Source organism: Engystomops pustulosus, chromosome 2 (assembly GCF_040894005.1).
Source record: "Engystomops pustulosus chromosome 2, aEngPut4.maternal, whole genome shotgun sequence".
In the NCBI taxonomy this organism is placed as follows: Eukaryota; Metazoa; Chordata; class Amphibia; order Anura; family Leptodactylidae; genus Engystomops; species Engystomops pustulosus.
In genome coordinates, this window is record NC_092412.1 from 54,473,976 (window position 1) to 54,738,761 (window position 264,786).

The following is a 264,786-nucleotide window of genomic DNA, read 5'->3' on the forward strand; positions in this document are numbered from 1 at the left end:
CCGATCACGTGCGCCAAAATCCCAGGGCAATTTGGGATTATTCGGGAAATATTCGGGAAACCCAACGAAAGTGCAGCGTTTGGACCCTTAGTAAATGAACCCCACTGAGTTTTGTTGTATTCATTTATTTACAGCATTATGGGTGCTATACCCTTTTAAAGAACTTTCAGTAGCAGCCAGAACTTTGTACTACATTATGCCTGGTGAAAAAGTAACTTGCTGATATTATTTATTCATATAATGGGTTTATGATTCATGACTTGGACCTGAACCAATCGAATGCTGATGGAATATACTACTGTTTGAAATCCCTCTAAATCCATGCAGTGTTTAAGATACTACTATATCAAAAAACTATGGACTGCTTTTTTTCAAAGTGACCCATTGGTGCTATAGAAATATTTTACTTTGCGCCCACTACTACATTTGTGGTAGTAATGGCTCCTTGGATTCCTAGGTTCAATAAAGTAAAAGTATCTAATCCTGGAGTTTGTTCTTTAATGGTAGAAGAACGAGCCTTGGGGAAGTCCAGCCATCACTGGTGACTCCTTCTACAACCCCATGCCAAACTAATAGAAAGCTAAACTCGAAATGGTTCCTAGAACCTAAATCCACGCACAATGCCCACAAAGGTAATATATAAATGCCAGGGAGAGGTAAGACGGTGTAAAGCTAAACACATTAAGATCCTAGGGACCCATTCGGACAAAAACCCATAATAAGAACGCTACTTAAAAGCACAATTAAAGTGACAAATTACTAATAAACATGATAAGATCTTAATAAAAGTAACCCGCACAACAAAGCAGGAAAGACTGACTGCAAATAATGAAAAACTTATCAGCTCAAGTAGCCATATAAATAAAAAGTACCACATAACGTATAGTAGTCGTCCATGGGAAGAAGAAAAGAAGCTCGTACAATCTCGCCCGGCCACTTATCTCCTCCATGATCCCAAACAAATGGTAAATAAAGTTTATGCTGCAAATAAAATTAATCGGAAAGCAGTAATGTGCAGCACATATTTTTCTGTAACATTGGTTACAATAAAGAACTGCACTGGCTGTCATTGATGCTCTCTATGGAGGACATAAATAGGCAAAATGTTACACTATCGCGGCTTCCCTGGATAGTGGAATAGAAATATGATTATCTCCTGCATCAGGTGTAAATATTTCAGCCCTTGTAATATATTTAGATCTTTCTGCATGACTGCGCCCTTTGCACACACAGGAGACTAATATTATATAGCAGAAAAAGTCACCGTGTTACAGTGCAGAGCCGTCTGGATGGAACGGGTAATTGGGTTACATAAAGCCTAATTAATTTGCCAGGATACGTTGCTCTCTGTAATATTCCCAGTAAATAAAGGGCACTGTTACAGATCTTGCACTGGGGCCTCTTTTTGGGAATATGTACTCTATAAGCTGAAAAAAGGTTGTGTTATAATAGCAACCCATCTCGAATGTTCATGACATGGGATATGTGTCTGATTGCTGAGTTCACTCGGGAGCCGGCAGAAAGTAGACTAAAGTGCCCCATAACAAATGGAGAGCAAGTGATTATGCCCAACCTAGACTCCATTAACTTCTATGGGAAGTCGTATAGAATTAAATGGAGCATAGGCTGAGGGGGCAGAGACAAGAGAGGGCCAGAGAGAAGACCTAAGTGTCAAATACCAAATGGAAAGCAAGTAAATGTGCCAAACCTGACCTGTCACCAAGAAATTCAGCACTAGTGCTAAAAAAAACACTGCAGTGTTAGAATGATAGCGTTATGGGAAACCTCTAATCTCTATCTAACACTGCGGCGGAGTACATTGTAAACACTGGACCACTCGCAAAGGGGTCCGGTGTATTCATAAGGGGGCGGTCTGAGTCGCTGCCTCTTTCAAGGACCGCCCCGCTCTCTCCATAAGCCAGCGGTGACTGCGGCGCATAATGCGGCAGTCACCACCCCTAAACCCACCCACAATCCCGCCTTCTCATGAATACACCGGACCGCTCTCAATTGTACGGCTACACGGGACCGCTACATTGTACTCCACCGCAGTGTTAGATAACGTTATTGGAGGTTTCCGATAACGCTATCATTCTAACACTGCAGCAATTGTTTTAGCACTAGGAGCTGCTTACCTTAGTAAGCAGCTCCTAGTGCCGAATTTCTGTGTGGCAGGTCCTCAGTAAAGGCCGTTGACCTTTACTGTGAGCTGTACTGGTAGTCCTATAGAATTGAATGCAGCACAGGTTGAGCTCGTACACTCATACTACATTTGTTACTGGGAACTCCAGCAACTTCCAGTCCCCTCTTCTCCTAGTATTGAGTTCAGGCACAAGCAGGCATTTTGCAGTGGTCAGGACGGCACCTCTGGCTTTTGTAACAGAGGCCGGCAATGAGAGGCTGCTCTGCAGGAGATCGTGAGCAGTGGAGGAGGTAAGTATAAGTAGTTTATTGTTTTTTAAGCCCCTCCAGCAATATATTAATTTAATTTTAAACCAGAAAACCCCTCAGTGAAGACAACATTTTTAAATATACTCAGGATAAAAAAATAACACATTCTCTAATTCACTGTTATTAACAAAAATACAGCATTTCACAGATAGAAGTCCAACCTATCAGTCTTCGTGTTTACAATTTTAGTTGTCCCTGGGTATGATTGTAAATCTTCTGACTACGGTTGGATTCTTCTCATGAATAGCTTCTCTTTTTTGCACACTGCAGTGCTCTCTGCCTCCTGCTCCTTCCCTCTAAATCTGTGTTTTATTTATTATGTAAGTACCAGAGCTGAGAGTGTCATTGTGTTTTATATCCATCTCATAGATCTTATCATCTCTCATCTCTGATCTGTCTCATCTCTATGTCTCAGATACTAGTACGGTGTTCAGAAGCTAAATAAAACTGTAGATAAACCTGTACCCTGATAATCTAAGCACATTGACAGCACACAGCATCTCACAACACAGAGGAATCATGAAGTGTCACTCTGGAATCTTACACTGATCTGTCTAGGGAGAACAGCTGTAAAACTGAGTGAAATTGCAAAGTAAGGGGTGAAAAAGGATCTTTATTGTGTAAACATCACTGGGAAATTAAAATTTGAGGACTTTCTTTAATGGCAAAACTGCTTTTCAACAATGTTTAGAATGGGCATTTAATAATAAAATTAAACTCACTTCTCCCTGATATCTCACTGCTTTCCATTTCCTGGGATATACAGACAAAGCTCAGAATTACCTGATATATGATTTTAGAAAAATTCATCATAAGTTTGAATCCATCTTTGTATGTAGAAATCCATGTGAACATAGATGTGGAGTCGACATATTGATGCTACTTCCATGTAACAGTGAATAATATAAGAACTTGCCGAGCTCTAGTAAAGTCATCCAAAGCTGCAACAGAGACCAAGTCATTTTTTTTAATCCAAAGAATTTTGTGATCAAAATAATTTTATAGCAATATAAATATTATGAATGGATGGAACGTTCTCTGCTTCCAGTGTGTAAAGAGATGTTATGAAATACAATAGAAAGTGCAGCCAAGTATGGAGAGCCCTCTATTCATTTCCTAGCGGTTTCTGTGGAAGGCGCATAAATATGTTATTATTATGAATAGCCCTATCTGTGCGCACAGCTCTTACCACTGATCATAGTAAATGCAGTGTGAGAAGAGAGCAGGAAGATCCCACATTAATCACATTAATGCATTCATATGTATTTATGTGTCAGCACTAAACCATCCCCATGCTCAGGGAACTTCTATAGTGTCGTCCTATGGTCAGAATGTCCAAACACAGTCCCAAAATCTAGGCGGCACAAAGAGGTCAGTCATATCTATGTGTGTTGGATCATATTGGGAGTGTAAAATTTGACGGTCTTAAAATTTGTCTGGGGATAAATAAAAGATAAATTGTGCAGGAGTGAGGGGCTTAAAAATCAATAAACAACTTTTATTCACCTCCTCCAGCGCTTCCAACCACTGGCGCACTACTACTGCTTCAACAGGAGTTCAGGCACTAGCATGTGCGTTGTAGCGGTTTAGAACATTAGTAACAGAGGAGATGAGTATAAGTAGTATTTAAAAGTATTTTTTTTTATCCCCGGACAACCCCTTAAAGAGAACCCGTCAGGCAAAATAACTCCCATAATCTAAATATATTTTCATAAACTGCCATTAGAGAGCATTGCCTCTATCCCTTCATTGTCCCTCTACATGCCTGTAAACCTAAGCAATGAGGTCCTAAAGCTGTATGCAAATGACCTGTGAAATGTCCAAAGAGTCATTCATATTGCATATATTCAAGCTGTCCAGCTTATTCATGAGTGGGAGGTACAGCCACACCCCCAGTGCATGACTGACATCCTGTATAATGGTGTGATTCTGTATAATGATGTGCTTCCTGGTGCTGGCGCCCCCTGCAGCCTGTGTGTGTATAGGAGAGATACAACAGTTCCAGGCAGCCATGTTATAGCAGCACATGTCAGGCACTTGTGTAGCTGATGTCTGTGTATCACACATGTTTATTAGGAGGATGCAGCATGTCAGCAGATACACTAACTATGCTTTACTCTACATTACACACAGACATGAGCACGAGGAGGAGAGGTGAGGGGGAACAGGGGTGACATCACTGCCTCTGACCATGTGACCAGCCTCATTTACATAATAAGGAAAAGATGATTTTATAATGATTAATGTATGAAATAACTAAATAAAGGCTGGGATGGGATCCTTGTGAGCTACTCCAACAGGTAGAGGTGACAGGACTAGTGACACAGACCTGATGACAGGTGTCCTTTAAAGGGAACCTGTCACCAGGAGACCCATTTTTAGCACTCCCCCAGTCCCTGGAGTGTTGGAAAGGAGCAGTTTCCCCCCACCCTTGGGAAAAAGCTCCTCCATGTGTCCTTTTCAAATATATGTATAACTCCCCTCACTCGGGATTGGCTGTAGAGGAGCAGGGGGCGTCGCTAAGCCAAGTGATGGGTGTTTTCATATATTTGAAAAGGACACATGGAGGAGCTGTTTCCCAAGGGTGGAGGGGAAACTGCTCCTTTCCATCCACTCCCAGGAGACGAGTGTCTAGTCACACAGCACATGGTATTGAAAGGTACAATATAACATATCTTTTTTTCTGTAAAACCTATTTTTTATACAAAAACACTTTGGCAGTGTATGTGCTATGATCTGTGGGGACTGGGGGAGTGCTAAAAATGGGTTTCCTTGTGACAGGTTCCCTTTCAAGGAAATCTACCAATTGTTTTTTATGCATTGTGAACCAAACATACTATGAAATTGCTGTAGCTACACTGTTGCAGAAACATATCTTGTCCCTGATGCGAGTGGTTCGCTCAAAAGACAATTATAAAATTCCGGACTTTAGAAAAGCTGGGTGCAGACTGGTTGCAGTATATAAGCACATTACACAAAGCTTACAGAACTGTCTAGACAGGACTAGTCAACCTGAGCTCGATGAGTCATTTTAGACCCTTTACTTTACAATTTTACTCCATTTTATTGCTATTTTAGCTCCTATCACTCAGTGATGGTCAGTGTAACATTCCAGAGTGTAGGCGGGGTCTCCCTAAGCAGAACACATGATTCCTCTGTGTTATGAAATGCTGTGTTCTGACAATGTGGTTAGATTATCAGGGTACAGGTTTATCTGCACTTATATTTAGCTTCTGAAAATTCCACTAGTATCTGACACATATGAAAAGAGAGAAGAGACAGATCAGAGATGAGAGATGGTGAGATGATGAGATCCATGAGATGGATATAAAACACAATGACACTCTCAGCTCTGCTAACTCACCTATAACATACACTGTCAGCACTGCAATAAAGACCTTATCTGTCTGTAGCTAGTAGAGTAAGTCTCTGCACACTGCTGATTGCTGGCAGCAAGTGCCTGTGTATGAGGTGGTCTTGCAATGCAGGGGGCGGAGAGCACTGCAGTGTGCAGGCAAGAGAAGCTATTCAAGCTATTCAGTCTTATGCAGGGACAACTAACATTGTAAACTCCAGGACTGATAGAGACAGGTTGGAATTATATCTGCGAAACGCTGTATTTTTGTGAATTAGAGAATGTGTTATTTGAGTTATCTTGAGTATATTTGGGATTTTTGTCTGCATTGGTATATCCCTTTAAGGACTAAATGGCTGGTGATAACATTTCCAATATACAAGTGTGACAGAAGTGCTGAAATGGACAAAACCCTTTTACTCCTTTTATACTACAGCTCATGTAGCACAAGTTGTAACTGATACAAATCTCCCAGGAATTGAGTGCAGTACAAAGAACATATACAATCCCTACAGGTGAAGGTCCAATATCCTCTGCAGGCAAGGGACAGAGCGATAGCCATACAATCAATACAGAAACAGTAGAGCACACAGATCTTGTGCTGTTCAGTGACAGTAAGACCAATGGCCCAATTTAACTCTTTAATGAGAGGCCTCAGGACTCATTTTGTTCCACTAGTCAATGCTTTATCTATAAGATATATCTTTAATTTCATTATTTATGGGTCCCTGTGGAATTCCCATTCGGGGCTATTTGATTGGTAGAAATGTATAATGAGGGAATTCATTATTTCTAATGTTTTCTAAATAAAGTAAATGTGTCCATGTTTAAGTGTGGAATTCGCTCACCTTTTGTTAGGACTGGAGATAACCGATAAGGTTGTGTCTTTCAAGTTTACAGTTTCATTTCTAGAAATACATATCTTTACATTCACTTTGCATGGAAAATTGGTCATTTCTGTTCTAGGGCTGGTACCAATACCTATTAACTTCTGGTAACTGGAATAGATATGAACTAAAATGTGTCCATATGGAAATCCACGTGATGACATTTTGGCAGATAAAACTAATGTTTGTAATTACAGATCCAGAATCATTTGTAAAACAATATGGACAGAAAATAGATTGCCGGGTATGAAATGTGGACCGACAAACAATTATGGAGCTTGGAAATTCATCACGGATTGATCACAGTGCATGTAACATGATATCTCCAGCAAAAGCAGCATAATGGCTCAGGCAATTTGGGTCTCTACATTCTTCCCTATTATATTATAATTTTCCATGGTACCATTATTTTTGTCACTTAGGAACACAATGCTACTATTACATTTCTAGTATTACTGTGCATCACTCAGGATGGCGCCACATATCTCCACAGACTTAAAATGTGCCATATTTTGAAAAAATAACAAAAATAATAATAATAAATCTGTAGTATTAGTAGTTTGTCATCATCGTGTAATATGTATTCTTCATTATCTAGCAGTTGAAGTAGCTTTTATACTGCTGGGTGGGCATCTAGCTGTTGTGACTTAGCTCGTGCTCTCTGTTTCCTCCTCCCTCCCAATAGTTTCTATATAATGTGACATAACTTGGGTTCCTCTTATAAGCAAGAAGGAATTCAGCAGAGATTTCAAAGATAAATGAATGATTCAAAGGAGGACGCTTAAGAAGAGCTAAGTAAGGATGGATTTACATCACATCTTGGCTGTCTGTTGTAAGGATAAGCAGGGCAGATTCTCACACAGCACGATATGTAGTCCCGTTGCTCCCCATTGATGTCACAATGACCTCTCGGATAGTACGCATACAACATGTACTGGCCAAACAGAGGCAAAAAGTTTATTGACACACTCAACGTAAATTTTTGAACTTTCCTGCTGGATGCAATGAGAGTATGAAGAAAACATAGTGGAAATGTAATCTAAGAGGAAAAAGATATAAATGTAGACAGATATATATATGTTTATTCACTTGTACCATTGAGCTGAGATTGAGATTTGAGGGGAACCTGTCAGCAGAATAATAGTTTGTCAGTCTTTCATACTGGCTGCAATTACTGCGCCAGAATCTGATGAACGGTTAGCTTAAATTTTGCAAATACTAGAAACAGTTACATAACTGTGAATGATGAGTTATACAAATAAAACTATTGTAGCCTCAAGTTTTTTCCAGTCTTTGCAAGATTTTATATTAATGACCAATGTTAAGGATTGGATATCCAGCTCTGGGGACTGCAGCAGCCTCCTCTGTGGCCTATGACATCCCATTAATGGGTAACATGGCCTATTTGTAGCTAGGTACCATTGTAGTGAAGGCCAAGTGCTGCAGTAAAGGGTGAAGGACTGTATGCAAATGAGCCTGTGGGGCTCCATGTACCATAGGTGTTACTGGAGCCTAGAGCCACTCAGGCTCATTTGAATACAGTCCTTCAGCCAGGTGGTAGATGTCCTTTCATTCATTTGATCAGGTCATTAATAGACTAATTAATAGACTAATTTAGCTTATCCTTATATTCATAGAAGAAAAGATCCAGAATTAAGTAGATTTATGTGAAATCCCCCCAATCATTCACTTTTCTTTGATTAGTGTCATTTGAAGGCTTGAAGGGCAGAAACTGTGAAAAAAATCAATATGGAAGAATTATTTATTTGACGTCAATATTACACTGTAACGTGCATTTCCTCACCTTTGTTGTACAATTAAACCCCCCTTCTGTTATGAGACATAATATTGACAATATCTTAGAGATATTTAGACAACGTTTTTTCCATCACTGATGCCATATGGTAATTACGGTGAATGGAAGACTCTTTCTTCTATGTAAGCATAGTCTTTGAAAAAATAAAGCTTTAGGGGGCAAAATATTCTAAAAGAATTTGTGATTTCATAAAAATGGACATGTTTTTCAGGAAATCAAAATCTCATTGTTGGTCTGAAACAAGAAAACAGATATTTTTTTTACTTGTTATTAAAGAGTCACATGATCCTGTTTTATATGATGTTCCATGTACAGGTTTTATACCTTGTTCCCCTATCAAATGGTTCCTCGTACTCTGCTGAGAAACAAGTCCGGTCCTGCCTATAGCAGTAAGGCATAGATCAGTGACCGAATGTAAACTGCACAAAGCCAGATACTATGATGCAGCCTCATCCTGTCTCTCCATCCTCCTGCTTGCCATAGGTTTCTCTCTTTCACCTCTTACAAGCAGGAGGATGGGCTGAGTAGTGTGACTGTACCACACAGAAATACCCAGGAGATTGTATACACAGGACTCACAGCACAGAGGGCAGTGGGAGTCATGAGAGTTTTCTAATTTTACAGCTAATTACTTTAGAGAATCACTGGGGCACATTTACTTAGCTGTCCTGCGTGATCCCCAAAAGTGCATTGTCCGACTGGAATACACATCTACTGCAATTCACAAAGATTGTGCGCCTGGATGTGTCGCTTCCCCACTCACGTCCACCGGAGTTCTCCTTCTTCTTCCTGGTGCATTGTCTTGTGACACAAATTGAATCTTAAATCCCGTGTTCAGTCCGAAGCAGTCGGATCATTTGACGGCATGCCCCGATTTCTATCGCATGAAAGCCGGCGCCGCTGCGCCAAAATCCGGTTGCGTGAGACACAATCCCCAGTTAAATGCCTGTCACAGCGATGCAAATACCAAAAATGTTGGAAAATCCGCCGAATGTGCGATCCGCTGACCCTTAGTCCTTTGTTAAATAAGCCCCACTGTCTATAAAGCATCCCTGAGATGGGGCACAAATTATATCTCCAGCAGCACTAGAGGGACTTACAGAGGAACAAGAAGGCCAGAGGTTAGTGGGAAGGGGTCTGAGAGCTGCCAAAGGTGTTTTAGTAGTTACTGTTAGGAAGTTAGCCAAATAGGGCAGCCCGGTGGCTTAGTGGTTAGCATTACAGCCTTGCAGTGCAATTCAGGTCCCAGGGTCCTTTGCAGTTCAAGTCCCAGGGTCAACATCTGCAAAGAGTTTGTATGTTTTCTCTGTGTTTGCGTGGGTTTCCTCCGGGTACTGGAAGGTTGATTAGATTGTGAGCCCCATTGGGGACAGGGACTGATCTGGCAAGCTCTGTGCAGCGCTGCGTAATCTGTGTGCGCTATATAAATAAAGAATTATTATTATTATTGGATGAGACTAATAACCTGTGACAGAAATCCTGGAGTAATACCATACTGCTGAAAAAGGAGAACCACCATCCATGTTCACAGAAGGCAGACATGAAGCAGAAATCTTTTCAGCTGGAAACCAATGCCAGGCATCTAAATAAGGTTATCTCTGCCACTTGTGTATGGATTTTGGTAAACCCCTTTCATATGTGTAGAACAGTTCCAGTACTAACAGCAACAAATTTGCCAAATGTGAAGTACCCTAAAGATTTATAGATTTCATTACATTTGGAGTGAGAAAGGAAGACACCTTGTCTGGTAAGCACTGAAAAAGAAGACTAGAATAATAGCACAGAAACATTGCTGTACCATAATTAAACATCATGCCGTCCTAAAGATCAATTCCCAACTTTCAAGAAGCCTAGTGACATGAATTAACTTTGTAGGGCCACTTTCCAGGTGTAAAAATTCTTAAAGGACCTGAGTTCTGCTGGGTAAGGAATATGCATGGGTCAGGATGAGAAAAGAAAAACTATTCCCCTTCCTGACCCACATCTATGGTCTCTCACCTAGATAAACCAATGCCAAGGAACAAAGATTATTTTGCCATTATGCCAAATTATGTCACAGGGCTTGTAGAAAGTCAGGTAATAAACTACAAGAAGTTGCCCTTTTAATGTTGCATTAAAGCCATAGCTTTCTCAATAGCTTTCATATTCCGAACCCAGAATTCTAACGAAGCATGCATGGTCTTTAAGCCTATCTGTGCTTGCAAAAACATTCTTCTGAACGACTCACTTGTCATACAAGATATCATTAGGAATATCCTATAGGGAAGTGGTGGCAAACCTTTGGCACAGGTGCCAGAGGTGGCACTCAAAGCCCTTTCTGTGGGCACCCAGGCTGTCACCCCAACACAGAGTTTGCCCGATAGGACTCAAGGCTTTCTCCTGTGATCCAATACAGTCCAGGACGTTGCAAGCTCAGCGCTATTTTATAGTGACATCCATGGCTGCCAGGACTATAGGAGGAGCAAAAAGGTGTCGATATAGATGGATTGTCATTGGAGCTCCTGCTTTGGGTCCCCTGATTCTTCCTCTTCATCTTCTTTCTATTGTATTGGTGAACTCAGGTCACCAATACAATTAAAACCTGTGATACAGCAGGGATCAATAAGTTACTGCTTAAATTGTCATGTTGGCACTTTGCGACATAAAAGTGGGTTTTGGTTGTAGCTTGGGCAATCTGTCTCCCAAAGGTTTGCCATCACTGCTATAAGAGCAATCTTTTTTCTTTACATTTTATTACTGTAATTTTTACATAAACTTTCAGTGCTAAACTCATTTTCATATCTGTAAAACCCCATGGTAAAATTAACATTTTCTTTTGTTACCCATCTCTGATTTATTTCACCCAAATTACCAGATCCTTGTTTCATGGACAAAATTTATCATATATGGTTGGGCCACCGCCTACCATCTGTATCCTTCCTATGCCCATCTGCTCCAGTCCAATTCAACTTGGCTTCGTTAAGCTCTTGGGCCGAACCTGGATCAGAAATGTACTGATGGATGATAATTAAACTTCCATACAAATACTGTAAATTAGTTGCACAGAAAAGATGTATACATAATCTGTCATGCGGCTTAATTCCTTTTTTACTACTTTTCTTTCCGTTAAAAATGATGGAATAAGTAAAATATATGGATATGTGACGACGTGGTAGACAGAGCACCTGACGGGCAATAACAGAATTCCTTGACCCGGTGCCCTGAAACAGAACAGGATTTTGTTTATGGTTATATTCTACAAGAAGATGGGGGGATGGGCAGAAACTGGTGACAAATGAGACCTAGTGCCAAATCATCTAATAAAACTAACTTTGCATATTACTTGAAGCTGCCATTCCTTCTAATTTGCATGAATCACAGATCCATTCCGCTGAGCTCTGCATTTTGATGCAGTTATGGATGAGATGGAAAATGCACAGAGACAATGCGTTCGAGAGGAGAGCTCTTCTGCCTGCTGTCGTTTCTGCTTGCTTGTTCCATTTAGATTTTTCCCTTCTTCCAATATCATCCATTTTCTTTTACGGCTCAGAATCATCAGTCCCCTCTGTAGCGATATAAGACATTCAATATTTATCTGTGTGTCCATTCCTAAAACCTTTGTGCTTCTTTTTTATTATTAGATTTTACTGTATTGTTGCGTCGCAATACATGGACCTAAAATAAGATTCCATGTACCTTATTTTAATTAAGGAAAAAATAATATAGGGAAAGGAAATGGCTAGTGGAAAATATCACTGAAGCTTAGAGAAAAGTATTCGCACTTCTCGAAATATTGCTACATATTTGCTGAATAACAAAAATAGAGATGTAGATTAAATATATCCCTATGTGCTGCTCTTCCAGACCCAGTGAATGGTCATGTGTGATACTACATATTCCCTGCAGAGAGCACTGCAAAGGAAATGCATGATTGGCTACAGCATTCCCTATTATAATTAGTAGGGGTTTTAGAAGGTATCCCAAAAAAATCAGGGGAGAATTAAGACCATGCCATGGACCCTGGGCTGTATGAAAATTATTACCCCAAAATTAAATTCCTACATATGGTACTAAAATCAAGATTCTTGGGAATTGGAAGAGTCCCCTATGCCTGCTTTCAATCTGTAGTCTCCAGACCTTTGGAGGATCTTCATGAGTATTGAGAACAGGAACCGATAGTTGAGGATTTCACAGGTGAAGGTCCTTCTGAGTATAACATTTGGTGGGTGGTTTGGGTGGCCATGGGCCCTCTAGTAGGCTTGGGCACCGGGCTACCTCCCAAACCTTCTAAATTATAATCCACTACTGCAAAAAAAAAAAGATTTTTTTTTTACAATTTGTTAAAATGTGTCAGTTTGTAAAGAGTTTCAGGGTTCTTTCAAATAGCTTGGAAAGTACCAGAAGACAATGACAGTGGTGTCCAGCACTCAGGTAATAAAAAGTCGCCTAACGTTAGGATGAAGGAACTACTTTATTTAGGGGGCACATTTCAAGGCCAGAATGGCATCTTCTTCTGGCCAAAAATTATTTAAAGATTTTGACCAATAATCAGTAACAATGGCTGCTGATAAAGGGTTACAAGTCCTCCCCATATCACCTAAAATTAGCTGCCAGTGAGGCTCTGTACCTTAATTACAGACGTTTTTCTGATATGCAATTTAACTTTGGTGACTCATGTCTGGTATCTGTGACTCTTCTCTCTCTCTCAGGCTGGCAGTGAACCACGCCCCATTATTATGACAGAAAGCTCTCTGTCTCTTCAGATCACTTCCCTGCCTTAGGGACTGTGTGTCAGTATATTAAACTACATTTCTATGTACAGATGAGAAATATTGTGTCCATTTTTTTACATGGTGCCTTTTGTTACATTCATGACATGTGACCAGTGACAGCATCGAAGGTTCTTCAGCCTTCTAAGTATAACAAACTGTACACCACGTATGAGATTACATGAAATAATAGCAGCCTCCATGGAGGATGGAGAGGAGTAGAAGTCTATGGAGGCTGCTTTGACTTCATGTGATCAGATACATGCATGGGTTACAGATTGCTATTATTAAGAGGCTAAAGGACTTGGTCACATGACATGAACTGTGACCAGTAAGGAGGCATAAGGCATGGGGAGGATTAGATGGGAGGGGCCGGCTGAGCAAGACCCCCCCCCCCCCGATGCCAGGTAATATAAGATAAAAGGTGATCTATGTGGGTGTAAGCAAAACAATTTTTAGCAGCAAGAAGGCTGTCAGTCAGTTAATAGGGCTCTTTAGGAACCTGTCACTGGCTGTATATGTGCAAATGTGGTGACGGGTTCCCTTTAAAGCTGATCTGGCTATAACATCCTTAATTCCAAGTAAGGGTTTAAACAAATTAGGGGAATTTATTGATGCCTTTAAACCAGCAACATGAATTTAGGCTGCTGTGCACCAAAAAGGCAGTAGACTTATCGGTAGGGTTGGGCCTTTTGTGGTCCAACATATTTTCTATAATTTACAAAACAAACTGGTGTAGAAATATAGCATGGTCTACATCAGAATACAGGGCAAATCTGCCTAAATTTTGTGCATCTAACTAGTATCAATATTCACGAAATTCTATTCTAAGTAAATGCTTCAGGTAAAATGAAGAGAATACATAGCTCAAATAAATACTGGAGTCTCTATACTTCATACCAAGAACATGTTTGTACATAGTATGGTGGTTGTGTTTGGTACTGCAGTTCAGCTGGAGTCGCAGCCCTATAATTGACATCACACATGGTTGTCAGACCCCCATCAATATCAAATTAATCCCTTATCCAATATTAATATCTGGTCAGTCAGAATGCATTGGAATGGTTTCCAATGGTTTCATTGATCAGAAATTTGACCCAAATTTTAGCCACTTATGTTTGGAACCTCTGCCTTTTTAACAAGTGTCTATAACTTTGTTTTAGTAAATTCCAAAGACTATAATAAAGAAATTGGTGCACATATATGACCATAGCCACCCCTCTTAACCCCCACTTTCAGCTACTGATGCATAATTCTTACAGCTAGACAGACATATAGGGGCATATTTATCAGAACCTCTGCGCAACCCCAGTGGCGCAGAGGCTCTGAAATAATCGCAAATGCTAGCTTATTGCTAGCTATTGCGATTATTTGCCCTGATCCGCCACCTTCACGCCAGTGGGTCGTGAAGGGGCCTGAAGGGGGGACACGGCCGGCCGAGCGGAGGGCACAGCGGGTCGGGAGTGGGCCGGCGCGGGGCGTTACTGTCCCCGCGCCTGCGCACTTGTTGCTGCCGGCGACTTTTCATACGTGAAGCCTCTTGATGTATCAGGCTGCGAACTTGCCATAGATTTTCTAAAAAATGGAGGTTTCAGAACTTGTACCACAAATGGCTGATGCTATTGGTCTGCTCTAAAAGACCTAATTAGAGGAGTCTTCATCATACTTTTAGGAGTCTGTCAGTCACAATAAGAGCCACTATCTTCAAATAAAACTTGCAACGGTGGTAATTACTTAGAGGAATAACACCTAACAAAAATATAATATAACTCTTTAAAATCTCTCAGATGGGGTCATATATCATAGCATTACTTTCCATATCAGATTTGCTGATATAAAAAACATTACAGGTTTACTTTAGTAAATTTGTAACATCCTCAAACATGTCTAGGGAGGCTCCCCAATTTCTGCACCATTGCTGACCTACCAATGTGTAAGAGTAAAAATGCTCCGGAACAAGATTGAAAATTATGGGCCAATTTTCTAGTGATAGACCTGGTAAACACTAAAGTTTCGGTACGAAAGAGCAGCAACATATTCTCTTTAAAAAATATAGATTTCTATCACACCCCATAGTGGAGGTAGATGCAACTAGACTTGCGTGTGCAGTTGGTTCATGGTATGAGTAAGAACTGATATTTACAATCTAAAAATGTCACCTCCTTTAAATTCAGTGACCCCTAGATTATTTTTTAATAATGTAATACTTAAAGTTTTTAGTTTTTGACATAATTTTTGCATGTACGCTTGCCTGTGCTGAGTATCCACTACAACTGTTTATCTCCTCTGATATGACTTGACCACCATCACACTACTTTTCATCCTTCTCTGTGATTGGAGGAGAGGAAGTGAAAAAAACAAGTGTGAAAAACAGTGGCAGAGCCTGAGAGTTGGCAAGTGACAGCCACTTGGGGGTTAGATGAAGGTGGAGTAAACTTCAAAAGATGGAAAGAGTTTTTTTTTGGGGGGGGGGGGGTAAAGGTGGGATTGGGCTCAAGGAGCAGTTATGTGAGAGGAGAAAACCAAATCCAGCACCAGGTTTATTGCAGGACCAGTGAGAGTTGGTAAAGTGAAGATCGCCACAAGAGAGTGCAGCAGGGGAGGCAGTATCAGAAGGTGTTAGCCATGTTTCTTTTAGGCTCAGAAAGGACAGTTTTCAAGAGATAAAGAAGTAATTAATATCAGAGAATTTGTTGCAAATGGAAAGTGCATTCCACGGTGCTCCAGAGAGAGAATGTGGAGGAGCTGGTCTTGAGGAGGTCAGATAGGTTGTAGATTACAATAATTGTAGATTAGAACCTCCTTTGGCGTGAAGCAGATGGAAAGGGGAAAATAGTACATATATAGAAAATAGTGCTATCAATAAATACAGTTCATAGTAGAGATAAAATATAAGTTTCTGAATGGGGCAGCACATCCCTACCAACCTGTCTGTCCTATATTACCTTAGTTGCTGTGTAATACTTGGTGATCACCAGAGCTACATTGCTTGCTCCCATAAGAACCAACCATCTATTGCTGGGAATAGTCTCTTGTAGCCCCAAGTGTATTGGTCATTGGAGAGATTCTTACAAATGCTGATGACTATTCAACAGTTCTGTCTCTTACACATTGCACTTATGAACCACACTCTTACATGAGAGACTCCTTGAGTTAAAAATGTGCCATAAAAGCCTCGCTTCCTGTAAGCCACCAAGGGGGAGTTTTCTAAATCTAAATAATATATGCACCATATAGGAAGGTTATTAGTGCAATCTATTGACTGAATGTCCGCTAGTCAGAACCCATAAAGACGCGTTCTCTAAATGAGTACAGGTCCGAGATTTAATGCATCTGTAATTGAATAGTCTTGCGTAGGGGAAAAGCCAGAGGAGCGTTATTTTGTATTATTTAAGTTCCACATTTATGAGCAGCTAAGCGTATGCCACCTATAAGCCCATCAGCAGCATATTTCACATTTACATTTCCTGCAATGGTTACAAACTGATAGCTATGAGTTACTCCAAAAATCTAATCCAGCAATGAAGATGTAATTGACCAATACTAGTTTTTTCTTATTATAATAACAGAGAAATTCTCCAAAATCTGAAATAACACCACTGACTTGATTTGCATACAATTTCATCCTGTAATTGGTTAGTAAACGGGTAGTATTACACACGAAGAGCGGTCACAACTTTCTATGGAAAATTACATTTTTTTAGATAACTACTAACAGTCTTTTTAACTTTTTAGTGTGTTTTTTTTAATAAAATTACGAACAATACGGATCATACAGTAGCAAACTTTATGGTACATCCAAAATTAGGTATCATTTTTTATTTTACTGTATAACTTTTGCACTACAGAATTTGGACAGTATAATGAATGTAAGTAGTAAAAAGAAATAGGGCTACTTTTTCATGGAAGCAGTTATTGAAAATAAAATCAGGTATGGGTCATCAGAGGGGCCTTAATGTCTTTCTTAAAACTAAAAATATTGTATATTATGGGAATTAGATTCTTGCGATGAGATGTTAATCCAGGGACTTATTTTGACTTCCACCAGAAAATCCCACTTTGGGCCAATTAAACTTTTGTAGTTTTTATCTTCTTCTGGATTAACACATCTACAAATTTATTAAGATGTTTTAGTATTTAGGGCAGATACAACTTCAAAAACTGCATTGACAATACCTGTAGGTATGACAGTCCCCTAAGGCCCTATTTCAAATGCACTTTAACTTAAAGGAAATCTACCATCAATATAAAGCACGGATAAACCAGGGACACTTACTCATAGATCCAGGCACCGTGACTGTGGTAATTTTCTTTTATTTGTATGACCTCTACTCCTCCATGCCCCTCCGTGCTGCAAATTCACAGGTAAGAATCCCTGGTTTATCATACTTGATTTTAATGATAGCATGATAAACACTCATAGATCCAGGCACCGTGACTGTGGTGATCTTCTTATATTTGTCATCCATGGCCTCCTGCCTTCTAAAATATACTTTTAAAGTTATACTAACAAGCCTCATATGCTCTGGTGGGTGTTTCCAAAGCCCCTCAGTGATGTCCTTTGACTGGTTGTTACAATGAGCAGAGCAGGTCTCTCCTCCCCCTGCACTTCCTGCTGCTGCTAGAAAAAAAGTTTTATAAACTATGCAAATGAGTCTGAGGCGCTCTACTGAGTGCATCATGGCTCCGCCAATAAGTAATTTATGCATGCCCCCCCGTCGCACACTAATCTAAGAAAGTCAGTGACATCACCGGCTCCCCCTCCACTATTCTTATCATATCTCACTGTATTCTGCTATGATTGTGCACAGGGACTGCCTGTATTCTAAAGCATAAAAAAGAAGGTTATTGGTGATCGGGATGGGATGGGTAGGTAAGTATAGGCATCTACCATCAGGTTATCTGATAGGTGTCCTTTAATGGGTTTTCATTTAAAGGGGAAGTTTAGGGTCAGACTAGAATTAATGTTGATCAGATCATGTTGATGGCACTTGAGTTGAGTGCTGATATTTCAGTCATGTGATGATTCCTAAGACAATGGTAATGGAAGTTTAGTCATCCTGACTGATCATGCGATACAAGTCATATTAATAAGGGCCTTCTCTTCCTGGCTTATGCATATTCAAAGACTGCTTTGGCGCTATCGAGTTATATCTTCCTATTCCCTCTTTATAATGTCCTCAAACCAACAAATTAATTTTTTTAAATCATCAATTATGAACGATGATATATTTTGTATCTATCGCTATCTGCGGAATAATATGTGCCTTGGACTTTACTTGGAATTGGTGTTATAAAAAGAAGAAAACTGCACTAGATAAAACCCTCTTGAGATTCGAAGGTTATTATAGCAACAAGGATAGGAATTGTGGTAAGTATTATTCCTATACAGTATGCGCTATCTATCATAACAGATCCAGACAGTCATTAAATCTAGAAGAGGGTCAGAAGTAATATACCACTCCATCTCCAGAGAGGTATGCAGTGTTAATAATGACCTCACTGGGCACCAGCCAGCCAGATCTGCTATAATATTATTTATGTTTGATTTAACCAAGTCAATATGAATAGTGCATATGGCTCAGCCCTCTGGCCGTTAAATACATCGGCAGCATCTTGCTTTAAGTGCCATGAGACTTGCGGGTAGGACATAGTTAATCGCCGCTGCTCTGGAGTTTGCATACTCATTAGCGGAGACAGCTTGGCTGTTAATTGTAAACATGTAACGAGCTGCGGTGCAGATTGCAGACCGGCCAGCTATTGCCAGCTCCGCGCTTCATCTGTGATCGCATTTTATTCCAGCGCCAATTTAACCCTTCCCTACCACAGGCCTGGAGGGTCCTCTCTGCAGCATGGACCGTTCTCAGTTAAACCCATTGCGGTGAGAGACGGGCGTAGATTTAATTGTTTCACCTGCTAAAGAGGCATCTGTCGAGGGATGCTCCATTAATTATACCGATTCTGGTCTTATATGCCTTTGACAAGATCCAGCGGCCAAATGAATGACATTTTAAAGTCTTGTTAATAAAAAGCCATTTTAATGGAGTCGAAGAATACGCACGTCTCGAAGCCAATGACTTTCATGACATAGAGGTATCAATAATATAGAAATCAGGGGACTATGGCTATATTGGTTTAATATTACCTAGAGGAAGGAGCCTATGCATATATATTTAATGCAAGTCACAAAGTCTAATAAATCCCCTGTTTTAAACATGAAGGAACATGATAAGATGGCTGAATTATTAAAACGCTGGACATTATTGCATGGAGGTTTTCCTGGCCGGTGGACGCTAACCGGTTAACCGCTACAGTGTGTCGGATTTTTGCTAAATATCAAAGAACAGAGCACTACAGTCTCCTCTGGCAAAGAAGTGGAATAGCTGCTGGTGACCTGAATTTCACCCCGTACCTATGAAATTCAGCGCACACTCCTTCTGTAGAGACATCGCTTCCAAACGAGTCAGAGAGGAGGTGAGATGCATGCTAAGCAAGGCTCCTGCAACCAGCTGCCAGCCGCTTCGCTCTGCGTTACTGGCACATCCCAGAATTCTCTCTTATTTTCAGATCAAGTGCTCCGAATGCAGCCTGAATTACATTTATTTGGTGGCTTTGTTTACACAGGGAGCGGCTGCATATTAAACTCCACTATCTCATCTCTCCAAACATGGATTTCAATGCCAAGTCGTGCATTTACAAACAAACATTTAATGGCATAAGCAAGGGAGGTAAATGTAACCCCCCCCCTGCAGTCAGCATTATTCACACAGGTTGGTCCTGTCTACAGACCCTCCATCATGTGCCAAGTTGTAGCTGTGACACTATTTGCAATGTTTGAACCCAACAAAATTGTTCAATGCCGCCTGAATATTTCGCTATAACGTGTGTAACCTCCTGCAGCTACAGATGAGACAGCTGTGCCATCTCCTAAAAATGTAAAGGTTTAGTGCGTCTGGTAAATCAAAAATCCTATGCAGATCAAAAATAGTGTCCTACACTAAAAGCAAAACACATGGCAAGTGGCCGGAGTCTCTAAGAACAAAAACTTTGTTGGACTGGGGTAATTTAGTACTGGTCATGCTACAGGAGCAAGACCGGTGCTATAAATGATCCAACTGTAGATATGTACAATGGGATTCCAACGGAGGGTGGTACCGGGGTGATCGGAGAGGCCATATAAATATATCTGCTCCCCAGAAAGCGTCACTATCTCAGGAATTTAGAGGGTAACTTCACAGGCTGGGTTCACCCGGGCCACTTGTCTAGTGCGATATTTTACTTATAAAATACCGCACCCGCTAAGCAAAGCGAAAGACAATGGTGAAGTCTCCAGAATTTGCATTCACCTAGTGTGGTATCACATTGCGCTTTACGAGACCACATTCTCATCAAAGCGTTATCAATCTCTGGTGTTCTTTTGCCCCATTCAGTACATTGGGGGAAAAAAATGTAACATACAAAAGCCTACATTCATTAATGTATTAGCACAATTTTTGTTGTTGTTGCATTTTACGCTAAAATAGTCCATTATCCAGTTTAGGACACACTTATTAACAGTTTAAGCCAAAATTTAGAGCCATGTCCATGAGATTTGGCAGAATTTAGACTCATTTAGCAAAATTTCATCATCATTGTATTTGGGGAGTATAAAAAAGTGAAAAAACATCTTTAGACTTAATCTTGGACTTCATGTAATGTTAGCATCACTTATAACAAAACTGACAAAAAATAAATTCCTACAATTCCTAACATTTTCTTTTTTTTCTATTTATACATTACTTTTTCATTTTCAAATTGGGAACTAGAACTGGATTTTTTTTGTCAGATTAACAGTCTATTCCTTGCTTTGTATTCTTAGTGATATTCACTATTAAGACTTTTAGGGTCATTTCTAAGGCCCAAAACACATTACAAGTATTGTTCTGTAATGCCGGTTCTTTAGATTTTAATGTGAAGCTTCAGTAAAGAAATAGAATTTTTTTCTTTACCGGATGCTGGTTTCCCTTTGTCTATTCGTCGTGCTATTAACATTCTAAATTTCCAGTAATGACTGTGAATTGAAATTGACACAAGAATGCTATTACAATGTTGCATTAAAAGGCTATGTATGTAACTGTGTAATGGAAACCTATTTACCCGACTAAAAGCATTTTCAGAGAAAAACAATTATGTTAAAATCTAGAAGTCCAAAGAACATTTTACTCCCATATGGGATGTCCTGACTGCACAAGACTAATGCATATGTATGTAAATTCTAGAATAATGTGGACATAATGAGGAATGGGAGACGAGACATCTTTTTAAAGAATATCGGTAAAGAAGTTTCTATAATCTAGAAGATATTTAGACTTTAAGATGAATTTTAAGGGTTAAACCACTTTTCATTATCACCTTTCCATCAGTTCTCTATTGTAAATGTTCCCCTGTGATGTTTTCCGAGTCTTGACCTGTAACACAAAATCATCCTAGTAAATGGTTCGTTGTGATCTCCGGCTTCCCTCCAGCTGCTCTGTCACAGATCCCTGAGGCTGTGATCAAATGAAACTAAGAAATCGATAAATGATTGCATTGTCAGGAACCGGTTCCCAGATCGGTCATGTGCCTCCGAGCATTTTATAATTTGTAATAGATCTGAGCCGCAACTTTTGTTTAAGGATGTCATCGCTCGTGTGTCCATATCGTCCTCACATATCGGGAGGCGCTTTCTATATTTCTGATAATGAACAAAGACGGACATACGCGGCGCATGTCAATGCCATGTGGATTCCAGTTCATTGGAAAGCAATTGTTCCATCTTACAAATTCCAGGCAACCCCAGATGTGGACACCGGAGACTAAGCTAAAATAAGAATCTGCAAATATTCTTTAATTATACATACTTACTCTACTAATGAAAGCCATATTGTTAACACATTACTTCTACAAAATACTATTTTCACTATGTAATAGTTTTTTTTACTATTTTTCAACATGATTATAGGGGAAGTAATTTTTGATGAGTTGCAGTTTACAGCCTTTCGAGATTTGCTTTACAGCAGCCGCAAATATCATACACACAGCAGTCCAAAAGTAGTCACTGATATCTTCCAATGCATTTTCCAGAGGTCACTGAGCGAGGAGGGAGAATGAAATTAGGGCTACCACTTATTGGGAATGGTGGTCCCCGCCTTATCTATATATGGATGGTACCTCTCATTGTAATCCTTCCTGTGACTGCTGCAAAGAGACCTACACCATAAGTAGTATTTAGCCTATTATTAGGTTTAGTGGCCAGAGAGAATTTAAGGATTTTTTTTTTTGAAACAGGGATATTTAAATTCTGAAAGAATTGGTTAAAAAATAGGTAATTTTCTACTTAGCAGAAGTAATATTTCCAATCTTATCCATACAGTGTGAAGGAATTTTCTTTACTATACCACACTGTTTGGTCCAATATATTGCAGATAGCAGTAATTTTATATAGCAGCTATCGCTAGCACTCTTTACTGTGCTCTTCTCTTCTTCACTTCCTATTTAGTCTATTCGAAGCCATTTCGGGTCATCTAATTTGCCAAGTTCCATTATTATATAGAATGTGATTTCTTTTGTAAGAATTTTCTATTGGATTGCAACATAATCTTACAAGTAAGAACAATGCTTCCTCAAATCATGTTGCAAACCCACTCTAAAAGGATTGGCAGTGTCTAAGGGGTTAAGTCAATTCCGCATGGACCCATGGTAGATTATGAAGCAGTGAATTAAGTTAGCAGGGACTGCTGATTGCCTCTGACCAGCACACTGCACCAAAGGCCATCCATCACTTCTGCTGACAGCACTCAAGAGTGGCAGAAATAGCAGTGCAGCACCCGGCAGCAGCATTACTGCTCACAAAATGCTATTAGTAACCCGTGTGCATAGACCACAGGTAAAACTTTTAGCCTTAGTCTAGCATAAAAGAACTCCACCTGGTCCCTGAAAGTCATGGAAGTGGTAAAACACAGGAAATGTGATTATTCTTATGATATAGCTTCTTTGCGCTGGGGGATGCAGAGACTCAATTCTTCTTGGTTACAGCAGCGACATTAGGAGAACAGCAAACCAAACAATCCATGTAACCTTGTCCTCCATGAGGTGCTCTGTGTACAAGAAACACAGATCAATAGGTTTTCATATGTTACATGGTCAACTATCTTTGGGGTTACATGAAAGGTCACTGTCCAATATTGAAAATGTTCCTTAATTTTCTTCCTCCCGTTGGCATTTGGTCCCTTTCTTTTATATTATATTGCCCTATCTGTGGTGTGTATAGTTGTATATCTATTCATTCGAAAAAGTTGATCCATGTTCCCCCAATCTCACTGTCCAATGTGACTTCTAATCAAACTCCTGGTTGTGGTGGAATTATTTTATTTTATACAGTTTCCTGCTTTTTCCGCAAAATACCTTCTTATACAAATTGTGAAATAATGAAGAACAAGAATAAGTGAACCTTCTCTGCATTACTGACTAAAGTCACATTTTGGAAATTGCTTAAGGAAAATCTACCATCAAAATCCATCATGATAAACCAGGCTGACTGATAGATCCAGGTGCTGTGACTGTGGTAATCTTCTTATATTTGTTATCCATAGACTCCTTACTTCTAACATCAACTTTTACAATTTTGATGATGAGCCTGAAGGATGCTGGGGGTGTTTCCAGAGCCCTACAGTACTGTAGCTTCACAGGCTGTTACAATGAGCACAGTAGGTCTCCCCCTCCTCACCTGCTGCTGCTAGATTACAATTGGAGAGGGAGGAAGAAGGGAGCAGAGAGTTGGGTGAGACATGTTTTGCTCATTGTAACAGAGGCTCTGAAAACACCCACCAGAGCCCTTCAGACTCATTAGCATATTGTTAAAAGTTGATTTTAGAAGGAAGGAGGCCATGGATGACAAATATAAGAAGATTACCACAGTCACCTTGATCTATGAGTATGTGTCCCTGGTTCATCATGATGGATTGTGATAGATTTCCTTTAATGTTTCTTACTTTTTATCCTTTTATTAAGTAAAATTTTCTGGCACTATGTATAGGTAGCCTTAGACTGATAAAACAAGTATATGATTAAAGAGCACCTGTCAGCAGAAATTGACCTAATAAACTAATTCAGGTTCCTTATCATGTTTCTTTCATGGCCCAGTATCATGGCATCTTATGGGAAATATACTTTAAAGTAGAAGTAAAAAATGTTAATTGGTTGTATAAAATCATAGAGACAGAGAGCTCAGCTCTGAAGTCAAGCTCTCAATGCCTCAGAACGTCCCCTAGGACATCCTTTACCAGACTTCATGTGAGCCGGTTACTTAAAGGGGTTGGCCACTTTACCTCATGGACAGATAGAGATCACATGACCCTGCATCTGCGGCCATTTTATGATCAGGAATGTCTGGTTGATGAGGTAAAATATAGGAGACCTGTCAGGCTCAGAGGTTGTGGATCCTCTGAACCACTGCGGACGATGACACAAGCCACTACCTGGGACTGGAGTCTAAGTGGTACCCGATTTTCACCAGAGCCCGCCGCAAAGCGGGTTGGACTTGCTGGGGTGTGGTACCACCAGGTTGTTCCACAGACGTGACTTGTCCGCAGTAGCAGCCAAGGTCGAGGTACAGAAACAGCATGCAATCTCGTAGTCGGGGAAAGGCAGAAGGTCAGGATGAGCAGCACAGGATCGGAGTCGTAGAAACAGGTCAGGGTGGCAAAGGAGCGAAGTCAGAAACGGAACTAGGGTCACAACGGGAATATTCAAGGCATCAAAACAGCTTTCTCCAAGGCTCAAGGCACAAAGATCCGTCAGGGTGTGATGGGAGAGGCAGGTTTAAATATCCTTACAGGACAATGGCCAGCGCCAATTAATGGTGTGCTGGCGCTTTAAATTTTCTGAGGATGGCGCGTGTGCCCTAGGACATGGGAATGCGCCTGCACGGAGTGAGGCCAGGACTCGGGAGCGGGGACAGGTATGTGGCGCTGGGCCTGCGGGGAGCGAGGGGTATGGGTGAGCCTGCAACCCGCGATATGGGTCGGGGGATCACCCGTGGCAAGGCTTCACTTTGCAAATTAAGAAAGTGGAGCAGAACTTTTTTTTTATAGATGTATATTGTACATCAGTATAATATACTGCCCCTCACACTTATACACACATTACATAAAAACATGAGGTAAAGTGGCCAACCCTTTTAAGTCCCTGGAAACAGGCCGTAAATTACTGAAAAAGGGGTGTTGTTCTGAGATGCTTGACTTCAGTGCTTAACTCTCCACCTCCATGACTTTATACAGCCAATTTACATCTAACTTAAAAGTTTCTCTGGATGTTGCCACCACGCTGGGCCATAAAAGATCTGAAATGTGTTTAGCTGCTTGACAACATACTTATAGTGGCTTACTAGGTGTGCTGACAGGTTCCCTTTAACATTTTTCAATTAATTCCAAATTGCTATAAAAGTAAGTATATATTTTTATTTTAATAATAGAGCACCTACTTCACAGCCCCACTATTGGCTATCACTAAGCTTTCCGAATGAAAACATACAGTATAATATATGAATATGTACTATACTGTCAGCAGGAATGAGACATCCATAGGTTTAATAGGGGTCTTCTGAAATGACTACAGCAATGCAGTTATATATTGTAATCTAGAGACAATTAGGAGCAACATGTCTCAAATTAGTAGAATCCCGACCAATTGAAGTCAGGGCACTTGCTGACACACACTTGGTTGTGTTGGAAGGCAGAATCTGATGTGACGGTAATCTTTTTCCCTTTAATTAGAAGCGAACGGTTTACATAAGCAATGAGGCTAGATGGGCTACTTTATTAGTGCAATAAAACAGTCTGCTCGTGCCCCTTGCCTCACTGCACCTTCTAGACATACATTAGGACTTGTAACAAGCCATCCGCCTCGTCTTATTGCTACCCAGGCTCTTCCCTGTGTGCACCAGGTTCTAAAACAGAAGATGCCAACAGCACAGCATATGGCAACAGCAGAGCTGCAATCACCTGCTACCGATGAGCAAGTCTCTCCCACCACACAGCGGTGGTTAGTGAAGCAGCAGAAGTGATGCAATAAAAATTTCAGGAGAAGGAGAAGACATCCCGGAAACTTTCACAAAAAGCAAAGTCATGAGATTTAGGCCCCATACACAGATATGCTATTATATAGCCTTTTAGATTATTTTGTAGAGTTTTTTATTTTTAAAATTCCTAAAATGTAAAAAACACCCATCCAGGAACTTCATATGGAACAAAAGGGTTAAATAATGGGGTATATTTAATGGTGGATATATCATACCTTGAAGGCCAAAGAAACTAGAGTTTGTTGTTATGTGTAGCCCATCTAGAGATGAGCAGAACCAATGGTCGGGTGAGGTGATCAGCCGCCTAACCCGGACATATTGCCGGCCAAATATGCCAATATGATAAATTTATCCCCATAGGATTAGGCCATGGTTATGATTGGCCAGCAGAACCCCATGGCTAGTTGCTATCTACGTCAATTTAAGGAATTGGCTGTTCCGCTGTCCAGGTCAGGTGTCCACACTCGAACGCGACCATCAGGTCCGCTCATCTCTGCTTGCCACGTTTAAAAAAAGTGAAAAGAGGAGGATCAGGGTTGGCTCCAGGTTTCAGTAGGCCCCTTGGCAACAGAGCCTCAGTTGGCCCCTTTGCAGTGAACTCACATGGTGGCATTAATAATTCAGAACGAAACAGCCCCCACATGGTCATTTTATATAAACCCTGCCTCACTCATGGATTCCTTGTGAACAGCCTTATGTGGGCCCCCCCGCCAGCAGCCCTGGGCCCCGGCCCTTGCCCAGGCATGCCCTAAGCTGGCCCTGAGCAAAATGATGTGGTTATTAAAGGGGTTGTTCACTTATAGCAAACTTTAACAGGGTAAGTATAAGATGCTTATAGGGTTACCCATGGTTAACTCAACTTAAAGGAAACCTACCACTTCCGATGGTAGGTAGGAGATGTAAACACCGGGCACCAGCTCAGGGTGAGCTGGTGCCGGAGCTTACCTTAGCGAGTATTTTAAACCGCTATATCGCGGTTTAAACACATTTTGATTTACCTCTCCGAGGTAGCTTCGGCACTGCGCGCGGCCGTGCGCGCGTGACGCCTCCGGCACTCCGTATGGAGGCGCGCGCGCGCACGGCCGCGCGCAGCGCCGAAGCTACCTCGGAGAGGTAAATCAAAATGTGTTTAAACCGCGATATAGCGGTTTAAAACACTCGCTAAGGTAAGCTCCGGCACCAGCTCACCCTGAGCTGGTGCCCGGTGTTTACATCTCCTACCTACCATCGGAAGTGGTAGGTTTCCTTTAAACTTTTAAACTTTGCCGTTGGTGAAGTGCAGGTCACTTGACCCTCGGGCGGCAGGACTCAGGACTTCTTATGATCTCCAGTGTCCTGCTGACTTCCGGCGGATGTAAGGGGCTTTGTAGTCATTACTGTATGCACATCCCCTCCATCATAACCACTTCCAGATCAGTGGTTGCAGCCGATATATCCGCATGCCCTTCCAAACACTGATATACATACAGGCAGTCCCCGGGTTACGTACAAGATAGGTTCTGAAGGTTTGTTCTTAAATTGAATTTGTATGTAAGTCGGCACTGTATATTTTATAATTGTAACTCCAGCCAAAATTTTTTTGGGCTCTGTGACAATTATGTTTTAAAAATGTTGGGTTGTCATAAGAACCAGGATTAACACTAAAGCTTCATTACAGACACCAGTGATAACTGTTATAGATGTTTATTGGAGCCTAGGACTAAAGTACAATAAATTACCAACATCCAGAGGTCCGTTTGTAACTAGGGGTCGTCTGTAAGTCTTAAGTAGGGGACTGCCTGTACTCACCCATATCAAGATATGCACTGAAATGACCACATTCTACAAAACGTTGATTACTAGGCAATCCACATAAAGCAGGTGAACATCTTTAGTCAATCAGACCTTCCGCATACCTTTAGATTGTCCATGTCACAAAAGCTGGAACACAATTTAGTTGCATGTCTCCCATCTAGTAATTTTTTTGTTGGTTGTTGTATAGTTGTACAACATGAGGTCCACACAAAAGTAATAATGTTGGAATGTATTCCTGCACTATAAAAAAGGAATATTTGCAAATGTGGTTTTGGATTGTGCCTACTGCATGTACTTGTATAAAATCAGTCATGTGGTTTTTACATGCATTTTCTATTGTGTTTTTTCCCCACCACAAACATACAAAAACACACAACATAACATGATCTAAAGTCAAAGAGTGATAAAGCAAATCTGATGTTTTTAGCCAAACAAGGCAACATCTTATTCCTGGATATTTTTTTATTCTCCAAGTAAATACATAATCTAACAAATTGCCTAATGTGATGGTAGCCTACTTAGTTCAACCAAATAAAACATAAAATTCAGGATAAAACTCATGTGTGGTAAAGTCTACCTATACAGACCCCTTTATATAGGATGATCGCCTATCACTGCACGAGCCAAGAAAGGAGCAAACACTAAGCTGTCGTCAGAGCATCTTATATGTGGATTTTAAGATCATCATTTGTAAGTAGAACGTCACCTCGTGTAAAGAGAGAGGTAATTGTAAGATTGCGGAAAAGAGTCAGATCCCTGGCTGTACATCTGCTGCTATGATCACAATAACAGGGTAATGAAATCCCCCCTCATTCCTCGGTGTGCATGAAGTAGTGGGGATCCATTAGTCTCCATGGGGCCGCTGATACCGAAATATCCTGCAACCCTATAGAAGTCCCGCAAACACCAGTCAACCCCGCTTTCCTACTGTCATGAGTTTAATGACACTGTTACATGTAAAGTAGCTATACTGTAAATACACTGATTTATGTATTTTGCAAACCCCCTAAACTGCAGCCTGTATAACAGAACAGAGGTGTGGAATCACAGATCTGATATAATGCATCGAGAAGGATACAATCTTCTACAAATTGCTGTAGGGCAGTGGTCGCTAACCTATTTTTTCACCAGAAACTATTAGCATACATTATAATTTTTATGCCCTGCTGTTTTTAGGCTCCATTCACACAGTGCGCTTCAGACCCAATCCAAAGGCTTCCCCAGTGATCACAGGTTGAGGTAACATTTGAAACACAATGTTACCTTTGCATGTGATCACAGTTGGAGTCATTGGATTGTCTCTTGAAATGCAATCAAAATGCAACGTGTGAACACGGCCTTACATTTCCCTATGCTAACAGCACCAGTACCACTCTGGTTAGTGCCAAACCCGGCACCTCCACCACACAGTGGGGCAAATTTACTTACCCGGTCCATTCGCGTTCCAGCGGCGGCTTCTCCGCTCTGGATTCGGGTCCGGCCGGGATTTAATAAGGTAGTTCTTCCGCCGTCCACCAGGTGGCGCTGCTGCGCTGAAAGTAAACTCATCGCGCCGGAATGCACCGAGCTGGACCAGGTGAAGGTAAGCGGTCCTTATGCGACACATTTTCGGTTTTTAAATGCGGCGGTTTTTCCGAATACGTCGGGTTTTCGTTCGGCCACGCCCCCCGATTTCCGTCGCGCGCATGCCAGCGCCGATGCGCCACAATCCGATCGCGTGCGCCAAAATCCCGGGGCAATTTAAGTACAAGCGGCGCAAAACGGAAATATTCGGGTAACACGTCGGGAAAACGCGAATCGGGCCCTTAATAAATGACCCCCAGTAAGTCTGTATGTTTTGCACACCGATAAAAAATGTTCTGATTGATGGTTTTGGTGGAGGTGCCCATATGTAGTGCATAGCGGAGTTGTACTGGTGCTGTGGGCAGTGGGAGGTGTTGGGGGATGTTCCAATGGTTTGGGCAGACTCCCAAGAGGCCCTCTCACAAATTCCACAATAAGCTACCTGCAGCAAGGAGTACATTTACCAGAAAGCAAATCCCTGGAGTAAGATCTCTGGAGACAATGGGGGTTATTTATTATATGCTGGCCTCTTGAAGTTCAGGGCTGTGCAGAGTTTACTTGGCGTGTAACTTGGCGAGTCTGCAGGTGCTGGGTCACGAATGTGCGGCACTGGCCCAGTCCCCGCTGCCCTCACCCCTCCATGCTCCCCTGGTGTGGAGGTGGTGAAAAGGGGGAAATAATCACAAGTGCTTGCACTAAGCAATAAGCTAGCATTTGCATTTATTTCAGGGCTTCTACTCCACTGGCGTGGCGCGAAGGCCCTGATACATACCCCACTATGAGGCAATTAAAAAATAGCTGAAAGACTTTTAAAGGCTTTGCAGCTAAAAAAAAGTTGTAATGTTAGCTCTCAATTATAATTATGGGCTGTAATCAGGTAGTAGTAGGGGAGGTCTGGAACAGAATCACAATTTGGTAACTGAGTTATGTTAAAATGTATTTAAATATATAAAAAAAAATATGATGCTCAAAGCAAGAAATGTTTAAAATTCATGGAATCACGAATAAAAACTGAGCATAATGCTATAAATTGGGAAATAAACTGTCTACATTTTGCAGCATCTAAAAGATCCATTGAATCACCTTCATAAAAGTGCAGGTGTGATTCTCGGGCATGGGGAGCTTTAGCTTTACGTGGAGTGTGAAGGTCACACGAGAAGAGGTAACGCAATGAACCCTCCATCTGTTCTTTGTTAAGTTCCAGAGTCACTCGGCAGCGCTGAGCCGCAGCAGCACCTCGGGAGTCACGTCTGCTTCAATTAGGAACAATTGAGAGAAGATTAAAATCCATTTCTATTTTACATACACCAAAGACACCACAGTACAAAAACATACAAGATATTACATACATGATTTGATCTTAGCTACATGTAAACAACTAGAATGAATGTAGTGTTTTAGGAAAGGAATAATCCCTGGTCCTGTTACGCTGTCAGTAGCGGCCATACTCCTAATTCTTGGAGCTGTGTCCTCACCACGCTGTCCCATCCTTTGTTGGCTTGCGGGTTCCTAGGAGAGGGATGCATGATATTTTTCACAGTCACCTCTATCCCCTCTCTGGACAAAGCTTTCTTTGCTCGTTGTTCCGAAAACCTACCAACCCCGATCACCATTTTGACCCCAAGTGCCTTGACAACTTGACATAAGGCTTCGTCACAAATATCGAGGAGCGATTCCCTCTGTTCCTTAGGAAGGTCCGTTGGCGTGAGATTCTTGCCGGATTGATTCATGAATATGAGCGGGCAGTGGTTGTGTACAAAGCAGTGCTTGAAGAAAGTTTCAGGTTGGCCGCAGATGGACTTGAAAAAACTCCAGAATCGGGCGCCACTCACCTCACTGTTGGGACAATCAAAGCCACGTATAGGTCTTTTCGGGTGTTCAACTTCTGGTTTACAGACTTTTCCGACAATCTGAAGCCAGTCTCGCACATGTTTAACTTCGCCAAATGGCACCTAATAAAATAAATTGTATTTAGAGGTGTCAAAAGATATTCTGTGAGGAATGTCCAACCCATATCCATCATCAATCACTTTTTCTTTCCATGCAGCTTTATGGATGGTTTTCTTTATCAACTCCACAAGTAATACACTCTAGACCATGGGTGTGAAACACAGGGCCGTTGGATCAATTCTGGCCCGCGGCCTTGTGTTACCTGGCCCGTTGTCCCTGCCTGTATTCTGCACTAGTCAGAAGAGGAGAATAGGGGCTATGGCGCCTCCATACTCACTTCAGAACCAACCTGTACAGCCGCCACACACAGGGGCAAAGAAGAAGACGGCTGCAGCAACAGGGGAGTGGTACCACAGCAAAACATACATCAGGAGAGGGGGCAGGGGGTTGCAGGAGCACCGTAACTACTAGCTGTCCTGTGAGGGGACCAAGGCTGGCTTCCATGTGGGGGCACCAAGCTCTGTGCAACGCTGTGTAATCTGTGTGCACTATATAAATAACTATATCTAATTAAATATAATTAATTATTATTACCATGACTACTGGCTGCAGTGTGGGGGCACCCTGACTACCAGCTTCCGAGTGGGTGCATCGTGACTACTGCCTACAGTCTGGGGGCACCATGACTACTGACTACCGTGTGGGGGCACCCTGACTACTAACTACCGTGTGGGGGCTACCTGACTACTTGTTACAGTGTGGGGGCACCCTCACTACTGGTTACAGTGAGCGGGAACCCTCACTACTGGTTACAGTGTGGGGGCACCCTGACTACTGGTTACAGTGTGGGGGCACCCTGACTACTGGTTACAGTGTGGGGGCACTGTGACTACACTAACTACCGTGTGGGGGCACCCTGACTACTGGTTACAGTGTGGGGGCACCCTGACTACTGGTTACAGTGCGGGGGCACTGTGACTACACTAACTACTGTGTGGGGGCACCCTGACTACTGGTTACAGTGTGGGGGCACCATGACTACTGACTACCGTGTGGGGGCACTGTGACTACACTAACTACCGTGTGGGGGCACCCTGATTACTGGTTACAGTGTGGGGGCACCTTGACTACCAGCTACCATTTGGGACACTGTGACTACTAGCTACTAAGTGGGGGCACCGCGACTACTGGCTACTGTGTAGGTGCACCATAAATACTGGCTACTGTGTGGGGGGCACTACGACTATTCGCTACTGTTTGGGACACTGTGACTGCTAGCCACTGGGTGGGGGCACTGTGACTGCTAGCTACTGGGTGGGGGCACTGTGACTGCTAGCTACTGTGTGGGGGGCACCATGACTACTGGCTACCGTATGGTGGGGAACAGGGCTACTGGTTATCTTTTGGGACACTGTGACTACTGTCTACTGTGTGGAAACAGTGTTACTATTGTATGGGCACTTCCTAGCCATGCCGGTGTCTCTGGTCATTTTACAATCTTCCAGCTTAGTGGGTGCTTAGAAATTTCTCATTGTAATGGCAGCACTGTATAATGGCAGCACTGTATAATGTAGATGCATTTATACAAAAATAAAATGACATTCCGCCCTTTCTGGGGCAACAACGAGGCTGATGTGGCCCCAGGTAAAGTGAGTGTAAACACCCCTATTCTAGACTTACATCAAACCCAACCAGTACCCTGTTCTGTACTGATAAGAGGGAAAAAAAATTCCCATCCATTTTTGGACGTCTTTTTAACCTATGTTTGGAGACATACGTTTTGGAGGCATTATGTTTTCAAGGCTTAAAGGGACACTGCTGTCAGATTTTACTGCAGTAAACTACCAATATCCTTTATAGAATTCCTTATGTAAAATCTTGCCACTTACGAAAAAAAAATCACCTCCAAAATCACATGAAATAAGTGGAGAAGAGTCACTTTTTGCCAGAGATAAGTCACTTTTGAAAGCTGGAGGGGGAATATCAATCTAGATGCCCCTATCTTGGGATCCTTAGTACCTAGAACCATGCGGCCCATTCTCCAGCCTGTCAGCTGCTGGAGAACATGCATCCTCTGACTCTGAACCCGGAAAATGGTTTACACAATTTTACAGCTTAATAAAAAAAATATTTGAATAATGATTACAAAGCTTATTGTTTCACATTTTTAATTATTTGTCTGTTAATTCTTTAAATAAAAGTGTTATCAATAAAATCATTCTATTGATTAAAAGCCTCATATGTCGTTAAAAAGTGTTAGGACATATAAAGCGGTATAAAAGATATCATCGTTTGAAGAGGTGCAGAGCACAACTGCAAAAATTCAGGTACCAATGAACCTCAGTCACGAAGGGGTTAAAGAAACTCATCTTTTAGATCCACAAAACCCGAGATCAAGGCAGCTAAAGAAATATCTTTGGTTCTGTAACTCATGAAACTGATGTTAATCTGAGTGATAAGATTGATTGAATTGGACATCAAAATCATGTTTTATGTACTACAGAGACCAAGATAGGGGCATCTGAATTGATGTTTCTCTTTCAGCCTCCAAAATATCAACCAAAATATGACTCTTCTCTGCTAATTTTTACATGACTTTGGAGAAGATTTTTATAATAGGTAATAGTTAGAGATTTCACATTAAATTGGGAATTCTATATAGGACATTTCATACCAGACCTGAGGGGCTAGTAGTTTAATAGGGTCAAATCTGGTGACAGGTTCCCATTAACCCTTTTATGACCAATGGTTTTTTATGCCTGAATGTCCAGGTCTGCCATGCGCCTCTTTAAATGCCAATAATCCTGGAAAAGATTTACATATCGTAACAATTTTTATTTTGTTTCATGACATGTGAGACTTTAACTTGATAGAATACTTTTATTAATTACATATTACATGTGAAAAATAAGCTTTTTGTTATTTTTCCAATTTTTTTTTTTTAAGTACCGGTAGTAACTTTTAACAAAATATGTACAGCATTTTTCCATCCTCCTTTCTCCAGGTTCAGCTACAGATGCAGAGGGTGCATGTACTTCTGCAAAGTGAAGGTGAAAGTCTCCTGCAACTTCTTCTCCATTCTGCCTTCAGCTGGAGGGGGCACACTTCAAACGCCTATACAGGCGGTCCCCTAATTAAGAACACCTGACTTACATACGACCCCTAGTTACAAACGGACCTCTGGATTTTAGTCATTTCCTTACTTTAGTTCTAGGCTACAATACACTAGTATAACAGTTATGAAAGGTGTCTGTAATTAAGATTTATTAAAAATTTATAAATTTTGACTGGGGTTACAATAATAAAGTATACAGTTCCGACTTACATACAAACTCAACTTAAGAACAAACCTACAGAACCCATCTTGTATGTAACCTGGGGACTGCCTGTATCTCCTGAATCCTGGCACATAGAAACACAATTATGGTGTCATTTTAAATAGGAGAGTCTCCAGAACCGAGAATATTCACTCTTAAAGTTACAATCGGAAATAGAAAGCTGTACATAAAAATCGAAATTTTATGGTACAACTTTAAGGGTGGATATCTTTGGTTCTGTGAAGCATCCATACACAATCCATATGCCATATTAAAGAGAAGATTCTCATGTGTTTGTGTTTCTAGGTGCCAGGGTTCAGGATATATAGCAGCTTGAAGTTGGACACTGTCATGACGTCTATAAAGGTCCTTTCTGAAAAGGGCATGTGCAAATAGGACGTATATAGCCGCATGCCAGTGGTGAAGGGATTTAAAGTTTTTGACCTATACAATAGGTGGCACAAAACAAGCAGCTTTTTTCACCTCAATGAAAGAGAAGTTGAAAATCCTAATTTTCCAAAGATAGTTGCCTTTCTTATAAGACCCCATATAATCTCAATCATGAGAAATAGAGTTGTCAATTACCAGAAATGACTTTAGTTTTAAATGCAATTTGAATACTGAATACAGGCGGTCCCCTACTTAAGGACACCCGACTTACAGACAACCCATAGTTACAGACAGACCCCTCTGACCTCTGGTGAAGTTCTCTGAATGCTTTACTATAGTCCTAGATTGCAATGATCAGCTGTAAGGTGTCTGTAATGAAGCTTTATTGATCATCGTTGGGACCATTACAGCAAAAAATGTTTAAACTCCAATTGTCACTGGGGCCAAACATTTTTTTTTCTGGATATACAATTATAAAATATACAGTTTCGACTTACATACAAATTCAACTTAAGAACAAACCTCCAGACCCTATCTTGTACGTAACCCGGGGACTGCCTGTACCTTAATGTGTGTTAAATTAGACATATGTAAGAGGTACGATCTGATGGTATGCGTTCCACTTTATCCAGTACTAAATATATGGTCAAACCTAAAAAAAATCATTAAAAACTTTTTTGTTCTTAGGTTTATGGCATGAAAAATAAGACACACATATCCTAAAATAATATATGGAATCAGGGTAATTGTATGAATCCACTTGTTCCTATTTGGGCTAACAATTTCCATAAAGTCGTAGCCACATAATTCTTTCCCTGCGCTGAGGTATGACGCAGTTTGGCATGATCTCAAAATTATCACACCGCTTAATAAAGGAATGGGGCAGAGAGGTGTAACCAATTATCGCAGCCAGCAAGACTGTCTGACCTTTTCATATAGTGTCATTCCTCCCACTCCCAGTCAGTCTCTCCATCTGCCATTATCAGATTTCTTGCTCTCTTTTTTTTTTTGGGAGCATCAGTCTGCGTGTCACTCCTGGTATTTATAGAGCTGTGGATAGGAGCGAGTGGGACGACGTTGGCAGACCTGGTATATGGCAGGTATAGTCATCATGAAGTAAACCTTGACAGATTTATGACCAGGAAGAAATGGATGAACAAGTGTCTGTATCAGCGATAAGTTAATGTGGTGCAAAATGCTGAAGACGCCTCTAATTGAGCAATTTTATGCAGGTTAATATGGCACCAACGCAATTAAAGGTAAAAAAAAAAAAAAGAATTAATTCATCCCCCTTGGCACAAATTAATTGTTTTGTGAAGATCTTACCCCTGTCTGAGCCATGCCGAATGGTCCAGGGTTCATTCCTAAGAAAAGCACTTCCTTTCTCGACTGACAGTAAGTCCGGACGTACTTCTCATGGGGATCCCAGGCGTACAGCAGAGGGTTATACACATACTTTACCGGGTCCTGAAAGCGCAGGTTTCCAAGCCTCAAGTTCAGCTCTAATTCTGCTTGTAGGAAGCCATTAGCAGGATTCTCCATATATTGGTCAGTACATGCATTAGACTGGGGCGGAGCGGCCATCCTTCCTTCTTCTCCAGAGCTGCTGCCTTTAATAATAATAATAATAATAATAATAATAATTCCTTTATATATGATATGTATAGAATTGGGGCAGTGTATGGCCAAGTAATAAATAACCCACATCTGAGAACAACATAAATGGCAAGACACAGAAAGGCAGATGTATATGGGTGAAAAAAAATATCAAATTTTATTAGAGAATATGTGAATCTTAAAAACAATTAAAAACCCTGTAAGAAAGGGTAGCAAAGCAGACATACTCCCCAGCATGGCAGAATTCATTATATAGTACTGAAAGCACAAGTATAAAAATAGTGCAAATGTATACAAATACGGTAACTACTGAGTGGAATAAGATATGTGACAAACAAGGACATTCAAATAAATAATAGCAGCCTTATGAAGATAAGGCAATCACAATCATGCCCAATAGAGGCCTCCCTGCTCTCCCCAGCTCTTCACTCTCTGTACGGTAATACTATTTATTCATTGAGTATATTGTTTACACTATTGGGCATGATTGTGATTGCCTTATCTTCATAAGGCTGCTATTATTTATTTGAATGTCCTTGTTTGTCACATATCTTATTCCACTCAGTAGTTACCGTATTTGTATACATTTGCACTATTTTTATACTTGTGCTTTCAGTACTATATAATGAATTCTGCCATGCTGGGGAGTATGTCTGCTTTGCTACCCTTTCTTACAGGGTTTTTAATTGTTTTTAAGATTCACATATTCTCTAATAAAATTTGATATTTTTTTTCACCCATATACATCTGCCTTTCTGTGTCTTGCCATTCCTTTATATATAGCGCATACAGATTATACAGCGCTGCACAAAGCTTGCCAGATCAGTCCCTCTTTTTTTTTTTGACTAGAGTAGCTTATAAAATAACAAACTACTTATACTCACCTCCTCCAGGATGACAGTGGTTGGGACAGCAGCACAGGCCTCCATAAACAAACAGAGGCCGAAAGTGATGGGTGTCGCCGCTGGAGAAAGCGAGCAGTGGAGGTGGTGAGTATACATAGTTAATTGTTTTTTTAAGCCCCTCCAGTCATATATCAAAATTATTTTTCTCCCTGAAAATGACCATAGTTTAAATAAATTGCAATAAATATGGCCATAAATAGATCCACAAGGATTGCCAACCAGTCTTTCCAGACTTCCATTTTTAAAGGAAATCTAATATCAAAATCAATCATGAGAAACCAGGGACAATTAGGCCCCTAGTTCAGCTGAGCCGTTCCTGGGCGTAGTATACAGCCGGGTACAGGAGGGAAGTGATGCGTGCTCCTCGCCCCTCCCTTCTCCATAGGAAGTCAGGTGTCTGCCCCGTAGATCTGTCCAAAGATAGGACATGTCCTATCATCTAAGCACACGGTATGGTGGGTAACACGGCTATTCTAATGAATGACCGTATTGGCCATTAAAGTGAATGTGGCTGTGTGCTACAGGTATTAAAATGTTATTAGTGTCCCAAATCATAGATCCAGGCGCTGTAACTGTGGTAATCTTCTTTTATTTGTTATCCATGGCCTCCTTCCTTTTAAAATCAACTTTTACAATTATGTTAATAAGCCAGAAGGGCCCTGGGGGCGTCAGTACAACCCCTGTGTTGCAGCTTTAAAGGCTGTTACACTGTGCAGAAGCACGTCTTTCCACTCACTACCTGCTGTAATCTTGTAGCGGCAGCACACAGTGGAAGGGGAGGAGTGCTGACAGAGCAGGGGGGGGGGGGGCACCTCAGGGCTCTGTCTCCACGGGAATAACAAAGCCCCCTGCTACACTTCCAGCACATTCTCTCCTCTTTCCTTCTTTAGCTATGTCATTTCAGGGTCCAGCAAAATGTGAAGATGTGAAGCAGGTGTCCTGGGGTGTTTTTCCAAAGCACTTCAGCCTCATTTACATATTTATTTGGATAATAGGTGGCATGTGTGGGCATAGTCCCATGCAGCAGTTAGTTCGGGTAGGTAAACAGTGGTAACAGATTATGATAATAATATATAGCGCACACAGATTACGCAGCGCTGCACAGAACTTGCCAAATCAGTCCCTGTCCCCAATGGGGCTCACAATCTAATCAACTTACCAGTATGTCTTGAAGTGTGGGAGGAAACCGGAGGACCCGGAGAACATACAAACTCTTTGTAGATGTTGACCTGGATGGAACTTTAACCCAAGACCCCAGCGCTGCAAGGCTGTAGCCACTGCGCCACCATACTGCCCCTTCCCTTTAGATAACTATGCAGAATTAAAATGTAGGTTACAGTACATATAAAATTTGAGGATCAAACCGGACGCTTTATTCTAGACTGTGGATGTCACAGGACACTGACCTTCTATAATGCGATCTCTTAAGAAATACATTTAGCACTGATATGTGTTAGACTAGTATGGTTCCTCACTGTGGTTGTACAACTGTTGGGGGTCCCATCAGTCAGATCTTACCCCTATCCAGCGAAAAACAAATACTTGCCTGCTTTGTACAATCATGTTTCGTCATGAAGTTCCCTTTAAGGCCTCATGGACACGACTGTAATGGGGGCTGTGTTCTGGCTGCAAAATTGGTGGCCAGATCACGGCCCCCATAGATGTCTATGGCACCAAGTCACGGTGAAGTAAGGTGAGCACCCTGTGACTCCCTGCAGCGTGACCTGTGACGTGTCCTACATTTTTCCGCCATGCAGAGGCAGACGCACAGGTTCCTATGGGGTCCTGGTCATGTGTATGAAACCATACTGATGGATTAGAAAGTTCTGGACTGTAAAAGGTCCCATCCAAATCCAAGTCAGGTGGAATTATCAAAATAACACAGTTACATGGTTTTAGTTTTTGGTATACTTTATATATCCCCGTTATTGTTTGGGTCAGTCACAGTGATAACACATGTCTATGCTTTTGTTTAAAGAACTTAAAGAATATCAAAATCCATCATAATAAACCGCTTTCCATTTTTTTTCTTTCTTACAAATCCTTCATGATAAACCAGGGACACTTACTCATAGATCCAAGCACCGTGACTGTGGTATCTTCTTATATGTGTTATCCATGGATTCCTTCTAACATCAACTTTTAAAATTATACTAATGAGCCTGAAGGGCTCTGGTGGGTGTTTTCAGAGCCCCTCTGTGATGTCTTTTCACTGACTGTTACAATGAGCAGAGGTCTCCCCCTGCTGCTTCTAGATTACACAGGCAGAGAGCAGGGATAGGTGTGACATGTTCTGCTCACTGTAGCAGCCAGTGAATCTGCAGCATAGAGGGGCTCTGAACACACCTCCTAGAGCCTCTCAGGCTCATTAAAATAATTAGCAAACTTTATTTTATTAGGAAGGAGGCCAAGGGTAACACATATAAGAAGATTACCACAGTCACAGTGCCTGGGTCTATGAGTAATGTACCTGGTTTATCAGGATGGATTTTGATGACAGATTTCCCTTAAAAAAAAAAAATTCTGTCTCCACGATTTCCGATGCCCAATACTATTTTTCATACTTGGGTGGTACAGCGCTGTGTAAGGGGTCGTTTTTTGTAGGACGAGCTGATTTTTATTCATTGATACTAATTTAGGAACTTTTTTATAACAATTTTTATGGGTGGTGAAATGGTTTTCTGATTTTTTTTTCCTGTTATGACACCATGTATGGTAGTTATGTTTATATTTTGGTACACAGGGGATACCGGATGTGTTTAGGTAGGTGGGGGCGAATTTAATTTATATCAATTTTTTGTGAGTCCCATGCAGCGCTCAGGAGCTCAGGCTGCAGTACCGCCGCACGGCCACTACAAGTAGAAGGGGCGCGGCCTCTCCAGTCACGTGACAAGGACCACTCCGCCCCTTTCCTCTATGCGCTTCCTGTTAACCCAATCCCCTCCGGTGTAACCCTCCTCCCACAATGCATCACGGCCAAACACTAGAAAGCAAACAGCTGCCATTAATGAAGTCGTGTCGCGTAATAACCCCGCAGCAGTACACGGACTGTTCACACACACACTACAGAACCGCACACTGCGCGCTCACTACAGAAAATATACCGCTGGCGACTCACAGGGTATTTACCTCAGGTAGACGCTGGATCCTAGAAGGCTACAGGACCTTAGATGATGTCACGGGCACGTGACCAGTCACATGAAGGGGAGGAGTCGAGTTTTGGGCGGGTGTTGTTACGGAAGGAGGCGGCGGCTGAGGAGGAAGTGAGGAGAATAGTGGTGTCACAGGTGCAGGGAGGAGCAGCAGAGCTGTGTGTGTCCTGTACATTGGTTGCGTGTGCATGCAGCAGGACTGTAACAGTCACTGCATGTAGCAGAGCTGTGTGTGTCCTGTACACTGGCTGCGTCACTGCATGTAGCAGAGCTGTGTGTGTCCTGTACACTGGCTGCGTCACTGCATGTAGCAGAGCTGTGTGTGTCCTGTACACTGGCTGCGTCACTGCATGTAGCAGGGTCCTGTGTGTGTCCTGTACACTGGCTGCGTCACTGCATGTAGCAGAGCTGTATGTGTCCTGTACACTGGCTGCGTCACTGCATGTAGCAGGGTCCTGTGTGTGTCCTGTACACTGGCTGTGTCACTGCATGTAGCAGAGCTGTGTGTGTCCTGTACACTGGCTGCGTCACTGCATGTAGCAGAGCTGTGTGTGTCCTGTACACTGGCTGCGTCACTGCATATAGCAGAGCTGTGTGTGTCCTGTACACTGGCTGCGTCACTGCATGTAGCAGGGTCCTGTGTGTGCTGTACACTGGCTGCGTCACTGCATGTAGCAGAGTCCTGTGTGTGCTGTACACTGGCTGCGTCACTGCATGTAGCAGAGTCCTGTGTGTGTATGGTATGTTACATGCAGCAGGGACGTGTTATGCCTGCATGGAGCAGTATTGTGTGCGCTTATACTGTGTGACATCTACCATGATCATTGTATATAAGGCTGGAAAAAGACAAGTCCAACCTATAAGAATTAAACTAAAGTTTTTCAGATACCTCAGATCCAAGCACAGTAACTGTGGTAATCTTATTATTTGTTATCCATGGCCTCCTTCCTTCTACAATCAACTATTAAAATTATGCCAATCAGGGCTCTGGAGATGTTACCAGAGTACCTCCATGGTGCAGCTTCACAGGGTGTTATAATATTAATAATTTGTTTATTTATATAGCGCCTACAGATTACGCAGCGCTGCACAGACCTTGCCAAATCAATCCCTGTCCCCATGGGGCTCACAATCTAATCAACCTACCAGTATGTTTTGGACTGTGGGAGGAAACAGGAGGACCCGGAGGAAACCCACGCAAACACGGAGAGAACATACAAACTCTGCAGATGTTGACCTGGATGGGCCTTGAACCCAGGACCCTAGTGCTGCAAGGCAGAAGTGCTAACCACTGACCCACTGTGCTGTTACACTGTGCAGGTGCACAGTATCAGGTGGGAGAGAAAGATGTATTCCTACAGAGTGTAACAACTTGTGAAGCTACAGCACGGAAGCCTCTGTTAACCCCTTAACGCTCTGCGCCGTAGCTCTACGGCGCAGAGGTATAGGAAATGTATGAAGAGGGCTCACGGGCTGAGACCTCTTCATACAGAGGTGGGGGTTGTTGCATATTGCAGCAAACCCCCACCGCTAATAACCGCGGTCGGTGCTTGCACCGATCGCGGCTATTAACCCTTTCATTGTCGCCGGCAAAGTCGCCGGCGGCATTTAAAAGACGGTTGCCATGGTAGCCTTGGGTCTTCGTTTGACCCGAGGCTTAATGGCTTCTGCAGATTCGTTACAATTAGCCAGTGGCTCATTATAATGAATCATGTGCAAAAGTGCCATATATTGCAATACAGAAGTATTGCAGTATATGGTAGCAGCGATCTGACCATCTAGGGTTAATGTACCCTAGATGGTCTAAGAATTTGTGAAAAAAAAAGTTTAAAAAATAAAAAAAATTAATAAAATATATGAAAAAGTTATTAGCTTCAGAAAATGGCAAAAAATTTTTTTTCTTTTTTGTACACATTCGTTTAATTTTTGAAAATGTATTAAAACACAATAAAACCTAGATAAATTTGGTATCACCGCGATCGCACCGAACCAAAGAATAAAGTAGGCGTGTTATTTGGAGCGAAGAGTGAAAGTCTTAAAAACTGAGCCCACGAGAACGTGACGTTTTTTTTTTCAATTTTTCCACATTACAGTACACGGCATGTTAAAATAAATAACATTACAGGAAAGTAAAATTTGTTACGCACAAAATAAGCCCTCACACAGGTCTGTACACGTAAAAATGAAAAAGTTATGGATTTTTGAAGGTGGAGATCGAGAAATGAGTGAAAAAACCCTGCGTCCTTAAGGGGTTAACACCCCCCAGAGCCCTTCAGGTTCATTAGCTTAATTGTAAAAGGTGATACTAGAAGGAAGGAGGTAATGGATATCAAATCTAAAAAGATTACCACAGTTCCTGGATCTATGAGTGAGTGTTCATTTTTAAACACACTGAAAAGGCATACGTTTGTGTGCTTATGGCTGATTTGAATCGGTTTTTATTTATTTCTGTATTAACATTTTCACAGCCACTAACAGTTCTAGAAATGAAGAAAAATGCATTTAAACCAGCCAAGTGCATGGTAAACATGCAAAATCCTATGCGTTTTCAGTGCATTTAAAAATGGACCAAGAGTGCACCTCAGGAGGGTGGTTTCACATTGGCGTTTTTTTCACATCAGTGAATATTTACTGAACCCATTTTGGCTTATGGACCCATACAGATTGGTTTTCTCTTCCCGGCTTCAGTGATTTTTCACTGATTCTGTACTGAACCATTCTTACCAATGGGCTTTTACACACTACAGTTTTTTTCCACTGATCCAATGTTAACACAAACAGAACAGGTTCCAAATTAACCACTGATCAGTGTGAAAAAGCCCATTGGATAGAATGGGTCAGTAAGACATCAGTGACAAATCACTGAAGCCAGGAAAAGAATCAATCTGTATGTGTCCATAAGCCCAAATGGGTTCAGTGAAAAAAAAGGCCAATGTGAAACCTCCGCCCTGAGGGTGCAGTCACATGCAGTAGAATTCTGTAGCAGAGCAGTGTGGGCGCAGTACAATAAAATTATGAATCCAACAAGAGAGTTGGTTACCAGAGACAAGGAGGGGGGGTAGGGTGAAAGGTCAGTCTAATGGTACAGGCTTTCGTGTCTCGGGACCTCAGAAAAAGGGTTAAATACTATTTATACTGCGTATTTGGTCCTCAGACACGAAAATCATTGACAAACGAAAACAATAAAAATAACCCATAGAACAAGGAAAATCCAATGCTATGTAGTCACATCGGTTATATTGTCCCATCAGTGAAGAAGAGGCTCAAGGAGCAGATTTATCACACATTCTATGCCAGTTTTCTGGCAAATTCTTAAAATAGCGAATACACCACCTCCAAGCCATGTTGGGGTAAAGGGTGTGTAGAGAGGCGCTGGGGCCGGTGGAGAATTTTAGTTCGCCAGCTTTTACACAAAACTATGCTAGATCGGACCTGGTGTAGTTTTGCCCGACGTCCGCACCGCCGGCCGTATCCAGTGCGACAAGGGGGGGCGTGGCCGCAAAAGTCTGAATATAGGCAGCCTGCAATCAAAGGGTTAACACCCGTGATCAGTGACACGGGCTCAGCCCGTGATCCCTCTTCATACATCATTCGCAGTTTTGTGTGAAGAGGTTATGCAAGCAAGAGTCTCCTCTAAACATTCTTAGATGGGTTTCTAGGACGTATTTTTAAAAATGCTGGTCCTTACAATCTTTCATGTTGCAACCGTCGCTGTCTGTAAAGAGTCCATTTTTTCACGCTTCAGAGCAGCAAATCGGCAATATTCTACAATAATTCTGCACCTGTTCTTACATCTCCATGTGACAAGCCTGATCTTGCCATTCAAGGAGCAGGGAAAGCGAATGATCCCTATGGGAAGTGGATTTGTCATAGTTGTCATACAATTATTATATGGAGGGTCTTAGTTTTAAGTTTTAAGCCTATCACCTATCCATGGGTACTTATTTGTGTTACATACCAATTTCCAGAAGTAATGGTAGCAACATTGATTCGTCTATTCGGTATGAATCAGTGGTTCCAGATAGATAGGGATAACATTTTTTACAGTGGAGAACAACCTGAACTGAATTGTAGCAGAACTATGCAGTGGTAAGTGGTGGGTTCTTACTGCTCTAAGTAAAACAGAAGCACCTTCAGACGGGTAACGGTCTAGGACCATGGTTAAGACTCATTGGGGCTCATTTACTAAGGGCTTTGTGCCGCACTTTTGTCGGACTGTACATGTTCTTCATGGCTAAACGGCTTGCACAGGTATCTAAGAAGTGTCTGCGCTGCTATTGTCACATGCAACCCTTTTGTGACGCAGCTGCACTGGCCTCCATGTAACACAATTTAGGGGGCGCGCCATCAGTCGGTGCGACTGATTCGGACCAAGCGCCGTATTTAACTTGCAAATTGTGTTGCAAGCTCTATGTTAAAGATGCACCACAAAAAAGATGGGGAACGCTGTCGGGCCAGTACAGGGAAGCCACAGATTCATGATTTCTGGCGCAGGATCTTAGTGAATCGACACACTCAGCATTATACATGGAAAGAGCACTTTTAGTGCAGTTTCTGATTTTCTAAATAAATGTGCCCCATTGAGTTGAAGTGCATTGGTATGTCCGAACATCCCTGGATGTAATATGCTGTTTATATAACTTTCACAAATAGAGAAGACAGCCAAGTACCAAGGAGGAAGATTGGGTGAGCTGACATTCTGGGATATTACAATTGGAACCCCCCTTCTACCCTGCAAATGGGAAATGGATGCACATTCTCACTAATGCTCCATGATAAGTCCAAAAATGGTAAAACCAAATGCTGGACTTTACTGCTTTTTGGTAATTTCATATAGGTGAGTAGAGTGACAACAGTGAGAACATTCTCAACCACTGTACTGCTCCATCCATACAGAGGCACATGCAAACCCTGCTGTTCTGATCGGTGGGGGTCCTAATAGCTGAACCCCTAATGATCAGACACTCATCACCTAACCTGTGCACAGGCGCTACATTCTACATGTCGAGAAATTTGCTAAATAGAATATGATAGCAAAGCAAAACTCTTCATCAATTGTAGTGAGAAATCCCTTTAAAGGAAATCTACCATCAGGATCAATCATGATAAACCAGGGTCGCTTATAGATTAAGGCAGTGTGACCATCTTCCTTTTAAAATCAACTTTTAAAATTATGCCAATGAGCCTGAAGGGCTCCTGGGGTTATTACCAGAGGGCCTCCATGCTTCAGCTTTACAGGGTGTCACACTGTGCAAGGAGCACTTCTCCCCTTCCATTATGTGCTTAAACTTCCATTGCTGCCATGTGATTACATCAAGCAGATTGGGAGACAGTGTAGCAACCTGTGAAGCTGAATCACGGAAGGGCTTTTGACTTTAGAAGGAAGCAGGTCATGGATAACAAATATAAGAAGATTACCAAAGTCACTGTGCCTGGATCTATGAGTAAGTGGCCCTGGTTTATCATGATGGATTTTGCTGATTAGCACTTACTAATTTGGCTTTTTTTTATGCTAAAGTTCTGCGATGGCAGATGATCCCTATTGGTTAAGCACTTGGTGGTGCCGATGTAAGGTTATCTACATACTCGCAGGATTTGTTCCATATTTTGCATCAGTATTTGTAAGCCAAAACCAGTAATGGTCCAAGACAGATACAGATCACTCTTGTTATAGCGTTACTCTGTGTAGCTTTCATATCTGGTTTTGGTTTACAAATACTGATGCAAAATACTGATCCAATCCTGCCCTTGTGCAGATACCCTAGAACTGAATGACCAAAGACCTGCTTGATCCTATCCATCATCATGCTACTTAGGACTTGTGCACCAGCTGAGCCTGCTGCGGCACATAACATGTTTATGTTGTGATAGCGGGGTTAGATGGCATGTCTGTCTGTGACCCGGCCAATGTCACTAGTGTCAGATCAAGAGCCCAGCACTGGCAGACCCTGAAAGAATGGGGCCAATAGCCACTTGCTTGCTGTCAATTTAGCAGATAAACTTCATTCTAACCTGTATGAATTATGATCCATATACATTGTGAGTATACGCCTTTACTAACATGTCATATTAAGACCCCCTACCCCCATCTAGACCCTCCATGATTTTCAATGAGAATTCATTTTCATGCAAGATCCATGTGGGCTGCATTAACTCATGTGTAAATATGCTAGAGGTCCCAAGAGTTGTAGAATATCCATACATTTTTTACTTTATTGTTTAATTTTTAGCATAATTGTTAATATCTATTAAAAATATTAGTACCTGACCTTTAGAGATGTATTATGTGGTTGCATCTCTTCAGTACAGAGTAGGGAACAGGTTTAGCTGAGTGAGAGACTTTTGACTAGGTTAAGGGAGTAAGATCTCTACATACAGAGACTTTACCAATTAAGGCCACTTTATAAGCGTGTGGATAGTCACCCTTGTGAAGCAGTAGAAATAATGAGGTATATTTAACATGCTATATCCTCTAGTTTTCTAGTAGACAAAGTATGTATAAAGCTCCATTTCTGACAGTTTAGCTGGTTCTCATTTTGGAAAACCGGTGGAGCCTATAACTGAAATAAGCTGGTGGAGAACGCTTCGAGTGCCTCTTAGTATATATGGCTCCCAGTGCCTCTTAGTATATATGGCTTCGAGTGCCTCTTAGTATATATATTGCTTCCAGTGCCTCTTAGTATATATGGCTTCCAGTGCCTCTTAGTATATATGGCTTCCAGTGCCTCTTAGTATATATGGCTTCCAGTGCCTCTTAGTATATATATGGCTTCCAGTGCCTCTTAGTATATATATGGCTTCGAGTGCCTCTTAGTATATATGGCTTCGAGTGCCTCTTAGTATATATGGCTTCCAGTGCCTCTTAGTATATATGGCTCCCATTGCCTCTTAGTATATATATGGCTCCCAGTGCCTCTTAGTATATATATGGCTTCCAGTGCCTCTTAGTATATATGGCTTCCAGTGCCTCTTAGTATATATGGCTTCCAGTGCCTCTTAGTATATATGGCTTCCAGTGCCTCTTAGCATATATGGCTTCCAGTGCCTCTTAGTATATATGGCTTCCAGTGCCTCTTAGTATATATGGTTTCCAGTGCCTCTTAGCATATATGGCTTCCAGTGCCTCTTAGCATATATGGCTTCCAGTGCCTCTTAGTATGTATGGCTTCCAGTGACTCTTAGCATATATGGCTTCCAGTGCCTCTTAGTATATATGGCTTCCAGTGCCTCTTAGTATATATGGCTTCCAGTGCCTCTTAGTATATATGGCTTCCAGTGCCTCTTAGTATATATGGCTTCCAGTGCCTCTTAGTATATATGGCTTCCAGTGCCTCTTAGTATATATGGCTTCCAGTGCCTCTTAGTATATATGGCTTCCAGTGACTCTTAGTATATATGGCTTCCAGTGCCTCTTAGTATATATGGCTTCCAGTGCCTCTTAGTATATATGGCTTCCAGTGCCTCTTAGTATATATGGCTTCCAGTGCCTCTTAGTATATATGGCTTCGAGTGCCTCTTAGTATATATGGCTCCCAGTGCCTCTTAGTATATATGGCTTCGAGTGCCTCTTAGTATATATATTGCTTCCAGTGCCTCTTAGTATATATGGCTTCCAGTGCCTCTTAGTATATATGGCTTCCAGTGCCTCTTAGTATATATGGCTTCCAGTGCCTCTTAGTATATATATGGCTTCCAGTGCCTCTTAGTATATATATGGCTTCGAGTGCCTCTTAGTATATATGGCTTCGAGTGCCTCTTAGTATATATGGCTTCCAGTGCCTCTTAGTATATATGGCTCCCATTGCCTCTTAGTATATATATGGCTCCCAGTGCCTCTTAGTATATATATGGCTTCCAGTGCCTCTTAGTATATATGGCTTCCAGTGCCTCTTAGTATATATGGCTTCCAGTGCCTCTTAGTATATATGGCTTCCAGTGCCTCTTAGCATATATGGCTTCCAGTGCCTCTTAGTATATATGGCTTCCAGTGCCTCTTAGTATATATGGTTTCCAGTGCCTCTTAGCATATATGGCTTCCAGTGCCTCTTAGCATATATGGCTTCCAGTGCCTCTTAGTATGTATGGCTTCCAGTGACTCTTAGCATATATGGCTACCAGTGCCTCTTAGTATATATGGCTTCCAGTGCCTCTTAGTATATATGGCTTCCAGTGCCTCTTAGTATATATGGCTTCCAGTGCCTCTTAGTATATATGGCTTCCAGTGCCTCTTAGTATATATGGCTTCCAGTGCCTCTTAGTATATATGGCTTCCAGTGACTCTTAGTATATATGGCTTCCAGTGCCTCTTAGTATATATGGCTTCCAGTGCCTCTTAGTATATATGGCTTCCAGTGCCTCTTAGTATATATGGCTTCCAGTGCCTCTTAGTATATATGGCTTCCAGTGCCTCTTAGTATATATGGCTTCCAGTGCCTCTTAGTATATATGGCTTCCAGTGCCTCTTAGTATATATGGCTTCCAGTGCCTCTTAGTATATATGGCTTCCAGTGCCTCTTAGTATATATGGCTTCCAGTGCCTCTTAGTATATATGGCTTCCAGTGCCTCTTAGTATATATGGCTTCCAGTGCCTCTTAGTATATATGGCTTCCAGTGCCTCTTAGTATATATGGCTTCCAGTGCCTCTTAGTATATATGGCTTCCAGTGCCTCTTAGCATATATGGCTTCCAGTGCCTCTTGGTATATATGGCTTCCAGTGCCTCTTAGTATATATGGCTTCCAGTGCCTCTTAGTATATATGGCTTCCAGTGACTCTTAGTATATATGGCTTCCAGTGACTCTTAGTATATATGGCTTCCAGTGCCTCTTAGTACATATGGAATTAAGGCTGGTGTTTACTTGGGTAGGAGAAAAGACTTGTGCAATGTCGTTGTTGTTTTTTTTGCATTTTTAAAAGTATCTAAAAGATAACTCATGATGTTTTTTGAACACAGGTGTATAAATTGAAAATAGGATTGCAAGGAGGAAGAGATGTCCCTAATGTGCACCAGAAGTATTCCTGCTGGGTCAGGCTGCTCAACTAAAGGACCTTCAGGTGAGTTCAGTCCCTATAGATAACATGTAGGCCACACGTTGCCTTTTTGGACCGTTTTAAAGCATGCATTTTCAGTCCGTTTAAAAACGCATGCTTAAAAAGGTCCAAAAACCTGACGTGTGGCATCGCCCTTGGGACAGGTTCACATGCGCATTTGAGTTGCATTTTGAAACGCACTTCAAAGGCTGTGGAGTGGATCTGGGCATTGCGTTTACATAATGTTAACAAAGCATTAACAATAGCATTAATATTGGGTTTGTGTAAATGCAGCGTTAACACTTTGTTAATGAAATCAGGCCAAGACACACTCCCCACAGCCTTTGAATTGCATTTCAAAACACAACTCAAACACTGCGTGTGAACCTGGCCTCAGGCTGTATTCACATTATGCCCTGTCAGGAAAACTCCCAAGGTATCCTTACAATGAAGTGCTACATACTGTGACTCAGCAACTTTCCCCCTGAAAGCAGAAGCAGGGGCATCAGTCGTAGGTAGTAATTTGCTGCTCTCTATCTTCAGATTGTCTTCTTATATTGACATTATATCACCGGGGAAACGCCCACAGTGTACATTCAGCGGAGGCCAGTGATGGAAGCCATGCAGTGACATCCATCTCCCATATATGCTTTAAGTTTCAATACGCCATTATTAGCTGCCCACCACCAATTATTTCATGTGATGGACATGCATGTTTTTTGTGGGCTAGCATGCAAGTATTTTCAGTGAGAAAAGTACCCACTGACAGATATCTCTAAGAGCCAGGGAGACAGAGGATGGAGCATGATAAAATCATTATGCCCAATCCTAACTTTACCTGACATTATCTGTAAGGTTAGAGATAATGATCAGTTTGCACCTGCATTTGGGCTTTCCATGACACTATCCTTTGTAAGAAACTAAAAAATACCTTATGTTCTTCATTGACTTTTAAGTTACATAATTTTACCATTCAAAAGAAATATATGGGTTGTTGGGCTTTTTTTTCCGTATTGTATACGTATTGTACCTGCCAGGTATGAACTTCGCTTAAGCTTTCTTTTGCAGATATCGATTCCTCTTATAAGTTTTCTCTTCTGTTTATGAGATCACTCAGACATACATTGTATTACATTCATTATTATTAGTTATATACTTTTATCTAATACATCCCTCTTGTCCTATGGATCTTATGGGATTTGTATTCTTGAAGGCTTTATGCTGAGTTTTATTGACTTGTTTTGCTTTATTTTCCAGTGTCTTCAATATTCATACAATGGAATATCATGATAGAATTCTGTATTACACTATTTATATCAGCTATATATTGTGTATATTTATTATTCATTGTTTCACAGCTCAGCCATATACTTTATAACCTTATTTTATGTATTAATATCGGCTCACATTTACCAGGGCAATATCATGCTTGCTTGGTTTTCCTCTGGGTTCAATGGTTTCCTTCCATGCTTTGAATTTTTTTTTTAAAGTGCGCTGAAATCATGTCATATGGTGTATGATATTGGTGTATGTTCACCATGGGACCATCTCAGCGAAACCTCTTTGAGCAGACCACCCAATTTTGCGCAGAAGCATGTTTTTTAAAGGGTGGTCTGCTCATAGGGGGCAGCTTCCATAAAATTGTTATTATAATGTAAAAAAGGTAGGTGATAGAATATTCTTTAAATACATTTCTTCTGCAGTGAATGCAGCATTACGTAACAAGGTAACAGCTTGTGTGGGGCACACGTATAGTACCCACAGTTGTGTAATGCTGAATGTAATGCGCTCGGGTGCTTTGCAGGTTATCTGCCGGTCCTAGAATGCAATTGGTTAGTATCCAGAAAGCCGGAGTAAGGGTTAACCCCTCCCCCTACATATGCTTCTTACAGATGCAATGGATGGTGAGACCCTGCATTGTGCATAGAGCGCCATCTATTGACTAGCAAGGCAGAGCTGTAAAGATGGTAATGGCGCTATTGAAAGGTCTGTAGGCAAGAGATCACAGGGACGTCTGCCTGAGATAGGCCAGTGTTGTGTCTACTCTATAAAAGGCATATACAAAAAGTACAATAAAGATTCAGTTCTACATAAGTTCTCTAAAAAGCAAATACCTTTTTGGGAGTAAATCTGGGACCTGGTGAATATATTCTGTAGTAACGACTATTCTTTTGATTGGCTATATGTTAAATGGTGGTATTTTGGCAAATATTTTTTATCAACGTACAGTGTCTTGATTGTGATCAAGTAGTTAGCACAGAATGGAGTCAACATAAATAAGGATGCAGTAAAACCAAGTGGAAAGGAATTATAGTTTTGTGTGTTTCTGCATTATTACCAAGAATTTAGACCAAAAGAGTTGATGGTGTAATTCGGATACAATTTACATATGCAGATACTAACTGCTCTAGTTATAGGTCTGAGAGGGTACGTCAATCAATAATTGATCATAATTGGGTAATTAACTCTTAATAGAGCACTAGCTCAACAGCAATCTATGGTTTAATGGTCTGTGCCGTCTCCTCAACTTATGTAACACGTAGCTAATAATAATAATAATTCCTTTATTTATATAGTGCACACAGATTACGCAGCGCTGCACAGAGCTTGCCAGATCAGTCCCTGTCCCCAATGGGGCTCACAATCTAATCGACCTACCAGTATGTTTTTGAGTGTGGGAGGAAAGCGGAGGACCCGGAGGAAACCCATGCAAACACAGAGAGAACAGACCCTGGGACAATATTAAGGCCAATTGAAAGATATGGTTGGTATTTCATAGGACTGGTTGACTAAATAGAGATAAGAACCTAAACCTTGGCTCCGACCTTTACCAATTCTAGCATGAGTATGGTAATGTAATTACATTCCAAAAAGGATGAAAAACCATATTGTAGACTGGTTATCCTCTTCTCTGAAGAGGAAGGACAGTTCAGCAGGTCATGGACGTACCAAGGATGGAGGACGCACCTGCTGCTTCTAAGGAATAGGGAGGGGGGACTAAGACAAATGTATGAATCCTAGTAACGATGGATGAAGTACGAATCATGTGACCCGAGAACATTTTTGTGGTCATGATTGACTTGTTCTGTACCCTGGGAGAGAAGAGGTAGGTACCCAGGTACATCCAGAGAAGATGTCCTTGTAGGTGGAATGAGAAGAACGTGTCCATGACTTATCTGAAGAACAGGCCACTGTCTGGAAATGTGTTTTGTGCCTCATAAAAAATGAAATGCATATGTATTGGAAAGCACACTCTACATATTTCATCCAAAGCTCCGAAGGGGGAACAGCAGAGCATTTCACAGATAACCCATTGGCGGCGGTAACAATACAGAGCATCGCTCTCATTTTGTCTCTCATTGATTGCTATACAGAGGAGCCTTCATTGAAGTTGATTAGAGGAAAGAAAAAAAAAAGGAGTAAGGGAGGGCAGGGATAGAAAATTGAGAAAGAGGTGAGGAAATTAAGTTGGTAGAGGGAGAGATGAGCGTAATGAAAAAACGAAGAGGAAAGCAGAAGAGGAGAAGTGAGGAGGAAAGCAGAAGAGGTGGGGGTGAGCGCTGCAGGGAGAGCGGAAAGGAGATGGATAGCTTTGTCCTGCAGATGAACCCGCCCGGCAACACGGAGGAAGTTATGAAGGATTCATCAGTCAACACACGTCCCTGCGCTTCCCTGAGGTGCTGCTCCCCTACCTCCAAATCTCATTTATATCTCAGAGGGCGGAGGGAACAGATCCGCTCTTTAGTTTACCCATGGACACCCTTTTGCATTTGGGGCACGCTGCCCCCCTTTTTTTGGTATTTAAGCTTTGTTAGATTGTTAGGGTTTAAAGGCCATCAAGCACTAACCCACTTATTCCCTGAGTCAAAGCACTGTTAAGCAGATTTGTGACTAAGACACTACACAGCACTGAGGCGCTGCATTATTGGGTGTCCCTCTTAAAATCTGCAAAACAGCGCTGGGTTCAGGATTTAAGTAAGTGACTTCTCAATAGTTCCTCGCCCTTAGTCCTTCTCGCCCTTTCCTATGCAGATATCACAGTCATGCAAAAATTAATATTCTGGGTATAACATTGTTTGTGCGTCTGTAGGAGGTGTGGGGAGGGTTAATAGTTTGTGTATATGGTTGGGGTGGCACAGACTGGCTCCTAGTGCCCGGGCATGTGTCTGCATGGCTCAGACATGTTAGCCAAGCATGCCTTGTACTTTTACATCACATGGTTCACCTTCTGAAGTTTTTCACCAAGGATAGATGGATGTGTAATAATCAGCTCATGCGTGTTGTCTGTACAGACATCGTACAGCACATGGCATTAAGTGTAATCATGCGCCAAAGATGTACCCATTGTTTTACTTCATTTATCGGTGATATTTTGTAATGTATCAACTTGGTAGAGGCCTCAAAGGTCATTTGAGATTTTCTTTTTTCTTTACTTCTTTACTTTTCTCTTTCTTTATTGCACTCAAACCCACATTCATTCATTCCTTCTTATACTCATTCCTTACCATCTCTTTTCAGCTTTTTTAAAAAAAATATATATATTTTTGTAATGTTCCAAAGTGGTGAAATTATAGTCATTCTATTTCCTGTTCTTTCTTTCTTTCTTTCTTTTCTATTTTTTTCTTTTTATTTATGTTCCTCTTTCTTTTTTCTATCTTTCCATAGCTTTTTCTTTCATTTCTTCCTTTTTTCTATTTCTTTTTTTCCTTTCTGTCACTATATCTTGATATTTTCCCTTCCTCTATCTTCATATATTTCCTTCTTTTCTGTCTTTGTGTCCTTCCTTCCTTCTTTCTTTGCAAATTTGTCTCAAAGGACATTATCTTTCTATCATTTTCTTCTTACTTTCTACATTTTTTTCCTACTATTTTTCCATTACTTATTTCTTTACTCCCCTCTTTTCTTCTTTCTTTCTTTTGTTCGTTCTCTCTTTTCTTCTTTCTTTCCTTCTTTCTTTTCTTCGTTCTGTCTTTCCTTCCTACCTTCCATCCTGCCTTCCTTCCTTCTCGATGTCATTGGTACCTTATTGTTATATTGAAATTCAATATATCACCTGTAATAACGAAGTCTAATGGATGGTAATGATAATATATCTATAGAGAAAGAGTCGATTAAAGTTGCTTGTGTTATCGGCTTTATAAAGGAATACTACTTAGACATACATGTATGAAATCTGAACAATCACATAAGACTTGTCCATTTCCACAGTTCTATTCTTTGCCCTCTTTTATTAGGTGGCTATGACTGCAGTGTCTTGGCCTCCTCTTGCCTTTCCTTTATTCCACATTAATATTTTGCTTTTTCCTTTTATAATTGAATTTCTATTCTTTATGTGATCAGCTCCCCATAGTCCTTGGGTACAGTATCACTTTTCCCCTTTGCCCTGATTTCTTTCTTATGTCAGTGCCCATGTGTTTGCCCAATGGAGAGGAATAGGTCTCTGCACCGAGGCCATGACTGAACTCTTGAACCGACAGAAGATAAGTGAGTGGTACAGGGACCCATCGCTCCTGCTTCTTTCTCTTGCTCATTTTTCTCTCGCTTTGCCCCTGGAGGGGATTATTTCAGCAGAAATAGATGGGAGGGGAAGCAGGGAACAAGTGTAATGTTGCTGTGAGTACCAGCTGAGAGGTCTGACTGGAAGGGGTTAATTAGGGATAAGTGTGTAAATCCTGGCAGCAAAGGGGTTAATTACTCTTCTTCCCAAGATCCATTAAACAGGGCCCTGCGGCATTCATTCTACCTCCTGTTTCTTCTATTTTCCCTGTACAATGCTAAATGTTTTCCTTTTTTATAATTTCAGTGATTTTTAACCTTTTAATTGGCACGATTGACGGCAATTGCTTTGTACAAGGAGACCTGAAGTAAATACATTGTTTTCATCCATCCTATATATATATAGAGTCTTGTTTTGCCTTCTATTCGCAAAATAGAAAATTCGCACTATTTTCCAGGTTTGGTGTTGATTGGCAAAAAAGAGTCTATATTTGGAAGATAATGGTAAAGACTATGAAACTATCACATTTATGATCCTCATCTTCTTGCTAACAATGTCTTTAAATGTTGTTGTTTCCAATGTTTTATTAATTCCTCGGCGGGCGGCTTGGATATTATAGTCATCCATATTAATTTACCGAGAAATGTTGAAAAATCTTTGTAAAAAATAAAAAAATTGCGGCTTTTGCCTCTAATGCAAACTACTGATGAAAAAAGGGGACGCGGGTTACTGTATAACTTGAATTAAAGACAGGGACAGTAATACGGCCGTCCATTTACGTTCATTGTTTGCCACAGTGTGACTGTATATTGTCATAGAAGAGTGGAAAGATTTCTCTTATTGGGCTTATGGCTCAGCGCTGCGGCTTGAATATAGCTTGGGTTTCCATCCACCTGCCAGCTTTGTTTACCAGGTAGATATTTTGTGAATTTGACTTCCAGGACCTGGTTCTGAAGCCCCTATGATGTACTATAATCCTTCTTCCGCTCCACTTATCACTCACCTCAGCCTGAATTTAGTGGACAGTGCAACATGAAATTAGAGAACAAATATGATGTATAGCGACAGATGCACTTAAAAAGGTCATTAGCGGATCTTTATTACATGTTGGAGAGGGCAAGACTCATTGTTCACAGGGCTGAGAGATTGTTGATGCTGTCCACAGGTAGAATGGCTCTATTACAAGTTGATGTATCAGAGCAGGAGAGTGAACTCTTCTCAGAATTCCAAAAGTCTGCAAAAAGTTTGAGATTCTAACATGGAAACTAGTTGTGTTACGGAATCATGTGGTTCTGTCACTTTCCCTTGTATCAGTTGCTGATTCCTGGGTGAACAGGTGTGTGGTATATAGCCATTATTGTGCTTTTTGTGGAGTCTAAATATTTTGGCTTCTTTTGTCACTTTGTGATCAGTTACTTTCCCATCCCTTCTTCTAAATATTAGTTTCCCATTGTGACAAATGCTCTGTTTAGGTTTCTGAAAGCAGAAGTTTTTGTCTGCGGACCCCCAGGTACCCCTAATAGGTCATGCTTTGAGGTTTCCCATCTGTGAGAACAGATAGGTTAATTTCTGACCCAGTCAAACAGATTCATTCTCATGAGCATGATTAAGGAAATCCTGGAGAAATGACCTTTTGGAGGTAATTGAGGAGTGAAGCCTGGTCTACACATGAGGAGCTATAAGAATCAGACTTTGATATATCCAGTCGTTGTAATCTCCATACTTATAGCTGCCAATGTTCTGCGCTTTTACTTTAATGCAGCTATGTGCTGTATAGGACATAGTATATGACAAGTGTTTATCACAATATAATATATATAATATATATAACATAGTATAGGACTACTTTATCTATCACAATATACATTTCGATTTCAGATTATGCCCATTGACAATTATTACCGTTACGAACCTAAATTGACCCTTCGGTTTCCTGGCATATTCACATTTTTTTTTTTTGTAAATTTATAAAGATTAGTTTTTATTATTATTATTTTTGTTATTTAGTTTTTTGTGTTTGTATATGACTTCTGCGAGCCACATTCATTTGATACCTCAACCTCGGTATATAACTCGCGTAAAGATCTTCACGTGAACTTTACCACCTATTTATTATCTATTGTCGTCTTTGTTGTATTATTCTAATCATCCTTTTTATTTTTTTAGTATATTCATCATTATTCATTGCTAAAAAATATCCGCTCAAACAGCAATCCGAATAAAAAGCTTTGCGTTTCACTCCATAATCATTTTTTGGTAATTTTAATGTAATTGAAACACATTTTTACTATTAATACACTGTTTTTATATTTTAGAACATTTTTTATATTATTTATACCGGGTAAAGAAAACATGTATTTTTCGTTAATCATCGGTTTCTTTATCCCGGTGAAGAGTCTGTTCCATCATTCAGTGGTCATTTGGAGACACATTAAGATGTATGAAGCTTTCAATTAGTCTTAGAAGTGTCTCTGACTGTATTCAGAAGTGGACTTTGCTGTCTGGAAAGATTGCAGAGAGTTGAATGAGATAAATGTCTAAGTTCTATAATAAAAGCAATTTTCAGGTTCTAACCGCTGGTGGAACAGTCAAGTTTTGTGCTAAAGAGTTAAACCCTATGCGTTTTCTTACAATACTAATTACACAGAAATTTGTAGGAAAATGTAAAAATGTATTAACAGTTTATTAAATTTGTTTACTTAAATAACATTGACTGCATATAGAACAATCGCTGTCTAAATTTCTTGGTTTTCTGTGGCTTTGATACCGACACCAGCCCAATTAGGGTTGTGAGAAGATTTGCCACTTACAAGCTGTCAAGTTCTCAGTCAGATCTTGCACTTCCTGACCCGGAGAATTTGAACCCTATTGAAGTTAAGTGTATGAAACATGTCAGGAAAACCGAGTTCAACTAGACAAATATTACAAGTGGATTTCTCAAATTCTGCAAAGGGTCACCATCTGAGGGTACCCCATCTCCACCTGGAAACTTCAGCTCTTCTTTTTGGGTTATTGTCAGTTTCTTCATGAGCTTTAGTTCTGTCTAGACATTTCGGAGAGAGAATGGTACATACCGTCTGTAATAAAGAGGGTGTCCCCATATACATTTCATTGGATCGAAGCACAAAATGGACCTGCTTTATTCTATATTTATCAGAATTTCTCAGCGGCTTCTCCTGCTTTTATATAACAGAATTGGACAATCGCTGCAGAATCTAGACTGTAAAACCATTGTCGTAGTGACACCAGCTAACGCCGCCCGCATGTGCCGAGCCGCTAGGAGGTGAAATTATGACGAATAATTAATGAACATTGCCAGCCGACTGTCTCATTATCTTTTTCTGATATTTTTTTTTTTCATTTTTTTTTTTTTAATGTAATAAATTTATGAAAATGAAGCCATTATTATCTTCTGATAAAATACTGTAACAAGTCATTAACCCCTTTCCAGCCGGGACCCTACTGCTTCTGTAAAGTCATGGTAACTGGCTGTGCACGTGTCACGTCTGCTCGGAGATCCTCCCTCCAGTGCTGACCTCTGAACCCAGACCTGGGTTCACATTGAGGTCACAGAGAATGATGGAGACCTAATAGACAAGGGATGGGAGAGTTCACAATAGCGTAAGTGGAAAACAACTAGGCAAGTGGAGGAGAGCGACAAATATATATGAGATATTGAGGGACAAACAAGCCGGGTTGCGGTTAGATGTCTTGTTTTTTTAAATAAAGAAAAGGATGTTTTTTTTAAGTTATTATTCAAATTGGGCGAATTTGAGGTAGTTAATTTCAGCCCATGATCTATGTTATATAGCGACCAGCAAGTTGCTTTGGCGTTGATCTGATAGTCCATGGTTTGGCAAAGGATTTTTTTTTTTCATTAAAATTAATTTCGGTGATACGAAATCTTCTTTAATCCCGCACTGAAGCCATTTTACAAATCTCCTTTGGAGTAATTTACTTATCATATTTCTATTCTACAGATATGTTGTCCAATGCAGTATCAATAATTATATGCATTGATGTAGAAGAGTTGAATTTGCCTTTTCACCCTTTAGAGTTGCATCTTGGAAAAACAGATTTATCAGAAATCCTATTTAAATTTGCAGATTAACAAATAATGCGTTTTGCTAAATTTGGAAGTCGGCTCAGCTATATCCAACAAACTGAGCACCGCAAGTTTTATATGTATGTAAATATAGTATTATTTCTCTATACCAAAAACAATACATATATCTGTTTCTTGGATGGTGTTACATGATCATAGTAGAAAACAGCGAAAGGTTCCCAAATGGTTGATGTCATTTTTAATTTTTTTTGTAGTTGAACTGCTTCCCTCTTCTGGCTCTTCCTGGAACTGCATTTTGCAAGCGTACAATGATGTGTCATACACTTTACGGTTTTGTAATGTACTGTATTGCTGTATTATGCCCCAGCATGCATAATGTCTTCTTTATAATGCGCTAAATGTAATTACTGCTAGCAGCCGAAACTGTGACAGTTCTTAGCCTTGCAGTTCTAAAATAACATGAAATGGAGATTATGGCTTAACTAAGATTCTCCAATATGAAAACATATCTGATTGCCGATCAAACATGTATGTTATGTTCTCTATATATCTGCAGAAATGATAGTTTAGATGTAGTGAAGGAGACATTTCTTCATTATTCAAGAATTTACAAATCGTTTTAGCTACAACCACAGAGATAGAAACACAATCTACAGCTAAAGAGCACCTGCCAGGGAGTAAACCTGCACATTGCTCCAATGAAGTGACTCTGCAAGACTGCAGACTGCTGTGCGACACCTCCCTGATAAGCAATAATCAGTGTGTTTACTATGTGGTATTTACAGTGTAAAATGAGGCATCTTCTGCATCGGTCAGAGCCTTCTTTTTAATATGCTGTTGTCGTTTTTTTTGTATATGTTAAAAGGCTACTTGACTGCTCGCTCTGTCATAAATCCAAAATGGCAGCATGTGTGTGTATGTGTGTATATATATATATATATATATATATATATATATATATATATATATTTATTTATATATATTTATATATATATATATATATTTTTTTTTATTTGTATAATTAATTTGGCATGGTTTCTCTGAACTATTAATTTTATTTTACTGCTTCTGGTCACAATCTAGATAAGGGCCCTCACTCCTATTGTTCTTATTGTTATATATGTTATATATGACTGTTTGTACTCTGTAATATAGTATTTTAATTGTATATGTCCTTTATGATTTGTAAAGCGCTATGGACTATGACGGCACCATATAAAGATAATTTTTATTAAATGTTCTGTATTTTATCAAAGGCAGGTGATTTTCAATCTCCACTCCACGTTGTTCAGCTCGTCCTCCCTTCTTTCTTCATTTACTTGGCTCCTCTCATGTCTCCTCCCTTCTTCCTCCATTTACTTGGCTCCTCTCATGTCTCCTCCCTTCTTTCTCCATTTACTTGGCTCCTCTCGTGTCTCCTCCCTTCTTTCTCCATTTACATGGCTCCTCTCGTGTCTCCTCCCTTCTTTCTCCATTTACTTGGCTCCTCTCAAGGCTCTTCCCTTCTTTCTCCATTTACTTGGCTCCTCTTGTGTCACCTCCCTTCTTTCTCCATTTACTTGGCTCCTCTCATGTCTCTTCCCTTCTTTCTCCGCGCATTTATCTTATCTCATGCTCCCTCCCTTCTATCTTCACTCACTTTGCTCCTCTCATGCTTCCTCCCTCCTTTCTCTCTCCACTTACTTTGCTACTCTTATGTTTCCTCCTTCCTTCCCTGATAAAATTACTTTTAATCTGAAATTTTGCAGAATCTAATTGTGCTAGTAATGTAGGCACATGCTACTTGTCAGATAACATAGAAGTTTTATAGAGATATATAGGGCATGTTCTATATTTTTTCTTATGTCTTAAAAACAGTACAGTACGGTGAACACTACGGCCATTGAAATGGATGACCGTATTGCCCATTGAAATGAATGGGACTATATACTACACTCATGTATGTCTGGCCGTTTTCATAGGTTTGTGTGCATGAGGCCTTAGACTTCCCTACTGCTTCAATGGCCCAGTCCTCTGACGTCAGCTCATGCACCTGTTCCCGGTGTTGCCGGTTATTGACATTTGCCCATTCCCTGTCCACATTTACACAGAAAGTCTGTAGTGTGGAGAAACTGTGCATGTCCTGCATCAGTACCTTCTAGTGTATGCGCAATAAAGAGATGAAGCCTGGGGACCTACTCCACATTTCGTTATGTATGTGCCAGTGGTTTACCCACTTGGATTTCAGCAGGTGAAAGACCTGACATCAGGGGGAGCTGTTGAACAGGAGGGCAGTCTATGGTAGTGTAGAAGCAGAGCTACGGTGCCGAGAGCTTATATTCCTTAAACCCACTAAGCTTCATGTGACTACTGACCCTTTCCTGCCCAGCATGAGAAATGGTTCAAATCTAGAAAGCTTCAAATGCTTTGGTGAAGCGTAACTTACCACATATCCATTGTAATAGTGGGTACAGTACAATACAAGATACAACACAATATATTGCCCCATTAGGATAACGGGAAGATTGACTACCATTTATACAACTGTGATTGCTCAAATACATTTAAGTACTTATATTTTTTAAATATATCCATAATAGACATTGCTCAGCGCTACAAGTTCCAGAGAGCACAAGTAAAATCTTGCAGTTCATATGTTGGGCTGACCTTGGGGGTCGCAATATCTGTGGGGGTTTTACTTCCACAAGTCAAGGTTGGAATCTTTTTGTCCTTTTTATTTCATGGGTATTTTTTTACATCACTGGTTCTTAGTGCTCTTTTTAATAATTGGTGGGTGATATTGAGTCACGCATGTCCGGGCCGCCCCATTCATCTGTATGGAGCTGATGGAGATTGTCGAGTACGACACTCGGACATTTCTGCTATGTCACACGATGGTGACTGGGCGCCACCATCTTGGCTTTGATCATTGCTCCCAATAACATCATCGGGAAGCGATGATTTGTCTCCATGACAGCCTCGGGTCTTTGTAAATCTGAGGGTGTAGGTATCTCTGGGCATTTATTACAATGTTCCAGTGGCACATTCTAATAAATGAGTAGTAAAATAAAAAAAAGTTTAAAAAATAAATAAAAGAAAACTACAATTTCAAAACACCCCCTTTCCCCTTATTAATAAACAGTAAAAATCATAAACGTGTTAGTTATTGCTGCATTTCAAAATGTCTGATGTATCAAAATATAATAACTATAATTCCCGGCATTTAACCCGGAAAAAAGTGCCCAAAATTTTCAAAAAGTTCAAAATTCCACTTTTTAGCCGTTTTGTAACATATAAAAAATTTGTAAAAAGTTTTTAGGTTGTACAGTCCTCAAAATGGTAACACGGTAAAACGTGATCTCCAGTCGGAAAAAATGACACCACACACTGCTCCGTACAATGAAGTATGAAAAAGTTATTAACGCCAGAAGATGGCAAAATAAAGATTTTTTTTTTTGTACAGGATGTTTAAGAAAACATTATAAAACCTATATGATTTGGTATCCACGTGATCGAACCGACCCAAAGAATAAAGGAGACATGTCATTTTGGGCGCCCGGTGAAAACCTTAAAATCCAAGCCCACAAGAAAATGCGTTTTTTTAACCAATTTGGAAAATTTTCCAGCCTCCCAGTACACAGCATGAAATATTAAATACCGTCACTATGAAGTAGAGGATCTGGTATGGACAATGTTTGTTCACACTACAAGGATAGGGAAACACAGGGCGGCACGACTCAAGTGTAGTATTAGAGCAGGTAGAGATAGGGTGCTCACCTTTACGCTATCTTGTGATCAAGCGTGTGGTATGGCATCAGCGGAGCGCAGCTTGTGGAGGAAGGCAGCCACGAGGAATAAGCGTAAGGGTTTATACCGCGGCAGGAGGTAGATCACTTTTGCAAGTCAGAGAAATCCACAGTAGTGGCGCATCTCCGTTAAAATCATATCCTTTTTATTATTGTATAGAGGAACTACGCGTTTCGGCGCTGGACAAGCGCCTTCGTTAGGTTCAAGATAACAAAATGGAATACCTGACGAAGGCGCTTGTCCAGCGTCGAAACGCATTGTTTCTCTATACAATAATAAAAAGGATATGATTTTAACAGAGATGCGCTACTAGTGTGGATTTCTCTGACTTGCAAAAGTCACTATGAAGTGCAATTTGTTTTACACAGAAAACAAGCCCTCACATAGCTCTTTACATGGGAAAATAAAAAAGTTATAGATTTTTGAAGGTGGGTAGTGAAAAATAAAAACTCAAAAACACAAAAAGGGCCAGGTTGTTGAGGCGTAAAAGAATATTACCTCATGTACTCCCATTCCTGTAGACTATGACTCCCTTGTGCTATGTCCAGACTCCTATATACAGTACTATGTTCACTGCCAAATATTACATAGGGTTTGCATGCTTGATGTGCATCTTTTCTGACAGCTGTAAATATAGTCCATAGTCAGTCTCCTTCCTTTTCCAAAATTATATAAATGGTTCCCAGTAACTTCATGTGCGGGTGCACTTCTATCACTACATATATAATGTACAATGCTGAGGAGCAGTCATCTCAGCTATTCTTCCGTGCTACTGTACAAGATGGAAAAATGCTATTGGCTTCTGTTCAGTGACCAGGAGATAACTACTCTCTGAATATGGATTAAGATCTGAACAAGGGGAGAGTGATGGTGCGTGCCTACCCATCAGGGCTCTGCAGTACCCTATACAAGCTCCAGACTACAAGTCTTAAAGGGATTTTCCCATAATCTTTATTTGCAATCTTCAGGTTAGGAAGGGGTGGTGGTCTCCCTTAGTTCCCCTGGCTTTGGTTTGGTCTATAAACCATGCCAGGAGTCCTACTGCAGTCTATGGAGCATAGGATTAGAGGATACTAGTTGTCGGCATTGCTTGGCAGCTAAGAGGAATTTCTGGTCTGCTGCTCTTGGGGGGTCCAAGAATTCAGACATTAAAGTGTCAATTATGAGAAAGCCCATTTAATGCATATACATTGCTAATATTTTTGAATTCTATAATATAGAAAATCTAATCTTGGGACAACTAAGAATTTGTTAATGTGAACTGTATAGAGTAGTATGGACAGAGCATGCCTTGCAGCTGCTTATCCCAGTCAACCTGGGGCACTGACCATGGATCCGTAGCCATCCCCAGCATGCTCGGTGCTGCGACATGCGGTGCAGCTTAATGCAATGAATGACCAACCTCCATTCTGTGTCAGAATGATTGTAGACCGATGACATAGGTTTGTTCTTAAGTCAAATTTGTATGTAAGTCGAAACTGTATATTTTATCATTGTAGATCCAGACAAAAAAATATTTTTGGCCCCAGTGACAATTGAATTTTCAAAATATTTTGCTGTAATGGGACTAAGGATTATCAATAAAGCTTCATTACAGACACGTTACAGCTGATTATTGCAGTCTGGGACTAAAGTAAAGCATTCAGAGAGCTTCACCAGAGGTCACAGGGGGCAGAGGGGTCCGTCTTTAACTCAAGGTCGTCGTGTGTCCTTAAGTAGGGGACCGCCTGTACATGACCTGTGGCTCTCCAAAACTGCCAGCAGACAGTCCAAAGAAAGTTCAGGGACACTTAAAGCAACAAGTCAAATGCATCTGCTATGTGTGAATATAACCATAATGTCTGTAGCATAATTTCCTTTATTTACTTTCATCAAATAACTGATTGGAGAGAATTTTCTTTTCTTCCTGGACTTATCTTGGCGATCAGACCAAGTCTCTCTCTGTGGATTGAGCTTGGATTATTGTCTGATATTGATTATGATTCATGTTGTACCGTTAGTACAACTGAAAACAGTGATCATACATCTTACCTAAATTTTATTATTATAATTGCGTGGGTTTCCTCCGGGTCCTCCGGTTTCCCCCCACACACCAACATACTGGTTGGTTGAATCATTAGATTGGGAGCCCCATTGGAGACAGAGACCGATTTGGCAACCTATGTGTAGCGCTGCGTAATCTGTATGCGCTATATAAATAAAGTATCATTATTATTATTATAATGCTGCATGCGTAATTATATGGGTTTTTTTGTTTGTTTTTTTATCATCAAATTTAGCTTTTTTTGTAATATTTTAAAATAACATAAAATTACTTAATAAAACAACAGTTTCTGTTTAGTTTGGGGGATCTTTGTGCACAGTACATGGACTTAGAAAATGCTGAGAAGTAAGGGCTTCAAGTAAGGGATTTGCCAGGGCTTCAGTGTGGGGAGGATGAAAGGGAGCAGTGAGTTGTACAGTCAGGTCAGATGTGTCTAGGTGGAGGCGATACAGTTTGTGAACACAAGATTGAACAGGAACAGTGAACACAAGCAGAGAGTGAGAAGAAGAGAGATGCTCGCACAAGAGGCTCATTCCTCATTCTGTTTCTGCTCTGCCGGTCAGACAAAAGATGTATTAAATGTCCTCATTAGCAGCATATTGAGTGCTGAAGTGGATACAAGTGCTGCTCCATCAGAGAGCCGTCGGCAAGTGTGGAGGATACCCAGGGAGTGGAAGCCTGCAAAGAGCGAATGAAAAGGGACAAGTACTAGTGCTCCTGAATAGGAAGGTGATGTGAAATGGCCCTGCAGTGCTCATTACATTTTCCCATTAGTTTACACTTATAAACACATCCTTTTCCCAGAATCTGGATGGCACATAAATACACACAGCTATGCAGAAGTCCACAGCTCCCAATATATCTTCTGCTGCCCTACCTGTCAGAGTAGTCCTGCTATTATGTTCATGAACCAGCTTAAACTAAGATATACAGTAGGTCTTTGTAAGAGAGGACTGCTGCAGTGTAAAGAGTTGTGGGAATATGCAGAAAAAAAGGGTGGGTTTAAAGGAAATCTACCATCAAAATCCATCATGATAGCCTGGATCTATGAGCAAAGTTTATTTGCTCATAGATCCAAATTATGCTAATAAGAGCTGTCTTCGCAGACTGTTACACTGTGCAGGAGCACTTTTCCCTCCCTCATATGTAATCCTACACAGACAGAGGGGGGAGACAAAGTGACAGCTTGTGAAGTTGCAGCAAGGAGTGGCTGTGACAACACCCCCAGAGGACTTCTGATTTGTTAGCAAAATTTTACAATTTGACATGGGAAGGGAGGAGACCTTGGATAACAAATACAGGTAGTTCTTAAATGGCATATACCACCAGGATGAAGGACTGTATGCAAATGAGCTTGCGGGGCTCCAGGCTCCATTAGTGTTAATATCCCTGGTAGATGCCCTTTAAGTTAAGTTAGATAGACCTTTACTTGATACTTATTTGGTTGAGTTTCTGTTTGCTATATTTCTGTTAGTTTAGTCCATTATAGCACAGCTGCTTTGCCTACGCAGTTGTCTAAACTCCACCAAATCTTCGGTTCAGGCTGTTGTCATGTCCCTCACACATGCTTTATACTGCAGCTCGTTTTTTAATGTTGGCCTCCTTGAATTAACCCAGGCCCAACCCCTCCTATGTGTATTACTATTACTTCAGTAATAAAATACAAATAAACTATAAACAAGTCAACCGCAATTTCGAACCAAAATTATACTATTACAGGTATTGGCACTTACCGTGCATACAGAAGCAAATGAGGCTCAATAACAGGTTCCTCTATTACACATTTTATGTATCCGCGCTGTGTAATAGCATTTGGAATGGCAGACACCAGTTCCAGATTAATTACAGAGTTGTTAATTGTAGGCAGGTTTTCTTAGGTGAATAACATAGACACATCTACCCAGATGTCCATATAGTTTCTTGTATATAGTAAGTAAATTTACAGGGCTCAGCAAATAATATATCTAAGCTTCTTCTAAGCTTGTGTAACTCACATAAACCTGTTGCCCAGTAACTCGAAGGGTCGTTCACAGTCATGCTATGAAGAGTAGAAAATCTGGTATTTGTAGTTCTGCGCTTATTTCAGCAGCAGATTTTGAGCCTCCACTCAGATTCTACACGGAATTCACGTAACTAGTAATAGAGAAAAACTACAGCAGCCGTCTAGTGCAATGAATGAGAAGCAATTTTTCGGCAGGTTTTAGGGCAGATGTTTTCACATCTTTGTCCTTTTTGTAAACTAGTTCTATGGTTAACTGTTATTGTTACAGAAAATTGTTGTTGTATATAAGGTACAGATGACATAGGGATCGCCAAATGCATGACATATGCCAGTGGTGCCGAACATATGGCACTGGTTCCAGAGGTGGCACTCAGAGCCCTTTCTGTGAGCATCCAGGGCTTCACTCCAACACAGAGTTTGCCAGGCAGGACTCAAAGCTTCCTCCTGCGGTCCAATATAGCCCAGGACTTCCCATGCTCAGTGCCATTTTAAAGCGACATACTTGGCTGCCAGGGCTACAGGAGGAACGAGAAGGTGTGGATAGAGACAGATTATTGTTGGAGCTCCTGCTCTGGGAACCCCGATTCTTCCTCTTCAGGGGACCCTGGAGGGAAGCTACAATCCAAATTTCTCCATTATCTTTCTATTGTATTGGTGAACTTATGATGCCAACACGATTGAAACCTGTGATACAGCTGGGATCAATAAGTTACTGGTTAAATTGTCATGTTGGCACTTTAAGTGGGTTTTATTTGTACCTTGGGCACTCTATCTCCAAAAGGTTTGCCATCCCTGACATATGCTCTGGCTTTTTCAGAAAGTACAGTAACAGCTCTCTTTCCCTCTACCAGAAGAATATCAAGGTCAGTTTAGATTCACACAACGTATGTACAGCCCGGGCGAACATACAGCCGCCAGCTGGAGAGAAGGAGGGGTGAGCAACGCTCTCCATAGAGAGGCGAGCGGCCCGCGCCCTAATACGGTGAAATATAGGACATGTCCTATATTTTGCCATGCACGGCAACATGTGCTCACTGCACAGTGCTCGGGCGCCATAGACATCAATGAGAACCGATGGGCGGCTGCATATAGGTCTCCATTATGTTTGTGTGAATGAGCCCTTAGGCTGCTTTCACACAACCCTATACTTGCCCGGCCACAGCAAGGGCGAACATACAGCCATGCGCTGGAGAGGAAACACAGGAAAAGATAGAGTATGCTCTTTCTTTTTTCCCGCATGATTTGATACGGTGGCTTACGTATGGCGATCTATGGAGACGTATATATCGGGCCGCAAGTTATACATCTCCACAACGGTTGTGTGAAAGGGACCTTAAATTCATAGGTGATTTACTTGTAGTCAGCAGAATTTCTGCAAACTATGATGAGAAGTGTGTAGTTAACTTACTTGACCTTTGTCCTTGAATCTATAATTAACCTCAAGTCCAAAACGAATACTCATTTGGATAACTTTGTTCAGTCCTTCTCTAGTCAGCTTAAAGGGAACTTGTTGCTAGCTTTTACCCCATTAAACTACTATCCCCCTCAGGTAGGGTATCAAATGTCCTTTCTAGATTTCCATCTTTTATGTGAAATCTCTCCTGTTTTTCTATACAGATCTCCTCCAAAGTCGTTTGAAAATGAGTAGGAAAAAGTCTGATTTGGCCTGAGATGGGTCAAATTTAGAGGCTTCGGGGAAGAGTCACTTCAGATGACCCTAACATGGAATGTCGTATAGAAGATAAGAATCTCATCTTTCATATTGACAGTACTGAAGATAAAAAGGGTTAAAGAAATAGTCAGGAACTGGATTTTTAACTGCAGCTAGTCTCCAACTATGTCTTTAATTGCCTCTATCTCTGGTTCTTGTAGCTCACAGAACCACAAGCTGGGAGATATGCAAATCAGTTTTCCAGTATGGGATAAGAAAACCAAGTCTCATTTAGCTACCTCTTAAGGCAGACCCCTTAATATCAAGTATGACATTCAGGAAGCCTAATGACATGATCTTTTCCAGAAGCAACAGACTCCCAACTGTAGAAAGCACTGTTTCAATGTGGTTGCATCTCTTTAGTACAGTGTAGGGAACTGGTTTAACTGAGTGAGAGGCTTTGACTAGGACCACATATCTTTAATATGACACCTAAAGCATGTGTACTATAGAACCAAAGATACTAGCATCTGAATTAACTCTCCTCTGCAAAATATGACTCTTTTCTGCTCATTTTCACACGACTTTAGATACATTTTTTTATAGGTCCAGATTTCACTTAAAAGAGGGAATTCTAGAAAGGACATTTCATACCCTGCCTGACCAGGCTGTTAGTTTTATGGAGTAAATCTGGTGACAGAGGCCCTTTAAATGAAAATTTCAATTTATAGTGCAAAAAACAAGACCTTATATAAGTAAAATGTATGACTTTTGTGATGTGACAATACAACCTATAGGAGTTTATCTAGTAGCGAAAAAGTACTGTATTTTGATGCACCTTTATGAGTGAGATTGTGAGCTAGAGACTGAATAGTTTTTGTTGAAATGTCCGGCTTAATAGCTGGTCGTATGCTTCAGATTCAGCTTTTATTACTTATTTTTTTATTAATTGATTTTTAAGTGAATGGCAGAGACTTGTAGTACGGTGCTTGGCCTCTAAATTATTATGCTTTATGCTTAGCGGTGTTTTTATGCTTGAAATCAGTCCTGTAGCTGTAGAGCAATAAGTCATTTTTAAGCCATAGTTTTAAAGTATGCACTATGAAAAGATATATAAAATTGTAAGAAGCAGTAAAAACATTATTGAATCATATATAATGGAAACATTGAAATGGCATGAATCGTACAATATTCTGACCTTTTCACCGGTTTAAAATACCAGGGGCTATCAAGATACATTTTTTTAGATATTTTTGTGAAAAGTCAATTTGCCTTTTGATAACTCTGTGATTAATGCCAGAATGTATTATTTGCAGAGGCTGTAGTATGGATGGCTGCTGCTCAAATACAATGCTGTGAAGGGAGGCAAATGTAGTAAAGATCATAGAGTTTAGATAGGGTATAATACAGAGTAACCTCTATTTAAATACATATCATGTTATGTTCATTTGAATGTAGGGATTTAACGTGTCACAGAGTTAGTCTATGGTCATACATGGGGTATCTGGACCTATTCCTAAGACTTGAAAAGACATGTCCTGTCATATTACCACATGATTTTTCCTGTACATGAGCCCAAGTGAGCAAACCAGGGACCTCATTTTCACTAAAGACAGGTTACAGAAGCCCATGACATCTGCAGTGCAAATCTGCCTTTTCTAAGCATTTGCATTACAATATAATTGTGTGTTATAACTTACCTTGCACCCTGACAAAATCCTGGGCTAGTCACAGGGGCCGGGCTCTGGTTTGGATGCATTTCAAAAAACAACATGTGGCTTGTCACTCCTCAGAGCTTGGCCTCCACCTTTGTGCTCCTGTACAGCTCCACCTCCTGCTCCTTCTCAGGGGTCACAGCCTGGTTAGCCTGACATCAGTGGGGAGGGACAAGCTGTACAGGAGCACAAAGATGGAGGAAGCCCAGCCAAGTCACATGTTGTTTTCTGAAATGCATCCAAACCAAAGCCCAGCCCCTGTGACAACCCCAGGATTTTGTCAGGATGCAAGGTAAGTTATAACACACAATTATAACACACAAATGCTTAGAAAAGGCAGAGAGGCATTTTTGCACTGCAGCTGTAATAAGCTTCTGCAACCTGTCTTTAGTGAAAATTAGGTCCCTTTAAAGGGAACCTGTCACCACATTGGCACATATACAGCCAGTGACAGGTTCCTATAGAGCCCTATTAACTGACTGACACCCTTTTAGCTAAAAAGTGTTTCGCTTACATCCACATAAATCACCTTTTATCTTTTGTTACCTGCCCCACCCATCTAATCCTCCCCATGCCTTATGCCTCCTTACAAGTCACAGTCAATGATAATAATTCTTTTATTAATATAGATTATGTTTCGGCAAAGTTAACCCCTTAACGCTCTGCGTCGTAGCTCTACGGCGCAGAGGTATAAGGAGTGTATGAAGAGGACTCACGGGCTGAGTCCTCTTCATACAGAGGTGGGGGTTGTTGCATATTGCAGCAAACCTCCACCGCTAATAACCGCACTCGGTGCTTGCACCGATCGCGGTTTAACCCTTTCATCGCCGGCGATCGGTTGCCATGGTAGCCTCGGGTCTTCGTTTGACCCGAGACTATCTGGCATCTGCAGATTCGTTACAATGAGCCAGTGGCTCATTGTAATGAATGTGCTGCAAAAATGCCATATATTGCAATACAGAAGTATTGCAGTATATGGTAGGAGCGATCTGACTATCTAGGGTTAATGTACCCTAGATGGTCTAAAAAATAGTGAAAAAAAAAAAGTTTAAAAAATAAAAAAAATTAATAGAATATAAAAAATTCAAATCACCCCCCATTCCCTAGAACGGATATAAAACATAATAAACAGTAAAAATCACAAACATATTAGGTATCGCCGCGTCCCAAAATGCCCGATCTATCAAAATATAAAAACGGTTACGGCCGGCGGTGACCTCTGAGGCGGGAAATGGCGCCCAAATGTCCGAAATGCGACTTTTACACCTTTTTACATAACATAAAAAATGAAATAAAAAATGATCAAAATGTCGCACCTCAAAATGGTAGCAATGCAAACGTCGCCTCATTTCGCAAAAAATTACCCCTCACACATCTCCGTGCGCCAAAGTATGAAAAAGTTATTAGCATCAGAAGATGGCAATGTGTTTTGTACACATTCGTTTATTTTTTGAAAATGTATTAAAACACAATAAAACCTGTATAAATTTGGTATCACCGCGATCGCACCGAACCAAAGAATAAAGTAGGCATGTTATTTGGAGCGAAGAGTGAAAGTCGTAAAAACTGAGCCCACAAGAACGTGACGGGAAAGTAACATTTTTTCTTCACAAAATAAGCCCTCACACAGGTCTGTACACGTAAAAATGAAAAAGTTAAGGATTTTTGAAGTTGGAGAGCGAGAAATGAGCCGAAAAACCCTGCGTCCTTGAGGGGTTAAACTAGCTACTCGCGCAGAAAGCCGTCTGAGCAAAGGTCCCAACGTTGTTAGATCTTGTGAACGAGTTCAGCTGTCACTAATAACGGGTCTACTTCTGAAAGTGGCTGTGAAATGAGCGGGGTTAGCTTAATAATATACACCAGACAGTGTGAGGGTGTGTTTCCACCTTCAGTTTTTTAAGTGGATGTCCAAAAAAGAGGAGGAGCTTCTATTAATTATTTGGTCTCACCCATTATGATGCCACACATGGCGTTTTAAAGCATGTGTTTTCGATCCGTTTTTAAAACGCATCCATTTTTGACCGTTTTTTCCGATTATCTTAATAGACGAACAGGTTCTAAGCAGCCAAATGCATGGTAAACGGTCAAAAACAGTCAAAAACGGATGTGTTTTAGAAACGCATGCATTTTTAAGCAGACTGAAAAAGCATGCTTAAAAAGGGACCAATAAATGTGGCATCACCCTAAGGATGCATTCAGGCCGCCAGGTGCTTGCCCAGGCCATGAGAGCACAGGGCCAGGTGAGGGGTCCAGGTCTTCACCCCCTCCTTCCTCCATAGGAAGACGAGTGGCCGCACGACACACTGTGTGCTCACCACACAGCCATGGCATGTAGACTCCGACATTAAACATTTCCCCATGTAAGATTGGACTAGACTGTCTAAACACCCATTTAACATCGCTTGACAGAAAAACACCATACTGAGAAAATACTACTTTCTATAAACAAAAGCACCACACTCACTCCACATAGAAAAAATCTGGCTAAAAATTAACGTAGGGAGGCCGCATTTGTTGTTGCAAAGAAAGTGCCAAAAAACCTTACGAACTGGCACAACTACCACAATGTTCTTTAAAAAACATTAGATTAAAGTACCTTGGCGCAGTGTTTGATATCCATGCCACATTGTGTTAATGATGCCACCTTCTGTCAGGTTCCAGCAGTTTCTCCTCCTTGTTTTTCCCTTTGAAATTGGTGGAAATAAAAATTCCACAGTAAGCATTTAACATGAAAGTGACTGACATTGCAAAGTTTACCTGAGAAAGCAAAGTTCTGAAACAGTGTGACAGAAAATGATGTACTTAGCCATATGAACCTGGCCGAATATCATAACAATCTGGAAAGGAGCATTGAGGTTAATGGATTTCTCAAGCACACTGTCCTCCTTCTTATAAGCAACTTATCAGCGGACGTCTTCACACATTCCACGTCGTACATAGGACTTTGAACTTGAAAGCAAATGGAGAATTCCTAAATATAAGCGATGATTGTGTGTTACGCCTACACGTCCCTCAGCAACATACGAGTAAGTAAATGTGCTTAGATGTATGTAAAGTCAAACTATCGTAAAATAGCATATAACAAGTTCTTAAAGAGCCTTTCCTCCTCTGCCTTTAATTTAGAGGTGCTTTACTTCATACTGAAACATACTTAGAACTTGTTTTTTTAATTGTGGCTTTTCTTAGCCACCAAGACTAAGCAATTAGTAAGAGCTCGTACTCAATAGGCCCTAATGAAGGCCATGGGAATAACAGAATTGCAGAAGCCATATTTCACAGACTGAGCAGAGTGCAGAAGATGGGACTCCTTACATCCTAATGATGCAAGGAGTCTTTGCTTCCCCACAAAACAGCAACAGTGAACTGTACCACTGGCCTTAGGGCTATGTCACCAGCATGTGATAAGAGAACCACTCCAATAGGTTTATGACTAACGAAAGGTTGGTACAGATATGTATACAGTAATAACTACATTGCCCCCTCCATCTGCTAGGAGCCGGTAGGACATAGGACGTCACAAGAAGTCCCAAGTCCTGCTGCCAGTGCATTACTCAACATAATTCTCTTGCTAACTACAAACAAACTTTACAATATGAGTGACACTATAAGGGTGTAGTTCCTACCCTAGAAAGGTTTATTAGTGCACTACCTCTTTAAGTGGGGCCGTTTTAGACATGTGCTGGTTCCAGAGCCGGGACCTTAGCTATAATTAGAGATGAGCAGACCTGAAATTGAAGTTTGGGTCCAGGGTTCGGGTGCGCCCCTTCTGACATATTGCCAGATTGTGTGGCACCCCTACGTACTAGCCATGGCTGTGACTGACCAGGGTTGTCCCCCCTAGCAGATCACAGCCATGGCTAGTACCACGGCCGCCAACCCAGCAATATGTCTAGGTCACACAGCATGCGCCCGAACACCGGACCCGATATTAAAAAGCAATCCCACTCATCTCTAGCTATAATACATTTTTGGACCATCCTGTGGAAATACTATAACTGTACAAGTTGGGAAACAACTTTAATTGTGCAGGCCTTGCAAATATTAAGGAATTGAAAATTGATATTTTAGGCAGCTGGGGAACTTCCACATTAATGAACTTAAATGACTTAAGACATGGCACCCCCTTTAATATACATGGCTCTCAATTAGGAGAACCCTAGGAAACCTTAATGTTTGCTTTATACATAGCATGATGCTGTGTATTCATAGCACTGACATCCTGTATGTTATTTGGGAATCTGGGTGGCACTGGTTTTATGAATACATACAGATTTGCTGAATTCCACATAAAAAAGAGGCCCATTGCTGCAGTTATGATTGACGGCCCCTGTGACCAAATTCAGTGGGGGAAATGTATCAGAAGTGTCTGTGAGCAGAACTGTTTCTATTTGCTCATGGCAACCAATCAGAACTCAGCTCTAATTTTAAAAGCAGCTGTGCGAAAATGAAAGCTGAGCTCTGGTTGGAAGTTATGGGCTACTAGAAGAGTTCTGCTCTCAGACACTTCTGATAAAACTCCCCCATTGTGCCAGAGACAAAAGTGGACATTGGCTAAATCATAACCGCGAGTGAAGGGGTTAAGACACGCCTGGCTTCAGGAGGCTCATTATAAAAATTCTCAGGTATGTTAATTCATAGGAAAACATGCGACTAACCAAAAAAGGAAGTGCGATTTCACTCACAACTTGTAGCCCGCAGTTCTAAATCAAAGTTAATGAACTGTTACCCATTTCTTACAATATTAATTCACTGTTAACTGCATCTTGTCGCACTTCTCTCAGTGGGACATATTCTACAAATCTGACTCAGATTTTATGGTTTTCTTTTTAGATTCGCTTTGCTGGTTAAGGGGCTTTTTGGTCTTTACTAAATTAAGAAGCGCCTAGCATGAGATAGAATATAGGAATGTAGAGAAGATATTGTAGTAGAGCAGCAGTGTGAAGGTGACTTGGCTAATGTGATCTAAGTAGATGTGATGGCTTAGTACAGTCTCTGACGTCCATATTCACCATCTTCCTGACGGGTATTCACAGAGCTGAATCAATATTCACTAGTTATAGAAAAAGTTAATTATTAGCCCCTTTATCCATTTGAAGTGGCCACTTTTCAATAAAATGTATCTCATCAGATATGTTTCTGCATGTATATGTACCTGTGTCTTAGCCTCAGCCTTTCTCTGTTCTCTCCATGTTGCACTCTGCATATATACAAAGCTTCCTCTGTTTTACTGCTATGGGCCTTCCTCGTAGCATCAAGCACTGTGTCTTTCTTTCCACTGTCTATTTGCTGACAGAGACCGGAAGCAGGTTGAGTCATAGCTCTTCAGCTACAGCTCCTCCTATTCAGCAGAGCTCAGATATGTAAACAAAGGAGCACTGATAGTCTGCACACAGAACAGAAGTAAGCAGAAGGACTACTGAATCACTTGATGAACATTCACGGGTTATCCAAGGCAGTCAAGGCACATGGGCACCTTATGTAAAAGAGTGACTAACTCCTTTAAACATGCCCTTTCCTTTTCCAACATGATATTTATTTTTATTGGTGCTAGCTAGAAGATCTACAGTATGTTTCTATATGAAACCACTGAGCTTTCCTAAAAGCCCCACTGATATTATAACTGAATTCCAGCACTGCTTAGTTTTATATTGATTAGGTGAGGGGGCAACAGAATCTGTCGTGGAGAAAGGTACCTGGTAAATGCTTCCCGAACTCTCATTTTCTCTAAGAAAGCACATAGACTGTGGTGAGTGGGGAGATATATAGGAACGTGTTTGTAGACATATTAGAGCCATATTTGATTTTTATTTGGCACAGTTTTGCATAAATTGCTGAATAATCCTGAAATAACCATGCCATTGTGAGCCTGGAAGCCAAATTAGATGCCCTAAAAAATCTGTATGGAACAGTCATTGTCATGAATGCAGTGGAAACTTACAATGATGAGAAAAGTGGAAGCCTGCGCTACATGTCTAACCTGTTACATATTTATGCTGATGTTCGGCACAAATATCTGGTGGTTAGTTTTGTGTTGCAACACTGCTTGGTCTCACCCCATTTCTTAAAAAATTAAAACCGGTTTAAGTTGTCTATATCTATGTACAGTTGAAACTAGAAGTTTACATTCAGTGTATAAAAAGATATACATGATCTCCTTACTTTCTAACTTAATGTTTTTCTGACATAAATTAAGAATAAACCTTTCCCGTTCTAGGTTAATTAGGATAACCGTATATACTTGAGTATAAGCCATCCCGAGTAAAAGCCAGGACCCCTAATTTTACCACCAAAAACTAGGAAAACCTATTGACTCCCGTATAAGCTGAAGGTGGAAAATGCATTGTCACAGCTTCCCAGTATATAGCCAGCCAGCCCCCAGTAGTATATATGGCCAGCCAGCCCCCTGTAGTATGTATATAGCCAGCCCCCTTTAGTATATTGCTTGCCCGCCCCTTTAGTATATATCTACTTTAATTTTTTTTTTTTTTTAAGAGACATTTATATTACTTACTGCAAAGTCAGACGTTTACATGCATTTTATTAGTATGATTTAGGTCATACGTTCTGGATATCCTTCCACAAGCTTCTCACAATAGGAAGTGGACCTACGTTTGTAGCCGTCTTGCTCTCACCTGCTTTTTCAGCTTTACCCTTTTCAATAGGAATAAGATCAGGGACTTGTGATGACCACATTGACTTTGTTATCTGAGGTGACTTCTCCCCTCTCCATAGAAAGGCACGGCCTCCAGGCCGTACAAGCAGGGAAATATAGGACATATCCTGTCTTTTTTCCGTGTATGGTGCGGTACGTATGGCACCATTTCACTCCGTACGCCCATTGCCATTTATGGGGGATGTATGTACGGACATAAGCTTATGGTCGTGTGAATGTTGCTTAATGTTGCAAATAAACCAGTTGCGCCAATAAATCAGAAGCTTTGTAAAGGCGTGACATCATCATATGGATTGTCTCAAATAGTTCATGGCATAGTAATCTTAGTGGCTGTAAAATTCTGACTTTGCAGGAAGTAATAAATATATCTTAAAAAGAATTCTCTCTTTATTCTGGCATTTGGCAAATATAAATAATTTTGGTAATCATAATTGACCTTAAACGGGAACGGTTTATTCATGTCAGATAGAGAGAAAAACCTTCATGTGTTTCTTTTTATATAGTGTATGTAAACTTCTTCTGGTTTCGATTGTAGATATATGTAGATGTGTGTTGATAAATATAAGATCACACATGTGGTACATTGTATTTATGACGTCATTTCTCCTTAGATGGATACATTAGCCCCTGTGTGTCTATGGTCAGCTTCCGCTCCTGTATTATACATTGGAAAATACAGGACTGCCTGGAGCACAGACATACAGGAAATGTAATACTCTTTGCTCCATATGTTCATATCATCTCACGTAATATATGATTGTCTGGCAGACTTATACCTGCAGAGCAGGAACACTGTGTATTCAAGAATCAATTTAACGTCAATCTTTTTCACAAGAAAAGGCTCCACACCAGTTCCTAACACACAGCGCCGGCCTCCCCGCTGCTCTGGTAATGGCCATTTGTGCCATAAGTGATTATTAAGTGAATATCATGTTTACCGGTTGGAATGATATGTGTCTTGTCAGAAGACCCTTGAATGATCAATTTTATTCATTCTGTATAGACTTTTTAAAGGCTGAAAGTTAAAATATTACACAGAAGTGCTGTAAATCTAAGCAGGGTCACTAAGCGGAGGAAAAGGAAGGGAATACCTATTGGTTCAAGCAGTAGCTTTATAGGAGAATCGGATATTCTCAGTTGTGTGTTAAGTTAAAGGCTAAGGAATCTTGTATGAATCATGTGTAGGTCATTAACCATGCACTTCTTTGTCTTGTGTCCGTGGGTGTATTGGAGACTACACCAAAGACTGACCCAGCTGTTTTCCTTGGGATTTTTGGATCTCAAATCCTACAAGATAAAGAATCAGTGTTGGAATTGCAACAAATGCTAAATTCTTGACAACTAAAGCCAAGTTTCACTATAATAATAAACAGTAGGTCCTGACCATATAGATAGCGATTCTATGAGCAGGATCGCATCACTGTCGGCCTATACACCGGGCCATGGAAAACACAGGTGTGTGTATAAGCCCATAGAAATGCACTGGGATGTGTGCTAGCACTTGTCCAAAAGCAATGGCCACGTGCAGGAGGCCTTATTCTCAGGGGACAGTAGTACCTTGACCCAAGGCCTGGCTCCCTAACCCTTGGGCAACAGTTACTTAGGAGACCCTTTGCAGTAAACTCAGAAACTAAAACAGTCCCCTGTTCTGCAGTTCTGGGTCAGATATAACCAGAGGAGTAACTTGAAGCTGCTGGGCACCAATGTACAATCTGAATCAGATCCCCAACTGTGATGTATCATTCATAATACTATGTATCACACATAGTAATCACGGTTCACTACTTACTATTCAAATGTACCCATGATGTAAGTCAACATTTCAGATAATAAAATCCAATATCAGCACTGTTTTACTCTTGGTGAATATTTTATATGGGGGTTCCTAGTTGTCCTAGCTACTCCATATTAAGCCTTAAAATATTCCCTAGTTTATCAGTCCAAACACCCCCTCATGGTTATTTTATATACAGCCCCCACATTGTAATATTGTAATTTTATAAAGCCCCTCTCACCCCCATGGACTAAATTTGGTCAGTAAAGAAAAAGTTGTACACTCAGTCCTCAGGTCTAGATAAGGTTCCTGCTCTCCTGCTTTCATATGGGTATTGTGCTGACAGCCGCGCAGTGTCCCCAGTGCAGAGACGCAGGCCGCTATCATGCAGCGTACAGAGAGCCAGCACCCAGGTGCTATGGAGCCACCCAGCAGCCTTGACCACCCATGTCTCTTGGATCATTGTCTGACTTTGATCTTTTTTGCTTTAGCAATACTTATTCAGAAAGTGAGTCTCTGCTGATCTCTAATTTAGTAGTGTAAACTTGTTTCGTGATAGCCATGGGGATCACAAACTTAATTTCTGATGAAGAATATTCTCAAAAGCTTAACATCAAGTATACTCGGCCGCAAAAAGGTATCACCTGATTTCTTCTTCTTTTCTTCTGATCCCTTATATACTCAATTAGAATTGGTCACTTTCTGGTGGAGCAGACTGTGACCATCTGTTGGTGCATGCATCAAACACATCTGTAGGTCTCCACAACTGAGACATCTTTGGGGCTGATATCAAACAATACACAATTTTGGCTTTGTTTCACATATAAAAATTCGGTAGAGCATATATTGTGCTGTGTTCATTATATATATATATATATATATATATATATATATATATATATATTGTGCAGAGTTGGGCTACATTCACCCTACCGCCACGGGGACGTACATTTGGTCGCAAGCTTGTGGCCAAATATACTTTCATATAGGAGTCGTACCACACACCTTAGGTTTATGAGGTCAGGTGCTTTATTATTTGTGGCCAAATATATGTCTCCCATAGATGGCAATAGGCTCCCGGTGGCGGTACGGTGCCACACGTGTCTGGCACTATAGTGCACCGTACACAGGGAAAAGATAGAACGTTCTACCTTTCCCCGTGTGCATGGCCATGCATCTCTATGGAGAGGGGAGGGGTGCGCAGCCTCACCTCTCCTCTTCTGTGTGAGCGCCGTATGCTGGGCATACGTTCGTGTGCATGTAGCCATATACTTTATCTCTCCAAACTAAAACACTGACTGACACTGCAAACACAGTTTAAAAGACCTTCATTGGTGTGTATCATGTCATGTACAGATACAGCGATGATTGTAATGGTGGTATAAGCAACATATTCTATTATAATAACATACAAGCTGCCAGTATTTGATGGTAGGTCTTTTGTGGTGTTCTTGTAAGATCTTTTTAGCTAATGGATACATGAGCAGCTCCGTGTCTGCTCTCTGTGTGCACTGGGAGTTGTACACATGTGAAAGATATTTACTCTGCCCTTTTGGGATAAACATCTTGTTGTTCACTTAATGATTGTTGTGATGAGCTCAGCAGTAGATCTAGCGTAAAGGAATCTACGAGACGGAGTCTGATGCCATGAGTATTACCAGCAAGGCTCCTACAGTTTCTGCCGTCATTTTGTCTGTCTGAGTTCAATTTTCCCATACCCAAAAAAAAGTCATGTAAAACCGCGTTTGCCATGTGCTTCCTGGAGAATATCCCACATTGCCACAGCTGGAGACTTGCCTCCTGTGCTGCCAGACTATGATAGTTGTTCTGATCATCAACCACAAAGACAGTGATCAAACAGATACACTAAAGCCATTACAGGGCCTCGTGGTCCAGATGGATGAGGAGAAATTGCTGCTTGATCTTACAGCATCTGTACGAGACAAACTCCTCTGTCAGTCACTAAGGGGAATGTTAGAAGATAGGCAGGCATTCTGTCTTTCAGGAAACAAAAGGAAGAACATTCTTCTGGATTCCTCATAGGTTTTTTCACATTTTCTTTCTACTTCAGATCAACACACCCAAGGTGTACAGTTTAAGTATATTTTAATATAAAAAAAATATAAATTATAAAACAAATTTACCCAACAAGCAAGTGATCGGTGGTCAGCATAGATATAGATATTACCATTTATTTCTCATAAACAATTTAACAATATCATAACTAATGTACAATATGATTTCTCAACTCCTTTGGTAAGAGATCTTGGGAGAAGGAAGAATTAGGAATGCTACACTTCATCTATATTGATAAATTTTATTCTGGGTGAGAAGCTGGTGCCAATATCGATGCACTGGTAAATTAAGCTAAGCATTCGTGTCTATGGAGGTGTTGATTGGAATAGCTGTTGGTTGAGCTATCTGAAACTAAACATTTGACAAAACTTTATATATGAATAAAATGATAAACCTGTTAATATACGTTATTAAAGAAATATGTTCCCGTGTAGTCCCCCTGTCTTTCTTCCTATTTTTAGCCGTTTGTGTTAATCAGCTTTCTGTCCTTCATCCTCTGAGAAATAATGGAGCGTAATAAAGTGTCTAATAAATTTACCATTAAACACAACCATGATAAACCAGGAACACTTACTCATCAGGCACCATGTCTGTGGTAATATTCTTAATTTGTTATCCATGCACTCCTTTCTTCTAAAATCAACTTTTAAAATTATGCTAACAAGCCTTAAGGGCTACCCTTGCCCCTCTATGTTTTACAGGCTGTTACACTGTCTCCCTACATTACAGCAGAAAGTGCTCAATGTGCAGGTGCTGAGTCTATAAAGTCCTGGATGAACTGATCTCCTCTGAGAGCTGAATTATCTAGTATGGATAGAGTTAATCATTAACCTCATTATCTGCCTGAAGTTGACAGTTTTTCAGATATGATGCTCACTATAGGAGAAAGAAGCAGAAAAAAAGCACAGAGAGGCTGTTTTACTTTATGAAGTATATTACAAAGTTTATTTTTATCACCTGCTCTATTAATTTCTGTATAGGCAGCTTTACCTCCCTAAATATTCACCTGGTAATGACATCATCATAAGGATTCAAGAGTGAAGGAGTTATATTAACATAAAGACTTTTCTAGTTAAGACCGCCTTGCATAGACTTACAGCCATTGATGCCCTACTAGGGGGTTCTGGGAAATATGCAAATAACTTTTCAAGGATGGAATAAGGAAACCATTGCCATTCAAAGGGGCTACCTTGTAAGGCAGCCCCCTTAACATCAATCGTGATATATGAAACATGTTTCTATGGAACTATATGTCTGCTCATGTCAGGGGCATGGCCAGGCTGCAGCCTGTGTAAAATTGAATGAAGTTCTGCTATCTGTAGTGACATGAAGGTTATGGAGAGTGGTATTATCATATAATAGGATGCATACTAACCAATACAAGTAAACTATATACATTTCACATGAGAATGAATGCAAGTACCTGATTGTTTTCCATCAGTATCATAACTATTTTTACTGACTATTTTTTATAAATGAGTCACCGGTCCCCCATATATTTTATATACATGATTAATGTCTAAATATTTCATTACCTTTTCATGGCCCTTTAACTGTTAAAGAACTCAGCAGCAGCAGTGGTCATAAATCATTCATCCGGCACTAAAGCAAATTTCTTTTCTACTTCTGATTCATATTTACTATGAAAGCACAATGGTTATGTTTCTTAAAGGAAATGTACCATGAGGAATCTTCCTATTAGGGTAGATGCGATGGTAGGTTCCTCCTAACATTATAAACCCTAAACTATCTTAATAGGTAGATTCCTGATGGTAGGTTTCCATTAAAGCAGATTGTTGTCAGCACAGTGACAAAAGAGGTAATTCATAAAAATATATGAAACTTGAAAGCCGATGAGCAAAGTTGTGCAAAGTCTGTGCCAGCCTCTCGACTATAATGTATGGTTTATAGTTCTAGCCTTCTCATAAGGGAAAATGGAGCCTTATGGGCCCCTAAGCCTCTTGGGCCCAGTTGCAACCGCACCCTCTGCCCCCCGATCAAGTTATGAACATGGCAACCTGTACATCTGTACTTGTTAGTGACAAATTTGCCCCCAGTAGCTCTGGGGGATGTTTGATATAATATGAGTTTCTATTGTGGTCCGGAGACTGCTTGGCCCAATACAAGAGGGCAAACTATGAACCTTTTGTGTACCACTCAACACTATGGCTGGTGATTGCCTGCAATGGTCATCTGACCACAAATCGGGAACCTGTTAAAACTGACATAAGCTGATGACACATGGGGGTACGTTAGCGGAACCAGGCTGTCTGCTCCAGAGGAGAACTTCACACCTAACAGATGAAAGTTTATTCCAAAATCCAGTGCACATGTTTTATACTGTAATTTTCGGTGTATTTGTGGTGTGAAATGACCTGCGCAAATCTGCTGACCTTCTACTATCTCTCTCCTCTCTTACTGTACTGTCATATCTAAAAGATTTTTTCATTATTATTCACAGTGTTTGGGTGCAAAGACCATTGTGGCACTGTCCTGACTTCCATTGGATTCTCCAGGAATCATGGAAAACTCTTTAAAATTGTCAGATTGTACCTCAGCAGAACACCGTCTTTTGTATAGTTGCTGTGCACTTTTCTAGGGATGTAATTACTATAAGTGCATTTGATGGGAAACCTTACCATATGCTCCTGATACCTTTCACTTTCTAAGTATTGTTGACTACCATATGCTTCTGCACATTGGGCTGTGGTACCATATGCTCAGTCATTAAACTTCTCTTTGACAAAACAAATTCATTTCATCTTAGTTTTTGTTAAAAAAAATAAGTATTAAAGGGCTGGCACAATTTGAAAAACAATTCTTTTACAATTTCCCAGTCATGTGTCCTAAAATTTTCCTTCGAATGATTATGAAAATGTTTGAAGATATGACAACACTGGAAGATAGAGATATAGGGGGAGATTTATTGTGGCCACGCCCTCCTTGTCACCCCAGATACATCAAGAGGCTAAGGCCTCTTATAGTATCCGACAGGCGGCGCAATCGCTGGACATAGCTACGTCATGTCCGACCTGGCATACTTTTGGTAAAAAACAGTGAAGGAAAGTTTCAAAAGAACGGAGACACGGCGCATTGCCCCTCTACGTCTCTCTTATAAGACTAGGACTATATTCACATGACCGCACGGGGGACGTATATACGGCCGATGTATATAAGCCGTATATACTTTCCCCATGGAAATCGGCAATGGGTGCATGCACCGTACAGGAAGCATGCACCATATATAGCTATGGAGAGGAGTGGCGGTGAGCAATGCTCATGCCCTCCTCCTCTCCCGGGCGCCGATGTGTGCCCGCCATGCTATACAACGTGTTGTGAATGTAGGCTAAAGCTGAGCTTTGATTGGTTTCCATGGGCAACTAGAATATTTTTACCTCAGACACTTATGATAAATCTCCCTCTATATACCGCATTTTCATCACAGCTGCGATTAGATTCAATGCATACAAGTGCACGACCAGGGAATTGAAACTTTCATCAGATTTTCCACACCGCACGCCAATTTTCTGAAGTGGATGTTGACCTGGGAAGGGGGTGACCCAATCCAAACAGAATCTGAAAGGGTCTGCTCATCCCTAGTTATAACTGAGAAGTATGTCAGGCAGACCACCGGTGTGTCACCAAATTTATTACAAGGCCGGAACCTATTACTAAATCTTGCACGTTGTTCAGAATTACACAAACATGGCCATGTATGAGAAACAGTAACACATCTGTCCATATGGTCCAACTTCATACATTTCAGTAAAGTTGAGCTGCAGTTTCACACACAACCCATGGACAAGTGTGGCGCTGTTTTTCTGTCAGGGTCAGAATGATGAGGGTATGCGATAATTATAGCGCATAATAGTACTGAACAATGGACCTAAGTCCCGGCAGGGTCCGTATAAGGTAGATATAGGTGCAGACATCTGTCTATCTAGTGCAGAGTACACCTACCTCATTGTATGGTATGTGCTTGGTATGAAATACATTCTAAATATGATGCTCTGACGCCTGGTTTGACATGTTAGATTCTTTTGTTTGCTCTACTAATTTGACAAAAACAATCTCATTGCATTTTAAAAGAATGTCTTTGTTGTCCGCCCTGTGCATTACATGACAACTAAAAGGCATGGCAGATTATCATACAACATGTTTTCTACCTTATATACAAATACCTTAAATTGCAGTTTTTTTAATGGCACATTAGGTGTGTAGCTCCCCCTGCTGGTAGACCAAGGTCATTTTGTATACACATTCTCTCCATATACTTGCTTAAAATATTTTATTTGTATAAAAAAATACCAATAATGTGTTTTCAATCTAAATGTATGTTTATTCTCATAGATCAGTTTTTATAACTTTTCTTTAGGTGATTGCAAAACTATAGAGCAATATTATTATATTATTAAGTACTTAGTTTACTGCATTGCCTACTAGTAAAATGTGGGCCGCCTCATCAGCGATTTTCAGTTAAAGGGATATTCTTGATCTCCTAAAGGATTGAAATGTCTCTTGGATCGAGTTGTTGGACCTTCATTGACACAGAATCAAAGCTAAATATACACTACAATCATGGATCAAAATTACTTTTCGGAGGAGCCATGGCTGTAGCTGCAGGGTCTATCCAATACAGAATTCAGTAGTACAGGCAAGTAAACAGCCGCACACAGGAGAGGAGCGCTGCTCACCCCTCTCCAAAGCGAGGCATAAATGTGTGGGCACCATACCGCGAACTGGCGCCATAGCCAGATATATGTCCCGACAAGGGCATATAAGATGATATTGTAGTTTCTAATCCCTTTTAATAAGGGATTTAACTTCTTAATGACAAATAACGTAAATCATGTCTTCTCTCTTCCTGAAACTTAATCTTTCTAAGACCGAACTTCTTGTCTTTCCACCATCCACTAACAGAGCCTTTCCTAACCTCTCCATATCAGTCTGTGGTTCACCATAACCCCAAAGCAGCAGGCCCGCTGTCTTGGGGTTGTGCTGGACTCTGACCTCTCCTTTGAGCCACACATTCAATCTATTGCTCGCTCTTGCCGGATGCATCTCAGAAACATCTCTAGAATCCGACCGTTTCTCACATTTGAAACCTGTAAAATGCTAACTGTTGCTCTGATTCACTCTCGTCTAGACTACTGTAACTCTCTACTAACCGGTCTTTCACTCACCAAACTCTCTCCTCTCCAATCGATTCTTAATGCAGCAGCCAGGCTCGTCTTTCAGACTAAACGCTACACGGAGGCCTTCAGTTTATGCCAGTCGTTGCACTGGCTGCCAGTCTCCTTTCGAATACAGTTTAAAATAATAACCCTCATCCACAAAGCTCTGTATAATGCTGCACCCCCCTACCTCTCCTCTCTTATCTCAGTCTATCGCCCAACTCGTGCTCTTAGATCCGCCAGTGATCTTAGATTAACCTCTACCCTAGTGCGGACCTCCCACTCGCGTCTCCAAGACTTCTCTAGAGCTGCACCCATTCTATGGCATGCTCTGCCCCGGACTATCAGACTAATACCTAACCTCCAAAGTTTCAAACGTGCTCTTAAAACCCATTTCTTTAGGCAAGCCTGTAGCACTTGTTAACTGCATGAAGTTTTAACTCTTCTACTAACCCGTACTGTGTCCTCCTCCTATCTGTTATCCAGCAACCAGCAGGCAGCAGACTTCTCTGCGGTCCCATTCACCCTGGACCTTGTATATAAGATGACGGCTGAGTGGTTCAAGCGACAGCAATCCCATTTATTATATTTTGTTCTATTCCCTTAAGAAGAATGGCTTGACCATTATATATTCTTTTACCTCTTGTGTCTCCCCACTCCTCCTCATAAACTGTAAGCTCTTGCGAGCAGGGACCTCACTCCTCTTGTTCCATACAAATGTTTGTGCTCTGTCATGTTTTATTATATTTTTACTTGTCCCCTATGATTTGTAAAGCGCTACGGAATATGATGGCGCTATATAAATAAAGATTATTATTATTATTATTATGTTGGAGTCGACTTCTACAGTGCTCCAGTTCAGAGCAGCTCCTCTCCCCACCACCCATTACCACTGGCTTCTATTTGTATATAGAGGTTCAATGGTGACGTCATATCCACAGATACGCACCCACTACATCCTACATGTCGTGTATACAAACAGAACATGGCACAGACGGACCGCACCGTTTTGAACTGGAGCACAGGAGAGACAGGAGTATAGTGCGTTTTTGTAATTTTTATACCCTCCTGGACCTATAAAATAAAACCCCTGATCCCTGATAACCTCTTTTAGGATGTATTGCCGCTAAGAATCCTCCAATAGAGTGTAATAGGAAAGAAATATATTCCAAAACTGACTGAGCACATAATGGTTAATAGTTTTCTCTCTGGTCTTTACCAAACACACATAATATCATGTCTAATGGATGGGTTGTGGTACTAAGTCACGTGCTGCTTAACCAAAGGGAAAATCGGCGAGACATTTTTACCTTTTTACCATACGCAAAAATAAAAAGCGACCATGTGGTTCTCAAATTGGTATGGAAAATGGCAGCTGGTACTAGCAAAAATTTCCATCTCAGTATATATAAGAAGGGTAGAAAAAAAGGGTCAGAAACAAGTAGGTTAATTCATTTTGCTGTTTTCTGCTGTTTGAACGTATAAAGCATTGGGTTTTGCTGGATCGCCCATAGCGTGTCTGTGCCACTAACCTCTCTTCCACCTGCACAACCTCATTTGATAAGCTCATTCCGTTTGCTCTTTTTGTTAAAGTTGTCAGTGGTTCAAAACTAAATCTCAGGTGGTTCTTTAGAGTTAACGGGCTGGGTACAAAATTCAGCGTTATGTCCAGTCCACATAAGATGCCCTTTTCAATTTTTTTGCTCCCCTCCTTTAAAAATTCATAACTTTTAATTTTTCTGTAGACAGAGCTGTTTAGGGGCTTTTTTTTTATTTAGTAACAAATTGTACTTTCTAGCGGAATTATTTCATATTCCTTCCCATTTACTGAGAAGTAGGAAGAAAATTCCTAATGGGATGAAATTGATAAAAAAAGGAATTTGTGTATCTATTGTGTGCTGTATTTTTACAGCTTTTATTTTGTTCTCCAAATGACACCTACCCTTTATTTTAAAAATTAAAAATAAATAAATAAATAAATAAATAAATAATTAAAACCTTTTGTGCAAAAAATGCTTAATTTTGCCATATTTTGATGCTAATAACTTTTTCTTACTTCATTGTACAGAACTGTTTAAGGTGTCATTGTATGTGAGGTGTGATGCCGTTTTCTAGGAAAATAAAAATTCTTTATTAATTTGAAATAACTTTTTTACTTCATTTGTAGACTCTCAAGGGTACTTTAGCCCGAGGGGGTCTGATTGTTCCTACCACATACTGCAATAATACTTTTATCTGATGATTTTGCTCTTGATCTGTAACAGATCAGCCAACACATTTATCAGTATATCTGAATAGGGCTCAGCCCATAGGCCCTCTTCAAACATCCTTAAAGGAGTTAAAGAGGTTATCCAGATGTTGAAAAATATGGCTTCTATCTTCCAAAACAGTCCACACCTGACCATGGTGTGTGCTGGTGCTGTATCTCAAATGTATAGATTTGAATAGAGCTTTGTTGCAATTCCAAGACCCATGGTCAGGAAAGGAACTGCTTTTGTTAGTGTCCTAAGGTATGACAGTGCAGAGTTAGACTAAGACAGTCTTATTCTGCACAAGATTCATATAAGTGTCCGGTGCTGAATGATAAATCTGTCATAGTATAAGACTATTTATTCATACTTTTCATCTCCTATTAGTTGCCTTATTTTACGCCAGAAAACTAGGACAAAATTCGATTTGACGGCAGTATTTTTGGCGCACCAACTTTTTCCGCATGAAGCTACGCCCCTTTTTCATAGGCCATGCCCCTTTTGTCAAACTAGTCGTAGGAGTGCTAGAACACTGTCTTAAACCCCCTTTATAATGTGGTGTAGACAGTTTTTTTTGTGCAAATTGCAACAGAATTGTGTTGTAGACAGATTGATAAATCTCCCCCACTGACACATTAGACTCGTGTTTTTGTGATTGATTGGGTTCCCTGTAGTCAGAAACGTAAAACCTTTCCTGTGTAGGTGATAATTTGGCTTCAATGTCCCTCTCACATAATTATCTTTGGCTCTTTGCATATGTCGGGTAGTTGTGTTTTGCAGGGTATTTGATGTATTTGTGTTTTGCAGGGTAGATATTTAGGTGTTTTATACATTACAGAAAGTTTACGGTTTTCCAGTAAACCTCAGATTTGGCTAGAATTTGCCCTTGCTTTGTAATTTGATCAATGCAGAACACAATGTAGTCTGCTCAGAAGGAAGGCACATAAAGCTCTTCCCGCAGACCGCTCCTCGCTATGGTGGGATGTAAATTTAACAATAAAATAATGGTTGTTCCCTTGAACAAAATTCAGTGGATTGTTAACTGTGCATTACCTGGTGTGTGATTATTCCCCAGGTGCCACTAGCTGTTACTATTCGCTAATGGAAAAGATAGTGAGCATTGTTCAGTGGAGTCTTCCTATTAACATAATTTTCTTTTATTTCATGCCTGTGGTCGTGTCACTTCTAGGAAGCATATTAATTGGCTCCGCTGACATTTAGTGCATGTCATTAGATTAGATTCTGGTTGCGATTTTTGATTCAGAGAAATGTGGGGATAGGAAATGGCAGGAGTCTGGATGGGATGCATCTCATTATACCTCGCGCTTCTGCTACCCCTGCGCCTGCTTGACTGAAATACCGTTTAGTGAGAAATGCTACATCATCATTAATTCTGCATCAGAGGAATTTTGTGTGGTCATAAGTGCACATAGGAAAAGGACAACTTTAGTCCTATGTCATTTTGTCCTACCCTAGGACTAAGGAGAATATAGTAAAAAAAAAAAAGTATGAACCTATTGGAGATATAACTTGTCTTTATATTTAGGCCTGCCTCTAGGTTGGTAAAGGCCCTGTCAGCTGTATTTTTTATGGTTAACTAAAGCTTTAGGCCAGCTATGTATCAACTGATCCACTCCCCAAATCAGATGGGTTGCCCACTTTTAGCTTGGGTTTTGCAAAGCCTGTGTTTTTTCCCAAACAAGGATATTGGGGACTGTCCTAGCCAATTCAGGACTGCTAACAAATATGCATTGACAATAGTGCTGCCATAGAAGTCCATATGCCATCCCCTGTACCTGTGTATGCAATATAGCAATATGATTTTTCTTATACAGATTTCCTCAACTGCTGATTTGCGCAAAAAAAATCTATTTTATTTTTGTGACATTTGCCAACCTACATTTTTCACTATAGTTTACTTACGCCAAGTGGAAGCAATCAGAATATCTCCTTACAAATGTGGGGGATTTCTCATTAGGCAGGCTCCTTCCGACAGTTTTGGGAGCTCTGCTGCCCATCAGATACATCCTAGTGGCTTTGATTCCTTAATACACTTGGTTTTAAGGCTGCACCAGGAAAGTAATTTTGAGCTGGGGACAGGTTCCTATAACCTATGTTATGTTGATTTGAAAAATGCCTTTGTCAGCATTCTGAATCATTTCAGTACTTTATAATAGTTTATTGTATATTACATTACCTCTCCTCATGTATTCTCCCTCTCCTCCACATCATCCCTCTGCACATGACAGGAAGTGGGGAGTGTTGAGGACAAGAGACTGACACAGGTACACACAAGCAGCAGCTGCTCCCTTCCCAGGGACTGACTATATCCTGATGGCTGGGAGTCAAGTCATATAAAATAAACTTATATAAACTACTGAAATGATGTCAGAATGCTGACAAAGGCATTTTTAAAATAAGCATAGCTATTGTAACCTGTCACCAGCTAAAAATGACATTCCCGGTAACAGGTTCCCTTTCATCACTAATTTTTGCACAAACCGTGCCAATGTCTTTCATAGGTGGGGGCTGTAGTTTTTTGTCTGCAATATTTTGTACCTTTTTAGATGTAAAACCAATAGTAGATCAACATCTGGAAGAAGGCGAAAGAAAATATATAAGTCATGAACCAGCTTTACTTTTAAACCTGAACTCAGCGAACTCCTGGGTGCACATGAAAAAGTCACAAGAAATTGTACAAAAACTCCAATATGCCCAAATAAAAGTTCAAAAATACTTCTCCATCTACTAACATAAATCTCTGCCATGGAGTCAGTGAGCCATGCAGAGGCCATAAAACTATAAAGCTGCACAGGCCACATATACACAGCACATATGGTGCACATACATTTTGGCCTAAAGTTGGTGAAAATTCAGGATTTAAACCATCATAAATATTTGCAGAATTAAATATACAACAAATAACCTTTGGGACAGGGTATTTTGCCCATGTATGATCAGCCCCTTCAAAAAAGATTCTTCTCCATTTACCTAGTGTCATTGATCGTGTATTACCAGTCCAAATGACTGAAGAAGCTAATGTGAAGTAAAATGTGCATGACCGCTTCAGGGTAATGTGTTCATATGGATGAGTAACACATGAGGATCATTTGTTCATCCATCCACCTACTTGTATCTAATGTAAGAAAAGCTTAAGGAAGAATGACTTGTTGGCATGGACCCAGGACCTGGGGATACATGTCCTGCCAGCTCCCTCTCTTATACTTAGGTGTGACAGAGGGACCTCTCCTCTTGTGAACATTTCTAGAAGAACATGTTCCATCTTATCAAACACCCACCAATGACTCCTACACAGGAGTCCCCCTTCCTATTACCCTTTTTTGGTAACATAATCTGCGCAGATACATTCAGTTTCTTCTGTTGTTTTCACTGTTGAGTTTATAGCCTAAAGTCCTATCTCTGAGCATATACACAACACTCACAGAACATGAATTTATGGGAAGTCAAATACACTAACAGTATAATTTTGGATCGTAGGAGGAAACCCACACACGCACACAGGGAGGCCGTGTAAAGAACTTGGTGGCTGAGTTCTGGTTGCAGTCCAGGCCATGGATTGTGTTCTTCCCAGGAACCATTATAACCACTCTACCAGCACGCCACACATCCTAGTTTATTGTATCAACCAATACCCAGATGTTTCTTCAGTTCACGGCATTGGGTACAGCACGACTTACTGATAGCAATCACATCTATTATTATAAAAGGAAATCTCACTATTTAAATCCGTCGTTTGGCAGTTCTTTAGTTCAGTGACAGGCACATCTGGCTGATGGTAACGTTCACTCTGATCTCCATGATTCATAAACGGAATGCAACATGTACAGTGAGTACTGACACAAGGGAAGGTCAATGTGAGAGAGAATCTGAAAAACCCTGATAAATGCCCCCCTGTATTTTCTGGCATAGAAACAATAATTAATAATAATTCCTTTATTTATATAGGGCACACAGATTCCACAGTGCTATACAGAGTATGTCAAATCGGTCCCTGTCGCCAATGGGGCTCACAATCTAATCAACCTACCAGTATGTTTTTGAGTGTAGGAGGAAACCGGAGAATCCGGAGGTAATTAATATTCCATGCCGTGTACTGGGGGGAGAAAATCCATTTGTATATAATTCATGAAGCTAGACAGAGGAATCACTATCTAAGTTGCCAAATATTCCCATAAGCAAAATGAACAGCTGGCGGGAGCACCTAGAGGGAGCCCCCAAATGTCAAGATGGACTGACTCAAAGCATCTTTAATTCTGCCCAATGCTGACTTTTATGTTTTTGGATGGGATTTGGTTGGTGTACCGAATATCCTAACATATGAATCTCTACATTAAAAACAGTCTTACTAGGGGTGGCTGTGTGGCTGATGGCGGCGTTGGTTCAGTCCACCGTATCATGCAGAGATCAGTTACACTAAGCTTGTAGTGTGACGTAACTTTAAAAAACACTTCAATAATTAATGTAATGGATGAGCTTCCCGGTATAATGGGATCAGAGAACACCTTGTGATACTTTCATCATGACTTCACTTTCCACGTATTGACTCCTCATCCATGTGAGTGTAAAACAATAGGATCCTGTTACCAACTTTGTAACACTGAGCTGTGTAGAAAATTAGTCAGAAAGTATTGGTTACAGACATAGGATCAATAGAAGCGACAGAAGATGTTTCCTAAACAAAAGTGTTGTCATGTCTTCATTTAGAGGATTGGGAAATCCCACATATAAGTAATGTTTAGTCATTGTCACTGTGGCCTGTGGTTGCTGTTAATTAAAGGCTTCAGAATCTCCAGTTTTTACCCCCAAATCTCGCAGTTAACATTTCCAAAAACATAAGTAATTCGGCCAAGATCTCACCTGAAGTAATGTACTTTTATGACTAAGAACTAAACCCCAAATTATTAGCAAAAAAAACACTTTATAAGGTTTTTTCCAGGTTTGAAATATTAAATATTAAAAGTCATCAATATTAGATCGGTGGAGGGCCAACATTTGGGGCACCCAAGTGTCAACTGATTAATGGCCTCCAATACCGGGATAAGTATACAGAATAGTCCAACTGTATATGTACAAAACCCAAGCATAATATATTCCACAAGGGCTAGGCGCACAATCCATAGCCCCCCTTTAAACAGAACCCACTCTTCAGTAATAACCCAAACTCAAAAGACCCAAAGTTTGTATAAGTGAATACCTTTATTACATATCAGTATTAAAAAAAAGCACAAGATAGAAAAAAAATACAAATATAGAATTGATGTTTCCAGTATTACATACATTTGCCTTAGAACCTAACCAGGATACCACAAATGTATATGTAAAAGTAAAAGGTAATAGTTTAGGTAATAGTTTTAAATGTAAAGGTAATACTTTTTTCCAGACAGATATATCCAAATTTATGAGATCTTATTGCAATATAATAAACAAACCAAATATTTTCCACCTGGCTAAAACTATACAAGTATACATCTAATAAAGTCACAGACCTATATCTTACCCACTAGTGTAGGTCAACCTTGGTGGGAATAATGAACCCCAACATGCGTTTTGGGTACCCACGCTTTCTCCGGGGACTTTATATGTATTGACTGGCTCTGGTAACTGCAACTTAGAGTCTTTTCAAGTGAGAATATAGAGTTGTATTTACAGCTCTGTTCCTGCACCGGAGGCTTCCACAATCAGCTGATCGGTGGAGGTCCCAATTGTCGGAACTCCACCAATCCAATATGCAGCTTCCTTATAAGTTCATCACCCTTTATTAGTCTGCTGCTGATTTTCCATTTGCAATTTGCAAGGATGATTACTGTGGTTAGCATGTTTAGCTAGATTTTTAAAAAACGGCAACATTTTAAAAAAACGCTAAAATGATCACAATCCCACTTTAGCAAAGGAAATCAGTCTTATACGGAAATTTTCCTCGATTAGCTTTATCGCATTTTGATTTTTTGAAAATACATTGTTAATCATTGAATATGTGTATATTCCTGTAAATTATCTCTAATGGTTGAATTATTTCTGATCTAAAGAAGTCTTGTAGCCTTTATAAACTTTTTCCATCCAAAGAAGGTTGTTATCATCCTTGGAAGATTGAGATGTTATTTTCAATTACTTTTACTCCTGAACAATGCAGTGGATTTTCATCCTGCAAGTCTACAGTTTCACAAATGATGTGGCATAGGTAAAAAATATATAAGTGCAGACTAACCAAAATTATAGGGGTATTCCCAATTCGGCAAATTTATGTTATTGTTTGTATGGTGAAAAATTATACAATTTTCCAATATACTTTCTGTATCAATTTTTCATGGTTTTCTAGATCTCTTTTTGCTGACCCTCTATAGAAAGCTTCTATGTTTACAGAAATCTGACCATGGTCACACAGGTGTGCAGCTCGTTAGTCTCATAGAGAGTAATCAGAGCCGTGTGATATAACGAGCTGTGCACCTGTGTGACCATGGTCAGATTTATGTCCACCTGAAACAAACAATGAAGTTTCCTATGGAATGACAGCAAGCAGAGATTTAGAAAACAGTGAGGAACTGATACCGAAAGTATATTGGAAAATTGTCTAACTTTTATTTATTCAAACAATAACATTTATTTGCTGAAATGGGAATAACCCCTTAAGTTTTACTAAGCTTTTGTAAGAAGCTGATAAGGTAAAACCCGAAGGTGGTTGATTTGAGTGTTGCAGCCCATCATCATTTATAGTAAATTCTGCAAAAAGTTTTGGTTTATAATACATATTACTGGATGATAACTTGTAGTAATTTAGTGTGAGGGTTAAAATTTGGATCTTACAGCTAGAACTCCAGTAGTGGATTATAATATAGGCGATTTGGGTGGTAGCCCAGGGTCCATGGCCATTCAAACCAATTTTATACTGAGAATGACCTTCATTCATGAAATCCTTGTACATCTGTTTCTGCTCTCAATACACATGTACAGAAGAGCCATTTCAGGACCTTTGAAGGTCCTGAAATCGAAGATTGATAGCAAGGAGAAGGGATGCACCCTCCATTCTCCAAGAAGCTTGATTCTAGTACCATAAGTAGGAAGAGATTCCAGACTTGTAGGGGCTATTATATTCATACAGTCCAGGGCCCATGGCAGTCGTAATCCACCCCTGCTCAGCTCTTAGTCAAAGTGGGGTATTACTGGATGTTTCATTAGGTAAATTGTTTTCTATAGACATGAGCAATCCTCCAGAGTTGACTTTCAAGACATGAAAGGTGTTTCAGATTGGATCATTGAGTCTGTTAGCTGAACATATCCTAATAGGGCATGTAAAATAAGACATCACAATGGACTCCAATCTATTACAGATTGTTTTGCGGCCCCTGGTTTATGTATAATGACATTGATCACTGACTGCTTACAGGCTTGTGTGTACCTGGCATAATAATTACACGTCCACCATAGATCTGGGAATTCTCCATTTCCTATGGAATGTGCTCTGACATGAAAACACCTGCAGAATACTATAACTTGATAGCAGATCTAATGTCTTTTGTTTCTAAGCAACTGGAATACTTGACTCCCACAAACTCAATTCCCTTATTTTTTTATGGCCTAGTCATTTATTAACGGCAAAACAATCTATAGAATCCTGAAAAATAAGATACAGATAAGTGACCTGTTAAATAAAAAAAAAACTGAATGAGATTATTTATCTAAAAATGATTTAATAACCATAATCATATCAGTAATTCCCTATAAATATTAGAAACCTCATGGACCAAACTAAGAGTTCACTTATCTATAAAGATGAGTCCTGTTAAAACTTACCTTTAGACCTGTCTAGTAGAAACACAGTGGAAAAATATTGTTACTCAATGATTGCTTCAAGTCCTATGGCCAGGTCTACATGGTGAATTTTCTAATGAAACTTTTATAGCCATGAGACAGAAGTAATACAATGATCCATTTGTACGCCCTACTGCAACTGTAACAAATTTTTTTCGCAAAGTTGCAGCTTGGCACAGAACTTACATGAGAATAAATAATAATAAATCTTTATTTCTATAGCACTCACAGATCATGGGGTTCAAATACAAACAAAACATGCCAGAGCAATAACATGGTCATATGGAACAATAGGAGGGAGGGGCCCTGCTCACAAGAGCTTACAATCTATGAGGAGGAAGTGGAGGAATAAGAGCTTGTACAATGGTCCAGTAATTATTATAGGAGATCAGAAATAATAAAATAATTTAATAAAACAATCAATACATTAACCAGTCATCAGCCACCTTCTTATATGCAGAGTAAGAGGTGAACAGAACTGCAGGGTAGAGTAAGGGAAGAGTAAGGTTGGTAAAAGAGAGTGGGAGTTACATATATTTACAGATGTGATAGACCTGCCTCAAGAGCATGTTTGAAGCTTTCATGGTTGGCTATTAGTCTGCCCATTTCAGAGAATTGATGCAGCTCGGGAGAAGTCCTTAGATGTATAACCCCTTGACCGCACTTTTTGTTATTATATACTCTTTGATAGATATCTCTCTTTCCAATAAACTTTGGTTTCTCTCTGTTATGTGCATGTAATACCCTGTATTTTGGTGGTCCCAGTATGGGAATGTCCTTGGCATTGATACAAGGAGAAGTGTAGAGGCTCATTGTAACCCACAAGAAGGAGACTAGTCATGTTATATGTTGTCTTCCTAAAAAAATCCCAATTTACAGGATTCAGATTAAGGATTGTTAAGGTCTTCCTCAAAGCGACCACATTATGCTTGTAAATAGAGTTCTTCTCCTATTATGACTATATTACAAAAATAGCAAATTACCAAATTTTCTCATAGATTGGAGCCGGTTCACCAAAGGTTCAGCAATTGTAAAGTAGCTTACCTTCCATAATATTAAAATGAAGCAGAGCATACCATGTGCTGTTAGTCGCCAATATACTTCATTAAGTTCTAATACTCTGTTCTTTCTATTGAGAGAACCAGACCTTATGAACCTTATCTGTAGTTTTTCCAATTTTCTTTAAATCTCCAGCACAGCAGGGGTGTGATCCTTGCCTTTTTATGTGAAAAACTGGAAAAAGAATAATAATAAGAAATAAGTGCCATTCTCTGTCCACTTCTTACAATAGGGGAAAAGTGGAATGTAGAAGATTTACCACCGAATATGTTCCAGAATTCTAGAGCAATAGGAATACACTTCTTATACAGGCAGTCCCTGGGGTACGTACAAGATAGGTTCTTTAGGTTTGTTGAAGTTGAATTTGTCTGTAAGTTGTGACTCAAAACAGTCTTTCATGCTGTAAGGTGACTTTCATATTAACTCTTTTATGGCCAAAAATGGCTCCCTGGTTCCAGGGCGAGAGCACAAACCCAAGACACACCAGTCTCTTAGTAAATGTAGAATCTCTCCAATCTTTATTAGCGCTCAGCTGCATATATCAAAGACAGAAAAATCAGCATTGGGGGTTGTGACAAGGATATAAAATACTGCAATGCTATTGGCCATAATGAATTTTACCAGGACATTCTCTGAAAAGGTTAATAAATCCTAAACTATTGCTTCTCAGAGGCCTTGTTTATACTAATTGCCCTGAGAAGAAGACTCGGGCAAGCCAAAACATAAGATAAGCAGGTGCTAGAGCAAAAATATAGGACAAGAGTGAATGACAGACTTGATTCTCAGTAAATGTCAAGGAGAAGCTGGCAGGCATACATAAGAATGAAGTTTGAATTATGACATTAGCTGGACAGTGCTTCACTCCTGGCATGACCCCCGGCTAATACTAAAATGGCCGCTTGATCCAAAATGGCTGCTGTTTGGTTCTCTTGGTCCAAGATTGCCGCTGTAGAGGAATATATCACTAACAGTTGGACCAGGTATATTTTATAATTGTAACTCCAGACAAACTTTTTTTTTGTCCCAGTAACAAGATCTTCAAAATGATGTGCTGTCATTGGAACAAGGATTATCAGTAAAACTTTATTCAGGACACCTTACAGCTGATCATTGCATCTTCACCAGAGGTCACAGTGGGCAGAGAGGTCCGTCTGTAAATAGGGGTCGTCTGTAAGTTAGGTGTACTTAAGTTGGGAACTGCCTGTACTACACTTAAAAGACATCAGCTGCTTGCCTGACAAGGGTTGCTGCTTAGGAAAAAAAGGGCAAATTCGTGCACCAAAATTAAAGTGGATCTTGGTTGGGGAAAAAGCAAACTAATAGCTGGTTTAAGCATAGATCAGACAGTCAAAAAATAAGCGATAATCATGACTTTGGCACACTTCGAAATTACATGGTTCAGTTCAAACCTGCAACTGGGGTCTCTGTTACACTTTCCATTTTAAGACAGCGTAATGTAAACTAAAGATGGAAGCTACTTCCATTTTGCCATTGTTATTCCAGCAGGTCCAGCAGGTCATACGCATGGACATACTCTCACAGTACAGTGTTCTTTTTACAATATGGCTGTTCTATCTTGGTGGTATTATCCATGCCATCACAATTGATGATTTTCTTGAGTTTTATACTTGATCTTCTTTGTTAACACTGATCAAATATTAGAAAGATTATTACAAATTATGATGATAATTGTTAAGTGTGACCAGTCTACTATTGGGGATGTATTCAGGCTTTGTGCCTTGGTTAGTGAGCTATAAATACAGCCCTGCATAGACCTGCATGATCGCTGCCGCTGCACTGTCTGCGGTTCTCCGGTTATGGTTATACATCATGTCTTTACTGCAGTAAGCAAAGACTAGAGGGGACTATTGGAGCGACTTTGGTTTTATTTGGTCTGGTTTTGGTTTGGCAGACGCAACCCCTATGGAAGACTGTAATGCACTTACATGCAGAACATATATCGCGATGTATGTTGGATAAGCTAAAAGATGTTCCATAAACGGAACATAGAGGTCTTAATGTCAAAAATAAAGTGGTCGCCATTGTAAAGAATGTGGCCACTGGTTTACGGAGCAGCCACAAACATACAGCAATAGATAAGAAAGTAGGTTAAGTAACGTAATGACCCGGTATCTTGTTAATGCCTTAATATCTGTGATTCATGTTTTAGTATTTGTCTGCAGTGCCCTTCGGTTTTATGGGACAGTTATAGGAAAATAACAATAAATGCTGGTTATAAATGGGAAATATATTTTCCTTTTACGACTGAGTGTGTGAATATCCCTTCAGAAGAGCTGAGCATGTTTGTCTCTGTGTGCATTAGATAGGTCATCCAGATTCCCCTCTAACCCCCACCCCCCATTTTAGGTCTTTGTCGCTCTCTCGACTTTCGTTAAACTGCAATTTATTCTTCTGCTCTGATCTTTAACCATAAACTGATGTTTAGTGTCTTCATAACACTTTATTGCTCTGTAAAATTTAACTGGTTTCCATTATCCAGCCAAGTGGGATCAGCTCATGGGCAGGAGGAGGGTGTATTCTGCATCTGCACAGTGTCCATGGGAGTTATCTGTAACCTGAACGTGAGGGGGCAGACGGCAAAGGGTGTCAAAATATTTTTCACTCCTATTGGCTAAATTTATGGAAGAATATGAGGAATAACGTGATCTGAGTGTTAGGTGCAAAAATGTTTCCCTTGGTTTTTCTGAAAAAAATTACTTGTGGTAAATTTCAATTGATGAAGAAATAATACATGTATATTTAACACCACCTTTATACAACTAATATTAGGTATAGCAGAGCAGGTATCCAGCTGTTGCGGAGCCGCAGGTTCCATCCTGCTCAACTAGCAGGTTAACACATTGGATTAAGGATGGAAAAAAAACCTGTAAAATATAGTTTTTTGAATAGTTTTCAAATTGTAGAAATTTATAGACATGCTATTCTGTTTTGTTCATGGGAAAGCGAAGTGACTAACAATTGAATTCCTCGGGGGTGTGACCACAAGGGTTTTTCCCTCCCCCCTTTCTCCATCTCCTTCTCATACATCACTAGATAAGTCTTATATGCAACTCAAACATCGAGGAAAACTGAGGGACAATCTGTAATATTGGTCATTGTAAGCTTGAAGGTGTTGTGGCATCTAATAAGTGGATATGGGATAATTATCTGATCGCTGATGGTCTGACTACTGAGACCTCCCGCCAATCACAGAACCCCCAACAATCCAGAAAATAAAGAAGGCTGCTGCTCTATTGATAATCATGGGAGTGTCTGAAATTGCTGCACACAGTGCTTAGTTATCTCATGCACTCACATTGACCATAAATGTGAATGACAGAGATAGCATAGCACTGTGCTCAGCAATTTACAGCACTCCCTTATAATTGAATGGAGTGGCAGGATGTGAATGGGTCTTAATGCTGCATTTATTAGTGAGAACAGAACCAACATTTTCTGGATGGCTGGGGAACCATAAATAGATGGTACAATTGTTTTAAAGGGGTTATCCGGGTTTAAAAAATTTTTTATGGCCGGGCTGGGGAGGGATAGTTAAATATAATAAACATGGACTTACCTCCTCCGGCGCCGCCGATGTCCCGCGCCGCGGTCACTTCGATCCGTGCCCCTGTAAACAAACAGGGGCACGGAAGCCGCGCACAGGGAGCTTCCGGTCCGCGTTGTGGACGGCTCCTCCCATCCGTCCCTATCTCTCAGGGACGGACGCTCCCTGTGCGCCCTTGTACTGAAACCGGCGCACGGAGAAGACGGGCCGCGGCGCGGGACATCGGCAGCACCGGAGGAGGTAAGTACATGTTTATTATGGTTAAATAGCCCTCCCCAGCCCTGCCATAAAAACATTTTTAAACCCGGATAACCCCTTTAACATAGTGAACCAGTAAAATATGCTGAAACTGTGGGAGAGCATAGCGCCTGCAAATAACTAAAATATGTTTTCTTTTTGAGGATAGTGATATAGACTTTAAGGGAACCTGTCACTAGGAGACCCATTTTTAGCACCCTTATAGTGCCCACAGAGCATAGTACATACATTGCCAAACAGTTGTTGTATAAAAAATAGGTTTTACAGAAAAAAAAAATGTTATATAGTAACTTTCAATAACGTGCTCTGTGACTAGGCTCTTGTCCCCTGGGTGTGGCTATAGAGAAGCAAATACCCCCCAACCTTGGGAAACCGCTCAAATATATGAAAATGCCCATCACTCGCCAAGCGACGCCCCCTGCTCCTCTATAACCACTCCCAGGGGACAATTGCCTAGTCACAGTGCACGTGGTATTGAAAGGTACAATATAACATATTTTATTTCTCTTAAACCTATTTTTTATACAAAAACACTTTGGCAGTGTATGTACTCTGCTCTGTGGGGACTGGGGGAGTGCTAAAAATGGGTCTCCTGGTGACAGGTTCCCTTTTACTAATGGTAGTATATGGGATTTTGATGTTCATATTTTGATGTTCATGTTTGATTTCATGGTAACAGTCTTGACTTACCACAGGAATATCTATAAGGCCATATTATCTTTTCCCTGTCCTAGGGGGCTGGGACTGGGGCAAAATAAAATGTCCTTCCCATTACCTCAGCAGTCACTGGTGCTGGATCGGCTCTGTCACCGCTGGACGCTGCAGCTCATGTGACTGCTGAGGTAATGGGAAGGACATTTTATTTTGCTCCTGTCTGGGACAGGGGGAAGAAAATATGGCCGTATAGATATTCCTGTGGTAGGTTAATATGATAGGGTCAATTTTACGGTATGCCAATGTGGACTGCTCCACATTTTCCGGTGAACCAGGAGATTGGAAATGGGGAAGCAATGTGAAGTCGGTTTTACAATGCTCATAAACATAACATGCAGGGGCGTAACCTGAGGGGGTGCAGAGGTTGCGGTCGCACCAGGGCCCAAGAAGTTTAGGGGGCCCTTATGGTGTCACTTTCCCATATGAGAAGACTAGTACTATAAACCATACATTATAGTTGGGGGTCCGGCACAGACTTTGCACCGGGGCCCATCAGCTTCTAGTTACGCCACTGATAACATGGGACAACCTTTTATGTGCCATGTATCGTCCTATTACCTATGTTTGTAGCAGAGTTACCTTTGTGCTCCTCAGGCTTCTAGGCCCAGTAGCATCTGCTGTATAAGCATCCCCTGTAGCTACGCCAATGCTCACAGTATGATGGTAACTTAATTGTTTTATTACAGGCCACGGACTTTCTGACAGTTTCAGAATATTTCAGCAAGTCATTTTCCGACAGGTCAGGCCGCCCTTTGACCCATGTGGACAGGACCAGTCTGACCACTAGTTGCATAAGGTGTGTACCGCCTTTGCCCAGAGGCTGTATGCTGTTGTGTATGGATGTGTTTGTGTGTATTTATGGCAGGGTATAAGCAGGTGTGTTATTCACAACCCCCCACCCTTCACCCCTAGGATACAGAAAAAGGAGGGGAAATCGTCTCTAGTATGAGCCATAAAGTGATTAAGTGACTATATTGCCCTCCTTTGCCTTTCATCTCTCCCTCTGCTGTCTTTTACTTCCTCCCTCTCTTTCATCTCTGCAGCCCCTTCCCCAATTACCTCTCCCGCTCCTACAGGAACACGTCTTGAGCTCTTTAACCCTTCCGTGCTGGACTCATTTCAGCATGGGAAGATTAATGTGCCCACAAAGTCACTTTATATATCTGAGAGGATGGAGCTCCGGGCTCCACAGAAATTGGCACGTCTGGGATGCAATGAGGTCATTCCACCAAGTACCTGACCCCTTGGCATTGTCAAAAACACAGAATATGGTCCATCCACTCTACACACAATTTCTCGACTTAAGTCGAGATATTGACTGACATTATTTTTTGCGCAAAGTAAAAGTGAGAACCAGATGAGCCAGATGATAGTTTCTGCATTGTCTGCCCTATGGCTAGAGCTGGTTTAGAGAATATTCAGCATTCTTTGTAGACCCTGGCTTTCTGTAGAAGGTATTTTTATGGCTTCCTCAATTTCCCCTTTGGCTTTATACAACCCTGTTTTCCATTCCCTTGTCCAATGCCTTCTGGCACCATCTGGGATGGTTTGATTTTACTACTCTCATGGAGGTGTCTGGAGAAATTGGGGGAAGGAACACAAAGGGACAAACAGTAAGGGTAGTTTTGGACAAGAGCTGGAGTGACCACTATGCAGATTGTAGAATCCCAGTGTTCTCCACAAGAGGGAGTCATATCACGAATCTCACTTGCACTGGGCTATAGCAAGGCTTTTAGATGGACTCTGGCCAAGCACCTTCATCCTTAGCTTATCCATTTATACTATTGGCTGCTGGTGGCCGGATGGATATAGGGTTCTATTCCCCTGCCAATTTCTGTTCTGGTTAGGTCATATAATCAGCAGGTTGATAAAACTTAATTTTAACATAGTAAGGAAGTAATAGTGCTTTATTTTGTTAACTGGTACTTCCCTACAATGGGTTTCTGACCTTCAGAAATAATTAAAATACAGACTATAATAAGATGGTATTTCAAAGGGGCCAAACATCGCCTCGGATATAATACACCAAGATATGTAATGTGATATAGTTGTATATGTCCCCTATGATTGGTAAAGCGCTACGGAATTTGATGGCGCTATATAAATAAAGATTATTATTATTATTATAAGATATTCTATTATATAGGGCTATACTACAGCATGCACTATTAATCCTCCTATATCAGAATGGATATTGTAAGTGAAATCCTTAATCGCATAGTATTTAGAATTCAGTATGGGGTTATATGGGTTGTACGGAATAGTATGGGCAGAAATTAACTTTCTCATGACATTAAGATATTAACATTGCAATATATTATTGTATATTTTATAGTAATCCCCAGTCATACAATCTATAATCCAAATTATCATATTAATAAGAGTATTTACCATACGGTATATGGTTTTAATAAGAAAAATGACAAAAAAATGCAGGAACCATGGCTTTAGGGTTTCATATCATGAGTTGAGATGGATAAACCAGTGACATTTCTTCTTATATTTGTTATCCATGAACTCATTCCTTTTAAAATCAGCTTTTAAAATTATGCTAATGTAACAGGAGGGCTCTGGGGGGTGTTACCAGAGTTCCTCTTTGCTGAAGCTTCACAGGCTGTCAGGGCCGGTTCTAGACAAAGTGGGGCCCTGGGCAAAACTAAAAGTGGGGCCCCAAAATAAAACTATTTTATGACCAGTCACAGTCAGCAAGAGGCTCCTTTAGTATGGTAAAACAAACTGTAATATGGGAGAATTTTATAGGAGATAATAAATGATAGGGAGATTTATGGGCAGCATGGTGGCTCCGTGATTAGCACTACAGCCTTGCAGCGCTAGTCAACATCTGCAAAGATTTTGTATGTTCTCTCTGTGTCTGCGTGGGTTTCCTCCGGGTCCTCCGGTTTCTTCCCACACTCCAAAAAATTACTGGTAGGTTGATTAGACTGCTCTCCCCATTGGGGAGAGGGACCGATATTTTCTGAAAGCAGACACTTGCCCCATTTTCAAAATTGCATCAAAAATTTTAAAGACACAGGCACCTTCATGCAATTTTGATTCAAATTGAAACATTTTATTAAAAATACTTAAAATTTGACTTTGATGGCAAAAAATTTGATCCAAACATGGACATTTGTAGAGTTCACAAACGTGCCCTATTGATATGTTCACATGAATAAATCCACATAATATCACTAAAACTGTCATAACTAGAGATCTGCTTTTTAGCTAGACATTTTTAGACAGTCACAACCTGCAAAATATATCAATAAAACAGAATAAAAAGTAAATGCACCATAAAACCTATAGAATTTTGAAAGCAGACAACCAGGCCATGCATTTGGCAATTAACATTCCAAATTTCCTCTAAAATATGTACAAATCCAGAATACTTATATAAAGAAAATATACTTTCCTAAAACAGTAAGATGGGAGGAGAGCATACCTACCCCACTCCAATATACTGTATTCACCAAAATATGCAGCAAAGGGAACTGCAGAAAATTCACACAGATCTATCATTGTCTGTTCCTTACACAATGGTAACCCAAATAAATAACTATTAGAGATGAGCGAACATACTCGTCCGAGCTTGATGCTCGATCGAGCATTAGCGTACTCGAAACTGCTCGTTGCTCGGACGAATACTTCGTCCGCTCGAGAAAATGGCAGCTCCCGCCGTTTTGCTTTTTGGCGGCCAGAAACAGAGCCAATCACAAGCCAGGAGACTCTGCGCTCCACCCAGCATGACGTGGTACCCTTACACGTCGATAGCAGTGGTTGGCTGGCCAGATCAGGTGACCCTGGGATAGACTAGCCGCTGCCCGCGCTGCTCGGATCATTCTGTGTCTGGATGCCGCTAGGGAGAGAGCTGCTGCTGGTCAGGGAAAGCGTTAGGGTGTTCTATTAGAATAGTGTTAGGCAGGAGTGATTCTACAACAACCCAACAGCCCTTCTTAGGGCTACAATAACGTTATACTTTTTTTTTTTTGTTTGCTTGTGGCTGGGCTTGCTGGCACTAGTAGTGCAGCTAGTACAATATTGTGAGGAATTTGCAGGGGGACTTGCTACCGTTGTGTTTAGCTCTTAGTGACACACATATCCACCTCAAACACCAAAGTGGGAAAATTTATTAGGGGTTTGATTTCAATTAGGCACAGTCTGCCATTTACTTTTTATTTTACGTTTATTTTTTTACTAACTCAGCGTCATCTCATCTTGCATAGCAGTGTGCTTTCATACTTGGTTAGAAAATAGCCATAGGAGAATCCAAACGGCTTACTTACGCCTACAGTAGCGTTATATATATTTGATTTCTGGTTGATCTGCTGGTGGCTGTCCTTGCTGCAGTGCATCTACTAGCAAATTGTGAGCAATTTGTAGTGAGACTTGCGACCGCTGTGTTTTGCGCTTAGTGACGCACATATCCATCGCAAAGACCAAAGTGGGAAAATTTATTAGGGGTTGGATTTCAATTAGGCACAGTCTGCCATTTCCTTTTTTATTTTACGTTTATTTTTTTAATAACTCAGCGTCATCTCATCTGGCATAGTAGTGTGCTTTCATACTTGGCTAGAAAATAGCCATAGCAATAGGATAGCATCGTTTGGTTTTAAAAACTAAAAAACACAAAAAAAAACTAAAAAACACAAAAAAACACAAAAAAAAGTTAAAAAAAAATTAAAGTTATAACTTTTATTTTCAAAATGTTTAACCCGAGGGCTAGGGGTAGAGGACGAGGGCGGGGACGTGGGCGTCCAACTACTGCAGGGGTCAGAGGCCGTGGTCCTGGGCAGGGTGAGACACCACCTGCTTATGAGGGAGCAGGGGAACGCCGCAGAGCTACACTCCCTAGGTTCATGTCTGAAGTTACTGGGACTCGTGGTAGAGCACTGTTGAGGCCAGAACAGTGCGAACAGGTGATGTCGTGGATTGCCGACAATGCTTCGAGCAATTTGTCCACCAGTCAGTCTTCCACGCAGTCCACCCATGTCACCGAAATCGGCACTCCTCCAGCTCCTGCACCTCAGCCTCCTCCCCCCCAGTCTGCCCCCTCCCAGGAAAATTTGGCATTTGAACCGGCATACTCTGAGGAACTGTTTTCTGGACCCTTCCCACAGTCACAAACCACTTGTCCGGTTGCTGCTGAGCAATTTTCCGATGCCCAGGTTTTCCACCAGTCGCAGTCTGTGGGTGATGATGACCTTCTTGACGTAGTGGAAGAAGTGTGTAAAGAGGTGTCCGACGATGAGGAGACACGGTTGTCAGACAGTGGGGAAGTTGTTGTCAGGGCAGGAAGTCCGAGGGGGGGAGCAGACTGAGGGATCGGAGGATGATGAGGTGACAGACCCAAGCTGGGTTAATAGGCCGGGTGAACACAGTGCTTCTGAGACGGAGGAGAGTCCTCGACCAGAACAGGTTGGAAGAGGCAGTGGTGGGGCCAGACGGAGAGGCAGGGCCAGACCTGGTGCATCAGCGCCAAATGTGTCAACTAGTGAAGCTCCCGTGGCGAGGGCTCCTGCGGCGAGGGCTAGATTTTCAGAAGTCTGGAGGTTCTTTAAGGAAACACCGGATGACCGACGGACTGTGGTGTGCAACATTTGCCAAACCAGGATCAGCAGGGGTTCCACCACTAATAGCTTAACTACCACCAGTATGCGCAGGCATATGAATGCTAAACACCCCACTCAGTGGCAACAAGCCCGTTCACCTCCGGCCGTGCACACCACTGCTCCTTCCCCTGTGTCAGCTGACCCTGCCACAAAAACCCCATCGTCGCCTCCACGATCCTCCACAGCATCCACCAGCGTTCAGCTCTCCATACCCCAGACGCTGGAGCGGAAACGCAAATATAGTGCAACCCACCCGCACGCCCAAGCCCTTAATGTCCACATCTCCAGATTGCTTAGCCTGGAGATGCTGCCCTATAGGCTAGTAGAGACCGAGGCCTTTCGCAACCTCATGGCGGCGGCCGCCCCTCGGTATTTGGTCCCCAGCCGCCACTACTTTTCCCGATGTGCCGTCCCAGCCCTGCACCAGCACGTGTCAGACAACATCATCCGTGCCCTGACCAACGCCGTTTCTGACAAGGTCCACCTGACCACGGACACGTGGACGAGTGCTGCCGGGCAGGGCCACTATATATCGCTGACGGCACATTGGGTTAACTTGGTGGAGGCTGGGACCGAGTCTGACCCTGCGGCTGGTCATATACTGCCGACGCCGAGGATTGCGGGGCCTACCTCGGTCCAGGTGTTTCAGGCCTACTATGCCTCCTCCTCCTCCCACCCCTCCTCCACCTCCTCCTCCGAACTACCATCCGTGGGCATGGCGCCATCAGTCGGTAGCTCTAGGCACAGCAGCAGTGCCGTCGCTAAGCGACAGCAGGCGGTGCTCAAACTGCTGAGCCTAGGCGATAAAAGGCACTCCGCCCAAGAGCTATTACAGGGCATTCCACATCAAACTTGTTAACTTTGTCGCCACCCTGCCGTGTAATCCACAAAACATACTGGCAAACTTTTATCATTTACCGATATTATTTCAGCGCTTCTTGCGCATCTGTTTACATTCCCCTCACCCGCCATATCCCAAACTTATAAGAACGCTACTACACTTGATCTTATACAAAAGGTTCTTAGAAGTGCTGTTTGGGGAGTAGCCTAGAGACAGGGGCTTGGATTGGCGAAAGCTCGTCTGGCAGCGGAGCGCCAGCTCCATGCGCATCATGCGCTTCTTGCGCATCTGTTTACATTCCCCTCACCCGCCATATCCCAAACTTATAAGAACGCTACTACACTTAACTTGGTGCAGGCTGGGACCGAGTCTGACCCTGGGGCTGGTCATAAACTGCCGACGCAGAGAATTGCGGGGCCTACCTCGGTCCAGGTCTCAAAGGCCTAGTATACCTCCTCCTCCTCCCACCCCTCCTCCACCTCCTCCTCCTCCGAATTACCATCCGTGGCCATGGCGCCATCAGTCGGTAGCTCTAGGCACAGCAGCAGTGCCGTCGCTAAGCGACAGCAGGCGGTGCTCAAACTGCTGAGCCTAGGCGATAAAAGGCACACCGCCCAAGAGCTATTACAGGGCATTCCACATCAAACTTGTTAACTTTGTCGCCACCCTGCTGTGTAATCCACAAAATATACTGGCAAACTTTTATCATTTACCAATATTATTTCAGCGCTTCTTGCGCATCTGTTTACATTCCCCTCACCCGCCATATCCCAAACTTATAAGAACGCTACTACATTTGATCTTATACAAAAGGTTCTTAGAAGTGCTGTTTGGGGAGTAGCCTAGAGACAGGGGCTTGGATTGGCGAAAGCTCACCTGGCAGCGGAGCGCCAGCTCCATGCGCATCATGCGCTTCTTGCGCATCTGTTTACATTCCCCTCACCCGCCATATCCCAAACTTATAAGAACGCTACTACACTTGATCTTATATAAAAGGTTCTTAGAAGTGCTGTTTGGGGAGTAGCCTAGAGACAGGGGCTTGGATTGGCGAAAGCTCGCCTGGCAGCGGAGCGCCAGCTCCATGCCAAGATCCAACTAACATAGTTTTAACTGCAGCACCTTTAATCTACTACTAGTTCACTGCCTCCATACATGGTCCCCTTATCAAACGAGCTGTGTCTGGCAGAATTTTGGGTTGCTTTCATGGCTTCCATGTTAACTTTGTCGCCACCCTGCTGTGTAATCCACAAAATATACTGGCAAACTTTTATCATGTACCGATATTATTTGAGCGCTTCTTGCTCACCTCCTTTGGTTCCTCTCTGCCACCCATTGGTTTGAAGCCTGAGTCCATTTAGGGTATGTCGCCATGCCACTCTCTAGCCTGCCGCTGCTGCCGCTGCCTCTGCATGCCGTCCCCTATAGTGTCAGGGTCAATTATTGGATGTTTTAGATGCTATCTAGCTTCATTCTGTCACTCTGTCATGGCCATGCTGTTGCCCATAATTTTGGCATAATGGTGCGATTAAGCAGCCTCAGAGGCATCCATGCATGCTGCCCCTGCTGTTTCCTGTCCATTTCCGTGGTGTTTCCATCCTTTTCTGAGGTTCCCAGGTGTTTGGCCAAGCTTCCCTGTGCAGAGCCTTGGTCCCCTTGAAAAATGCTCGAGTCTCCCATTGACTTCAATGGGGCTCGTTATTCGAGACGAGCACTCGAGCATCGGGAAAAGTTCGTCTCGAATAACGAGTACCCGAGCATTTTAGTGCTCGCTCATCTCTAATAACTATATATTCATAAACCTCTCTAATGAGATAATAAAAGTCACCTTTAGATGTGCGCCAATGTATTAGCTGCACAATAACAGAATCCTCCACACTTCATAAGAATGAGAGTGAGAACGTCATAACATAGGTATAAATAATGGAGGATGATGGGAAATAAAAGCTTTATTCCAGGACATGTGTGTTTTTGGTGTTACATATAACTTTATGGACATGTTCTGGTCGCGGTGTAGTCACATTAGGCGAAGAGGATTGAATGTTCATCGTATCAGTCAATTTTCCCAACAAAAAAAACCTCACAAAATAAAAGGGAATAAGAGAGAAAGGGCCACATTTATCACTTTTGTGCGCCTAAGAGTAGTAGTTGCGCCTAAATTCTGTCTCACTGTTTTCCAGAATTATCACAAGCTACAACCATCTGTGATAAGTATATTTTCTGCCTCTTATTAATCACTTTACTTTAACACAGTTTAGGCGCAATTTTGGCGCAGTTTAGGCGCAATGTTAGATTCAGGCACTTACATGTGATCCTGCTACAAGCTCCTCTCTGCTTCTCCCACAGCCCAGCATGAGAATGACCCCCACAGCAGCACCCAGGTGTGTGACACCCAGCACCCAGTGACCTCCTCAGCAGCACCCAGGTGTGTGACACCCAGCACCCAGTGACCTCCTCAGCAGGGGCTTCTCCTGGAGGGGATCCCCCAGTGCTGATCTCCTGCTGCACCCCTGTAATCCTGCACAGTATCCCCCTCAGACACACTGGTGATACTGTGCAGAATTACATGGGGGACACTTGTCAGTACTATGTGCAACATTCTGTAACATTCTCTTCTCTCTTGCTGTGAGCTCAGGATTCTGCAGAATGTTTTGTAAATAGAAGGTGATGAAGTGTAAATAGAGTCTGCAGCTCCTGTCTGCAGAGTATCTAATGTATCTATTATATGTTCTAGTGTCTGCAGTGTATCTAATGTATCTATTATATGTTCTAGTGCAGTGGTGGCGAACCTATGGCACGGGTGCCAGAGGCGGCACTCAGAGCCCTTTTTGTGGGCACCCAGGCTATCGCCCCAGCACACCAGACAAGACTCAAAGAATCTTCCTGCAGTTCCAAGCAACTTAAAAGATGCTGCTTTCAGTGAAATTTTGATACTTACTTCGCTACTTGGGACTGTAGGAAGAGGGAGAACTAGACAGGGTTGAATTATCTATGTAAAGAGGGAAACTGGAAAGAAGCTAAAATGATGAAAATTTTCCATCTTTCTACTGTGTTGCTGTCCTCAAGAGGCCAATATGATTGGAAATTGTTTAACAGGGAGCAATGAGTTACTGCTTTAATTTTTGGTTGGCACCTCGCGATAAATAAGCGGGGTGTTGGGTTACAGTTTGGGCACTCGGCCTCTAAAAGGTTCGCCATCATTGTTCTAGTGTCTGGCTGAGCTCTGCTGCTAGAAATGAGCTGTTCTGCAAAGGGGCTCAGTGCTTTCTTCTCAGATAACGCCACCTTCGGGCTGGAGTGTATTTCCGCCCGTTTTTGCGCCTAAATGAAAAGTCGCAAGTGATGAATATCATTAGGCGCAGCAAAACATCTGGATTGCTAGGATAAATGAGGGAAAGCTGGTTATTTTTGCTGCGCAGCTAGTTTGGCATTTAGTTGCAAAAATGGCACAAAAACAGTGCGCCTGAAAGAAGAAAGTCTCCTCTTTTATATGAATCTAAATTTGTGTTTCTAAAATGTAGGAAAACAGAGATATTTATATATAAAAATGGCACCTGATATTCTCACTTTAAACCTGAAAATCTCTGGATCCATAGCACCTAGAAACAAAATTCAAGATTCATTTGAAAGAAGAGATTCTCCCCTTTCTCCCTGGGGGCCCTGGGCAATTGCCACCTTTGCCTACCCATAGCGCCGGCCCTGCAGGCTGTTAAACACAGCACTTCCCCCCTCATACTGTGTTATGTCAGACGGGACATCATGTTGAGGGAGGTAGCAGTGTAGACCCTGGTGGGACATTGTATCAGCCTGTGAAGCTGCAATGTCTGATAAAAAGTTGATTTTAGAAGGAAGGAACTCATGGATGACAAATATAAGAAGATTACCCAGTCACACTGCCTGGGTCTATGTGCAAATGTCCCTATTTTATCATGCTTGGTTTGGATGGTAGATTTCCTTTAAAGAAAGATATTTATCCAAATATAAATCATCCATAGTAACTCAAAATATGAAACCCTTGTACATAGGTTAGCACAGCATATATGTGTTAGGTCTTTCCCTCTTTCTGTGTTTTCAGCATTAGCTTCCAGTGTCTACAGCCTGCAGTATGACCATAGATGGCTGCCACCTGCTGGACACTTGAGGAACTATCATCAGACTGCATTAATTTAATGGTGCACTGCTATTATTCACGTGAATTAATACATGTTTATTAGTGATTCTAAAATTTTTATGTACTTTCACTGTGTTGCTATAAGGATATTGTCTATTTTAGCACTGGATTAAGTCTTATGCATGTGTTTTTTTGTTGCCTCCTGGATCATATTATTACCATAAAACAGTGAATCCAGCCAACCTTTTTGTTTCACATTACAAAGCCTTTCCTACAGCAAAGGGATTAATTATCCCTTCCATATTATAATGCCATTAACATTTGCCTGTGTTTATTTTAACCAGAAGCACAATGATAATATAGCCCTCCAGTCATGCGTGTTTGTATCTGTTGAATAAAATGAAAGTTTTCAGGGTTTTTTTTTTTTATAATTTCTTTTTTGAAGTGCCCAAGAGGAGCTAATATCCAGTATAATTATATGTACGCCACTTCTATTACTGAATTTAGAAAAGCAGAAACAGCAATGAACATCAAAAAGCAATTAGATGCAATAAAGAATAGAATCAAGGATCATGGATGAGGAAGGAGTCTGCAGCGAAGATTAATTACTGGTCGCTATAGATATAAGAAATGGATAGTAGATGTTTATTTCTGTCCCTTCAGAAACAAAGAGGTCAATAATAGTTATTGGAGGTCGATATCCCCGATTTTTATCTTAGAAAACGGGCATAGAAATACTCACTAAAAGAAAGAATCCACCTTGTTAAACCATATGCACTGCAGAAAAAAATGTATGATCAATTGTTTTTTTTTTTAAATAATGTTCTCAGAATTGATCGACATTTGATGTTTTTTTTTATGGGGTGCATCATGCCACTAGAACCTTGTTTTACAAAACATAAAACTTTGATTTAGCAAAAAAATGTGATGATCATAACTAGAGAATAGCAATGAGTGTAGAACATAGAATAATACATTTTCTGAAGGTTTCACCAGTCACAATCAGTAGGAAGTAAGTACTCAGGCATTTGCTTTGAATGACCTCAGCACATCTGTGGCCACATGACATCACTAGTCTCTTACACTGCTTAACCCAATTTACTGTGTCACAGGAGGCATTGCTGGATGATTGAGTGAAGAATTCAAGGAAGAAAATGTTGTTGAAGAAGGTTCTGATACACACTTGCATGAGTGCTCCATATCCTGTAACAGAAAACATTTCCCAAATCATGGCACTTCTTCCACCACCTTTCACTGACTTCTTTACATACTTTGGGTTCAGTCTTTCCCCAGTTTGTCAACAAACCATAATGTTTCCAATCAGATACAAATAAATTAGACTTCCTTTTATCACTAAATTAACTGTGAACCACTTCTCTGTCCATGTAATATGTTCCTCAGCATAGGTGACTAGAGCCTTCGGATTCTCTCTGCTAATGAGAGGTTTGATCACTGCAGAGTGGGCTTTCAGTCCAAATGCTCTTAAATATTGAGACACTGTATGAGGAGACAGATCCTGAACCCTGTTTATGCTGAACTGGCGAGAGATTTCAACTGCATTGATAAAATGATTACCCATGGAGATTCTCTGCATTATCTTGTCCTCTCTTGCACTTGTCTTTGGGGGGCGGCCAGCTTTTCTGGGGCTCTTGAATGAGTTTGTGAAGTTGTGAAGATGATGTTGTAAAGACTTTATTATATTAATGGTGGCACTCTTATGGACATTACATTAATGGGGGCAATCTTCTGGACATTTATTAATTGGACATTTCATTGATGAGGGGAGACTACTGGACATTTTATTGATGAGGGGAGACTACTGGACATTTCATTGATGAGGGGAGACTACTGGACATTTCATTGATGAGGGGAGACTACTGGACATTTTATTGGTGAGGGGAGACTACTGGACATTTTATTAGAGTAGCAGATACATTTTCCACCCTAGGCTTATACTTGAGTCAATACATTTTTCCCAGTTTTTTGTGGTAAGATTAGGCGCCTTGGCTTATACTTAAGTATATATGGTAATGGTAATATACCAAATGGTCTAGGGCAGTGTTGGCGAGCCTTTTAGAGGTTGAGTGCCCAAAATAAGACCCAAAACACACCAGCTTTTCCCAAAGTGCCAACACAGCAATTTAGGCAGTAACAAACTTATTACTACCAGAATCTTTGAGCTCCAATCCAACCCTGTCCACAACTTCTCCCTCTTCAGACAGGACCAAGCATCACAGGATGGGTCACTTTAAAATAGCAGGGCACTACTTGGACTGCCTGAGACTGCAGGAAGGTGCCATGTCTGGCAAACTCTGTGCCTGGGAGACAGCCCATGTGCCCACAGAGAGGTCTCCGAGTGCCATAGGTTCGCCACCACTGGTCTAGGGTACCAAAGAGGTTTATAATTAGAGCAAGTTATTTTAAAATTCCATGTGGCAAGAAAAGGCCCACCATTTTTGCCCTATGTTTGTTTTACAGTGCAGAACTCTTGCTATATATATATACATATACCGTATATACTCGTGTATAAGCCGAGTTTTTCAGCACAAAAAATGTGTTGAAAAACGGCCCCTCTTCTTTCTTCTCCGTGGCTCCTCTTCTTTCTTCTTGCTTCTGTAATGGATGCGGCCTTATTTTCTTTGTGGCCGCGCATACTATGCCGTCAGCAGCAGCCGTGTCATAGTATGCCCCTGCTAGAAGAAAACATGGCCGCGTCCAGGCCGGAAGAAAGAAGAGGAGCCGTGGAAAAGAAAGAAGACGGGGCGCGCTGACATCGGGGACATCGAGGAGCCACGCTGACATCGGAGGGTGAGTATACAAGTTTATTTTTTTAAGGGCTGTGGGGGCAGGCTGTATACTACTAGGGGCTGCTGTATACTACATGGGGGCTGGCAGGCTGTATACTACTAGGGGCTGCTATATACTACTGGGGGCTGGCAGGCTGTATACTACATGGGGGCAGGTTGGCTGTATACTACATGGGGGCAGGCTGGCTGTATATTACTGGGGGCTTGCTGGCTGTATGCTGCTAGGGGCTGGCTAGCTGTATACTACTGGGGGCTGGTGGCTGTATACTACTAGGGGCTGTCAGGCTGTATACTACTGGGAGCTGGCTGACTATATACTACTGGGGGCTTGCTGTCTATATACTGGGGGGGGGGTTGACCAATGCATTTCCCACCCTCGGCTTATACTCAAGTCAGTAGTTTTTCCCAGTTTTTGGTGGTAAAATTATGGGTCTCGGCTTATACTTGGGTCGGCTTATACCCGAGTATATACGGTATATATATATCAGTCTAAGTTTTGCAGTCAACTGCATTACTGAATATTAAGGGGAAAAGGGTGCCAGTCATGAAGAAGATGCCATCCAATCAGCATATTATACAGCTGGAGGAGCTGAGCAGATTGTATATAGTGTCCTATCTGCAGGCAGCATATATAAAGCTGGAGGAGCTGAGCAGAGAGTATATAGTGTCCTATCTGCAGGCAGCATATATAGAGCTGGAGGAGCTGAGCAGATTTTATATAGTGTCTTATCTGCAGGCAGCATATATAGAGATGGAAGAGCTGAGCAGATTTTATATAGTGTCCTATCTGCAGGCAGCATATATAGAGATGGAAGAGCTGAGCAGATTTTATATAGTGTCCTATCTGCAGGAAGCATATATAGAGCTGGAGGAGCTGAGCAAATTGTATATAGTGTTCTAACTAATTCCCTAAAATATATATATGTTTTGTGCTTACCGTCTTCCAAAAAATAATAACCGATAAAAGCAATGAAATAAAACACATGTAACCAAAAATTATTCCTATTAAAACTCCATTTCACCCCACAAAAAACAAGCAATAATTTCTTAATCATGATGGAAAAAAACAGTATTAAATCGTAAGGCACGGAATTGCTTTTTCATTTCACCCCCTCACCCCCCCCCCACGCCCAAACATAATAAAGGTTTTATAAATTTTATCTGTTAGCTTTTATTATTCTTAATAATTATAACACATTTTTATTTCTTTAGCGCCATCATATTCCTATACGCCGCAGCGCTTTACGGATTTTGTGTTTTGTAGACAAGCAAAATAAGATATTACAGAAACAAGGAGTGACGGCCCTGCTCATCCATGAGATTTTTGCATCATTAAAGAATACAACCTCATCAAGAAAAAACATGCATCCAGAAATGATCTCTTCGTGATGGGGAGGATGGAGAAAAAAGCTACTGTAGTTCATGTTTGGGTTAAGTAGAGCTAGTAATTAATTATTTCAGAGCTGAGGAGTCCAGTGGGCGGTCCTACTCAGTATATGACTGCATGACTTTCCATACATAGATAATATAGTGTAGAACTGTCATTTGTATATATCTCCATTCGTGTACACAGTCCATTTATGTCTTAGCAACGACTCGGTTTGGGGCTGGTGTCACCCAATTCCTGGTCCCTGCTTTATTACAAGTCAGGTGTGTTTAGCTTTCAATAACTGTGTTGTTAGACTCCATCCTTCCATGTATGGGAAGCGTAACAGTGTCTATAAATGGATTTTAATACTAATCAAGAGGCTCTCCATCTCCAGCATTAACCATTACTGCAGCTTCTAATAGATCTGTGATTCATGATGCCATTGTACAAATGCTCAGCCCAATTTACTAGATTACAGCCGGGCGAGAGACATAAAGCTTTAACCTGCAGTGCCCTGTTTTGAGAAAATATCCATTCCCAGTTATGTTACATTACTACCATTGCTGTGCTTAAAATGCCATGAAACACTCATTTTGCACAGCCGTATCCATTTTGCATAGTAAAACAACATTCAGCACACTGAATAAAGCATATTGAGCCACGGCGGAGGATGTACAATCATCCTTAATTAATGCTCGGAATGACTCCTATTACCATCTATAAGCAACTTCCTCACCTTATAACGCTATTGAATTGTGGGTGTACTGGCAATGTGGATACCGCCTGCAGCTGTCACGTGGTACATATCATAATGTGCCAGTGCTGGAAACTCCCTGATGGTGGCTCAGTAGTTAAGTAGCATTATTGTCTTGTAGTACCCAGGGTTCCTGGGTTCCGATTTATCTAGTACTTTTGACATATGGCTTCCCCCCAGACTAATTCTCTACAGTTTCATGAAATGGGGGATTTGCAGCAGTGTATGTTTTACTGCCAGATAGTTTTTTTTTTTCCAACAATTTATTTGAGTTTTAAAGCATTAAACAGGCAGGTTACATACAATATAGGGTCCATAGGTTTGTTCTTAAGTTGAATTTGTATGTAAGTCGAAACTGTATATATTATGATTGTATATTAATTTTTGCCCCAGTGACAATTGGAGTTTCAAAATTTTTTGCTGCAATTGGACCAAGGATTATCAATAAAGCTTCATTACAGACACCTTACAGCTGATCATTGCAATCTGGCAGTAAAGTAATGTATCCAGAAAGCTTCACCAAAGGTCACAGTGGGCAGAGGATCCGTCTTTAACTAGGGGTCGTCTGTAAGTCGGGTGTCCTTAATTAAGGGACCGCATGTACAGTGGTTCTACATAACAGGCGGGAAGTGACACTAAAATTCAACCTGTCAAACGTGGGCAGACTTTGGTAAGGTGAGTATGCCTTAAGGATGCCCTGGAATGGGGCGCAAATTAAAAAAAAAACTGCAAAAGACACACAAGTGATCTTTTTCAGACCATGGCGTAGACACAAAATTAATGCAAATACTCTCAAAAGGGTGCGAAAAAAAAATCTAAAAATTTGCAAAAAGAAAATAGCTGAAATGTAGATACACGTGTCTCAAAGTAAACACCATAAAAGAGTAAAAAATCCAGTACAAAAAAAAAAAATCTGGCATTTTCCCCCCACCAAGTACATTTATTTGTCGTCAGCCTACAAGTGGGTTATGACAATGTGACAAAGGACATCAGCGAGCGAGACAGTGCCCCAGGGAAGGGAGTTACCCAGCCTCTCCATCCCGCGCGCCTGGTAATCTCTATCTCTGAAGTGGAAGTACCCTTGCCAACCCAATTTCCACTGTCAGTGATTCCTCTGTAGCCCATAAAATCAGATCAGGCTGCAAGCTTGTACAGGGCAGAGCATCAATGTGCCAGTAAAGTTCTCTCCAGAGAGCCGCATACAGCCAGTGTCATATACAGAAATGTAATCACTTTACACAGCACTCAGCAAGTAATGGCCAATCCTGCAATTCGCGCACTGCTTTACGGTGGCTGGAATTGAATTGTAGGTGATGATATCCCGAAGAATAGAGATATAATATTAAAATATAATGCTGCTGCTCATATAATTTAACAGTCCGAGGAAACATATTAATGTCTTAGTTTGGGGTTTCTTGGCCATAAAAGTATTCGCGAGTCCTTTTCTCCATTCAGAATAATGAAATGCGCTGATAAAATTCATAGGAGAACAAGTCTCTCACACATTGTGTACGGCGTCTATGTGACTTTATTATTTTACCCTTTAAAGTTGATGAGCAATAGTGGGATGTTTATGGGGTTATTTATATTCTATACTGGACTGAAATGCACGGCTGCTTATGTTTTCACATGAAAAGGAATGGTTATGGCGCAGGTTTTATTTCCTTATCTGCACAATGCATTGCTTCTACATATGGTGCTGCGCTACATTCACTGATAAGCCTGCTTTATATCTTATCATCCTCATATGTCAGTTTTAGTAAATATTCCTCGCTAAATAACACTTTTGGTGCATGTTTTGGTAGGCTATATACTGGAGGGCAGGTGCTGGCAGGCTATATACTGGGGGACAAGGGACTGGCTGACTATAAACTGGGGGGAAGGGGCTGCCTAGCTATATACTAGGGGGCAGGTGCTGGCAGGCTATATACAAAGGTCAGGGGCTGGCAGTATACTGGGGGACAGGGGACTGGCTGTATATATACTGGAGGAAGGGGCTTTCTGGCTATATCATGGGGGTAAGGGGGGCTGGTTGGCTCTATACTGCGGGCAGGTGGCTGGTATGCTATACACTGAGGGACAGGGGGCTGGCTGGCTATATACTAGGGGCAGGGAGTGGCTGGCTATATACTGGGGGCAGGGAGTGGCTGGCTATATACTGGGGTACATGTTCTGGCAGACTATATAATAGGGGGCAGAGGGCTGGCTATATACTAGGGGACTGGCTGGCTATATTTTGGGGCCGGCTGACTATATAATGGAGACATGGGACTTTCTGGCTATATACTGGTGCGCAGGTAGCTGGCTGGCTATATACTGGGGGAGGCTGTGACCAATGCATTTGCCATCCTAGGCTTATACTCAAGTCAATAGGTTTTTGCATATCTTGGGATAATTTATTGCGTTGCTCCTATGTACAGTTGTGGGATAATATATTGCATTGCTTCTCCTATGTACAGCGGTGGGATATGATATTGCATTGCTGCTCTTGCATTGCTGTACATGTAATGCTTTGCTGCTCATGCAGTGAACCATATTCCTAGATATATGATGTAAAGCTGATCATATGTAGCTACAATCCATGGTAATACAGTGCTGCAGTGATGTAATGCACTTTCAGTATATTGCTGCTCAGGCCAGGAGTTCTTGAAGCTCAGTTACACATCACTGGGAGTGTTGGGAGTTCCCACGTTTACTGGTTTATCATGGAATTTTTTTGCCATAGATTCTAGATTATCTTGTGTGAATGAATACCATTAGAACTGTGCCATGCTCTCTTCTCTGACGTGCCCATGGATGTGTGGAAGAGTCGTAATAAAGGATCCTGTATCATCGCATGCCGTCCAATGGATAACAATGGGATCACTAGTGTGAACGCAGCCTAAGTGTTGCGGCATCGCAGTAAGATGGTGTTTATGGTGATCTGCGGAGCAATGTGTCGTTATTGCCGCTCACTCCAATGCAAAAGCACTTTATTATCCGTCTGTAATATCCGCACATATCTGTCTCTGGGCTAATCTTCTTTTCATGGGAATACATCTCCCTGATTTATTATTAAACTTTATTATAATTAGTTTCAGTGATTCTATTCTCTTTCTCCAACTTCTCATTCTACCATTTATTTTTTTGCAAAACGGGATTCCTGTGATCCATCCTAGGCTCATGCAATTTTTACTATTAACCCCTACAATACCTTAATACCTACACAGGGCTTTTAAATATGCTAAAAGTTGGCTGCTTTCTTCCAAAAGCACAGCTAATCTCCATTCATCTCTATACAGCTGAGCTGCAATACCAGCACAAACCATGATCAGGGGTGGCGCTGTTTTTGGAAGAAGGCAGCCATGATTTATAACCTCCAGACAACCCCTTTAAAACCTGTCTGGGGAATCCAGGATAGGTTATCAAAATAAGATTAGCGGGGATCTAAAACCCAGCACCCGTAATAATTAGCTATTCAATGCTGTCTCTGGCTCCATTCTCAGTGCGGTTGCTAAGTTAATTCACTATATCAAGTAAATGAGAGTTGAGCTGCAGATACTCCACCACGATACAGACTGGAGATGTTCTGTCAAAGAAAAGGAAAATCCCTTTAAATTTATAGTGTCAATGGGGGTAAAGTATAGATAAGAAACCTTACTGCTGAATTTTTTTTTTTTTGCTTTTTCTAATCATTATGAATAATTTGGATGATCTGTCCATGTTCAGCTATATCTGTGCCCTGGTTCCTACAATAATTTTGCTTTAATATTGCTTGTGTTATGTTCTTTCTATTCATCGGATAAAGGTCTGCTCTAGTAAAACATGTGTCCCCCCTCCCCTTATTGGCTGAAATGGGGAACAGATTCTGGTTGCCACTTGGTTTATTTTGTAGCCTACTTTGTTTATATGGCGCTTTATCTTCTGGCCTTACTTTATCTCTAGGAAACCCAACACAAGGAGTGACCTGTAGTGTAAATCATGGTCCCCAGACATAGACACAACAGTGACACATTTTTTAGATATGTGAAACAGCACGTTAAAATCTGGGTTGATTTATGTGGTTGAAATTCAACCATGAAAATGAATCTACATTTTTCCCATGTATATGTGGTCTTGTCTTCCCATGTTTAGGTTACCCGGTGTCTCGTAGTGTTGACTCTTTAAGTCCCTTTGTACTTCAGCATATTTTACACCACTAAAGTGCTAGTCCCCTCAGGTTGGGTATGAAATGTCTTTTCTAGAACTCACTCTTTTATGTGACATCTCACATAAATATAAAATCTCCAGAGTCATGTGAAAATCAGCAGCGAAGAGTCATATTTGCCTGAGATGAGTCAAGTTTAGAGGCCGCAGGGGGAGAGTAGCTTCAGACACCCAATTCTTCAGGTTTTATAGCACCTAGAAACATGCTTTTGGTGTCATATAAAAATAATAATATAATAATAGTAATTTCTCCTATTATTTGTGCTAGTTTTCCACCCACTTCTAAGGGGAGTGGCAAATATGACGTAAAACTATGAAAATGGGCAGTTGTCGGGGGGGGGGGAAACAGGCGCATTTGGAAATTGAACCCTTTATTATACTTAACAAAATGACTGCGCATAAAATGAATGATACATTCTTCCCAGTGGGTGAAGCAGCATTGCACATGCTCGACCACTGCTATACTTAAATTCCTCCTCCTATGTGTGTCTTTATAGATGTTGGATGCGGGAAAAGCCCTTTTACTTAGTGCTGGTCCTTATGTGGGTAGGAGATGCGGAGGTATCATAATAGTCCTATTATTGCCCCGTACAAAACTGAGCTATAGTGTGGCCAAGAGATGCATTGATATGTGGTAAAAATTATTCTTCTAATGCTCCTCATTGCGCCGCTCTCTGTGACTATACTGATAAGCCCTGGTTATATACAGTTGTATCATCTAGCACTGACATTCAAAGGATTGAATAAGTTACTCTAGAAAAGTTTTCCTCATATATTCCTGTTCAGTGACCCAATCCACACCGCGCTCCTGACAGCTGCTACCTGGTCTGTGAAAGTCACCTTTCATTTCTTTAGGGGGAGAGAAATAGCAGTGTTAGATGTGTCGGAGTGAGCGGATCACTGAACAGGAACCAGGTAGGAGGGTTTGATTTTTACTTCAAATACTCAAGTGAGATTTAAAAGAAAAATAATACTAAAAACATATGTTATCCTAGTAACACCCAACTTTCCTGACACCTCAGGATGATAGGTATGCAGTGTAACAATGATGCGGCAGATGTAACACATGGCGCCATCTTGTGGTGGAGAAATGACTGGTCATCAGCTCTCGATGGTCATTGTATATGACTAAGGCAAACCTACAGGGAGCATGGGAATTCATGATGAGGGGTCAGCATAATAAATGAAGGTTGTCAGTATTGATGTCAGACATCAAGCAAGAGGAAATTGCAGTAATAGGTTGGATACACTATTGTCCGTGAAAAGTGCTGTGCCATCTACTGGTCACTGTTCTGGGGAATAAACTGCATGCAAAATATTGTTTCCCCGATATGCAGCAGAGCCGACACTGTCACAGACTAATTACGGACAAATGTGAATCCATCCTTAGACGGAGGTGTAGTACAGAGTTCCAGGAAAGTTGGGCGAAATGACAAACTAATCAGCACATAGTCTGGTCTTTATGATTAGGCAACCATGGAACACCAGAACCCACTTTGATGGCTTAAGCCAGTGATGGCAAAGCTTTTAGGGACTGAGTGCCGAAACTACAAGCAAAAGCCATATATTTTTCACAAAGTGACAATGCCAATTTAAATTAACTAAAGTAACTCACTGGTTTTAAACGTATTGGCGTCCTGAGGAGAAAGAAGGAGAAATTCAGATTGTTATTGTAGTTTCCCTATAAGGTCCCCTTAACAGGATGAATCACAGATCCGGAGAAGGGACTACAAGCTTAATCCAGCACTGTCCGTACCTCCCTTCTCCTCCTGCACTTCAAAATACTTTAAAATAACGCTGAACGTGGCAGTCCTGGGCTGCCTGTGACTGCAGAAGGAGGTCTTGAGTCCTGAATAGTGAGCTAAGTGATGGCCTGGGTGCCTACAGAAAGGGCTCCGAGTGCCAACTCTGGCACCCGTGCCATAAGTTCGCCACCACTGGCTTAGGCCGTCAGGATTTCCGTTTATTGACCTCTTATTTTCTTATTGACAAAAATAATACAACTGAACATAATGGATGACATTACACTAAAGCTATGTTCACACAAATGTGTGCCCACCATACTGTAGCAACAGAAACATGGCGCACGGCGCTGTATTCCGGGGTAAAATAGAACATGTCTTATCTTTTCCCCCGACTACAGGAATGGTATGGTGCCTCATGTGCGCACATTGATGGCATGTGGGGGACGTATATACATTGGCCATATATATGTCCCCCAACGGACGTATACCGTATATACTCGTGTATAAGCCGAGTTTTTCAGCACAAAAAATGTGCTGAAAAACCTCATCTCGGCTTATACACTAGTCAATAATAATAAAAAAAAAATACTCACCCTCCGGCTCTCGGAACCTCGGTGTGGGCTTCCGGTCCTCGGCGTGGGCTCTCGGTCCTCGGCGGCGGCTCCTGGTCCTCGGCGGCGGCTCCTGGTCCTCGGCTGCAGCTCCCGATCCTCTGCGGCGGCCCCACTTCTCTCTTCTATCTTCACTAGCCGGCAGTCGCGTCTATGCGATCTGCCGGCGGGCGCACAATATGATGCAGCGGTGTCGCCGCTGATGATGTCACCGCCGAATCACAGTGTGCGCCCGCCGGCAGGTCGCATGGACGCGACTGCCGGCTAGTGAAGAAAGAAAAGAGAAGCCGCCGCCGAGGACCGGGAGCCGCCACTAAGCATCAAAGGTGAGTATCGTCGGAGGGTGAGTATTAAGTTTATTTTTTTATTATTCGCTAGGCATACTGAGGGCAGGCTGTATAATACATGGGGCAGGCTGTATAATACATGGGGGCAGGCTGTATAATACATGGGGGCAGGCTGTATACTTCTTGGGCCAGGCTCTATAATACATGGGGGCAGGCTGTATACTTCTTGGGGCAGGCTGTATAATACATGGGGGCAGGCTGTATACTTCTTGGGGCAGGCTGTATAATACATGGGGGCAGGCTGTATAATACATGAGGGCAGGCTGTATACTTCTTGGGGCAGGCTGTATATTTCTTGGGGCAGGCTGTATAATACATGGGGGCAGGCTGTATAATACATGAGGGCAGGCTGTATACTTCTTGGGGCAGGCTGTATACTTCTTGGGGCAGGCTGTATAATACATGGGGGCAGGCCGTATACTACTTGGGTTAGGCTGTATACTTCATGGGGGCAGGCTGATTGTATGCTACTTGGGACAGGCTGTATACTACAGGGGCTGCCTGGTTGTATACTACAGGGGGCTAGCTGGCTGTATACTACACGCTCGGCTTATACTCGAGTCAGTAGGTTTTCCCAGTTTTTGGTGGTAAAATTAGGGGTCTCGGCTTATACTCGGGTCGGCTTATACTCGAGTATATACGGTATATATTTCTCTCTATACCTCACATTTATCTATAATCTCTCCATCATCTATTTTCGTACTATATATCAACTATTTCTGTCTATATCTGTTTATTTTTTTCAACTAAAAAAACTGTAAAAGTTGACTTACTATCTGTCCCCATTGACTTCAATGAAAAAGATCACTTAATGTTATCCATTATGGTCAGTTAGGTATCCATTATTTATCAGGGTTTTTTTAACATGAAAAACTTGTACTTCAAGCCATTTTTGCCGTCCAAAAATAACAGATGATTGTCTAACATATGACATTAAATATTGCATGAATTTCAATGGGATTTAAAACGGATCCGTTTACTTTCAGTTTTTTTCCCTTTTTTTAATCACAAGCTAGAAATGGATATCTGAACTGTAGTGTGAACTGAGCCATACTTGTCCGTCTATGCTGAAGGTTATTATGTTATGATGTGGTTATATATGGGGATATATTCATCTAAAATCCACCACACCCGATCAAACCCTTTACAGAGCCATGTGAACTATCATTATGATGAAATGCTAATAACGTTTAATAGAGGAATAAATAGTATTAATACATTAATAATATAGATAAAATAATAAGTTATAGACAAATCAACTGCATGTGAAAGCAGTTATAAAATATATTCACAGTAGTTGAGATGGATGATAGATATACTGGGGGACATTTATGAGGGCTTTATGAGGCAGAAAAATGTTGTAGAAGCCTTGAAATAATCACAATTTCTTGTGAACCGCCATTATTCTCCCCTTTAAACCTGTTCACCAAGGGGGCCTGAAGGAGGCGTGTACCCACCCTGCGCCTGTACACTACCTGGACCATGCAAAGGGTCACCTTGAATGTTTACATGGTTTTTAAGCAATACTATGCCAACTAGCAGCTGCCAATAGCCACACGCCAGATACATCAGGAGGCGGAGCCTATTGATTTATCCGACTGTGCCAGAGGGGCGGGACTTCCCCCAATGTATTTGAGATCAAATATAGATTATTCTGTATTTGAATGAAAAAAGCAGAAACAGTATGCTTAGTATATTGAGAATAATTAGCAATGACGGTATCATCTTATAGTAGTCTATATGTGTTGTAGGATGAATGTTTAAGATGATATTTAAATAGTAAGTATTAAAAAAATTTAGAAAAATAAAAGAGTTGTTTATGCGGTTTACATTAGTAGAGTATTGGAGAGAATACAGTCTGCTTCCTTAGCAAAAATTCCTGCTTATTCAGCACATATCTGGCTCACTTATTTTACTTTCAGGACTGCGCTTTGTTTAGCTAGACAACCGACACGGTATATGACTTCCGTGTGGATTGCGCTGCCTGCCCAGCCTACCCGTAATTATTTATCCTTTTTATTAATCTAAAGGGAATTTATAGCTGAATAGGTGAAAAAAATCTCCCTAGGTGAAGATTTAAAGAGAACCTGTCACCTCTCCTGACGTGTTTGTATTAATAAATACCTGCATTCTCCAAAAAATGTACAATTGAGGATCAGCTTTCCTTATAAATCTGTTGTGATGTTCCTCTGTTACGCCTCCTGGATATCTTGCGAAAAATTGACAGCTGGGTGTTACCAGTTAGGGGTGTGTCAGATTCAACCAGTCAGATTCAGTTAGCACTGATTGGAAAGTGTTAGGCCGTGAAGGGACACACCCCTAAAAGGTAACACTCAGGTGTCAATTTACTTTAAAAAAGTGACAGGTCCTCTGTTATTTTTGCACATTTAACTGTTCCTTTTGGTTTATGTAATAATGAATTAAGAGATTACATAGTATCATTTTATGTACAGTAGTTGTGCCTCTAGCGCCCACTGATGGAAAGTCAATGACTTGTGTAAATAAAGTCCATCTAGTGAATGCGGGAACCATAAATCATATTGCTCTGACCAAACCAAAAAAGCAATTGTTGGATCTCCTGCCTCATCCATAGATGGGCACCATTATCACATCCGGGCCTAACCTTAAGGGGGAAAACCTGCGCTGGCCCCTGCGTCAGAGCAATCTCCAGGTCTCTGGCAGCTCACTGGAAGTTCAGGGTGTGAACTTAGGCTAAGTCTTCCACCCATTCCAATTCACATGCATCCTGGGTTCACTGAAGGAAGGTGGCGTCCTTGGCTTCCATTTTTAGGGTGCTGTTGTACATCTATAGCCCAAAGCGGATCCACAGAAAGAATTATAAATCAAAACTTTTTCTGCGTCTCTTTTTGTTCCCTTTTTTAAATTTTAAAACCGTGATTTCACAGTTCACCCAGTAGTTTTTTTTTCTGAATATTTCTTCACCTGTCCCATATGACAGAACAGGATCTTCAGAAATCCATATAGAAGTAGTCTGACATATAGACATGACCAAGTAACGGACAACAATCAAAAGAACGCATTCAATGTAGAAAAACAACAGTGTGATGTGCAAAGGTACAAATAAATCTCACGATATATAAAAAATTCATGTATCTTTATATAAAATTTATATGCTATATATCAAAAGTTACAGTATTAAAACCAATTGAAAACCACTAATAAATGTACATCTTTGTTCAGACCAACAAAGAAGTATGAAATACATTTTATTAATCCCAGAAATTACCATTACTTGCTTGAACCATTGAGTGCAATCAATCAAAATCCAGAATCTATAGAATGTAATAATAAATAGTAATAATTAGAGATGAGCGAGAAATAAAATGCTCGACTGCTCGTTACTCGAGTCGAACTTTTCCCGATGCTTCGTTTGGAATAACGAACCCCATTGAAGTCAATGGGAGACTCGAGCATTTTTCAAGGGGACCAAGGCTCTGCAATAAAATGTGTCATTTTATTGAGAAATAAGGAAGTCAGTCCTGTTTCTTCATTTTTTTTAATTCAATGGAATATTCGTGGAACTTCAAAAAGGAAAATGACCCGTGTTAAACATCTGCAATGTGTTCTTCACACATATTGGGGCAGATTTACTTACCCGGCCCATTCGCGATGCAGCGGCGCGTTCTCTGCGCTGGATTCGGGTCCGGACGGGATTTATGATGGTAGTTCCTCCGACGTCCACCAGATGGTGCTGCTGCGCTGAAGTCCGCTGGAATGCCTTGAAATACACCGGCCTATCCTGGATGAAGGTGAGTGAAATTTTCGCGACACAATTTTTTTTTTTAAAGCGGCGGGTTTTCCGAATCCGTCAGGCTTTCGTGCGGCCACGCCCCCCGATTTCCGTCGCGTGCATGCCGGCGCCGATGCGCCACAATCCGATCGCGTGCGCCAAAATCCTGGGGCAATTCAGGTACAATCGGCGCAAATCGGAAATATTCGGGTAACACGTCAGGAAAACGCGAATCGGGCCCTTAGTAAATGACCCCCATTGTTCTTCACATACTATTGTGAAGAACACCGTTCTGCACTCATGTCTTCTGATAAGTTAGCAGATGTATCTTCAGTGAAGAACACATTGCAGATGTTTCCATACATCTGCTAACTTATCAGAAGACATTAGCGCAGAAATGTATTATTATACAGTCTTCTCATATAGGAAAAACACCATCATATGGGCCCTCCAGGCCTCATGGGCCCAGTTGCGTCTGCACCCTTTGTGCCCCTTAAGCTTATTATATCATTTGGTGGAGGGTAGTGATTGGTTAGTGTGAGGGAGCACAGGGACATCTCCCACCCTCAGCATTTGTGGCAAGAATATTATGGAAATATGATTTTATTATATTATTGTTATATACTGCAAATAGTTATGAAAACCAAAGAGGCGCCATAATATACCTGTATGTTTCTATGTTAAATTAGAGGCGTGCAGAGGTGTACAGTAGGGATCTATACATTTTGTCAAGTGCTACTTAGTTCCAGTACCCCCCCCCCCCCCCCAAAAAAAAAAAAAAAAATTGTGGAATTATTCATTATGGAAGTATTACAGAGCTCCATATGGTGTCGCCCTATACTATAAACAGCCCTTGCACATACTTGCGCCTAAGACACATTAACTGTACTTTTCCTTTCACATTATTTATTGTCAATGATATTCTCCGTATAACATCCTACAGTAAAAATGGAAGGTCTTAGAAATCGGGTAATATAAGGAATCAGCCTCATTGACCAGCAGGATATTTTACTGTGCTGGAAATTGGAACTTTAGCAAATAACCTATTGACTGGTGTAGTCTGTGAGGGTGATATATGGCGCTGTATGCGTCTGTGTTGTTCTGTATATGTATGTGTCTGTGTGTCTGTGTCTCTCTCCAGGCCTCTGTTTATTTGTGTATGGGTTTTCTGCATTGCCCTTGTCCTCAGACAGCCATAAATCCTTTTAGTTTTGCAGGTGTAATTGCAGAAGTCAAGGGTCAGTATTTGAGACATTCCACCGTGGTTAACCCATTCCAGCCCAGATGACATTCCCCAAAAGTTCAGAAACTCTCCCCTCAATCTCCTTTCTTGTTACAACCCCCCAGAGAAAAGGGCTTTGGTATTTATTGCAGAGATTGAATTTGCAAGGTAATGTTTTTTCTTGCCTATGCATGATCCGGGTATGTCAGGATATCCATTTACATAAATATATATACATACAACAGATCGATAGATAGATAGGTAGATAGATAGATAGATGGGTAGTGAAGTAGAAAGATAGACAAGTAGATAGGTAGCTAGGCAGATAGACAGGTAGATCTATAGATCTACATAGAATATATATATATATATATATATATATATATATATATATATATATATATATATATATATATATATTACGTATGTGTGTCTAGGTGGATCATCTTTTATAACCCCATTATATTGTGACAAAAATAATACCAATACCAATAATACATTTTGTGCTCACTTTTGAACTTGACATAGTCTCGCCCTCTGTACTAGATCTTCTTAAACAGTGTATTATTTATGGAGCAAACCAATCCTACATAAATTTGCACATCTAACAACCGAAATGTATCCCAACATGTTTTTGTAAAAGCAAAGTCAATTCTTCAATTTTCCAATCCAATAATATTAAGGGTAACAATCAAAGTTGTTCATTTAAATATGACAAACTTTCTCAGCCTGGTTGATATAAAATACATTTCCATGTAGCACATAGTACTGCACATAATACTGACCACTTACCTGTTTACAAAAGGTTCCAAAATGAAATATAGAGAAATCAATTCAGTATTTTCAACCCACCAAGTATGAGACTCCACTGTGCCTGTTTTGCTGATCTTATGTACCATAATTCATAAATGTTTTAAACAAAGTGTAATACAAATTCTAGAATCTGCAGATTATTGCACATAGGGAGCTACAATTATCAATAATTATAATAATAATAATAATTTTTTATTTATATAGCGCACACAGATTACGCAGCGCTGCACAAAGCATGTCAAATTGGTCCCTGTCCCCATGGAGCTCACAATCTAAACAACCTAACAGTATGTTTTGGACATTAATGTGACACTAAATTCTATGGGTGGGTAATACCCGAAAAATATCACGGGTTACAGCAAAATAGAACAAGACATCATGTGGCTTATCTGGGTAAGGAGCAAGGTGATGTGCGCCATCGTGTGGCACAAAACTCACCATGATTTTGGTGCATTTTCTGGCGTAGTCTACGTCAGCTAATGGGAGGAGTAAAATGAGACTAGACAGTCTTAAATTTCTCTTCCAGCGTCAGACGCTGGGATACATGTGGTGCAGTTTATGACTGTCTGGTCTAACAATACTGTTTTACTCTTATGGCTAGTTCACACAGAGGATATTTCCATTTGAGAAAAACCTATGACAAACTCTCTCTCCCATTTAAACCAATGGAAGGCCATTGGATCCAGGCTGATGGATGAAAAATAGAGCATGTCGGTGAATATTTTGACCCGATACTTGATGCGGATTGTGAATTACCGGCTTGTCAACTCACATTTTAGATAATCTACCCACTAAGTATGAATTTAGATTTATGTTGTATAGAGCTAATACTGAGGCACAACACTTTAGGGCCATTTTCATAGGAAGCCACTAAACAATTGATATTAATACATCACAAGGATGTGAATCTGCATTCTAGGAGAGTAGGAGGAGACATGCAAATTGTTAATTCATCTGTCCAGAGTGACCACTACTTCCATCTGATACTATCCCCAAAATTTGTAGTTGCCACATTAACTACATGCCCCTGTCTGCTAGACACCAGGATGTTCACTATAATTAGATGACCTGTGTCTAGACCAGGGCATGCCCTACAGGTCTCACTAGGGGTGCAAAGTTCAACACTCTCCTCTCCTTCAGTTTGGGTAAATTATTAGGAAAAGTGGACATTTATCAGTTGTCCCCTTCACTTACCAGATGTAAGTACACAGGCTGCAGGTGTGTTTCTTTTTCTTAGAAATGGCTAAATTACATAAGAGGCGGTAATGGCCATAGAGAGAACCCATTGTAAACAGCGCTATCATCTGTTTAGTAATGTGTCCTGTACTCCCCCCATCAGCAGCTGTTCACATTGCAGATGTGAAAGTCTATTAGGCAGCTGTAATTTTCAACATATACAACATGTTATATTGTTTTGGTTTTCTTACAAGATGAATATGAACTTCCTTTTTTCAAAATTGGCTTAGAGTCTCCTGAATCATTGAAATAAGTCTGCCTGTCCCTGCCACTAGGGGGAGCTTAGGAGATAACGGCATTATGTGTGCAATTGAAACTTAATTATAAAACAGTCGGAGATTCATCAAACATAATGGGGCAGATTTACTTACCCGGTCCCGTCGGATCTGGTGCGATTCACTAAGATCGTGCGTCCGAGTTCCTTCCTGTGTCGCTGCTGCATCGGGGTCCGCCGTAGTTCACCTTCTTCTTCCTGGTGCATGTGAGTGCTTGATCTTGTGACACAATTCGTTTTTTAAATTCTGCGGTTTTTCCGAATACGTCGAGTTGTCAGACGGCCACACCCCCAATTTCTGTCACGTGCAAGCCGGCGCTAATGCGCCAAAATCCGATCGCGTGCGCCAAAAACCCGGGGCAAAACAGAAATATTTGGGAAACCTGATGAAGGTATGGCTGCACAGTCTTAAATGCCGGATTTACTATTCTTCATCAAACACAGCAATAAATCTGCCATAAAGTTGTCTAGTCTAACTGTGCACTGTTTTATTTTGCAACACTTTTGACAAATCTCCCCCAGTATGCAATTGGCTCCTGTGCTCCCTCTAGTGGTGGCCACAAGCAGGCTGTACAGTGTAAGTTTACAGTATGTTGACCGCTATGGATATTAAGTGATTTAGCTCGAAATGTTTATGTTATATAACAAAGAAATCGATATTCACTTTAACAAACAGGTTCAATTTGCAATTTACAACTGTTTAGCATTTTAAAACATTATTAATTATTAAAGCAAACAGACTCCACATAATTTATAATATTTACTTAAGTCATATATAACCAAGAAGTGTCCAGGAATTTTTAATAGAAGAATCCCCACCTCAATACCTGGTCTTAACAACATCTTGTATACCAACAGCAGCCTCTAGGGGGAGCTTACTGCAGACATTTTGTACATCTCACATTGGCTGTATTGCAGTGAGCCCGCCTTAGTCACAGCTTTAATTTAATCATACAACTCTATGACTTTGTGACAAAAAGATGGGGATTTCGAACTTAAAATATTTTACAGTTATCAATTATTGGAATTAACTGAATGTATCGATCAATTGATATATTTATAAGGACCAGCACAGAAAGTAGAGTGTTTATGGTGGAGACAAGCACAGTTTGTAGGGCGTATGGTTAGCAACAGTTTTTATTGGGGAAACGATCAATGCCGAGTATGTTATTGCAAACAATACAGTGTAATGTTATTTTTTATATGTACAATATAGCAGCACAAGACTAAGTTCATATCTTGCTTTTGGCACACATGTACCCTAGATGCCAGGAAAATAATAAACATGTGGAAAAATGTATAGTGGCAACCAGAATCATCCCTTTTTGCCTTCTTCTTCACAGTGTACCTTGAATCTGGCAGGAAAAACTGGAATAAAATGCAGTAGGCTGCAATTATCTATCCGGATGTCCTTGTATGGCATCCATCGCCCTCCGCTGAGGGTAAGCTCTGGGTGTTTCCCCAGTGATATCACTCATATATAAAGAGAGTAAGGTCACTCAGTAGCCAAACACTGACTACCGATGTTCACTTCTCCTCCCACTTACATGAGGGAGGAGCCAAACCAGGAGCATATCTCACTGTGTGAGTATAAAGTTAAATATGTCATAACCCTTCATTGTAGGGATATATTGGGAATCCTGATGTACCCTAAAAACAGATGGCTATAAATGTGATTATTATCTGAACCTACCCCAACTCACACACAATGGGGCACATTTACTTAAAGGGGTATTCTCGTCTGGGCAGTCACATTCAGTTTGATAAATCTGCCATACATTAACATTTCTTCAATTAGATGTTATTAAAAAAAATGTTACTGTGTGAAGATAATTTCCCATAAATGTAGTCATTTTGTCCCTTAGAAACGAGATAGCTTCCTCGGATACGGCCACCTCTGCTGGAGGGATTGCACAAAGAAACAAATTGTTTTTGTATATGAAATGTCCGGGATTTACTACATGTCCCACAGCCGTCCTGTGGTAATGATCGCTGAATCCAGGAGGTCAGGCAGGGCTCAATAGCGCATGTCTGGCCACCGCTGCCAGAGTGTGACGACCTAAGTGAAGCTGGCCCCCCCACCTTGTTCAAATCAAACAAAATTGGTGTCAAACGTTTGTGCTACGTTTGTGCTGGTTTGTGCAGCAGAAATTTTCGTTTGTGCTGCTATCGTTTTTAAGATTTTAATGAAAGTTTCCAGAGGTCATCAGAGGTCAACCAGCCCCCCCACATTGCCCAAATCAAACAAAACTGGTTCCAAATAATTCTGCTACGTTTGTGCTGGTTTGTGCTGCGCACATTTTTGTTTGTGCTGCTTTTGTTTTGAATTTATGAACAAAAAATTAAAGTTCAAAAGTTCAAGCAGCCCCCCCACATTAACGGAATCAAACAAAACTGGTGTCAAACGTTAGTGCTACATTTGTGCTGGTTTGTGCAGCAAAAATTTTCGTTTGTGCCGCTATCATTTTTAATATATTCATACTTTTTTGCAGAGGTCATCAGAGTTCATTTCTTCCAAAGTACAATGTGTTTGCTAGCTCCCCCTGGTGATCAAACCAGGGAAGTGTCACTAGGTTTGTTTTTTACCAGTTCATCCTAAACACCTCAAACACCTGAACATACCTTAAAAATGATAGCGGCACAAACAAAAATTTTTGCTGCACAAACCAGCACAAACGTAGCACTAATGTTTGACACCAGTTTTGTTTGATTCCGTTAATGTGGGGGGGCTGCTTGAACTTTTGAACTTTCATTTTTTGTTCATATATTCAAAACAAAAGCAGCACAAACAAAAATTTGCGCAGCAAAAACCAGCACAAACGTAGCAGAATTGTTCGGCACCAGTTTTGTTTGATTTGGGCAATGTGGGGGGGCTGGTTGACCTCTGATGACCTCTGGAAACTTTCATTAAAATCTCGAAAACGATAGCGGCACAAACAAAAATTTCTGCTGCACAAACCAGCACAAACGTAGCACAAACGTTTGACACCAATTTTGTTTGATTTGAACAAGGTGGGGGGGTCAACTTCACTCAGGTAGTGTGACGTGGTCGTAACCGAGGAAGCCATCTCGTTTCTAAGGGACAGAATGACTACATTTATGAGAAATTATCTTCACACAGGAACATTTTTTTTAATAACATCCAATTGAAGAAATGTTTATAAATGGAAGATTAGTGAAACCGAATGTGAATGCCCAGGCGAGAATACCCCTTTAACCGGTCGGAGGAGTTCACCGAAAGTACATTGTCCGACAATCATGAACTTGATACAAGAAGATCGTGCGCCCCATATCCTGCATGTGTCGCTTCACCGCTCAGGTCCGCTGGAGTTCACCTTCTTCTTCCTGGTGCATGTAAGTGCTTGCGACACAATTTTAAAGTTAAATCCTGCAGTCGGATCGTCCAATGGATCCCCCCCCCCCGTGTCTGCCGCATGAAACCCGGCGCTACTGCGCCAAAATATGATCACATGTGACACAATCCCATGTTAAATACCTGTCACAGCCGTGCAAAACCCGAGAGGTCAGACGAAAGTGTGGCCACAAACCCTATGTGTGGCCCAATGCATGACAGGTACATGTGCAGCATCTAGGCGGCAGTATACTGTAAAAAAAAGTTTTTTGTATCATTACTTTTAATGCTTTCCATACTAATGCTGTTTGGATATTCTTTAACAAATTTATAGCCGCCATATTTCCACTTCACTGTAATCCAGCAATAGTCTGACACGAAGTTGGATTCTTTATGTACTGCAGTGTTGGTTTGGCCTCAACCAAAGAACACATTAAAACTAAGCTAATAGAATTAGGTGTAAGAATTAGACCTCCATAATTTATGAGGGCGAGAAAAACAAAGGCATTTGGGGCTATCCCTTCTCCTTGTAAAACGCTATTTTGTATATGAGCAATGTCTTCCGTTCCTCCATTACTTTCGCTCACATATACCACCACACCTCCCAAGTCGCTCATTTGAAAATAGAGGATAGCACCACGAGAATAATAATCGTCTTGCCCCTCCGCTATTACATATCAATCACCAGAAATGGATGTAAACAATACAAATGAATGTTAAGCCAAATTAATCTGACTTGCCAAAATTAATTTCAGAGGCTTCAAATGAATAAATTACCCTCATTTCAATCCCTGAGATGTACGTCAAATCTGCTAAATGAATTCAGACCCTGGATTAATACTGGATTCTCCTCTTCATTTAAATCCTTTATTATAAGCCCCAAGTAAATATTAATAGCGTCACGTATATATTATACCCACCTAATGATTATTAATAGTGCATGACATGTACAGGCATGACATCAGTTTACTTCAGGTTTAAAATTAGATTGTAAGCTCCTCTGGGGAAGGATCACTATAAAAGGGTTTGTATATCGCTCTGTGGGGTCATGGATTATCTCTATTGACCCTTCACCGAAAGTTTGACCCGAAGCTCCAGGGCTCCAATGTGATATCTCTACCTTGGCCCCCAAATATAAGTTTTCTTTATAGAACTGTGCTCTTTTTATGAGGAATAGACGCAATACGGGCCAAATAGGCTCCCGGATGTGAATGCACCTCGTCAAGTTAGACCCCCTGGTCTACATTCTTGTGTAGATATTATAAGCAAATGACTAAATGATATAGCTGAAGAAGTCATTTGCATATAATATATTGTATATAATATAGGTGTTGGGCCCAGGCTCCAATCCAATACTGGACTCCAGAGGTAGTGTAGAAGATGACCTAATTTGGAGCTTATTATGGTTCATTTCCAAAGGATTGATAGATGGTGGGTACCCAATATTTTTGTCTGTTTCCCCAGTCTGACAATGGTTATGTGTACTAGTTTTTAGAGGACTTTTGTGCTACATACCTTAAGATACAGGTGGATGGTGGGCACAGGTATGTTTGATATGTCTTAGGCTCTTTGGGCTCCTTTTGCATGTGTCTCTTCTTAGGTTTCTTGCACATGGCTGTATGTTGACTGGGCCGTAAACCCAGAGGTTACCCTCCCTCTCTATAGAAAGCTCACCACACCATGATTGGGTGCCATAGACTTCTATGTGGGCCATGATCTGGCAACAAATTGTGCGTCCAGGTAATGGCCCCCATTATACTTGTATGCTGGAGACCTGTTGTATTCTCCTAATTCTGAAGGTACATATTACAAAACCCTGATAATCTGTTATTTTTTACACTGGTTGCCAAATTAACTGTTCTTACATTTCTTCTATATAATGTTATTATAGATTTGGTTGAACTGTGTCTAGCAGCCTGCGGGTTCACCCACTTTATACAACTTGTGTCATGTGCGGGTACTATACAGTAAAATTGCAATGTCTCACAGCTATTTTTGTATTTTACTTTATTTGTTAAAATTTGAGGAACAAAATTGTAATGAAACCTACCATCAGGGATTTACCTAATTAGGTAGATCTGGAGGTAGGCTCCTACTATCTGCTTTATCCCCATAAAGTCTCTGGGTAATCTAAAATCTTAGCAGAAGCTGAAAAAAACATATCTTTTATCTATGCAAATTATCGGACCTGGCTAAATGGGCGCGGAGTAGCCTCTCCCTGGAATCGGAGTAAAGGCTCCTCCACCCCCAGTAGTCGCAGCTGATCCTCCCCACTAGCCCGTTGTGTGCATGCACGAAACTCCGGTATCACTACGAGAATGCAGAAGTGAAGAAAGGAGAATGGCGAGGATGTACTGGTAAATGGGACAGGCTGCGGCTACTGGGGCATGGAGTAACCTTTGCTCCCACTCCACAGAGAGGCTACTCCACGCCCAAGTAGCCGGGGAGGATAATTTGAATAAATAAAAGATATGTTTTTTAAAGAAAAGTTTTTCTCAGCTTCTGCTAAACGCTTAGATTAGCCAGAGACTCTAAGGCAGATAGTAGGATCAGTACCATCAGATCTACCTTATTGGGTAGATTCCCTGATGGTAGGTTTCCTTTCATCTTGTTTCTTCATTTTCAACAAAGACAGTAAAATACAAAAATAGTAGTCGGACACTAGAATTTTACAGTACAGGCGGTCCCCAACTTAAGAACACCCGACTTATAGACGACCCCTAGTAAAAAATGGCCCTCTGGATGTTGGCAATTTACTGTTCTTTAGCCTTGGGCTACAATAAACATCTATAACCGTTATCAAAGTTGTCTGTAAGCTTTATTGTTAATTCTGGTTCTTATGACAATCCAACATTTTTAAAAATCCAATTGTCACAGACCAAAAAAATCCTGGCTGGGGTTACAGTTATAAAATATACAGTTTCGACTTACATACAATTTCAATTTAAGATCAAACCTACATAACCTATCTTGTACATAACTCGGGGACTGGCTGTATAGTAGCCGCACGTCTTGCAGTTTTACAAATTTGTTATAGTAAGAGGGTGAACCCGCAGGATGCTAGACACAGTCCGACCTAACCTGCAATAACATTATGTAGAAATAATGACAGAACAGTTAATTTGGTAACCAGGTATATCCCTGATGCTAGGTTTGCTTAAATAAAAAATTATATTCTCGAGTACAAGCCTAATTTTAACATTTCCGACATCATAGTGTGTGCCGATGGTGACTCGATGACACGATGTCAGCAAGCGGTTGATGTCATGGTGCGTGCAACGGAACCTAGCAGGGACACGGAGCTGAAGCATCGCTGAAGACAGAAGAGGACCTGCAGGGGCGTCGGACAGGTGAGTACAGTGTTTTTTTTATAGACTCGAGTATAAGCTGAGTTAGGTTTTTTCAGCCTATTTTTTTAGCTGAAAAACTCGGCTTATACTCGAGTATATATGGTAAATAAATAAAAGAAAGAGGCCTTGTTCATACTGTATGTTCATAAGAAGGTGTTATTCCAACAACATTTTTTCCTACTTTGAGTCTGTACGTCCCTGGTGGAGATGGATAAGAAGGCTGTCATAGATAGTTGTCTAAAGTGATCTCCAAGTCCTTACATCCTGCAATAAAGACTGAAGTAGCCGCATGCAATGATTACAGGAGATTACTGGGATTGCTTCAGATTATTTGATGGATCCTAGGATATGATGTACAGGGCCATACAGTTTTGTTGATGATGCTTGTCAAGCTTTGACCCTTTAGAGTGTGGTGGGTCTGACAGTACATGAGGGCTGCAGGGCAGAACTTAACTGAATAACTTTTCTATTCAGATATCTTTACATGCTCAGATCATTTGTTATTTCTTCTCCCTAATCTTTCAGTGTTTCCGTACACTCCTCCTGTACCTGCCTTCTCCCATTATGTACGCACCTGCAATGCCGGTGTTCTTCCCTCAAGGGATATGTTCTCCTTCCAAAACCCATTTGTCCTGTAGAGCCTTGGGCAGGAGCAGCCCCCTGCACATGTAGCAAGGAACCTGAAGTGGGGGAGGAAAGTCCTATTCAGTCTGAATGATGATGGAGGGAGACACTGTCAGGAGGCAGGAGAAGACAACATGTCATGTCAAAATATATAAGTGCCTTCTACTCCACTCAGATAAATCAAGTCTCCCTGCTCTCTCACATCTGTACTTTGTAATCAAGTCGCTTAAAGTTCTGCAATAAGATCTCACAGTTTGAAGTAGTATTAAGTAATGTCAATGTGACCCTACTGCAGGGTAACCCATCTCTGAAGACTCTCATGGGTCAGATGTCACCACTAGGAGCTCTCTCCCTCACTTTTATCTGCTCTGTGAAATACTGTTAGAAGTTTTTTTGGAAACTTTTTTATTTATTGTCCTCTGAACCTTTTCAGAACTGTAAAGTAGGCCTGTATTTTTGCTCTGTCTTCCCATAGAAGGTTTTAGAAGAAACATACTTTTTACTGTAGACTTTCTTCTGTAATCTATAGCAGAACATGGATGACAGATCTCTAGCAATGAAATAACTCAACTATTTTATTACTTATGGGAAATTGCATATTTGAAGAAGTTGGACATTGGGAATTGACTGACGCCATGAGACACTGATCCAAAGTGTACTGTGTACAGATTCTATCTAGTGATAGGCCCCGATGGGTGTTGACCTACAGTGGCGCAGCTCTGTCTCACCATGTCTATTATAAAGCCAGGATATTGGGGCACATTTACTTATCTGTCCGAGGAGTTCACAGAAAGTGCATTGTCAGACGATAATGCGCTCTGCCGCGATTCACTAAGATCGTGCACCCGATATCCTGCATGTGTCGCTTCCCCGCTTAGCTCCGCTGGAGTTCTTCTTCCTAGTGTATGTAAATGCATTGTCTTGCAACCCAATTTGAAAGTTAAATCCTGCGTTCAGTGGAATAAGTCGGATTGTCCAACGGCCTGTCCCCGATTTCTGTCACATGAAAGCCAGCGCAGCTGCTCCACAATCCGATAGCGTGCGACACAATCCCCAGTTAAATACCTGTCTCAGCAATGTAAATCCCGAAAACGTCGGAAAGTGCTTCCGCAGACGCTTAGTAAATAAGCCCCATTGTGTCCACAGATTATCTCCTAAAAATGAAGATCCTAGTCATCAGATGTGACCACGGAGAGCGAAGTGTGATGTCATCGCAGTGGATGTTTACAGTGGATTTTATTATAGATTTAACTATGTCAAATATTTGTTAGAATTCTTTCTCAGAAGGATGTAACATGCTGTGGTTTATTACAAATCCATACAATCCATGAATGGGATCTAGCAATGTCACCTCCGTGTGTCGCGCCTTCATCCTCATAGATTGTAAGCTCTTGTGACCATGCTATTGCTCGGTAATGTTTTTATACATCCCCCATGATCTGTACAGCACTGTGGAATATGATGGTGCAATAGAAATAAAGATTTGTTATTAATAATAATAAATCAATCATTTATTTATATAGCGCACACAGATTACGCAGCGCTGCACAGAGCTTGCCAAATCAGTTATGATTCTTTACTATGGATTTTACATGCACAAATCTGCAACAATTCCGGTACATATGGATATACCCTAAAATATAATAAAACATCAAACAGAAGAATTTTATGCAAAACTTTTGATTAAAACTTATTAAAAAATGTAAAAAAATTTTAGTGCCAACTTATTATATGGCACAGATAGTTATAATCTCAATAGTCTCCAACTGGCTTGTGGCCGGTTATAACTGATATACTAGGGAACATCAGCTCTATCATTTAATATCAAATGTTGCCACAAAATATGACAAGTTTCCTTCTTTTTTTGTATCTTTTTTTCTATCTTTTTCTCTGCACTGTTTAATCCCCTGCAATATGCTGGACAGATACACCCTGGTGTGCATAAGGCATAACCATTGTCAGATGTTGTCAGTGTAACTCCACCTATTTACTTGTGTCCTTTGTTACGCATCACTGCCAATAGAACAATTAGAAACTGCTTCTCCATAGGATTCGCTAGGGGTTGTGATGCACTCTGCTGTTCAAAGTTGGAACTGCAGGTGTGGAAAACCAAGGTAAAAAGAAATCCAAATGTTATATTGTATAACATTGTAAGTATATTACAAAAGTGAATTCTGTAAAAATCTCACTATTATTATTATTTTATTATTGTTATTTCAAACAAGTCTGTAAATAAACTTGGAAAAAAAAGATATAATTTAAATAACATAAAAGAATATAAAAATATATCCTTCAGTAAATATATTGGATGACATATTGGATAGAAACAAGTTTTGCATAAATTCAATATAGGTATGGGGACAACGTATATTCATTTTTTCTTACCTTATTTAAAATTTAGTATATTTTGATACTTTTACTTCTTTCACCTCTGAAACTCCTACACAGTAGGAACAAGGCATAGACAATAAACAGCAATAAACAGTGGCTGCATGCCTTCTGTTTTTAGAAGGGACAGAACGTTGCTGCATTAAATTAAATACTTTTTAATAGATCTGAGCCAACAGCAGTTGTTTTAATGAATAAGTAAAGAATGTCCTGGTCAGATCTGTTTGTCACAGATCACCCATTGGGGAAAGTTGTCGTCATGCCCCATACATTTTACTCAATGCATATATTTTATGAAATATGGGGCGTGCATACCTGAATATACATGAATAATCATTACAGGGTCAGCGCTGCTATTTAGCAGGAAATCAGGGAACTCCGAGCATCATTTATCAGATGATCAGAGTCCCATCTCCAGGACTGGGTTTTCAATCCATAAAGCAGGACCCAGCATGGTCTGTTGTTTAAGGACTAAACTCAACAAGTGTGAAGCCACCCTAAGAATAACATCATACAGAGCTTGGGTAGGGTGGTAGACAGAGTGGAACAATGTGATCTAAAGTGGTACAGCAAAGGGGAGCGTCATGAGTTTATTACTTTTAGTACTAAATAAAATACATGTGATTATTGTGATTATTATCGCTATAAACAAGATAAACATAGGGCATCCTCCATAAACATAGGGCATCCTCCATCCACCATCTCCTCCATCTCCATCAACCTGTTAAAATAAGCAAATAAGTTTTCCAGGATGGGACAAGAAATAATTGCCTCTTAGCTACCATGCAAGGCAGCTCCCTTGACATCAAGCATGACTTTCAAGAAGCCTAATGACACGATGTGGGATTAAAACCAAACCATTATATCTATTCAAGAAGAAACAGATTCCCAACTGTAGGCAGTACTGATTTGTCGTGGTTGCATCTCTTCAGTACAGTGTAAGGGAACTGGTTTAGCTGAGTGAGAGGGTTTTGACTAGGGTCGGGAAGTAAGAATGCTTCTTACGGAGACTATGCCAATTAAAGAGTACCTGTCACACCGAATTGGGACCCTAAACCAATTACATGTCCATGTGGTCCTGTGGGATAGGGTCTCAAATCAGTCAGTCCCATGCCTCTACATGGCCCCCCTGTAAAAAAAAAAAAAAGCATTTATACGTAGATGCGAGTCTGATGAGACACATCGGACCCGCATTTGCAACTGGGGAGGATAATTCCCCGGCTTTATTTAACATGCGCCGTACCAACGGCACATGCGTAGTGAAGCTGCGTGTACTACTTCGGCTTCACTCGTAGCAGAACGCCAGCACATGAAGGGAAGTATAAAACTTTTTTCTCCTTTTTTTTGCACCCAAAAAAAGGGGCAATTTGGGGCACTAGAAAATCGCCCTGACAGGTTCTCTTTAAGGCCGCCTTGTAGGAGAGTGAAGAATTATAGCCATTGATGTTCCACTAGTGGATTCTGGGAAAATATGTAAATAAGATTTCCAGGATGGGATAAGGAAAACTATGCCTCTTTTGTTTACCTTGTAAGGCAGCTTCCTTGATGTAAAGCATGACTTTTAGGAAGCCTAATGACATGATGCGGAATTAAAACCAAGCCAGTTGATATATTCCAGAAGGAAAAGACTCCCAACTGTAGACAGAACTGTTGCAATGTGATTGGATCTCTTCAGTACAGAGTAGGGAACTGGTTTGTCGAGTGAGCGGTAGAAGACAGCCTAATGCATATTGCCTGACTCTTACTGCCCATGGTTAGTGCTCTTACCTTGCTATAGTGGTTTGCTGGGTGCAAGTCTGACCAAGGGTAATAACAAATGTCTGTGTATATATGTATACAGTAAAGGGTCTTGTGTCTGTGAATGCCATGTACAGCTTTGTTATGTCTTGGTTATGTAAGGCACCATATGTTTTTGCTTTCGTGACACTTTGAGGGAACGAGCTGGAACATAATGTGTGTGCTTTTGGATGATGGAAAAGTTCCAAAGTCTAGGCCCATGTGCCGAATGGCTGGAACACACCCAACTACAATTCTTAAATGTGAAGCCAAATTGGACCTTAAGCTTGACCTGCATGCTGACTGACAGGTCTGTGATATGCTTGGCCAGTGCCTGAGAATGAAAGGCTCGGTGTGCCCTCCGTGACATAACTCTGCTGTGCCGTGCTCCACGATCAATGCAGAATTTCTTTCTTTAGAAATAGCAGTGACTTCAACCTCAGACATGAGGATACAGGATGACATTGGGACGCCTCCACTGTAATTCCAGTATTCTTAGCGGATAAAAATAGAACAAGCTGCAATAACTATGTAATATTCAGAATCACAAGTATGAAGATATAGTCAACTATTGAATTTATCATGCAGTCCTAGTGGGCATTATTTCCCTGCTCCCCACCCAATGGTACATTATTTGCCTAAGTGTTTTGAGTTACCTTATATACTCGAGTATAAGCCTAGTTTTCAGCACAAAAAATGTGCTGAAAAACCCAAACTCGGCTTATACTCAAGTAAAAAAAAAAACTCGTCTTTCTGGCGGCACCCGTAGATCTTCTGCGCGATCCATCCGGTATTGTTGTGCTGCACGACGGGGAAGGGGGGGCTATATAAACTGGGGCAGGGGCTGTCAGGCTATATACACTGGGGCAGGGGCTGGCAGGTTATATACACTGGGGCAGGGGCTGGCAGGCTATATACACTGGGGCAGGGGCTGGCAAGCTATATACACTGGGGCAGGGGCTGGCAGGTTATATACACTGGGGCAGGGGCTGGCAGGTTATATACACTGGGGCAGGGGCTGGCAGGCTATATACACTGGGGCAGGGGCTGGCAGGCTATATACACTGGGGCAGGGGCTGGCAGGCTATATACACTGGGGCAGGGACTGGCAGGCTATATACACTGGGGCAAGGTCTGGCAGGCTATATACACTGGGGCAGGGACTGGCAGGCTATATACACTGGGGCAGGGGCTGCCTGGCTACATACTGGAGAGGCTGTGACCAATGCATTTCCCACCCTCGGCTTATACTCGAATCAATAGGTTTTCCCAGTTTTTTTGTGGTGAAATTAGGGGCCTCGGCTTATACTCGGCTCGGCTTATACTCGAGTATATACAGTACTTTGTTTTGTTTTAAATAAGATTTCTCATCAATATTCACTCAAAGATAAACATCCACATGGCTTTTTTTAAGTAAATACTTGTATTTCCTATGAGATAGCAATATTAGATCATCTTTTCTCAGAACTCCTTGTTATACTGTTCCTCTGCTATACCTCCTAGAACTTTATACGGGTTGTCCGAGTTTCTAAAAATATCTAAATATTCTAAATAATGAACTTATACTTACCTTTTCCGGCACTTCCGGTGTCCCATGCAGCCGTGCGTTGCTGCAGTGCCCCTGTTTGTTTATATGGGCAGGCACACTTGGCACTGATAACTACCACGCACCTGGCACACCCACCTATCCCCTGTCCCAATGCCTGATGCACATTGAAGCTAATGATGTATCAGGCGCCAGGACAGGGGACGGGTGGGCTTGCCAGTTGGGTGGAGTTTTTTTGATCCGAGTGTGCCTGTAAACAAGCAGGGCCACATTAACGACAGCAGCGGGGACGTTAGGAGTGCTGGAGAAAGTAAGTACAAGTGTTTTGGGTTTTTTTTTACAGATCCCTAAGGCCACCTCTAGATTTTTTTTATAAACTTGGACAACCCCTTTAAGAATGAATTATAACTGGGTATAACCATTTTCCTTATCGAGTGGCTGTGTCCTGACCTGACACAGTCTTAGGCCTGAGGGTGTGGTCACATGTGCCGCTAGTGGTGCATTTACAAACCCAATGCTAGGGTATGAGGGCGGGCCTCTGGCCAATCACGTGTGCTCTTTTTAGGTCCAGCTGAGACCTGCCCCGTGTGCTAGCATTGCATTTGTAACCACAGTGCTAACGACACGTGTGACAGTACCGTGAGTGCGCCAGGCGTTGTTTTAGTGGCTAGCATATTTCTCCATGTCTTTCTATAGACTCATGACTAATTATGGAGCTGGTCCTATTCCTGGCTGTGTTTGTGGCTCATGTAGTCTTTTTTTATTGTCCTTATAGGGAAGATACATGGCCACAAACAACGTCGGTGACTCTGTAGTTTCTTAGTATTTGTTTTTAAAAGATTGACATTTTGCATTTGAGTTGCAATACCAGACACAAACTATAACAAGGGTGGCGCTATCTTTAGAAGAAAATATAACCATATTTTTCTAATGTTACATATAGTCTCAAACAAAGCTGATATTCATTCACAGGAACTCCCCATACGTCTATACAATACCCAATGCAGGAGGTTCTCAAAAAAAAAAAGCTTCTCCTGGAAGGAAAGATATAGAGGTGGAATTGACTATAAAAAGAGACTGTATCCAATAAATATTTTACTATGCTTTAATATATGACCATAGAACGCACTGTTTGTCCTTCTCGCTTTACTGTCAGATGCTTCATAAATAAACACAAGCGGAAAGTCAGAGTCTTTTCGGTTGTTCAGGGTGAAGCAGCTGATACATGCTGCACTTTAATGACCAATTACACGCTTTTAATTAGCTTCAGATTGCAGAATCTATCTACAGGAAAGGGCTGGGAACCTGATCGGAACCTGAATTCAGATAGTCCGGCTTATACTTAGTCTGCGTTCTCACTTGTTTGAATTGTGCTTTTAAAGGGCCTCAGAATGTAGTTGAAATTGAAATTTGTGCCATATGTTATTATACTCATAGATAGTTTTATATCTAGGTGTGTGGGCCCAATATTAGACTGAGCAGTGGTAACCGAAAACTGAAGAATATGTTGCAGTTCTATTACCTGGAGCAATTAAAATAACTAAACATGGACCGTTTTGGCAAGCTCTGTGCAGGGCTGCATAATCCGTTGTGCGCTACACAAATAAAGGAATTATTATTTATTATTATGACTGCATTCGAGGGGACATGTACATTCTGAGCACTAGTTATAGCATGTGAACATTTGGGCTATAGCCCAGTTGTACGCCAACCGGGACCTGGCATATAATTGTCCACCGGCACAACTGTTCATCAGAAGTAGAGTTTAGTGTATCCGACTTTCCTGTTTGGGTTCAGCCACGGAACCCAAACATATTGCCGGATGGGAGGAATGGGAACGCCTGGTCCACTTTGTGTGTGGCCAAGCTTAAGAACAGTAGTCAACAATACATTCACGAAACATATCCATGTTGGAATAATTGTAAGTCTAGTCTGTTGGTTAGGTTACTCACATAACCGTTGCTTTTGAATGCTGGTTGATGGATGATGGTTGTATCTATGATCCTGTGAGTAAGCCGACTGCCTTGGCTACAGATTAAGAAGCAGGTCCTATTCCTGTCTGTGATTGCAGCTTGGTCATCAGTCAAAGAATGGTTCTCACCCACCAATGACACCACAAATGTTGGGCTGCGGTACAGTTTTATGGGGCCCTTGAAAGGTTTGTGTCTGAGACTCCATCAAGTAAAATTCTTTTTAGAACCGATTAACGCTGATACAACGCTGATACAAAAAGTTGTGCAGCAGATCACTGTTCTCAGAAGTTAGCAGTGTGAACAGTTATCAGACCCCACAGTGTGAACAGAGTTTTAGTACAGTATCACGAAAATAGTCGGTGCTGCAAATAGTAATAACGTGGACCTTGTACACATGCAGTACATAAAAGGATAACCAAGCTTGTCTACAAAAACCAAGGATGTCATAAAAAAATAAGTCACACGGCGGCACTAGATATGACAGTCACGAGAACTTGAAGTTTATTGAATTGGTAGAGATTTCCACATAAGTCTGAATGAAGGTAAAATGTAGAAATGCTAGAAGGCCAGAAGCTACATCGCTTGGGCTTCTGGTTTCCCCTTTATCCCAGACGACCAGATATCACACTAAGATTTATAAGGGAGTGACACCACCAGCAGTTACTGTCCCCATGAAGATATATCTCCTACTTCCCGGACTGCAGAAGGCGAGTGGAGTAAGACAAAAGGATGAGGAGCAGATCTGATTGCGGACGTCAATACAGGAATGATGTTTACAACGCGAAAAGTGTCTGTGTGGTTCTTATTCGGAATAAGGTCATGCCATAAATACCCTTCATACTGAAGTTGCACACTTGTAGCTGTGAAAGAACACAGGGTACGAGACAGGACGAGATGACCTTACAGACAGACCTGCCAGGTCCACACTGGAGCCTCCTGCCCCTATATAAAGGACAGGACATCTCTCAGGAAATTCACAGTTAAATACGATGAGAACTTTGGACAAAACGTCTAGCAACACATGAAACTTGGCAGCTTTGCCGTGATTCCGAAAATGCATATTGCATCCCATAACCGTGGATGAGGTCATGGAAATTAATTGGGAATGTCATCTTAGATGTAATGATAAAGCAGAAAGAAGCTGAGTTATGGCTCCCCATTATGCTTCTTGGGAGCAGTTAATAATCACTGTGACTCCCACTTCAACGTCAGGAACTTCCATAACTCAGCCGTCCCTACCTTTTGATTCTAGTGTGCTGGTGAATGATCTCTGCCTATAAGCCATTGAGCCTCCATTAGTCCATAGATATAATATATAGTTGGTAGCACTTTACACTGAATGTTACAAGCACGCGAGCGCTCTTCATTACTGCCCCCAAGAGCAAACACTTCCATAATAGTGCATGAAAAGTAATGACACATGACATTGTATTGAAATAGTGAACCCGTGCTTTAGTAGGGATCTAATCTGACTATGGGTTTCCATGTATATTGATTAATTTGTTGAACATAAATAAAGGAAATATCCATAAGAAGGAAAAAAAGAATAATAATGACATTTTGTACTTTTTCTGTGCTTACCTAAAAGACAAGATAATGTTGCATTTTGCAGGGTGGTATTATTGTTGGCATAAATTCATATAGGTCTAATACAGGAAGTCTGCGGGTTATCTTCTTAAGTTGAATTTGTATGCAAGTCGGAACAGGTAAATTATATAATTGGAACATCGCCCTTTTTGTTGTCCCTGTGACAATTACTAACCACTTACAGCTGATCATTGCAGCCTGGGACTAAAGTAATGTATCCAGAGAGCTTCACCAGTGGGAAGAGAGGTCCGTCTGTAACTAGGATTCATCTGTAAGTTGCGTCTCCTTACAGAACTTCTATCACCAGGATGAAGTACTGCATGCAAATGAGCCTGAAGGGCTCCAGGCTTCTTAGGTGTTCATGGAGCCTGGACCCCTTCAGGGTGAAGACACACGTGGCGTTTTTAGGTTGTTTTTAGTTAGTACGTTTTCAGATCGTTAAAAACGCATGCGTTTTTAAAACGCATGCGTTTTTTGAAAACGCATGCGTTTTTGCTCAGTTTGAATTAAGATAATTGGTCAAACCTGTCAAAAACGCATGCGTTTTTTAGCACATGCGTTTTTTACAATCTGAAAGCGCACTTAGTAAAAACGGCCCAAAAACGGCCTAAAAACGCCACGTGTGTCTTCACCCTCAGGCTCATTGGCATGCAGTCTTTTATCCTGGTGGTAGATGTCATTTAATTCGGGGACGGACTGCAGGGCTGGTTTTAGATGAAACAGGTCCCTGGGCAAAACTAAATGTGGAGCCCCAAAATAAAACTAGACGTGCAAGCAGTCAGCCAGAAAACTGGTGCAAACGCTTTAATAAATGTGAGAAAAATAGTTTTTGTAGAACGCCTCTATATAGAAAGTCACAGCATATTGAAAAGGATTAAACCAACATGTACAAACTCAATGCTATTTTGACATCCATCTGATGAATAGGACCCTATGGCTGAATTTCATGTTTATATTGGTAATTTTCTAGCTGCATGCACTAGTTTCACCATATTACATACTTAAACTATCTACTCCACTGTCAGGTCAGTGCTCCTGGGTTGAAGAAGTAAGGTCGGTACCACCCATCTGGCAATATTCAGCAATCTTGTGAAATTGGCCAGGAGATGGTGCCCAGCGTTCTAGTAAAAGCAGCATCTCGTGGAAAGGTCTTTTCTGGGATTAGGATATCAATGTCCTATTCTGAGGACAGGTCATTCATATCAGATTAGTAGAGTCTGACTCACTGAGTGGGTCATAGGAGAAGTAAGAGATACATATATAAAGGGAGTGTTATAAGTAATTTAAATACATTTTTACTACAACATCGTCCAACACAGTGCAAGAAATTCAGAGGTTTCTCCATCAGTATTGACTTAATCAGTATATGACATTAATGTAGCGAGTATATTTTTGTAACAGAACAAAAATGTAAAGTTAAATTACGGAGACTAAAAGGGTATGTCCAACTTTGGGGGAAAAAAAATCGGAAATGAAATTGAAACGTTACAAATGTCCTTCCATTCTAAATTGGTAGCTAACTAACCAGAATGTCTAATCCTGTGGTCGTATGTTAGTCTCTTCTGTCTATGCTCTCTTCTACTCTTTGTAGGCTACAGAAAATAGGGTTTAGATAACAGGTGGATCAGACTACATATTAGGCTTGCATGGAGGCACATGGACATGCCATTTAAATTATGAAATAAAATTTTTGTCTTAGAATTGATTGGGTTGAATCATTACCGATAAGCACAATAAAGGGTTCTCTCAATTGTTAACATAGCCACCTTTGGTCAGAGGCCCAATGGTGAAAGATACATGGCCTATCCTAAGGAGAGATCATCAGTGTTAACCACTGGAAGAGCTCCTTTAAAGAGGACCTGTCACCAGATTTTAACCACTTAAAAGTCCTCCCATATCACCTACAATTTGCTGCCAGTGAGACCCTGTACCTTAATTACAGATGTTTTTCTGATATGCAAATGATTCTTCTCGTTCTCAGCCTGGCAGTGAACCACGCCCCATTATTATGACTGACAGCTCAGTGTCTCTTCAAATCACTGCTCTGCCTCCTTGTACTTAGGGGCTAATATTCAACTACAGACATATAAATCTCTATGTACATATTGGAAATATTGTGTAAATTTTTTTACACGGTGCCTTGTGTTATATTCATGACATGTGACCAGTGACATCATCTCCGGTCCTTTATCCTTCTAAGAATAGCAAACTGTACACCATGTATGTGATTACATGAAATCACAGCAGCCTCCATGGAGGATGGAGAAAAGTAGAAGTCCATGGAGGCTGCTGTGACTTCATGTTGTCTGATACATTCATGGGGTACAGTTTGCTATTGTTGAGAGGCTAAAGGACCTGAGATGATGACACTCTGATCACGTGACATGAACTGTGACTAGTAAGGAGGTATAAGGCATGGGTAGTATTAGATGGGAGGGTACAGATGAGCAGGATACACCCTCTTTGGTGCCGGGGAATATAAGATAAAAGGTGATTTATGTGGATGAAAGCAAAATTATTTTTAACTAAATGAAGGTTGTCAGTTAGTGAGTAGGGCTCTATAGGAACATGTCACTGGCCGTATGTGTGCAAATGGGGTGACAGGTTCCCTTTAAGAAGTTTCTATGTATAGATTTATGTACCTCTTGAAGCCACCTCTATAAGATCAACATATACTAGGCTGCGGCCCAAGACCTGGTCATGGAACACATGGTTTTGGAAAATCTGATGTACTATTACTATTTTATTTAAAAAGTAGAGAGAAGAGGGCATTATACTCTAGGGGTTGGCACGGGGGGTGGGGGGGGTGGGGATTTTAGTATGGTGGCCAGTACAGACAGGAGATTTTTGGTACAGCCCATCCCACATCCCAGATTCAAAAAAAGTTTGCAACTACTGCCATAAAGTATAGATGCCCCTAAGAATTCTGTAGTGAGCTTCATTAGGTAGCTTGGAGTAGAAGCCCCATTTTCAGCATATGTTTTCATGGAAACCTCAAACTTCAAACGTGAAGGATTTTAAGGATCTTATGCAAATACAACTTTTGGCAGGACATGGAAAATGAAATTACATTGTAAAGCATCGGTGGCCGGTGCCTTGTAGCAAGAATGGAGAGTGGAATGAGAATGGAGGAGTGGTACAATGGATGTACTGTACATAGAATACAGGGTCATATTTGTAAGTGTACACATATTGATAGAGAAATATGCGAAATATGCACGGCTAATAAAATAACAGAAAGGGGGGGGGGAGGTGGGAAAGACGGCTGGCGACATAGGGGGGGCTACGAAGACTGGGAGGATATAGCGTCTAATAAAAATTCAAGAGCCTGATGCCTCATGCTGCGTGCACCTGTCTGAGAGGGAGACAATGCCTTTGTCTCCCCTCCCCCCCTCTGTAGTGCTATGAAGCAAAGCACTCATTGCCCTCACTTATACAGAAGGTAACATTTCAGCAATGAAAACCTACACTGAATATATTCCTTTATAACTTCTTTTATTTTCATGAATAGACTATGCACAGAATCCGAATATAGTTTTTCTCCATTTTGTATTTATTCCTGCTACCTCCAAAGCTTTACTTAAGGCAGTGATTAAATGTTAAATCTAGAGAGGAGCTTTAGAAGGCGCAGAGACTTAAAGGGGTTGGCCACTTTACCTCATGATTTTTTTTAATGTGTGTGTAAGTGTGGGGGGCAGCATATTAGGTAATTCACCAGATAGATAGAGATCACATGACCCTCCATCTGCGGCCATTTTATGGACAGGAATGTCTGACTGATGAGGTAAAAGACAGGAGGCTTCACTTTACATATCAGGAAAGCGGAGCAGAATTTTTTATAGATGTATATTGGTAAATAACCTAATATCCTCAATGTTTATCAATGTTCGAAAACCTTGTACCCCATATATATTATATATATGCTTTTTGAGTTTTTAGGAGTTGAGCTGCAGGGATTCTCAATCATTTAGTGCATTTAGTTTCCACATTAAATATGGAGAAGATGCCTTAAACCACCCAACGGCATATTGAAGGATGGGAACTGTTGCCCCACTGTAGATGGTGAAGCCTCTAGAGATTCTGGATGTTGGATTTGGTGACATCAAGGACTCCTGTCATTCCTGTCAGCATTATTTTGGAAGTTATTTGTCATTAGGATTTGTGTAATTAGTCTAACCTCTAATTCTATACTAAAACTCCTATATATTGTTACAGCATGAGCAGAACATCTAGTAATGATCACCCCTTGGACCTGTCTTGGATGGGACAGGAGGTTAAGTGTTTCATGAGTCCGCCTGGTGCTGTGTACACAGAAATACAATCCCTGCCAGCGTATGGAGGTGACTGTATGCCCACTCATCTTCCATAATTTATCTGCTCATGTCTGGCCTGGGCCAATATCTCACTACTCCAGGGATTTGCAGTTCAAATCTGAGGTGTCTTTTCTCACATGTTCATTACATGCTCCAGAGAAGACATCAGGAACCTTCCTGTTCCACCCAAGACACATTCCCATGATACTGACCATGGCACTGCTGGATCATTCTGTGTAATAATAGAATAAAGCCTCGTATTAGCTATAACTAAATTGGTCATAATCCAATGCTGAATGATTTTACACTGTATTTTTATTTAATCTGATGCAAAGTTTCATCTCCCTTTTAGGGGGTGAAGAGGATTGGTGAAGTCTGGCTTGAAGTCGTACATGCGCTCTGCGCAAGCAATGCCTATAGGATAGATGAAAGCCCCCTAGTATGGCGCTCATTTATCATTATGAGTCTTCTAGACATTGAGGAAATATTTCAAGACCATTTCCGCAAAAACGGATCATCTGTGTGTTTTCTGTTTTTACTGATCTTCAAAATACAAAGGTTGCCCAATGATGTCACTAGTTTGTCGCAACCCCATCGCATGATTGTGTTACCTAGCAACTGATCCACATCCAGTCCGAGGCTCAAACCTCGGACTGGGCCGAATATGACTGCTCTAAATTTTCTGAAACCTCCATACGTATCAGTAAAAAACACATTCATGTGCATTGGCTACATTGAAATGAATAGGGGGAGATTTATCATCAAGTTTCTGAGGTAAACCTGTTCTAAATCTCCCCCAATGTGTCAGTGTACCATCAGATAGCACAAGCGTGAGCCATGTAGTCCATGTAAGGGCAGAATAAATAAAGTGATCAGATACTGTTCGTCAGACATCCCCTTTAATTCTATGTCAAGTCATACCAGATTCTGAGCGCGGCATAAAACAAATGACATAAATAAAATCCCAATGTTTCTTAGTTATATCTGTTTGTGTTCCCACAGGACTTGTAAAGGCAATAGAGACAGATTTTCCATTTAGGATTCTGGAAAAGGTAGGTAATTGAATGAAATACGTTATCGTGTGACATATGAGGACACCCAAAGGATTTAAAGTAGATTTTTCTTTTTTTATTTTAGGGGAAATGTGCCTTGTGATGTGACTGGTGATGAGTCCAATGATGAGCAGGAATGGGATACTACACCCCTCAATAGTAAGTTACAGCACCTATATGATAAGTGACTTGTAGAGGTGCAACAGATCGCTCATGATACGGTGATAATTAGGGGGTGGTCGCACATCTTATTTGTCTACCATGAAGGGGGTTATCAAAAAGGTCACAAGATTAGAGGTGACGTGTGTTATACATGAGTGCTGCTGCTCTAGTCTATCTCTATAAGACTGATGTCATAGCCAAGGACATTGTCAGCAATCTTCATGGGTCTCACAGACTTTGAATAGAGCAGCATTATAATAATAATTCCTTTGACTTTGCCAAATCAGTCCCTGTCCCCAATGGGGCTCACAATTTAATCCACCTATCAGTATGTTTTGGAGGGTGGGAGGAAACCGGAGGACCCAGAGGAAACCCACACAAACACAGAGAGAGCATACATTGCTCCAACGTCCAATTCAAATAGGGGACAAAGGACCCCCCTTTCTCATTATTGTTGAGTACACATTTCAGTTTTACCTGTAAATCAATGAATTGAATTATGTAAAAGTAATATGGATGTAGTGCTGAAGACAAAGAGAGCCCCAGATCCAAGTTTACAAAGTGCAGCCGCTGCCCTGTGCCTCTGCCTTGCAGAGAAAGATTGAAGTTCCAGTTTTAATACTCCGAGCATTGCTGCTGACCCTGAAAGATGAGGGGCAGGGAAAATGAGCCGGATCAGTTTCACAGTCCTCCGAGAAAATCAGATCAGTGTCACCATCAAGTGAGAGATTCACAACCTGCTGATAGCCTGAATGTGATCATGGAGGATGCCTTCTGCTGGCACATAGCGGTAATGCACACTGGTGCAGCCTGGCATTGTTAGTCCCTGTTGCCAGCGCTCTGTCTGCCCCAGTTGAATTATGGGAAACACAGCATGGCCCCATAAAATGTTATGAAGACATCTGTAAAGGCAGAGGGATTTTATGAGCCATGATCTGCGGAGTGTGCTGTAAACCCAACCTTACATGCTTCAGAGACTACTAGCATCTGCTCCCATCCATTTTTTAAAGGAGAATACAACTTCTCCGCTCAGATGTCCTCTGTAATAGAGAAGCCACTCCTGACACCTGTCTGATGGGTATATACAGTATATACCTCCGTATGCTGTAATCCTGTATGAGAATACCCTGCACAATGTCCAGTCTCCATTCGGTCACACCTCATATTTTATAAATCACATGGTCCAAGAATTATGGAATTAAAACTAGGGAATTACCCATTTGGAGACAAAAAAAACGCAGTCGCAGCTTCCACATAGTGCAAGAAAAGGTGCAGAGGGCGCAGTCGCAGCCAAAGTATCTACTTGAGCAGAAGGCTGAAAAATTATGGAGACTTGTTGTGCAGGAGTCACTGAAATCTTCATGTCAGCTTCTAAAGTAATTGGGCGAAACCCAATATGGTTAACCCAGGTCAACCATGTTGGGTTTCGCCCAACTTTTCTAGAAACGTAATTTAAAACAATCTATATTGATTTTTGCAAAAACAAAACATAAGCATCTGCATTTACAGTTGGTATCCAGGGCTAAAAAAAATATAGATTTAAAAAAAAAATAAAATAATTCCAAGAATAGCTCCCCACCTGTCTACAGGTTGTGTGTGTTATTACAATTCAGGTATACACAGATACGTTTCTGTTTTAGGACAATCCAATTTCTCAGATGTGGACACTAATAAGGTAGAAGATTTTACCATCCAGGACAGAAAAGTTAGGTTGTTTTTTTAATTCCCCACACCAAGATACTCTATATTCCAAGGGGCTATTAGCAGCTGTATAAGCTAGATGTATGGTATATGTGCCCCGGCAAGAAACTAGTACAGTGGTGGTGAACCTATGGCACGGATGCCTGAGGCGGCACTCAGAGCCCTTTTTGTGGGCACCTGGGCCATCGCCCCAGCACACCAGATAAGACTCAAAGTTCCAAGCAACTTAAAAGATGCTGCTTTCAGTCATATTTTGATACTTACTTTGCTACTTGGGACTGTAGGAAGAGGGAGAATTAGACAGGGACGAATTATTTTTGGAGGACCTCCTGCTGGCCCCATGATTCTCTGTGTACAGAGGGAAACTGGAAAGAAGTTAAAATTATGAAAATGTTCCATCTTTCTACTGTGTTGCTGTCCTCAGGAGCCCAATATGATTCAAAGTTGTTGAACAGGGAGCAATAAGTTACTGCTTTAATTTTTGTTTGGCACCTTGTGATAAATAAGGGAGGTTTTGGGTTGCAGTTTGGGCACTCGGCCTCTAAAAGGTTCGCCATCACTGCACTAGTATCTTCAGTGTAAGGGGTTGTAAATTTACAAGAACGGGGATAATTGGTTGGTGAGTGTACGTCCCATTCTCAATAATTGATGGAATGGCAGGTCAAGCTTGAGTCCTGCTGCTCCATTCAATACTATGGCAGTGTTGTAAATTGCTGAGCACAGCGCTCGGGTATCTTCGACACTCACATAAACAGTGTGTTCACTGCTATTTCCAGTACTCCCATTCACTGTCTATGTGAGTGTCGGATATAAGTGCTTTGCTTGGAAATTTCCAATACTGCCATAATAATAATAATAATCTTTATTTATATAGCGCCATCAAATTACGTAGCGCTTGCCATGGTATTGAGCGAAGAGTCAGGACACATGCTTGACCTGCGGCTCCACCCTTTAGTGAATTTGGGACCCCTGTTCTCCAGATTACTGGGGATTCCATTTTGTGAACTAGTTGGAAGACCCAGCATTTGAAACGTCAACAATCAGCTTGGTATCACCTATACTGTAAATGGAGGATAACTTGGTAAAACTCCATTAATGTATTGTAGTACTATAACTAGTGTCACTATTATGGACATCAGTTCCTTTTACATACGTAGGTGATGGTGGGATCGGTATGAGTTTACCTTTAAAGGGGTAAACATTTTGGAGGAATCCATCACCAAGGACCCTTAATGACATGCTTTGTAAGGGAGGAAGAGAAATAAGTGCTTGTCCAATCACAACCTTTAAACAAGTGACCGGTGGGTCTGCGGGGTGTCACCACCACCTATTTATCACCGATTCTAAAGTTGGGTAAAGAATAAAGAATTTTGCGATACCGCTTTAAGTTCACAATCGGGAACAAATATTCTTCAGAGGAGCACATATAGTCCTCACATTGAGTGAAAGACGCGGCAGTGATAGACTATCAGTTCCTGGCAGTACCAAGAGCCCTGACATCTCCTCAGGAACCACCATGAATCACGTCTGTCAGTGACAAGGGCCAGCCGGGGGCTACACCGGGACTTCTCAGCTCTGTGATCAATATACATAGAAGAAAACTGAGAGATGGTATAATATGGCTCAATAGATCCCTCCTCAGGATGACTGCATTTGATTCATTCTTGGTAGAGGAATAAGCAACAATAAAAGCAATGTGACGCTCCATCTATATACTGCTTATGAGTATATAGATGGACACACACCTTGGGTAACATTCACATAAGAGTCATCTCCTATTACTCCCCCATACACATGCACACTCTGTCCATCTATCTATATATCTATCTGGGTAGTTTTGGTTTATGGTTACATTGCATATCACAGAGACATGAAAAAGGCACAAGTCTTATACCAGGCTTCCCCCTATATGTTATATAAAACTGTGGATGTGGCTCCTGAACATCAAATTAATCTAACACATTTCCTGAACCGTTCTAATAACAGCTCCACCCTGTGGCTGATTTTGGTATTTTTCCTTTAAATATTTTTCTGCTTTTCCATAATATATATGGAACATTGTTTATGTATATTGTATTTTCTAGTGTTCAGGATATGTCTAAGAATAGTGTTTGAACCCTTTGTTTCAGTGTGATCCATGTGAAACTATCTGATCTATGTGGAGTCATACCTAGTAGTTTACAAATAAGGAATTTACTAAATGTGTAGGTACAATTGATGTTTTCATATTTGATTAAGACATTATTTGGTCCATGATAGCATTCATATTGAAATAGACAGATAGTTATATAGATGTAAGATAGATAGATATATAGATGTAGGTTAGATGGACAGATAAATCTACTGTAGGATAGATAGATGTAGAAGGATCCTTGAAACCTTGCACTTGGGTAAAAGGTCCAGTCTCATTTTTCTTTGGAATAATATATATATATATATAGATAAATATATAGGTGTATAAATGTAGGATGGATGGATAAATATAAAGGTATTTAGATATATGGATAAATAGATATATAGGTATATAGATGCAGGGTATATGGATAAATAAATATTTATATAGAAGTAGCCTAAATAAATATATGGGTATACAGATGTATTATAGATAGATATATAGGTATATATGTAGAATAGATAAATTTATAGGCATATAAATGTAGGATGCTTAGATAGATAGAAAAATATATAGGTATATAGATTTGATAGGTTGATTAGTAAGACAGACATATAGAGAAACAGATATATAGATCTGGGATGATAGATAAATAGATCTATAGATCGATAGGAGCAAACAATTAATGAATGAAATATATATATATATATGTGTGTGTATAGTGTATATGTGTGTGTATATTATGAAAGATGTATGGAAGATAAATAATTGAAAATGAAAGCATATTCAGTCTATGTGTATAGAGAAAGATTTCATTAGGTGGACAGACAGACAGATTTCTGTATAACTAGCTCACAACATAACATTTTACTGAATTGTATTTATTTCAACTGGAGAATATGAAGTTTCAGTCCAGGAGATGAATGGCCATGAGCTTCCAAACGACTATTACACTTCCATGTTCTGCATTTCATTTTGCGTCAGTAATCTATAAAATAAATTATAAAAATGTGATTAATAATAATCGTCATTTATCTCTCAATAAGACTGCACTATTACTCAACATATGAGAAACAATACAAACTTATGTTTATAATTACAATATGTGAAACTGGACCTGCTAGAACCTCCTCCATAGTCCCAACAAGAGGAAGTGGCTGATGTTTTATATACACAATTGTTTTCTTTTATGTTTGAGATAGGAAAAAAATATCTAAATTTCTAATCCATTGTAGCACTTGATCTACGCATGAAGATGTTATACTATGTGAAATGATGACATGCTTAGTCATTATAATTTTAATAGCTGGTTATAAAGGACTATAAAAATATCCACCATAAAAATGTAGTAAAATTAAAATCATAACAATAATAATGCAAAATGTATTTACCTATAATAATAATTATTATTATTAAAAAATATTTAATTTAAATATTAAATATACATTTATTCCAATCTGATTATTTTATCAGTTCTCGATAAACATATAAAAACCTGAATGCTGAAAATGAAATAATATTGAGAAATGCTAAAAATCTTATATAGGCGGTCCCCTACTTAAGAACACCCGACTTACAGAAGACCCCTAGTTACAAACTGACCTCTGGATGTTGGTAATTTACTGTACTTTTGCCCTAGGCTACAATAAACAGTTATTCTGGTTCTTATGAAAATCCAACATTTTAAAAATCCATTTTTCACAGAGACCACAAAAAATTTAGCTGGAGCTACAATTATACATCATACTGTTCTGATTTATATACAAATTGAGAACAAACCTACAGAACCCATCTTGTACGTAACCCGGGGACTGCCTGTATATATACATTCTTTAAAAATGCTGGTATGTAGGGAATATTATTGTAAGAAGGAAATTGTGGTGATTTTGAGTTTGATTTTTTTTATATATATTTTCTTATTATTATTTTTTAATTATAATTCTCTGCTTTGAGATCTGCTATTTTATATGGTGCTGAATACACTATGATCAGCCTCTAGGTTGTAGAGAAACATTAGAGCAGAAGTTCCCAAAACTCCAGGAAATTGTTGTCTACAAGATATGACGAAATCTTAACAATTGATCCTAAGGATGAACAAGTGGTCATTTAATGTAACCAAAGAGATAATTCCCAAAGTGTTCAATTAAATTAATGTGTTATATTTATAACTTTTATATCTCCAAAAAGTCTGGTTAATTGATACGTCTGTCCACAAAAGGTAGAATTTAAATATCTATGAAACAAATATATAATGAAAATATTAAAATAGCTATTTGACACAATAGAAAAAAAATTCCGTTTTATTTATTTTTTGTTTTTGTTTTTTTAGATTGTTAATTATTGCTTAAATTTATTATACATCTGTATACTGAATCCAGCCCTAAATGGCAGTACCATGACCCAGTTTATTGGATGTCTTTAATCCAAACTCTTTTTTTTTTTTCTTTGATTAAAGATGAGAATACAGAACATGTACAGAACTTGTTGGTTTTGACTTGCAGAGAGGATGGATCAGATCTATTCAATGACATGAGCTTTTTCACCACTTGGTGGCACTATAACACAAGTCAAGATTAGTTCCACTTCCCGTGAAGGGCAGAGGAGGTGTAATCCACAAATTCTGCCCTTATTTATCTATTTATCATTTAATTTAGAGTCCATGCTTTTTATGTATACATATACATAATTTTTATAAAAAAAATTTTTTTTACAAGATCCATAAAAGTAAACAATATAAATTATAGAGAGTTTTCTACATGTTTTTTTGGACAAAGGATAAAGGTTTTTTTTAAATTTTCACCATATATATCTTCCTTATCTTAGTCTACATCAGTGTCCCCCAATCCATGGCTTGGAGTGACATTTAGCTTCCCAGCTATTAGCAGCTGCATGTAATATTGTGCGCCTTGTAGTATCTATAGTGCTCAATGGGTGACATTGAATTATACTTGTATACTTTCTTGTGACAGGAAGAATGGCACTGGATGTTATACTACTGGTTCAGTATAAAGGTGTGGTACCAAGTTTGCAAGTTGTCCCCTATCCTGTTGATCGGAAAAGGGTTCAGCTTCTGAAGCCCCATGGATCACAAAAAACATGGTCCTGTTCTCAGTAATACAAAGCGCTGCACTATCTCCTGCTGCCACATTGACTGTGATTGCCACAGATACCTGAGCACTGTGCTCAGCAATTTCCAACACTCCCATCCTATTGATGTAGGTCATTTGCTCATCCTTCCCCTCCATCCATTAGAAAACAGGAAAACAGGACCCCTGTTTTCAGGACTCCTCTAATGATTGGTGGGGGTCCCAGCAATGGGGCACTGCATGATCAGCTTATTATCTCCTGTCCTGTGGATAATGTGTAACTTGCAAACTTGGTACAACCCCTTGAATAGGGCAGCATTTGCTAAAGCAGCTATATTCTTTTAGTCTTTTAACATGATCATGTTCATCACTGGAAGATAAAAAAGTTAATATTTCCCATAGATATAAATCTATACTCTATATCTTATCCCTATACTCTATAGTCTTTAAAGGCAGACAAAGCAGCCAGGACCCCAGAGGCTGAACAACAAGCTGCGGGGTCCTAATACAAAATGTGTCCCAGGTTCCCCAACTATAATGTAACATTTATGGTAGCCCCGGTCTCCTTAATTTAGGGGGGGGGAGCAATCTTCTACTGATACTTACAAGCAGCGGCTGGGGATCTGAAGTCCAGATGAAGAATGAGAACCCCACGCTTGAACACAAGGAGGCGATAAAGATTTCCTAAATGTAAATATAGTTGTGTTATAGTCACAGTAATAACAGCGGTACAAGGGGCTCACAAGACACTCCCAAAATATCATCCACAATATGTTATTATTCAGCTTCTAACATTTATATAAAATCCAAGTAAATGCTTCTTTATATTTTATGTTTATTGATAATACTACTCTCTCCTGTAGATGGCGAGAGCATTCTTCTTCCTATTACAATTGTCTACAGATTCAGCAACTCCTCCATTCTCTTCCTTTCCATAAATCACAATTTTGCCCCCCACAATAGCCACTATAGTAATAGTACCTCCACAATAGCCAATATAGTCATGATTGTACCCAATATAGTCACATTGTCCTCAAAGTAGCCAATAACAGGACCCTCAGTATCTAATATAGTCACAATGACCCTAGTAGACCACAGTCACAATGTCTTTAGCTCATAGTAATATTCCACTTTGTAGACAATAATCACAGTGCCCCCCAGTACCCAACAGTCACACTTCTTTTTGTAACCAATTGTCATAGGACTTAGCAGTTTCCAATATTAACAGTGCCATGCATAGTAGCTAATAGTTACAGTGCCATGCATAGTAGCTAATAGTAACAGTGCCATGCATAGTAGCTAATACTTACAGTGCCATGCATAGTAGCTAAAAGTTACAGTGCCATGCATAGTAGCTAATAGTTACAGTGCCATGCATAGTAGCTAATAGCTACAGTGCCATGCATAGTAGCTAATAGTTACAGTGCCATGCATAGTAGCTAATACTTACAGTGCCATGCATAGTAGCTAATACTTACAGTGCCATGCATAGTAGCTAATAGTTACAGTGCCATGCATAGTAGCTAATACTTACAGTGCCATGCATAGTAGCTAATAGTAACAGTGCCATGCATAGTAGCTAATAGTTACAGTGCCATGCATAGTAGCTAATAGTTACAGTGCCATGCATAGTAGCTAATAGTTACAGTGCCATGCATAGTAGCTAATAGTAACAGTGCCATGCATAGTAGCTAATAGTTACAGTGCCATGCATAGTAGCTAATAGTTACAGTGCCATGCATAGTAGCTAATAGTTACAGTGCCATGCATAGTAGCTAATACTTACAGTGCCATGCATAGTAGCTAATAGTTACAGTGCCATGCATAGTAGCTAATAGTTACAGTGCCATGCATAGTAGCTAATACTTACAGTGCCATGCATAGTAGCTAATACTTACAGTGCCATGCATAGTAGCTAATAGTTACAGTGCCATGCATAGTAGCTAATAGTTACAGTGCCATGCATAGTAGCTAATAGTTACAGTGCCATGCATAGTAGCTAATAGTTACAGTGCTCCCCCTTGACCTTTATTCACAGTGTCCCCGGTATCAATAATAACCATGACACCCCCCCCCCCCCCCATAGTAACCAATAGTTACTTTTCCACCCATAGGGTCTATATTCACAGGATCCCAAGTTACAAACAATAATAGCGATCCCTTATATAGACAATAGTTATAGTGCCCAACTTAGCCATAAATAAATACCTCCAGAGCCGCTGTTCTCCCAGCAGACGGCCATTGCTCTATCTCACAGGTTTCAGGATTACTGAGGGGCCACTCAATGGAAAGAAGCAGTAGATTTGCAGATGGTTACATTCATCCTGTAATATAGTTATCATGATTATTCTAACATCTCCATAATTTCACGTAGAATATTTATCCTGAGATGTCGAGTTCTTTGTATTCTAAGAACCTCTAGTTAACATGTTTGCTCAACATATAACTTACTGACATAACTATAGTTTGCCCTTGAGGTGCTAGAGCACAAAATCCTCTCCAGGTCTAGGTTGAGGAGCTTTTTCCCCATATTTTCAATAGTATATTTACCATTGGATATCAAGTTTTCATTGTTCAAGAAAACATTTAGTTGTTTGTTTGCCTAATTTATAACAAATATACAGTATAAATCATAACCCACTATATCTGTTATACCCAAGACAATTTATGTAAACAACTGTTTAGCTACTTAACAAGAATTATTACAATTTACCAAGGAAATTTTATATGTAGAGAACTTGGGACAGAATAGATCACTTGTATCTTGAGATCCGTCTCTTAAGGATGCCTCTCGCTCCTGCTCAGCACCATGTGGATCAGGGTCACAATGGACGGCAAATATCTACCTTTCTCCACAATCCTGCAATAAACCTCGAACAACAGTAAAAGTTTAATTCAGCTGTAAAAATCTGTACAGAAAGTTAGGATATTTATTTATTTTCAGTAACAATATTAGGTTTCGTGTTACAAAATAGAAAACCTTTATACTTTGCGAACAAACCATCAAAATTCATAATGCAGAAACATAGAAGTACAACACAAAGACAAAAATCAGAACACAAACAGATGTCATTCGTTGATACGCATTTCTTTCAGGATAAAGTCGTCTCTCTGACACCCCTTTTCAAGAAGGGTCCCTTTATCATGGACCGTAGCCCGCGTACCACAGGTTGTCTTCACTACCATGAGTTAGACCGACCTTCATGTTCTTTCACTCAACCCAGGAATTATTTACGGTAATAGTTCACAGGCGAAACCATTGTGTTCGTACCCTTATACACAAACATATCAATTCTTCCAACATAACATCACACATACATCATTCAGAGTACGACTCATGGGTAGGTTTCTCATACACTCCTCCCTTTGTGTCTGATCTCATAAGAATTCCCAGAGTCAGGGGCCGTGTGGCACCTCGGACAAGCCATTTGGAAACCACCCGGTATTTACACTGAGATTAATTCTTGTTCTTGAGTTCAGAACACAAAAGGATTTGCATAACAGATAAAACCCTATAACTTACTGACATAACTACAGTTCACCCATGAGGTGCTAAAGCACAGACTCCACTCCAGGTCCAGGTTGAGGAAGATTTTCCTGCTAACCCCCTGTACAATAAGTAGTGGAGTCCAAACTGCCTCAGCATCACAGGGAGGCCCATTCTAATGAAGACAATGTCCTCCACCCGTTTCCATAACATTGAGGGGCCACTCAATGGAAAGGAGCAGTCGGGCTGAAGCCACAGACGGTTGTCTCCATCCTGTAATTTTGCTCTTATCATAGTTATTCTTTTATCCATATTCTTTCAATAGCATATTTAAAGGAAATCTACCATTTGTTTTTATGCATTATGAACCAAACATACTTTATAATCCATAACATATTATATAATCCAGGTGGGCTGTATATAATATAACTTGAGGGTAAAACATTATATCAATTTAGGAGAGGGCTGTATATAACATAAATATAGGAGGGGGCTACATATAATATTAATATAGGAGGGGTGAATATAAATGAGAATTTTGTTTTTCAATTTTTTGCCTCGTGCAGCTAATACTCTAGAATTGGCCCTGTGTCATCCAGCTCAGGTTGATTAGTCCTGTCTGGAGAGTTCAGGAAGCTCTGTGTAATGTGTTTATGCACCGCAGCATGAAGCACCAAGCTTTCCCAAGGTCCTGAATTTTATAATTGTTTTATGAGCAAAACAACTGGGATCAGGGATTAAACAAGATATGATCCTGCATCAGTGTAGCTACAGCATCCTCAAGGTATGTTTGATTCGTAATGCATAACAACAAATGGTAGATTTCCTTTAAAGGAAACCTACCACTGGTAATGGTAGGTATTAGCTGTAAACACCGGGCACCAGCTCAGGGTGAGCTGGTGGCGGAGCTTACCTTTGCTAGTGTTTTAAACCGCTACATCGCAGTTTGAACACATTTTGATGAACAGACCCGGAGCAGCTTCGGCGCTGCGCGTCCCCGCCATGGGAAGTGCCGGAGGCGTCACGCGTGCACGGCCGCGCAGTGCTGAAGCTACCTCGGGTCTGTTCATCAAAATGTGTTTAAACCGCGATGTAGCGGTTTAAAACTCTAGCAAAGGTAAGCTCGGTACTCGGTACCCGGTGTTTACAGCTAATACCTACCATTACCAGTGGTGGTAGGTTTCCTTTAACCTTGGATGTCAAGGTTTTAGTGTTCAGAGACATGTAGTAAACTGGTCATTTGCCTTATTTATAACATAAAAATATGCAGTTCTTATCACATATATGCTATCCCCACAATGTTCTCTAATGACATGTATACCCCTGTATAGTATAACCTTACTCTTATAGCATTCATGTAAATAGACATTGGCTCTGTAGAGAATGTCTTGTAAGAGGATACAGTCCTAATCCTGCCTATAGTATAACCCATAACCCAATATATATGGTAAAGAACATCTACCACCAAAATGATAGACTATATGCAAATAAACCTGAGGGGCTCCAGGCCCCATTAACACCTATGGGGTGCATACAGTCTTTCATCCTCGTGGTAGATGTCCTTTAATCCCATAAAAATGTATATAAACAACTATTTAGCTATTTAAGAAGGGTTTTCACAATTCAACAAAGACATTTTATTAGCAAAAAAGATAACCTGGGACAGGATAGATCACTTGTATCTTGAGATCCGTCTCTTCATGATCCGTGTCGCTCCTGCTCAGAACCATGTGGGTCAGGGAAACAGCGGACAGAAAATACCTACCTTTCTCCACAATCCTGCAATAAACCTCAAACAACAGTAAAAGTTCAATTCAGCTGTAAAAATCTGTACAGAAACGTAGGCAATTTTTTATATTGCCGATTACAATATTAAGTTAGTTTTATAAAATAGAAAACGTGTATATTTTGGAAAGAAACCACCAAAAGTAAAAATGCAGAGACAGAGAAGTACAACACAAAGACAGAAATCAGAACACAAACAGATGTCATTCGTTGATACGCATTTCTTTCAGGATAAAGTCGTCTCTCCGACACCCCTTTTCAAGAAGGGTCCCTTTATCATGGACCGTAGCCCGCGTACCACAGGTTGTCTTCACTACCATGAGTTAGACCAACCTTCATGTTCTTTCACTCAGCCCAGGAACTATTTACGGTAATAGTTCACAGGCGAAACCATTGTGTTCGTACCCTTATACACAAACATATCAATTCTTCCAACACAACATCACACATCCATCATTCAGAGTACGACTCATGGGTAGGTTTCTCATACACTCCTCCCTTTGTGTCTGATCTCATAAGAATTCCCAGAGTCAGGGGCCGTGTGGCACCTCGGACAAGCCATTTGGAAACCACCCGGTATTTACACTGAGATTAATTCTTGTTCTTGAGTTCAGAACACAAAAGAATTTGCATAACAGATAAAAACCTATAACTTACTGACATAACTACAGTTCGCCCATGAGGTGCTAAAGCACAGATCCCACTCCAGGTCCAGGTTGAGGAAGATTTTCCTGCTAACCCCCCGTACAATAAGTAGTGGAGTCCAAACTGCCTCAGCATCACAGGGAGGCCCATTCTAATGAAGACAATGTCCTCCACCCGTTTCCATAACATTGAGGGGCCACTCAATGGAAAGGAGCAGTCGGGCTGAAGCCACAGACGGTTGTCTCCATCCTGTAATTTTGCTCTTATCAAAGTTATTCTTTTATCCATATTCTTTCAATAGCATATTTAAAGGAAATCTACCATTTGTTTTTATGCATTATGAACCAAACATACTTTATAATCCATAACATATTATATAATCCAGGTGGGCTGTATATAATATAACTTGAGGGTAAAACATTATATCAATTTAGGAGAGGGCTGTATATAACATAAATATTGGAGGGGGCTACATATAATATTAATATATGAGGGTGTATTTAAAAGAGAATTTTGTTTTTCAATTTTTTGCCTCGTGCAGCTAATACTCTAGAATTGGCCCTGTGTCATCCAGCTCAGGTTGATTAGTCCTGTCTGGAGAGTTCAGGAAGCTCCGTGTAATGTGTTTATGCACCGCAGCCTGAAGCACCAAGCTTTCCCAAGGTCCTGAATTTTATAATTGTTTTATGCGCAAAACAACTGGGATCAGGGATTAAACAAGATATGATCCTGCATCAGTGTAGCTACAGCATCCTCAACCTATGTTTGATTCATAATGCATAACAACAAATGGTAGATTTCCTTTAAAGGAAACCTACCACTGGTAATGGTAGGTATTAGCTGTAAACACCGGGCACCAGCTCAGGGTGAGCTGGTGCCGGAGCTTACCTTTGCTAGTGTTTTAAACCGCTACATCGCGGTTTAAACACATTTTGATGAACAGACCCGAAGCGGCTTCGGCGCTGCGTGTCCCCGCCATGGGAAGTGCCGGAGGCGTCACACGCGCACGGCCGCGCAGTGCTGAAGCTACCTCGGGTCTGCTCATCAAAATGTGTTTAAACCGCGATGTAGCGGTTTAAAACACTAGCAAAGGTAAACTCCGGCACCAGCTCACCCTGAGCTGGTACCCGGTGTTTACAGCTAATACCTACCATTACCAGTGGTGGTAGGTTTCCTTTAACCTTGGATGTCAAGGTTTTAGTGTTCAGAGACATGTAGTTAACTGGTCATTTGCCTTATTTATAACATAAAAATATGCAGTTCTTATCACATATATGCTATCCCCACAATGTTCTCTAATGACATGTTTACCCCTGTATAGTATAACCTTTCTCTTATAGCATTCATGTAAATAGACATTGGCTCTGTAGAGAATGTCTTGTAAGAGGATACAGTCCTAATCCTGCCTATAGTATAACCCATAACCCAATATATATGGTAAAGAACATCTACCACCAAAATGAAAGACTATATGCAAATAAGCCTGAGGGGCTCCAGGCCCCATTAACACCTATGGGGTGCATACAGTCTTTCATCCTCGTGGTAGATGCCCTTTAATCCCATAAAAATTTATTTAAACAACTATGTAGCTATTTAAGAAGAGTTTTCACAATTCAACAAAGACATTTTATTAGCAAAAAAGGGAACCTGGGACAGGATAGATCACTTGTATCTTGAGATCCGTCTCGCTCCTGCTCAGTACCATGTGGGTCAGGGAAACAATGGACAGAAAATACCTACCTTTCTCCAGAATCCTGCAATAAATCTCAAACAACAGTAAAAGTTCAATTCAGCTGTAAAAATCAGTACAGAAACTTAGGCAATTTTTTATATTGCCGATTACAATATTATGTTAGTTTTATAAAATAGAAAACGTGTATATTTTGGAAAGAACCCACCAAAAGTAAAAATGCAGAGACATTAAAGTACAACACAAAGACAAAAATCACAACACAAACAGATGTCATTCGTTGATACGCATTTCTTTCAGGATAAAGTCGTCTCTCCGACACCCCTTTTCAAGAAGGGTCCCTTTATCATGGACCGTAGCCCGCGTACCACAGGTTGTCTTCACTACCATGAGTTAGACCAACCTTCATGTTCTTTCACTCAACCCAGGAACTATTTACGGTAATAGTTCAAAGGCGAAACCATTGTGTTCGTACCCTTATACACAAACATATCAATTCTTCCAACACAACATCACACATACATCATTCAGAGTACGACTCATGGGTAGGTTTCTCATACACTCCTCCCTTTGTGTCTGATCTCATAAGAATTCCCAGAGTCATGGGCCGTGTGGCACCTCGGACAAGCCATTTGGAAACCACCCGGTATTTACACTGAGATTAATTCTTGTTCTTGAGTTCAGAACACAAAAGAATTTGCATAACAGATAAAAACCTATAACTTACTGACATAACTACAGTTCGCCCATGAGGTGCTAAAGCACAGACTCCACTCCAGGTCCAGGTTGAGGAAGATTTTCCTTCTAACCCCCCGTACAATAAGTAGTGGAGTCCAAACTGCCTCAGCATCACAGGGAGGCCCATTCTAATGAAGACAATGTCCTCCACCCGTTTCCATGACATTGAGGGGCCACTCAATGGAAAGGAGCAGTCGAGCCGGAGCTGCAGACGGTTGTCTTCATCCTGTAATTTAGTCATTATAGCAATTCTTATATCCCCAATTTTTCAAGTAGAATATTTACCTTTAGACCGAAGTTGTTAGTATTCTAAAAACCTCTTTATCACCTGTAACTGTAAGCTAAGTCTTCTGATCTCATCTTCTTCAGCTGAACTACAGTACCGCGGCTCCTCTTCTCTCTTGTCTTCATGTATAACAGAGCAGGCAGAGATGTAACACTGCCACTTCATAGTGTGTGCGTTGTCAGAGCGCATGGATGCATCTCTGCCTGCTCTGTTATACATGAAGAGGATACAAAGCAAGGGGAAGAGGTGGGCACCGCATCAAAAAAGTGGTCATGCATCAACGGATAAACCTGTAACCACTAGGAGAACACGAGGATGCATAAAGCGACCAAGTAAAGATGTGCAACACCCCTGCCGATGCAAGGCAGAGGGGTTATTGCATATAAGCAAAACATCTTTATTTAATCAAATAAAACACTTAAAAGAGGCATAAGCCCGTATTCTTTCACCTCTGGACACCTAGGGGTACAAAGCAGGGTTCCTAGAGGTACTCACCTACACCCTGCCTGGATGAACATAAGCAATAAGTACACAATAAGAAATACAAACCAGCATCCATATCAAGAATATTTTAAAACCCCAAAACAAAAAGTCGAATAACTCAAATCTCAAGTCACCTATGTGACATACCCCTGAGTGACTCACCCGTGAGGACGAGGGACTGCTTTAGTCCATTTCAATATTGAGAAGGCGCTGCTGCAGGGCAATTCATTACTGGAGTTTGCTGCATGTGTCATTTAATCTCTGAGGGAGGCTGCTGCAGAGCATTTTAGTACCGGGGGAGGCTTCGGGCCATTATATTACTAAGGATAGGATGGAGGGCATTACATTATTGAGGGTAGGCTGCTGGACATTACATTACTGGGGAAGGCTGCTGGGCATTACATTACTGGAGCAGGCTGCTGGGCATTACATTACTAGAAGAGGCTGCTGGGCATTACATTACTGAGGGTAGGCTGCTGGGCATTACATTACTGAGGGTAGGCTGCTGGGCATTACATTACTGAGGGTAGGCTGCAGGGCATTACATTACTGAGGGTAGGCTGCAGGGCATTACATTACTGAGGGTAGGCTGCAGGGCATTACATTACTGGGGGAGGCTGCCGGACATTACATTTCTGGAGGAGGCTGCTGGGCATTACATTACTGGGGGAAGCTGCTGGGCATTATATTACTTGGGGAGGCTGCTGGGCATTACATTAATGGAGGAGGCTGCTGGGCATTACATTACTAGGGGAGACTATCAGGCATTACTACTGTAGAGTAGTTTACATGGCTACCTGCTCACAATGCAATAAACAGTAGGCTGCACTGTTCATAAATTTAGTTTTTAGCACCCCCTCAATTTCCTCAGAAAATGGTACAGCAAAAGAGATTTTGTATATAGACTAGGTTTTACACATATGTTACATAGTAACTTTCAATGCCATGTGCTCTGTGACTAGGCACTTGTCCCTAGGAGTGGCTAGCGACGCCCCCTTCACTACTATAGCCACTATAGCCACTTGCATACATATATAGTATAAAATACATACAGCATATCACCATATAGTGTAAAATACATACAGCGTGCTTGCATGTAGTATAAAATACATACTGCGTGCTGCCATGTAGTATAAAATACACACAGCGTGCCGCCATATAGTATAAAATACATACAGCATATCACCATATAGTATAAAATACATACCGCGTGCCGCCATATAGTATAAAATACATACAACATGCCTCAATACAGTATAAAATACATACAGTATGCCGCCATATAGTATAAAATACATAGAGCATATCACCATATAATATAAAATACATATAGCATATTAACATATAGTATAAGATACATGCAGCCTGCGGCCTTATAATATAAAGTACATACAGCATATCACCATATAGTATAAAATACATACAGCATGCTGCCATGTAGTATAAAATACATACAACATGCCACCATAAAGTATAAAATACATACAGCATGCCACCATATAGCATAAAATACATGCAGCATGCCACCATATAGTATAAAATACATACAGCGTGTGGCCATATAGTATAAAATACATACAGTATGCCGCCATATAGTATAAAATACATACAGTATGCCATCATATAGTATAAAATACATACAGTATGTCGCCATATAGTATAAAATACATACAGTATGCCACCATATAGTATAAAATACATACAGCGTGCCACCATATAGTATAAAATACATACAGCATGCCACCATATAGTATAAAATACATACAGTATGCCACCATATAGTATAAAATACATACAACGTGCCGCCATATAGTATAAAATACATACAGTGTGCAGCCATATAGTATAAAATACATACAGCATATCACTATATAGTATAAAATACATACAATATATCACCATATAGTATAAAATACATACATTATATCACCATGTATTATAAAATGCATACAGCATGCTGCCATATAGTATAAAATACATACAACATGCCGCCATATACTGTATTACTTATATGTAATTAAAGCAGTGCATCAATATCAATGCTGTCAAACGTTCGCCCCGCCATGGGGACACTGTGCCAAAAATACAGAGAGTAAAAAAAAATGTCCGGAATTAGATTTTTATTTCGGACCATGTCTTTAATTTTAATTGCCTGAATTTTGCCTGAATCTCCAGTTCTCTACCTCACAAAGTCTGGTAAAATTATTTCCTTTATTATGATAACAAAAGCAAAATCTGAAGTTACCTTCCACTTCAACCTCTTAAACTGACTAAAATCAGTGTAATCCTCAGCACTTTTCACCTCAATTATGCATGTGTTTGGAAGAAGGAATTCTAGAATGGAAATGTCATACCCTTCTTGAGGGGACTAATAGTTTATTGGGGTAAAACAGTGTGCCTTTAAGCATATAAAAAGTAAAGTATAAAAAAGAAAATAAAGTGAAATAAAAACATTATAGACTTTTTATATGAAATTCCTATCAATTTCTGGGCGAAAGAAGGTTACAGGAAGGTTATCCCACCATAGGTGACCCCGCTATGCCAGGCAGTGTCAGATAGGGATAGGCAGGCAGTGTACAAATAGTAAACCCATATTAGCCAGTAGATAGGTAGGTACTTGCACTTATCACCAGGTCTGAGCTTGCTTTCAAACTGTTGGTATGTGACACGGGTGTAGAAGGTCCCTCTCTGAGCACTGTACGGGGTCACACTCATGGATGAGGTCTTGTTTGTGCTTTCCTGGACTCGTCCTCTTCAATCTCTAAGAATCCAGAACTCAGATTTAGAACTTTCCAGGCTCTGGACAAAGTGTGATGTCATAGAATCTTATGTGATGTCATAGAATCTTATGTGATGTGTATAATGTCATGTGATGTGTATAATGTCATGTGATGTGTATAATGTCATGAATATCATTATGGCTGCTACTGCTGTAGTTTAGTACCACAAATAAGAGGAAACAAATAACCAAAATGTAGAAAGCATAAAATAACACTTTATTAGATCAACTAAAACAAATCCATTTACAAAGACAACATACACAGAAAGGTCCATTAATGGTCAAATAAGTAAATATACATAACACATAGATCCCAGCAGCTTGTATAGAGGTATAGAAGGTCTAGTCCTCAGAGCAAGTCAAGGGATTTGCTGACAAACAAGTATTGCACATTACCCAGAGGAATAACAGAGGACAGGTGGACACCACACGACACGTGCTTCTCCTTACTTCGTCAGGCCCCTGACCCCTGTATATTCCTGTGTATGTGTCCCTTGTCCTCTGTTATTCCTCTGGGTAATGTGCAATACTTGTTTGTAAGCAAATCCCTTGGCCTCGAGGACTAGACCTTCTATACCTCTATACAGGCTGCTTTGATCTATGACAGTGGTGGCGAACCTATGGCACAGGTGCCATAGGTGACACTCAGAGCCCTCTCTATGGGCACCCGCACCATCACCCCAGTGTAGAGTTCACCAGACAGGACTCAAGGCCTCTTGCAGTCCCAGGCAGCCCAGGACCCTAGAAGGAAACTACAATAATAATCCAAACTACTTCTGCTTCTTTCTACTGTGTTGGTGTCCTCAGGTGCCTATACAATTTAAACCTGTGACAGAGCAGGGAGTAATAAGTTAATACTGCTTAAATTGTCGCATTGGCACATGCAGGTATTGGTTGTAGTTTGGGCACTTGGTGTCTAAAAGGTTTGCCATCACTGATCTATGAGATGCTATCCTGGAGTATCTCAGTGTGCACAACCTTATAACCCAGCGTCAGCATGGGTTTATGAGAGATCGGTCCTGTCAGACTAATCTGATTGGTTTCTACGAGGAGGTAAGTTCAAGACTGGATCTGGGGAACGCTGCGGATGTTGTATATCTGGATTTTTCAAAGGCATTTGACACCGTGCCACATAAAAGGTTGGTATATAAAATGAGACTGCTGGGAATAGGAGAAAATCTGTGTATTTGGGTAAGTAATTGGCTTAGTGATAGAAAACAGAGGGCTCATTCTCAGATTGGGTTGACGTTACCAGTGTAGTGCCACAGGGGTGAGTATTGGGGCCACTTCTTTTTAATATTTTTATTAATGACCTTGTAGTGGGTTTACACAGTCAAGTTTCAATATTTGCAGATGATACTAAGCTGTGTAAAGTAATAAATACTGAGGTCGATAGTTAAGCATTACAGAGGGATTTGTGGAAGCTTGAGGAGTGGGCAGAGAAATGGTTGATGAGGTTTAATGTAGATAAATGTAAAGTTATGCACTTGGGCCATGGAAACAAAAAGTATAATTATGTTCTAAACAGTCAATTCATGGTAAAACTGGAGCTGAAAAGGACTTGGGGGTATTGGTGGACGGTAAACTTAATTTCAGTGACCAGAGCCAGGTGGCTCTGCTAAAGCAAATAAAATTATGGGATGTATCAAGAGAGGAATAGATTCTCATGATAAAGACATAGTTTTGCCCTTATACAAATCCCTGGTCAGACCACACATGGAATATTGGGGCAGATTTACTTACCCGGTCCATTCGCGATCCAGTGGCGCGTTCTCTGCGCTGGATTCAGGTCCGGCCGGGATTTATTAAAGTAGTTCCTCCACCGTCCACCAGGTGGCGCTTCTGCGCTGAAAAGCATCGGAACGCACTGGAGTTCACCGGCTCGGGCTGAGTGAAGGTAAGTGCAAGCTCTGCGACAGATTTTTTGTTTTAAATGCGGCGGTTTTTTACCGAATCCGTCGGGTTTTCGTTCGGCCACGCCCCCCGATTTCCGTCGCGTGCATGCCAGCGCCGATGCGCCACAATCGGATCGCGTGCGCCAAAATCCCGGGGGAATTCGGCGCAAATCGGAAATATTCGGGTAACACGTCGGGAAAACGCGAATCGGGACTTTAGTAAATGACCCCCATTGTGTACAGTTTTGGGCACCAGTGTATAAATAGGATATAGTAGAGCTGGAACGGGTGCAGAGGAGAGCAACCAGGATTATTAGGGGAATGGGGGGATTAGAATACAATGACAGATTACAAAATTTGGGATTATTCAGTTTAGAAAAAAGACGACTGAGGGGAGACCTCATTACAATGTACAAATACCTGAACGGGCAGTACAAGGATCTCTCCAAAGATCTTTTTATACCTAGGCCTGTGACCAGGACAAGGGGGCATCCTCTACGCCTAGAGGAGAGGCGATTCTACCATCACCATAGACAAAGGTTCTTTACTGTAAGAGCAGTGAGACTATGGAACTCTCTGCCGCAGGAGGTTGTTATGGCGGACTCTATGTACGTGTTCAAGAGAGACCTGGATGACTTTCTGGAGAGAAAAAATATCATGGGTTATGGGGATAAAACATTTATTTAATTTTTAAAGGTTGGACTTGATGGACTTGCGTCTTTTTCCAGCCTTATACTATGATACTATGATCTATGTATTATGTATATTTAGCTATGCTGACCATTGGTGGACCTTTTCTGTGTATGTTGTCTATTTAAATGGATTTGTTTTAATTGTCCTAATAAAGTGTTATTTTATGCTTTCTACATTTTGGTTTTTGTTTCCTCCTTTTTGTGGTGTTATTTGATTTTGGAACAATCCCTTTGCTCTGATGGGGATACATTGTGCCCATGCTCCCTATTACTTGTATCAGTGCTGTAGTATAGTCTAACATTAACAATGATTGGCCCCATCACTTATCACTTACCCACAGGATACAGGATAGGTGATAAATGTATAATATCAGGGAGACCCACTACTGGGACATCACCAATTATGAGAATAGGAGTTGTCAGGTCCACTGACCATTCCAACTCATAGTTTACAAAACAAAGCAAAGATAAAAACATTTTTCAATAAACATTTGCATATTGGAAGATTGTAAAAATATAAAAATTAATGAAATGTGCATGTTAGATAATGATGCATTTATAACGAGCCTTAACATGTAAATAACAGGTCACCTTACAGTACAGTGAGTTATACAGTGAACACCATGATAACAATAGCAAAAACAAATTCTATTCACCCACAGAAACAGTAAACTAAAAAAGCTATTTAATAGGTCTTTATTAGAGATGAGCGAGTATACTTGTCCGAGTATCTTGCTGGCTCAAGATCGAGCATTTACTGTATACTGTATATACTCGAGTATAAGCCGACCCGAGTATAAGCCGAGACCACCAGGTTTACCTCCAAAAACTTGGAAAACCTATTGACTCGAGTATAAGCTGAGGGTGGGAAATGCGTTAATCACAGACCCCCCCCCCCCAGTATATTGCAAGCCTGCCCCCAGTAGTATACAGCCAGCCCAGCCTGCCCCCAGTAGTATACAGCCAGCCCATTCTGCCCCCTTAAGTATACAGCCAGCCCATTCTGCCCCCAGTATATACAGCCAGCCCAGCCTGCCCTCCTTAAGTATACAGCCAGCCCAGCCTGCCCCCTTATGTATACAGCCAGCCCAGCCTGGCCTCCTTAAGTATACAGCCAACCCAGCCTGCCCCCTTATGTATACAGCCAGCCCAGCCTGCCCCTTAAGTATACAGCCAGCCCAGCCTGCCCCCTTATGTATCAGCCAGCCCAGCCTGCCCCCTTATGTATACAGCCAGCCCAGCCTGCCCCCTTTAGTATACAGCCAGCCCAGCCTGCCCCCTTATGTATACAGTCAGCCCAGCCTGCCCCCTTATGTATACAGCCAGCCCAGCCTGCCCCCTTATGTATACAGCCAGCCCAGCAGTAAAAAGAAAACAAAAAAAAAACTTATATACTCAACCTCCGGTGGCCCCAATGTCCGCGCGGGTCCTCTTCTATCTTCTTCTGTCTTTTGTCAGGCGCCACCATGTCCTTCTCCCGGCCGCCGCATAGTATGACGTCAGCAGCGGCCGCGTCATACTGTGCACCTGCCGCCCGGGAAATACATGGCGGCGTCCTGCGGAAGACAGAAGAAGATAGAAGTCAGAAGAGTACCCGCATGGACATCGGGGAAGCAGCGTGGACATCGGGAGAGCAGCACTGTGTATCGGGGCCACTGGAGGGTGAGTATATAATTAAAATTTTTTTTTTTAAGTGCTGGGCTCGCTATTGACTTGTGTATAAGCCGAGTTGAGGATTTTCAGCACATTTTTTGTGCTGAAAAACTCGGCTTATACTAAAGTATATATGGTACTTAATGAAACACAGTGAAGAATACAATTAAAACAGTGAACACAGGATCATTTAAGTGAAGAACACAGTGAAGAACACATTGCAGATGTTTCCATACATCTGCTAACTTATCCGAAGACACGCGTGCCGAACGATGTTCTTCACAATAGTATGTGAAGAACAATATGTGTGAAGAACACATTGCAGATGTATGGAAACAGCTGCAATGTGTTCTTCACACATATTGTTCTTCACATACCCGAGTAACGAGCACTCAAGCATTTTAGTGCTCGCTCATCTCTAGTCTTTATTTTTCCCAAATACGGGACCATTCATAAATCAGTCCTGTTAAAAACAATCTCCCATACAGCTTTAGGCCTCATCCACACAACCATATATGGGGGGCAGTGAGCGAGGTGACATAGAGATCTGTTGTGCAAGGTCACGGTGCAGTGAGCACACCGTGTCCCACCGAACTGTGACTGAGCCCGGAGGCCGCGACACAAAAGGTAAGGCAGGTCCAATTTTTGCCTGGATTACGGAGCGGCCACCCAGCTCCTATGGCGCTAACCCCTTATATCACTACATGACAGAAACGGAAACGATTCATGTGCACCTAGTCCTAGAGAATGAAGAGGGAAGGTGACTTCACATACCCATATCTAGGGCTCTATAGCATTGATTTTCAACCTGTGTGCCGCGACACATGGTTGAGTGTGCCGCGGGGAAAGTTCCCCGAACCATGGTGCCCCTGTGTAGTGCTGCTGCCGCGCCCCCGTGTTTCTGCCCCATACTTACCTACAAGCCCCGCGTCGGCGATCCGCCCATCTTCTGTAGCTCCTGCACCGCGCGGCCCATGTCACGTGACTGACGCGACCTGACGTCAGGTCGCGTAAGTCACGTGACCAGAGGCGCGCGGTGCAGGAGCTACAGAAGATGGGCGGATCGCCATTAGGAGTGAAGGTACGCGGAAGAAGACATCAAGGGTAAGTATATAAGGTTATTATTTGTATAGGGAAGGAAGCTAGGGTCTTTTTTTTATTAGTAAAGGGAGGCTGGGGCTTTTTATTAGTCAAGGGGGGCCTCTAGGGCCTTTTTATTAGTAAAGGGGGGGCTCTAGGGCCTTTTAATTAGTATAGGGAGTCCTCTAGGGCCTTTTAATTAGTAAAGGGAGGCCGCTAGGGCCTTTTAATTAGTAAAGGGGGGCCTCTAGGGCCTTTTAATTAGTAAAGGGAGGCCGCTAGGGCCTTTTAATTAGTAAAGGGGGGTTTCTAGGGCCTTTTAATTAGTAAAGGGAGGCCGCTAGGGCCTTTTAATTAGTAAAGGGTGGCTGTTAGGGCCTTTTAATTAGTAAAGGGAGGCCTCTAGGGCCTTTTAATTAGTAAAGGGAGGCCTCTAGGGCCTTTTAATTAGTAAAGGGAGGCCGCTAGGGTCTTTTAATTAGTAAAGGGAGGCCGCTAGGGCCTTTTAATTAGTAAAGGGGGGCCTCTAGGGCCTTTTAATTAGTAAAGGGAGGCCGCTAGGGGCTCTTAATTAGTAAAGGGGGGCCTCCAGGGCCTTTTAATTAGTAAAGGGAAGCCTCTAGGGCAGTGGTCCCCAACCTTTTTTGCCCAAGGACCGGCTGTAAACATACATTTTCTCCAGGGACCGGTGGGGTGGGGGAGTCTGGTGTCAGTTTCATAGCCATAAATGTATGTTTGCATGCCCCACCATAAATCCCTGTGTACCTAGCTTATATTGTCCCTTTCTTGAAGAAGCACCCCCCACTTATATTGTCCTCTTTGCTGTAGCATGGCCCCTCCAAAGTGAACCTCAGCTTAGTAATATACTGTATTCCATATACAGCCCCCCAGCGGTCCCTGGAGAAAATGTATGTTTACAGCCGGTCCCTGGGCAAAATAAGGGGGACCACTGATATACTGTACTCCATATACAGCCCCTCAGCTTAGTAATATACTGTATTCCATATACAGCCCTCCAGCTTAGTAATATACTGTACCCCATATACAGCCCCCCCAGCTTAGTAATATACTGTATCCCATATACAGCCCCCCCAGCTTAGTAATATACTGTATCCCATATACATCCCCCCAGCTTAGTAATATACTGTATCCTATATACAGCCCCCCCAGCTTAGTAATATACTGTATCCCATATACAGCCCTCCAGCTTAGTAAAATAATGTACCTCATATACAGCCACCCCAACTTAGTAATATACTGTATCCTATATACAGCCCTCCAGCTTAGAAATATACCATATCCCATATAAAGCCTCCAGCTTAGTAATATACTGTATCCCATATACAGCCCCCTCCCAGCTTAGTAATATACTGTATCCCATATACAGCCCCCTCCCAGCTTAGTAATGTACTAGAATCTGGCCCCATATAAATATATACAGCCCCCTGAGTATAAAACGATTGTGGCCCCATATTACATATACAGCCCCCCCCCCCAGTATAAAACTATTCTGGCCCCATATAGTATATACAGACCCCCCCCCAGTTTAAAACGATTCTGACCTCATATAATATATACAGCCCCCCAGTATAAAACGATTCTGGCCCCATATAATATATACAGCTCCCCTCCCAGTATACAATGATTCTGGCCCCAAATAATATATACAGCCCCCCCGTTCCCAATATACGATTCTGGCCCCATATAAATATATACATATATATATATATATATATATATCCCAAGAAGAAAAAACGATGTCCGCGCTTCGGGGATATCCAAGTAAAAAACTATTCTTTATTTTCACATTCTTGTAAAATCCATATTAGGCAAACATGTACAAGTGTGGTGGCCCAGGTAAGAAACCAACGCGTTTCGCCCTCTCTCAGGGCTTAATCATGGTTACACTCACTCATAAATCGTAATGCAATTTAAAGATCCCGCTGCGGTGATGGCGTGTGACGTACCGGTCACGTGACAAAGATCACGTGATCGGGCTGAGACGCGTCCAACAGACCACAGAAGGATAATGATGTGCGTTAAAAAACGCAAACGTTGTTTTATCATTTAGAGTTTTTTAACGCACATCATTATCCTTCTGTGGTCTGTTGGACGCGTCTCAGCCCGATCACGTGATCTTTGTCACGTGACCGGTACGTCACACGCCATCACCGCAGCGGGATCTTTAAATTGCATTACGATTTATGAGTGAGTGTAACCATGATTAAGCCCTGAGAGAGGGCGAAACGCGTTGGTTTCTTACCTGGGCCACCACACTTGTACATGTTTGCCTAATATGGATTTTACAAGAATGTGAAAATAAAGAATAGTTTTTTACTTGGATATCCCCGAAGCGCGGACATCGTTTTTTCTTCTTGGAACATGTGCCTGCAGTCCGTGGGGCTTTCTTGATGCTTCTTGCGCTGGAAATCAGTTAAATTGGGAGGTGAGCAGTAACTTTTTTGCTACTTTTATATATATATATATATATATGCTCCTCACCCCTACCTAGTTTTATCAGTATTTGCCCCTATTAGTCAAATTTATAAGTCAAAATTAAAACTTATACTCACCGCACGGCAGGGTGTTCCTATGGCACGCTGCTCCGCTCAGTGACATAGGCGGCGTGATGTCATCATCCGCCGCCTGTGTCCCTGCATAGTACGGAGCGACACCAGCAGCGAAATAGGCACTGCGCCGCTCCGCATATAAAGCGCACCCGTGACAGGTGCGATTTATTTATCAGGTGGGCGATTCGGGCGCCAACTGGACCCTGAATCGTCCACGTTAGAGCAGCAAATTTCACCGCTCTATAAAGGGCTCTGCATTTTGCCGCCTGAGGCGAGATTTTCATCTCGCCTCATGTCAGATGCAACCCTGGGTCATATATAGTCAGATGTACAGTATGAGTAACAGAGATCAGCAAATCATTTCATTAGGCAGTCCATGGACTTGTAAATAACAAGTAGAGATAAGCGGCTCTGAACTTCAAGTTTTGGTCCAGGGTTCAGGTTCATCCTGCAGTATTGCTAGTAGCTAGGGGCGTGAATTATCTAGATTGGCTGTACAGCTGCTAATCCAGATATATATGTTAGGGCCACGCGGGACACATCCGAACCCTGGACCCCAACTTAAGGTTTGAGGCTGCTCATCTCTAATAACAAGCCTTAAAATGTAAATAACATGTCCTCTCACATTACAGTGATCCAGTTATCACCATAGAAATACATTTAAGAAACACCCTCCGCCAGTCTGCCACCTTCACCAAGTATTATAATTTCCTCACAAAATTACTCAAAAGTGAGAAGATATCTAATAACAGGGAGTGAGATAGATCTGGAGCAGTATAAGATTCAGTCTAGTCCAACTGTACACTGTCTATGGCTGCATTCACATGGATGTATGCTCACCATGCTCTGTCTTTTCCCCGTGTATGGAATGGTGCAGTGCCTATTGTAAAAGTATATACAGGACCTTTGGAAGGATTTCCTGAGAGAAGTAGGGGACGTTGGGATAAGGATATAGGACCTATAGAGGAAGATCCGTGTAAAGAAATATTAGAAAGAGTATGCTCCCTCTCTCCTGGTGATGCTCACAACTATACCTGCTCCACAGAGTCTAAAGGACCCCCAAATTTTTGTTTGATGTAATAGCTAGGTCTGATGCCCACTGCCCACGTTGTCATGCTGAGATGGCAGATTTGCTCCACATGATCCAGTACTGCCCAAATTTAGAGGGTTTCTGGAAGGCGTTATTATAAATAAAGTATCCTCAGTACAGATTGTGCTTCTCCCTTTGTTTGTGAGTTGGGATATGTAGAGGACCTAATAATCACGGAGACAGGGAAACAGCAATGGTCCGTTTAAAATATATGGCACGTAAATTAATTGCCCAACACTGGTTGAACCTGGTCTGTCCAACCGCTTCAGAATTTCTTGATATTCAAAAACATGGGGCCTTGAAGAAATTTGAGAAATTTTGGTTGCCATGGATGAACTCTGGCTTAGCTTCTAGTCAGATAACCCGCTACTGACTTGGTCTCATGTGATTTTACATATTATGATTTACATAGGATGCCTGGGCCGGCCTCTGTTGTATCGTGGGGTCCTCTACAACGTTGGCATTTTAATCCTGGGTGTGCATATTAAGAATTTTGTGAGCCCATGGACCTGATCTTTATTGATCTAGAATGAGGAACACTGTGACAATGGACATATTGATCATTTTTGGGTGTGATCTCTGTTGGGCTCGGGGTTCTTGTGTTTAAGAATATTTGTTTAGTCTATAAAAAATGAAAAAATCTCAATAAATATATGCTAATCAGACAGAATGGTACGGCGCAACACGGCCGTTGTTGGGACATTTATCCGGTCGTGTGGCACTGTACTATTCTGACTGGATGGCATGATATTGCAGAATTCCATATAAAACAACCATGGGCCCTTCAATGATAAGAGAGCCCCTCTTATACAACCTAACCATAAAAAAATGCAGACCACATCCTTTGCTGGGTGAAAAATGGTCACAGATTTATTTCTACATTTTAACAATTCAAAACGCTTAAGGCACTTGATTTTTTCAGGTTCATCTTGCTCGGCCCCTGTATGCTGGACTCCCATGTTGCAAGTCGGACAGCCGAGTCTTCTCTTCCACATTTTAACTTTCCGCAAGCTGTGAACTTTCCGCACCGCTCTGGTGCCGCTATCAGCAAGAGGCTAAGCATGGAAGGATCCAGCCTTATAAAGGCCTGCGCCTAAATAGGAGGGGGGGACATAATGAGATAGACAAGGAGGCGGGGTAAGTGACCCAGCACAAACACCCACCACCTTTTTTTATTAAAGTGCCAGTAGCCCCAAAAATCCCATAACTATAATTCCCTAAAAACCTTTATATGTAAAAAAGATAACCTGGGACAGGATAGATCACTTGTATCTTGAGATCCGTCTCTTGATGATTGGTCTCGCTCCTGCTCAGAACCATGTGGGTCAGGGACACAATGGACAGCAAATATCTACCTTTCTCCAGAATCCTGCAATAAACCTCATACAGCAATAAAAGTTTCCTTTAGCTGTAAAAAATCAGTACAGAAATTTAGACAATTTTTTCTTTTCACAATTACAATGTCAGTTTAGTGTAAAAAAATTAAAATATTTATATCCTTTGGAAAAAAACATCAAAAGTAAAAATGCAGAGACAGAGAAGTACAACACAAAGACAAAACTCAGAACACAAACAGATGTCATCCGTTGATACGCATTTCTTTCAGGATAAAGTCGTCTCTCCGACACCCCTTTTCAAGAAGGGTCCCTTTATCATGGACCGTAGCCCGCGTACCACAGGTTGTCTTCACTACCATGAGTTAGACCAACCTTCATGTTCTTTCACTCAACCCAGGAACTATTTACGGTAATAGTTCACAGGCGAAACCATTGTGTTCGTACCCTTATACACAAGCATATCAATTCTTCCAACACAACATCACACATCCATCATTCAGAGTACGACTCATGGGTAGGTTTCTCATACACTCCTCCCTTTGTGTCTGATCCCATAAGAATTCCCAGAGTCAGGGGCCGTGTGGCACCTCGGACAAGCCATTGGGAAACCACCCGGTATTTACACTGAGATTAATTCTTGTTCTTGAGATCAGAACACAAAAGGATTTGCATAACAGATAAAAACCTATAACTTACTGACATAACTACAGTTCGCCCATGAGGTGCTAAAGCACAGATCCCACTCCAGGTCCAGGTTGAGGAAGATTTTCCTGCTAACCCCCCGTACAGTAAGTAGTGGAGTCCAAACTGCCTCAGCATCACAGGGAGGCCCATTCTAACGAAGACAATGTCCTCCACCCGTTTCCATAACATTGAGGGGCCACTCAAAGGAAAGGAGCAGTCGGGCTAAAGCCACAGACGGTTGTCTCCATCCTGTAATTTTGCTCTTATCATAGTTATTCTTTTATCCCCATGTTTTCAAAAGCATATTTAAATAAAATCTGCCCATTGTTTTTATGCTTTATGAACCAAACATACCTTTAGAATGCTGTAGCTACACTGATGCAGAAACATATCTTGTTTAGTCCCTGAATTGAGTGGTTTTGCTTAAAAAACAATTATAAGATTATGATAAAGAGGCTCTGTGGCTCCTGTGGCTGCTCCAGTGCTTTCCTCTTACTCTAATTAAGCACTGCTTCAGAGAACACTGTAATCACTGTGTTACAGGCAGAAGTAATCAATCGCTGCACCAACCCCCAGCTGCTGTGTATGAGCACAGCCTGCGTCTGCCATGATTTTCATCTCGCCTGAGGTGGCAGATATCTGAACCCTAAAGGAAGGCAAAATATGGGGCCGTAATGTAAACGATTCAGGGGGGTCATTGCCATCTGAAATTGCCCACATAAAATTCAATCGCTCATATATCTTTAAGACACAGACGCGATGTGCAGAGCGGCACAGATCCTTCTGTCTATAGAAGAGTCCAGAAGAGGATGCAGCTGGCGGGCGGAGGGCATGACTAGGGTCGAGGCAGTGGCGTAAGTTGAAGCTGATGGGCCCCAGTGCAATGTCTGTGCCAGGCCCCCAACTATAATGTATAGCTTATAGTACTAGACTTCTCATATAGGAAAGTGACACTATAAGAGCCCCCTAAGCCTCTTGGGCCCGGATGCGACCACACTATCTGCACCCCCTCAAGTTACGCCCCTGGGTCGAGGTGTGTAATTACTTTATTATTATTTTTAAAAGGAGGCTGCATTTAATACATAAAAGGGGCTATATATAATAGAAAAGGTGGGGTGTATATAATAAAAAATGGGGCTGTATGTAAAGGAAAGGGGGCTGTTTGTAATAGATAAAGGTGGCTCTATAAAAGAAAAGGGGGCTGTACATAATATAAAAAGGGGGGCTGTATATAATAAACGGGGCTGCATATAATAGAAAAGGGGGGCTGTATATAATAAAAAAGGGGGCTACATATAATATAAGGGGGCTACATATTTAATAAAGAGGGGCTTTATATCATAATATGGGTGCAGCATATTATAGAATAAGGGGGCTACACATAGAATAAGGGGGGTCTGTATATAATATAGTAATGGGGGCTGTATATAATATAAGGGGCTGAATATTATATAATAATGGGGTGGATATCATATAATAAGGGGGCTACATATTATGGAAGGATGTTGTATAGTATGGAATATGGGGGCTGCATACTTTATAATAAGGAGGGCTGTATATAATATAAAGGGGCCTGCATATTATATAATAAAGGGGGCGGTATATTATATACTATGGGAGGTGAGCTGGACATTATATAACCTGGCTTTTAACCATAATTTAACTACATATTATATAATCCAGGTGGGCTGTATATAATATAACTTGAGGGTAAAGCATTATACCAATATGGGAGGGGCTGTATATAATATAAATATAGGAGGGGGCTGTATTTAAAAGAGAAGGTTGTTTTTCAATTTTTTCACCTCAGGCAGCAAATACCCCAGAATTGACCCTGTGTATGTGTCATCCAGCTCAGGTTGATTAGTCCTGTCTGGACAGTTCAGGAAGCTCCGTGTAATGTGTTTATGCACCGCATTCAGCAGCACCCAGCTTTCCCAAGGTCCGGAATTTTATAATAGTTTTTTGAGCAAACCACTGGGATGAGGGATTAAACAAGATATGTTCTTGCATCAGTGTAGCTACAGCATCCTCAAGGTATGTTTGGTTCGCAATACATAAAAACAAATGGTAAAATTCCTTTAAGGCTACATTCACAGCACCGTTGGGGGTGTATATACGTTCGCAAGCTTGTCGTATATACATCCCCTATAGGTGCGGCACTGTACCGATTCGTAACCGGGGATCCCCATATTACAGCGCCATGCGCAGTGTATCTCTGTGGAAGGGGGGAGGAGCAGCGCTTGCCACCTCCTCTCCCATGCGCTAACGTGTGCCTGCTCTGCTACAGCATGGTGGGCACACGTTAGTTTGAATGTAGCCTAACCTTGGATGTCAAGGTATTAGCGTTCCAAAACATTTAGTAAACTGGTATGCAGTTCTTATCACATATGTGCTATCTTCACATTGTTCTCTAGTGACATACCCCTGTATAGTGTAACCTTACTCTTGTGGCATTCTTATAAATAGACATTGGCTCTGTAGAGAATGTCTTGTAAGACGACACAGTCCTAATCCCGCTATTAGCATAAACCATAACCCAATATATATGTTAAAGGACAGCAACCAACAAAAATGAAAGACTGTATTCAAATGAGCCTGAGGGCTCCAGGCCCCATTAACACCTACGGAGCCTGTAGCCTTTCAGGCTCATTTGCATACAGTACTTAAGCCTTGCAGATGTCCTTTAATCCCATGAAAATTTGTTTAGCTACTTAACAATAGTTTTCACAATTCAAAAAAGACATTTTATAAGCAAAAAAAGGAAACCGGGACAGGATAGATCACTTGTATCTTGAGATCCATCTCTTGATGATGCGTCTCGCTCCTGCTCAGTACCTTGTGGGGCAGGGAATCAATGGACAGAAAATTTCTACCTTTCTCCAGAATCCTGCAATAAACCTCAAACAACAGTAAAAGTTTAATTCAGCTGTAAAAATCTGTACAGAAACTTAGGATATTTTTTTATTTTCAGTAACAATATTAGGTTAGTGTTACAAAATAGAAAACCTTTATACATTGGGAACAAACCATCAAAAATGCAGAGACATAGAAGTACAACACAAAGACAAAAATCAGAACACAAACAGATGTCATTCGTTGATACGCATTTCTTTCAGGATAAAGTCGTCTCTCCGACACCCCTTTTCAAGAAGGGTCCCTTTATCATGGACCGTAGCCCGCGTACCACAGGTTGTCTTCACTACCATGAGTTAGACCAACCTTCATGTTCTTTCATTCAACCCAGGAACCATTTACGGTAATAGTTCACAGGCGAAACCATTGTGTTCGTACCCTTATACACAAACATATCAATTCTTCCAACACAACATCACACATACATCATTCAGAGTACGACTCATGGGTAGGTTTCTCATACACTCCTCCCTCTGTGTCTGATCTCATAAGAATTCCCAGAGTCATGGGCCGTGTGGCACCTCGGACAAGCCGTTTGGAAACCACCCGGTATTTACACTGAGATTAATTCTTGTTCTTGAGATCAGAACACAAAAGAATTTGCATAACAGATAAAAACACAACTTACTGACATAACTACAGTTCGCCCATGAGGTGCTAAAGCACAGATTCCACTCCAGGTCCAGGTTGAGGAAGATTTTCCTGCTAACCCCCTGTACAATAAGTAGTGGAGTCCAAACTGCCTCAGCATCACAGGGAGGCCCATTCTAATGAAGACAATGTCCTCCACCCGTTTCCATAACATTGAGGGGCCACTCAATGGAAAGGAGCAGTCGAGCCGAAGCTGCAGACGGTTGTCTTCATCCTGTAATTTTGCACTTATCATAGTTATTATTTTAGCTACATACTATCAATAACATATTTAACCTTCGATGTCAAGGTTTTAGTGTTCCGAAACATTTAGTAAATGGGTCATTTATCTTATTTATAACAAAAAATATGCAGTTCTAATCCCTTACCATATATACTTGAGTATAAGTCGAGTTTTTCAGTACAAAAAATGTGCTGAAAAACTCAAACTCGGCTTGTACTCAAGTCAAGAAAAAAAATTAAGTCAAAACTCACCTCATCAGTAGTCTGCCAGCCCACGTTTTCCCAATTACTAAAAGAAAAAAACCTCAAAACTCACCTTTCCGACGCCCCCTGCAGGTCTTCTCTTCTTTGGTCCGGCAGCACTGAAGATATCTGGGTAGGAGGATCAAGGAGGCTACTGGGGGTGGAGTAGCTGCATCGAGTAGCCTCTACTCTGGCTACTCACCTCCGGCCCCAGTAGCCTCTTTGGTAAATTAGCATATTACCACAATTAAAGATTTAGAAAGATAAAGGGGACTTAAGGATTAGTCCTAAAATGGCTGTCCTTACAAACCTTAGAGGCACCTACCACCAGATCTACCTTAATAGGTAGATCCGTGGTGGTAGGTTTTCTTTAAAATATTGGGTTAGTGTTACAAAATAGAAAACATAATGTATATACTTTGGGAATTAACTGTTTTGAATAAAATGCAGGGACAGAGAAGTACAACACAAAGACAAAAATCAGAACACAAACAGATGTCATTCGTTGATACGCATTTCTTTCAGGATAAAGTCGTCTCTCCGACACCCCTTTTCAAGAAGGGTCCCTTTATCATGGACCGCAGCCCGCGTACCACAGGTTGTCTTCACTACCATGAGTTAGACCAACCTTCATGTTCTTTCAATCAACCCAGGAACTACTTACGGTAATAGTTCACAGGCGAAACCATTGTGTTCGTACCCTTATACACAAACAACTCAATTCTTCCAACACAACATCACACATACATCATTCAGAGTACGACTCATGGGTAGGTTTCTCATACACTCCTCCCTTTGTGTCTGATCTCATAAGAATTCCCAGAGTCATGGGCCGTGTGGCACCTCGGACAAGCCATTTGGAAACCACCCGGTATTTACACTGAGATTAATTCTTGTTCTTCAGATCAGAACACAAAAGAATTTGCATAACAGATAAAAACCTATAACTTACTGACATAACTACAGTTCGCCCATGAGGTGCTAAAGCACAGATTCCACTCCAGGTCCAGGTTGAGGAAGATTTTCCTGCTAACCCCCCGTACAATAAGTAGTGGAGTCCAAACTGCCTCAGCATCACAGGGAGGCCCATTCTAATGAAGACAATGTCCTCCACCCGTTTCCATAACATTGAGGGGCCACTCAATGGAAAGGAGCAGTCGAGCCGGAGCTGCAGACGGTTGTCTTTATCCTGTAATATAGTCATCATAGCTATTCTTATATCCCCATGTTTTCAAGTAGAATATTTACCTTTAGACCGAAGTTGTTAGTATTCTAAAACCTCTTTATCTTTATCACCTGTAAGCTAAGTCTTCTGATCTCATCTTCTTCAGCTGAACTGCAGTACCGCGGTTCCTCTTCTCTCTTGTCTTCATGTATAACAGAGCAGGCAGAGATGTAACACCGCCACTTCATAGTGTGTGCATGGGCAGAGCGCATGGATGCATCTCCGCCTGCTCTGTTATACATGAAGAGGATACAAAGCAAGGGGAAGAGGTGGGCACCGCATCAAAAAAGTGGTCATGCATCTACGGATAAACCTATAACCACTAGGAGAACACGAGGATGCATAAAGCGACCAAGTAAAGATGTGCAACACCCCTGCCGCCATATAGTATAAAATACATACAGCGTGACGCCTTATAGTATAAAATACATACAGCATAGCACTATATAGTATAAAATACATAAAGCATATCACCATATAGTATAAAATACATACAGAGTGCTACCATATAGTATAAAATACAAATAGCATGCTGCCATATGGTATAAAATACATACAGTGTGCCACCATATAGTATAAAATACATACAACATGCCTCAATATAGTATAAAATACATATAGCATAGCCCCATATAGTATAAAATACATACAGCATATCAGCCATATAGTATAAAATACATACAGTGTATCACCCATATAGTATAAAATACATACAGCATGCCGCCATATAGTAGGCACTTGTCCCCTGTGAGTGGCTAGCGATGCCCCTGCACTACTATAGCCAATATAGCCACTTACATACAGTGTATCACCCATATAGTATAAAATACATACAGCATAGCACCATATAATATAAAATACATACAGTGTATCACCATGTAGTATAAAATACATACAGCATGCCGCCATATAATATAAAATGCATACATTGTGCCGCCATATAGTATAAAATACATAGAGCATAGCACCATATAGTATAAAATACATACAGTGTATCACCATGTAGTATAAAATACATACAGCATGCCGCCATATAATATAAAATACATACATTGTGCCACCATATAGTATAAAATAAGTACAACATGCCTCAATATAGTATAAAATACATACAGCATATCACCATGTAGTATAAAATACATACAACATGCCTAAATATATTATAAAATACATAAAGTATGCCACCATATAGTATAAAATACATACAGTATGCTGCCATATAGTATAAAAACATACAGTATGCCACCATATAGTATATAATACATACAGCATGCTGCCATATAGTATAAAATACATACAATATGCCGCCATATAGTATAAAATACATACAATATGCCGCCATATAGTATAAAATGCAAACAGTATGCCACTATATAGTATATAATACATATAGCATTTCCGCCATATAGTATAAAATACATACAGCATGCCGCCATATAGTATAAAATACATACAGTGTGCAGCCATATAGTATGAAAAACATACAGCACGCCACCATATAGTGTAAAATACATACAGTGTGCCGCCATAAAGTATAAAATACATACAGCATGCCACCATATAGTATAAAATACATAAAGTGTGCAGCCATATAGTATAAAATACATACAGCATGCCACCATATAGTATAAAATACATACAGTGTGCCGCCATATAGTATAAAATACATACAGTGTGCCACCATATATTATATAATATACACAGCATATCATGATATAGTATAAAATACATACAACATGCCGCCATATAGTATAAAATACAAACAGCGTTCCGCCATATACCATATTTTCCGGGCCATTAGGCGCACCGGAATATAAGGCGCATTAGTCCGATGCGCGTTATATATGTAATAATTCCATATATAAGGCGCATCGGACTATAAGGCGCGGGTCGGGGGCGGAGCGGAGACCCGACGGGACGAGACGCGACGCCGAGACGCGACGCGGAACGCGGGGAAGGCGAGCGGGGAAGGTGAGGGGGAGGTGGAGGATGGCAGCGGACCATACTTACATAGATCCCCGCTACCGGAGACAGCAGATCTCCAGCGGGAACTGCAGACCGATGCGGCAGAAGTTGTTCGTGCCGCGTGGTCTGCAGTTCCCGCTGGAGATCTGCTGTCTCCGGTAGCGGGGACCTATGTAAGTAGGGTCCGCTGCCCTGCGCCATACATAGGGCGCACCGGACTATAAGGCGCACTTTGGATTTCTAAGGAAATCCAAGGCTTTTATGTGCGCCTTATAGTCCGGAAAATACGGTACTGAATTACTTATATGTAAATAAAGCAGTGCATCAATATCAATGCTGTCAAACGTTCGCCCCACCATGGGGGACTGTACCAAAAATACAGAGAGTAAAAAAAGAAATTAGATTTTTATTTCGGACGATGTCTTTAATTTCAATTGCCTGAATTTTGCCCGAATCTCCAGTTCTCTACCTCACAAAATCACAAGTCTGGTAAAATTATTTTCTTTATTATGAAACCAAAAGCAAAATCTGAAGTTACCTTCCACTTCAACCTCTAAAACTGACTAAAATCAGTGTAATCCTCAGCACTTTTCACCTTAATTGCACATGAGTTTTGAGGTGATTTTTAATAGATATTTTGGTGAGATTTAACATAAAAGAGGGAATTCTAGAAAGGAAATTTCATACCCTTCTTGGAGGACTAATAGATTATTGGGGTAAAACAGTGTGCCTTTAAGCATATAGAAAATACAGTATAAAAAAGAAAATTAAGTGAAATAAAAACATTATAGACTTTTTATATGAAATTCCTATAGGTTTCTGGGCGAAAGAAGGTTACAGGAAGGTTATCCCACCATAGGTGACCCCGCTATGCCAGGCAGTGTCAGATAGGGATAGGCAGGCAGTGTACAAATAGTAAACCCACATTAGCTAGTAGATAGGTAGGTACTTGCACTTATCACCAGGTCTGGGCTTGCTGAGGGTTGAAACTTCAAACTGCCGGTATGTGACAGGGGTGTAGAAGGTCCCTCTCTGTGCACTGTACGGGGGTCACACTCTTGGATGAGGTCTTGTTTGTGCTTTCCAGGACTCGTCCTCTTCAATCTCTAAGAATCCAGAACTCAGATTTAGAACCTTCCAGGCTCTGGACCAAGTGTGATGTCATAGAATCTTATGTGATGTCATAGAATCTTATGTGATGTGTATAATGTCATGTGATGTGTATAATGTCATGCATATCATTATGGCTGCTACTGCTGTAGTTTAGTACCACAAATAAGAGGAAACAAATAACCAAAATGTAGAAAGCATAAAATAACACTTTATTAGATCAACTAAAACAAATCCATTTACAAAGACAACATACACAGAAAAGAGAATAAAAAGTTTTTTTCACCCATTTCTTGTAGCGACGTGTTAGAAGCCGGTGCTCGGACAAACTGAGCCGATTCAGTACAGGTGTGGAGGAAGAGCAGGTGAAACCAGCAACCAGGCAGAAAACATTGCAAAGCATAAGTATAAAAACTGAATTTATTTCATCCTTTAAAAGTGAGTTAAAAAGTACCATAGTAGCGAAAAAAACTGACGCGTTTTGAACTAAATGCTGTTGACTATGATTAAGAACAGCATTTAATTTGAAACGCGTCAGTGTTTTTGCTGTTATGGTACTTTTTTAACTCACTTTTAAAGGATGAAATAAATTCAAGTTTTATACTTATGCTTTGCAATGTTTTCTGCCTGGTTGCTGGATTCACCTGCTCTTCCTCCACAATACACTGAGAAGGTGCAATGGTCAAATAAGTAAATATACATAACACATAGATCCCAGCAGCCTGTATAGAGGTATAGAAGGTCTACTACTCAGAGCAAGTCAAGGGATTTGCTGACAAACAAGTATTGCACATTACCCAGAGGAATAACAGAGGACAGGTGGACACCACACGACACATGCTTCTCCTTGCTTCGTCAGGCCCCTGACCCCTGTATGTGTCCCTTGTCATCTGTTATACCTCTGGGCTATGTACAATACTTGTAAGCATATACCTTGACCTCAAGGACTAGACCGTTTATACCTCTATACAGGCTGCTGGGATCTATGTATTATGTATATTTAGCTATGCTGACCATTGGTGGACCTTTTCTGTGTATGTTGTCTTTTTAAATGGATTTGTTTTAATTGTCCTAATAAAGTGTTATTTTATGCTTTCTACATTTTGGTTTTTGTTTCCTCCTTTTTGTGGTGTTATTTGATTTTGGAAACAATCCCTTTGATCTGATGGGATACATTGTGCCCATGCTCCCTATTACTTGTATCAGTGCTGTAGTATAGTCTAACATTAACAATGATTGGCCCCATCACTTATCACTTACCTACAGGATACAGGATAGGTGATAAATGTATAATATCAGGGAGACCGACTACTGGGACATCACCAATTATGAGAATAGGAGTTGTCAGGTCCACTGACCATTCAAACTCATAGTTTACAAAACAAAGCAAAGATAAAAACATTTTTCAATAAACATTTGTATATTGGAAAATTGTAAAAATTTAAAATTTAATGAAATGTGCATGTTAGATAATGATGCATTTATAACGAGCCTTAACATGTAAATAACAGGTCACCTTACAGTACAGTGAGTTATACAGTGAACACCATGATAATAATAGCAAAAAATATTCTATTCACACACAGAATAAAGCTCTTATTTATCCCAAATATGGAGCTATTCAAAAATAAAAAACAGTCTCCCATAAACCTTTAGGCCTCATGAACATAACCATATATGGGGGGGCAGTGAGCTATACACACAAATAACCAGCACAAAGTGAAATAAAGACATTATACAACTTTTATATAAATTTCTGGGTCAAAGATATTAATCGGATAATCCAGTCCAGTATCAGGCCCCTCTGTTGAGCAGATTGTTGTACTATAGCAGATTGTTACATGGGTGATATATACTCAGGCCATATATAGTCAGATGTACAGAATGAGGAACAGAATCATTTCACTAGTCAGTCCATGGACTGTAGGCAGGATCCATACAGGGAAACCACATTGGCCACTCAGGAGTTAGGACATGAGACACACAATACAGAAGAGCTATAAATCTGAAGTTATCCCACCATAGGTGACCCCGCTATGCCAGGCAGTGTCAGATAGGGATAGGCAGGCAGTGTACAGTTAGTAAACCCACATTAGCCAGTAGATAGGTAGGTACTTGCACTTATCACCAGTTCTGGGCTTGCTGAGGGATGAAACTTCAAACTGCCGGTATGTGACACGGGTGTAGAAGGTCCCTCTCTGTGCACTGTACGGGGGTCACGCTAACGGATGAGGCCTTGTTTGTACTTTCCTGGACTCGTCCTCTTCAGGTTCTGAGAATCCAGAACTCAGATCTAGAACTTTCCAGGCTTTGCACACATTGTGATGTCATAGAATGTTATGTGATGTGTATACTGTCATGTGATGGGTGCTATTGCTCTAGTATAGACTGACATTAACAACTATTGGCCCCATGAACAAGATAGGTGATAAATATAATATCAGGGAGGCCGAGTACTGAGACCTCCCCCCAGTCATGTGAATGGGAGATGTGAGTTCCTCTGACTATTCCAACTGGTAATTTACAAAATAAAACCACGTTTTAATAAAAATTAGTAAATTTGGAAGAAAACATTATGAAATGTGCATGTTAGGTACTGACAAATCCATAATGAGTCTTAACATTTAAATAACAGGTCATCTTGCTAAGGAAAACCTTGCTGATAGATCAAATCCTGTCATTTCTACTTGTCTTATTTTTCTAAAAAGTACTGTAATAGAAAATGAACTTAAGATGGTACCTGCACCCTAAAACCTTGAGGCTGGAGAATTTCAGGAATTGCATGTACAACCCTATGGTGATGTGAGCGTGAGACAGCAGGAAACTCTCCAATCAAGGGACTACAGGATGCCTGATATGTTATGCTTTGTACACTCCTCCTCTTCTACTTTTTTCTACATTTCTTTATAGACTTCTGAAACAAATAAACCTCACGCAGTGCTGATTTACCATGGGCAGTAGATTTGAGTCAGCAGTTGTCTGAGTCATTCCTTGCGGTGTGCACACATGCTTCACTGATTTGGAACACACAACTGACGCAAACTAAAAGAGGAGATTAGAATCTCTCCTGTATCAGTAGATTAGAATCTCTCCTTTATCAGTAGATTAGAATCTCTCCTTTATCAGTAGATTAGAATCTCTCCCTTATCAATCTTACATGACGTGTGGATATGGGATGGACCCTCACTTTATTTTAAAATAACTTAGATAAGAGAAAAACACTCTGGAAAAAATACACCACCAGCTTTATTTGAATCACTGGAATAAAACAAACAGAGGACGAGTCAAGTGACATGCTAGGGGTGGGATTCCCCAATACCCCAATCTACAGCTGCCTGATATACAGCACCCAGCCAGACAGCAATAAATGGGGTGGCACGCTCTGGCTACCATTCTAGCAGAGCCAGTCCACTTTAAAGAGGTGTCACCTGTCACCCAGAAATTCAAATTGATAAGCAGTAAGCAGTGTCGAATTTCTGGGCGACAGGTCCCCTGTAAGGGCACCAATGACCCTAGTGAAGATTATCCATTGTGTGCTTCACCACCTTTTACTGCTGCTTTTACCATTACCAGAGCCTTGAGGCTGCCACTTCCAAAGCTCAGCCTGTTCACCACCATGAGGTTTTACATCCTCTTTAAGTTAAATTATACCACCAATAACTTGCCTGCACCTTCCACCTGACTCCTCCACCGCAAAATAAAAGCTGCGACAGATAACAAAATGCCATACTTTATGGCCTAAAATTGACTCCCATTCTATTTCCTTCATATAAATATATTCGGTATATAGACATTAGTCTGGTCATACTGCTCTCTCCTGTAGGTGGCGCTATAGGAGAGTGACATTAGTTAGTATGGCCATACTGCTCTCTCCTGTAGATGGCGCTATAGGAGAGTGACATTAGTATGGCCATACTGCTCTCCCCTGTAGATGGCGCTATAGGAGAGTGACATTAGTCTGGTTATACTGCTCTCTCCTGTAGATGGCGCTATAGGAGAGTAACATTAGTCTGGTCATACTGCTCTCCTGTAGATGGCGCTATAGGAGAGTGACATTAGTCTGGTCATACTGCTCTCCCCTGTAGATGGCGCTATAGGAGAGTGACATTAGTCTGGTCATACTGCTCTCCCCTGTAGATGGCGCTATAGGAGAGTGACATTAGTCTGGTCATGCTGCTCTCTCCTGTAGGTGGCGCTATAGGAGAGTGACATTAGTATGGCCATACTGCTCTCTCCTGTAGATGGCGCTATAGGAGAGTGACATTAGTCTGGTCATACTGCTCTCTCCTGTAGATGGCGCTATAGGAGAGTGAGATTGGTCTGGTCATACTGCTCTCCTGTAGGTGGCGCTATAGGAGAGTGACATTAGTCTGGTCATACTGCTCTCTCCTGTAGATGGTGCTATAGGAGAGTGACATTAGTCTGGTTATACTGCTCTTTCCTGTAGGTGGCACTATAGGAGAGTGACATTAGTCTGGTCATACTGCTCTCTCCTGTAGATGGTGCTATAGGAGAGTGACATTAGTCTGGTTATACTGCTCTCTCCTGTAGATGGTGCTATAGGAGAGTGACATTAGTCTGGTCACACTGCTCTCTCCTGTAGATGGCGCTATAGGAGAGTGATATTAGTCTGGTCATACTGCTCTCTCCTGTAGATGGCGCTATAGGAGAGTGACATTAGTCTGGTCATACTGCTCTCTCCTGTAGGTGGCGCTATAGGAGAGTGACATTAGTCTGGTTATACTGCTCTCTCCTGTATATGGTGCTATAGGACAGTGACATTAGTCTGGTCATACTGCTCTCTCCTGTAGGTGGCGCTATAGGAGGATGACATTAGTCTGGTCATACTGCTCTCTCCTGTAGATGGTGCTATAGGAGAGTGACATTAGTCTGGTCATACTGCTCCCTCCTGTAGATGGCGCTATAGGAGAGTGACATTAGTATGGCCATACTGCTCTCTCCTGTAGATGGTGCTATAGGACAGTGACATTAGTCTGGTCATGCTGCTCTCTCCTGTAGGTGGCGCTATAGGAGAGTGACATTAGTATGGCCATACTGCTCTCTCCTGTAGATGGTGCTATAGGACAGTGACATTAGTCTGGTCATGCTGCTCTCTCCTGTAGGTGGCGCTATAGGAGAGTGACATTAGTCTGGTCATACTGCTCTCTCCTGTAGATGGCGCTATAGGAGAGTGACATTAGCCTGGTCATACTGCTCTCTCCTGTAGATGGCGCTATAGGAGAGTGACATTAGTCTGGTCATACTGCTCTCTCCTGTAGATGGCGCTATAGGAGAGTGACACTAGTCTGGTCATACTGCTCTCTCCTGTAGATGGTGCTATAGGAGAGTGACACTAGTCTGCTCATACTGCTCTCTCCTGTAGATGGTGCTATAGGAGAGTGACATTAGTCTGGTCATACTGCTCTCTCCTGTATATGGCGCTATAGGAGAGTGACACTAGTCTGGTCATACTGCTCTCTCCTGTAGATGGCGCTATAGGAGAGTGACATTAGTCTGGTCATACTGCTCTCTCCTGTAGATGGCGCTATAGGAGAGTGACATTAGTCTGGTCATACTGCTCTCTCCTGTAGGTGGCGCTATAGGAGAGTGACATTAGTCTGGTCATACTGCTCTCTCCTGTAGATGGTGCTATAGGAGAGTGACATTAGTCTGGTCATACTGCTCTCTCCTGTATATGGCGCTATAGGAGAGTGACATTAGTCTGGTCATACTGCTCTCTCCTGTAGATGGTGCTATAGGAGAGTGACATTAGTCTGGTCATACTGCTCTCTCCTGTATATGGCGCTATAGGAGGATGACATTAGTCTGGTCATACTGCACTCCCCTGTAGATGGCGCTATAGGAGAGTGACATTAGTCTGGTCATATGCTCTCTCCTGTAGGTGGCGCTATAGGAGAGTGACATTAGTCTGGTCATACTGCTCTCTCCTGTAGATGGCGCTATAGGAGAGTGACATTAGTCTGGTCATACTGCTCTCTCCTGTAGATGGCGCTATAGGAGAGTGACATTAGTCTGGTCATACTGCTCTCTCCTGTAGATGGCGCTATAGGAGAGTGACATTAGTCTGGTCATACTGCTCTCTCCTGTAGATGGCGCTATAGGAGAGTGACATTAGTCTGGTCATACTGCTCTCTCCTGTAGGTGGTGCTATAGGAGAGTGACATTAGTCTGGTCATAGACTGTAAGCTCTTCACTCCTATTGTTCCATCTGACTGTGTTTATACTCTGTAATGTCTATAATTTGTAAAGTGCTACGGCGCTATATAATTAAAGATTATTATCTTTATTATTACTGTTTTCCATTGCAGACAGATACTGTTGATTGTAAGACAAAATTTTGCTTATCTGGAATCATTCTCAAGCCAAGGCTGTGAGGCCATAGAGTGAAGGGGGAGAACCGCCTGAGGCTGGGGCAGCACCTAGACCTATTACCATTCTAAGAACGAAAATCCCTGTGATAGTAAAGTCCATGGGAATGTACTGTGATGGCTGGAGAGAAATGGCTGTGAAGTCACTGCTAGGACTAGGCTGCGTTTCAGTTGTATTTTTGAATGCAATGGAGTGGGACGTGTTCTGGAACGAGCGCCACAAATATTAAACACCTGATTCATTCTAGAACACGTGTATCAGTGGAAACGCAAATGTGTTCAGGCCAAACCCCTCCCCATTAAGTCTGAGTTGTGTTGGAAACGCATGCGTGTTCAGGCCAAACCCCTCCCCATTGGGTTTGAGTTGTGTTTAAATATGGAACTGAAACGCAACGTGTGAATGTGTCGAATAAGAACAAGCGGCAATTGTCGAATACACATGTAAGCAGTGGCATAACTAGGAGAGGCAGGGCGCCATAGCAGACTTCTGAAGGGGACCCCCTGCCGGCTTAAATATATACATATATTACATTCCAATATACAGAAACATACAGTTCATCACTCATACATGCACATTTATACACTGTTACACACATATAGAGCATATACACATCACATATACACAAATACAGTGCCATATACAGACATACAGGTTACATACACACATAACGTACTATATTTATACACACCATACAACATATACACATACAGCATATACACACCACAGATACACACACACAAACAATATATATACCACAATGTGCCGCGTAATATGTATATAATGGTGCACATTCTTCATTGTGTAGGATGGCGGGGCCCCCTGACACTGTGGGCCCCATAGCGGCTGTTGTAGCTGCTACAGCTGTAGTTACGCCCCTGCATGTAAGAGATCACTTACAGGGACCTGTAGAAGAATAATTGCCATTTTGATACACTCCCTATTATCCTGCACTGTTATGTGAGGCACCTCCCTGGTTACATCGCAGGACCATTCAGGGCACGGGCAGACAACGTGGTCACTGTCTGCAGCACCCAATGGCCATGGTATTTTATTTTGCATTTTGTTGCAGATGATCAGCTGACAAATCTAAAAAGTTGGGAGGTTTTGGTGGCCATGGGCCCTCTTGGGCCCTGCGACTCCACCCAAGATGCCTATATTACAATCCACCACCAGTGAGGACCAAACAACGACAACCTCTGTACAGTGCTGGGAAATTAATACAATATAAGTAGGACAATAAGTTATTGGTAAGAATTTGACAGATCTTTACTAAACGTTTGTTTTCAGAGATATTTCTTTTTAATAAACCCAATAGAATAAAATATATGTAAATAGTTTATAGCTCTCCGTGGGTATTATCATTTATTTTATAGCACCACAAATTCTGGGGCATTGTGCATGTATTGGTATATTAAATGGTTTAAGTACATAGCAGTCAATAAAAACAATAAGAAACACTAAAAATGACAATAAACAGGATGGAATCTATATATAAAATAATAGATAATAGGCTGACAATCCCTGCTCTATGGAGACACATTAAACCTTTATGGCTGAATCCACATATAACTATATAGGGGTGGCTTCTCCTGTGTAGCTTCCACTCTTCTGGTTAAGCTTTCTACACGATTTTGGAGTGTGATTGTGGGGATTATTGCTCTTTTTTCCAGAAAAGCATTGTGGAGGTCAGACAGTGACGTAGACAATCTGGTTGGGGTGAGAGATGTGTGTGAACAAGTCAAGTCCTTCCACACCAAAGTCCACCATCCAGGCTTTAATGGACCTGGCCTTCGATTCTTGGCCACATTCGTGCTGGATGGGAAATGGACATTCCCTGAATTGTTTCCACAGAGATTTAAGCTTACAATGGTCTAAAATGTCCTGATATGTCAAAGAATAAAATATTCCTTCACTGGAACTAAGGAGCTTTGGACAACATTTGGGGTGCGGTCACATGTGGCTCTAGTGCCTGGGAGCGCGGCTTGTACCAAACGCATATACATTTCCAGTGAAACGCATGTGATTGGTAACAAGCACCCGATGTCTTAGATTTAAAAAATATCTATATCTGATCATCTCAGTGGAAACCTATATGTGTTTGTAAATACAATGTTAGCACTACGTGTGACCGCACTGTGGAAGAGCAACCCCACAATACTATCCCTATAACAGCACTGATGTAATACAGCATGGAGCTGCTCCACATGGAACACATGGAGCATAGATCCTGGAGGCAATGTCCATGTGAGAAGAAATGTGGATTCTAAGGGCTCTTTTACACAGCTGTATTGGGGACCAATATCTGGCCACATCATTTGCGTCTGAATATCAGTCCACATTTATGCCTATGGCGCCCGGTGAGTACACATTGTCTCACAGCATCATGACTGTCTTATACGTCGCCGGCACTGCGCTTCTATATGGAGAGGGGAGGGGTGAGCAGAAATCATCCCTCTTCCTCTCCAGAACACGTTTGTCTGGATGTACCCTAAGGCTGTGTTCACACGTGGATGGTGCTCGGCAGATCGCATCTACATTTCCATAGAAACACATGCGATCAGTAACAAGCACCTGCTGTTCTGCTTTCAAACATTGCACAACAGCGGCCGCTACATACTGATCACATGCATTTCTATGTAAACGCATATGCGATCGGGCCAAACACCGTCCATGGAGGAGCCTTTAGAAGCGTAAAATAGCTCCTTTTTGTTGTGTTGTATCGTATGTTGGAAAATCAATTACTTCTGACTTGAATGTTTAAGACCAGAGCGAGAGCCATTCATATCATCCTCTATCTGATGTTATGCACACAATCCGAGCTGCTGGAGGTCTAGTGTGAAGATTCCACAATCAGTGATGGTTCCGGGAGCCATGTCCTCTGCTGGTGTAGGTCCACTGTGCTTTATCAAGACCAAAGTCAGTGCAGCCGTCTTCCAGGACATTGTAGAGCACTTCATGCTTCCCTCTGCCGACAAGCTTTTTGCAGATGAAATTTTCATTTTCCGGCAGGACTTGGCACCTGCCGAAAGAACCAATACCTGGTTTTGGCCAGCAAAGTCTCCTGACCTTAACCCCATAGAGAATCTATGTGGTATTGTCAGGAGGAAGATGAGAGACACCAGACCCAAAAATGCAGACAAGCTAAAGGCTTCTTTCACACGACCTGGGCTTCCATAAGACCTGCAGTGCCATCAGTTGATCCCTCCATGCCACACCGCATTTGGCCAATGTCTGGGTTCAAATTTTTTTGAATTTTTGGTCATAATAAAACATATAAAAACGTCCGTATATACATGCATTCCATTGCAGTCCACCGCATCGTAAGCGAGCTGTATAACAGTATAGAGCTTGCCCTATTTTCTACCATATTTCAGTTCCGTACAGCCCATAGAAGTCAATGGAACCATATAAAATATGGGCTAAATACATGCTGCATACAGCTGTGCACCATCCAGAACCAGTGCTAGGTGCATTCTGTTGGCCGGCCAATAGTCAGCCATCCCTCATCTGCCAGCTCACTGTATTTTATACAGATACGGTGCAAAACATTACCATACTGTTGCAATATGTCCCGTATTTACGGCCAGAATATACAGAACAGAAAAGACCATACGGCCGTGTACATTTTTTGGTTTTCCTTGGCTGTAAGACATAATCAGCAACATCAATGCAAATAAACACTTGGAAAAGTTCACACTGTAATAAGTTTCAGTTTATAAAATTTTAATTACTGAAAAAAATAACTTTTTGGTGATATTCATTTCTATTGAGAAAAGCTAATATGTGAGGTTAGAAAAAGAGCTATTCCTTATTGGCAGAGTCTATACATTAAATGTATTAAGTGTACTCTATAGTGGTGTTTTTTTAATGAAACTCCGGCATTAATCTCTGGTTCTGCGAGCGCCAGATCCAGTTTTTAGCTACCATAAAAAAGAAGATAAGGGCATCTTAAGTGACACTCCTCCAGCAGCATCTAAACTTGACTCATCTCAGACAAAATATGACTCTGCTCTGCTCATTTGCATATGGCTTTGGAGTAGATTTTTTTATAGGTAATTGGGTGAGATTTCACATAAAAGAGGGAATCCTAGAAAGGACATTTCATACTCTACCTGAAGGGTTAGTAGTTTAGTGGGGTTGAATCTGGTCACAGAGTTAAGGACCCGGCCCGATTTTTCAAATCTGCCATGTGTCACTTCATGTGAATATAACTTTAGAACACTTTAACTCACCAAGGTGATTTCCAGATTTTTTTTTCATAACATTTTGTACTTCACCTTAGTGGTATATTTCGGTTGAAATGTTTGACATTTAATTATGAAAAAATTTTGTCAAAATTAAAAAAAATTAGCGATTGTCTGATTTTTTAATGTTATGCTCATCATACAGTTAGTTCGACCACCCCCCAAATTGGTTGCTTACTATCATTTACCATATGTCTGCTTTATGTAGATTTTTTAATGTTATTTTGTTTTATAAGGAGGCTTACAAATCAATCAGCAATTTTCCAGATTTTCACTAAAATGTAAGATAGGGGTTTTAAAAGTTCTATGTATTAGAAATTCCCCAAAAGTACCACATTTTAAATTGCAAACTACTACTCAGCCCTTGTTACGCTTGTTAACCGTGTAAAGGGCATTTACCACCAAGATGAAGGATTGTAAACCAAGCACACTGACATATTGGTGCCTGCCTCCTCTGGCAGGATCTGTTCTTCTTTTGGTTTCTTATGCCTTTGCTTTTACAAAAAAGGTGTTTAGAATTATGCAAATGAGCCAGAGGGGCTCTGGGTTCCATAGGTGTTAATGATGGCAGGAGCCCCTCAGGCTCATTTGCATAATTTTAAAACTTTTTTTTTCTTAAAAACAAGGGCAAAGGAAGCTTAAAAAAGAGTGGATCCTGCTAGAGGAGGCACTAGTACATTAATTAGTGTGTTTGGTTTACAATCCTTGATTCTGGTGGTATATGTCCTTTAAGCATTGATCATAATGGAGGTTCTATACGGATTTTTCAAATTGTGACAAATTGTTTATTTAGCCCTAAAATTTACATGATCATGCAGGATAAAATGAAAAAACACATCACAGATTTTGGAGTGCAGTTTCTCTCAAGTCTGGCAATATGCCACGTGTGGATGTAAACCACTTTATGGGCAGCGCAGAACGGAAGAAGCGCCATCACGTCTTTGGAGGGCAAATTTTACTGAAACAAATTTTAAGCGCTATGTAACCCCTAAAACCCCTAAAAAGTGACCCCATTTGAAAACTAAACCCGTTAAAAATAGCTTCTTATAAAAATACATCAACATTTTTTTAATTTTCTTTGAAAGCCACATACATTAAATAGTAAAAAATATCACCACAAAACATGATATAGTTTAGCAATTGCCCAAGATGAGATATGTCCATGTAGCTCATCCATATAGGAGGAGATGGTTGGTCATACAATTGCTGGAGCAACTGGACTAGTGTCTACAATATGTATACAGGCAGTCCCCGGGTTACATACAAGATAGGGTCTGTAGGTTTGTTCTTAAGTTGAATTTGTATGTAAGTCGGAACTGTATATTTTATCATTGTAATCCCAGACAGAACTTTTTTTGGTCTCTGTGACAATTGGATTTTAAAAATGTTGGATTGTCATAAGAACCAGGAATAACAATAAAGCTTCATTACAGACACCTGTGATAACTGTTATAGCTATTTATTGTAGCCTAGGGCTAAAGTACAATAAATTGCCAATATCCAGAGGTCTGTTTGTAACTAGGGGTCGTATGTAAGTCCAGTGTTCTTAAGTAGGGGACCACCTGTGCTAGTGTACACATATTGCAAGCTCTAAAATAGCTTTTTGCTGAATAAAAACACATTTTGAGAGAAAAATTACTTGTTTTTGCATCGCTGCCTTTTCAGAGATGTAACATTTTGATTTGTAAATGTGAATTTTTGATCACTCTTTATTGCTCGTTTTGTTTGGTTGGATGGATGCACAAAAATCCAAATTTTTGTTTTTATATATATTTTTTATGGTGTTCACTGAACGGGTTTAGTAATGATTTTATTTTATTGTATGGGTTGTTATGGACGCGGCGTTATATTATATGCATTGTTTGTGTGGTGAGTTCGGTCATTCATGGGGCTTTTATGACTATTTATTTGTAAACATTTATTTATTGTATTCATGTATCTTTTCTGTCCCACTCTGGGACTTGAACAAGCGAGCAGATAAAAGTAATCCACTGCTAGTCTGGTGTATGGTAATGTATTACAGCAGTCAGCCTATGCGGACACGCACACTGACAGATCCTGTCAGTAGACAGGATCTGTCACTGTACTTCTAAAGGCAGCTCTGGGGTCACAAGTGGGGGGACAAGTGGCACACCCCGAAAGCGGCGCTGGGGGGGGGGAAATGATCACGCTAAAGGTGCAATGTTTGACTGCAGCACCTATCTGACGGGGTAAAACAGCTTGGATGGCGGCTATCACAATCCCAGTTGTTACAGAGGGAGCCCGATTGACATGTTCAGCCATGGTCCTGCACTGCTGTCACCATTGACAGTTTCATCGTTTTAGGATGTAAATACACTTCCAAGAGCACAAAATACCCGCAGACCTGGACGTATTTATCTCCTTGGTCATTATTGGGTTAAGTGGAACCATGCCATGGGGATTTCTACATCTATTGTAACAAAAGCCAATACAAGTGGAGGTGTACATCTACAACTAATGTCGTCATCTCAATAACTTGTCCTGTGACTTTCAATTACAACTGATGACAATATTTCAAGATGTTCACAAGTTGACTATTTGTACACAGGTCCCGGGATACAGAGTTATGAGCCCCTGCACGCCTCATCTCATTGGTTTTCAATGTGAGGCCACTTGATAGTAGGTAGGTACCCCAGAATCCAGCAGCCGTTCCCTAATGATGCGATCTCATTGAGATGTTTATGGAAAACAATGCCTGGATTAATGTTATTCAAGAAGTCAGAGCTTGTCACTGTACCATTCAGTTGGTTATTGACTAGAAGCACCTCCAGCACTGTAACACCACCGCCACCAAAGGCTCAACAGTGACTGCTCCATAGCGCTCTCCTTGTTGTCTCCAACATCATTAGTGGTTGTCATGGACAGAACGGAGATGCACTGGTGTCTTCTCCAGCATCGCTGCTCCCTGGCTCATGTATGATAGCAATGGCTATGTCTGGTGGGGTGCCTAGGCACCCTTGCAGGTCATGTAGCGCACACCAGGGTAAAGTATTCATTGGGATAACGTGACACTTGGGAGACTCTCAATGGTGACTGGAGTTATGTGGTCTTCATCATCCGATTCCATTGTTCACTTAGAAATGGTCATCAGTGTGTGATGTGGTCAATCCCTCTGCATCTCTGATACAAACTGCTGAGGACTCTCTAAGCTCAGTGGTCACTTCTGCCTCGCAATGGCCGGTTGCTGTGGATTAATTGGTAGGTGTCATCTTGATCTCAGGATGTCAAAAATGTGAAAAGCCTGATGAGGAGGACTGTTTATGTACACATTCTAATTGAACCAGGAAATATGTTGGGCAACTCATGGATCAAAAACCTGCAATAAATTTAACCATTAAGTGTCTTGCTAGAAAAGAGCAGGTTCTGCAAAAAGTAATGCAATATTGAACAGGTGGACATGGACGCGTACAGATTGGTTTTCTCTCCCTGGCTTCAGTGATTTTCAATGGGCTTTTTAATACAGTTTTTCCCCTGATCCAATGTTATCAGAACAGGTTCTAAATTAACCACTGATCAGTGTAAAAAAGCTCATTGCATAGAATGGGTCAGCAAGACATCAGTGACAAATCACTTAAACCAGGAAAAGAACCAATCTGTATGTGTCCATAAGCCCAAATGGGTTCAGTGAGAAAGCACTGATGTGAATAAAGACTGAGTCCACCCTAAGAGAAGGTCACATTAAATTCACCTGTAAAGGTTAGAGAGAATTTTAGGTTCATCCTGAAATTTCACCCACAAGCCTAACTTTTTGTGTGTAGTATATATTTTGTCAATATTCTGCTGAGGCTGCCTTCATATGTGGCATTTTGAAACGCAATACAATAACTGAGGATAGGAGATTTGCCTAATTACATTGCTGTTAACTTCACGTTTGTAAACACAAATGTTAACACAGCCTTAGGATTAGTTTACCCGCTCTTGGGGGTAGGGGGGGGGGGGTTCTTGGACACATACGGAGCTCCAAATTTTTTCAGATTTCTCTCGTTGGTTTCAATAAGGTGTTGGATAGGATCAATGAAATGAACATGTGGTTGCTAGTATTGGCTTTCAAGGCTGCAGCCAAGTATCATATTCATGGTAAAGGCAGTATTTATCTCTGCTGGACCGATTCTCTACCCACGTTATACAGATATACTTATATTGGGGAAGTAACATTTATAAATCAAACTGTGAGCGCGGCCAAGTATGTTATTGTGTCGCTGCCAGTTATTTTAGGTGCTCCACCAGGTTACATGTGTTACTGGACGTGTAGTCTGTTCTCAATGACAAGTGTAAATCCCAACATGTCATTTCAAGGCAAACCAAAGTGTGGATGCAAATGGAAGTAGTACTCACCCTTCCCAAAACTAACTTGAAGTGTCACTCCATGTACCCAGTTTAGACATTTAGCAGATAAATAACCCACAGTTCTGCTGGGCTTTCCTCCATGTGTTCCATAGGTAATGCTAAGTAACACAAAAGTATCTGAACATGTCATCACCTGATTGATCACATGATTCATCACCCAGCATCAGCTACTGTGATAGCTTTAGCCCAAATAGGTTACTAGCCAGTAGTAAATCTGCCCCAAAGTCTCCTCAGAAGGTTACCTGCACATAAAGGTGTGTGATATCAGCCTGCATACTGTCCTCTATACTGTCCAGCCATACACCCTGCTCTATAATTTGCGGCCCGTGCAGTCAACTCACACATGGAGTCCACATAAATACATGAGGCCGTCTACCATCAGCCAAAACCAATATAGGTACATGTGCATGAGGCCTAAAACGACAAACTGCAGCAAAAATTTCAAGAATAAAGGGGTTGTCCATTTTACATCTCGTTTTTGTGTAATGTGTGTAGGACAGGATATTGGATGTATATTGGTGTTACCTATTAATAGTTCTGTGCTGCCTTTCTGAAATTTAAAGTAAAGCCCCTGGTTCAGAAATGTCTTTTACCTCATCAGCCAGACATGACTGTCCATAAAATGGCCGTAGATGGGAGGGTCATGTGATCTCGATCTGTCCAGGACCTTATGATAGTATTCAGTGTCATTACTGTTCTCTCCCTTATACTGTCACTATGGCAGTGACAGGGTAAAAAGTTATGAAGGGAGAAGATTCATAAGACGCCCCCTGTCTACAGTACAAGGGAGTGACAGTAATGAGGCTGAATACTATCATAAGGTCCTGGAAGGTAGATTGGTCACGGACAGTAAGAGATCACATGGACAGGAATAGCAGCTGATGAGGTAAAAGACACATTACAACTAGGAGCTTTACTTTATATTTCGGAAAATCCAAATTTTTGATAGATGTATATTTGGAGATAACCTAATATCCTGCCCCCCATATACATTTGGGGGAAAAAAACACTCTATAACAGTGATGGCGAGCCTTAGGTGGCACTCGGAGCCCTCTCTGTGGGCACCCAGGCCATCACCCCAGAATGGAGTTCACCAGACAGAACTCAAAGAATGCTGGCCCAACAATTCTTCCTGTACACGGGGACCCTGGGAAGAAGCTGCAATAGCCCAAATTTGCCCTCCTTTCAACTGCGTTTGTGTCCTAAGCAATAAATTACTGCCTAAATTGCTGTGCTGGCACTTTGCCATAAATAAGTGGCTTTTGGTTGAAGTTTGGGCACTCGTGATCTAAAAGGTTCGCCACCACTGACCTATAAGATTAAATAAAGCACATCACCCTCTTGATATCGCGTTATGAGGGCAATTCATACTGGATTCGTTAATATAAAGTTTACATCTCTTTGCCAGTTCTCCCATGATCATATGCCAATAGTCTTTTTCCTATAGCAAATATTTATTAAACCCTAGTAGTTGGTGGATGGAGTTGACCACCAAGGTTTTTTTTTTTCCTTGTATAAAGAAACCCAAAAACATATATAAAAAGTTACACATACAATAAAAAATAATCATCAAGAATCATAATTTGCACAACAACCACAGAAACTGAAATATAGCCGCTTACGATTTTTTTCAGCATAAAATAAAAAAAAAAAACAAATGGATATTAAAAGAAAGTTTCTTTTACTGTACATAAACATATTTTGTTTTGTCACTGACATAGCTGAAATGTGTCATCTGTATTTCCCCATTTAAGAAAGCTTGTATCAAAACCCACAAGGTGGTTTCAATGGATTCCAATAGTAGATATTGGTATATATATATATAAAAGGCATTGTACTCGGGATCAATACTGTACGGCAGGACTTCTGCCTCATATGGATTATGGCACACTGAAGTAACACCACATACAAAAGCCACACAGTCTCATGACACCCCTGTACAAATGACTGGGTGCAGGTGATGGGACCCCCACACACATACGCACTCACACAGTGTCTTCTATCAAAGTGCTTTTTTCCCCCCATCTTTTGACACTTTAGATATGACTATAAATACTCCCGGAGTTGAGAAACTTTGCCATTGAGAAGTTCCTTAATAGCAAATATCATCGGATTAAAAAGACAAGTAATACTCAGAGACCCAGATCAAGGTAGATACAGAGAGATTAAAAAAAAAAAATATTAATAAAACCGTTAAAACACTAAAGTCTTCTCCCTCAAAGTACAAGTGTCCAGGAGCGGGAGAAAGCAGCAACGTTCCCTTCCTAGTACACTTATAGACATGGTCACTGTGAACCGAGGGAGGGCCTTTCGCAAGTTACCAGACACGGATAAGACCCCACTGCAGGTCCTTCTCACAATAATATCACCATTAGAGAGAGTTTAGCAGCACTTAGCAAATGTGTACAGTGCCTTCCTCCATGAGTGGTACATATGGCTGCCCCATCTTGTAACATATGGCGGCCAGGTCTTGTGCAAATACCACTTGTGGAGTGTTTCAGGGTAAAAGGGGGATAAAGTGGACATCAAAAATAATCTATGAAAGGCAAGATTCCCTCCCTCTTTTTGACATCACTTGGACCAGGGTGGATGAGGAGTGTGGGGGCAGTGTGTGTATATGTGTTACATGAGGGGAGGTATATTATACACACGCGGACACGTAAAGGGGCGTTTTAGCTTTTCACGGCTTCTTTTTCTTTGTTTTCTGTGTCTTCTGGGTAAGCGTGCCAAGTCAATCTCTCCTCGTAAAATGCAATTACTATTTGTGGACACTTCACATTGGCTTCTTTTGCTAGCACCAGATCTGCTTCATCAGAATCTTTCCTGCAATAGAAAATAGGAGGCTTATGTACAAGGTTATCCCTATAAAGTATGACCAGTAGTAATATTGTAATTAAAGGGGTTGCCAAAGTATACCAAACTTTAACACGGCAAGTATAAGACCCTAATAGGATCACCCATATTAAATTTACCCTGATAAAGCTTCTGGATCACATCCTGCTGGCCTCCAGAAGAAGAAGGCGGCCGTGAATTAATCACTGTCTACACAGCCCCATATCAGTGTTTGGTGGGGGTGTGCAAAGGTATGGGATATATCACATCAACCACTGATTATGGTTATGCTGAGGGGGTTTGCATACAGTAATGTCTACACGGCCTCTTCCATCCATCAGAAACCAGTAGAGCAGGAGTCCAGCTGCCAGGGTGGTCACATGACCTGAGGCTCCAGTTGCCAAACAAGAGACTTTAACCTCTTAACGCTCAGCGTCCGATATATCGGACGCTGAGCGCAGTGACTTAGCGCTCAGCGTCCGATATATCGGACGCTGAGCTGATGCCGGTTCAGCTCAAGATCTGAGCCGAACCGGCATCGGGAAAGACGGGGTGCCGGCTGTAACTAATAGCCGGCACCCCAGTGTAACACCCGCGATCGGAGTTGTCTCCGATCGCGGGTGCTTAACCCGTTAAATGCCGCGGTCAGCGCGACCGCGGCATCTAACATGTATCTGGGGGATCTTTCCCCCACGATCGGCCCCCCCGAACCGTTTTCGGGGTGCGCCGATCGTTGCTATAGTAACTCTGGGGTCCGATCTGGACCCCAGAGTTACCTGCAAGAATTGCCAGTAAGATGGCGTCTGTGACGTCATCTTACTGGCACAGTGCCAGCCTATGCAAGTGTATAGGCTGACACTGATAATACTCTGCAATACATGAGTATTGCAGAATATTATCATGAAGAAGCAATCAGATGATTGCTTCTTCATGTCCCATGGTATAAAAGTGAAAAAGTAAAAAAAAAAGTTATTCAATAAAAAAATAAAGTCATAAATCACTAAAAATGCCCCAAACCCCCAAAACATATAAAGAGACATATAACTCAAAAAAAAGTCTAAATCATAACACAAACCCCACATATATAGTATCACCGCGTCCGTAACAACCCGTAGAATAAAAGTAAATCATTATTGAACCCGCACGATAAACGCCGTAAAAAAAAACTGTTATAAACCCTCCAAAAATTATGATTTTTACCTTTTCAATCCCACAAAAAATGCTATAAAATGTGATCAAAAAACCATATGTACTGCGACATGATACTGGTGCAATGTACAACATGTCCCGCAAAAAACAAGCCATCAACCAGCTCCGTAGCCAAAAACGTAACAAAGTTATGCCACTTGGAAGACGGCAATACATAAATGATAGATTTTTCCCCACATTAGGGTTTTGTTTGACAAATTTAGTAAAACGTAAGAAAATATATTCAAGTCTGGTATCCCCGTAATCGTATCAACCCATAGAATAAAGATAACATGATTATTAGTCTATACGGTGAACACCAAAAAAAAAAGAAGTAAAAAATCCAGTACAGAATTGATGCTTTTCTACTCCTGTCCTCAAAAAACGTTCCTAAATTTTCAACAATAGGTGATACAAACCCCAAAATGGTAACATTGGAAAAAGCATCTCATCCCGCAAAAAAAATGGCATCACATGGCCCCAATAACGAAAAAGCGAAAATTTTATAGCCTTCAAAAGGGGCCAATGAGAAAACTAAAATCCTGGCAGCTGCAGCGCCCTCCTTCCCTTCTGCACCTCGCTGTGCCCCCATAACACAAGTCACAGCCACATGTGGGGGGTCTTTGTACTCAGGAGAAATTGCAGAACAAATTGTATGGTGGGTTTTCTCTTTTTATCTTTTGGAAATGTGTAAATTTTAGGGCTAAATGAACGTATAAGGGAACAATATGACCATTCTAAATTTCACCTCCATTTGATTCAATTACTATGAAGATCTCAAGGGGTTAACAATCTTCGTAAAAGCTGTTTCTGATAGCTTGAGGGGTGCAGATTTGAAAATGGGTTGGTTATATAGGGGGTTTTGATGCTAAATATGTAAAATTTCATTCCAAACTGTATTTATCCCCAAAATAGTCAATTCTGAAAATCCGGAAAAGCGATATTCTATTTGTAAGCCGCGTGACATCAAAATAAATTATCCAGACATTTCAGAAATTATGAAAATGTAAAGTAGACAAATGGGAAATGTTATTCAGCAACTTATTTAGGTGGTAAATCGATCTGCCTGAAAACGCAATGATTTTGAATTTCGAAAATGGCAAATTTTTCCAAAAATTTATCATATTTTCTTTTTTTTTGTAAATAAATGCAAAACTTATCAGCCAAAATTTACCACTAAAATGAAGTACAACATGTGGGGAAAAAACAATCTCAGAATCGCTTTGATAAGTAACAGTGTTCAAAAGTTATAACCGTATAAAGAGACGCAAGTCAGAATCCAAAAAATCGGGCTGAGCCTTAAGCTACAAAATGGCTGCGTCCTTAAGGGGTTAACAGGGGTAAGTATAATAATGATTACCCTACAAGGGTGTTAAATTTACCCTGTTAAAGTTTAGCATAAGTAGCCCACCCCTGTAACTATATTATATACAAGTATAGGCGGTCCTTGTTCAAAGGAAACCTACTATCAGATATCTATAAAGGTTGGTCTGATGGTAGGTTGCCACCTAAACTCTTTAGCTAATATTATCTACACTAAACTACAGCTTATCTTACTAATCTGCTCATTTCTGGAGAGGTTACTCGGGCTGGAGTAACCTCTCCGTGAATCGGGAGCAAAGCCTACTCCATGCCACAGTAGCCTCTGCTGTCCCTGCCTACCTGCTCGTCCCATGGCACGCTGTCTCACTGACTACGGGTCCTAGATGCCACTATGTGCATGCGCTCTGCAAAGACTCATATCTATGCACATCAAATGCGCAGTAGCTCAGGTTTCGGGCCCCCCAGTCAGTGAGGCAGTGTGCTGGAAGGCAAGGACAGCAGAGGCTACTGGGGAATAGAGTAGCCTTTGCTCCTGCTCCTCGGAGAGGCTACTCCACGCCCCATTAGCCACTCCAGAAATTAGTTTATTAGTTAGATAACTTGTAGTTTAGTGTAGATATGTGTATAGTATTATCTAAAGATAGATTCTTCTGTGACCACTGGTGACGCTCTCTAGATACATTACTTTAGTCCCACGGCTGCAATGATCAGCTGTAAGGTGTCCGTAATGAAGTTTTATGATAATTTTTGTTCCGATGACAGCACAAAATTTTGAAAATCAAAGAAATTTGTCTGGAGCTACAATTAAAAAATATACCAGTTGCATACAAATTCAACTTAAGTACAAACCTAAAGAACCTTAATATCCCGGGGACTGTCGGTATACTACCTGGCACAGAGCTGGGCATGTCTTAAACATCATCATAATATGTAGTGTAATTTTCAGATGAAAAAAAGCTGAGTACAGCTCGGTCTATTTTAGTAAATATACACCACAGAAATCATAGGAAGCCGACACTTACCATTTCATTAGAAACATGAGCTCGCCGCAGGAATCTGTGGCCCCGATAATCTTTTCAGGTTCCAGTCCCCTTTCAAAACCTCGAGCAATGTCATTACTCTGCAACAGATTAAAAAACAGAAAAATCTTCATGACTAAACTGCAGGTAAGTATTGTATCACATGTAAAGAGCATCAAGAAACATCTCCTAAGCTAGAACCAAACACATACCTAGACCGTCTTCCCTTAAATGGGATGGCACCATCTCAGGCATTTATGGCATTTCCACAGCATAGTTCCCACTTCTATCTCTACCTGTGCCACAGCTACTTTGGATAGAGGTGGTTATACATACTGTCCTTAAGTCTCTGAAAACAGCCATTGACACGGCCACAGATATGACATCTGTATATGACATTTATGTGTCCAAGTTGAAAATCCCACAAACCCTGATGGACAAATATACTAGTATTTTAGGAACATGGCCTTACCTCTCTCCTCCTTTTTGCCCGAATCTCATCGCTCCCGGCTTTTCTTTTGGTGGTTTCCGTCTTGGCTTTGGGTTCGGCTTCTTTGCCTTTCTTGTACTTTTTCATAAATTCAGAGATCAGATCTGGGCAGTCGAGGTTCCCTTCAGGCTCCCATGTGTTATGTTCTCTGTTTTGGAGAACATTATATCAGATGAAACCTATATCTAGTAACTTGCCCTTCACCTGCACAAAATCATGTGTTCTCAGGCTGCAAACAGATTCTTGTCCTGTTTGTCATCAACGTGAGTTCTGCTGACATGCTGAAGACAGCAAGGACTGTCCGAAACACAATCTCGGCAAGGAATAGGACCTGCTCTTAGTTTTGTAGCTTGGGAAGTTTATTGAAACAGTGGCGACATATCGGTGTGAACCATCTTCATCAAGCAATTTAACAAGTGAACCAATCTTCACTTGTTAAATTTATTCAATAGAAGCAGCCAACCACCATACTTGGTCATCCATGTCAGTGTTCAGTGTCTCACTCTGGTCATGTAGTGAGAGGGAATAGAGACTAATGACTGGGGTCCTTGTACAGGTGATAAATATCCACTGAGGGACAACCCTATGACATGCACGACTTACAAATCCCTCCTGCAATAACATCTTATCACTGGGTGTTCCAGATTCATTTTATAAGACAACCCCTTTAAGGAGTTGTTCATCCGATAACTTACTCCGAGAAGCCTTTCCATTTAAGGAGATATTCTACTTGTCCTTTGGCTACTCTTCGATCGAGGACCTTTTCTACCACATATTCTTCTTCTTCAGAGGAAGAGGAGGCGTCAGACGCTTGTTTGCTCTTTTTTCCCATGTTGTTGCTACTGGTCTCTCTCTCCTCTAAATGAACGGGGAGAAATGAAAAACATATATATAAAATATATAAATTGGAAGTGAATATAAAGAAAAGAAGATATAGCCAATTATTGATATTATACAAAACAATAGACACTAAGTAATATTACATAAGTTCAAAGGCAGTGTCCAGTTTCACTAATTTGATATTTGCTCCAGGTGGTAATAAAGTTAGTAATACTTAGCTCAGTCCTTGCCCCCAATCCAGCTCGGCTGCTCCTATCACCGGTGACTTTATGTCGACAACCACATGCCCGCCACTGCTGTTCACACCTCGTTTTAACCCTCCATTGTAAGGATACATTGGGTGGATTACCAACTTGTTTTTACAACAGAGCGCTAGGACCTATTCCACTAAAAGCAGGAGGCATCTCCCAATTGAGGAATATGGACAGTAACATCACATGGGACCTCCATAAGCATGCACTCAACTGAGGTCAGAGATGGATGCCATATAGTTGTATGCTATTATGGCCTCCTCTGAGCATATAGGCTATTTTTTAATACCCCCTCGAGCCAATAGTGTTACACCAGAATTAAAACATTCAAAAATTTAACAAATGGAATTTTAATATGCACGTTAATCAAAAGATCAGACTTAAAAAAAAAGGCAAGGATGGTGCCATGGGCTTGCCCATGGCGAGCCTATGTTCTGCGAGCCACATACTTTATATTTCACAAACTGTGTTTTTTTTTTATTTAAGTGTTTGGATTGGATGGAAATTATTCAACTCACAAACAGTAGGAAAATGTCTTCATTTGTGGGAATTGAACACAGATACAAGTAATAGGGGGCACGGACACAATGTACCCCACACCAGATCAAAAGGATTGTTCCCCAAATCATATAACCCCAGAAAGAAGAGGAAACAAAAAAACTAATTGCACAAAGCATAACATAACACTTTTTTTGATTAATTAAAACAAATTCATTTAAAAAGACAACATACACAGACAAATTCCACCAATGGTCAAAATGACTAAATACACATAATATATACATCACATTAAACCTGTATAGAGGGATAGAAGGTCTAGTCCTCAGAGCAAGTCAAGGGATTTGCTTACAAACAAGTATTGCACATTACCCAGAGGAATAACAGAGGACAGGGGGGACACATACACAGGTATATACAGACTAAGGCCACATTCACACAGCCATATGGGGGAAAGTATGTACGGCCGAGGTATATACACCGTATACAAGCCCCTCATAGCAGGAAATGGGCGCACGGCACGGCGCACTACGCTACGGTGGGCACATCATCGTGTGAATGTAGCAAGGCAAAACACATGACGGATGGTGTCTACTCTTGGTCCGTATATACCTGTGTATGTGTCCCTTGTCCTCTGTTATTCCTCTGGGTAATGTGCAAATCCCTTGACCTCAAGGACTAGACCTTCTATACCTCTATACACGCTGCTGGGATCTATGTGTTATGTATATTTAGTTATTTTATGTTTTCTACATTTTGTTTTTTAATTTGTTTCTTAATTTTGTTATTTGTGGGAATTGTAAAAGCTGGATTACCATAGACTTCTACTAATACCTAGTTGGCTGTAACCAGGTAAGGGCCAGTTCACATCTGCGTTTTGCTTTTAGTTTTGCAACGTTAATAACAGATGATTGACAGATCCGTTTTTCTCCATTATTTTCAATAGATTTGTAATGGTGTCCATTAGTATCTGTTTATACATCATCCGTTAGGCCTTCAGTTATTTGAGCAGATAGTTGGACGTAAACTACAGCACTATGATGTCCATATGAAGTTACAGATAGCTAATGAAAGACTTATTTCCATCCCTAATTTAACCCCTTTACTATGGCCATATGGTTACTTACGCCCTATCAGTACATGCCCTGTGTAGATGGCATGTACAATAAATATATATATATATATATATATATATATATATATATATATATACATACACACACACACACATCATGACAGTGTCAAATTTTAAACCGTCATATCTCCAATTCTGGTGTCCTATTAAAGAGGAGAATCTCCTTAATGATATATCAGGACTTTGTTTGTAGGTGAAAAAAACCCTGGAGACATTTACATTGTAAATCAGTTTCCTTTTTTTTTAACTGGAAAAAGAGTAGTTCAAGCTTCGTCATTTCTGGCATCCAAAAAACGGATGACATCAAAAATTGCATTGATTTCAATTCTATTGAACAAATCAATTTCAATTCTATTGAACTTTTTTAAGTGGAAGCTAGAAATGGAAATCTGAATGGAGCCTAACGGATATTAATAGGAGACAGTATTTTTGTTTTTTTTAAACTGATTTGTCAAAAAAAAAATCTGATATTTTGCACATTTAGTGTCTGTTAATACATCCATTAAAATTACAATTGGCTATTGAAAAAACGGAAACTTAAATGAAAAGCAAAAATAAAGATGTGAACTTAGCCTAATTAATTATTAACTTTAATGCATCCTGGCTTCCAACAAATGGTCAGACCTAAGATAGTGTTAATATGCTGTGTTTAAAAATGCAACGTTATCTGGCAAAATTCATGTTGCTCATTGCCAAACACAAGCGTTTAGGTATAAGTGTATCTGTTATCGGGACAAGATTTGCATCGTGTTTAGTAAGCGCAAACGTCACGTGTGAACGCAGCCTAAACAGAATTCAAATCCAACGTGTGAAGCAGACCAGTGATAAATGGTTCGCATGCATCTATTACGACCCATCTTTTCTCCTGGTGCGCTGAACTCAAATTTTGACTATAGCGCCCGACATAACATTATAAACTGAAAATAAGTGATTGTAATTGGCCAGTGGTATATGATTAATTAGGGTAGAACTGCCTTCTTCTTTTTATAGGTCTCATACCTTATATACATTACATCCAGCTCCTTATACAGGAGGCTAGTTACTTCCTCCATTATATTAGCTCATGGATGTTGTACAGACAGTATTCTAGACACAAAAGAAATTATTGCTACAATGTTCAACTATAATATACTTTCTGCCATCAGGTAACTTGCACCCAGGGATGGAAGGGTTAAGCTAGATGTTCCCCTCCTCCTCCATCTGGCTGTGAGGAGAGAAGAGCTGCAGAAGCAGCCTGGCCTCCCTTCCCCCCACAGGTTGGTGGGGGAGGGAAAGGAAATGGATACAGCAGATACAGATAGAGCCTCTGTAGAGGAGAGCGGCCACATTACATAGGCAGGAAGCCAGACATGTCCTACGCCATGACCATCCCCAGCTGACTGCAGAGGGGACCCCCTACATGACATTACGATAAGTGGTCTCTACAGAGGGCCTGTGCACATATGGTGGAACTAAAAAGCTGCTCTGATAGAGGCGGTGGTCTGCTCATAGAGAGGTTTCCCGTGTAGGCAGCAAAGTAACATTTGGTGATATAGGATGTGGCAGTGCCATGAACTTCTAACTATGTATTGGCATCACTGTTTTAGGCCGCAGTGACACAATGCTTTTGCATCGCATCTAGAAACTCATCACATACACGTGCGTTTTAGGAGGAGTTTGCTATGCAAACACATAGTAAGAACTCAGACATCAGCAGTGTCTTTATATCCCAACTTTACTTCCCTTGACTTGAACTGGCGAACATAATAGGGATCTAGGTGAATAGAGGGATTTTATATGAAAGAGTAGTTATAGGTCCCGCCTCAGGACTATTTCTAAGGGTAGATCAGTTTTTTGGAACAAAGAGAACACGGATTCCCTAAATTCAATACCATGTAATGGATCAGTGCCCTAAATGAACAGTAGGTCGATTTTGATGCAAATTTTGTTGGTGAAAAACTGGTACAGCCATAAAATCCATACATACCCTAATATATCAGTGTTTGTCCTAAAACACAGACTGTACAGAAAACTGGTGGAGAAGGCAGAATGAATCTCCCCCCATCAGTTTTTATTGTTATCCTAAGATCTGAAGAGCTTGTTGTACTGATATGTGGAGTTTCTTAAGTAAAAAGGCATGAGACACTACTGGCACATCATGTAGATTCTAGCGGGACTAGAAAACTATTTCAAATCTTTGGGATTATCCTAAATCTCCTCCAACAACAGATGTTTGCATTAAGGATTGGGAGAGATGGATTTCAACAAGGCCATTCCTCTGTAGGAGGGAAATCACTGCCAGTCGTATCCGACTTTTTCCTTTATCCCAATGGAAAATACAGGCAGGTTCAACTTATACACAGGGCAGAGAAAGGGCTCATCACATTAATTCCCTGCCTTAGGCTTCCTACTTGTGTACAGGCCGCAGACTATTGGACATTGGAGCGTGAGGTCCGCTTCTTTACGAATGCTGATAGAAAAGGGTCCCCGAACCGCAAACCTGGACATGCACATGACAGGGAAAGGAAAAGCATTTTTGCTTCAAATTTTTCAATAAAGTTGGTATGGGATTTTTACAAATCCCATACACCACACTTCTACTGTATTACGCAGTGGATTTACCTCATGGAAACCACACGCAGCAAATCTGTGTGTGTGCGCCCTAAGGCTACATTCACACAAACGTGGGGGGGGGGGGGGGGCGTAAATACGGTGTATATACTCCCCCCATACACTACGGGAGCGGTACGGTGCTGCACACATGTCCTATCTTTCGACGTAATGCAGCGCCGTACACTGTGTATTCCTGCGCTCATAAGCCGTACTATGGTACCGCGGGCTTATATCATGTGAATGTAGCCTAAGGTCGCGGGCTACACAGTGGCACTGGCTGAGAACTCCCAAAGCATGTCTGGTAGAATCAACATCAACTTATGGGAATACATATTATGATATCTAAAGAGATTGTATGATCTGACTGGCCGGTCTGGGGGTCCCTGCATAGCCGGCCACGGGAGTAAGGGGGTCCCTGCATAGCCGGCCACGGGAGTGAGGGTTGGTCGCCGCATAGCCGGCAACGGGAGTGAGGGTTGGTCGCCGCATAGCCGGCAACGGGAGTGAGGGGGGTCGCCGCATAGCCGGCAACGGGAGTGTGGGGGGGTCGCCGCATAGCCGGCAACGGGAGTGTGGGGGGGTCGCCGCATAGCCGGCAACGGGAGTGTGGGGAGGTCGCCGCATAGCCGGCAACGGGAGTGTGGGGGGGTCGCCGCATAGCCGGCAACGGGAGTGTGGGGGGGTCGCCGCATAGCCGGCAACGGGAGTGTGGGGGGGTCGCCGCATAGCCGGCCACGGGAGTGTGGGGGGGTCGCCGCATAGCCGGCCACGGGAGTGAGGGGGGTCGCCGCACAGCCGGCCACGGGAGTGAGGGGGGTCGCCACACAGCCGGCCACGGGAGTGAGGGGGGTCGCCACACAGCCGGCCACGGGAGTGAGGGGGGTCGCCGCACAGCCGGCCACGAGAGTGAGGGGGGTCGCCACACAGCCGGCCACGGGAGTGAGGGGGGTCGCCGCATAGCCTGCCACGGGAGTGAGGGGGGTCGCCGCATAGCCTGCCACTGTAGTGAGGGGGTCGACGCATAGCCTGCCACAGGAGAGAGGGGACTCTCACCTACACCAGAATAACCCCTTTTTATTCTTGTGAAAAAAAAGACATAGAAAAGTCAAAAATATGAACATATTTTGAATAAAATGGCAGAATTCTACCATCCTAAAGACCTATAAAAATCACAATCATTGTACATAACATGAAATTAAATCTACATTCAGCATGTTGTACCTGTGGGGGTCTCAGTGACGTCCATTATCTACGTCTGATATGGGTTGAGCCGGAAAACTTAAGTTGTAAAAGAAAAAAAAAACATTTGACAGATATTCATGTGAACGGTATCAGGTCATGGTATAAGAAGCGATGCTCCAATCTGGAGCCATTACAACCAGGTTATGAGGGAATTACATTACAACTGCTTTGTAAGGGGTTGATTTACCATGGAGTTCCCAAATAAACTGGTTTGAAAGTCTCCAAGCCAAAGCTCCACATTAATAATCATACATAATAATACATCTCATATAAGGCCAACTCAGTGATTATACACAAACAACCTTAAAATGCAATTTATTACAGGTCTTACATAAAACGCGTGGTCAGATTTGCACCATTCTGAATTACATGCACCTTTCTAAGGCCCAGTTCACACAACCGCTTTTGACCTCACTTATTCAGTAACTAAAATGATTATAACAGAAGTGAATGGATTTCAATGGCTTTTAATGGCTTCCATAAATTGAGCAGAAAATTGAAATGAAACTGCAGCGCCATTATTTTCTGTCTCAAGTGATGGGAGATAGTAATGGAGGTCCAGACGCAGGTTCTGTTTTGTCTAGGAAAGGAAAAAAAAAGTCTTACTTGGTGTTCAATATTCGAACTTTTTTATTACACCTTTTAAAAGCACCAAAAATTGGTGCAGAAAAAAACACTTAAAAAATCTGTAAAAGAACTTTTCATCTGATTTGCACAAATCTGTGTGCCCTATATAAATAAAGGAATTATTATTATTATTATAAAATGTGTGCAGATTTATCAATAACGCATAACACCAACAACTATAGCCCCCCCCCCCCCCCCCAAAAAAAAAAAAATCAGCAAAATGAAACAAACACAGGAAACAAATCATACATGTCTGCCCTAAACTTATACGGTGTTACTCCAATCCAGGTAAGTCTATTTGTCCTAGCATTAGGAATCAGCGGACACTCCCTAGAAATGCAGATGTGATAAATTGCGTTATTTTATTTGCTCTTCAGTCTGGTTTTGGTTTCCTGATTCTATTCAGAATAAGATTAACATGTGAATAAATATCTGGGTTGGGTATAGGTCCCCCCTGTCAGGTGTACACAATGAATCAGTGACACTACATACTACAGTAACACATATGTAATGAGGAAGGGGCAGAGCTCTCTACATAACAATACAGTCAGCACTTGTAGCATCGCACATACAACGTATAACAATGGCATAGAGACGTCATGCTGGCCATATTGTGTGCGACAAGAGCAGGCGTCACCACAAACAATCTGCCCTGCACCCTCCAGACCAGCAGTGGTAGATCGGTGATGACTGCCCATTATATTAATTCCATTTACACGTGCCAATCATTGTGTGTACAGGGGGCAAATGATCAATAACGCAATCACCTGTCCCCGTACTGTCTGGGGGGATGTACTTATTATTTGTATCCACATAAACAATGTAACCAGCCAAGAAATAAGCGTGGCCAGACAGAGTGATAACTAAGATGTGTCTCCCAGTAATACGTGGAGCAAATTAATCATAAGACGAGATCTTACTGCAGTTTTTTATAGCGTCATAGGAGCTCTTTAATTGTCAGATATATCATAGAGACGTATTACAGCTTGATAAATGTGGTACATGAGGTGTTAATGTCTGCAGTCCATATGCAACAATTTAGTTAAAAAGTTTCCAATGTTTCCAATGTATTTCCTGTGCCACTGAGATGCTTGAGTGGATTTCTGATAATGATACATCCCGTCCCCCTGTGTCCAGGATTCTGCCATCACTCTGTGCAGATCCATTACTGGAAGGATTTTTAGTTGTGCAGCCCCTGAGGGATCTCCTCTCCCCGGACATGAAGATTAGATGATGAGGAGCCTGTGATCCCCTCCCTTCCTACAGACACCTCCTGTGGGGTTCTCCATCGTCATCCTCCCCCTTCTTCTGAAATTTGGTAGAATTAGAATCAGAAATAAGTCCCGGTGCAGGGAATTGGGCCGAATCACAATACTACATACATTTTCCATCTATGGTCAGTCCATGTATTTCTTGATACATACAGGAATGGATCCTAGCGCAGCTTTGTAGGAACCACGACTATGTGGAGTAGAATATGATAAAGTGTTTGGAATCAGATCTTGTCACAAGAAAGCAAAGATTATTTACAACTGAACTACTACAGCTTTATATAACACAGTAGTTCTGGGCTCTTCCCATCACTGTAATAATGGCTGACGTCTAGCATATACTGTAGGCTTTGCTCACCTTTGCCGCAAGCTTTCATGTGCATTGTAATAAGGAGATGTGTAAGGGCCAGTTCACACCTCTGTTATTTCATCAGTTTGTGGAGACTACACAGATATCATGGAAAATGTTATGTGTGTTCTATGGGGTTAACCACGCTTGATACAAAATGATTGATGAAACAAGCAAGATGTGAATAAGGCTCAGTATCTGGGCGCACACATCCATAGAGCGCAATTATCTAATGGAGGCTCTCCTATGGGGATGGCCTATGTCCATGTATCCCATATACAGTTCCTTCCTTACAATGGGACTCTATTCTCCTACCGTGTTGGTCATACATTTCAGCCATCTGTCTAGGTGGTGGTGGTGGGGGGTTATGTAGAGGGGTCAGACAGCCATAATACATCCATATCATAGATAATGTTATGGCTACAAATCACATGCCAACTGTGGATGAAATGCCTCAGCGTTACATGAGCCCCTACTACAGTGATGTCCTCTATTCAGGGGAATTGGCATAATGCAGAAAAACAACTTTAAATGTTGCGTATAAATGACCTGTAAGGCTTCATGGGAGCGGAGAAGAGTCACACCGAGACGCATGACTTTCCTCCAACCCCTTGACTCCATACATATCATGTAAATACGGTGTTCAAATTTGTTTTTCAGCATAATTGTGATGTAATAGAATATATCGATCCTGTATAACAGGTTGTGTTGGTTCTAAATCCTCATGAAAGGTTTCCTTTAGGCCCCAGGCACACGACCGTATGGTCTTTTCTGTTCTGTATATACAGCTGTATTCTTGCCGTAAATATGGTATCCATATAAAATATGGTGGGCTGGCAAATGATGGCTGACAGAATGCAGCTCCCACTGGTTCTGAATACTGCACGTATATACGGCAGCATGCGGTGCACAGCTGTATGCAGCATGTATTTAGCCCATATTTTATACGGTCCCATTGACCGTACGGAACTGAAATTCAGAATTATATAGATGTATTTTAATAATAGTTTTTCCCCGTTGGTGTGAATTGTACATAATCTTTCCCATTTAGTAGATGTACATGGACGTATAATTGTGTGTGTGTTATCTGGCTGGAGCTTACAATTTACATGTAGGGCTATAGGATAATGTTGGGAACATAAAACTGACAATGTCATGCGCCAACATCACATAAATGCCAGGCACATGAAAGCTTGCCATCATAGACCACATGCAGCAGCGCCTTATATGCAATTTTAGTATCTGTCGCTCGATGGTGGTCGGTCTGTGTAGCGAGCGCTGACCAGATTTCACGTGACTGTGAGCAGTATATTTGTATATGATGTAAGGAGACCCTTCTTTCCCTGCTGCATTCATGATAACAGTGTCACCACCGTTGTTCTCATGGAAAGAAGGGACCCCTTGCATCATATTACTATAATGTTTGGGAGTCCCATCCTTTGCACTATGGCAGCCAAGAAACGTTATGTTTTTTCACATACTGACCACCACATTTGGACTTGCCATCCAAATCGGATGGATATACTGGGAGTGTCATGGCAACACAGAAGTCACTCTTTCCGGGAAGCACCATGACCCTATGATCTATAGCACCTTCCATGTGATGAATTGATACATAGCCATAAAGGTAAAATACCGCCAAATAGCAAAAAGATTGGAGCGGTCTGCGACCTGCACCAAGATCCAGTTCCCATCCGTGCTCAGCCTTATGGGTTTTTTTCCTCCCCAATCTATTTCCATTCCGTTTTTTTTTACACCTTTTATTCGAAAAAGGTTGAAAAAAAAATTAAATAAACAGCTAGAAAATAATGGAAACCGGAAACTAACTGGCACTAATGGAAAGCATCTTATCCTTTATTAACGGATCCATATAAAGCTGAGCTATTACTGCATCCGTATTCTGTAACATCTGTTTAAATTACAGGTTGCGTGTGTGTGTGTGTGTGTGTGTGTGTGTGTGTGTGTGTGTGTGTGTGTGTGTGTGTGTGTGTGTGTGTGTGTGTGTGTGTGTGTGTGTGTGTGTGTGTGTGTGTGGGGGGGGGGGTGCGTTTTTACATTTTTTTTAAAAAGCAAGACAAAACGCAGATGGGAAGCGGATGGTGCCTACACTGGGGGCAGGTCAGGTCATCAATTTAGTTTTATTGGTGTGACCACTGCCCATCATTGTACGTGCTAGAGCAGCCCTGCTGTACAGCAATCCCCCCATTCACACATGCTGGGAGTAGTAGTGCATATGCTAGAGCAGCCCTGCTGTACAGCAATCCCCCCCATTCACACATGCTGGGAGTAGTAGTGCATACGTTAAAGTAGCCCTGCTGTACAGCAATCCCCCCATTCACACATGCTGGGAGTAGTAGTGCATGTGCTAGAGCAGCCCTGCTGTACAGCAATCCCCCCATTCACACATGCTGGGAGTAGTAGTGTATATGCTAGAGCAGCCCTGCTGTACAGCAATCCCCCCCATTCACACATGCTGGGAGTAGTAGTACACATACAGACACAATCCCCGCCATCCCCCGGTACCTGCTGTCTGCACGCCTTCGCCCTGGCACCGGCAGCCGCGCTACGCCCCGCCCCCTGTGCAAGAAGCCGCTAAGGACGGCGCCCTGTGATTGGCTCCTCGTCCTGATCAGACTCCCCCTCCCCCCACACAAGTACCGGCACCGTCTCCTATCAATGAAGCGCGGTTTATCACACGACCGCTACACCGGGAGCCGGCACTGCTAACTCACCTTACCCAAAGACAACCGATAACCTCGGCCTCACTACAGTACCACTGCCGCTACCGGAGAGGAGCTCTGCGCAGCGACCAAACCCCGCCAAAAACAACGCAAGGCGCGCATGCGCAGTAACTCCCCCACTTCCTCCCCGGTGCGGTAACCTACAACACGCCGAGGTCCCCCACCACCCAGTTATAGAGAATGAACTCATTCAGCCAGTCACTACCCCGGGACGGATAGCCCGCTCATAGACATAGCGCCACCGTGCTTTACACTACACAAAGACTAACGATTAAAATATTGACTGACAGCCTCTTAGACCAATCAGATAAGCGTCGTTAATGGGCGTCGCCAATTTCCCTTTGACGGTAACAAAAGGGGCGTGTCGTTAATGTTTCTCCAATCAGAGACGAGACACGTGTTCTGTTAAGGCCATTCACATGCGGCGGAAATAGATGATGACCAATAGGAAAAGTGTGGGCGTGTCCAGACGGGCTAAATAAGTGGTTTTGTCTGTGCCGTAGTCCTGAGTCACAGAGGAGTCGTCTCTCTTTGGTCGTTGTCGGTTCGGGAGGAACATCGAAGCAGCCGCCATCATGCACAAGTCTGAGGTAAGGGATCACTGCGGTATAACTGTGCGTGCACACGCAGCGGTTTAATTTTTATTTTTCTCCTCTCTTTTTGTATTTTACTTAAGTTTTTTTTTTTCTTTAATCTTTTGCGTCTCTCGGTGTTACCGGCCCCGTGGTTTATACGTGTGTTCATGCAGCGCTTGGCTAGGCCTAAGATCGCCCCCTTTTGAACCTGTGTGAAGGATGACTATGAGTCAGCAGTGCAGGCCCGGCTTTGTGTGCCGCCATCTTGTGCGGCCTAGTCCTCCCCCTCCACGTGTGCGACGGCCTTCCTCCTCGCCGCCTTATTGTTACATAATATCTAGCTGGATCGTTGTCCCTATAGTTTAGTTACATATTTTATTGCTTTTTATGGCTTTGTACATGCAGCAGCCAATCGGATGGCAATTTTTTATTTCCCGTTTAGCTTATTGTAGTGAAACCAGTTGTGATTGGCTATTGTGCACTTTTTTTTTTATTCAAGTTTGTATCTTTATTAATTTTAAACTTGTATTGTATTTCAGTCACCAAAGGAACCTGAGCAGCTCCGCAAGCTGTTCATTGGGGGCTTGAGCTTTGAGACCACAGACGACAGTCTCCGCAACCATTTTGAGCAATGGGGAACCCTGACAGACTGTGTGGTAAGTGACCTCCATTATTATCTAGACCTAAATGTACACAATATGTATCTGTATTGTGTAAAACTATCACTTGGGTCTCTTTCAAAGGGATTCCTATTGTTGCACAGAGACCAACTACTACAATGTGAATGGTCTCTTACCCTTCCATCGCCCTTGTGCGACTATTTTCGGTGCATATGATTGGATTTGCCTATAAATTAGTAGCAGTCACTCCATTATTTGGGAAGCATATTGCCTATGTGATAAGTTCAGTTTGAGAAACTGTGCAGTTGTGGGATTTCCAAATCCACTCCAATGCCAAGCAAGGGTGTTGGGAGCAAATATTAAAGGACATCAAGCACTACAATGGATTGTATGCAAATGAGACTGAGTGGACTCTCAGAATCATTTGCATCTTCATCCTGATGGTAGTTGATCTTTAAGCTTCCCTACACTTTCAATGGGGCAAGTAAAGCCTTTTAACTATGACTGTTGAGTGAGCTTTGCTCTTGGTATTATTGGGGGGGGGGGGGGGTAGCAGGACAACTATTGGTTAGTGATTAAAGTTCTTCTACAGCTTTTTTTATATTGAACTTGGTGTGTTTTGTATTCAAGGTCATGAGGGATCCAGGCACAAAGCGTTCCCGTGGGTTTGGATTTGTCACTTACACTTCAGCTGAAGAAGTTGATGCTGCAATGGATGCCAGACCTCACCGGGTAGATGGACGTGTGGTGGAACCAAAACGTGCTGTCTCCAGAGAGGTAACTGAATTGCTTTCCTACACCCAGAAAGTGTAATTCATCATTTTGAGTTCAGACTCTAATGAAGCATTTGTGTTATAGGATTCACAAAGACCTGGGGCACATCTCACCGTCAAAAAGATCTTTGTTGGGGGAATTAAAGAAGACACAGAAGAGCATCACTTAAGAGACTACTTTGAGAAGTATGGGAAGATCGAGGTGGTAGAGATCATGACTGACCGTGCCAATGGCAAGAAGAGAGGATTTGCTTTTGTCACATTTGAAGATCATGATTCTGTTGACAAGATAGTTAGTAAGTGCAGTCGTTTTTTCTTTTGTTTAAAAGGTTCTCTTGTAATCTTTGTTTGATGCTAATCTGACTCCTCTGTCTCTTAGTTCAGAAATATCACACTGTCAATGATCACAACTGTGAAGTAAGGAAGGCACTTTCAAAACAAGAGATGGCTTCAGCATCTTCCAGCTCAAGAGGTGAGTTTCTTGCCATGTTGTACATCCTTTGATGTAGAACCAATGTGCTCTAGGCCTCTACCCTCCAGCTTCATACAGTGTTAAACAATGGAAGTTTGCTAATATTCATAATTCACTCATCCAGGACGTGGTGGTGGAGGAGGAAACTTTGGAGGCCGTGGTGGCTATGGTGGAAACGATAACTATGGTGGAGGACGCGGAGGAGGAAGCTTTGGTGGTAGAGGAGGTAAGATCTTTTTAATACAGATTTTTGTTTTACTGTCCTCGTAGACATAAAGCTAATCATAATTTCTGCCTGCAGGTGGTTTTGGTGGTGGTCGTGGCGGATACGGAGGCGATAACTACAATAATAATGGGTTTGGCAATGATGGTGGATATGGCAACAACCCACCTTATGGTGGAGGCAGTCGAGGATATGGTGGTGGCCAAGGAGGTGGTTACGGTGGAGGAAATGGTGGCGGATATGGAGGAAACGGTGGTGGTGGCGGCGGCGGTGGATACAATGACTACAACAATGGAGGCGGAAGTGGAGGCAGTGGATTTGGTGGAGGCAATGGTAAGTGAGATCACTGAAATTTTAATTGCTGTTCTTAATAAGGGTTTTACATTTACTTTAAAGATGAGGGTGCTTGTTTTGTACACACATGCTATCTGGAACACTTGGGAGTAATGCATACTACTTTTAGGTAACTTTGGAGGAAACAGTGGTGGAGGAGGCGGAGGATACAGTGACTTTGGCAGCTACAACAACCAGTCCTCATCCAACTTTGGACCCATGAAAGGAGGAAACTACAGCGGTGGAAGGAGTTCTGCACCTTATGGTGGTGGTAAGTTCTTATAAATTTGCAGAAATCACAATTATTAAAAACTAATAAACCGACAACTGGGCCTTTCAGTTTATATTCAGTCCTCCACTCTGTAAAGACATTGCGGTATTTGATTCCCAATTGCCCATACTTTAAGTTGCACTAGATTTTTAGTAAAATTTTGCCTAATGGAAATGTCTAGAGGACCAGCGGGCCATATTTAATACAGGAAATTTTGTCTTCCTGCAGGTGGATACGGTGGCGGCAGTGGAAACGGTGGCAATTATGGAAGCGGCAGACGATTCTAACTGGTATGTTCAGAAACGATTTTTGTCAACTGGTTGTTCCTGCTACACGCAGAATAGGAAACTTGCGTTCCAAATGTTGCAGTATGTGTAGATTAACGTACTTGTTCCATATTATTCAACAGGAATCAATGCTTAGCGAGAGAGGAAAGCCAGGCAAGCGACAGGTTACTACACAAGTTTGAAGTCAGCCAAGCACAGTTGTGGCAGGGCATAGCTGCTACATGAAGAAATGTTAGCAAATCAGAATTACGTGTGAGGAAAACACAGGACTTTTCATGACTTAATTATGAAGACTTTGAGTTTGTTTTGTAAAGTGTCAAGCATTCCTAGGAGTGGGTTTTATTGTATAGGACTTTTATAATTTTATTTTCTGTTCAAACTGTACACTGCGTCTTGACTTTAATAAATGTGTCCTTTTTTATAAGTGTGTATTTAGAGGACATTCCTTTTCTTGGTGGTTTAAGTCTCAGCTTGAAGTGAGGCTGGTAGATATAAAGGGTGACAGGAAATGTCATCCACAGTTCTGCTAGTTGACTTATAAAAGTGACACTGTCCTTCATTAATGAGGGTAGAGGGCTATGAAACTTGAATATTAAATCAACTGGCAGCCAAATAAAACTGAATAGGAATGAAAAGCTGTCCCTCAGATAAAATGGAGCCAAAGCCTGTGACTCTGTACTCTGGTCAGAAGTTTTAAGCAGATAATCTTCCAGCTCTGGCCTTTACACTGCTGCTGAGTTTAGTCTGGGTGCAACTCTCCTAGCTGGCCTTTAGTAGTAATGCTCTCTAAAAACCTAAATGCACATGCAGAAGTGGGCAACTTTTTTTTTAAAACTAATTGATTTTAATACTTGGGGAACTTTTTTGGGTAGACAATCTGCTGTAAGAATGGTCCTCCTAGGCCAGGCCATCTTACCTGTCAATGGGTTTTCTAGCTACGGCTAATTTGGAGGAATTAAAGGTTTTAATTTCAGTCTTAGAAACATGGCTGTTTCTGTAAAAGTTGGTAAAGGAAAGTCCAGAACAATAAGTGGGTGCAAGTCCCTATGTCACCTGGCCAGAGGACCTTGGTAGATAATTCCAGGAATAAGCAGCACTTCAAAATTGAGAGAATCGGGGGTCATAATTTCCATGTAGCGATTGGAGACCAGCAGCACGCGTGGCATTTTTTGGCAGTCTTTAAGCAGTGCATTAAACGCATGCATTTTTGGAAATGTTTGTTTTGTAACGCACTGCTTAAAAACTGCCCAAAATGGGTTTAAAACTCCATGTATGCCTTCAGTTCTACAATACTTTATTGTGGGTAGTGATCTTCTGTGAACAGCTTATGTACATCAGGTTGGGGAGTTTTAATGACACTTTAAAACCCAGCAGACAAAGCTAGACCTGTTGCATCGTATACAAGGTGAGCTAGCATGGCGTTTGGAAGATGAACAGTTCAGGATCTGAGACTGCTAGCAAGAAAGATGTACTCCAGCTCAGACCAGTCTTGCTACTAAGCATAGCTTGTATCCAGTAAGATAAGCTGACATTTTTACAACTAGCAAGATAAAGGGAAGTCTTCAGCACATCGGAAGGAGGCAGACCAGAGTACAGGACCTTCATGTTAAGCCTAGCATGCAGTACCAGCCACGAGGGGCAGTTTTGTTATCTTGTAGGTAAGAACAGTATTTTCTTATGTACTACTTTATGATCAGCTGTACAGGGCACTTTTCTACAAAAAGGTAAACTATAAAGACCTGATATCCTGCAGCATATTTTCTTCCCATTTTATGTAAATTTCAATGTTATTCTCTAAGGTCGTCCCACAATCAATACATCAAGTATCTTATCAGATTGATCCTTGGACCCAGATATGTATGAAGCTTGTGGGACAGCACTTTAAGACAAAAGGATTGATGGCTTTTGATTTAAAACATTAAGCCTTTCTAGTGCTAATAGTCTTGGCTCAACTTAATCTGTAGATACAATTTCTAACTTTTTTTTTTTCTATATTCTTGTATAGCTTTGGGTTTATTTGACCTTGAGTTGCTTGCAATGCAGGCAAATATCTTTTCATAGGTCTTGTGGAACATTTTCATAATTGTCAGCCCCTTGTGTGATTCTGCATGTATCTTGGACCATAGACTTGTTGCTTAATTGCTTCATACATAATCTATAGAAAGGACAAACTTTTTTGGGATGTATTCACTTTTTGCTCAAAACTGCATAGAATTCCAACCTAAAATGATATGAGGGGTAAAATGTGAAGACTGACTTGCTTTGATCTAAGTTTCATGAGAGGAAAGCAGTCTCTCCCCCTCAAAATGTACTGCAGTGGCCATGCTGGTGTAGAATGGACTCAATATAATTTGAGTCTATGCAGCATCCTCGATATAGTTTTTATAGGAAAAGTACCATATATACTAGAGTATAAGCTGAGACACTTAATTTAAACACAAAACTGGGAAAACCTATTGACTTGAAGGCCAAGGGGGACATGCATTGGTCACATGCCCTCTAGTATAAAGCCAGCAGCCCCCTGCACAGCCTAAAAAAACAAACTGTAGTTGCCTTTACAACACCCCTGCAGGTCCTCCTGTGTTCAGCTCTCTGCAGTCCCATCACGTGTGGGGACCTCAAGACTGAGCCGAAGATAGGACCTGCAGGGGTCGTCAAAGGTGAGAGACCCCATCAAATCTGGTATAAGCACACTTTTGTGCTGTAAAACTGCTTTATACTCCAGTGTATATACAGTATTTGACTGTCTTCATATTGAGTTGTACAGTCTGACATTAGGATGGGGTCAGACAATGGGTGTAGGGATTCTGCTCTTGTATTGATAACTTGACTGACTTGCCTTGCTCCTCGCAGGTGACCTGAGGCTAGAAGTTGGTGTGCTCTCTGACTGTACGGTATCAGTCGACATGGAATCATGGAATAAAGCTTTTTAAGGCGAGTTGTTGCCCATCCACTGAGCAGGGGGTATTTAAGGCTGGTGCTGGAGATGACCTTCCCTGCATGTATAGTATTTGTGCTGAGGTAACTGCTTCTAATTGTAATCACTATGTTAATTCTTGGTTTTTATCTTTCTCTGCAGGTGATGTGGACTTGGTGAACCTACCTTCAACTTTTTATTTTTTTATTACATTTTTAACAATTTTAATAAACTATTTTTATACTAAACTGGCCTCCTTTTGTGTATACCACTTTTAATGGGAAGTTGTATGAAGTTTACAACAATTCATCTTAAAGTCCTTGCTCCATATTTATCAAGGACACTTGGGCTGAGCAAGCAGTAGGCTGCGTATGTTCTAAGACAGTGTGTTAAGCATGTGTGTGATTCTTAGAGGCATTTATAAAGGGCAAGAGAAAGTTAAGATTGCAAAGAAAAACAAATATCTTCCCCCATCATTCATTTTAACACTTATAACAAACTCTATTCCACCTTGTTTGAAGGTGAGAAAACCCTCTTATTCCCTTAACGCTCTGCGCTGTAGCTCTACGGTGCAGGAAATGTATGAAAAGGGCTCACAGGCTGAGTCTTCATAAAAGGATGGGGGGTTGTTGCATATTGCAGCAAACCCCCACCGCTAATAACCTCTCCGTTGCCGCCGGCTGCATTTAAAAGACGGCGCCGGCATCTTTATTCTGGGGTTGCCATGGAAGTCTCTGGTCTTTGCTTGACCCGAGGCGACACCTTTTTACATCACATAAAAAATGGAATAAGAAGTTGATCAAAATGTCGCACAGTCCTCAAAATGGTAGCAATGAAAACATCTGCTCACTTCGCAAAAAATTACACCCAACTCCCTACCCCAAAGCATGAAAAAGTTATTAGCGTCAGAAGATGGCAAAATTTTCTTTTTGTACATTCATTCAATTTTTGAAAATGTATTAAAGCGCAATAAAACCTGTAAATTTGGTATCACAGTGATCGTACCTAAACAAAGAATAAATCTGAGGTGTTTGGAGTGCACAGTCAGTCGTAAAAACAGCCTACAAGAATGTGACATGCGTTTTTTTTTTTTTGTTTTTTGTTTTTTTCAGTTCCACATTTGGAATTTTTTTTTTCCAGCTTCGCAGTACACAGCATGTTAAAATAAATAACATTACAGGAAAGTAAAATTTGTTACGCACAAAATTAACCCCTTGCACAGGTTTGTACACGTAAAAATGAAAACATTATGTTTTTTTTTTTTTGTTTTTTTTAAGGTGCAGAGTGAGAAATGAGTGGAAGAACCCTGCATCCTTAAGGGGTTAAATGGGTTGCACCACCATAACACAGCTGTAATGCAGCTGATTGCATTGTAAAAAAATATTTTCAACGTTTACATTATATAAAACAAAATATGCAGCCTTATTGAGAACTCCTTCTGTAATGGTTGCTGGTGCCCCCTGCTGGTTGCTGTGCCTGGCCATGTCTGCACACAAGGATTCTGTCAGCTGCTGCATATTCCGCTCACAGCTCCTCTCCACACAGGTCAGCTGACGCACTGCAGCCGATAGTGAGAGGGGCAGAGAGTTTGGTTGTATACAGGAGTGATGCCTGTGAGCTCCACTACATACTGCAGTGCTTGTTGTGCACATCAAAGGTCAATGTAGCCTGCTATACGGAGGGCAGTCCTCCCCTAACATGGGTCATTGATGTGTAGCAGCAGCCCTTTGTAGCCTCCTGTGTGATCTAATGGTGGATACTTTGGGGGGAGGGAAGAGATTTAAAAAAAAAAGTATCGATTTGCTTGCGACATGTCCTATCTTTCGCGGTGTACATGGCTCATATGGTTTTTCAACATGAGGCTGATATGAACGTTTCCCCTCTAGTTTTCTCTTCTTTAGCGGTCCACAACCTCAGGATATTCTGCTCATTCTCCCTTCTTCTGGCTGTAATTTATCATCCTCCTGGCTCGCCCTACCAGTTTCTTGACCACTTTGCTTCTTGGGTTCCTCATTTTCCTCTCTAATCTCACAACTCTGATTGTCCTACTCACCAGGAAGGGAACATCCTAGACCTGGTCTTTACTCAACCCCCGTCAGTCTCTGACTTCACTAATACTGCCTTTCCACTTTCAGACCATAACCTCATCTTTTTTTACTCTTAATAGTTGCTCTCCTTTATAGAAACTGCCCATTGACTCAGCATCTCACAAAAACTTTGCAGTTATCACTGTCCCCCATCTCCTCTCTCCCCTGTCCTAACCTGGCTACTAACCATTATAATCACAACCTCAAAGTGTCCTGGATGGGTTGGCACCTCTCTGTCTGTACATTTCAACATAGTCGTTGGCAACTTTGGCACACTCCCCAAACCCGTTTTCTTCGCAAGTGCTCCATGAGTGATGAACGTCTGTGGAGAAAATCGTGCACATCTGCAGACTTTCTCCAAATTCATGCTTAGAACGTAGAACCCGTTTGGCGAGATGAAGGGCGGTGTTATATTTCACTAATTTAATATCCCTTGTCTCTAACAATCCTGAAATGCTCTTCGATAGTCTTCATTCCTTACAAACTCCAAAGGTGTAGCCTCTTTTACCAACCTTGAAGCTGAAGCTCTAGCCACCTAGAGGAAATCATATCCCAATCCATCAACTCCACTAACCCCCTTCCCTCTGCTACTTCATCCTGTTCACTCTCTTCCTTTGAGCCAGTAACCGAAGAAGTGTCCAGGCTCCTCTCCTCAGCTTGCCCCTCTACCTGCACTAGTGACCCCATCACCTCACATCTCGTACAGTCTCTGTCCCCAGTGGTCACTTCTCATCTCACTAAAATCTTCAACCTTTCTCTTATGGTGTCTATCCCTCTTCCTTGAAGCATGCTGTTGTTACCCCTTTACTAAAGAAAGCTTCCTTAGATCCATCCAGTGCTGCTAACTACAGACCAGTCTCTAATCTCCAAACTCCTGGAACGCCTGGTCTATTCTCGACTAAACCGCTATCTCTCGGCTAGTTACCTCCTTGACCCGCTACAATCTCCTTGACTCCACTGCATATAGCCAATATATCCCCACAGATGGGCGTCTGAATGAGCCGATAGCATTCTCCTCCACTTAGGGTGCAGTCACGCGTACCTCTAGTGTATCATGGCAGGCCTTGGCCCTATTGAATGTGTTTCTATGGAAACAAAAGCGATCTGAAACCAGAACCTGGTGTTTCCATAGAAATGCATATGCAATCGGGCCAAGGTATGCTAGCATTGCGTTTGTAAATGTTTGGGAACTATAGGCAGCTCTGTGTCCTGGCAGATGTCACTCTTAATTTGCCCACCACTGCTTTTTGAAGATGAAGATTTAACTAAGGAACTTGGAGTGGATGTTCCCATAGGGACCTATCAGGTAGAAATGGTGCAGTTCCCTCCCTGTGCAACAAAGGTTCTTTTTTTCCATGTAAAGTGGCACTTACCCTTTAATGATGAGCCTCCTCTCTATATATCACTAAACCATGAAAAAGGAAATACTGTTACAGCTTAAACCTCTCTTAGGTTATGACTAAGGACCGTTCAAGGGCTCCACACGTGTCAGTATTGCGTGCTATGTGTTAATTATTTGGAAGAATAAATCTTGAACTTTTTAATACGGTGCTGGATTGTTTTTGTCCTTTTGGATTTATTCCTCTGAATATATGTTGGTGTAGAAACTTGAGAAGGCTCTTGGAAACACTGCTCACTACATGACAAGAAAGCAGAGAAAAGGCACTGAGAAGCTGTTTTGTAAGTAGAAAACTTTTGTAATATACTTCTCACCAGATCGATTTATTTCTGAATTGATATTAAAAATATCTGGAAAGGTTAAAAGAACAACTGTAAAGTATAAGAACTTTTACCTAATTGTGCATTAAGCTAAAATAACCAAATTTCTAATTTACACTCTCTACTTATCTGCAGCAGTTTGACTGCAACCAGGGGTTGTACCTGGTCCCTCTGGTTGGTTGCCATGGGAATCTGTATTTAGATGGTAAGGTGGAGAGGAGGGTGCGCGCACTAAGGGATATGCACGTTCCTGATTAGTTGGTGCAGGGGGATATCATTTTCGGGAGCAAGTAAAAAATACCTCTAGGACCTTGAGTGATGTCATAAGCATTTGACTGGGCACATGCTTCGGGTCATCCAATTACAAACAAGGAATGGTATGTAGCGGAGCTGTTTGTGTTACATCCACAAATAATGCCAGCGCTCAGACTTCCTATCCGTTCTAATTAAAATAATTTCTGACCATGATGCAGAGCTCTGTGTCTTACCCCCTTAGCTCTACACTAGATCTCTGTACAAGTAGTAAGGCTGTGTCCTGATTGGCTGAGCTGTTTGTGCACATGCACATGAATGCTCTCAGTGCTCTTGTCAAACTGCCCTTAGCTGATGCTACAACCAGTTACTCTTTAAATTATAACATTCCCAAAAGCAGACGTGACCGAAGAAGGAATGTTTGATTATTCCATAGCATTTAATTGCACAAAACATTCACTCAAGACATTTGGCAACAAAAAATCACTATATACTGTATGTACATCGCATTAGGTCTTTCATATAAAACAAGTTATATTTTACACACAAGATCAAGGTTCTTCCACGGGAATCCAATTTTGTGTCCATGTGTGCAGTAATTTCTTTTTGAGAGGTCAATGATCAGCAAGCTTATATTTCCTTATGATGTACAGAAGAACGGCAGTATATTAACATACCTGCTAGATAGTATTTCCCCAGCTTGTCAGTATAGGCTAGATTGAGCCATACTTTTAATGCATGGCGTGATTTTGGCAATAACTGATAAGAAAAGTCCACCTGCTAGTATAGACAGGAGGTGAAAGATACATCTGTATTGGTGCTTCTGACATTAAATGATCATATACTTTGCAATCTCCTACGCAATAAAATACAAGGTCAGCTGCCTTCTAGTGGGTGCTCTATACTGGAATGTACAGCCGCTGATGTCTAGCGTTCAGATACTAGAACAAGGAGGTCTGCAGTGTATAACTAATTTCCATTCACAATAATGTTTTAGAATCCTTTAAATCCTTTAGAATGTTTTAGGTTCCTTTAATATATTACTGTCTGAAAATCGTGAATCCATTCTAATCTGAAAAGGAAACATTGCCGTTTGTTGTTTGATGAAGCAAAATTTCTTCCGGGTAGTGACTGCTCCCCTGAGATTTTAGAATACTGTATACCTCTTGCTGAAGCTGTTTCATGCTGTTTTTCAGTTCAGAGATAATACTTTCCACTTCCTCTCGCTCCCTACGTAATCCTTCTCGTTCTGATTGGAGCTGCCCGATTTCTTTCTCTAAGATGACAATATTCTCCATCTTACGCTTCCGACAGTTCTGGGCAGCTACTTTATTCTTACCGCGTCTACGGATGTCCCTGACCAAAGCCAGTTGAGATTCTGTCAATGTGTAGCGAGACAGAAGTCCATTAAATTCCTCTACAGGAAGATTGACTATTCTGTCTGTGGGGAATGGGATCTGCATTGCGGCTGCCCTTCGCTCATCCCTACTGCAGACAAGTTCTTGAGTGTGTGATTCCACGTATGTTTGGGTCTCACACATGTTGTTTTCCATTACAGGTTGTGGAAGATTGGGTGCCAAAGGATATTGGTTCTGGTAGGCATGTTGTGAAATAATTTCCATGTATTCTGGGCGCAGCCTCTGGCTGTCTAGGTTGTCTATTTCTATAGATTCTCCATCGCTGAAGTTCAGAGATAATCCAGAATCAGATTCAAAATCATCATGGTTTTTGGAGGGGATGTGTAGAGAAGTAGCAGTGCCCGGGTAAGTCTCTGGCATTATGACCAGGTCTCCTGGTGTATTCATTACACTAGGGGGTATATGCTTTGATGGATAGTGATTTATGGACCCCATCTGAGAGATACTTGATTGGACTAACATTCCAGTATATGAAGTTGGAACATATCCAGAAGTCATCGGAATTGTTTCTGTGTTCTGGGCTTGACAATCCATGTAAGTGCGATTGTAGAAAGGCACGTTATTGTTCACGGGCAGTGCAATGCCATCTCTTTGGAAACTACTGAAATTGCATCCTGGAACTGGCAACATGGGTGCTTGGTATCCAGTTTCAACATACATGGAATCTTGGTGTACATCCAAGCCCTGATGAACAAAAGACATAACATCCTTACGGTTATTGATCTAATACATAAAGCTGCATGTATGTGCGTGTTTGTGTATGTATGTATATATGTCCGTTAAAGAAATCTTCATCATTGGTTTATAATCACCAAATTTTGCACAGCCCATATTTGTGACTCGGGTAACGTCATAGTGATAATTTTCACCCCACGCTTTCCAAAATAAACTTATTAACCACCATATATAGGAGCCATTGTCTGCTGCTGTACCAGTTAGAAGCTGAGCCGTGATTGGTTGCTATTTTGCCATAGGTCATAAATATTGAGCCGTGAGCTCTGAGTGGTTCCTGTAGGCAATAAGTATGAGACGCTTATGTGTGAGGTAAGATGGGAAGGGATACAGAGATATGTTTATCAGAAATGTCTGAGGTGAGACTGTTCCAGTTGTCCATGGAAACAAATCGTAGATCAGTTGTAATTTTATAAACAGCTGTGGGAAAATGAAACTTGTGCTCTGATTGGTTGGCATGGGCAACTAAAACAGAGATATAGACGGACAGTCGGAGACAGATACAGACAGCGACAGTCAGAGACAAATAGAGACCTTCAGAAACAGTCAGAGAACGACAGAGATAGTCAGAAACAGAGACAGTCGGAGACAGAGACAAAGAAACGGTCACAGAGACAGTCAGTGAGAGAGAGACAGTCATAGAGAGTGATAGATACATATGAAATATTTTTTGTTAACCTATTCTATTTTGTTAGCTAGGAGCAGTTATTTACTATCCCGGGCAACTACAGGAGCTACAGCTAGTAAATAATATAGCTTGCTTAAATGGTGACTATATAAATACTGCATAAATCAATAGTGTAGGCTAGTATAGGAAACTTGTATACCAGAGGAAAATCTAATTTATCAAGCTGATTCCCTACTCTTCCACTTCTTGACACTCTCTACTCTATGCTCTGTTCTATGCACCTTGGACTTCCAGGAAGAACTGCATGTATCAGAAAGTATCAGAAAGACTGTGGCAGCTAACAGTAAGTTTTCTCCTACATATCTATAACATTTCTACTATATTTATTTAAATGTGCTGCTGCTTCCTAACCTAATAAAGTTTCCTGTTCAGGCTGGGCCAGAAGTGTCAGTGGTCACAGGACCCACGGCAGCCAATCAGTGGACAACTGACCCGCTTTAAGCAATGATGTGGTTTTGAAGTTCTTTGGGACTGGACTAACCGTGTACTACAGCCTCTCTGTGTGGGTCCAAGGCAATGATATGTAATGGGAACCTCATTCGCATTTGATTTTGGAACCAGTCACTATAGTCTTACTTTGTAGGGGTACTTTCATGAATAACCTATTGTAAAATGCCTGAAGAGTATTTCTGAACTAGAAGACATCTGCCTTCAGAAGTGGGAAAAATGTAAGAATTCAAAGTCCTATTAGCAGATTGTAACATCCGTAATATTGATTATATCAAAAGCTGATGTTTACAACAGAAACCACAGTACAGGGCAAGGTAGTAGCTATCCATCATTTTTAACATGATAACCCTGCATGCTGTGCTATATTTTTCAATAAATAAAATTGGAGCACATAATGGAGTCCTTTAGTTAAAGGAAATTTACCATCAAAATTAAGCATGATAAACCAGGGATATGTATTCATAGATCCACGTACTGTAGTAATCTTCTTAAAATTACATCCCTGGCCTTCCATCTGCTTATGTTTATCACACATAGGAGGTTAAACCAACCCTCCAAGCGTATTGTAGAACACCTACAATGTCTATAAATGAACATGAATATACACTTACGCCTCCTGCAGATGAATGTATGGGAGCCCCCCCATAGACGTCCATGGCACAGCCAGGGGCTATATTTCACCCTATATTTTCCGATTGTCCGACAGTGACAATGTCATTACCCTTAGAGGGCGAAGGCATCACAATCTATCTAAACAGGACATGTATATACCCAGGTAGGATGTATCAAACAATAACATCTAAGAATCTTGAATATATGTCATCAGCCCATAATAAATGGTTCGTAGTTCCATAAAGTTGCAGCAAAGTCTAATGTGTTTGGGTTCTTCCTGACCACTAGGATCATTACAATGTTCCAATGGGAGGATGCTCTGGTACTCTAATGGGTCAGCCTGATCCAGTTTTATACTACAAAAATTAATACATACTAACCTGTAGTTCAGTGATAGAGAAGATCTCTTGCCAAGTGAGATCCATGTTTTCTTGGGTGCACTGTTCTCCCATTTATGAAAGAAATATTCCTATTCCGGCCTCTTTATTGAGGAAACCAGGCATTATAGTGAAACTGCAGAATGGGGTTTTCTGTAAGAAAGCAAAACAATCGGGTTTATCCAACAGCTGAGCTTGTATGTAGCAACAATAAATGTCACATTTTGTAATACTGAAATGATGGGCACATTTACTGGATGAATATTATGTGTTATACACTATAATGGAGACGCCATGGAACTTCTCTGCTCGGGGCAGATACCAGGAACCCTGTTGTTATGGTAGATTGGGGTCCAGCAGTCAAGACCCTTGTGACTTTTCTGGCTACCATCGATGATGAATACATCAGACCATATATGGTACGGTGGAAGTCTTGTGTATGTGTCACATAATGAAATAACATTTGCATTCAGTAATGTGCAATCTTCCATCCTGAGCTGGTATGTTAGTTACTTTCGCTGCACGGCCGTTTTCCTTCCCTCTCTCTCCCTGTACGTCCTGCACAGAGTAGATAAAGCTTATCAGGAGGCATGCAGTACTCCTGCTCTAAAGTACTGGAAATACAGAGCCATATCTACTCCCCTATAAGACGATTAAGAGCTAAACAACAAATTCATACTGATGTCTATGGGTCAGGTGTGTTGTATGTACCTGAATACAAACACTTTAATGTAGACATCAGTGATGATTCCTAGAAGTCAACTGCAAATGTTATTTTCCCATAGCAAGATGCATCCCTAACCTACACTTCCCATTCAACTAAGAGGGTCCAAGAAGGAGCTGAAGTGGAGAATTAAGGGGCGATGACTCTGAACCACCAATTTCTATTTATAGTTAACCCCACAATTTGCCGACATTTTTCCATTGATCTTCTGAAATATACACTACAGATTCTTGCACATTTAGATTATATTGAGATTGTATTAACAATACAGGCAGTGCCCAGGTTACGTACAAGATAGGTTCTATAGGTTTGTACTTAAGTTGAATTTGTATGTAAGTCGTAATTGTATATTTTATAATTGTAGCTCCAGCAAAAAATGTTTTGATCTCTGTGACAATTGGATTTTAAAAATGTTGGGTTGTCATAAGAACCAGGATTAACAATAAAGCTTCATTACAGACACCTGTGATAACTGTTATAGCTGTTTAGTGTAGCCTAGGACTAAAGTACAGAAAATTACAAACACCCAGAGGTCCGTTTGTAACTAGGAGTCGTCTGTAAGTTGGGTGTTCTTAAGTAGGGGTCCGCCTGTATAATGTTCTTCGAAGACTGTTTTGGAAATCTACAAATTCTTTTCTATTGTCTGTACAGTATATTTGGTTTTCCTGCTAAGAGAATGGTCACCTTCAAGTGCAAAGCAAAATCTGTACTGGAAATACAATGTTTCAGTTATTACATAACCATGTTGCAAAATTGTGACACATGAAGACTTGGCTAAGAAGGATGTAAGTTTATTTTCTAAAGGGATAAAATACAAAGTAGAAAATATGCAACCTAAACAAACACTGTGAACTGTAAAAGGGGAAAAACAAAAAAGTTTGGTAAATTTGCCTTAAAAGGGAAAATTAAATGCTATTAAAATACAGTTGTGGTAAACTGGAACAACTTCAAAAGGTCTAAACTGCCTCCAGAAACTTATACTTATGGACCAAAAAAATGAAGCTTTTTATTGATATGCAAATGAGGAACAGCCCAGTTTGCCAGATTTGCATATATACAGTTACAAGTGCAATGGTTCTACTCTACAACTGCCACCCAATGGCCCCCTATAGCTGAATATGTCATTTTTAGTGTCTACTATACTTATGTCTGTTGGAAATTTGCCAAATCGAATGGATGGAGTGGATTGCTGACCATGTGTCACTACTCCACTCATTCTTTATGCAACTGTCCAAAATAGCAAGTGTTTAATTCGGCAATTTTGCAGCAGTCTAATAGAGGTGATTGGAGTGGTTGTGCATGAGGAACCAGTAGCCTAGTTTATTTTGGGTTAGAATTATGACAAGTAAGATGTTCCCTATCCTGTGGCTGGAGGATAACTGTATTATATCTGAAATATGCCTTAAAGGGGTTGGCCACTTGTAAAGAGTGTGTAAGTGTGAACAGACTTCTGAATGGGGGTCCCTCTATGGCCTCCCAAAATATACATATTTGTACGTGCAATACATTAATCCACTGATGTACTTCTACACTGTTTATGCATTTATACACCTACACAGATGTGTCCCAGTAGCTGCTGATCACTTGGGGGAAGTAGAGAGATGTACACTCTTATATACATATTATGCTGCAAGATGTGCAGAATAATGTGTAGCCTCTATTTTTCACTGTGTCAGGTTGGATGGCGGGCCCCCTAACACTGAGGGGCCCCATTGCAGCTGATATGGCTGCTACCATTGTAGTTACACCCATACCGCTTTCTTGAGATGTAAAGTGAAGTCTCCTGTCTTTTACCTCATCAGCCAGACATTCCTGTCCATAAAATGGCCGCAGATGGAGGGTCATGTGACCTCTATCCATCCCTTAAGCAATCGCCAGAGCCTTATGATAGTATTCATGAATATAAGATTCTGGCAGGATGATTATTAATGGACAGTTAGGGATCACATGACCCTCCATCTGCGGCCATTTTATAGTCAGGAACGTCCGGCTGATGAGGTAAAAGACAGGAGGTTTCACTTTACATATCAAGAAAGCAGATCAGAACTTTTAATAGATGTATATTAGTAAATTACCTGATATCCTGCCCCCCACACTTACACTCACATTACAAAAAACATGAGGTAAAGTGGCCAACCCCTTTAAAATCACAAAATTATATAAGATTTGGCAAGCTCTGTGCTGTAATCTGTGTGCGCTATATAAAATAAAGATTATTATTTATTATTATATGTTATATGACTGCAGCTGCCACTAGAGAAGCTGAAGCTCTTGTTCCATTAATATTTATGTTCGACCATAAATGATATCTATATTTTTAGAATATTTGCCATTGAAAACCAATACCAAGTCACGCAATACATGCCACAGTATACAGCATGATTTGTCATACGTGACAGGTCTTCAAAGGATTCTTGACTTTGCACATCTGTTCTAGATAAAAGTGTCCGCTGACAAGTAACCTATAAAAAGAGGTGGCATTGCCGAGACTCCTAGCGATCAGCTTTGCCAATGATGTTGCCATCTGACTCCTCTATACAAATTGAGCCTCTTATCCAATGCATAGTACTGGGACGACTTGGTTTGGCCTGGAGTGGCTGAACTCGGATCAGGTACTTTGGGGTTTGCTTTTCCACTACAAAAATACCTGCCGCCCACAGCTGGTGTTCACCAATCAGAGACAAGTAACACCATGTTACCACTTTGGATCACTTGCTACGTAGCCTGTAGTAGGTGCTAAAAAGTACCAGGTACTTTCCAATAATATTTTTACTGTTGACCAAAGGGATAAAACAAGACCCTAAGCAATCGAGTACCATGCAGCTGAACAGAGCCAATAGGTATAGGTATTTTTGATGGGAACAAGAACGTTACATGATGCCAGCCGCCATTGGGGTTGGCTAGTCTCATGGATGGGACAAGGGGTCATCATATCAAATCCTTCCTTCCCTGACATTATCACTGGGGTAAAAGCGTTCATGACCAATGCCATGAAAATGAGTGGTTTTGGTGTTATCGTTTCTCTACTTTATGGGGACCTTTACTGTTCAGCTTCCCAGCATGGTTATCACAGGGGAGATTAAGAGTTATACAGTACCCATTGTAAGCAATTGGTTGTCAGGACAGGTCCCCCATATGAAAGATGCTCTCTACAAACCTTTATATACAATGATGACGTTCCATATCTGTACTTTTCAGTGGTATTGTCTGTAGAACCTTTATCTTATGATACTGGCTCCCTGACACCTGTTGAGGGACTGTATGTAACATTCTGCCGCAGGTTTCCTCTGGGTTTCTGTCACTTTTGACAGCAAGAAAAACGTCAAGTGGGTCTGTGAGGCAGACCGCAGCATGGTGTATACAAAGCCTAGTTTTATATCATTGAAACTAGAAAACCATGCAATATCTCATACATTATTTTGGGAGGAAAAAGTGCCACCTATTCATACATCTGGTGACTGCCGGCCACACATCAGTTTCACAATTTAAAGGACTTCCACACTAAAAACCAATACACTAATATCATGGCCTTACCTGCTGCTGACTTGACCTTATAGAAACTGCAATGTAGATATTTCCAGTTCATAGAGTGCAAGCTGTTCACAGATCTGCTTCTCCATGTCATCAATCCACTGTCTTTATAAAATGTCTACTCCTCTGCGTCGTCTGTCCTAAGTTATCTTGGTAGATTGGTCAATCGTGGTTCTGTCCAATTCCTAATAGTTTGTTCCCTACTTTTTCACACTTGTTTCAATGACCATCGTCTAAAAGACTCATCTTCTGACATTAAAATCTACTGCCTCACATGTCTCTCCGTCACATGTGCCCCATCACATTTTTGTAAGCCTTTTCCATTGCTTACCTCCCTGTGACCATCCTGGCATATCACTGGAAGTGGCCTCGGCACATTGTCCTATCCTGTTTATCCACACTTGCTGCTGCTAAACCACAAACTTGAGACAGTGGCATCCTCTCCCCACCCTCTTTTTCCCCCACCCTCCTGATCGCAGCTACCTTCTCTGCTGAAATGAGGGTCATGGGGAAAGATTAGGGACAGTTGTTCGAGCCAGATAAAAAGGACTTGCATGTTAGCTCTCCTATTTTAGATCATAGCCGCAGAAATACTCCAAAAATTCAACCTTATATTGCCAGTATGCAGGCATTGCCATTACATATTAAGGTGTATAAAAGTTTCCACCTTATACAGGAGTATGATCAACATAAAAATGTAATCTATACATACTTTTATGCAGTATACTTTAACTTGAGTCTTCCAGTCGGAACATATTAAAGGAAATCTACCATCAAAATCAACCAGAGCCCCTCCATGCTGTAGATTCACAGGCTGTTACACAGTCTCCCTCTCTGCTCCCACAGCACTTCCCCCCTCACTGCTTATAATCTTACACAGTGGGATGGGAGTAGTGCTCCTGCACAGTGTAGCAAACTGGGAAGCTAAAGCACAGAGGGGTTCTTGTAATGTCCCAAAGCCCTTCTGGCTCATCAGCATTTTAAAAGCAGATAGGAGAGGAGATGAGAGAGCATCGAGTTACAGCAGCTAGGTCTCCGCTGAACTATGTTGGAATACAGAGGCTCAGCAATGACAAGGCGTTAACAGTGGGGACTTGTTGTGTGGCTGTAATGGTAGCCCGTCACCACTAAGCCTTGGCTTACTAACAAAGGCTGATAGTAATGGTAGGCTTCGTACTGGACTGGAGTCAAGGAGAGAGGTAAGTATAAGTGTTTCTCTTGTATTTTTACCACCTTGGGACAGTAATCAAAAAATTAACAATCTAGAACCAAGCATCAAGAGAAAAGATTATTGAAAGTGTCTGGTGTGGTATTAGCATGCAACCAATAGCTTCCTCACAATATGAAGATTTTAGGTTTTGATCTTATGAAAGACTAGGAAGTTACAAATCCCAGGTGGTGAAACAAGCATGCCCGATGCTGCAGCATGCTGAAATATATCCTTTTTGTCAGAATAGTCTTATTGTAGTTGGTAAGTAGTGATGGCTTTTTATAGAATCAAATCATAGCAAAATTGTGTTTGGGTTCCCTTCCTCATAAGAAGGAACATCAAAGGCTTCAGAATTGTCAGTAATCGCCAGGCTGTACCCGAAACTTCAACTTGTGAACAACTACCATACTCCAAAAAGAGCTGGAGACCAGAGAAAAATATGGGTAGAGGCTTGGGACAACATGTGTATAGATGGTGAATTTTTCGAACGAGGACTAGTTCGTATGTACTGAGTGCTCCACACTATAGAAACTGGTGTGCTGTGTGTATGAAACATATATTTGTCTTGCTACCATCTGTTAATATTCTGATTCATTTTCTCTCCACCACTAAAAACATGGAAATATTCTCTCTGTAGTCAAACACTTGTGCATCTGATACTGTATTTCTCCTATTTGTTGCATTCCAGTTCCCCATGTGGGGGCATTGCATCTTATTGCATTGGTTCATTGTACCCGATTTCCCATTTGTTACTTGTATATTCTGCAAAAAAACTACTTGGAAACTTGAGAAAGTAGGCTTTCATGTGAGGTTCTCTGAAGACAAACTCAAGATACCAGATCCTATTGGAATTTTTAGCAAATAACAATAAATCACCACACAGCAGAAGTATCATGACATCTCTTAAATAGATAATGAACAACACCATACACTATGGGGCACATTTACTAAGAAAGTTGGAAACTTCACAAAAACTGGTCTGCCTGTGTATTATGTTCGGTGCGACCGATTCATTAATAACGTGCGCCAGAAATCATGAATCTGGCACTTCCCTGCACTGGCCTGACAGAGTTCACCAACTATTTTGTGGTGCACCTTTAACATAGGGTGTGCAACAGACTTTCCATGTTAAATCCAGCGCACTGTCTGACTGAGCCCCGGAATGCCCCTAATTTGTGTTGGATTGGAGACCAGCGGAGCTGCCCCACAAAAGGGTCGCATTGCAACACAATAGTGGCACAGACACTTCATAAATACTTGTGCAAAATATGCAATATTTTCCAGGATGGGATAAGAAAAACCACGCCTAATTTAGCTACCTTGTAAGGCAGATCCCTTGACATCAAGCCTGACCTTCAGGAAGCCTTATGACATGATGCAGGATTAAAACCAAACCAGTATAACTATTCCAGAAGGAACAGACTCCCAACTGTATACAGCACTGTGTCAGTACAGAGTAGGGAACTGGTTTGGCTGGTTGAGAGGCTTGTGACCAGGGTAGGGAAGCAAAAGTTCTCCTTACAGAGAGGCCACCGTGTAGGCATATGCAGTCTTATAGCCATGGATGCTCCACAAGGGGGATTCTGGGAAAATATGAAAGTTTTCCATGTTAGGATAAGGAAAACTTTGCCTCTTTTAGCTACCTTGTAAGGCACATCCCTTGACATCAAGCATGACCTACAAGAGGCCTGTGATAGCAGTTTTCATCTAAAAGAACATGCAAAGTCTGACAGAAAACTGTTGCAAAGCTCTTAGATAATGTGCCCCTATGTGTAAGTGGGTTTCTTGTATGCTGGATCACTGAGCACTTTGTTTATTGATATATCACAGTTAGAGATGAGCGAACATACTCGTCCGAGCTTGATGCTCGTTCGAGCATTAGCGTACTCGAAACTGCTCGTTGCTCGGACGAATACTTCGCCCGCTCGAGAAAATGGCATCTCCCGCCGTTTTACTTTTTGGCGGCCAGAAACAGAGCCAATCACAAGCCAGGAGACTCTGCACTCCACCCAGCATGACGTGGTACCCTTACACGTCGATAGCAGTGGTTGGCTGGCCAGATCAGGTGACCCTGGAATAGACTAGCCCCTGCCTGCGCTGCTCGGATCATTCTGTGTCTGGATGCCGCTAGGGAGAGAGCTGCTGCTGGTCAGGGAAAGCGTTAGGGTGTTCTATTAGCTTACTGTTAGGCAGGAGTGATTCTACAAGAACCCAACAGCCCTTCTTAGGGCTACAATAACGTTCTACTTTTTTTATTTTATTTGCAGCTAGTACCATATTGTGAGGAATTTGCAGGGGGACTTGCTACCGTTGTGTTTAGCTCTTAGTGACGCACATATCCACCTCAAACACCAAAGTGGGAAAATTTATTAGGGGTTTGATTTCAATTAGGCACAGTCTGCCAGTTTCTTTTTATTTTACGTTTATTTTTTCATAACTCAGCGTCATCTCATCAGTGTGCTTTCATACTTGGCTAGAAAATAGCCATAGGAGAATCCAAACGGCTTACTTACGCCTACAATAGCGTTATATATTTTATTTCTGGTTGATCTGCTGGTGGCTGTCCTTGCTGCAGTGCATCTACTACCATATTGTGAGGAATTTGTAGTGAGACTTGCGACCGTTGTGTTTAGCGCTTAGTGACGCACATATCCATCGCAAAGACTGAAGTGGGACAATTTATTAAGGGTTGGATTTCAATTAGGCACAGTCTGCCATTTCCTTTTTATTTTACGTTTATTTTTTCATAACTCAGCGTCATCTCATCTGGCATAGCAGTGTGCTTTCATACTTGGCTAGAAAATAGCCATAGCAATAGGATAGCATCGTTTGGTTTTAAAAACTAAAAAACACAAAAAAAAAACACAAAAAACACAAAAAAAAGTTAAAAAAAAATTAAAGTTATAACTTTCATTTTCAAAATGTTTAACCCGAGGGCTAGGGGTAGAGGACGAGGGCGGGGACGTGGGCGTCCAACTACTACAGGGGTCAGAGGCCGTGGTCCTGGGCGGGGTGAGACACCACCTGCTGATGAGGGAGCAGGGGAACGCCGCAGAGCTACACTCCCTAGGTTCATGTCTGAAGTTACTGGGACTCGTGGTAGAGCACTGTTGAGGCCAGAACAGTGAGAACAGGTGATGTCGTGGATTGCCGACAATGCTTCGAGCAATTTGTCCACCAGTCAGTCTTCCACGCAGTCCACCCATGTCACCGAAATCGGCACTCCTCCAGCTCCTGCACCTCAGCCTCCTCCCCCCCAGTCTGCCCCCTCCCAGGAAAATTTGGCATTTGAACCAGCATACTCTGAGGAACTGTTTTCTGGACCCTTCCCACAGTCACAAACCACTTGTCCGGTTGCTGCTGAGCAATTTTCCGATGCCCAGGTTTTCCACCAGTCGCAGTCTGTGGGTGATGATGACCTTCTTGACGTAGTGGAAGTAGTGTGTAAAGAGGTGTCCAACGATGAGAAGACACGGTTGTCAGACAGTGGTGAAGTTGTTGTCAGGGCAGGAAGTCCGAGGGGGGAGCAGACTGAGGGATCGGAGGATGATGAGGTGACAGACCCAAGCTGGGTTGAGAGGCCGGGTGAACACAGTGCTTCTGAGACGGAGGAGAGTCCTCGACAAGAACAGGTTGGAAGAGGCAGTGGTGGGGCCAGACGGAGAGGCAGGGCCAGAGCAGGTGCATCAGCGCCAAATGTGTCACGTAGTGAAGCTCCCGTGGCGAGGGCTCCCGCGGCGAGGGCTACATTTTCAGAAGTCTGGAGGTTCTTTAAGGAAACACCGGATGACCGACGGACTGTGGTGTGCAACCTTTGCCAAAACAGGATCAGCAGGGGTTTCACCACTACTAGCTTAACTACCACCAGTATGCGCAGGCATATGAATCCTAAACACCCCACTCAGTGGCACCAAGCCCGTTCACCTCCGGCCGTGCACACCACTGCTCCTTCCCCTGTGTCAGCTGATAGTCAGCCCCCTGCCCAGGACCCTGGCACAAAAACCCCATCGTCGCCTCCACGATCCTCCACAGCATCCACCAGCGCTCAGCTCTCCATACCCCAGACGCTGGAGTGGAAACGGAAATATAGTGCAACCCACCCGCACGCCCAAGCCCTTAATGTCCACATCTCCAGATTGCTTAGCCTGGAGATGCTGCCCTATAGGCTAGTAGAGACCGAGGCCTTTCACAACCTCATGGCGGCGGCCGCCCCTCGGTATTCGGTCCCCAGCCGCCACTACTTTTCCCGATGCACCAGCACGTGTCAGACAACATCATCCGTGCCCTGACCAACGCCGTTTCTGACAAGGTCCACCTGACCACGGACACGTGGACGAGTGCTGCCGGGCAGGGCCACTATATATCGCTGACGGCACATTGGGTTAACTTGGTGGAGGCTGGGACCGAGCCTGACCCTGCGGCTGGTCATATACTGCCGACGCCGAGGATTGCGGGGCCTACCTCGGTCCAGGTATTTCAGGCCTACTATGCCTCCTCCTCCTCCCACCCCTCCTCCACCTCCTCCTCCGAACTACCATCCGTGGGCATGGCGCCATCAGTCGCTAGCTCTAGGCACAGCAGCAGTGCCGTCGCTAAGCGACAGCAGGCGGTGCTCAAACTGCTGAGCCTAGGCGATAAAAGGCACACCGCCCAAGAACTATTACAGGGCATCACGGCGCAGACTGATCTGTGGCTGGCACCGCTGAACCTGAAGCCAGGCATGGTTGTGTGTGACAACGGCCATAACCTGGTGGCGGCTCTGCAACTCGGCAGACTGACACATGTGCCATGCCTGGCCCATGTGTTAAATCTGATAGTTCAGCGTTTCCTCAAGACATACCCCAATCTGTCTGATTTGCTCACGAAGGTGCGCCGCATCTGTGCGCATTTCAGGAAGTCCAGCACAGATGCTGCCACTCTCAGGGCAGTGCAGCGCCGCCTCCAACTGCCCGCTCACCGACTGTTGTGCGATGTGCCCACGAGGTGGAATTCAACATTAACCATGTTATCCAGAGTTTACCAGCAGCGCAGAGCGATTGTAGACTGCCAGATGTCAACTTCCACCAGAACTGGTAGTCAGGTCAGTCAGCTTCCTCAAGTCTACAATGAGGAGTGGACGTGGATGTCTGATATCTGTCAGGTGCTGAGTAACTTCGAGGAGTCAACACAGATGGTCAGTGGCGATGCCGCCATCATCAGCCTCACCATCCCGCTGCTTGGCCTGTTGAAAAACTCTCTGATCAGCATGAAGTCGGAAGCTTTGCGCTCGTCACAAGAGACGGGGGAAGAAGATTCCCTTGTTGATAGCCAAAGCACCCTTAGGTGTGTTTCTCAGCGCATATCGGAGGAGGTGGAGGTGGAGGAGGATGAGGAGGAAGAGGAGGAGAATGTTGGCGAGACACAAGAGGGGACCATTGTTCAGTCCTTCACTGTTCAGCGTGTATGGGCAGAAGAAGAGGAGTTGGAGGAGTTGGAGGAGGAGGAAATGGACAGTCAGGCCAGTGAGGGGAGTGAATTCTTGCGCGTTAGTACTCTGGCGCATATGGCAGATTTCATGCTAGGCTGCCTATCCCGGTACCCTTGCGTTCAAAGAATTTATTCCAGCACCGATTACTGGGTATTCACTCTCCTGGACCCACGGTACAAGCAAAATCTTTCCACTCTCATCCCTGGAGAGGAAAGGAGTGTGAGAATGCATGAATACCAGCAGGCCCTGGTGCACAAGCTGAAACATTATTTCCCTTCTGACAGCGCTAGCGGCAGAGTGCGTAGTTCTGCGGGACAAGTAGCGAGGGAGAGTAGGCGAGCAGGCAGCTTGTCCAGCACTGGCAAGGGTACGCTTTACAAGGCTTTTGCCAGCTTTATGTCACCCCAGCAAGACACTGTCACCTGTCCCCAGTCTCGGCAGAGTAGGGCTGATCTTTACAGAAAGATGGTGAGGGAGTACGTAGCTGACCATACCATCGTCCTAAATGATCACACAGCTCCCTACAACTAGTGGGTTTCAAAGCTGTACATGTGGCACGAACTGGCGCTGTACGCCTTGGAGGTTCTTGCCTGCCCTGCCGCTAGCGTGTTGTCCGAGCGGGTTTTCAGTGCAGCTGGTGGCATCATCACCGATAAGCGTACACGCCTGTCGACTGACAGCGCTGACAGGCTGACGCTTATTAAGATGAATAAAGCCTGGATTTCTCATAATTTCCAATCCCCACCAGGTGAAGGAAGCTCAACCTGAATAATTTATGCACTCCTCCTCCTAATTTTCCTCCTTCTCCTCCTCTTTGTACACTAAAGCAGAGGAAACTGGCTATTTTTTGACAGGGCCCACTGGCTTTAGCTATAGTACTTTATGCATTTAATTTTTCTGGAGGGCCACCTACCCGGTCCTCTGTTTTAAACAATTTTTGGGAGTGCCACATACAGGCACTCAATCTATTTCATTTTTCTGGAGGGCCACCTACCTGCTCCTCTGGTTTGAAAACTTTTTTGGACTGCCACATACAGGCACTCAATCTATTTCATTTTTCTGGAGGGCCACCTACCTGCTCCTCTGGTTTGAAAACTTTTTTGGACTGCCACATACAGGCACTATCCAAATTAAATTGTCTCCATAGCAGCCTCCACACGTTGTCTCCATTGCTACCTCCAAAAGTCGTCCATATAGCTGCCTCCATACATCGTCCCCTTATCAAACGAGGTGTGTCAGGCAGAAATTTGGGTTGTTTTCATGGATTCCACATCAAAGTTGTTAACTTTGTCGCCACCCTGCTGTGTTATCCACAAAATATACTGGCAAACTTTTACCATTTACGGATATTATTTCAGCGCTTCTTGCGCATCTGTTTACATTCCCCTCACCCGCCATATCCCAAACTTATAAGAACGCTACTACACTTAACTTGGTGGAGGCTGGGACCGAGTCTGACCCTGGGGCTGGTCATATACTGCCGACGCAGAGGATTGCGGGGCCTACCTCGGTCCAGGTCTCAAAGGCTTACTATACCTTCTCCTCCTCCCACCCTTCCTCCACCTCCTCCTCCTCGAATTACCATCCGTGGGCATGGCGCCATCAGTCGGTAGCTCTAGGCACAGCAGCAGTGCCGTCGCTAAGCGACAGCAGGCGGTGCTCAAACTGCTGAGCCTAGGCGATAAAAGGCACACCGCCCAAGAGCTATTACAGGGCATTCCACATCAAACTTGTTAACTTTGTCGCCACCCTGCTGTGTAATCCACAAAATATACTGGCAAACTTTTATCATTTACCGATATTATTTCAGCGCTTCTTGCGCATCTGTTTACATTCCCCTCACCCGCCATATCCCAAACTTATAAGAACGCTACTACACTTGATCTTATACAAAAGGTTCTTAGAAGTGCTGTTTGGGGAGTAGCCTAGAGACAGGGGCTTGGATTGGCGAAAGCTCGCCTGGAAGCGGAGCGCCAGCTCCATCCCAAGATCCAACTAACATAGTTTTAACTGCAGCACCTTTAATCTACTACTAGTTCACTGCCTCCATAATAATAATAATAATAATCTTTATTTATATAGCGCCATCATATTCCGTAGCGCTTTACAAATCATAGGAAACAAATACAAATGTAATGTAACAGAGCACAACATTTGTATGGAACAACAGGAGTGAGGTCCCTGCTCGCCAGAGCTTACGGTTTATGAAGATGATGGGGTAAAACGAGGTAAAAGAATATTTAATGGTCAAGCCATTCTTCTTAGGGAATAGAACAAAATATAATAAATGGAATTGCTGTCGCTTGAACCACTCAGCCGTCATCTTATATACCAGGTCCAGGGTGAATGGGACTGCAGAGAAGTCTGGTGCCTGTTGGTTGCTGGATAACAGATGGGAGGACGACACAGGACGGGTTAGTAGAAGAGTTAAAACTTCATGCAGTTAATGAGTGTTATAGGCTTGCCTAAAGAAATGGGTTTTAAGAGCACGTTTGAAACTTTGGAGGTTAGGTATTAGTCTGATAGTCCGGGGCAGAGCATTCCATAGAATTGGTGCAGCTCTAGAGAAGTCTTAGAGACGCGAGTGGGAGGTCCGCACTAGGGTAGAGGTTAATCTAAGATCACTGGCGGATCTAAGAGCACGGGTTGGGCGATAGACTGAGATAAGAGAGGAGAGGTAGGGGGGTGCAGCATTATACAGAGCTTTATGGATGAGGGTTATTATTTTAAACTGTATTCGAAAGGAGACTGGCAGCCAGTGCAGCGACTGGCATGAACTGTAGGCATACATGGTCCCCTTATCAAACGAGCTGTGTCAGGCAGAATTTTGGGTTGTTTTCATGGCTTCCACAACAAACTTGTTAACTTTGTCGCCACCCTGCTGTGTAATCCACAAAATATACTGGCAAACTTTTATCATTTACCAATATTATTTCAGCGCTTCTTGCGCATCTGTTTACATTCCCCTCACCCGCCATATCCTAAACTTATAAGAACGCTACTACACTTGATCTTATACAAAAGGTTCTTAGAAGTGCTGTTTGTGGAGTAGCCTAGAGACAGGGGCTTGGATTGGCGAAAGCTCGCCTGGCAGCGGAGCGCCAGCTCCATCCCAAGATCCAACTAACATAGTTTTAACTGCAGCACCTTTAATCTACTACTAGTTCACTGCCTCCATACATGGTCCCCTTATCAAACGAGCTGTGTCAGGCAGAATTTTGGGTTGTTTTCATGGCTTCCACATCAAACTTGTTAACTTTGTCGCCACCCTGCTGTGTAATCCACAAAATACACTGGCAAACTTTTATCATTTACCGATATTATTTGAGCGCTTCTTGCTCACCTCCTTTGGTTCCTCTCTGCCACCCATTGGTTTTAAGCCTGAGTCCATTTGGGGTATGTTGCCAAGACACTCTCTAGGCTGCCGCTGCTGCCGCTGCCTCTGCATGCCGTCCCCTATAGTGTCAGGGTCAATTATTGGATGTTTTAGATGCTATCTAGCTTCATTCTGTCACTCTGTCATGGCCATGCTGTTGCCCATAATTTTGGCATAATGGTGCGTTTAAGCAGCCTCAGAGGCATCCATGCATGCTGCCCCTGCTGTTTCCTGTCCATTTCCGTGGTGTTTCCATCCTTTTCTGAGGTTTCCAGGTGTTTGGACAAGCTTCCCTGTGCAGAGCCTTGGTCCCCTTGAAAAATGCTCGAGTCTCCCATTGACTTCAATGGGGCTCGTTATTCGAGACGAGCACTCGAGCATCGGGAAAAGTTCGTCTCGAATAACGAGTACCCGAGCATTTTAGTGCTCGCTCATCTCTAATCACAGTCAATGACCAATTACACCTATGTTATTTAGGATTGGAACCAATACAGCTTCTGGTGAATGGACTTTTGACAGCATCACCATTGCCTCTACTTCTGGGCAGTTGTCAAGGACAGGGCAGGTGTTATTTGACTGCAAAATGGATATTTGCCCAGGGCCTATCTATCTATCTATCTATCTATCTATTGTGAGACACTGAAGGGCTTAACTGTGGATGGGCGGTATGTTTCCCCTAGGTTTTGCTATTATGCAAGGCCTTAGTGCTGAGGTTGTGTTGTCCAGCACCTTGGACACAGGTGGTGGGAACAGCCAATCAGGCTAATAAAGCCGCTCAGCAGAGCTCAGATTGTTGTCTCTCTCTGGAAGGAGGCTGGAGAGCACACAGCACTGACCTCTGTGCCTGGAGCAGCCAAGTGATTTTGTTAGTGGTGAGTCAGAGAACCTTTGTTTAGTTAGCACCCTGACAGGTAGGATATTATTTTGTTTTGCCTGAATGTGAAGGCTGTTTTATTTTTGATTCCTGCTGAAATAAACACAGGCTAGACCTGTTTTGGACTGTACTTTGGTGTCACTGTCGTGAACTGCATCACAGCACCCCGCTACCACGGTCTCTACTGGGCCAAATCTCCCACATATGGTGCTTCGGATTGCGGGCAGTTCAAAAAAGACACACACCTGAAAGGCTGGCTACATCCTGCAACATTGCATGGCCTGGGTGAAAACAGCAGGCAAAGTGCAGGATAAAGCCAAGATGGAGGACTTTATTAAATACCTGCAAGAGGAGGCCAGGGCTAATCGACAGCTGCAGCAAGCCATGCTCCAGCAGTAGGAGGAGAGGTCCCGCCAGCAGCAGGAAGAGTCCCAGGCTAATCGACAGCTGCAGCAAGCCATGCTCCAGCAGCAGGAGGAGAGGTCCCGCCAGCAGCAAGCCATGCTTCAGCAACAACAGGAAGAGTCCCGAGCCATGTTCCAGCTGATGATGGAAAAATTTTCTGGCGTTATGGCAGCACCACAAGCGACGACTACTGAGGGGTCCCATACTGGTTTGCAAGGGTACCCGGTTGTCCAGCGTTCCACACGGGCTGCAGTACAAAAGGCTTTACAAAAAATGACGACGACTGACGACGTGGAGGCGTATCTCGCGGTGTTCGAGCAAGTAGCTCAGCGAGAGGAGTTACCGGCTGAGCAGTGGGCAGATGTCCTGGCACCGTTCCTGACAGGCGAATCGCAGAAGGCTTACTACAACCTGAGTGAAACGCAAGCCCGTGAGTACCCCCAGCTAAAGGCCGAGATTCTGGCTCGTCTTGGGGTCACCGTTCAAGTTCGTTCCAGTCGGGTCCACCAGTGGGCTTACTCAGAAAAACTACCCCCACGCTCCCAAATGCATGACCTGATCCATCTTGTCCGGAAGTGGCTACAACCAGAGGACTGCACCCCAGCACAGATGGTAGAGAGAGTGGTTCTCGACAAGTTCACCCGTTCTCTGCCCTCTCGGCTCCAGCGGTGGGTTGGACAGGCCGGTCCCACAAAAGCTGAGGAACTCGTGTCCCTTGTAGAGAGGTATCGGGCTACGGAGGACCTTCTACTTACCTCTCCCACACGAAGCAGTGCCAGTGACAGGGTCACCAAACCATCTGGTAAGACTGCTACTGCGGAAAAGGGGAGACATGTCAGGTTGGGAGGGGGTTCATTTTGGGGCGTGGATTCCCAGAAACCCAGTGAGGCTCGTGCCTCGTGCCAGCCGTATCCAGTGCTGGCGATGCCATGAAATGGGCCATATTGCTGCCAACTGTCCACTGTCAGTGGAGCCAATGGACTGCAACCAGACCCGGCGAGTGTCACTGTTTGCCCGGCCGGTTCTGGCAACCAAGTCGATCACGGATACAGAACCCCAAGTGTGTATGGTCAGAATCGGGGGTCACACAGTGGAAGCCTTGCTAGACTCAGGGAGTCTGGTCACCCTGGTGCGGGGAACTTTGGTTGGTCCTGGACTATACAGTGGGCGGAAAGTGGGAGTGTTGTGTATACATGGGGACACTCGCGAATATCCCACTGCTGTCATCAACCTACATACCCCTTGTGGTACTATTACCCATGAAGTGGGGGTGGTGGGGACCCTGTTTCATGAGGCTATTATCGGCAGAGACTTACCGGTGTTTTGGGACCTCTGGAGACGAAGACCCACCGCAGGTGCTGTTGCAGATAATGGACATCACGTGTGTCCGGCCTTGGCCCCTGAACCCTTTGAGGCCAATGTACCCACACCAGCAGTAGGGGTGACCCCATGTGATGAATTCTCTCCCCTAGAGGTCCTAGCTGGTGAGGTCGAGGGCCACGAGGAGGTGGCCGACATGCCGGACCTTGAGATTTCCCGTGAAAATTTTGGGGCTGCACAGCTACAGGACCCTACCTTGTTTAAAGCACGGGAGACTGTTAAGGTGATAAATGGGGTACTCCAAATACCAGGGGCTGACAAAATATACCCCCGAATGGTGATTGTTGGGGAACTGTTGTACAGGGTCGACCAGATACGGGGTGAGGAGGTTGAGCAACTTGTAGTACCCCAATCTCACCGTAGGCTGGTGCTAGAGTTGGCACACAAACATGTGCTGGGAGGGCACTTAGGTGCTGAGAAGACCCGAGAGAGGATCCTGCAGAGATTTTTCTGGCCCGGGGTGTGGGAGCAGGTAAACTGGTATTGTAGCTCCTGCCCTGAGTGTCAACTTACTGCCCCGGTGTCCCACTTCAGGAGTCCTTTGGTCCCGCTACCAATCATAGAGGTGCCATTTGAACGGATTGCCATGGATCTGGTTGGCCCCATAGTCAAATCCTCAAGGGGGCACCAATACATCCTGGTTATCCTGGACTACGCTACGCGGTATCCCGAGGCGATTCCATTAAGGAACACCTCCTCCAAAAATATTGCTAGGGAGCTGTTCCAGGTATTCTCACGCACAGGCCTCCCCAAGGAAATCTTGACTGACCAGGGTACCCCATTCATGTCTAGGGTAATGAAGGAGATGTGTAAGTTACTGCAGGTAAAACAGCTCCGCACCTCTGTGTATCATCCTCAGACAGATGGCCTGGTCGAGAGGTTTAATAAGACCTTGAAGGGGATGCTAAAGAGGGTGGTCAGCAAAGATGGGAAGGACTGGGATTGTTTGTTGCCCTATTTGATGTTTGCCATACGTGAAGTTCCCCAGTCCTCCACAGGTTTCTCACCCTTTGAACTGTTATATGGCCGTTCCCCACGTGGGCTGTTGGATGTAGCTAAGGAGACCTGGGAAAGGGAGAGGACCCCCCACCGTAGTGTGATAGAACACGTCTCCCTTATGCAGGACCGCATAGCGGCGGTAATGCCCCTTGTAAAGGAGCACATGACAAGGGCACAAGAGGCCCAGTCTAGGGTCTACAATAGGTCAGCCAGACTCAGGACCTTTAACCCAGGCGACAGAGTGCTAGTTCTGGTGCCCACCGTTGAGAGCAAGTTCTTGGCAAAATGGCAAGGACCATATGAGGTCATGGAGAAAGTCGGGGAGGTAACCTACAAGGTATCTCAGCCGGGGAGGAGGAAACCCGAACAGATATACCATGTGAACCTCCTAAAGCCATGGAGGGAAAGAGAGTCCCTGATGGCCATGGGAGTAGAAAAGGCGTCTGTCCCCAAGAAGGGGACACCGGAGGTAGGTCTACCCGATGCCAAGGTGCCTGAAGTACGGATCTCGGAGTCCCTCTCCAGGGCCCAGATTCAGGAAGCGAAGGAGTTTGTGCTCCGAAATGTGGATGTGTTCTCTAAGTTACCAGGACGTACTTCAGTCATCAAGCATGACATCATAACCGAACCCCACATCAGGGTACACCAAAAACCCTACCGGGTCCCCGAAGCGCACCGGCTTGCCATATCCAAAGAAGTCAGGCAGATGTTAGACCTGGGGGTTATCGAGGAGTCTAAAAGTGACTGGTCGAGTCCTATTGTGTTGATTCCCAAGCCTGATGGTTCCCTACGGTTCTGCAATGATTTTAGGAAGTTGAACGAGGTGTCCAAATTTGATTCTTATCCCATGCCCAGGGATGACGAGTTGATAGAACGACTTGGACAGGCTAGGTTCTTCTCCACCCTTGACCTGACGAAAGGGTATTGGCAGGTACCCCTTACTGACAGGGCCAAAGAGAGGACCGCTTTTGTTACTCCTGATGGGCTTTTTCAGTATGTGGTACTTCCCTTTGGGCTACATGGGGCTCCCGCCACATTCCAGAGGTTAATGGATCTCGTGCTAAAACCTCACCGGAGATATGCCTCGGCCTACCTGGATGACATCATAGTTTATAGTACCGATTGGGAGAGTCACCTGGCCAAGGTGCAAGCAGTGGTAGACTCCCTGAGGGCAGCAGGGTTGACAGCGAACCCCCAAAAATGTGCACTGGGTCTGGAAGAGGCCCGTTACCTGGGGTACCGTATTGGGCGAGGTGTCATCAAACCCCAAGTAAATAAAGTGGAGGCGATCCAGCAGTGGCCACGACCTATGAGCAAGAAGCAAGTGAGGGCTTTCCTAGGCATAGTGGGCTATTATCGCCGATTTATCCCCGATTTTGCTACCATAGCGGCACCCCTGACTGACCTGACCAAGGGTAGCAGGGCGGTGATGGTAAAGTGGAGTGAAGAGGCTGAGGGGGCGTTTCAGCGACTTAAGACGGTTTTGTGCGAGGGACCGGTACTGATCACCCCTAACTTCACCAAGACCTTTATTGTGCAGACTGGCGCTTCTGACGTGGGCTTAGGGGCTGTCCTGTCCCAAGTAGTGGAGGGTGAGGAACATCCCGTGACATTCCTGAGCCGCAAGCTCACACCCCCTGAGAAGAACTATAGCATCGTTGAGAGGGAGTGCTTGGCGATAAAATGGGCTCTGGAATCCCTGAGATACTACTTGATAGGGCGACAGTTTACACTAGTGACCGATCACTCTCCCCTCACCTGGATGAGTCAGGCCAAAGAGAGGAACGCCAGGGTCACAAGGTGGTTCCTAATGCTGCAGAATTTCAAGTTCACGGTGGAACATCGAGCAGGAAAGCTGCATGGGAATGCCGATGCCCTGTCTCGTACCCACTGTCTGATGGCCAAAAGTGTTCGCCCCCACAGGGTCAAACAGAGGGGGAGGGTATGTGAGACACTGAAGGGGTTAACTGTGGATGGGCGGTATGTTTCCCCTAGGTTTTGCTATTATGCAAGGCCTTAGTGCTGAGGTTGTGTTGTCCAGCACCTTGGACACAGGTGGTGGGAACAGCCAATCAGGCTAATAAAGCCGTTGTTTAGTTAGCACCCTGACGGGTAGGATATTATTTTGTTTTGATGCCTGAATGTGAAGGCTGTTTTATTTTTGATTCCTGCTGAAATAAACGCAGGCTAGACCTGTTTTGGACTGTACTTTGGTGTCACTGTCGTGAACTGCATCACAGCACCCCGCTACCACGGTCTCTACTGGGCCAAATCTCCCACACTATCTATCTATCTATTTTATGCTATATACAATCTACTTTATATTTATGCATCTATAAATCTATATCATCTTTCATATTTATCACCAATCTCCCTTTCATCTATCTATCTCCTATAAAATTCTCCAACAGTCCCATATTACACATTGCCTTTCCATAACTCACACTGTTATAATTGTGCAGGGCTAAAGGAGCCTCTTACTGACTGTGACTGATCATAAAATAGTTTTATTTTGGTGCCCCACTTTTAGTTTTGACAAATGCCCCACTTAGTCTACAACCGGCCCTGGTCAGGGCTCAGCAGCTTTTATGCAGTTATGTTAACCTGGAGCTGTAGAGACTGTCTAGTGGCGTTTTCACCCTGCTGGTAACAGATAAAGCTACTTTATCGGTACAGATGTAGCCTGGCGTCTTATCTGCGCCTGCTGGGGAGGCGAGGGACTTTAGTGTCACCTTATGTCTTCATATACAATATGTAGTTAACATGTAATTTACCACCAGAAATACAAAGTTCGGAGTAGTAAATCAACCATACAGAAACAATAAAAGCTTTCTGGATTAACTTACCCAAAATATTTGCATTAATAGACAGATACAAATTCAGCCTAATAGTCACCCATTAGATCCATGCCATTAGGCTATTGGTCTTCCCTTGGTTCTGCTCAAAGTCAGTATGGCCAAAGTTTGCCAGAAGGAACACCAAGGTCTGGAATACACATAGGAGGAGATTTATCCTTACACCGGCTCCTTATAATAATTCTATGTCTGCTTCTGGAACTCCGCTGTCCATCAGATTTATCAATAATTGTAGGAAGAGAAACATGATTGCAGCAGCACATGCACCAGGAGGGAAGTGTAGTGATCTTGTGATGTTTTTCTGCAAAATTATAAACAATTGCAAAGATAAATCCACCATTGCACATTGTTGCACACCCACAAACAATGATAAATAAGGTGCCATAGTAACATTTGCAAGAATGACGTAAAAACATAATTTGCGATTGGATTATGTTTTTATATTCATAATCCAATCGCAATGGTGTTTTTACACATACACCAAAAAAAACACACCAAATAGTAAATCACTCACACCAATCAGCAATAGGTCTGATTAGAATAGCAACCGCCACCAAGCAAATACGGACAAAAAATGTTTTTGCCTTACCAGATATGCTTCTGACATCTGGTTTGTGGTCACCAATAACATGTGGGTAGAGTAGTCAGGGAAAAGTATTCAATGGATAAAACAATTTACTGTACCTGGCTCTCCATGTAATGACTCCCGCCCTTACAAGGGCAGTAACTCATACTGAAGCCACCAGACACCACATGTCCCCCTGCCCTGACGCGGTTCTTCCAATAAAATGGATTTATGTGCCTGCACACAGGGCTGCATTCAAGGGCCGCACTCAAGTGCACTCTCTATACAGCTTATATTTGTTATCCAATGCCTCCTTTCTCCTAAAATCTAATTTTAAAAGTATGCTAATGCCCCAGAAGGGCTCTGGAGGTGTTATCCTTCTCCTGTACAGTGCAACAGCCTGGGAACTGCAGCATGGGGGAGGGGCTCTGATAATTTAAAAAGTTGATTTTAGAAGGAAGGAGGCCATGGATAACAAGATATAAAGATGGGTCGGCTAGACTCAACGGGCGATGTCCACCAGTAAGGGGTGTCAGCGACAATAATCACTGACTAAACTCCAAATATAGTTAAAATTACATCTATTAATCAGAAATAAAATTATAAAACCATAAGGTCAAGTGATAAAATAATTTCGGGTCAGACGACCCTTTCTCAAAGATAGGAATAATGTAATGGTAAGTATGCAGGTATTTAAACAGGAAATCACATGTCAGATTCAGCCGGGTCATTAATGACATCACCTTCAGAGGACCAATCAGAGGTGAAGTCAGGAGCAGCGTTATAGGCGGTAAGCGCCGAAAAAAAATCATTAATGTCTGCTCTTATATCTTTAATGTTTTGATGCATATTGCTTAATTTCACTGAAACTTTCCCATTCTGGAGATGTAATCATTTATTGATTTATGTCAATTCTTATGTTCCTTTGTATTTATATGTTTACATATGCTAATTATGCCGACTTCACCTCTGATTGGTCCTCTGAAGGTGATGTCATTAATGACCCAGCTGAATCGGACATACCTGCATACTTACCATACTTACTAAGGGTCGTCCGACCTGAAATGCATTAGGAGGGTATATTATTGTATCAGTTGACCTTTGTGGTCTTATAATTTTATTTCTGATTAATAAATGTAATTTTAACTATATTTGGAGTTTAGTCAGTGATTATTGTCGCTGACACTCCTTACCAGCGGTCAGTGCCCGTTGAGTCTAACCGACCCATCTTTATACACTGTATACCGCTGACTCCCCTTCTTGGTATTGGCGTTCTTCATTTTCGGGCTAGAGGAGCAGCAGACCATGACCGTCTTTGGATTCTTCGCTACCCTGGAATAGGGTTTGATGCATACTAGCCAAGGTGGCTGATGGTGAGCAACCCATTTGGGATTGTTTTTACCTTTACCTTTTACCTCACGTTATTACCCGAGATGCTGCTCTCCGTTATTGTTTTTTTGTCTTTATCTCTATGGATAACAAGAAGGTGCTTGGATCCATAAGTAAGTGTCCCTGGTTTATCATGTTGGATTTTGAAGGGTGATGTCCTTTACCCACCCAAACTGGTTGCAAAATGTATGAGAAAATGAAACTGTGCTTTATATTTTCAGGCAAAGCACCCATATTATATTTCACATCATTTCCATATTGTAAATAGTAGTCTTCATTCTGTGAACTGTAGGAGCAGTAATATATGGATAAATGATACCCCCCTTGCTGGTTGCATCACTGCACTATGTTACCTGACACAGCCCACAACTCTTGGCGACTTACGTGTCCTTCCGTTGTTCTGCCAGAGAATTCATTGCACAATGAATTTGCCACTCAGGATGTAATGTGGTTCTATAAAAATATAAACTTCTTGTACATTGACCACATTTGTAACCAAGTCCCACAAGCTCTCCCTGGAGAGTTTATCTCAAGTCTCAGTCTTCCGCAATATAGTTGCTGTTTTTACCGCCAGCAAGAAGCAGCTAACTAGGGTAATATAAAACAGGCCCTTTAGTGTAATACCAGTGATATGGATATATAAGGGGATGTATCACAGGAATTTATTTGCAAATTATGGTGGAAAATATTTAATTTTGTCAATAACAAAAGTTAATCTCAATACTTTATATATCCCCTGCGGGCAGTGACTGATGTCAAACGTTTTCTCTAAGTCCTCGTAAGGTTGGCACACAGTGTTACTGGTATGGTGGCCCATTCCTCCATGCAGATCCCTCCAGAGCAATGATGTTTTTGGGCTGTGGCTGAGCAACAAGGACTTTCAACTCCCTCCAAAGGTTTTCTATGGCATTGAGATCTGGAGACAGGCTAAGCCATTCCAGGACATTGAAATGCTTCTTATGAAACCGCTTTGTTGCCCTGGCAGTGTGCGTGGAATTATCGTCATGCTGAAAGACCCAACTATGTTTCATCTTCAATGCCCTTGCTGATGGAAGGAGGTTTGCACTCAAAATCTCACAATATATGGCACCAATCATTTTTTCATGTATATAGATCAGTCGTTCTGGTCCCTTTACAGAGAAACAACCCCTCGTCATGATGTTGCCATCCCCATGCTTTACAGTAGGTCTGGTGTTCTTTGGATGTAACATTCACTTTACTCCAAACAAGACAAGTTGTGTTTCTACTAAACAGTTCTACTTTGGTCTTATCTGACCATATGACTTTCTCCCAATACTCTTCTTCTGGGACGTCCAAATGCTCTCTAGAAAACTTCAGACGGTCCCAGATATGTACTGGTTGAAGCACGGGGACACGTCTGGTACTGCAGGATCCGAGTCTCTGGCGGCGCAGTGAGTAACTGACTGTATCCTTTGTTAAGTTGGTCCCAGCTTTCTGCAGGTCATTCACTAGGCACCCCCCATGTGGTTCTGGGATTTTTGAGCAAATATAGGTTCACAATAAATATTTATAACTAGATATTGAACGTTACTCTGCATCTATGTTATTTTCATCAGAGGAAGATGAAAATTCCCTAATGCGTGTAAAAACATCATACATGCATTAGCAGAAATGGGCTGCAACTGGGCTGAGTGATCGAGCTGTTGATATGGGCAGGATAGGGACCTGCTCTATCCATTTTGGCACATCCATCCAGTCTTTGAAAATAGACGTCAATGACAG

The 264,786-nt window shown here is 41.6% G+C and overlaps 4 protein-coding genes and 2 long non-coding RNA genes across 16 annotated transcripts; 2 read left to right on the top strand and 4 right to left on the bottom strand.

The window, feature by feature from the left end:
- Positions 1-30,980: 30,980 nt before the first annotated feature.
- Positions 30,981-41,107, bottom strand: SMUG1 (single-strand-selective monofunctional uracil-DNA glycosylase 1). 2 transcript variants are annotated; one of them, XM_072134656.1, is made up of 3 exons: positions 37,809-37,829; positions 36,634-36,917; positions 30,981-31,662 (listed from the first exon to the last, which is right to left on the bottom strand). In XM_072134656.1, the coding sequence occupies exons 2-3, from the start codon at positions 36,889-36,891 to the stop codon at positions 31,135-31,137; spliced, it is 786 nt and encodes a 261-aa protein (XP_071990757.1). In that variant the 5' UTR covers positions 36,892-36,917; positions 37,809-37,829; the 3' UTR covers positions 30,981-31,134. The 2 variants fall into 2 exon arrangements, with proteins under 2 accessions (XP_071990757.1, XP_071990756.1); XM_072134655.1 differs by lacking the exon at positions 37,809-37,829 and adding an exon at positions 40,959-41,107 and having other exon boundaries at positions 30,982-31,662.
- LOC140117699 (uncharacterized) lies at positions 40,817-194,999 on the top strand. Of its 2 annotated transcripts, none has more exons than XR_011853066.1 (5): positions 40,817-41,092; positions 49,935-50,035; positions 153,725-153,774; positions 153,860-153,933; positions 194,771-194,999. It is a non-coding gene; the product is annotated as an uncharacterized lncRNA (long non-coding RNA). The 2 variants fall into 2 exon arrangements; XR_011853065.1 differs by having other exon boundaries at positions 41,073-41,116.
- Positions 158,616-192,234, bottom strand: LOC140117697 (uncharacterized). 2 transcript variants are annotated; one of them, XR_011853064.1, is made up of 4 exons: positions 191,878-192,234; positions 163,045-163,160; positions 161,443-161,520; positions 158,616-158,738 (listed from the first exon to the last, which is right to left on the bottom strand). It is a non-coding gene; the product is annotated as an uncharacterized lncRNA (long non-coding RNA). The 2 variants fall into 2 exon arrangements; XR_011853063.1 differs by lacking the exon at positions 191,878-192,234 and adding an exon at positions 163,550-165,200.
- A 13,869-nt stretch (positions 195,000-208,868) lies between the features above and the next one.
- Positions 208,869-225,614, bottom strand: CBX5 (chromobox 5). 3 transcript variants are annotated; one of them, XM_072134660.1, is made up of 6 exons: positions 225,454-225,614; positions 220,454-220,510; positions 214,612-214,774; positions 213,899-214,064; positions 213,430-213,527; positions 208,869-209,887 (listed from the first exon to the last, which is right to left on the bottom strand). In XM_072134660.1, exons 2-6 carry the CDS (start codon positions 220,476-220,478, stop codon positions 209,737-209,739), a joined length of 603 nt encoding a protein of 200 aa, XP_071990761.1. In that variant the 5' UTR covers positions 220,479-220,510; positions 225,454-225,614; the 3' UTR covers positions 208,869-209,736. The 3 variants fall into 3 exon arrangements, with proteins under 3 accessions (XP_071990761.1, XP_071990763.1, XP_071990762.1); XM_072134662.1 differs by having other exon boundaries at positions 225,459-225,613; XM_072134661.1 differs by lacking the exon at positions 225,454-225,614 and adding an exon at positions 225,245-225,365.
- A 282-nt stretch (positions 225,615-225,896) lies between these two features.
- On the top strand, positions 225,897-232,181 carry HNRNPA1 (heterogeneous nuclear ribonucleoprotein A1). 4 transcript variants are annotated; one of them, XR_011853067.1, is made up of 11 exons: positions 225,897-226,052; positions 226,577-226,693; positions 227,288-227,434; positions 227,516-227,726; positions 227,810-227,902; positions 228,027-228,128; positions 228,204-228,458; positions 228,589-228,729; positions 228,958-229,019; positions 231,870-231,950; positions 232,096-232,181. XR_011853067.1 is itself a non-coding variant. In XM_072134657.1 (10 exons), exons 1-9 carry the CDS (start codon positions 226,038-226,040, stop codon positions 229,014-229,016), a joined length of 1,140 nt encoding a protein of 379 aa, XP_071990758.1. In that variant the 5' UTR covers positions 225,897-226,037; the 3' UTR covers positions 229,017-229,019; positions 229,139-229,443. The 4 variants fall into 4 exon arrangements, 2 of the variants coding, with proteins under 2 accessions (XP_071990758.1, XP_071990759.1); XR_011853068.1 differs by having other exon boundaries at positions 228,589-228,726; XM_072134657.1 differs by lacking the exons at positions 231,870-231,950; positions 232,096-232,181 and adding an exon at positions 229,139-229,443.
- Positions 232,182-236,406: 4,225 nt separating this feature from the next.
- On the bottom strand, positions 236,407-244,962 carry NFE2 (nuclear factor, erythroid 2). 3 transcript variants are annotated; one of them, XM_072134663.1, is made up of 3 exons: positions 244,527-244,962; positions 240,272-240,421; positions 236,407-238,093 (listed from the first exon to the last, which is right to left on the bottom strand). In XM_072134663.1, exons 2-3 carry the CDS (start codon positions 240,341-240,343, stop codon positions 237,059-237,061), a joined length of 1,107 nt encoding a protein of 368 aa, XP_071990764.1. In that variant the 5' UTR covers positions 240,344-240,421; positions 244,527-244,962; the 3' UTR covers positions 236,407-237,058. The 3 variants fall into 3 exon arrangements, with proteins under 3 accessions (XP_071990764.1, XP_071990766.1, XP_071990765.1); XM_072134665.1 differs by having other exon boundaries at positions 244,855-244,942; XM_072134664.1 differs by lacking the exon at positions 244,527-244,962 and adding an exon at positions 244,150-244,273.
- Positions 244,963-264,786: the final 19,824 nt, after the last annotated feature.

Excerpts from the sequence above, each read along its gene's own strand:
- SMUG1 (XM_072134656.1), bottom strand. The coding sequence starts at position 36,891 with ATGGCCGCTCCGCCCCAGTCTAATGCATGTACTGACCAATATATGGAG. Across the intron at positions 31,663-36,633 it reads TCGGCATGGCTCAGACAGGG|GTGCCATTTGGCGAAGTTAA; the intron begins GTAAGATCTTCA and ends TTATTTTATTAG.
- CBX5 (XM_072134660.1), bottom strand. The coding sequence starts at position 220,478 with ATGGACGTCACTGAGACCCCCACAG. Across the intron at positions 213,528-213,898 it reads GGGCAAAAAGGAGGAGAGAG|AGTAATGACATTGCTCGAGG; the intron begins GTAAGGCCATGT and ends AATCTGTTGCAG. Across the intron at positions 209,888-213,429 it reads CTCATGTTTCTAATGAAATG|GAAAGATTCTGATGAAGCAG; the intron begins GTAAGTGTCGGC and ends TTTCTATTGCAG.
- HNRNPA1 (XM_072134657.1), top strand. Across the intron at positions 226,694-227,287 it reads GAACCCTGACAGACTGTGTG|GTCATGAGGGATCCAGGCAC; the intron begins GTAAGTGACCTC and ends TTTGTATTCAAG. Across the intron at positions 228,129-228,203 it reads AAGCTTTGGTGGTAGAGGAG|GTGGTTTTGGTGGTGGTCGT; the intron begins GTAAGATCTTTT and ends TTCTGCCTGCAG.
- NFE2 (XM_072134663.1), bottom strand. The coding sequence starts at position 240,343 with ATGGGAGAACAGTGCACCCAAGAAAACATGGATCTCACTTGGCAAGAG. Across the intron at positions 238,094-240,271 it reads TCTCTATCACTGAACTACAG|GGCTTGGATGTACACCAAGA; the intron begins GTTAGTATGTAT and ends TTTGTTCATCAG.